The sequence below is a fragment of the Meles meles genome, chromosome 3 (genome assembly GCF_922984935.1).
Source record: "Meles meles chromosome 3, mMelMel3.1 paternal haplotype, whole genome shotgun sequence".
Classification (NCBI taxonomy): domain Eukaryota; kingdom Metazoa; phylum Chordata; class Mammalia; order Carnivora; family Mustelidae; genus Meles; species Meles meles.
Window position 1 is genome coordinate 135,396,561 of NC_060068.1, and position 266,419 is coordinate 135,662,979.

Genomic DNA, 266,419 nt, shown 5'->3' on the forward strand with positions numbered 1-266,419 from the left:
TGTGCAGAGAGCCTAACGCACTTAATTCATGGGAAAGAGCTTCAGATCTTATTGAAAACTTCACTTCCTACTGAAATGAACTATTGCAGTGCATTTTCTATGTTACAGGTTCTCTGATCCTCATGGCAGTCCCATGAGGCAATGGAGTTATCCTAGTTTCACCGCTTGCTGATGACAGGAAGAGCCTAGGAGGGCTGGTGACTTGCTCAAGGTCACGCAGATAAGAAGTGGCTAAGCCCAGATTTGAGCAGGTCCTCAAAGCTCTACTTCAGTCTCTTCCTCGTTCCCTGCCTTTTGCTCTTGCAAGTCACTGCTCAGGCTGGCGACTCAAGGTGGGGGATCTGGGGGACTGTGGTGATGCTCCTCTCCTACGCCTGTTTGTTTGTGGGAACAGAGAGGGTAAGGGCACATTGTGCTCTGTGACCAGAAGGAGGCCTGTTTTTAAAGTGGAAAGAGTCACCCTGAAAAGGAAGGACAAACTTGGGCTCTGTTTTTTCCTTTTGAATTTTAATAAATGAACCCATCTTAGACTTTGATATCTGAGAGGCTGGTATTAAAGGGCTGGGGGATGTGAGTTCTAGTCCCCGTTCTGCCACTAATATACTGGGACCAGGGGCAGGTCCTTCCCATCCGGATCTCAGTCTCCCTAATATGGGCAATGAAAATGAAGGACTAGATAGTGGTTTTTAAAGCCTTTTTTTTTTTTTTTAATGAGATGGGGGTAGATACCAAACTTCTTTTTTCCAAGGAGAATGTTAAATGGAAGGACAACATACAAATGTCCTTCAAGAGACACTACTTTCATTGTTTTGGGGGAAGAGCCTAGAACCTTGTCACCTTGGCTTCCATGTTGTCTCCCAGCTGCCCCTCCCCTGCTGCTGACACCCCCCACCCATGCTAGGACTTGGAAGATCCTATGTTGATTGTGGGGTGCCTGTGTGGCCTCCTGAGCACCCAATGTTTGCATCTTACGGGTTGCTTCCCCAGAGCCGGTTTGGGGTTCAGAAGAATGGCCAGAGACTTTCTTGCACAGGGAGGCTCTTGAAGGGTTGTCTGTGGCCTCAGGACCTTAGTTCTCTAGGCCCATTTGTTCTCCAGGCCCCGAGACACAGTCACACCAAGACACAGTGTCTTGGCACCTACTGTTGCCAAGTGGGTCTGAACCCCCCTGCATGGGTGGTACAGTCTGAGTCCCAGGAGGAAATTCCCACACACTCTGGATGCATTCGCCATTGGGTGTGAGAGCGCTGTAGGAGGAGTGGGCTGGGAGATGTGTTTTACTTGCCAGCCTGTGAACAGCTCAGCCTCCTTCAGGGCTTCTGGGGAGGAAAAGCAGGTTTGGGGTGCGTGTGGGTCTCACCTCCACCACACACAATGGCTGTGTGGCCTTAGGCAAGTCACTTACCTTTCCTGTCCCATCTGTAAAACAAGGATAATGACGATGATAACAATGGTAATAAAGTTACCTCTCACTGAAGACCTGCTCTGTAGATTCTGTGTAAGTGCATCTCATCTGTTACAACCCAGCAAATCCTCACGTTACCCTTATGAGGCGGTGTTGTAGGATCCCTTTACAGATGTAGAAGTTAGTGAGGCACAGAGAAGTTAGGTGGCTTGCCCAAGGCACATAGCTCCAGCTAGCACGAGGCAGGCAAACTCTTGTTTTTCTCACTCCAAAGTCAACATTTTCACCTGTGACATTATACTACCTTCTTAAACTAAACCTGCTTCAAAAGGCTCTTTTGAGAATCAGAAAAGACAACCTATGTCATAATCACAGAGCTGGCATGGAGTAGGTGTTCAGTAAATGGGTTCTGGTTCCTCATCTTCTGCTAAATGCCCGAAACGTCCCTTGCAAGCCTGAAGGAGGATGTCCATCTACAAGTCTCTTCCCAGTAAGTGAAAGTAGGAGAAGGGAAGAGAATTTTACCTGATCTCAAGAAAAATTACCTCTCTCCTGCAAAAAATGCTTCTTTAATGACTGTTTCCCAAACTGTGATCCATGCAACACCATTCCACATTGTCCCATGTTCAGTAAAGTTTGGGAAATGCTACATTCTCAACTCTCCTCTCAGAGACGCTTACCGCATATTAGCACGTTAAAGGCACAGAGAAGTCCTACCCGCAAAGAATCCTGCTCAATTTAGTTTAACCCAGAGTGTTCCAAACCCCCCGATCATGGGATTCCCATGCCTCACCCCACTAATATCTTATTCCCATAACACCTATTAACATCTTATTCTAAAGAACACTCCTGGGAAGGAAGCTGATTCTTTCCCATTCATGCAGATAAGGTGACTAGGAGCCAGAGAGTTTACTTGGACTCTCCAAAGTCATACAGCTATAAGGGTAGGAGCTCTAAACTCAAACTCACTACTGAGACACATGCAGGGCAGAGTCGTGGTTAAAAGCGGAACGTGGAGTTGGACAGACTGGGTTTCCATCCTCCTCTACCATTCCCTAGCCGAGTGTCCTGGAGCAGGTTACTTCACCTCCCTGGGTGTCAATTTCCTCATCAGTTCCATGACGACAATATGGCATCTACCTCCTCAGGCAAACTGGGGGACTCAGTGAATTAATACAAGAAAGGTGGTCAGATCAGCATCTGGAATAACGTACATAGTTAAGGATCACTGTTGCTACTAGAGTTTGCATAAAGTGAAGTCTACCCGAGTGTCGTTGTCCTGGAGGGGAGTTTACTGCTATTTTAGAGAGTTGGCTGCTGGCAGCCAGGACTCACCAGGGCCTTGCTGGAGGGAAGCCACGGATTGCTAGCAGCTTTTGGGAGCCCCTTCTCCAGCCAAAGTTTCCAGAAGCTGTGTGTGGAGGGATGCTCCTCCCCACCTTCCCCCTGAGGCCAGGCCTCTTCGTGGTACCAGACCCAACAGCCCACATGGCTGCCTTCTCTCCCTGACTCTTGTCCAAGCTCAGAGGAATCCTTGCTGGAATTAACACTTTGCAAAGCTGAGATGGGCCCAAGAAGGAAAGCTGGGATAAGCAGGAAGCTTCGTGCAAGAGACACTGGCTTTCTTGCCAGATGGTCCTTCTGAGCCAGACTCTGGCACTTTCTACTTTAGTGGTTTTAGCCAGATCTCTTAACTTCTCTCAGTCTCGGTTTCTTTGTTTGTAATATGGAGATACTAATGGTACCCACGTCCTAACTTTTCTGTGAGCTACCAAGTAATAGTAAGTAATGTCTAATAGGTGCTCGCTGTATGTCAGTTCTAGCAGCCCGGGAAGGCTAATGTCATAATAGACAGGATCCTGCTCTCATGGAGCTCACGTTCTAGAAGGGGTAGATATGATACAAACAAGCAAACAAACAAATAAAAAGTAAATCAAAGTATAGTAACTAATGCAGAGAAAATAAAATAGAGTAAGGGGCAGAGAATGACTGATAAAATGGTCAGGGAAGGCCTCACTGAGGTGATATTTAAACTGAGACCTGACTGACAAGGAGTGAACCATTAAGAAGATGTGGGCAGGGGCGCCTGGGTGGCTCAGTGGATTAGGCCGCTGCCTTCGACTCAGGTCATGATCTCAGGGTCCTAGGATCGAGCCCCGCATCGGGCTCTCTGCTCCGCAGGGAGCCTGCTTCCTCCTCTCTCTCTGCCTGCCTCTCTAACTACTTGTGATCTCTCTCTCTGTCAAATAAATAAATAAAGTCTTAAAAAAAAAAAAAAAGAAGATGTGGGCAAAGAGCCTCCCGGACAGAGGGAACAGCTGGAACAAAGGCCCTGAGGGGCAAGCAAACTTGGTTTGAGGGGCAGAAGAAAAACCCTTTTGATAAAGGGGGATGAGAGTGGTATAAGACAAAAATCATCCACTCCACTCCTAGAAGAGACTCAAGAAAAACAAAAACACCAAAACTTGTCCTACGAAAACTTGTACACAAATGATCAGCGTTAATCACAATGTCCCAAAAGTGGAAGCACCACAAATGTTCATCTGATGACTGGACAAAGTCTAGCACATTCATTCAATGGAGTATTACTAGACCCTAAGGAGGACGAAGATCCCGATACATGCTACAACATGTGTGAACTTTGAAAACATTATGCTCAGTGGAAGAGGTCAGACACAGAGGTCATGTGTCATATTAAATGTCAAGAATAGGTAAATCTCTAGAAACGAAAAGTAGTTTAATGGTATTCAGGAGCTGGAGTGCAGGTCAGAGGAAAGATGGGGAGCAGAATGTGGAGTGATTGGTAATGGATATGGGGTTTCTTTTGGGGTGATTAAAACGTTCTAGAATTAGATGATGGTGATTGTTGCACAACTTTATGAATATATGAGAAACAACTAAATTGTATACTTGTAAAGGATGAACTTTATGGTAAGTGGATTGTATCTCAAGTTTCAAAAAAATCAGAATTCTAGGCAGGGGCCAGGTTAGAGGTTCTGTTCAAGAGTTTAGGGTGGATACTACTATTATGTCCATTACTAGAGAAGAGGGTCCTAACACACACACACACACACACACACACACACAGAGTACACAGCTGGCCCAGGGCCACACAGCTACAAAGTGGTCAAGCTGTGGTATTCACACCTCAGCCGTCTCGTTCAAGCCCCATTTTTTGATGTAAGACTTGTGTAGAGCCCAAGGCCTGGTGTACATTCAACACGCACTCAATACAGGCAAGTGATGAATATATTTAAGGATTTCCAGCTCGTGCACCTCAGGGCTTTCATGCTCAATGCTGGCCTCCACTCTCTGAGCTGCACCTCTTCCATCTGTCTCTGTTGGGAGAGAAAGACCGGATCCACTGCAGAGGGTGCAGAGGGCACCCAAGCCTCCTCCTCTGTTGCTCGTTAACTGAATACCAACACAGTCACACTGGAAATTCTGGTTTGTGAGCCGGGACTGGATAAGGAGCCCCAAAGGAATCCAGAGCGTGGGTTAAGGTTTCTCCACGGCTTGTCAGGTGGGAGGACACTCAGCCGCCGCCCCTCTACCAGAGGACTTTTGCCCCGAGGGGACTGGGATGGGGATGTGGAGGAGGGGGCGTGGGCACAGCCACGAGCCTCCGGATTGGCCGCAGACCAAGGCTCTGGGCCAATAAAAAGCCACGCCCCCCCCCAAGTTGAGCTTAAGATGAACTGGTGATAGTTATCTGCATTTAGCTCTGCGAAGAAAAATGTAGATGTTTGTTTTGCGACCAGTCCAATAAATATGTTTGTGCCTCTCCGTCTTGCATTCTGCCTTCCCAGAAAGCCTGGTCTGTACAGACGGGTCTGACATTTAGTCACACTCAAGCAGAACCAAGAGTGAGTGGTCCTTATTTTAGGGAAGGGCCTGACTGGTGGTTTTTACTTTTTTAGAGGCCCTCACATCCCTTTAAGACTCTTCACTGAATTTCAGGGGGACTCAGGTTAATAACCCTTGGTTTTTGGCCAAAGGCAGACAAGTACTAACTTTTTGAATGTACATTTCATAAAGAATAGTGAAGGTCGGGAGTGTTCTATATAGAATCTGGATGACATATAGTAGTTCGAGGCTTTACACACGCATACAAATCCACTGATCGTCACACTTGGCATGGTAAGCCTTGAAGGTGCCTTCTCTGGTTAAGTCACTCTTACTAATAATTATAACTACAAGTCATTGAGTGCTAATCCCACAAACCATGGAGTACTAGTAATCACAACTATAAGTCACTGTGCTGCACATGACATGCCTAACTTAAATTCTCACATCAAAGGCAAGCGGTATTACCACCATTTCACATGAGGTTTACTGAGGTTAAGACCAAGACCACAAAGCTGGTCAGTGGTCACTCTGTAATGCAACCCCGAGCCTATGTGACATCACAGGGCCACCACTATAGGCTAACTGTCCTCTTTCCTTGGCTCCAGTAGCAGGAGGGGGGTGGGGAGTGGGGAAGGAGGAGGATGGGAGCTGAAATTACAGGAAGAGTTTATTTATTTGACAGAGAAGGAGCACAATTAGGCAGAGTGGCAGGCAGAGAAAGAGGGAGAATCAGACTCCCCGCTGAGCAGGGAGCCCAATTCGGGGCTCCATCCCAGGACCCTGGGATCATGACCTGAGCCGAAGGCAGATGCTTAACCGAGCCACCCAGGCGCCTGGAAGAGGAGATGCTTGCTCTCCTTCATGCCTCCTGCTCAGAGCTTCCTAAGGATAACCTCAGAGCTGGGACCCTGCTCCCACCACTTTTTTTGCTCAAAGTGCTGAATTTTAGTTGAAATGTATGGTGTTTGAAAGATTTTTTTTTAATATTTTTTATTAATTTGACAGAGAGAAATCACAACCAGGCAGAGAGGCAGGCAGAGAGAGAGGAGGAAGCAGGCTCCCCGCGGAGCAGAGAGCCCGACGTGGGGCTCGAACCCAGGACCCTGGGACCACGACCCGAGCCGAAGGCAGAGGCCTCAACCCACTGAGCCACCCAGGTGCTCCGAAAGATTTTTTTTTTTTAAGTAATCTCTGCACCCAACATGGGGCTTGAACTCACAACCCCAAGATCAAGAGTTGCATGCTCTACCCACTGAGCCAGCCAGTTGTCCCTACGCCTTAATGTATGGTTTTTAAATTATAAAACTCATAATAGTTTTTCATTAAAAAAATTGTAGTTCAGGAAGGTATCAAATAAAGGATAAAAGCCCACTGGCTAATCTGTGGTCAAGAGACAGTTGCCACCAGTAACAGATTCTCTGGTATCCATCTAGAAATGATGTGCACATATCCACAAAAACGTGCATTCTTTTAAAAAATGGGATCACATTACACAGATTGAATTTCAAGTTGCTTTTTTTACCTTGAGGTATCTTACAGACTTTTTCATATTAGTATATATAAATACACTTTATTATATGTAGAATGCTGCTTTTTAGGATATCCCAATGTGGGACTATTTCATAACTTAACTACATTTCTACTGATGATCAGTAAGGCAGATTGTCTTCCGGTTTTAGGATTATAAACTCTGCTATAATGGACATTCTTGAACATCAATCTTCACACATGTGGCAGTTACACCTGTAGGAGAAACTCTGGAAGTGAAATTGCTGGGGTAAAGGGTTTGCTTATTTAAAATGTTTCCTCCCAGGGCGCCTGGGTGGCTCAGTGGGTTAAAGCCTCTGCCTTTGGCTGGGGTCCTTGTCCCAGGGTCCTGGGATTGAGCCCCACATCCGGTTCTCTGCTCAGCAGGGAGCCTGCTTCCTCCTCTCTCTCTTTCTCTGCCTGCCTCTCTGCCTACTTGTGATCTCTGTCAAATAAATAAATAAAAATCTTTAAAACAAACAAACAAACAAACAAACAAAAGAAATGTTTCCTCCCAAAGGGCTGTGGTAGGCTGAATGTTAGTCAGCGCCCTGCCCCGCCCCCATTCACATCCACATGTCTGGAATCTGTGAATTTGTTACCTCACATCCCAACAGGGACTTTGTAGATGTGATGAAATGAAGAGTCGTGAGGTGGGCAGATTATCCTGGGTGGTCTGGGTGGGCCCAATGTAATTACTAGAGTCCTTTCAGGAGAGTGCGGGAGGGTAGAGTTGGGGAGAGGGCCGTGAGAAGATGGAAGCAGAGACTGAAGGGACGTGGCTCTGAGCTGCAGCCTCTAGAAGCTGCAAGAGGCAAGGAACAGGTCGTTCTCTGCAGACACTGGAGGAACGAGGTCTGCTGACATCTAGATTTTAGCCTAGTGTCCAAATAAATAAAATTTAAAAAAAAAATTTTTTTTTTTGTTAAAAAAAGAACAAAAAGGGGCACCTGGGTGGCTCAGTGGGCTAAGCCTCTGCCTTCGGCTCAGGTCATGATCTCAGGGTCCTGGGAGCCAGCCCTGCATGGAGCTCTCTGATCAGCAGGGAGCCTGCTTCCCCCACCCCCACCTCTGCCTGCCTCTCTGCCTACTTGTGATCTCTGTCTGTCAAATAAATAAATAAAATCTAAAAAAAAAAAAAGATTTTTTTTAGCCTAGTGCCTAAAATGGAGACTTTGGTCTTCGGATGTCCATAATTTTAAGATAACAAATTTGTATTGCTTTAAACCATGAAATAGACAGTAACTGGTTAAAGCAGCAATAAATCGGAGACCATGACAGAGCTGCATCCTCTTCCGACCAGAAGTTGTTAACCTGTTTAGATTCCTTTCGGAGTATGAGGCGATCCATGAGGCACTCTCTGAGGAAGAAAAAATGCACCTCTTTATGTGTCTACTATTTCCAAGAAAACACGGACCCCTGAAGCTTGTCCCTGGACCTCCTAAGGTTAGAGCTGTCTTTGTAGGGCCCCAGCTTCCTCTTCCCTCACCAGTTCCCCGAAGGCAGGCTGAGATTCATATCTGTGGTCTCCGGTTGGGAACTGGCTGCTTGTTGGTAGAGGAGGACCCCTTGCAGGCCACGTGTACCACACTCATTTTAGAGGTGGAGAAAATGAGGTCCAAGGTAGAAAAACTAGGACAGACCTAAATCTCACGATTCCTGGTCCTGGATACTCTGACGTCTGTGTACCTTTTGCCTGCAAGGGAGGAGGAAGTAGGGAAGTATTTCTGGGCTAAGCTGGGTATTGGAAACACTGCAAGTTACAGGTGAGGACAGTTTTCTTAACCGATCAACAGCAGACCATAAAGGCCTCCCTAGGCTGCCCTTCCATTCTGTTGGGGTGGGGAATGTTCCCATAGAAGGCCTGTTCAGGGACCTCTGGCCTCAGGCTCCAGGTCCTCTGAATTCATTATGGGTTTCTCTTGAAGTCAAGGGCCTCTCAGAAAAAGGGGTGGGATGGGGAAATAGACCCTGCCTTTTCCCCATTGGTTTTTAGAAACAACCCAATATGATTTCCTAGCTTCTTGCTTTGGGGGACAGTACCCTCCAACCAGGTTCTTCTCCCTCCTCTAAGCCTTTTGGTTGAGTCTGTTGGAAAACAGCTTTGGACTGAATGGGGAGAAGCGGTGATAAGATCTTCCAAGATATGCTTTGACCTTCCCTGAGGTGTCCTGAGAGGAATCTTCGGTGGCAGAGAAAGAAATAGGGCCCCCAGCTGCAGAGGGAAAAAAATGAATGACCCTGGCTGGCTGAACCCCCTTTTCTGAATCAGTTCCTGTCAATGGGCACTGACAATGTGCGGGGCGTAAGGTAAGACAATTGTGTGGACAGCAGTCCCCCCCTTAACCACCAGGGATATGTTTCAAGGCCCCCAGTGGATGACTGGAACTCTGGATAGTACTGCACCCTTTATATATATTGTGTTTCTTCCTACATACATACCTATGATCATGCTTAATTTATAAATTAAACTGTAAGGGATTAACAACAATAAAATAGAACAATGAAAACACTATAATAAACGCGAATGTGGTCTCTCTCTCAAACTGTCTTCTTGCGCTGTACTCAGCCTTCTTCTCGTGATGATGTGAGACATTAAAATGCCTACGTAATGAGATGAAGTGAGGTCAATGACGTAGGCATTGCGATGTAGTGTTAGGCTCCTGTTGACCTTCTGACAAGACGTCAGAAAGATGACCATTTGCTTCCAGAGCACAGCTGACCCTGAGTAAATGAAAACGTGGAAAATGAAATGGCGGTAAGGGGGGATACTGTAATATTATTCTATCCTTGCCACAACCCCAGAAGTAGGAATTATCACTGTTACTATTGTTATCCATAAGGAACCCGACATTCAGAGAGATTAAGAAGTTGCTAGTTTCTGGCAGAACTGAGTTTTCAGAAACTGAGCTTTTAGCTAGTTAACTAGTTAACTCTTTCATCCCCATTCTTGGAGTAAGAGGGTCCCCAAAGGGAGGAAATCACCATCACCATCACCAACGGCTCCCAGCAGGTTCTGCCTGCATGTGATCCCCCAGGCCCAACACCCCTCCACTACTCTCTTTCTTTCCTGTACTTGTCCCTGCCCTCCTGCTTCCTGCGCACCTCCACAGTGCTCCCCACAGCCCTGGAGGGTACACCTCGAAGGCTTACCGGCCACACCAGATGACTAGTCCTTTTCCCTCTTCTGTGACAGCTGTCGTTTTGAGGCAGGCTAGCTTGTTGACTCCAATTACATGGTGTTGTGGAATGACACAGGGGGCAGTATGACACCATGACACATGGTGTCATGTAATGACACATTGAGTTCGTCAGTAGACATAGACGGGGCACTTATGAGTCTGTCACCGGCTGTGAAAAGCACAGCCCCGAGGATGGTGAGCAAGACAGATGCAGCCTCCGTCCTCATGGACTGTGTGCACTCAGGGGTCACAGTTCACCTTGAACCACAGCTGCGACGAACCTCAAGTACAGAATGCACGGGGTATTTAACAGGGCGACCGGGACTGAGGTTTCCAGGAAGAAGGGCATTTGAAGTGAGACTTGAAGGATGACAGAAAACCTTCATCTGGGAAGATGGGTTGGGGGGGCGGGGGGGGGGGCAAGCATTCCTGGCTGCTGGGGGTGGGGGGCAATGTGAGCATATGGGAGGACAGTGGAGAGCCTGGGTCCAGGATGAACTGAAAGAGGCCAGCGGTGTGGTGGCTTAACTTCTACTGTTTTCTGAGTCAGGATCCTTAAGTGGAACATGGGGATGTTGGTGAAATGACTCGGTGGTAGCCACGGCTGGGCTGACTCAAGGCTGTCCTGTCTGTGGCAGCCCCCCATGAGGCCAATGAGCTCTCTCCAGTTCAAGGCCTGGCTCCTCGCCAGAAAGGTTTTTAGAAAAGCCCCAACCAGGGGCACCTGGGTGGCTCAGTGGATTAAGCCACTGCCTTCGGCTCAGGTCATGATCCCAGGGTCCTGGGATCAAGCCCCGCATCGGGCTCTCTGCTCCGCAGGGAGCCTGCTTCCTCCTCTCTCTCTGCCCGCCTCTCTGCCTACTTGTGATCTCTCTCTCTGTCAAATAAATAAATAAAAATCTTTAAAAAAAAAAAAAAAAAGAAAAGCCCCAACCAGGAGGCTCTCTGATTTCCCCTCTTCCTGTTGGTCTGAAACTCCAGAAGGCAGAAATCCCTGGGTTTTATTCTGACGAATGAAGGTGGAGCTCAGGGGCTGCGTATTTTTAGCTCTGATAGCATCTCACAGCATATTTTCCCAGGGAAACCCTCCACGCTCCCCATTCTGCCGGAAGCGCTGGGCTAGCGAGACGGTGCGGCATCTGGGAACGCGGGAGTGGGCTGAGACGGGAGTGGACTGAGGCGATCAGAGTAAATCAAACCAGATAGGGACGTGGAGGCTGGCTTGGGGGGCTGGTTACTCTCCTCCTTGTCTAGAAGCAAATGTATCTTTGTCTCTTTCCCCTTCCGGCTTTATTCACATTAGGGGAACTGGAGGCAGAAGCAGGGCCCTTCAACCATCTGCAGGGTCTGGGTCAAAGGTACCAAATACCAGATGTCTCTAAATAAAAGTTCTCAATCACACTATTGAGTGGTTAGAAAATACGCTCTTTCTGACAATGAAATACACCTTTACAACACAAAAGAAGGCGCATGTCACGTTGTGGGTTTTATAGGGCAGGAAGCTGGCAGAAATATCAAAGAGAACTGAATTCCCTACCTTTGCATATTTCCAGGGGTTCTGTTGTTGGGCTGGTGGTGTGTGGATGGATAAAACAGAGACATAAATCAAATTTGTGAATCAATAGGCATTTACACTATACGTTTTACCTCTCATGCCTTCATTTCAGCCCCATTGTATGTTAGAATCAAGACCTCCCATTCCCTGGCTTTATTGAGATATAATTGAAATAAAAATTGTATCTATTTAAGGAGTACAAAGTGATGGTGGATATGTGTGTTCACAGCGAAATGATCATCACAACCAAGTTAATTAACTCAGCCATCACCTCACAGATCGCCTTTCCATTTTTGGTGTGGCGAGAACACTCAAAATCTCTGTATCATCAGGCGTTTTCTATCCTTTGTGCTCTACCGTTAGTTACGCCAGATCAGACAACCTTTCTTGAGTCACTGTTTCTCTCTGGTTTTCACTAATTTTAGTTTGAAGAAATTCTGCTCTGATAAGAAGATGGCAGCTGAAATTGTTGATAGGACTTTTTAAGCAATACTTAGGTTAAAAATTAAGCAAGATAATTTACATAGCACATTCAACTCCTGCAATGGGGTCACATATAATTATTATAACAGAAAATATTATGAAATATTTTCATTTTATTATATAAATATCCCTGATGATAGAATTTTCACTGTCTCTTAAAGCAGCATCTGGAACATATAGTATTTTGTGTTATTTCAAATTTTTCAATTTTTGAGATATTGTAAGGAAACCTCCTTAAAAGTGGCCTGTGGCTCACTTTGTTCTGGTCTTCCTCAAGACTATACTTTGACCAATCATGGCCAAAAAAAAGTTTGTAAATAAGTTAGTTTGGCATTATTTGCATATGAATCTTCTTAGTCATGCAAAATATTTTTTGTTTCACTGTTTCGATTTCTATTTCATTGGAACCGCATTTTTGTTGCATATTTCACATGCATGTTTGTTTAGGAAAGTCACTTTCTCTAAAATTTGTAAAAATGTTTGAGTCCCCTGGGAGCAAATTAGACCTAGATGCCATTGATTTTTGGGGTAATGTTAATAACAGTAAGCAATAGTGCAGACCAAATGACTATCGTGTAAATTGAAAATGAATTTTATTGTCTCTTAAGACTGCTTCTCACTTTTTTGGGGATCTTCTGTGCCTTTATTTAAATTTTTAGTGCACCTTTCATCTTATCTAAATTAAATCTAATTATTTGAACAGCATTTTCCAGCAGTTCCATTGAGTGTCTGAAAGTAGTTATGATGTGAAATCTGATATGTGGTTCATCAAACATTCTATCTTTGAACAAACAGCTCCATACACTGTCATATATAATCTTTTTTTTTGTTTCAAAAACGGTGACATCATTAGAGGCACAGTTGTCACTCATGTTTTCTAGTAACAAATTCAAGCTGTGTGCATTATGGGGCACAAAGATGCTCCCGCATTTTTGGCCAAAGTCGCCATTCTCATAGGTTAGACCTCTTTCCTCACCTATGTGCCTCTGCAGCTCCAGCTTCCACACTTTCCAAGCAGGACGCACCCCTGGTATCAGTGGTAGCACGATGCCTGAACCCTCATTACACTTGGAAGTCACTGCGTTCAAGGACATGGGCAAGAAATAAGGGAGAAAGTTCCCCGGGGGTGGGGGTGGGGCGGCCTGAACAGCATTGGTCACGGGGTGGGGGTGGGGGGGTGTTTAAGATTATAAGCTGTGCTGGGCCCCGTGCTGAGCATTGAGTGACATAAATGCATAACACTACTTAATAAATGCACTTTTATGTAGGAATGTGACGTTTAGGGCCTGGTAGAGTGCAGGGCTAGGGGCGGGAGCATGTTGCCTCTGATCTAAGCCAGTCAGGGCCTTTTCTTGGCCAATATTTGATGCTGGAAGATTCTTTCTCTTCGGTCTTTTGCTGCCTGCATCTCTTTGCATTGGTGCTCATTTTTCAAGTTTAGGCTGAAATGGAACCTCTTCCATGAAGCCTTCCCTGATATCGCCCTCATTCTATCCTACCCCAGCTGGAAGAACACTGTCCCTCCTCTGATCTTGAGAAACACCTGGTCTGTCTCTAGGGATCCCTTAGGATAGAGGTGCTGCTAACATATTGTCATATGCTTGGTGGTTAAGAGCTTGGGCCTGGATCCAGACTTACTGGACTTTGAGTTCTAGCTCCCTTCCTTCCTGTCTTTGCGCTCTGGGCCTCAGTATCTGTATCTGTGAAATGGGGGTAAGTAACAGCAGCCGCTTCCTATAAGTTGTGACATTTAAGTGAAGAATTTTCAGCCTTTTTCTGATGCCTGGCATGAGGAGGCCCGATAATTGCTAGTGATCATTAGAATCACCATATTCTTTCCTTCATTCTCATTCACTGTATGCATTTTTAAAAAAATTCCTCCCTCAACTCCAGGAGTTCCCTTAGGTCTGTGGCTATGATCAATTTTTAATCTTATAGAGAGTCCTGCAAACAGTGAGTATTCCAGATGTGTTTTTCTGGTCTCCCAGCAATGGTCTCCCAGCCTTCGAAAAAGTTCAGGGCCCCCAGAGACAGAGGCTTTTTCAGATCTAGCCTTTCTCTTCTCCAGCGTTAGGGATCAAACTGTGTCATCCTCCGCCTCCTTCCCCCAGAACTCATATGTTAAAACCCTAATGCCCAGCACCTCAGAATGGGGCTGTAATTGGAAACAGAGACTTTAGCAAGGTACATTAGGTAAAATGAGGTCATGCGAATGCATCTAAATGCAATATGCCTGGTGTCCTGCTCCAAGAGGAAATGAGGACCCAGACACAGCCAGAGGGAAGACCGTGTGAAGAAACTGGGAGAAAACACCATCTAAAAGCCAAAAAGAGACACTTAGAAGAAACCATCCCTGATGTCCCCTTAGTCGTGGATTTCTAGCTTCCAGGACAGTGAGAAAATAAATTCCCGCTGTTTAGACCATGCGGTCCGTGGTATTTTGTAATGGCAGCCCTGGCAAAAGGACACACTCCACCACCCTATTTTCTCCCATCGTGAAAATGCTTCCCCTTCCATCTGAAACCCTTCAGTATGATGCCAGGTCCCTCTTCCCTGATTGTGTCCAGGTGTTACGACTGCCTGTGAGGCAGTGGTCATTCTCCTCTAGGAGTTTTGTTGTTGTTGTTTGTATACATCGAACATGGATTTCTATGTTCTCGACCCCATATTTTTCAAAGCATGTCCCATGAGAAGCTCATTAGTGCTGCTGAGAAAGGGGTTGCCGAAGTCACCACCACTAGGTTCTGGGGTGCCATTCCAGGCTGGTTAGCGTTGAAGGACTCAGAGCCCTGCAGATCTTCAAGGAGGGAAAGAGCAGGAGACATTCCTCAAATCCATGTGACCACAGAACCCTCTTTTCACTGAGCATCTCTCGGGACAAATACCAACTGCCCCCCAACTACAGCAGCTCAAATATGCAGCCCGTAATGATGAGACTCCTTGGAGGGGGAGACACAGGGCTGAAAGATTTCAAGTTTGTGAAGTAGTCAGGCCCCTCGAAGTACCCCACTGGGACATTCCCAAAAATCAGGTCAGCAGAGCTGGAAGGGACCTCAGATTATTTTGTCCAACTTGAAGAAGAGGGAACCAAGGCCTGGAGACACGATAGGGTTGGCTGCCCAAGGCCACAGCCAAGAGGGAGTCACTAATGCCCTTGTGGATGGTCTTCGGGAAACTTGCCGCTGCGTAAAACGTGAGACTCTGTGAACCGGTGTTGGTCTTAAACACAACCTTCTAGAGTTCTTCTGGTGTCATCCTTTCTGATGGAGGTGAGAGGTACCTTCAGCCTGGAGACGAACTCCCCCGCTGCCGTGCTGGGCCTTCTCCTGATCCCAGGCTCTGCTCCATCTTACTCACTGAAAGCCCTGAAAAGTCCAGTGGCCCTAAGTCTAGTTTAGGGGTCTGGCCTGGCTGATTGGTTCATTATAGTGTGTGAGCAAACGCTCAGGCTTTGAAACTGGGTTCAAATCAGAATCATCACTTACTCACTGTGTGAAAATAAATACGCTGCAGAGCCTCACTATAGAAGGTGGGAAATAACAGATAAATTGATTGCAGCTGATTCAACAGGCAGGCGGAATGGGATTTAGCCTGGGGCCTGCACACATCAGACCTCATTAAATCTTGGTTCCCTTCCTTCCTCTGAAACTAGGGATCCCTCAGTGAGACCATGAAATCCTGAAGCACAGGAACTACTGCCTGAATCCTGCCCAGTGTCAATCAACCGGTTAAAGGTAATGCCCCCAGCGAGAAAGCACCAAGCCGCGGTACCCCATCTCCTTCCCTTCTCTTCAGGATGTTTCCTTACCCACCAGTGTTCACACAACCTTCCACAGACCAAGGGACCCTGGAGTAGGACCATGAATGAGGGCCAAGACGCTGGTTTGGAAGCAGTTTTAATGGAGATGGAAATGTTTATCAACTCAACACAGGTACCCCAAAATACAAAGCAAAATATCATCTTCAGCTGCATAGCAAATATGATTTAAGAATTTAACATCATTATTTGATCACAAGCGTAAATATAAGTCACCATAAATAAATGTAAATTCATTGTACAAAAATCCCCAACAACTCTTAATACAAATATGGTACATTTGACAGTTTCTGAAACAGAATTTTTTTTTAAACTTTTTAAAACCTAAGATTTTTTTTTCCTGGTTCTTAGACACACACACAAAAAAATCAAATCAAAGGGAGGCAGGAATACCAGGGAGGAAAGAATAGTAAACCTGTTTGGTATTCATAAATAAATGCGCCAGCGAGCTAGGGAAGTGAAATGTCTCTCCTTAAGGTGAAGACCTCAATTTACCAGGGTCAAGTCTCTTTAAGATAATAGGATTCTATCCAGGGTCAGATTCAGGGTTACAGACGCAGGATGGAGGGGCAAGTTGTTGAAACAGCAATCCCATCAAACGGATGATCCAAATTCACCAAAGCAGTGGGCAAGGATTTGGAAGAAACTCAAGGACTTAATAGCGGGTCATCTATCTGAAAGACCCACTGTCCGCACACAAGGACTAAAGATTCAGAAGACTCTGGAGCTTAAAGATTTTACCTGGCTTTGGAATGCGTGTTCTACCATATGGTGTAGCCTCTCCCTTCTGCCTTTGGGACATATCCATGGTCATCAAGAGGAATAAACACCGCCACCAACAAATCAGAATAGGAAGTGACATCTCTAGACCGCGGGATCTGCCAGTTCCCACACTGAATTGTTCTCTTACCCTACAAATATTTTCTTTCCTGCCTCAGAGGGAGCTCAGGGCCCAGGCTCTCAATGGAGAGACCCTCCACGGCAGCCATCCTCAGATTTCCGTGGGCAACAGAACAGCTCAGAAAGCTTGGGGAACGTGTAGATTTCCCTACCTGACTCCCAGGGATGCAGACTTAAACTGGTTTGGGGGAGAGCCCGGAAATATGCACCAAATGCACTAACCTCAGGACATCCTGATGGAGGTCTTTGGGCCACATGTGGTGAGCCCCATCTCTCTCCTCCCTGGGGAGCAGAGTGTATCACACAAACCTTCTATAGACTGTTTCTGCCCTTTTCATGGGTTAAAATGGGCCATCTGATTGATGGTAACCATTTCCATTCATCCGCCCTGAGGGAGGGGATCATTGTTGTTCTCTTTTCTCTTTTTTCTTTTTGTCTCTGGATTCGGGGAAAGATATCAAATGTCTCACTTTATATTTTCTCACAAGCTCAGGGTCACAGGCTCCCTTTGAAGAAGAAGAGCTCTGTAATGAGACATTCATTCCTAAAGGCTTCCATCCTTCTCAACAGTCTCCCCATGCTCGGTGGGAGATTCTGCAAAGACTTTTGGTTCCGTTGGAGAAATGGAAGTAGACAGGCCCCTGTGATAGGCGTATGCCTCGAAATCTAGGCTAAGGAACACTGGAGATGTTGAGAGCAGAAGATAAAATATCCTAAGAATTTCTCAGCTTCTAGGACAATGAAAGTCCCGATTCACTAAAACAGGACTCCTTTCTGGAGCATATCCTGGTATTAAAAACTCATTGACAAGTACTATTTATATTCCTCACCCTCCTGACCCAATACATCTTGGGCTGCTATTGAAATAACCCCTTAATATTTTCTTTCTCGTGGGAGTTTTCCTTGATGAGAGAGTCTGTGCAGAGAAGCCGTCCCGAATGTGGTCACCGGCTGCTGCTGAGGGCAGCACGTGCCTGACTTGTCCAGGGCTGTGTTCCCACTGTCTGTGGCCCTGGGCACCTTGCTGCTCACAGTATTTGCTTCGATAAAGGAACCACCTCGTCATCAAGCTGAGATGGTCCCACAGCTCTGTCTGGGGCTACGGAATTTCTGGCTATGTCAATAAACACTGCTTCCGCACAGCAGGCCAGACCACCTTTCTACCCGAATTCCAGTCAGTGAGACATGGTTGTGAATGTGTTTCTGAGTCCCCTCTAGGAGCGCCCTGAGAGGGGAGTGTGTTTTGGGGAGTCCAGTGAAGGCCAGAGCCAACACTATCTATCACGGTGTCAGTACCAGGAAGCTCGTCTTCTGTTTCCTGTGGCTCTCAGCGTCTGGTCCACAAGTATTGTTGGTGGTCGAATCCTCAGCATCCAGAGTAGGAGGAGAGGCTGCCTGGGAAAATGGGGGCTGGGGGAAGAGGCACAGGAAATGAAGAAGCCAGGAAGTGGAGACACGCCTGTCAGGTCAGGCTGATATCTGATATCTTGGGGGTACGGCCATGCTCTTTTCTCCATCTCTGAGATTTCACTCTGAGGTCACACGTGGGCCCTGGGAAGGAGGTCACCATCTGGGAGGAGGTCTTGAGAAGCAACCATGGATGTGGGGTGGGGCTGTGAGATGGAGAAGGGATGAAACTAGGGCTCTTAACACGGCTGAGGGGAAAAAAAGAAAAGAAAAGCACATACTGCCCTGTTTCTTTTCATTTTTTTTTTTTTTCATTGACGCTATGGAAAAACCACCATGGAGATGTCATGGGACAGCATGCACAGGTCCAGCCCTTGGGAGGCGTTGATGTGTTTGGGGAGGTTCTTATTTGCTTTCAGGCTGATCCCATACGCTGTCCAGTTGGACCCTGCTGCAGGCTGGCCATGGCTTTCTCTCTCCTGCTTCTTCTTCTCCTCCAGGTCAAGGGTCTGCAGGCCCTTCCACCTAGCAGGTGGTGGCCAGGGACTGGTGGATGGGTGGCTGGAAGCAACGCACGTGCTCTACGGTGGAACTGTCTGTCTCCACGGACTTCATGTACTTGTTCAGGATGGCAAAAACCTCATTGTTCAAGATCTGGTACTTCCTAATTCTGTCTGCCATCTTCTTCAGGGGCTGCAGAAGGACAGGGATGTGCAGATTTGGGGCAGGAGGAGGGGACAGAGAAATAAAAAGCAAGAGCAAGAAAATGCAGTGAGGTTGGGGGTCCAGGGTCCCAAAGCTTCGATGATCATGTCACTCTCTTGCTTATAGGCTTTCTGTGGGTTTCCAGAGCTTAGCAGTCAAATGTTAACTTGGCCATAAAACCCTTGTGAGTTTCAAGATTTACTACCAGGCCATAAAACTCTTTGTGAGTTTCAAGACTTACTACTTTGTGAGTTTCAAGACTTACTACCAGGCTACAATAATCAAAACAGTATCGCACTGGCATGAAGATAGGTCTATTGATCAAAGGAATAGACAGCCCAGAAACAAACTCTTCCATTTATGGTCACATGAATTTTCACAAGGGGGCCCCAAACATTCAATGGAGAAGGGGTGGTGTTCTCAATAATTGGTGCGGGGGCGGGGTGGGGGGGTGGGTTAGGAAAGGCCAGCAAGCTCCAGGAGGATTTGTTTACCGGAGAGATACGGTATGCTAAGGTATGCTAATCTGCATGTTCTACGAGCTCTGCTAAACATAGCCTAGGGGACAATGCATACATCTCTTAGATCCCAGAGTGGCTGTTTGGGCTAAGAGAGTGTGGGGAAGGCAATTCCCCCACGGCATTCCTACCGCTGCTTGGTCACGCAGGTCTCTGCATTCCAAAGGCCTACACCCTTCTCCAAAAGCTTCCATCGCCCCCAGTGGCCTCCATTACATGTAACACAATGGCCTTGTGTTACATTTCAGCAAGCCCAGTATTCTGAATGATGACATGCTCTACATTAACCCCAACATTGGGAAAACTGGATATCCACATGCAAAAGAATGAAGCTGGATCTTTACCTTATATAATATACAAAAAATCCCCTACAACCACAACCACAACAACAAACTTCAAAATGGTTTAAAGACCTAGACATAGGATCTAAACAGTAAAACTCTTAGAAGAAAACACAGAGGAAAATCTTCATGACACTGAATTTGGCAATGATTTCTTTCTTTCTTTCTTTTTTTTTTTTTTAATATTTTTATTTATTTGACAGACAGAGGTTACAAGTAGGCAGAGAGAGAAGGAGGGGAAGCAGGCTCCCCACTGAGCAGAGAGCCCGATGCGGGACTCGATCCCAGGACCCTGGGATCATGACCTGAGCTGAAGGCAGAGGCTTTAACCCACTGAGCCACCCAGGTGCCCCGGCAATGATTTCTTAGCTGTGACGCCAAAAGCCCAAGTAATAAAAGAAACCATAAATTGGACCACATCAAAATTAAAGACTTGTCTGCAAAAAGGATACTATCGACAGAGTGAAAGAGCAATGCATGGGATGGGAGGAAATGTCTGTAACTCGAATATCGGATAAGGGATTAATATCCAGAATATATAAAAAACTTCTACACCTCGACAACAACCCAGTTATAAAGCGAATGAAGGACTTGAACAGACGCGTCTCCAAAGAAGATAGACAAATAGCCAATAAGCAGGTGAAAAGACGCCCAACATCACTAGTCGCTAGGGAAATGGGAATCAAGACCAGAATGAGAGAGCACTTCACATCCATTACGACGGCGAGGACCCCAAACCCCAGAGTGCAAGTGCTCGGAAGGCAGTGGAGAAACTGGAACCCGTGTGCATTGCTGGTGGGAATGTAAAGTGGAACCAGTATGGCAGTCCCTCAAACGCGAAAAATGGAATTAGCACGTGATCTGGCAAGTCCACTTATAGGCAGATACCCAGAAGCAATGAATGCAGGGGCCTGAACAAGCATCTGTGCGCCCACAATCCCAGCAGCGGACTCACAAGAGCCAAAAAGTGGAAGCAGCTCAAGTGTTCATTGAAGGAGGAGTGGGTAAATGTAACGTGGTGTAGACATATAATGGAACATTACTCAGCCTTCAAAAGGAAGAAATTCTGACACAAACTACCACATGGTGGCCTCAGGCACGTCATGCTTAGGGAAACAAGCCAGCCATGAAAGGATGAAGACTGCAGGACTCCTCTAATCTGAGGTTCCTAGAGTAGTCAAATCTTGGAGACACACAGCAGAAGGGTGCCCCCTGGAGGCCTGGGGGAGGAGAGTTAGTGTTTATGGGCGTGGTGTTTCCCTTTGGGAAGCTGAGAATGTTCTGGAGGGGAATAGTGGGATGTACACGTACACTGCACTGTACATGTAATGATGGTTAAAGTGGCAGCTTTTATGTTTGTGTATGTCCTACCACAACAGCAACAAAACAAAATAAAACAAAAAACACCCCTTTAAGAGGTAGCCTCTGCTTCCTTCTCCTTTTCTCCTTTTAGCTGGTCCTGGAGACCCACTCTTTGTGGAAGCTGTGCCCCCTCACGCCTCTGTGTCTTTGCGGTAGCTAGCTGTTCCCTCTGGAAGAGCCCCCCCCCGCCCAGCCTGCACCCCATTTTTGGCTGGTAATTGGCTGGTGGTCATTCTGGACTCAGCCCAAGCATTGCCTCCACAGAAAGCTCCTCTCTGGCCACCCTCCCCACCTGTCCTCTCAGCCCAATTTAGATCGCCCTTCTCAGTGCCCCCATGGCAGCCCCGCTTACTCCACGGCAACGATCCTCCCAACCCCGTACCTGCACGACTTCCGTTTTGAGTGAGAGTCTGTGTGCACTAGGCGCCAGCATGGGCGGTCTGACCGGCACAGGGAAGGGGTAACTCAGGTCTGGAGCCCCGCCCAGCCCTGCAGGGTGATCGGATTCATCCCAGCAGGTTATGAGCAAGTGACTCAAGGCTTCTGACGAGAAGGTCCCTGGCTGCTCAGCATCTTTGTACCTACCCGTGGTGTGGGGACTTGGCCTCCACAAGCAGCTTGCCCTCCTTTTCAGATGAAAGCCTGCTTGTCAGGCCTGGCCCCACTTCCCAGGCCCCAGCCCTTGGCTGCTTACCACATTCTTAATGACCTCATCCTTCCCGTCCTGCCTCTGGACTTTCAGCAGGTGGTAACAGAAGTCAAACAGGTCGAAGCGACGTTGCTGGCCCAGCAGGACGATGATGGAGCAGCCGGCCCAGTTCAAACCGTCACCAAAACATTGCCTGGGAGTGGGGAGGGGAAGCAGCTGGAGTAAGGGGCACGGAAGGGTGGGGGAGGGCCCTCATCTTGGGCCAGGAGTACAGACAGGGAGCGTGCCAGTCCCCGGGCCAATCTTAATCTGTAAAGTGGGTACAAGGGAAGATGCGAGTGTACGTTCATTTGTTCCAGGGACCATGGTTATAAGTCCCTCTAGCCACAAAGAGATGTCAGCCTGTTAGCCACTGATGTAAGAAAAAGAAGACAACTTTGCAGGGAAAAGATTCAACCAGTCCTTGAGATTTCTGTGGCTGATTAGAATTCGGATGAGACTCTGTCTCGCCTCTGTGAAGGAGTCAGAAAATGCTTGGGAAGGGAAGGACCATCTGAAACCAGAAGCCCAGGTGGCCCATGTAGGCTGAGAGGATGGGGACAGGGTGTGGAGTGCCGGGGTGTGGGGGCTGAGAGCGCTCTCGGTCTGGTGGAGCTCGTTCGACTCTCTGCCAGCTCTCACCGGCATCCTGGGCAAGTCCAGAGGCTGTGGGGTCATCTCCCTGCTGTTTTTCTTATCCTCAAGCAGCAGCTGCAGCCCAGTGGGCAAGTTTCCTTGCATCCCCATCACTCTGGTTAGAAGTACAGGCCCAGCAGCTGCTCTGAAAACAGCTGGCCCAGCCCAGCCCAGCCCCAAAACCACTTCCTCAGGGAAGCCTTCTCTAGCCCTCATTGGCTTGTTCTCAAGAGCTCTTGGCTCCTGGATGGCAGGACTGGTGTCTGAGCATTGGTGTCCGTCCAGCACCTCGCACATCGTAGGTCTTCCATGAACAGCTGGTGGGCAACCCGCCCCTGCTCCCCTTTCTAGTTGAGCCCTGGTAGCCTGGAGACTCTTGGTGGGCGGAGACATGCAAGCTGGGCGCTGAGGCAGCCTTCCCTGGGGGTACTCACTCAGCTGTGAACTCATTGGTCCCCACGGGGATGCAGTAGACGAACTGCATGGCACTCCAGAGCCGGTGGAACTCCACGCACTCGTCGACGTGCATGACACCGTTGGTGGGTGGGGGGCCCCTCCAGATGGGGTCTTGCAGGTAGCTCCGAATGCGTGTCAGGATGACCTCGAACATGGACAGGCCACAGCATAGCCGCTCCTTGGTCAGCAGGTCGCCCTCCCGAGCGATGGCGATTTGCTGGGAACAGAAAAGTGCATAAACCATTTATCCTCACCCCAGACCTCACTTTCTACCTCTCACCAGAGACTCCCACACCCCGGAGCTGGCTGTATCTGGCATTCACTCACCAGTGTGGATATCTTGCCCAGAGCTGGCCACTAACTTTGTAAGCCCTCGTGCAATAGAGGGGTCTTATGGTAAGACTTACTTGGGGCAAGTGAAATCTAGGTGGCATCAAGGAGTAAGAGTCAAACTAAAAAAAAAAATTCAGTCTACCACATAACAAAATGCCATATACCTACTGAAAAGACAGATGCTACTACTACTAGTTCACACTCGCTGAGTGTGTGTACAATATATCAGGCCCAAATTCCTCACATCGACACCATGAAATCGGTGCCATAGTTATCTCCATTTGACAGACAGAGAGACTGAGGTTCAGAAAGGGAGCCGCTGAGGGGTAAAAGCTGGCATTTGAATCCTGATAGTCTAGATGTACGGGTTAAATTCTTAAGTGAATATAGAGCAAATTTCAGAAAAGCCTGTATATTACAGTCCTATTAAAAACATCAATAACATAAAAAAATAAAATAAAAAAACCAGAAACATCAACAACATGCAATCACACAGACAAACAAACAAAGCCATATGTGAGGTGTGTGTTTCTGTGTGTCTAAACTCGTTTAGAAGGAAACATCAACTGTGGGAACAGATGGGCTTGGATAAACAGGCAGGATTTTCACTTTTTGCTTTAAATACTTTAGCACAGTCGAATGTTCTGCAGTAAGCATATGTTACTCTTAAAATTTGCCACTGATTTTACAGCATCATTTCCTCCCATTAGAAGTCCTCTGACCATCATAAATTACCTCTATTAATAATTTAAACTAGTTTCACATCTGGGTCCTGGTTATTGCATCTCTAATAATCAGATGGCTAGACCAGTACATCGAAACACATTACTGTCTGCATTATGAGTAAAAATGCCTAGGGGTAGAGGTCTCAAAACCACCTGCAAATAGTAGATAGATATTAAAATCTGAGGTCAAAGGAAGGTCTCCAAATCTAGGGACAAAGCTAGAGAAGGCTGGCCTCAGAGATGGAAAGGTCCACAGGGCGCTGGCGGGGTCAGCTCCCCAGAGGGAAGTCTCCCCAGAGAGCTCATGTTACAGAGTGCCAGGGGCGGGGGGCACCTTTCCCCTGTGAGTTCCCGCCCTGGAGCCCCCAGAAGGAGGGCAACCTTTAAATTAATCCATAGAGGGAAATAAATCAGGAAACACAACGCAGGAGCCTGCTAGGAAAATGGGCCAGGAGCTCAGTTGTCATGACAACTATAAACTGAGAGAAGTCCAGGACAAAACCGTGAAATGGGGAAGATGAGTTTGACAATGTGTTTCAAGCATGAAGCAGAGGGAACCCTGATTCATGGTGACGCATCTTGCTTCGGTAGGCAGAGAAAGCTCCTGAGCAGAGAAGAGAGCATTCAGGTTGCCACAGGTGGTTAGAAATAGGTCTTTGAAAAAGTCCTGAGCCATGGGGAGCCTGGGTGGCTCAGTGGGTTAAAGCCCTGCCTTCGGCTCGGGTCATGATCCCACGGACCTCCATTCAGAGAGTGCCAGGTGCAAGGAAGATGGTCAGTAAAAACATAAAGGACCCATACTTGTTCTCAACTCATGAATATTCTTCTTCGTAAATTAACACACAGACTTCTGGTTTACGAATTAATCTCGTGTGCATCTAGTTAGTGGGAATCAATCCCCAAGGCCTGACAATCGTGGTGGGGAACTAAAAATTAGCAATGGGGTTTATCAATTTGCATATAGACTTGGAACTCTTGTGACCTCCCACGACAGCCAACCAAAAAGGGCCCTGGACAGAACACGTGCAGGGGCTTTGCCCTTCCTCAGAAAAGTGTTCACCCTTCAGTTTCTCCAGGGAACAGGAAAAGTAACACAGTAGCTTGGGTCAATATGGAAAAACACTTCCAAAAAGTCATTAAGAAAATAAAAATCTCCCACAAACCCCATTACCTAGAAATGAGGTTTCTTAGGATACTGATCTATGATTTGTGTTAACGTATGTTAACACATATGTTAATGTGTAGATGCGTACACATCTACAGCTAACAGAATTTGGATCAGACTATCTTGCTTTTTTTTTTCTCTTCGGATAGCAGCAATCTACAAAGCCATTTCCTTCAGTACTTTCAGTTACATAATTTTTTAATGGCTACAGAAAGTGGCCACTGATAGAGCCACCATTTATCGAGTCTTCTATGCTTAATGGTTAATTTTAAGTGCTTACAATTTTTCATTATTACAGACAATTCTTAAGCCACTGTCCTCATACGCAACCCTTTTTAAGCTTGTCTCTGATTATTTGCTTAAGATAAAATCCTAGAAATAGAATTCTGCAGTTGAAGTGGGTACATATTTTAAAAGGCTTTTGCAACATAGTAGCAAACTAGTCTGAAGGAAAGCTGAGCCACTCTGTACCATCCCCTTCTTATACCTTCCCTAGCTCTCTCTTATCAGTAAGGAAAGTTCTCTGCCACCTTGACGGATGAAAAATTATACTCCATCTTTTAATTCCCATTTCAGTGATTGCTGGTAAGGCTGAACACTTTTGCTGGTTTTTTAGGGTGTGCGTTTTCTTCCGTGTCCTTTTTCCTTTGGGTAGGTCTATCCTTCCCTTCTTGCTTTGAAAAAGTGCATTGAACTGTTTGCAGCAAAGCCCCCACTTTGTGACTTGGTGTTATATGCATATATATTGTGTGTGTTTTACATAAATTTCATCCATTTCTTTTCTGTTCTACTCAGTGCAGGATTTTTCTCTCTTTCTGCCACACTTTTCTGAATTAACAAGAGAACGAAAAAAGCATCTGTGAAAATAAATGTGAAAATACATTTCTGCATGGAATACTTTGATTACATTTAGTACACTCTGGAGGAAAACGATAGCTTGACAATCCTTTCTATAATCCCTTGTGTTGTTTGAAAGTTTTTTTTTTTACTCATTTTTGTTCATCATGACATTCACGAAGGGCAACAAAGGCGGCAAAGCAGCTCTTAGCCCATTTCACAGGTGGGGAGACAAAGACCGAGATAGTGAGTGGCTAGCCCCAGATTGTGCACCATTTCAAGTGTGAAGCTGGGACGAGAACCCCTGTCTTCTGACCTCCTGCCAGAGTGTGCTTTCCATGAGAGCACCTTAGTATGTCCCAGAAATAAATGGAAACAGGGCAATACCATGAAAACCTCTTGACTCTAAACTATGTGGCAGAATCTCCCCGTCTGGGACTGAGATATTATGTAAGTCCCCGGCACCCCAGTGAGCCTGCAAGGTAATATTTTGTTAACTTTTCTTTGGTCTATGTTTCTAACTTTTCTTTGGTCTATGTTTGTTAACTTTGTTTTGGTCTATGACGACGAAGTTTCCTTGAGGGCCAGTGAGTAGAAAACTGGTACTTCCTTTGCAGCAGAGCGTCTAGGCTTTTGTTTGTGAAAGACTCGGCATTTGACAAATTGAGATTTCTATCCGTCCCAAGGAAATCGTGTTCACCAGAACAGGGAAGGAATTCACAGTCTCCTAAGTGGAAACACATGCCAAACCCTGGGTGCGAGAGGCCAGATTCTTGCAGGATGACACCAACAGCAGAGCAGACACATTTCCATGTCGCTGGCTTGGGGGATTTCTCCCTAAAAGGAAATCTTTCGAGGACTCCTCTGTTCAGCCTCTGAAGGCCAAAAAAGAAAATGCGTGCACTCCGCAGGGTCTGAAATCTCTCTGTGGTGACTCAAAGAACCCAAATACCACTGAATATTTAGTCACTGTTTGCAGGAGGAAGTGGGTGGCACGCAGGTGGTCTGGTGAGGGTTGCTGTTCGGGGGACACCTGATCGGATCTCGTCCTCAATGTGCTCCAGATACTTGCCCTGATTTCTGAGTGAACAGGCTGCCTTCTGCCCCCTGCTGAGGATCTGAGCCCTTCAGGCTCCTCTGCTTTTGTGATGAGAGCAGAGAGGAGCCCCACAATGGAAGTTCAAGTGCAGATTTGAATCCTAACCCTTCTACACAGTTGGCAAAGGCAGGAAACAGACCACCCCAGTTTGTCTCGCCACGGTGCCCCATTTCTCTTTCTCAGGAATTCCTCCCCTGCCCACTGCCCTAAAATGGGCAGATTACTCAAATCAGTGTGAACAGAGACACAGCACATGCTTTTGGCCACCTCCCTCCTCTTTTCTCTTCCTTCCTGACTCCTGCCACAGTCTGTGAGTTCTCTGAGGCAGGGGTCCTGCCCCATTGTCTCCATGTTCAGAGCAATACTGGTTTGTAAAAATTAAGTTTATTTTCCAAGTTTTTATTTTAAGTCATCTCTACACCCAACGTGGGGCTCAAACTCACAGCCCTGAGATCAAGAGTCATGTGCTTTACAGACTCAGCCAGCCAGGAGCTCCTGTAAAAATTTTAATTACAGAATTAACCTATGAGCTTATTCACTTTGGAAAATATTTGAACACTACAGAGAAAGCTGAAGTCTCCTGACCCAGGAGATCATCACCCCATCACTGTCTCTCTCATCTCTCTTCAGAGGATCCCGCCAATGAGGAAGCATAAGTATTATCATGTTTTAGGAATAGTTTCACTGGGAGGGTTTTTGTATGCTTTTTTCTCCTAACCGCATGCTTATGCTCTGTCCACACTGATGCACCTAGACCTCATCTTTCCTTTCCATTATTACATAGCAAGTAGTCAATGTTTAGATAACTTTACCACATTTTATTTCATCAACCCTCTACTGGCTGTCTCTAGTTTTTGCTTTAACGAACAATGCTACAGTAAACATCTGTGTTCTTGTAGGTGTTTTTCTAGCAAAGATATCCACAAGTGACCTGCTGGTTCTCAGGGCATGTGGAGTTTTAATTCAGAGAGTTGACTTAGCAGAATTCTTGATATCTAATGACAGCATGATAGATACTTGTCTGACTTCCTTCTTTCTTGACACAATAGCTGATAAAGGGCGTAGAAGAATTCAGAACTCAGGCCTGGGAAATAGCAAATCTCCTTCCAGACCTGACCCTGCCACTAACAGGCTTTGCAGACATGCTTCCCTATCCTCTCTCTGGGCCTCAGTTTCCCAGTCTATAAAATGAGGGGGTTGGACCAACTGCTCTCCCTCTCAAGTTCCTGTTGGTTCTCAGAGTCTGGGGCAGAAGGGCCCTACCTGGGGGGTCCCCAGCCGCTCTATCAGAGGGACGAGGTGAAGCGGGGCATACTTGGCTTCCAGGCGTTTCATGCGGACCTCCAGACGTTCCCCCTCTGCAAAAAAAGCAGCAGAGCAGAAAATGAGACTCAGGGTACCCGGGGGAAACTGAGGAAGGGAAAACTCTCAGAGGACCACTGACCAATCTGTGCTCCCAAACTTGGATGGACTGTGCAGAACTGCTCTCCTTTGTTCTAAAATGTGATTCAGAACTCACTACAAGGAAAATGTTCTGGTGTCTCTGTCCAATGGCAGAATTATCAGCCTTGTGGGGTGGTGAGTTCCCCATCATTCAGAAGAGTTAAACCAAGGCTAGACAGGAATGCACAAGGAATGATCTAGAAGGACAAAGGAACAAGGCCTGAAATGTCACTTCTAACTCTGCGATTCTATGAATATTGAATAGCTGCCCAAAGCTTTATTTAACCTTCTTCCTTTCTGACGGCAGATCTGAGTTTATTGGGATTGAGTGAGTGTCAAGTTCAAATGCAAGTTGGCTATTTAGATGTTGTTAGTGGTTTCTTACCTTTGATGTAGACTCTAGGCAAGATGTTTTGGAAGGGTGCAGCATGGAGCAAATCACAGACTTCCTCCTGAGACTGCAAACAGAGATGGAAGGAAAGAAAGGGAAAACAATTCTCATTTTATTTTATTTATTTTAAAGATTTTATTTATTTATTTGACAGACAGAGATCACAAGTAGGCAGAGAAGCAGGCAGAGAGAGAGGAGGAAGCAGGCTCCCTGGTGAGCAGAAAGCCCGATGTGGGGCTCGATCCCAGGCACTGAGCTGAGCCAAAGGCACAGGCTTTAACCTACTGAGTCACCCAGGTGCCTCAACAATTCTAATTTTAAACCACGAAGAATTTTCATTCCTAGAACCTTGAGCACCACAGTCAACCAGGGTTTGAATTTTGGCCTCTCCTCTTACTAACTGTGGCACCTTGGACAAATTGCTTAACCTCTTTGAGCCTATTTGTCTGCAAAATGAGGACCAGAATAGTACTTATTTAATGAGTTTTTGTAAAGATTGAGTGAGAGAATGCATAACCTTTTAACATAACCCCTGACACATGATGAGTGCAATGCACTTCCATTATAATCTTATGAAGAATCTGTGGAGGATTTCACACGAGTGACAGAGGAATGGAACAGAGCTGATGAGCCCAGACTGGGCTGTGAAACCTGTAGGCTCAAAGTAGGCGGCTGGGCCAATCTGCCAAGCCACCATGTAGACGACCAACTACTGAGAAAAGAGAAACTAGAACCCAGGACAGATGGGTTTTGATGGCGACTTGTTATGCAAATAAAGTGAGCTTTACAACCGCTTGAAAAGAGGGAAACATCTGGGAAGGACAGGCGTGGGAGAGAGAGTCTAAGGGGTTTGCTGTCCCAGGGCCAGTTTGTGATCACTGGATTTCACAACGGGGGATGGGGTAAGGGGACTTAGAGAAGCCACCCTCCATGACCCTTGGTTTCTCTTCTTTAAACTGTGGGGATTTGGACAAGGTAAGATCCAGACTTCATTCAGCTCTGGCACTCTTGGATCCTCAGCATCTGAGAAAATCAGGATTGTGAGTGCCCGTGGCTTGCCTTCTCCAGACATGGGTGGAATGTGCCGTCCTAGAAATCTGGAAGGCTGGCCGCTCACGGTGGGGAACCTCCAAACTCCTTTTTTACTCTGGATCACTCCTTGAAGTGAGGTTAGCAGTGCAAAAACGAGTGAACCCTTCAAAGGGCCCTGCCTGAGTGTCATTCTTAACTTCTTAGCCAGAGGGGAAATTTTCCCTCTATATTAAGCTATGTCTCTCATAACCACTAAATCAAATAACCTGGTATTGATTGCTATTTCTAAACATAGGCCCTTGGATTCATCATATAATCTAAAACTTGGCTTATTGGTCACAATATTCTTTAATTTACTAATTACACTGATTGATTTTCAATGACAAACCAGCCTTGCATCCTGGGCATAAACCTCACGTGGTTGTGATGCATGATGCTTTTTTTTTTTATTCATTTGACAGAGAGAAATCACAGCTAGGCAGAGAGGCAGGCAGAGAGAGAGGAGGAAGCAGGCTCCCTGTGGAGCAGAGAGCCCGATGCGGGGCTCGATCCCAGGACCCTGGGACCATGACCTGAGCCGAAGGCAGAGGCTTTAACCCACTGAGCCACCCAGGCGACCCGCATGATGCTTTTAATATATTGTTGGAATTGATTTGCTAACATTTTGTTGAGGATATCTACTCTATATTCATGAGGGGCACTGATTTGCTGTTTTCTTTTCAATGTCTTTGGTCCTGATAATAGGATAATGCTGATATTGTAAGATAAATTGGGATGAGTTCCCCTCTTTTCTGTATTTTGGAAACAACTGTGAATTGTTATTATTTCTTCCTGAAATGTTCGGGAGAATTCACAAGTGAAACCATCTGCATGTGCAGTTTTCTCTGTTGGAAGTTTTTTTTGTTTTTGTTTTTTTTTGTTTTTAAATTAGAAATGAGATTTCTTTAATAGATGATTCAGGATACCAATTTTTTTCTCAAGTGAGTTTTGAGGGTTTATACGTATCAAGGACATGGCTCCTTTCACCAATCCCCAACTCCAGACTTGGCTATCCAGTTCCTTCCTGGATATCACCACTTGGATATTCCACACCTCATTTCCAAAGTTGCCCCCCCCCTTCCTCCCTAGGGTTCCTCTGCTCACAGAATCACACGACCATCTCCTTACCTGCCCAAGCCTAAAACCTGGGCCTCACTTCCTCTCTCTTCTTCACTTCCCATGACCATTAAATCCTCATCTCTCTGGCTTCTTTCCACATTCCTTCCCACTGGCCGCCACAACACTCTGGGCTCCTTTACGCGTGGGGATGCTATCTCTAATTTTGCCTCTAACATCCCCTAGGATATAACAGTTTCTCAATAATTATTGATTAATGAATGCATATTTGTTAGCTCATATTTTTCTTAGATGAATAAATTTATTTAGCCACATATTTAGCCTCCAAGTATGAGAATACCATTATATCCATTCATCCAACAAATACTGGTTGAGTGTCTGGCACTGTTCTAGGCTTTGCAGATATGATGTTGAACACGTTAGACTGGATCTTTGCCCTCATGGAATTTATGTTCTAGTTGATAAAGACAGATAGGAGCAAGCAAACAAATCAGAAAAGTTCAGATAGTGATGAAAGAAAACAGGGTAATAGGCTAGAGAGGACTGGGAATGGAGAGGGGACTGTTTGAGGAAGGGTGATTAGGAGAAAACTTTGGAGGGAGAGACTTTTGAAAGATGGAATGAAGCAAGGGAACCAGCCATGCAGATATGAGGTCAGAGCATTCCAGTACAAAGGCCCTGGGGCAGAAAGTAAGCCAGAGCATAGTATGCCATGCTGGGAATCACAGTCTCGATGGAGGCCCTAATGATAGGGAGGGACCACATCATGTGGGGTCATAGGCATGGTATGAAGTCTGGATTTTATCTCAAGTGCAGTGAGGAACCAGGAGCTATTTTAAACAGATGACTGGTTATGATAGCTCCGCTGCCGAGTCTTCCTATGTTTCCTCTTTTCTTCCAAAAATTTCCGTTGTCCCTAGAAATTCCTTACTAGAAAAGCTGCCCATTGCATGAACTTACTAGAAAAGTTGCCTATCGCATGAACTATCAGCTTTCTATTTTATTAATGTAATAAAATTGACATTGGGCGCCACCTTAGGGGATGGAGGAAGGAAGAAGACCCAGAAGGGTCCTCTACAACAAGAGCAAAGTTGTTGCTTTACTCATTTTACAAGGTGAGCTTCCCTTTCAGATTTCTTTGGGAGGGACAAGAGTACTCCATTTATCCCTCTCTGCATATCCCCCTGTCCTCCAATTAACAACTGCAGGACCAGAGGTTCTTTGGGGCAAGGGGAACTTCCTTCCAGCATGTAGTTCCTGTGTGTTCTCTACCTCCTAAAGCAATTTGTTAATGAAGGTGAGGAAAGACAGAAGAATGTGCTTTCCTAATAGAGGTGGGGAAGCGTCTGCCTGAAAGGTCCTAGGGGATGAGCTATGTGGCCATTTGCATAATGAGGTGGCTACAAACCCGCAACACCTTTCAGGGAAGGTATCTGTTTGGCATTCCTTAGATGAGGCCATTGCAACTGATAAACATGTCCAGTTTAGAGCACACAAAGGCTTGGGTCAGGGAGCCCAACAAGCCTCTGTCATGGGCATCTACGCTAACGGGTCAACCTCCTCCTTACCTAATCTCTATCTCAATGGATCCACATTTGGCCTTCCACTGGGCCCAGGAACCCATCCAGCCCTTGGCATGTGAAGTGCCCGGAGAGTGGGTTGCTTCCCCACGTGCCCCTGGCTCCTTCTGCTGCAGCCATAACTAACAGCTTTTGTTATCTGAATTTACCAACTGTGCTCCCATCATAGAATTTTTACCTTCTCTCTGGAAGGCTCCCAAACCTACCTCTTGCCCGCACTCCCTTTGCTTAGTAAATTCCCACTCTTCTTTCAGATCTCAAGTCAATCACCATTCCTTCAAGGGAGACTTTCTTGACCCCCTCAAGAAAGGGGGGGGGGGGTCTGAGCCTGGGTGGGTTCCTTAGGTGTCCTCAAAGAATCAAGTTCTTTTCCTTTCAACTTTGAACTCAATTTTTTTTTATACTTTATCCTTGCCTACCCATGACTGTTTGATTAACATCTACCTCCCCCTACTGGAATGTAACCTTCACGCAGGTAGGGACAATGTCTATTTTTGACCATATTTTAGTCCCAACAGTGAGCCCAGTGTCTGTTAGATGGCAAATGCCCAGTAAACATGTACAATGAAAACTTAATGTCTACAGTGTATAAGGGAATTGAGACTTAGGACAGAATCTCTCCTGTTCTAGGATGTGGGCCACGTTTCCCTTTACTACTAATGAAAGTATTTTCTCTTCAGTTTTACTGATTACCCTGTGTAAATTATATGAAGCATTTTAAAGAAATGCTACAAGTGGTGGGATTTGCAGGTGTTCTTGATTTTCTATCCCTCTCTTTCTCCCTGTTTCCCCCCCCCCACTTTTTATATATATACTGAATTTTTTACATTGAACATATATTACTTTTAAAAAATTGATTTGAAAAAACTCTGAAAGTAACTACTTTTTAACTTTAAAATATGGAGCTTTGGGGGTTTTGAGCTGGCATTAGAGAGAAGGAAATAAACTCCTAGCGCAAATTGTGTATATTTTTGCTTTGTTTTGTTTTCTTTAAGCTATACTGAAGGGTAAGTTACAGATGCAGAAGAAAATACAAATGTTACAAAAATACAGCTTTGAGCACAGAGAAGTAAAAGTGTATCTGACGGCGGGGTATGAGTTTGTGGAAGTGTTAGAAGTGAAGGTGGGGATGTTAATTTCCTCATCTTGTACAGACAGGAGTCAAGACAGTAAATACTGTTACAATAAGAAGCCACAGTGGTATAAGTATATTATCTCTGATTACAAGAGAAGCAACAGAGGTAATAAGTAACAATCAAATATTAAAAGGAAGTGAGGGGAGAGATGTAAATGAGCTGAAATCTCATCTTTCCAACTAGGGAGTCAGTAAGTCATGTCTAGAGCTGCCAATTAAGAAACAGAAGCTCTCCTCCTATTATTAAGCATCATGGAGAGAACGATGACAAGAGCTAGAAATAGAAATGATGAAAACAAGTTGCCTTGGGGACTGGGATACAGGTGGGAAGAGGTGCAGCGGGGCTTAGAATGATGATTCTCATCATAAGCTCATCTATATTATTTGATTTATCATGTGCAATTAAGAACAACTTAAATGGAACAAAATGAAGAGGTTGGATTAAATGGTCTCTGAGGGTCTTTCCCTAGAAGCGAGAAGCTATACCAACATAATTGCTTCATTCTTCGGGGAAGGAGAGGCAATGAGCACGTACTGAACGCTAACTCTGTGCCAGGTGCTTTGTACCCGTCATTTGCTTTGCACTTCAGAATATTCTAGGAGGTAGACTTATGGTCTCCATCCTTCAGGCCAAAGCACTGAGACTCTCCGGGAGGTGACATTTCCTACCCAGGCCCATGTGGCGCTAAAGAAGCAGTAGGGCTGACAGGATTAAGGGCAAAAGCTGCTTTGCTTTGATACCCCTGGTTTCTCCATGGCAGCCTGTGTGGGCAAAGCCTGAGGAAATATGGATTATTTTCCCCCCTCATGATACATATACATGTTGGAAAAAAGAAGTAAAATTATCAAAAATAGAAACAGAAGATTACTTAAAATTTCATCATCTGAGAAACTTTTTAGCCTCACTCATATCTGATAGGATCTTATCATTTGTTGCTGTATTCACTGGGTTTTTAGTCGTAGCTACTAACGTTCCTTAAACTTAAAAAGTTGTGACATACACAGGCAGTTTGAAGAATGAAGAGTCTTGAGCCACATTCTAGCCCAAGAAACAGGGAATTACTGAAACCTCTCTTTTCCGATCTCCAGAAGTAACCCCCATCCTGAATTCGTGTAAGTAATTTCTTTGCAGGTCACTAATTTTCAGAGATCTGCTGGTTTGATACTAAGGTGAATAAGAGGACCGCTCACGTGGCCAATTTGCACCTATAAATTAATTCTTTCTCCATCCTCCCAACCTCTACTCATCCTTATCCTTCCCTGAGAGCCCCATTCAAGCTTTACCTCCAAGTAGTCATCCAGGACCCTTCAGTCTACAGTGGTTTTCTTTTTAAAAACTTACCCGAGTCTTTATTAATTCAGGGCCCCCACCAAGCTGTCTGTGGGCTGAACTGTCTAATTTAGGCCCAGTCCAGGGCCCTAAAGTCTGTGATTCATCCCATGAAAACACTGACTGAAAGAGAGTCTTCTTGGAAGGACCAGCTATATTCAAGACCCACATTTGATCAGCGTGAGAGGCCAACAAGAATATAGAGAACATGGGTATACGAACTAGAGATCAAGCAAGGTCTAAATCGAACACTTCCTTTTGGACTAGGATATAGCTTGAACAGAAAAGAAATCATTCATTTCAACAAGTGGTAGGCAGGTATTATACACAAGTCTCCCGGCAAGATGCTGGAGACACGATGGTGAACGGGGCAGACCTGATGCATGGCGCTTATCAAGATGATGAGGAAAACAAGTAGATGGAAAATTGTGGCAATTGCTACAGTTGTGGCATGCACGGGGCTAGAGCAATACATAAGAGGGGCAACCAACCCAGGCTTTTGGGGAGGATGATAAGGTAGGCTTTCGGGAGAAGGGGACACTAAGCTGAGACCCGACCCAGGGGTGAGTGTTGGACAGGTGAGGGGAACATTTCCTGCAAAGGCGCAGGAGCGAGAGGGAACAACAGGGTAAGGGTTGACAGCTGAAGACTGAAGCTTCTGGTGCTGGGGAAGGTAGTATGAGATGAGGAAGGAGGGGGAAGCAGGAGGCAGATCAGGAAGGATCTTACAAGCCCACTCAGGCATCTGAACGCCACCTTGCTGGTTTCCATCAGGGAAATCGGCAGTTTCACCTTTTGGCTGCAAGAGAGAGAAAGGATTGTGGTGGGGGGTGGTGGGGGAGGAAAGAGGTGTTGAGATAGTTCGAGCAAGAAAGAGTAGGGAGTGGTGGCAAAGGAGACAGAGAGGAGGGAGCAGATGTCAGAGACCTGCTGTCTGATGGGAGACGGGAGCAGAAAGGGAAAGGACACCCACGCCCACCTGTTGACAGGGTCTGAGGACACAGTGAGTTTGCAGGTGGCAGGAAATGGAGATCAGATCTGGGCAGGATGAAGGTCTGATGTCTGTGCACATCCAAGAGAAGATGTCTAACGGGCAACTAGAAGTAAGGTGTGGGGCCCTAGAATCTGGGGAGTGGATCTGAACTTGGGAATCATCTTCATGAGGATGAAAACTGATTCCAGGAGAGGGAAATAAATCCGTGAAAGGGCAGGCGTGGGTGGGCATTTCTCAAGGTGACCAGACCCTTACACACACTTCATTCAGCTCTTCGGACTCTATGAGACCAAGGAAAGAGAGGGTGCAAAGAGATCAAGGCAGGACTGATAAATTCTGGGCACTTCGGTGTCTACCAATACCCCACCTGAAGAGAGATGACAGGCCACCGGACAAACCAGGTGTGGGGAAGAAGGTTACTCCTATGCACTTGGTGCTGCCCCCTTCCTCCCTTCACCAAACACCCTCTGAGCTCTTGCTCTGTGATCTGACACACAGCCCAAGAGCACAGAGATGAGGATGGGGTCCCCACAGGGGGCAGAGGGGCCTGGATGCTGCAGGAAACTCTGAGGGCAGGGAAGACCAGAAAAACTACATTTGAATGAAGTTTCCAATGTAGTGGGGGAAGAGCTCAGGACACCTGTGACTGGGAAACAAAGGGCTCTGAAGACTGGGAGGCAGGACAACGACACCAGGTTCCTGGCAGAGAATAGGCCTTTGGTAAGGTGTGTGCTGAACAGAGCCAGTGGGGGCCCTGGGATGGTTGGAGAGAACGGGCCAGGTCCCAAACCACAGGCAAGGTGCAATCGTGCACTCGCAGGCAGAGGCCGAGGGGGACAAGATCCAGACCAGTGTGAAGAGAGCAGGAAACCACCTGCTGGGGCTCCTGAGGGAGGGGCGGGCCGATGGGCAGCCGGTGGTCAGGAGTTAGGGTCTTGCGGACTTGCAGAAAAGGCTGGGCCAAAGCCTCTTTGCTCTGGGAACAGGAGAGAAGGGACTCACGGGAGCTGTGGGCCTGCTTGTGAAGCTCTGGTGACTTTACCTTCATCCCCTCACTTGAGACAAAGACCATGAGATCAGAATAGGTATTCCCCTGTTATCCAGAAGTAGAGCATTCCAATGAAAACTCTCCTAACCCCAGGGGCAGAAAGCAAAAGCAATGATCCTTAATTTATATGGAAAAAATTTGAACATTCCTAGACCTTAAAAACAACCTCTTAGGCTTCTCTGCTACCTCCAGACACATCTTTCTAGGGAAGGTGCAAAATAAATTAAGATGAAGCCCAGACAGAGCACAGTGCAGAGTGCTGGTGGGCTGTTGCTAGGTTCTGAGCATAGTTCCTGGGGCAGAGTTCGGTGGGGGGTTGGGGGGGCACTCGTGCTGCCTCTAGAGAGACTTGCTGCAAACCAACAGCTGAATGCCACTCTCGCTTTTCACCTTTTTTCCCTGAAAGCAATATCCTCGTTGGATTTCTTGTGGTTAGTGAAAACAGGAAGCACTGTAAGATACCATTGTAAAAGCAAAGTGGCAGAATGGGAACTTTCAAAGACGGGGGATCCTTGCCCTTGGCCCCAGCATTTTGGGGGTGTGGGAAATAAGGCTGAGAGGATTTCATCTCTTCCTTGGAGTCTCATAGCTATTATGTACAGAGGCAAAACTTGAACCCAGGATTTCTAAATCCAAAGATGCACCTGGGAGTCAGGCTGACATCAGGCTAGGACGAACCCATATAACTCAGCCTTGCCTTTTCCTGGGGCTCTGGATGCATTTCTGGTCTTATTCTGTGTAACGGTCTCCAGACTTAGTGACACTCCTTTAATTGTAAGGCACTGTGTATTCTTCCAGATGTGGGCAGCGTAAAAGAGCTGCGATCTCTCAGAATTCTCTTGCTGACCAGGGCCTGGCCACTGCGCTGCCTTCCTAAACCAGCTGTACTCTGTTCTTTCATTTGACTCTACTGCTAAGCTCTACAGCCTTGAGTGAGACACAGATCCTTCTCCTGAGGACAAAGGCAGGAAGAACGAATGCCTGTAGCAAGTCTCCAAATGGGAAGGCTGACTTTTTTTTTTTTTTTTTTTTTTTTTTTTAAATTGCAAGTGGCCATTTGGAACCTTCTGGGTGGCAAATGTTCTTACCATCTGAGTTTCCCTTACTCCTCATTAGGTCCAGTGGGCACCAGCCCCCACAAGACATCTCCTTCCCAACCACTGAGCTGCACACTCTATAAGCTGGGTGTTAGGAGGGAGGGCCTGGCCTTACAATGTGGCCAATGCGAGAGCAAAAGGCCCCAGGAGACGATGTTCATTGCAAATCACTGGAATGAGAAATCAGCAAATTCATGGACTGGGAAAAAATGGAATTAAGTCTGAGTCTTCATTGGAACAAAGACCCATGGTCTTCCTTGAATCATGCTGCCTTGAAACAGAACCAGCTGACTGGTTAATAATATCCAGCTCATGTTCTACACTTTGCCATATTGCCTTGCTGTCTATATTGGACTTTGCATCTGACCAAGAAGACGTGGGCATCTTGGTTGCCTCCTAAATACCAAAGCAGGATGCATTCCGGCGCCGAGAAGGTAGGACGCCTGAGCAGGTTCCAGGGGTCTTGGGCTATTTTGCTTTCTTTGGGGATAATGTCATCTTGTCAGGGTTTGTTTATTTTGGGGGAAGGGGCTAATGATTTCCAGCAGAGGTGATAAAAAGCACCGCCCAGGATTGCTGAGTGGTTTAGGAAGACAGTATCCTTTCCACCCAGCCTAGTGGGCGCCACGCACGCCACAGACACCAGAGACCAACTATTTATAATGATCATTTTCTGGTAGATGTATTTGGTTCTTTAAAAGTCAATATATTATGGTAATATTTCAAAAGAAAGAAGGGAAACATATCAAGGAAGGAGACCTTCTCACGATTTGCGGCAGGCAGCATGAGGCGAGCAGTGGCCCTGGGGTCATCTCCAGTTCCACCCCTGACTGAGGCAGTGGCTGCCCTTGGAGAGGATTTTGACAACACGTTCAGGCTCAGCGGGATCGATTATGACTGCCTGCCTTGGGCTAGCAGAGGAGCAAGGGCGCTGAAGTTACAAAGTTGTTATCCTCGATCTCTAAAAACACCCACTCCCACCAACATTCTAGTTACTTGATATGTATTCATTGAGCTGACATTTGTCATTTTCTTCTGAAAATTCACTCAATATTTAATTCAGGCAAGGGCTGTCCCCTGAAAAACTGTTAATTTGGTAGATTTTCCCCCAGGCTTTACTAAGATATAACTGACATACAAAACTGTGTAACTTTAAGGTGCACAATGTGATTTTTTAAAAAAAGATTTTATTTAGTTATTGAAAGCAAGAGAGAGTGTGAGAGACGGTGAGCATGAGCAGGGGGAGGGAAGAGGAAGAAGCAGACTCCCCACTGAGCAGGGAGCCCCACGAGAGGTTCGATTCCAAGACCCTAAGATCTTGACTGGAGCCCACGGCAGACATTTAACTGACTGAGCCACCCAGGTGTCCCTGTGATGATTGGACGATTGGGAAATTGTTACCAGAACACATCTTTCACCTCATACAATTACCCTTTTGTATTGTGGTGGTGGTGCTGGGGAGATCCTATAAGATCTACTCCCTCAGCGGCTTTCAAGTATAGGACACAGTATTGTTAACTCTGGGTACCATGCTGTATGGGACATCACAGCAGATATGTTTTTAAAGTTGGTACTCTAAGCTTCTTTCTTTTTGCTGCTCAAGTATTTATGCTCATTTTTGGGAAAAAAAAAAAAGAAGAAGAAGAAAGAAGGAAAAGAAAATGCCCATCCATTTTTTTTTTAAAGGAAGAAATTTATAATCCCACCACCTAGGGGTCATCACTGATAAATTTTGGGCTTTATCCTGTCAGGTTCTTCTACACATGTTAACATTTAAGTATGTATTTTAAAATAATGAGATATGGCTCAGTTGGTTGAGCATCTGCCTTTGGCTCAGGTCACGATCTCAGGGTCCTGAGATCAAGCCCTGCATGGGGCTCCACGCTCAGCAGGGGAGTCTGCTTCTTCCCCTCCCCCTTCCCCTCCTCCCCATTCATGTTCTCTCTCTCTTTCTCTCTCAGATGAAGATCTTTAAAAAAATAAAATAATGGAGCATAAAACACCCACTCTGCTGTAATCTCTTTTCATCCCTTAGCATGTATCATCAACATTTTACAGAAGTCTCCTTTAATGTTTGCTTTGTCTTTGTTTTTGTCTTGGCCTGGAGGAGTCTTATGCTTCCCCACACCCTTGCCTGAATGACCACCCACCTCCTCAAAATTATTCGACAAATGATTACCCACTAAAGTACTAGCTATCTTTCTCCAAACCCATCTCAGCAGACTTTGTGTTTTTAGTGGCACTTTTAAAGATCAGGTAACATTTCAAATCAAAAGTCTCTAACAGGAGAATTTCAGACACTGATGGAAAGGGGAAAGGATGCTTTTGTCTGGGGTAGGGGGAAGTCCTCTTGGTGCCCCTTGAATTATAACACCAAGGAAGTCAATGTCAGTAAGCATAAGGGTAGAAGCCAAGGATGGTAGGATCTCACCATACCCTGACCAAGACCTTCAGTGCACCTTGGTTTTCTTATCTGTACCCCGAACTTCCAAGTCTGCTGTGAGGCTGCACTGCGCACCCAGGGACAGAGTGTCGTAAGATATGAATGAGGGTGGGGGATAGGCATGGCTGAATCTTCTGGATCTCGTGGGTCATGGCTGGGAGCTAGAATTTTAAGTACAAGGAGAAGCCACCTGTCAGTTTTGAGCCGGAGAGTAACATGATCTGATTTATAATTGGATGAAGGTGCTTTTGCTGCTACCTAGAAAATCAGCTCTGCCATTTTCTTCCCTAATGCTTTCCCTACTAGTAAATTCCACCCTTAACAAGATTGGAAAGGCAGCAACCTTCAAAAAAGCTGGGCTTGAGACATTGCTCTTAAATGGCACCTAGAGAGAAGGTATTATTGTTTTCTTTTCCCTAAAAGACGCTGACGTGGAGGGAAAGCCTCCCCACCGTGGCCCTCGGGAAGAGGGCAGCTGACGTGGCCTGCTGGCTATTCACTCAGGGCCGCTCACAATCCCGTGCACTCTCTTTCTAATTTGGACCAGACAGCTTTCCTGGCTTCATCTGCCTTTCCACGATTCTACACGGATCTTTCCTGCTTATAAATCAAATGGTTGGGCAGCAGGAGAGTCCTGGCTGAGTTTAGCACTGGCAGATGTCTTTATAAATTAAAAAAAAAAAAAAAAATGAGGTCAGAAGTAGCTCCTAAGCATATGTTACCAAAAATAAATCTCACCCACTAGCAGAAGTAGCTGGAAAAAACAAAAACCCTCATAACTTTTCTTCCTCCTTATACACTGTGACCTTGTCTGCTTAAGTGACCCTTTTTCTTCTAACTTTCCAGATTCCATAATGAAGTTTCTTCCCCCCCTTCAACCCTGTGTTATGAAAAACACCGAACCTATAAAATATCCAAAAGAACGATCCACATCCTTATAGTCTTGACATAATCGGAGCGACCCGTTCTTTTCCCATTTCTGCTTTGACTCCGTGCATTTTACTAAATCACCAACAGCAAGTAGAAGTCATTGTTTTCCTCAGTCTTCGCTACTTCAGCAGTAAAACTGAGAGGATCCTCAGTACTGCGAGTGCAGGCATTCAAAGATATTCTTGAGATCATATAAAATGCAGCTGATACTACAATGTCCTTAGTTGTCTCTCAAATGTTCCTTTTACAGCCCCCCCCCCCCCGCCTTTTCTTTTTTTGGAACCAGGATCCAACCATAATGGGTTTTCTAAAGTGTGAAGAAATGTGACTGCTCTACACAAAAGGAATTCAATGAATTCCTTGCTGGGGAACTGCTGTATGCTCCTCCTTCCACATGGGGCTCTCTGCATGCGGCTCTTTCTGGGAGGAGCTCATGAGTGACCATTGCCATTAGGCCACTTTTGGACTTAGAGAGTGCCATGCTCATGCGTATAATTTCTGCTGCTTAGGACAACTCCTAACACCATACGGCTATGAAGGCAGTGATCAATAAGAACGGAGAGCTACTAAGAAATTGTGCTCTGTCAACAGAGGAGTACAAGTGAAGATGTTTTGGAATCGGGTTGCAAACATATTTTATTGTAAGGGACCCTCATACAAATTCTTCAATGGATGACTATTTTCTGTATTGGCTTCAGTTTTAAAATTTTTTCTTTGCTATTAAAACTCATGGGCCATGAGGGATTTCTTTCCTTGGTTTCATTTTTTGGGGGAAAATATTTTTAACTACTGATTTAAGTTTGGGGGGTTTCTTATTTTTATTTTTTAAGTTAACTCTTTGCTCAACATGAGGCTTGAACTCACGACCCCAAGATCAAGGGTCAGATGCTCCACTGACTGAGCCAGCCAGGCGCCCCTGACCATGAGGGATTTCCACCAAATCCCACAAAACCTCATGTTCCCAACTCACTCAGCCTGAGGCTAACTGGAGACTTGATTTCTATTGTGTAAAGGACACCCTACAGATTCAGGATACATATTCCAAAGGAAAAAAAAAAGTGTCAATGTAATCCTACACATGTCGGATTTACATACAACAGCATCAGATGCTACCTTTAGGCTCCAGTTTCTGGGTGGAAAAAACTATGTATCAGTTTTAGCCCATCTCCTAAAGGGAATCATCAAACCAGTCTCAGAACACTATTTTCCTAATATTCTAAGTTTTGAGGCAACCAAAAGACGGTTACACTAACACTAATATTTTATGTTTTTGTCTTTGTCAAGCGAGTGTGGAGAAATGAGCTAGGAACTGGAGGCTGAGGACCCCCCCACCCCCTAGGAAACCCCACTCTGGTATTCTGGTGGGAGGAGTGTGTGTGTGGGGGGGGGAGGGTGTACAGGGCCTAACCAGAGAGCCCAGCATTCTAAACATTTCCTTATATGGACACACATGAATGGTTAGTGAAGTGTTCCTTGCGTGCTGATGTTAAGCCCCAAAGGTACAGGACCCGTGAAGCAAGCAACAAATTAGGCTTCCCACACCCAGCTGTGCACAGAAAGCATGAGCCCCAGCTTCTAGCCCCTCCTGGCCTGGATTCCTGGTGCAGTGGAAAGCTCGACAGTGATACAGTCCATCTGCTCCGGCTCTGTGGGGCCCTCACTTCCAGGAGTTCTTTGTAAACCTGGCCAAATAAGTCTGTGATCTTATCTGATTCTGTGCATCTGTGGGTGTGTGTGTGTGGAAGGGGGGGGTCTTTCCCCACCAATCTGCTCCTCACTCGAATAATGCTGTATGTTACCATGTCTCACCTCTGCTCTTTCTCCCTACCCCCTGAAGGGTCAAGGGGAAAAAGAATTATGATTCTGGATCACAGTCATGTCTGGTCAGCTGGGAAAGATCTACACCCAAGAAACGCTTAAGACGTAGCTCCCCACCACCACTTCCCGCCCCCAGTGCATGTCAGTGTCTTCCAAGGCTGGCACTTCCTAAAAGGTGGGTATTGGAGGTGCAGGGAAATGATATTTAACAACACTGAGTCATGGTGAGAAAGTTCTTTCCTTCTCAGTTTCTGACAACTGCAATGAGAAAGTCTCCATTTGGTCCCAGCACAGCTAACCCCCTCCCTAACATTTGCTCACTCCATTTTTAACAGAGAGCAGGCCTCAGGCTCAGAGGCCTGGGTAGGTAGCAGCTGGAATTACATTACTCTGTTTTATTTTGAATGAATTTATTGCTCTAGTTGCTTTCTAATGATGGCAAGAGATAATGGTTTTTTGTTTGTTTTAATGAAAGCACCCTTTTAAGACAAACTTAAGTTACAGAGTTAATTTAAGGGGCACCTGGGTGGCTCAGTGAGTTAAGCCTCTGCCTTCGGCTCGGGTCATGATCTCGGGGTCCTGAGATCGAGCCCTGCATCGGGGTCTCTGCTCAGTGGGGAGCTCCTTCCCCCTCTCTCTCTGCCTGCTTGTGATCTCTCTTTCTCTCTCTGCCAAATAAATAAATAAAATCTTTTAAAAAAAGTAAATTTAAATAAAAATGTTTTGCAAACAAGGAGACTAGGAGTCTGTAGATATGGCAAGAATTGTGATAACACATTAATGGCTAACCTCTGGAAACCCTGGCTCAGAAGATTCCTCCTAGACCAGGGTTCCCCACCCTGGCTGCACATTGGACTCAAGCATGGAGATTTGGGCCTGGGGTCTCAGCCAGGGCCTCCTCAGGGCGGGATGCAGTACAGGGGATGCTGAAGGAGCTCTGCGAGCGATTGTGCTGAGCAGCCGCGGCTGGAACCACGACACCACTTCCTGGAAGCCTGGAGACATCTGCTCCCCAGTAATTAGCTGGAGAGCAAACTGGATTCTGACCCCAAGTCCTCGGCTTGTAGGCATTCTATCCTTGGGGGCTCCCCACAGAAAAGTCTTGCCTCATCCTTGGACAGCTAACCTTCTATGCTGTAGACTGAAGGTGTTGACTAGGAACGGTGCCATCAGGGAAGAGATCCTGTCCAATGACCTCTGAGTCCTGAAATCCCACACACTGACTGGCCCATGGCGGGGGAGGGGACTCTCAGTCATGTCTGCAGAATCTGTGACTCTCAGCAGTCGGACCAAGTTTGATGAAGCTAGTGGGTTTGTTTTCTAGATTGGGACATATCTGAAAGGAGGTCAAAGTACTTAAAAACTGTAAAGCCATGGCGTGTCTGAGTGACGCAGTCAGTTGAGTGTCTGACACTTGGTTTCGGCTCAGGTCCTAATCTCATGGGTCATGAGAGCAAGTCCTGAGTCAGATTCTGGGCTCAGTGTGGAGTCTGCTTGAAATTCTCTCTCCTCCTCCTTCTGCCCACGGCCCTGGCAGTCTCACTCATTCTCTCCCTCTCTCAAATAAATAAATCAATCTTAAAAGACAAACAAACAAAAAAACTGTAAAGCGGTGTACAAGAAAGGTATTACTGGGAGTCAAGGTGCCTCCTTTCCACAAAGCCTGGCTCATGTTCAGTCTAGAACATCACTGGGCTCTGAGTCCGAGCTGAAGACATGCTGCTGGCAGGTGGGCCGAGGGGTGCTGCTTAGTAATGCCTAGATGTGGGGACAGGATGTGCTTCCTCCGTGGCTGGAGGGGTCTTTTGTCAGGGCGATGGGAAAAACAACCGTGGGTCAAGAGCAGGCGGGGATATGGAGTGAGGGTCCGAGATGGACAGTGCAGGGTGGGCTTTGCTGTTTCACTCCCCATGCCTCAGGATTGTGTGCATTTGTTAAATGTGTGAGCACTTCCTCTGAAGGGAAAAGAAAGCAAAAATATTTATTGCACAAAATTCAAATAATAATTAAGAGTGTAAAGTGAAAAGTGGGAGACCCCTATCTCCTGCTCCCATCACACCCCATGCAGGTAACCACCCTTCCTAGCTCAGTGAACGTTACTCTTAACAAAGTTAAAAAATGAAAAGTTAATATTAATAAAATTAATATTAATTATTAATAAAATTATTAATATTAATATTAATATGCAAGGATACCCTTCGGAATGTGAACAGTGGCTATCTTCATGTGGCAATGTGGTTTCTGTTTTCTTTTTTTCTGCTTCTCTGGGTTTTCTAGCCATGACTTCATTTCAGTTATGCAATAAGGAAAAAAAAATTAAAGGAAAAGGACTATAAAGTGGAAGCAGGAGAGAGAGGGTTCAGATGTGGAGCTGGAACCAAAACCAAAACAGAAACCAACAACGCCACGGACAAGGCTCTGCCAAGCAGTCCACTGTCCCTGAGTACGCTGACCGTAAGGGTCTTTGCTTCTCACCCCAACTCCCGCACTAGCTGTAACCCTGGGAAAGTCATCTCCCTCTTGGGGCCTTGGCTTCCTATCTACAAAATGTGGGATTGCACTAGATCAGTGGTTCTCAACAGGTGGAGGTTTGTTTTGTTCTCTAGAGGAATAATAGGCAGTATCTGGAGACTTTATCTGGTGGTCACAATGGGGGAGGGTGCTACCAGCATCTAGAGAGAGGGCAGAGCTCCGAGATGCTGCTTGACATCCTATGAGGCACAGGACAGACCCCTACAACGAAGGGTTATCTGGCCCACGCTGTGCGCGGTGCCAACGTTGAGAAACCTGGCTTCCACCGTGCTCGGTTCTGTGAGTTTGGGCCCGGCCTGTCCTGGAGCCTCCTGTGAGAGGAGCTGTGCGCTCATAAGTGCCCAGACTCTGGCTGTGGCCCACTCGACAGGAGTGAAGGAATGAACAACAGGGCCCAAGGCAGGGAACACTCAAGTCCTGCAGGGGAAGTCCTGCCATCAAAGGCAGACAGGCCCTCAGACAGGCTGTCTTCTCCCACGGCCTGGCCCTCCCTCGCTCACGCGGACAAACAGGGCCCTCTTCTGGCGTGTGTCTGCACAATGAACAATGGGCCGATGGCTCAACAAGCACACAGAATTTGAGCAAAGATTCTATGACTGTGCAGTATTTCCCTGATGACCATCTTACAATCTCTCAGGGTGGGGGATACTAACGGAAATACAAGTTGTTAATAACTGAATTTCCTTTAAAAACATAATAGGACTTATAAATAGATACCAAACAAATGTTGATTCATTTCAGGCTAGACCCAACAGAGGCTAAGGGGCTACAGCGGCCAGACCCTTTGTGAGCCCCTGATTATTGACTTACAGGCCACCACCACCGTGGGGCAGGGAGAAGCAGGTCTTTCCAGTCACTGATGCTGGGACAACTGGGGAAGGAAGGAAAATGCATTTCTACCTCCCATGAAACACACACATCAATTCCAAGTGGATAATAGACTTAAAGGTCTGTTAAGCCTCAAAAGGTTAAACTCTAAAACTTTTAGAAGATAACACATATTCATGACTTTAAAGTAGGAAATATATTTTTTTAAACAAGTCACAAAAGCACCAACCACATGGGGGAAAATGATAACTATACCAAGCGTTAAGAACTTCTGTTTATCAAAAGACATGCCACAGAAATATATTTACAATTCAGGTACCCACAGTGTATCAGGAATGCATATAAATCAACAAGGAAAAGATGACCTGATTTAAAAATAGGCAAAAAGGGGCGCTTGGGTGGATCAGTGGGTTAAAGCCTCTGCCTTCGGCTTGGGTCATGGTCCTGGGGTCCAGGGATCAAGCCCTGCAATGGGCGCTCTGCTCAGCGGGGAGCCTGCTTCCTCCTCTCTCTGCCTGCCTCTCTGCCTACTTGTGATTTCCATCAAATGAATAATAAAATCTTTAAGAAAAAAAAAAACAGGCAAAAATATTGAACAGGCTTTCACAAAACAGGCTGTCCCAATGGCAGTGCCCTATGAAAAGAGACCCGGTATCCATGGTGATCAGGGAAATGAAAGCCATGATGAGATATCACAACACACCCACCAGAATGGCGATGACGGAAAAGACAGACAGAGCCAGTGTTCATGAGAATGTGAAGAAATGAAAACTGTCCCACATTGCTGAATGAGCGAATACACTGGCACAAACACTTTGTAAAACTGTTTGGCAGTGTCTAGTCACACTGACCTAGCCATTCTACCACACAATAACTTCACCTAATAAAAATGAGAGTGTAGATCTACCCAAAGAAATGGACAAGAACATTCAAGGCATCTTCATTCATAATAGCATCATTATTCACTCTGCAAACAACCCAAACGCCCACCCACAGTAACATGGATGATTCGATTAGTCTATGCAGTGAGAATCCTGCATATTCCATATATTTATGTATGTTATAGACATAATTAAACACGCCAAGCAAACAACCTGTTCGCAGGTATAGAGGATTCCATACTAATACTACCCCCTGGATTTTGAGAAATCTTCACAAGCACCCAACTTAAAGAGAAAAAAATATACCAAAAGACTGAACTATTTGGTATACTTTTCCCCCTAGATTTTTGTTTGCAAGGCAGTGGTATTTTGTGGGTTTTATTTCTTATTTATCTTATATGTATGGCATCATAATGGGTGTTTTGTCCTGTGATCTGTTTTTTTTTCACTCAGTACCATGTCTTTCAGCATTTTCTGTGTGGGCATACACAAAGCTACTTGAGCACCTTACTCTTTTTAACTGCTTCCAAGTCCTCCATACGAATAGATGTTCCGCAGTTTAAACAGTCCTTCCTCTGTGGATGGTCATTAAGGCCCCTCCCTCCCTTTCTTTTAGTGTTGGTAGTACCCCTCTTTAATTACAACAGTGCATTCGTCATGCCTCATTCTCATCTCAGGAAGCACTGTCTTGGTTTGTGGAGTCCCCCAGTTGTCAGGTAGAAAGCACGGGCACAGCTGTGGGGAGCCCTAGCCCCTGCTATGTGGGCCTCCGTCAGGCCTGGAATCAGTCCTGGAAACCGGGGCTTTCCTTCCTCCACCCCTGCCGCTGATGCGCCTGGGACCCCAGCAGAGTGCTCCCCTCTCTGGTTCCCACTGCCTCACGTATGAATGGAGGGGATGGGACCACAGGCTGCCGGGCCCTCTCTTGGCTCTACAGGTCTTTTATCCTGAGTATCCTCTTGTCTTCAGTGATATATGCAAGTGACCACCCTGACAGGGATGCCTGAGAAAAAATTTTCCTTTCCTTGTATCCCCATCAATAGTCTGCCTCTGGGGGCTTATACAGGGGAAGCTTAATTGGTGCTCCCGGGGTCACAGCTCCTCGTGAGAGAAGGTGTTAACAGGAGACACATAGGCCCTGGGTTTCCAGGGTCCAGCTCGCCCCCAGCTCCCTTCCTCCTGGTGCCCCAGGAGCCTCCCCCATCTTCCTGAAGCCTTGAACAGAGCAATGTTTCCTCCTCATCTTGTCTCTGGGACTTCTGAAGGCTAAGTTGCCATGGCAACTCGGGCCACTGAACCGTGTTCAAAACCTGTTCCTGTAAAAAGGAACACTTAGCTGTCTCGAGAGTCTATTTAAAGGGGTACAGAGAGGCCATTACCCCTTACAGAGGGGGAGCAAAACCGTGTGCATCTCTGAACCTTTCTGCGGGGAAGGGTCTCCGAGAGAAGATGGGACATGTCCCCTGTAGAGGTGGGGACCCCAGGATGGAGTGAGCTGTTTCACTCACACGGACCATGAGGACAACCAGAAGCAGGAATCTTCGGTTCTCATTCTGAGCTTCCTTCTCTGGCTCTACCTTGGTTCTGCCTCCTCCCCAGCTCCTTCCTTCCCTCCTGACCTCTCCACGCACCTCCTGCTTCCAGAATACTGGACTGGGCGGCTGCAAACAGCCTCGGTCTGCTTACCATCAGTACTTCTCCGGAGGCTGAAAGGGCCTTTCACCAACAGAAACCCACCCCTTCATTCTCCACCTCAGGAAACTCCAGTGGTTTCCCACCCAGGCCCGCGGCTACCTGCCTCTCCCTCCTCAGCGACTGTCTTATCTCCTTTGCCTCCCCACTCCAGCGTTCCTCGTTCCTCGTTCTTTCTCTTTCTTAAAGACATCAGGCTCAGCCTTCTGCAAAAGCAGCAAGTCCCTCCCGACACCCAGCACTCACTATCCTGTTTTGCTTTTCATTCTTTAACAGCATGTCGCACCCTCTGCCTTCCAAGTCTTCCGTTGTTGACTTCTCCAGTCGTGCTCCTCTCTGGAGCTTAAGAACGGTGTAATTTGTCTCCCTCACCGGAGGCCGTTCACCCACAAGCGAGCACCGCACTAGCAATGAGGGAGCTCTTGGTCCCCTTGCGATGAAAGAGGCCCCCGCTGCCTCCTGGGGATTAGGCCTCTCCCTTTCCTTCCAAAGCTCTGCTCCACTGCACCTGTGCCCCCAGGGCTGGAGGGCTGTGCACCCCACAACCCAGAGGGGAGCGAGCAGCGCAGAGCACTAGGGTGAATGAGAGGAAGGCAGCCTCTGTGCCCGAGTCATGAGGGCTGGTGGGGGCAGATGAGCCATCAGGCGGGGAAGGGTGTGCTGGGTCCAAGTGGGCCTGTGAGGTCGGGGAAGGGTGAGGCAAGCCTCTGTGCACTGTGATAACTATAACCAGTTATTTAGTTCTTACTGTATGCACTTTGCATGCTTTCTTTCTTTTGGCCTCTGAGCTACTCTGTGGGTGAGAATGGCCACCTCCTATCACAACCAATGAAGAAAGCGCTCCGAGCTCTTCCCTCAGCCTGGACCCTCACCCCTGGTTCCTCACCAGGCCAATTCCTGGTCATTCTCCTGGTCACCTCCTCAGGGAAGTCCTCCTTCTCCCCCAGGACCACACCCGGTTCTAGCTTATGTTCCCATGAAACCCTGCACTCCTCCCTCCGAGCACTTGTGGCAACATAAACACAGTGTCTCTGCATAAATACTCAGCGTGAGTCTCCCTGCTACTGTCCAGGACACGGGGCAGGGACTGGCCACCACTACATCCCCAAGGCAGTGCCTGGCCTGTGGCATCCAAGCGGCTATTATTTAATGAGAGGATGGAAAACTAAGCCTGGCTGGGTGGCCAAGATCCCGCAGCTGGCCAAGGTGGGGCCGGGACAGGAATCCAGGTCTGCCTAGAGCCCGAGCCTGCCCTCCTCCCAGGGTTCAAGTAGTCGGAGCTGTGTAAAGGCAGAACGGAGACGTTGGGTGTGCCCCGCACGGGAAGAGCACGAGTCTATGCTGCAGGCCTCCCAGGCGGGGTGCGCTAGAGGGTCCTCAAGTATCTGGCTGGGGTGGGGGTCCCCAGTGCCTTTGGGCTCAGGACTCACCAGAGCTTGCTCTATGAGCAGGCAGAAGAGGATGGCATTGCCCACCTCCCTCAGGCTCTGGAACACGTCTGTCTTGAGCTCCGCGTACTCAATGATGTCCTTCAGCTGGTGGTGGAAGAACTCCAGGATCCCTGGGGACCAAGGCAGCTGGTTAGTGGGAAACTGTCCCTGCTCGGCCAGGATTATGGGAAGTGCTGACTGAGCAGCAGTCCCAGGCCTGAGTGGGAAAGCGGAAAACCAAACCCATGTCTCTCCGTATCTGGGCCAGGGGTGAGATTTCTTTCAGGGCTCAGGACTAAAGAAAGCTCAGGAGGCTGGCTCAAATCCTTTTTGGGGCAAAAGAGGCATACACAAATAAGGCATCCCCAGATCTCTCCCAGTCCCTCCAAGCACTGATAATGATCCTGATAATGGCATGAATGAATGTTTATTTATAAATGTTAGGTATTGGGGGCGCCTGGGTGGCTCAGTGGGTTAAAGCCTCTGTCTTCAGCTCAGGTCATGATCCCAGGGTCCTGGGATCGAGCCCCACATCGGGCTCTCTGCTCCACAGGGAGCCTGCTTCCTCCTCTCTCTCTGCCTGCCTCTCTGCCTAGTTGTGATTTCTCTCTGTCAAATAAATTTAAAAAAAAAATTAAAAAAAAATAAATGTTAGGTATTGTGCTAAGCACTTTTCTACAACCTCTCATTTAATGCTCACAAGAATACCATGAACTGGGCACTTTTATTCGTTTTCAGATGAGGCTCAGAGAGGGTAGGTGGCATGCTCACAGTCACACAGCTAGTAAGTGGGGCAGCTGAGATTGAAAAAACAGAGCTTTCGAGTGCAAGCCCTTTTCTCTTCTGAATCACACCCACTCAGCACCAGACAGCTTGGTTTTTAGGAAAAAAAAAAACACCAGGTGCCAAACTCACAGCCTCAATCTTTCCTCATTGCCCAGGCCCCAGATTCAGTCCCCGTACCATTCATTCTTAAGGAAGGAAAGAATGATTCCTCTGCCCAGAGGCAGAGTGGCAAAAACTGTTTCCTGACTCACCCTGGAAATGTCACTGTGCGACACCTGCCTCCCACAAGTGGGCAAATGGAAAAGGGACCCTAGAGGCTGAGTTAGGAAAGACCTTAACGAGCATATTGTAAATACTCCCCGCCCCTGCTGTCCTCTCCAGCCCTGCAGCAATGAGGCGGGTCCAGACACATCATTTACATTCATCGAGGAAGGTGGTTAGGACTGCCCAGAGGGGTTAGAAGCGTGTCAAGGCTATCTAGCTAATGGCAGGGGCAGGACGCAAACCCAGGACAGGGCCAGCTTGTCTGCTTGTTAGAGAGGTGAACGTTCCCAGGGAAAGGGCCAGCCCCCACCCCCCGCCCACCCCAACGTGGGATGGGCCTGTAGGATTTCTCTACCCTCTGCCCCCGGAGGCCCCTCACCCACCTGGGGAGCCATACTCATGCCGGGGCAAGCGGCAAATCTTGGGCATCACCTCGATCAGTGTTTTCACGTACTGGAGAATGGTTCCTTGGAGCTGACGAGAGAAGAGGGCCACATGTGTGAGTAACCATCATTCCCGTACAGGTACATCTCTGGACTGAACACAGGGCTCCTGGGGTGTATGGGGTTCTGCTGCGGCCTGTGGGCCAATGCTAAGGACATAATGTTTGTATCCCCCCCAAATTCATATACTGAATCCCCAACCCCCAATGGGGTGGCATGTGGAGACGGAGCCTACAGGAGGTAATTAAGTCACGGGAATGGAGCCTCATGATGGAATTTGCGCCCTTGTGAGAAGAGATTAGAGAGAGGGGAGGACACGGTGAGAAGGCAGGCATCTGTACATCAGGATGAGGGTCTGCACTAGAGACCCTCCCCGATGCTGACACCTTGATCTTGGAGAGCCAGCCTCCAGCACTGTGAAAAATCAGTATTTGCTGGTGAAGCCACCCAGTCTGTGGTATTCTGTTCTAGCAGCCTGAGCTGCATAAGACAGGAAGGCACTGCTCCTTGGGAGGGGGGAAGAGGTTCCCTCCTAAAGCTGGGGCACAGCCCCATCCTCCTTTATACAGAAAAATGGGCCCTTATGAGACAGAAGAGATAGCTGTCTCAGCTCCTTAGGCATATAGACTTCCAGGAGGGCAATTTCTAGGCACAGGGTCTTTCCTGGGCATCAAGGTGCTTACATAGGATCCAGACTAAGATCTAAAATGTCATGGGCTGGGGAACTGTGAAGCCTGAGGCACGTTAGGTAATTTAAACACAGACAATCCACAGGTCTGTCCAAGGCAGACACCTTTAATCTGTTACTTTTTCAGGCTTTACTCTGGCTTTAGCTTCACAATCTATAACACTCATGGCTCTACACAGCTGTCCCCAGAGGGCTGGAGTTAGCAGGTGAATGCTCCTTCCCACTTCCGGCCTAGTTATTCATTACTCTGTTTACTTCTGTTTCGTCATCTCCAAATTTTGGGAAAATGCGGAGTGTCATAGGGAACTAAATGAAGGTTCTGATGATCATATTTGGAGCAGACATAGAACTCTCTTGAGGCCAGTGCAGTACTGCAAGTGTTTAGCAAGCGATCCCGAGAGAGAGGCATGGTGATTGATTAGAGATGTCTGCCGTGAGCACGGGTTGGGGGGAAATGGTGGCTCGCGTGTCATGGATTTTTCATGTCTCAAATTAGAAAACACTACATGGGAGGACAGTATAAGCAGTATTTAGTAGGCCCTAAAGGTCCAATCAGGATTGCTGAGTTCAGTTATCAAGCACAATGAGTGAGCTCTGGGTCAGAGAATGAAAGGCAAAGCCACAGGGTCTGAAGGTAGGCAGAAGTGTCACAGAGTACTAGGTAAGAGGAACCTGGGGATAAGGACACAGGATTCCCAGGCTGATTCCTATGGACAGAGCTGAAGGCATGTCCCAGGCCTCATGGAGAGGGCTTTTCCTTACCAGGCTCTTGACGATCTTCAGCAGTTCCTCCATGACCACTGCGATGCCCTGGTAACCCAGGAGTCTGCAGATGGTCTTGAAGTGAGGAGGGCCCACAAAGTTCCTGTACGAGCTGTAGATGTGGCTGTAGGCAATGTTGAGAGGCTGGAACACAGAGGTTGTGACGAAGTAAGAGGCTGGGAAGTAAGTGAATGCTGGCAGGAGTCCTGGAGGGAGATTTTTGGCTGCTAAAAGGGACGAAAACCTGACATCATCCGCGATCTCTCACTGGGGACCCCCACGAATATGTTTGCAAGGAGATGATCACGGAGAGAGGTGTACTCTGTGACCATAGGGTGGTGTGAAGGCCACTCCAGGAAGAGCGGTCCCCAGCAGAAGAGGAGGACAGGTTTCCAGGCAAGTATCTTTTTGACAAGCACTCCTGCCCCCACAACCAGGACTCTGACAAATTGAGGCACAGGGTGCAGGTAAAACAGATGATTTTGTCTTTCTAGAGACATCTTTGGTACCAGAAACTGACTGGAAGAACCGTGTGGAAACTCAGTAGCTGACTCAGCACTGTCTCCTTCTACTTTTCCTTGTCTCCATTTGTAACGGGCGGGGGTCCCGGGACCCTATAGGACTGGGAGTCAGGAGACCTGTGCCGAGTGCCTGCGAATCACCAACGCTCTTCTGAGTCTTCTATGAGATGAGGGTGTTGGATTAAATCAGGGGTTTCATAACTTTTCAAGAAGTAGTCCAATGAAATATATCATGTAGCTGGGGTGTGAAAGAGACCAAAGCAGAGTGGCTTTGGGGACCCACGGCCCTGGCCACTGACCGGCCACCTCCATTGTCCTCTAGACTCCATGACATACCTTCACCGAATTCATGGAATTTGTTTAAGATCTTTCTGTCTGGGAATATGTGACTAAAATATAGGGTCCCGAGTTGGTCTTGCTAGGTGTATGACTTACAGTTGACTTGATTTTTGAAATGCTGTTACTTACGAACCACCTCATGGCAGGCTTCATGAAGCCTTCCATGTGCATTCCTGTTCAATCCTCACAGCACACACATGCACACAGACACCTCTTAGCCCCATTTCACAGATGAGGGGACTGAGGTTCAGGGTGGTAAGGAGCTTGTTCAAGGTCACAGTCCTTAGGTAATTGAGCCCTGACTTGAATCCAGAGAGGTCTGATTCCAAAGCCCACATTCTTCACCTCTATATATAATGGTGGACTTTGGAGACTGAATTCTATTAGAGACCATACCCCGTTTTTTAGATAAGGCGTCACTTCGAAGCTCAGTTCTGAGTGTAGTTTCCTACCTGGAATTGTAAGAATCTTATACATGGAGCATGCAAATATGTAAAGACCACATCTGATGTTTTATTAGTGGGAAATTTTCTGTTAGTTGGCTAATTAGAAATTCTACATGAATTAAATAGGAACTGTAATGATGCTTTTGGAGGACATGAGATTCTCAATTCCCTTTGGAGCTATTGAAGGAAAATGTAATTATGTTCAGTCTAGGCTTTGTAGTAAGTCTGTTCTACCATATATGAATTCTAAACTTTACAACATAAGCATCACATTCATAGTACTCTCTAATAACAAGGATGCATGAAGAATACAATTCGAGGACCCACTAATAATAAGACTTCGTGAGGAATCAGAACACCCCTGCATCCAGCAGGTTAAATAATAGCTCATTTGGTAATAGAATGCCTACCTCTGGTGAGGCTTGGATATGAGAAGGGGCAGAATTCTGCACTCGACACTGATGTACCGTCACAGTGAATTCTACTTGAACCTGGGGGAGGATATCTTCTACGTAGTTACTAGAGATTTCTAAATGTTGTGAGGCAGGGAAGGTTTACATAGGGAGGGAAATACAACGGATTGAAATGCACGAAGTTCACCAAAGTCCATGTTCAACAAACCCAGGAAATATATGAATGAGTTGTTGAATATGATTCAGCCAATCATGGAACCAGGCTGGGCACTTTCTGTGTATGGAAATAAACCATTTCAGTGTCTCTGTAAGAGGCCACGTAGCAAACAGGGCTGGGACACCATGCGGGGAGACGCTCATTCTCCTAATTGAGTGCATCCTAGCTCTGTCCCTATTATCAAAGCCCTGTTCTGTCTTCTCCTGCTTCTAGCACTAGGGATGAGGAGTGTACAGCAAACACCGCGGCCAACTTCTGGTTGGGGAAGGAGACTGAGGAGAAAGGGGCAGGAGAGAATTGTCTAGGGGATGGAAATGCCCCACCTGGTGTGGGGGTTGCTGACTACACAGTTCTATGCCCTTGTTGAAACTCATGAAACTGTATGTACACTTATGACTGTGTACATTATGGACTGAATAGTTGGATCCCCTCAAAATTCATGTGTTGAAATCCTAACCCCTGCTGTGATGCGATTAAGAGCAGGACCTTTGGGAGGTAATTAAAGCCTTGAGGGTGGAGGCCGTGTGAGTGGGATTAGTGCCCTGTAAGAAGACAAGCAAGGGCTTGTTCTCTTTCTGCTCTCCATCACACGGGATCCAGTGAGAAGCCCTGTGCAGACGGTCAAGTGGGTCTGTGCCAGACCCCTGATCTGCTAATGCATGGTCTCAGACTTCCCAGCCTCTAGGCAATAAATAAATGTTGTGGAAGTTACCCAGTCTATGAGAGTCTTATTAGAGCAGCCTCAAATCATTAAGACTGTGCAACTTCCTGTATATGATTCTAACTCAGTGTAGAAGTAAACTGAATAAAACCCACTGGACCATACCATAGCCTAATTTACTTCCCAACATTTGTTTTCAAAGATTAAAAAAATACCAAAACCATGATTTGAATTTCCTCCTGAAAAGGGCTGCAACTCAAGCCTGCCCAGGAACAAGGGAATGAAGACTTGGCTGTGCTAAGGCCATGTGCCAGAGCTCACTGACTTCTAGAACCATCTTCTCATCTCCCCACATGCACCAGGCCCTCTGGACCTCTGCTCAGAGCATTTCTCCTTCATCCCTTCTCAAATATCCTACGAAAGGGATTTCTAAGCAGCAGGGAGCTTTCCAATGGACACCCCTGAAGGGCACAAAAATAATCAACTACTATTTTTTTTTTTTCCTTTTGGATTCTCTTTTTGTCTTGCTTTGTCTGATTCTAAAGGATTGACTCTAGGGTGGGTATACCTGAGTTTGAATCCTAGGTCCACAAATTTACTAGTTAGATGATTCTGAGCAAATTACTTCAACTGTCTAAGCCGGGTTTTCCCTAAGTAAAGATACTAATTTGAACTCCAGTGGGGTTGTTGAAAGTTTATTTTTATTTATTATTATTTTTTAAGTCGACTCCATGTCCGGCGTGGAGCCCCAGGAGGGGCCTGAATTCATGACCTTGAGATCAAGACCTGAGCAGAGCTCCAGGGTTGGCTGTGTCACTAGCTGAGTCACCCAGTTGCCCCTGGGTGTTGGAAGTTTGGATGAGAGAACACATAGAAACTTCACCCTACGCGTGGTGCCTGACACACTGGGCCCACTCATGGCAAGTACTGCCGTTAATATTCCTTCGTCTGATAATTTGGTAAGTGGAGATGAAGAACATACAGATTCCTGGTCACATGGCTCCCAGCAGTGTTAGCTACAGTCACAATCCCCTGAACGTGGAGAGAGGAGTGCATATCTGGGGTATGATTTTACACAACACATGTTGTGTAAACATCTGAGGGGATGGGGCAGAGGTCGTAAGGGCTGGGACTCGATGATGGGACATCAGAGATGTGGCTTAGCTCCTACTGACAACACTCTAAAAGCGGGAGGTGTCCAAGCACAGACTGTGTTGGGAAGAGGCTCTCACAGCAGCCAGGGTCTCAGGGAGGCCAAGAAGCCGTTGCTAGAAGGGACGCCGGCCTATGCTCAGGGCTGGATAGATGTGTTGCTCCCCTGTCAGAGTTCCCAGCTGTGGGGCTGGCTTCCCGGGCGCCCCTCCTTAGCAGTCCTAATCTTCTCTCCCACCCAAGGAGCTCCAGGACCAAGTTTCCCTTAACACGCGTAGCGAGTGCAAATAAAAACATACTCTGGGGGGTACCTGGGTGGCTCAGTGGGTTAAGCCGCTGCCTTAGGCTCAGGTCATGATCCCAGAGTCCTGGGATCGAGCCCCGCATCGGCTCTCTGCTCAGCGGGAGCCTGCTTCCCTCTCTCTCTGCCTGCCTCTCTGCCTGCTTGTGATCTCTCTCTGTCAAATAAATAAAATCTTTAAAAAAACAAAACAAAACAAACAAACAAAAAAACATACTCTGGTAGATGGAAACTGTTCGGCAGCTTCCCCAGTTCTGGGCCGAGAAGGAGAATAATTTTGGGATCGTTTTACGACACACAGGGGTGTAAAGAATTCCCCTTACAGACCCACTCAGGGCACAGAAGAGGCCTCTTGTAGAGATGCTGAGATCAGGCTTGGATTCTGGTTGAGACCAGAAACTTAGGCCTCCGTCGATGGCCCACAGTCGGGAAGGATCAGCACAAAATGAGCAGAATCTAAGTCCCCCTACGTGAATAAGCTCACCGGATCCCCCAACCCCCAAAGCCCCGAGCCATGCAAGAGGAAGCACACACACATGCTGCAAAGTGCATGCACACACACACGCACACGCACACCCACGCACACACCCCCGCAGGGCACCCGTCTGACCTGCTGGCTCAGTAGGAGGCTGGGCCCTATTGAGAAAATGTGGGAATATGGGAGCCTGGCCATTTTCTGAGGTTTGGCAGAGAAAAACAGGAAGGCAACAGGACTTGAGACATTGGAAACTTGCCACACATCTCTTAACACTGAACCAATTTCGCTGACTCAGGTAACAACCCACCAGCCTGCCTCACGAACTCATCATGTCCCCTAGTTAGGAAGTCTCACTTCAAATCAATCTTGTTGGAATCCATACTGCACAAAAGAGCTACCTTTGTGAGATCTCAAGAAATAATCCTGATTCAGAAACTAGAACTGTATTTTTAAAACGTGACATCGATGTGCCTTTTTATTTTGTTATTTTTTTTTAAAAGGCAGGACAGTCTTTTAAGGAGAGACGATGTGTTGAGTTTGATTTGGCAGATCCTGGGTCCTGTGATATATTATGATATGGATTTAAAAAAAACAAACCTGTGGTAATGTATATATCACATGAAAGTTACCAGTTTTGTCATTCGTAAGTGTTGTATAGGGGCTTTTAAGTCCTAAGGCCTCTACCTCTCACTGACGGTAAACACAGCCGGCCCCTGCAGACAGTGAGGCCTATGTATCTGGCAAACGGAATCTGCAAGCAGCTTGCATCTCTGCTTTCTGGAATCCCAACCCCTGTTTTCCGAGATCCCAAGAGGAGTTAAAACTCTTTCTAATTTCCTACATTAGTCACAATTTCTCTAATGTTCCTTGAGTAATCCGAATCCCAGCAGCCCAGGGACACAAACACGGCCCCCCAATCCAGGCTGAATTCAGGCTGCAGCTCAGCTCTCTGAAACCCGCAGGGCAAGAAGACTGAGAGATGAGTAAAACTGCAAGGCAGTCCTTGTTGGGAGACCCCACCGGCTAAGATGGGTTGAAGGACTGATACACCCTGAGTTACAGGTTCAAGTGCATCAGGACCGCTTGCTGGTGTTTCTGTCTGTCCCTTCCTGATAGGCAGTGAGCCGTAGGCTGGGTCTCCAATGTCTGGGTTCCTTCTTGGGCTTCTCAGCTCAGAGGTTGAAAAATCCAAGGGAACTGCTCTAGAGACCTCAAAGGCTGATGCTCCTCCTTTTCTTGTCTCCTGAATAAAGATGGAGAACAGGAGCCGGAGATCTGTTGGGTAGTGTCATATCAGTGCTATATGATACTTAGAGATGCTAAAACCCGATGTCATGGCTTTTTAAATAACCTACCCACACACAAGTGTATAATGCGTCTCAGTTTGTGAATAATTCCTTCATCACTACCCAGGTGTGGGCAGCTATTAACAAACGACCACAAATCTGTTAAAACAGCAGAAATACATTCTCTCATAGTTCTGGAAGCCATAGGCCAAGATCAGTATGACTGAGCTAAGATCAAGGTGTCAGCAGGGCCACACCCCCTCCAGAGGCTGGAAGGGGAGAACCCATCCCTTGCCTCTTCCAGCTTCTGGTGGCTGGGTTGTGGCCACCTCCCTCCGATCTCCTGAGAGGTTGGGCTCCTCCTCAGTATGTGGGTGACCTCCTTCTGCCTCCCTGATAGCATTAAGGACCCATCCTGATGATTAGGATAATCTTCTCATCTCATGGTCCTTCCCTCACATTGACAAAGCCCCTATTTCAAATAAAGTAATATTTCCAGGTTACAGGATCAGGACCTGATATCTTTGGGGCATTACCAGCCTCCTACACCGGGTAAGGCAAGGTACAATCACCCCCATTTAGCAGAGGCAGAATCTAAGGGAAGAAAAACACAAAATGCTGTTTTGTCATGCATGCCAAGTGCCAAAATAAAAGCCTTCTGGACTGGTGGATCAATGATGCTGTGTAGCTGGGGAGTGGTGCCATGCAGACACGAGGGTGGGGGAGTGCAGGCACAGCAGAGCCAGTGGTTGGGGCTGGTGGTCTTGTCAGTGGGGCTGATGCAGACTCCCTGGGGCAGGCAATGGTGGGAAGTGCCGATGGCAAGGCATGGACCCAGAAGGGACGTACTCAGTTGTCTGCAGCAAAGCGCTGGGCCCTAGGTCCTAGGACCATGACATGGAGAAAGCACTCCAAGAATGGGATGAATTTCCCTGAGGTCAAATCATGGCTCAGACAGGGGTGGGGGGGAAGGGATCATTTAGCGGGTGACGATCACGCCAAACACAAGGTCACACCAATAATTTCTAAAGACTGAAGAACTGTTGGGAAATTATTGGTATCATTTAAGGGCTGCCTTGTGTGACACTCTGTGTCACCTGGAAGGTGGTATTTTGATAGACTCTATATAATTCACTTTACTTAGAGAAGTATATGTTTAAAACTAAGGCTCATGTACTAGTTTCCATTCCTGGACCAGTTGTGAAAGGTTTTTTGACATTGAGGATCACCCCTCACTCTAAGTGACACCCCTCACACCTGAGCTCTTGGTCAGGGGTACGTGGACTCCAGGCTCCAGAGCAGGGAGCAGAAACAGTCGCTGAATGCGTTTCTCCAGGTGTATTCGATGGTGTCCCTGCTTCTGCCGGCTGTATTCAGGTGGTTGGATGTTGTCTCTGAGGTCTTTTAGTTCCTTGTCTGCTCCCATCATTCCGGAATCCACTAAACTGGGAAGTCCTGTCTCTACTCCAGAGAAGCTGAGTGAAGGTGAGTGTTCCTGTTGACAGCCGTTGATGGAAGAATGACAGTGGAGAGGAGCAGTGTGTCAGGGAGGCTGGCCAGGAGCTCCGGCTCTAGGGACCACAGACCAGAAGGTGGCATGGCTCTGCCAAACCCCACTTCGTGATGATGGTCGAGGTAATGAACCACTGTGAGCCTCAGTTTCTCCCTTTGCATATTGCTGATAAGAATCCTACCTCAGGGATGCCCGGGTGGCTCAGTTATTAAGCATCTGCCTTCGGCTCAGGTCATGATCCTGGAGTCCTGGGATTGAGCCCTCCATCAGGCTCCCTGCTCTGCAGGAAACTTGCTTCTCCCTCTCCTATTCCCCCTGCTGCCTTCCCTCTCTCACTGTCTCCCTCTCTGTCAAATAAATAAATAAAATCTTTAAAAAAAAAAAAAAAAAAAGAAGCCTACCTCAAAGAGTGGTTTCCTGGGTAAAGTGACAAAGCCCAGGTAAGATGTACCAGAATGTTCTCACTGATTATTTCTGAGTTGTACAGGTTTGACTGCTGTCATTGGGCTTTCTGTATTCTGTAATTTATATACAATGAGCATATTTTTTTCTAAATAATAAAACTGTTTTATGAAAGCAAAAAAAAAAAAAAAGGAAGGAGGGAAGCATCACATAGTTGCCCTTGACAACTCCTGGATGAAGCTACAGTCAACTCAGGAAACGGCTCTGGCCCACGAGCTGGTCTCCTGAAGAGTAACAGCTGTTCCAAGGCCCAGCACTTACAGGGAGAGGCTCATCTCGTGGCCCAACACTTAGCACAGGGATTCTTGATATTCCCATCTTACAGAAGAGTTAACCAAGGTATAGAAAAGTGAGGGGATCTGCCAAGTCTACATGGGCAGGATTTGCAACCAGCCTTGGGGTTTTAGGGCCTGCACTCTGAACAACTACCTTCTCCTGGGTGCCGGACAGCTTTGGGATTGGCCCAGGAATGCCTTCTCATCATCCCTTTACTGCCAGCTCCAGGAAGGGCACGGGGACGCCTGTAGGGCTGATCTCTGGCATTAATTTACTAGAGATATGAGTCAATCAGGGCCTCCCAGGCTGCCTGCCCAAGAGGCTACAACTTGGACACACTATAGGAGTGTCCTCTGTGAAGGAGGAGAGAGAGGGAGTCTGGCTGGGATGTGATCTCCTCAGGCAAGTGCCCCAGAAGATTTATCTCACACCCTGAGGGCTGTCCTGGCTCCTCTGCTGCTGGTGGACAGCGATGGCCCAGAGGGGCAGGACGCACCCAGGACTGCGAGTCGGGGACCTGGTTTCCACCCCTGGCTTTGCCACTAGTCAGTCATATGGCCTGAGGAACGCCACCCTTCTCTCGGGATCTGGGAAAAAGGAAGGCTTCTCGGTCTCACTCCCATTCTCTGTGTCTCAACTTCTCAAATGAAGAGCTTAGTGTTAAAAATGGCATCCAGGAGCATTAAAAATAAATCTCCGTTTTCTGTGGCAAAGGTTTGAGCTCTGTCTCGTCACTCTACAGGCCTCCTAAGTCTGGTATTTTTATTTCCCTCAAAATAACCTTTTCAGAAGGCACCTGCAAACTTCCACACTGGCCTTTCTGTGGCGAGGACACTTTGATGTTCTGCAGGAAGTCATCATTAGCACACATTACAGCAGAGTTCAGACAGGCCCCCGGGAGGACCGAATGCCATGGGGAAGCCACAGAGCAAGTGTCTAATCAAGGCACATCCCAAGACGCCAGGCCTCACAGAGACCCTTGGCCCGGGGAGGGTCTGCAGCTCCCCAGGAAACTCTTCTTAACTTTTGATTATCACTCCTGTGAATCACAAGGAGACTCATGGGTTCACTTGGATACTTTGGCCAAGAACCAAGAAGAGGAAAAAAAAAAAAACAAAAAAAACAAAAACAACCTGACTTTTAAAAGCACATAATTTGGGTAAAATAATTCAGGTCTAAATCTGGCTGGAGCTGCTATGACAAATTTCCACAAACTTGGCGGCTGAAGATAACCGAACTTTATTCTCTCTGTATTTCTGACATGCTCTGTGATGGCCCCAATAGTGAGGGCAACATATTCCTGAGGGGACCAGGAAGGGATGGAATCTCAGAGGCAGGTACACCTTTATGGGAAATGGAAGCAGAGTCAGGATTCTTCAAAGAAGAGGAACTTGGAGGACCATCCAATCCGGGAATAGTAAGCAGTTTCCATTTCCGGGGTCAACCCCAGGTGGCTGGTTGGTAGGCAGTTTCTTGGGATGCTTGTGTTTCTGAGCCCAGCTGGACGGAGGGGTGTGGTAGTCTCCCCGAGCCGTTGTAACAAATCACCACAAATGTGGTGTCTTAACACCTTAGCATCTCACAGTTCCGGAGGCTGAAGCCTCAGCTCCAGGTGCTGGCGGGGCCACGCCCCCTCTGAAGGCTCAGGGGCAGACCCCTTCTTTTCATTTCCCAGCTCCAGGTGCTGCTGGCGCTCGTTAGTTACAACAGCATTGTCCCAACCTCTGCCTCTGTGTCTACATGGCTTCTTCCCTTTGTGTCCCTCTGCGTGGAGACCTCCTTTTCCTTTCTCTTATAAAGACACCAGTCATTGGATTTAGGGCTCCCCTTAAATCTAGGGTGATATCATTTCAAGATCTTTAACTTATTCAATTGATAAAGACCCTATTTCCAAATAAGGTCACACTCTGGGGTTGTGGGTAGACCAGAATTTTGGATGGGACACTCAGATCAACACAGTGCCAGTGCTGGGGTGGTTCAGCAAGCCTGACAAGGGTTCCAGACCGGGTGCCACCAAGGGTTCCACCAAGGGTTCCACTACCGGCAGCAGTAGTGCTCCTGCTTTCCCTCTGCCATCCCCCTCGAGCCCAAATCTAGAGCTTTACAGAGGATGGAACCGAGGCCCAGAGAATAAAAGACTCTTGACCAGGGTCATATAATTGGAGAATGCCACAAGAGACAAGAATGAAGAAAGAAGGTGATAAAGAGGGAGGGTAAGGGTGGGAGGGCTTGGGATAAAATTACTATTTTAATTGTTGGATAACTGAGACAGGCATCTTTACATTGAGCCATTGTCCAAAGAGGGTCTAGATGGGGCAAAAAACGATCACCAGCCAATTAGAGAGAAAATTTGGCAGTCCTGGAAGAATTAGTACCATTCTGAGGATCAGTTTGCAGGAGACTGTTTGCTTTTTTTTTTTTTTTTTTTTTTTTTGGCCAAAGGAATGAGAGCTCCGCTCAGTGGGCAAAAGCCTTTCCAGACTGGTCCCTGAAAGCATCGTGCGTACAGATGCCTGCTGGTTGCCATGGTGAATGATGCTGATCTGAAGAAATGAATAATGTGAGCGTTGGGGGCGACAGTGGGATTACTCAGACAGTGGCGAGAGAGGAATCAAGGAGAGCCCAGAGCAGAGGAGGGGAGAAGGCTCCATCCCTTCAGCTTTGGTCCACTCTGTCCCTGCCTCTGCAGGCTGCGTTCTAACCAGATCCACCGCGAGCATCAGGTAAGGGACATAAATGGCTCTTCTTGGAAATGGAAATGGTTTTTCCTTTCACACTCTGCCTGGCGGAGGGCCAGGCGATGGCAATAGGAACAGCTAAAAATAGGGGGAATTTAGAAACAGAAGCAGAAAAGGAAAAGCAAATAAGGGAGATTCATCTGGTCCCCAAAGCTGAAGATGTTGCTATAGTGTCTTGCCAGAAAGCTCTTAAAAATGTCTGCTGTAGAGAACTCAGTCTGCAAAGACAGCCAGCAGCAGATGCGAAGCAAACAGGAGAAAAGATTCATGACAAAACACGGGATTCCTGATCACCCCTGATGGAAGGGGTTTACAAAGGCCATTGCCTCTGTATTATAAGCAATGAATTAAGCTCTTTTCTTTGTGGTCAGAAGTGTGTTTACAGGGATGTGTGGGGCGGAGAGGACGGGGGAGGTCAACAGAAGGGAGACTGATGAAGAGAGCGCAAACAGTCTCCTTTGCAATGACCTTCCCGGGAGGGATCTGAGCACACCTGTCTCGTCCTTTTCATTACCCATGTTTCTGGGAAGAAATTTCCAACCAAACAGAAGGGAACTCTTTCCCTTCCTGAGCATTTCAGCTCACTGTCATCCTTAGAGAAGAAAAACGAGGATTGAAAAATTGCTCAGTGCTGTGCTTTTCTGCAACCCACCTCCTCTAGGTAACCTGGCATGGAAATAATAGGTCGGAGGGAGGCAGGGAGGTGAGAGCGCAGCTTGTCATGGAAATCAGTTTGGCTTCACATCCAATTCAGGTTAAAATCTGGCTGATGGGTTTTTACGAGGTCATTAAAATCTAAACCGCAGGCTTCTGCATTTCACTTTCACGTGAGACAAGAAGGGGAGAGAACAGGGCTGGGGGAGACAGTAGGTGAGCACACACAGGCTGAAGGAATATGGCTACCCCTGAATTTTTGATCAGGGGAAATTCAGTGGAGGGGACACTCTCTCTCTCAAAGAGATAGCATTTAAGAGAAACGAAAAAGCTTGAAGATGGAGCTCTCTTACCAAAGCAGAGGGCTGATGATCTGAAGAGAGCTCATCTGATTTGCGGAAAAACAGCAACTGGGTGTTATACCAGGACCTCAATCTGCAATGACGATCCGTAACTAACCCCAGCAGCCCTACCTCTGGAAATGCTCAGAGGCTGTGACGAAGATTAAGGGAAATTTATTACAGTATGTGAGCATCGAGCATGACACATCCTAGATGGGACCCAGCAATCCCTCATTAACTGTTGGTGATGACTGTCATTGTTAACACTCACAGGACCAGAGGTAAGAAACAGCAGCATTGATGCTAGTCTTAGACGCTGACTGCCTTGACCTACACAACCAATTTCCTGGGTACCTCCGGCCTTGAACAAACAAACAAAGAAACAAAACAAGAGCAGAGGCTTTGGGGAGAAATCAGCTGGCAAGGAGTGATGACGCAAATCTCCCCTCTTGTGGGCAACAGAATTGAGAGGCTAAAATAGCAGTGGGCAGAATGTTCTAGATGACTGAGCTCACAGCATTGGAGGCAGAAGCAGAAGGTCCAGAAGGGATACTGTAGGTGATAGAATGGGCTGACTTGGAGGCTGCAGAGCCATGGTGACTAACAAGGGCACGTTAATCAGGTTGTCTGATTTCTTTTACTGCCTTTCTTCATTGTTTAAAGAGGTAGAAACTATGTTCTATCTAAAGGACATGAGCCAGGGTGGGATGAGGCTGGGGGATGTGGGTGCCTCTTTTTCAGGCCTGCAGGCCAGGGCTTTGACATGAGACAGCCCCAATGTGAACTTCCGATCTCTTATTTCTTAGCTACGCCTTCGCTGAGTAAAGTAACCCCCTGATCCCCATTTCTTTGTAAAACAGGGACAATCTTATTTCCCATCGTGAATGCTCAACATATGGTGGTTATGAATATCATACATAAATACTTCAATAAGGGGATGTCATTTTTCACTTTGATTCTGGTTCTAGAATCAGGATGAACATCGAGGTTGGGAACGTTTCTCACACAGGAGCCATCATTTCCTGGTCATCCTCGGAGCCCTGCCTGGAGGACTATTACCATATTATGTATAGGCCCAACTGGAACAGCATCTTCTCCGGCTATCTTCGCTACAGCTTCCACCACGAGGAGAAGGTGCCTCGAACCATCAGCTCCGTGGTGCTGGAACACCTCGCCCCCTCCACTCTCTACTTCCTCTGCATCAGCTGCAAGAAGGCTGCCTTCCCCTACAGGCACTACTGCACCATGTTCCATACCCTGGATAAGAGTCCGCTGGCGGCTGGGAGCTCGCTGGTGGACCCCCAGATCTCCCTGTGGGTTTTGATGGCCATTCTGCTAGCCTGCTTCACAGCCGTCTTAGCTTTCATCTGCCTCCAGTTCTGGTGCATCCGTTGCCATGAGCCTCGATGGTCTTACCGAGCCGGCCACATGGAGGAAGCCAATGGGTTGGTGAGATGGCCAGAGGAGGCCCCCGCTCTTGGGCAGAGAGAGGAAGACCTGCAGGGGCTTCCCCTGGTGGAAATGCCGCGCAAGAACTCCGGAGCAGAAGCAGAACCAGAAGCCGAAGGGGAAGCCAACCAGGAAGACGCGGCTGATGAGGATGCCGCCAATCAGGATGTCCCCGATGGGGGGGCCTTACTGCAGGGTGGTGGGGGCGATCATGCTGCCATGCTGCCTCATTTTCGGGAGTGAGGGTTAGGGAGGAGGCGGCCCGTGTCCTGTAGCTTAAAGCCCTCCATACAGTAGATCTTTTGTAAACATGTGTTCCTAGACCACCCTTCCGCCTCCCCTCAACGTTCTTGTTGAAGTTGTCCAGGGTCAGTGCTCCTGTGGGTCATGCGGGTTGGACGAATGCCCTATGACAAAGCTTCCCAAGCTGGAAAGCATATACCCTCAGAGTATGCCAAAGGAGAATATGGCGTCCCTCAGGAGCGTCCGTTTAGGGGACCCCGTGAGGAATGGAAAATAGCATTTTAACACTTAAACAAATATGAATATATTATGGCACAGAAAGCAAAATTTGCACGACTTGATAAAACACAGTACTTCGAGGAAACTTTTGAGTTGAAGATGGGCTCTTTGGGGTATGTTCTCAGTCAGTGGAGGTGGACGTCCTGTCCCCTCTGCTGTTGGGGGGATGATTTTGGAAAGACTGGGAAGCCTTGCTCTACAGTGTTTTCCAGCTTTCGGGCTATCATACACCACCTCGTACCCCATCTCCATTTTGCTTAAACCACAGGCTATCTTTACTATTATTAACAACATTTTTCTTTAAATCAACTCATTTTTAAAACTTAAACTGATTTTAAAACATAGACTTATATGACTCTATAAATGAAAAACCAGTATGCTCCTGCTATAAGTAGAAGAGGCATAAGAATAAATATAATGGAAACAAAATTACATTAAGCTTGACTTAGATTCTATGGCCTACTAAAGACTCTGAGCTTAAGGTCTACTCTCTTAGCTTCGACAAAAAAAGAAATTGGAGAGCAGAAAGTATTAAAGACATATAACCATCAACATAAATGTTTCTTTCTCCTTGTTATAATCACAAGGTTTGAAAGAGATTTGGAAAGGGAGGTGTTGTTCTTACTTTGGGAGTCAGGGTCATTCAATGACATGTCTGTGAACTATCCAAAACGCTGGTTCAAAGTGTCCCTTATTTAGAGAAAGCTGCCTTGACCAGGCTGGCTGTCCTGGAGAGGACATATGCAGTGTCCCAGCACCATCCCAAGACATCTAAGCCTGCCTGTAGGCCTAAGTGGTGGGAGCACATGGGTTCACCACACTTCCCAATCGAGGGCTCCCTGACCTAGAGGAGTACGTTGTCCTATATGTATTCAGTTCTTCTGGGTCCATCTGGGCTTACTTTTTGAAAATGGGGTCAAAGGTGGCCATTTCTATTCCATCACAAAGGAAAATGTTGGCTTTGTTTTCGTGGGCATGTTTTGCTCTTGCAGTGGCATTCTTCCCCTTCAAACCCACAGGGTAAGAAACAGATCTCCTACATCTATCATAGTGTTGGTGAGACTCTGTGAACATTGCCCCCTGTCCTCACCACGGGTGTAGAAATTCGAGGAGGGTAGAGATGATGTTTGTTTTAATCTCTGATACATCCCCAGCATGCAGAATCTAGTCCAATGCCTGGCTTATTGTGGGTGCTTAATGAATGTTTGCTTCATGAATGGCAAAGGACTGAAGGTTCAGAACAGGGCACCATTTGGGAGGCCTGGCTAATGTCAGGATGTGTATTGTGAATGAAGCAGCAGAGAGATGGGAGACCTGTCTCCTGGCTCTAGCTCCAGCCCTCTGGGATTTCCTTCAAAACTCCACCTTCCCCACTGCTACCTGTCAGCAAAACCCTTGCCTTTCCGGAGCACAAAATCCCAGAATCACATGACCACATTGCAGTGAATCAGCTGAGCAACAGGAGGACACAAGATGAAGACCAGAAGCCCCACACACCTACTTCCCTGCTCGCCTCAGTGAAATCCCCCCAAATAATTCTCACCCAGCAACCACCCTGCCCAGTCTGCTTTACCCCCAGCCTTGCCAGCTGTGCACAAATAAAGACAAGTCTACGTACAGTTGGTTCTGCCTCTCTAGCTCTGTACCTTTTTACTTTTTCTGATTTGGGGAACACTTTTGTGTTTGCTTAAGCTCACTAGTCTGAGGAGGAGGACACAGGGAAGACTACTCACCTTGGATCCATAGAGGTAATAAGGCTGGACATTGGCGGGTTTATCTCTTTGCGGTTCTTGGGTAAAAGGAATGGCAGTTCGAACAAAACTAGTAGAGGAAGAGAGAGGGGGTGGGAGTTAACTGGGTCCTGAGAGCACTCTTCATGGGACACAACCTTAGCCAGAGCCCTTCCTGACCGGGTGCAACCACAGCGTTTCTAGGTGGCTATCTATAAAATGACTAAACTCTTAGGACACACTCCCATTCATCCAACTGCTGTCTCCTTCCCATAGGTGGGAAAACCATGGTCCAGATTCCCAGGCTAGCCTCTGGGCCGGGGCTGCTCATAGGGACAATGGGCAAGAATGGGACCACTGGCTGGGCCTGGAAATGGCCTTCTCTGGGGCTCTGGTCCCTCCCTCCACCCACGGGTTGGCTTCTTCAGGGCAGGGTTCCACAAACTCTTTCTGGAAAGGCCCAGATAGGAAGTGTTCTCAGCTTTGCAAGCCAGATGGTCTCTGTCACCGTTACTCAAGTGTGGCTTGTAGCGTGAAGCACCCAGAAACGACTCTAGATGAATGAGCATGGCGGGGTTCCAGTCAAACTTTATGAATTTCAAATGATTTTTCACTTGTCATCAAACTATAATTCTTTGGATTCTTTTCCCCAACTGTTCAAAAATGTCAATAGCATTCTTTGCTCCCGGGTTGTACAGAAACAGTTGGCAGCAAGATGTGGCTTGTGGGCGATCGCCTGCAGACCTCTGCTTGAGAGAATTCAAAGTCCCAAATCGTTACAGAACCACAAGCCTGGCTTGCTAAGTGTGTGGGCTCAGGCTCATCTGTGGGTTCCCTCCCAGCACTTTCTCTTCACTCAGCACAGACTTATTGAATCCTGGCCATGAACCAGGCCCTGAGGGTACCGAGAGGACCTATAAACACACGCATGTTGTGGGACCTCATGTACTTGTTCTGCGGGTGAACGCATCTCTCCGCTTCTGGTAGGATTTGAACCTCTGTGAGGATAAGGGATTAGGTCAGGTCCTCCCCTCGGTGCCTGACGCAGGGCTGTGTGTGCCTACTTTGCACAAACGTATTCACGTATGTGGATATCGTCATCGAAGTACCATCGGCTCAGAAAGCGCCATGCCTGCTCCTAGGCTGGCCTGTGGAATAACGCACGGCCCGGCTCCTGCTTCCTCCGGGTCCTGTACTAACTTCTGCGGCACTGCCTCATTCCACTGGCGCCATTCCCACCACACACTCTCCGCTCCGTGGAGACTTTGCCTGGAATAGTCTTCTCCTGTCTTTTCACCTTATTTACTCCTACTTAACCTTCACATCTCTACTCAAGCACTACTTGTCAGAGGAGGAAGCCTCTCTTGGGGTTCCCATCACTTCCCAGGTCAGATCAGGTGGCGGTGTTTTCTCTCTCTCGTGACTGGTGCTTTCCTCCATCTCTTAATTCACTCTTCCCATTTTCCCCCTGTATCCTCCTTGCCTGAAGGCCCTCAGAGGCAGGCTTGTTCCCTGTGGCCTCCCCACCCCCAGCACAGAGACTGCGGACACAGGGACTCCCCGAGACACCTGTTCCAGGAAGGGACTGCTTCCACGCCCCCCAGCCCACCCCGGCCCCCTGTGCACAGGGACTCCCTTACCGGTTGGTGGACCCGTTGTAGCAATAGTTGGGGAGGAAGTCGAAGTTCAGCTCCCAGAAGACGTGGAGGGTGATGCGGCCATAGGGGGCAGACACGTTGTGGTTGGCCTCCCGGAACATGGCATCGAAGCTGTCCAGGGTCATATGCTTACAGAGCAGCCGGTGCGTGAGCCGGTTGATCTCCAGCAGCCACTCCAGCTCCTGCCGGAGAGAGTCCACAGCTGCTGAGGATGTACATACACACCCTACATGCTCCCCACGTGGCCCGCTTCATCTCACGGCTTCCTCTCCAGTGGGGGAGAGCCCCTCAGGCAAGCTCCCCACGGCTGATGGGGAGACCACACGTGACCATGTGCCTGTCTTCAGAGGAGGGATCCCCAGAGTCTGTGCAGAAAAGCTGCCCACTTGGCCTGGGAAGGAGGCCACAGATCATGCACGATTCCCATCTGTACCCCCTTGGGGGGAGACATGCCCGCTTGCCTTCCAGTCTCCACACTGGTGAGGAAAAAGCTTGCTTCTCAGCATTGCACGTAAACAAAAGGAAGGTGGGCCTAGCTGTCACCAGGGGCTGTATGTCTGCCGTGCAGAAAGCCATCATAAGAGTTACCACCCGCTACGTTCTTACTACTTGGTTAGACCACATGAAACTACTGTTTTTTTAGGTTAAATACCATCGAATAGAAGTAGTTTTGTGTGGTTCAATTTAATATACACTGAACGGTATCCTCGGCACTTAAGGTGTCTTAACTCATTTAATGCTTAAAAAACCCCTTACAAACCCCTTACTTAATGCATTAGAGAAACTGAGGTTTGGAGAAGTTGAAAAACTTGACTCCAAATCCAGGAAGCTGGGCTCCTAAGTCCATATCCTTAACCGCTGTATATTACAGGACTCTTAAAACTAGCTGGAGGCAGAATGCCCTCTCCTTTGGATTCCTCCTGGGTCTTCTGGTCACAGGGTGGGTGATGAGCTGGCAAAAGTGCAGCTGAAAGCCGTGGGCCGAGGTCTCACGTGCGCTGTGGGCTGACTGCTCGGAACCCTGCCTTCAGGCAGAGAACGGGAGCAAAGCAGACAATATGTAGACACAACAGGTCACCACATTCGTTGGCAAGTATGAGGGTGAAACCCTCTGGGCTGACTTTAGTCCCCTGTCGTGCTGCTCTGAAAAAGAATCAAAGCACAGTCTTGTGCAGAGAGACAAGCTGTCCCTCTTTGTGAGGCTCTAGGACACTCCCACATTGTTGTGGTCAAGCCCTCTTTTGAGACGGGTACCACGGCTCCTGTTTCATAGAGGGGACACATGAGGCCCAGAAGGTGAAGTAACTTGCCCAAAGTCACACAGAGAATACAGATCACGGTTTAGTGTGTGATCCTGGGTCTTCTGCCTTCAGATCACATGTGTTTGGGCCCGTAGGGCAGAGCTGCCTGGAATAAAGGAGCAATCTGCTAAGAAAGCCCTTGATGATTACAGTAAAGATGGTCTGACAATAAAAAAAAAAAACTTCACGCACACTGGCAACGGCAGTGGACCAGAGGGTGGCCAGGAGGTGGGACAGCCACAGGGCCAGCTTCAGTGGCTGGGATAAGGAGCTCAGGTGCCTACAGTCGGTTATAGGACACAGCCCCACACCAGGGAATCAGTTTTGTTCTCATCGGCCCCAAAGCACCCCCATGCTGGCTGGGGGTCCCGAGTGTGGCCGGGTGGAGGCCCCAGAACACGCTTCCAACCTTGGAGCTTTGTCCTTCTGAAAGTCAGATGCTATGGCTCTAAATGGGGGGTGTAGAAGTGGATGGAAGCCGGCAAACTTGGATGGCTGTGGAAGCCAGTCAGCTCAGGGAAGGGAGACGGGCAGGGGCAGGTGGGATTCCCGGGGTCTGGGCTGCTGGCTGTGGCAAAATGTCTGGCCAGACAAGTGTGGAGCTCTTACTTCACTCCACAGAGCTGTTGCCTCCTCAGAATGGGCTCAGTGAGGTCAGCGCTCACTGTCTTTCCAAAGAAGGTCAAAATCTAGATTTCAATTCTGGAATGGCAGCTGGATAAGAGCAAGTCTCCAGTCCTTGTGCACCGTGAAGTCAATGAAGGGCAGAGACAAAGAATCACCTCTCAGCTTCGGTCTCTTGGGGCCTACCCAGCCAGACCCTCTGTGCCCATTTGCTTCGGATGGGTAAAAAAATGAAATATATAAAATAAATGGAGTAAACGTCAGTGACTTTATGGAGTCCCATGCACACTGAGGGGCCGTGTTACCAGGAAGATAACTGCTAATAAAGAACCAGGGAACAGTTTCTGTTCTAATGTTCTGTGATTTTAAGTCTCACAAATGCATGTCAGCATTTACACGGGAGACCACAGGAGGGATTCTCAACACTGCTGATGTGGGGCTGCTGGAAACGCGGGTCTACTTCTCCCGCCACGCAACAGTTTCTGACAGGTGATCCTATCGAGGTTTGATAGGTAATCCAAGCCCTGTGTTGGCCTCACCCGTGTTCTTCCAGCCTTTAAATCCTCAGAGGGCACTTGCCTCTGGGATGTGGAGCTCAGGGCATCAAGCTTGGCGCAGAAGGTTGAGAAGGCCTCATAAGAGGTTCAGCCGCCTTCTGAGAGGGTCTCAGTTTTCCAGAGTAGAGCTGGTTTACAGGGGGCAACACAGAGAAGCAGAACTGGGGAAATGAAACACCTAGTGGGGCAACTTCTGTGAAGGCTGGAGAGAGCTCTTGGATGGGAACCAGAAAAGCTGTGTCAGCCACACTGGACTGCTGACAAGCTCTGCGGCCCCAGGCGGGTGAGAAGAACAGGGGTCTCTAAGTCAGGTGCAGCGGGGCATGGAAGGTCCTACACAGGAATGAGGTGCGCCAGCGGGGCTGGCCGCAAGCTGAAGAGAGCACAGCCCAGCTGACGAGATCGTCTAGTCATTTCTAGATGATCGCTGCCATCTGGAAAGGCTGGTGTGAGGTTGCCAAAGTTTCTGCACTTTTATTCAGATTCTTCCAAATGTTAAATGTTGGCTCAAAATTTCACATGTGCTCTGCAGCCTAAACAAAACACAGCCTGCAAGCTGCCAGCCCTCAGATTCAGCGTTGGATCTCTCCGGGACTCTATTTGCTCGGCTGCGTAGGATGGGGACGGGTGATTGAAGAAATCTCTGTCACCCTCCCAGATTGGCCTCATCAAGCTACCTTCCCAACCCAGGATGGAGTTTCCAAGGTGGAGGGAAGGGCTGAGGGAGCAGATTCCGCAGGCTGTTTCTCGAAGAGGCAGAAGCTTCTCAGACAAGGCCAGTAGGGGCCTCCTGACCCCACAGGAGAGAGCATCCCTGGGGTCTCCTCTTCCTGGTCTTCGCAGGGAGTGGCTGCTCCCCAGGGGCTGATGCCCTCACCTGATAAACAACCGCTTTCACTGCTTGTTTTGGTTTTGTTCTCAGCTAAAAGAACATTCAGTGCCTTTCAAGGGATGGGAAGAGGCTGTGGACACCCACACACACCCCAAACCACTTTTTCCATGAGATATGCCCATTCATTACTGGACAGCTAGAAGATAGAGATAAACAACAAAGACGAAAAGCAAAAAATCCCATCCCTTGGAGATGATCACTGCTAACATTCTGGCATCAACAAAGAAAAACCTATTCCTTCCTTCCTTTCAAGAAAAATCTACTTCTTAAAATAGATCTCCCAGAAGAACATCCGCTATATGGAAGTCTCCTAAAGTAACTGACCAGGACTTAGGTGGGTAGATGGGGGCAAGTCCTTGTAGGAAATGCTGCTAAAAATTCACCCTGAGAATGTCTCATTGTAGCCCCAAATTTCTATGTTCCTATTTTCTTTTTTCCCCTTTCTTTTTCTCACCTTTTTTTCAGAAGCTGTTATTTATTAAATGCAAGGAAAAGAGAAAATAAAAAATACAAAAAAATATAAAAATAAAAATATAAAAAATAAAATTAAAAAAAAATCCTTATCCTTATAAGGATCCTTATGAAAAAACTATAAAAAACTATATATAAAAACTATATATATATGAAACTATATATAAAAAAAACTATATGATGAATTCTAATATTCCTCCATCGTGTGGATGGGGAAATGAGCCTGTAGAGGTTAAGTAATTGGCCAAAATTGCCGGCTAGTAAGTGGCAGGTCCAGGACTGGGACCCCAGGTCTTTTTGACTCTAGAGCCCTAGTCCCTAGTCACTTTTTTTTTTAAACCACTTTGTCCATTTAAAAAACAAAACTTTTTTTATTTTGAAATAATTCACTTTTCTGTGAATGAAAAAGCAGAGTTCCTGCATATCCTTGACCCAATTTCCCCAATGTTAACAGCTTACATAACCTTGGCATAATTATTTAAAGTCGGAAATTGACATTTGTCCACTTCTATTAACTAAATGACACAACTTACTCAGATTTCGCCAGATTCTCCACAAGGGGCCTCTTTTCTATTCTGTGATTCAATTTGGAATCCCACATTGCTTCTGGTTGTCATGTCTTAGACTTTTTTCAATCACTGACATTTTTCAGTCTTCGTCTTTTTATGATCTGGATGCTTTTGAAAAGTGCTGTTCATTGTTTAAATGCCATTTAATTGGGGTTTACTTGATATTTTCTCATGATTAGATTGAGAAGATGCCTTTTGACAAGAATACCTCAGAAGAATACATAGCGGGGTTACATGAATATAGATTATTGCCAGTGTTGTTGACTTTTTTTTTTTTTTAAAGATTTTATTTATTTACTTGACAGAAAGAGATCACAAGTAGGCAGAGAGGCAGGCAGAGAGAGAGAGAGGGAAGCAGGCTCCCTGCTGAGCAGAGAGCCCGATGCGGGACTCGATCCCAGAACCCTGAGATCATGACCTGAACCGAAGGCAGCGGCTTAACCCACTGAGCCACCCAGGCGCCCCTGTTGTTGACTTTTGATGCTTGGTTAAGATGGTGTTCCCACAATACAAATCAAAACCACAATGAGATATCACCTCACACCAGTCAGAATGGCTAAAATTAACAAGTCAGGAAATGACAGATGCTGGAGAGGATGTGGAGAAAGGGGAACCCTCCTCCACTGTTGGTGGGAATGCAAGCTGGTGCAACCACTCTGGAAAACAGCATGGAGGTTCCTCAAAATGTTGAAAATAGAACTACCCTATGACCCAGCAATTGCACTACTGGGTATTTACCCTAAAGATACAAACATAGTGATCCGAAGGGGCACGTGTACCCGAATGTTTATAGCAGCAATGTCTACAATAGCCAGACTATGGAAAGAACCTAGATGTCCATCAACAGATGAATGGATAAAGAAGATGTGGTATATATACACAATGGAATACTATGCAGCCATCAAAAGAAATGAAATCTTGCCATTTGCGACGACGTGGATGGAACTAGAGCGTATCATGCTTAGTGAAATAAGTCAATCGGAGAAAGACAACTATCATATGATCTCCCTGATATGAGGACATGGAGAAGCAACATGGGGGGGTAGGGGGATAGGAGAAGAATAAATGAAACAAGATGGGATTGGGAGGGAGACAAACCATAAATGACTCTTAATCTCACAAAACAAACTGGGGGTTGCTGGGGGGAGGTGGGATTGGGAGAGGGGGAGCGGGCTATGGACATTGGGGAGGGGAGGCGAACCATAAGAGACTATGGACTCTGAAAAACAACCTGAGGGTTTTGAAGGGTCAGGGGTGGGAGGTTGGGGGAACAGGTGGTGGGTAATGGGGAGGGCACGTTTTGCATGGAGCACTGGGTGTTGTGCAAAAAGAATGAATACTGTTACGCTGAAAAAATAAATAAAATGTAAAAAAAAATGTAAAAAAAAAAAAAAAAAAGATGGTGTTCCCACGGTAAAATTACTAACCTTCCTTTTGAAGTTCATAAATATCTTGAAGGAGATAGTTTGAGACTATGCAAGAATCATGCTTCTTGTTTTTTTGGTTTGTTTTTTGTTTAACTTCTGAGTAATTTTTTAAATTGTGGTCCATTTTACACTTATATTTTTATTTTTTATTTTTATAAAAATTCCATTTTTATTTTATAATTTTTATTTTTAAAAAATATTTATATTTTTATATCTATAATATATGTAACAGAAAACTTACCACTGACACCATTTTTGAGTGTATAGTTCGGTGGCATTCAGTTCACTCACATGACTGTGCCACCATACCACCACTGAGCTCCAGAACTTAATTTCTCTCAACCAAAACTCCGTACACTAATATCCTTGTCCCTGGTAATCATTCCACTTTCTGTCTCTATGCATATGACGACTCTAAGGACTGACTCTAAGGACCTCGTAACAAGAGGAACCATAAAATGTGCTTTTCAAAGTCCCACGTACTAATTTTAGCATCCATTACTGGATTTTGCTCACAATTGTCACTGTAGCATTCTCATGGTGATTTTCTGTTTCTCTCATTCCTCCTACTCATCTGCTTTGGAAAGCATTAAAATCTTCTGTTGATGCAGACTGGTTGATCAAGTTTATTCTAATTCTTGGAGAGGAAGAATGAGCAGAGAGCATCTCAATGAAGGGAGCCTGCTCCTTCCTTGTGCATCAGGATCAAAGACAGGGTTTCCAGATCCCAGTGCAAACTGGAAACGTGGGGACCCTTGTTAAACAATTAAGGACTTCAAGATGGCAATGGCAGAGCAGTGAACCCAACACAGAGCCCTTCTGACCCTATACTGCACACCCACGATGCCCACCCTGTGTGCAACCTTCCTTAGCTTCTCAGGACCTTCCCTGCACAGGCTCAGCTCTGTAGAAACCCAAAGGACAAGCAACTTTGCCCCAGGGCTAGCCATGTCAGAGATCTCAAGGCAACCAGGAGGGTAAGATCACTCTTATTCTTTTTAAGCACCCCCCTCACCCCCGCACCGTTCCATTCGGCTGGGAAAGAGACTCACTGCTTCTCTTTAACTAGCTCAGTACTAGGCTAGCAACACCTCCAACTAGGCTTCAAGTCTAAGGAATCCCAGAACAGAACTCCACGGGCCCCCAGTCTCTTACCACGATGGAAGTCAGGTCTTCACTCTCGAAGCGGCTGATGGCCTGGTCCAAGGATTTATACATGGCGGCAGAGATGCGCTGGGTAATGAGTCTGTTCAAGTCAATTGATCTACCCAGTAGCTGCATGGAAGTGACAGAGACAGAAGTTACTTAAGGTTCTCATAGGCACATAACAACTGAATGCAATGCAACATAAGAAACTGGATTAAAAGCATAAAGGACATAACTGGGACAAATGGGGACTCTATGCAGAAAACAATATTGTTAAATTTCCTGAGTATGATCATTCTATATTGAATATGAGATAATGCCCTCATTCTTAGGAGATACATGCTGAGGTATTCATGGGTGAAGTGTCATCTGCAACTTACTCTCAAATGGCTAAGAAAAAGAGCACATATATTTAAAACATAAATATAATTTAATGTTACATATATACGTATTCTTTTAAATTATTTATATATACTATATCTTTATATACTATATATATTTACTACTTATGTATTTATTTACTATTTATATGCTATTTCATTATATTTATTATATTATATACTACTTAAATATTTACATACTATTTACCTATATTTTAGACACACACACATGCATATTCATATACTGCTCTTGGCTAGGTGTCCAAGGATTATTCCTAACTATTTTATTTTTTGTACTGTATTCACGAGAAAGAAAAAAATATGTACATAAGAGAAAGTAAACCAATTGAGTAAAATATTAATGATCACAAATCTGCCTGTAGAGTATATATATGTTCATTGTATTTTTCCTTCAACTCCTATAAGTTTGAAATATAAGAAGTTGAGGAAAAATACGGTGCCTCCAGACTGCTGGAAAAGACTCAGGACAAGCTCCGGCACCCCGTACAATGTTGACATCCTAAATTGAGCCGTGAGGTCCTTCCCACAACGGTCCTGCGCCCCACCTCGATCACCGGAGAGTAGCAGCTCCCTCGGCAAGGGCCTACTGCCGGCCTTTATGGGGATGAGCATACAAGCATGAGCATGCAGGGCGGGATGGAAAACCTAACTTCTGCTAATTCCCTCCAGGGCACACACATATGGGCATCATCGCAGATGCTGTGCAAATAGCAGTAAACATCTACTCGGTACCTGCTGTGTGCACTGCGCTTTGCTAGGTGCCCAAGGTTTATTCTGAACTGTTTTACTTTTTTTTTTTCGTTCTACTTCCCTTTTGGGAGATTTTCTACCAACTGACTAAGACCCCCAGCAGGCACCTTGTGCACACCTGAAGCCCTCAGTATTTAATGTTCTGTGACTAATGCTGGCTGCAACAGTAACTGATGGCTGTAATTTCCTGAGAGGCCAGAGGAAAGCACTGAGCTCCTGCTGCTGACAGAGGTGAAGATGTGCTTTTCTCTCTCATTATTCTCCACTTCCCTTTGATTTCTCACAGCAATGAAAATGCCCCGGGTTTCCAGGGTAACCCCCTCCTCTGCACCCGGGGCACTTGTCGGCTGTGGCCTTTCACCTGGGTCTGCCCCACAAACACCGTGGCCCCCATCCTGAGCGCGGCGGTCACGGCATCAAGGCCCTACCAGCTCCACGCGGCTAACAGCGGGAACATCTCGTATTTTGCCTGCCTGCCTCAAGTGAACATTTTTAAGCAGGGATATGTGTCTGAGCTCCTGGCAGCATTTATTGCCTCTACATCTGGGGTCAAATGTAAACAGAAAGCAACTCCACAAAAACAAAATGCTTTCTAGCGTAGGTTTAGCGGACACGCTTCAGTTCAAAGCCTGAAGCAGCCTGCCTTTGCTTGGACCAGTCTGCAGGCCCTGCTCAAGAAGAGATTTACCCATTTCTGAGTGGCAGCCCCCATGGAAGGAAGTGAGCCACGGCTTATGACAAGAAGACAAAGGCTTTGGTGGCCATGACTCCCCAGAGGTGAGCTGCAAGTGGACTGAGAAGCCTAGAACTTGAACCATAGGATGTCAATGCCTCTTTGTTGCTTCTAAGACTGAGGCTGTGCCACACCCATGCTCAGAAGTCCACACGGGTGGCATTCGGGGTGGAGAGTATGCAGTCCTGATTTCCAATCTCCCCGCTCGCTTCGCGGCTACTCTCTAGCCTGTCCCACTTGCCCTCTGGCTTCCTTCACCGTACCTGCACGTGTCTCTGTTTCAGCAGTGTTTCGTAGCGGTTGGACGGTGGGTACGGAATGATGACTCCATAATTCTTACATTCAGCCCTAAAACGTTTATCCAACAGGACACTGCAAGGGAGAACAGTTATGTAAGGCCAGTAACATGACCGTGGATGGTTTTCAGACACCCAGCCACATCTATTTCCGACCAGAGGGTCTACTCTAGGAAGTGCTAGCTTATGTATTTCAATTACAACTGGTTTTTGCTTTAGAGCAAAATGCAGATTTCTTTTTAGCCACAAAAGCTCAACATGAAGCACAATTTCTAAGTTGAAGACAAGCAACACAGAAGTGGAACCACTTCCCTCTTTTATTCATTTACCAAAAAAGTAATCGAGTGCATGCTTATCATATCCCGGGGAACATTCTGATACTGGGGACACAAAGTTCCTGTCCTCACGGAGCTTATGTCTAGTGAAGAGAAACTGGTAACTGGATAAATAGAAGAATAAAACAATTTCAGGGAAGAGGAAATAACTGCACAGCATTTAGGACTTATCAGGCGCACATCTACGTGTACACAGTCATTTTTAATCTCATGACGACCTTCTGTAGACGTACTATTATTACTTATCATACTGAGGTACAGACTTCAGGGTAATAGTGCTCTGAAGCTAATAAAACAGGATCATTCGGTGTTTGGAGGTCAGGGAAAGCCTCTCTAAAGCAGTCCAGCTGGACGGACACCTGAATGCTAAAAATATTAAGATCTGGGGGGAAGAGTGCTTCTGGCAGAGAAAAGAAAAGCTGGTCAGCATGCATAACGGACCAGGCATGCTGGAGACCACGATGCAAATACGAATTGATAAAGTTAACCTGGGGGAGCATCTGGGTGGCTCTGTCAGTTAAGTATCTGCCTTCAGTTCAGGTCATGATGCTGGTGTCCTGGGATCAAACCCCTTATTGGGCTCCCTGCTCAGTGGGGAGTCTGCTCCTCCTCTCCCTCTGCCCCTTCCCTGGCTTGAGCTCTTTCTCACTCCCTCACTCTCTCAAATAAATAAAATCTTTTTTAAAAATGAAGTTAGCGGTGCCTGGGTGGCTCAGTGGGTTAAGCCTCTGCCTTCAGCTCAGGTCGTGATCTCAGGGTCCTGGGATCGAGCCCCACATCGGGCTCTCTGCTCAGCGGGGAGCCTGCTTCCTCCTCTCTCTGCCTGCCTCTCTGCTTACTCATGATCTTTCTCTGTCAAATAAATAAATAAAATAAAAAAAAAAAAGTTTAAAAAAAAATGAAGTTAACCTGGGGGCCAGATCACATGGGACTATGTCAACCCCAGTAAAGAAGTTAGATTTTGCTAGAGGTCACTGGCAGCCATTGAAGGGCTTTAGGTAGGAAAGTGACGTCATCTGAGTCTACACCATCAGGCTCAGACAGTGGCCACCAGCTACAGGAGCTTACCCCACACCTGCGATGTGGTGGGTCCGGGTGGAGATGTGCTAGCAGTATAAAGCACACACTAGATTTTGAAGACTTAGGAAAAAACAAGAAAACTAGCTCTTTAATAATTTGTATATTGATTTCATGTTGAACCTATATTTTAGATATACTGGATTAATAAAATATATTACTCAAATTGATTTTACCTATTATTCTTTCCTTTTTAAAATATGGCTACTAAAAAATATAAAACACTTGTGGCTCACATTCGTGGTTCCACTGTATTTCTAATGGACAGCACTGACCTGGGTCATTCTTTCTCTGCCATGCTTTCTGGGACTCTCCTCATCTCTCTCAACCTCACCCAGCCCCCCATAATTTTGGAAACCATTGATCTTACAGGGAGTAGTACAGATTCAGGGACATTTTTCAGATTAGAATGTTCTAGAAACTCAGTAAACAAAGACCCAGGGTTTGGCAAGTCTGAGTTTGTGTATACAGCATATTTGAAAGGAGAATCATCTTAGAGACACTGGAGGCCCAGCTCCCTGTTGTAACTGCATCCCATTCAACCCAGATACATGCTGAGTGACTACTTCATGGGAGGCTGTGTAACCTGTGTCTTCCCTGGAAGAACATGCTTTGTGTACTTTCCATCGTTAAGAGCCGTTCGCTTCACTCAATGCGCGTCTGTGTTAACAGAAACTGGTGTGTTCTGACATCAACTCCTATCTGAAGTATGTCAGACCAACTCTAGCTGTCAAAGCAAAAGGAAGCAAATGCCCCATGTGAAAAGAAAAATTATTTATGACAGTTGAGTAACTATTCTTGACACAACTGATTTGTACATTGGATTTCCAGTAAGAAGGGAGATACCTATTTTGAGGCTTTTCTTGACCGGTATGGTTATGGGTTCTTGAAACCCAGGAATTTACTCAATCCACACATACTGGCACTACCAACGAGGCTCCCGACCCATGAAAAGCATCTTACCCCGACTTCTTCACCAGTCTCCTATCTGGCCTTTATTTACCCATTCTTGCTCACCACCAATCCATTCTCCACATTTTTGTTTTTTACAAGGGCAAATTTTTAAAAATAAAAATTGAATTTGGTTCCTGTCATTCTTTTGAAATTATCCTGGGAGATTCGATTCCTCCTAGAGAAATGACTACAAGCCTCATCACGTGAGCCTGGCCTATCTCTACAGCTTTGTTTTGCAGCTTGCCTCCTCTGGTGGCCTGTGGATGAGACATTTACAGGAACTAAGTCACAGTAACGGTCTCAACTGCCCTATGGAGTGGGCATGCTGTCAGTACAATATTTCTGCCACAGGGACTTTGCACAAGCAGTTCCTCTGCCTGCAACTTCCTGTCCCATCCTTAGTTTTATTTAATGCCTATAACTTCAGATAAGATCGCAAATGTTACTTTCTCAGGACAGCCTTTCCAGTTCCTCACCCCATAGACTAGTTCTGGTTTAACTATTCTAGATTCGCAGATTCCCATGGATGTTTCCTTTGTGGGAAGCATGCAACCTCACTTTCGTTGTGCTCTCATTGGTTTGTGTTAATATCTGATACCCTCCTAGACTGTAAGCTCCATGAGGGGCAGCACCAAACCTGCCTATTTTCCTTTATCCTATATTTTAGCACCCAGTTCAGGCCCACAGGATCTCTCAGAGGCTAAAGAAGAAGAGAGGATTTATGACAGGAAACCATGTGTCACGGGTGGCTGGCTGAGAACGTTTGTTGCTCACAGCCCCAGGAACCTCGTACCTGCCAGCCATGGCTTTGTAGTAGGCAAAGATCTGGTCCGCCAGCTTGTAGACAAACTGATCAAAGCACAGGTTCACCTGGGGACAGGGAAGCAGGAACGTCAGCTGTGTGTGTCTAGCTTACATTATACCTGAGCCGCAAGGGATAGCTGGGTGGTATTGTGTGCTGTGGGGCAAGACACTTTGAATAGCAAAAAAAAAAAAAAAAAAAAAAAAAAAAGATTCTGGAGTTAAGTAAGTTAAGAGGTTTGGTCCCTCAATTTCAATGCCCTTAGGCAAAGAGAAGGCAAAGTTCAAAGGTCTGTTGGGGAACAGCCCTCCCCAGGGAAGGCAAGATAGCTCTTCATATCCTGTAATCGCTCACATCATTCCACCCATCCTCTCTCCTGCTGGACTTCCTCGCCTTTCCCTTTCACTTTATTTGCCCTTGTTTGACCAAGGAAGAATCGGATGGTCCTTGGAAACTGAAAAATCTCTTTTTTCCAAACTTTACCTAAAAACCTTTGGTTCTTAATGACTATGGGATCCTCGTGCCATTTCAGCGACTCGTCACATCAGTGGCAGACCGTGAGGCTTGGGTGAGATGTTCATGTCGGACACAGCACCAAAACCAAACCGTCTATGGAGGGCAAGAAGCAGCCAAGCGCGGGGCTTCGATGAGCCAGGGCTGCGTGTGGCGGGGCACCATGGGACTGCCCAATGGAGCCTATTTAGGTGACTGATTTTTCAAATTCTCAGCTCCGGAAGGTTAATTCTTTATCTGAGAAGGTCCTGTATCTCTGATTTTACACCCCAGATGTTATTCTGAACACGCAACCCAGAACTGTGTGCAGCTCTGCCCTCATCTGCAGGGAACCACGGCCTCTGCTCTGGACTTTGTGTTTCAAGGGTTCCCACCGGGCCATCCTCCAGTTGAAGAACCCGCAGAGTCAAGGTGGGGGTGTCACTCATACCCTAAGCCTTGAGTGTCCTTGCCCCAAAAGCCCAAGCCCCTTCCAGGCTTGTCTGCTATTCTCCCTGGTATCACCCCTGAGGGTGGACCCCACGGCAGGTGTCGGGAGTTAGCTCAGGGACCGCGGTTTGTGGGCAGTGGTGGCAGCCACAGCTTGGCTATCCACACCCGTGCACATGAGGCCCTTTGTCGTGCAGAACAGAGTTGGGGGATAGAAAGAGAAATGGGGCAGGCCACAAGTTGGGGGTCTCAGTGTGTACTTTGGCCGCATGCCCTCGAAATATTACCCAGGGCCTGGTTGTGTGCTTTCTTTCCATTTATTTTAAAAAATCTCACTTGGCCACATGACACTCTAGATCTGTTCTGTTTTTCACCTGCTGGAGAACACAAGTGTATAAGACCGTGTCAGAACATGGAGTTGTCAGAGCTGAGATGCAACCCGTTCACTGGTCTCCTAGAATCTCTCTTCCCAAGTCTGTGCTCGGGAGAAGAGATCTGTGTCAGGGCCCATGAGGATCTTCAACTCCCATAGAAATCAGAGGCTAGAGAAAGCAAGCAGCTTTTCTACTAGATCTCCTTTGAGATACATAAACTGTCAGACTAAGTTGGTGGAGAAATGTTCATGTCTTTCCTTTATAAATAAGAATGTTGGGGCGCCTGGGTGGCTCAGTGGGTTAAACCGCTGCCTTTGGCTCGGGTCAAGATCTCAGGGTCCTGGGATCGAGTCCCGCATCGGGCTCTCTGCTCAGCAGGGAGCCTGCTTCCCTCTCTCTCTCTGCCTGCCTCTCTGTCTACTTGTGATTTCTCTCTGTCAAATAAATAAAATCTTAAAAAAAAAAAAAAAAAAAGAATGTTGGGCGCTTGGGTGGCTCAGTGCATTAGGACTCTGCCTTCGGCTCAGGTCATGATGTCAGGGTCCTGGGATGTGGGAACCCCACATCGGGCTCTCTGCTCAGTGAGGAGCCTGCTTCCCTGCCTCTCTGCCTACTTCTGATCTCTGTCTGTCAAACAAATAAATAATCTTCATTTTAAAAAAAAGAAAGAAAGAAAGAATGTCATAAATTTCTATGACATTTTCACCTAATGGGCCTCAGTCTGTGTTTATATAGTCCCATGCAGTTAAGCCAAACCGAGACTACCATCCCAGTTCCCAGAAGGCAAAACAGAGAAGATCTGGTAGCCATCACTACCACTGGTCTCGTGATTCTGGTCCTTGCATGTGGCAGGGTTGTACTTCCTTTCTCCTCTCTGAAAAGGAGGTATGGTCATGAGACTTGCTTTGACCAATGACATGTATCATTTCCAGGTGGAAGTTTTAAATACCAGGAACACCTCCCCCTGCCACGGCAATTAGTGAATGTTCCACGTGAATCCCAACTTGAAGGCTGTGTGGACCAGAGTCCCCAACCAGCCCATAATGGAGAAATAAGCCTTTGATTTCAAGGTACTAAGAATTTGTGGTTATTTGTTACTGCAGCATAACCTAGCTTATCCTGACCATCAGAGAAATAGAGCCACTGAGTGACTCTCTAATAAACAGCTTATAGATGGAAGGATGGTTTCTTCAGTCCTAGAAGTACTAGCAAGTGACACCCTAAGCTGTGTGACCTTGGCATAACAATAACTGACCACTTCAAGTCTAAGACTTATTACCTGTAAAACAGATAATAGCATACGCCTCCTTAAATTGCTGTAAAGGTTATTGAAATAGTCTCTCTCTATCATGGTTAGCCCTGCGCCTGGCAAGTTGTAAATGTAGGAAAACTGATATATGATATTGCTGCTGTTATTATTATTAGTAGCCAAATAATTCAACCACAAAAGACCTATTAGAAAATTAATTTTACTCATGCAGTTCCATCATCTGCTGTCCCTTAAGATGTCTGAAAAAAGAAAGACCCTCCTCCTGGTCTGGGTCCTTTTTGATGATCATGATTTGCAAAGACCACCCTCCATGTAGTGAGTGATCTTACAATAGCTCTGTGTGGGGATAGGCGGGAGCTCATCTGTGGTGAGCACAGCACGATACATAGAGTTGTAGAATCACTGCATTGTACACCTGAGACTAACATAACATTTGGTGTCAACTGTACTGCAATCTTAAAAAAAAGTCATAAAAAGAGATCACTCTCCAGAACAAGTCACTGATCCCGCACTCTGAATGTCTGTGTTCCCCCAAAATTCATATGTTGAGATTCTAATCCCCAAAAGAGAAGGTATTAGATGGTGGCGCCTTTGGGAAGTGATTAGGTCATGAGCGTAGAGCCTTCATGAATGGGATTAGTGCTTTATAAGAGAGAGACTGGGGGCACCTGGGTGGCTCCGTCGGTTAAGTGTACAAGAGATTGGGTGTGGTGAGAACAAGCCCCACACTGTGCTCTACGCTCAGCGTGGAGTCTGCTCGGGATGTTCTCCCTCTGCCCCTCCCTCCAGTTGTGTGCATGCACTCTTTCTCTCTCTCTAAAATAAATAAATAAAATCTTTTAAAAAAGAATTAAAAAAAATAAAAAAAATAAGAATGACAGTGAGGGCGCCTGGGTGGCTCAGTGGGTTAAAGCCTCTGCCTTTGGCTGAGGATATGATCCCCAGGGTCCTGGGATCGAGCCCTGCATCAGGCTCTCTGCTCAGCAGGGAGCCTGCTTTCCTTCCTCTCTCTCTGCCTGCCTCTCTGCCTACTTGTGATCTCTGTCTATCAAATAAATAAATAAAAATCTTTAAAAAAAAAAAAAAAAAGAATGAGAGTGAGACCACAGGGAGCTCCCGCTCCCCTTTCACTATGCAAGGATACTATGAAAAGTCTGTGACCCAGAAAGGTGCTCTCGCCCAACAGTGCTGGCTCCCTGATCTAGACTTCCAGCCTCCACAACAGTGAGAAACACATTTCTGCTGTTTATAAACCACTCGGTCTGGGGTAATTTGGTACAGCAGCCTTCAAGTGGACTAAGACAGCCCACTTTGTGCTGATAGCTACGGATTTAAAAAGTCCAGAGTCTCGGAATAAGATTACAGGAACAAAAGAAGCGTATCACTTGCCTCAGCTTCAATCTCATCGTACAGGAACTGCTTTTTAAACTTGGTCAGAGCATAGTAGGCGCTGTCATTGTACAGGTCCAAGGGGTAGAGGACATACCTGAAGAGAGAAAAGCAGAGGCCGGCAGCTTACTAATCTCTCCGAAGGCAAGCCAGCTGCTGCAGCCTGGGAAATACAAAGGGTTGGGTGAACACGGGAACAAGCTCGGGGTCGGGAAGAGAGAGCCTCCCAGCATTCGGATGTTTCCAGGCTGCCTCAGGAATGCCTTGCTTTACGGTCTGCCTGTAGAAATCGAACATTCATGATGCTAATAAATCCAAAGCCTGAAAAAATGAGTCTGGGACCAAAAGAAATGAGGTGGCAGTTAAGGACATTAGCTTCCTGGTCCCCAGAGATGACTATCTTCCAAGCACAGCTGCTTTGAGACTGACAGAACCCAGGAGGGGTAGCTGGGCCGGTAGAATCCTGAGCCTGTCTGCAAGGCTGAGTCAAATCTGGTGTGACCTGATCCTTGGGACGAGCGTTCTCCCTAGAAGGGCACACTACCTAATCTGGAAAGTTCTGGAAAGAACAGAGCTCTGTAGCAAACTGCTCTCCATTTGCACCCGGGGAACCTCCTTGCGGACCCAAGCCTGCCTCTTACTCCATCATGGAAGGTTCTTTGGTTTCCAGGATATGGTCTGTTAGAATCCAGGGCATGGACATCTCAATTGGGAACTGGATTCGCCGGCCCATGGTTAGTTCCAGGAAGAATTCTCGGAACCAGAGCTGAGAGAGGTCACAACACTGCTGCAGGGCTTCTGAAAGCATAAAGGAGAGAGTCGTGACTTATACACGAGAAGCACCAGAAGATCTTTGCTCTTATTGTTATTAACTTGTTCTTACTGCTTTTTTGTTCTTACCCCTATACTACTACACAGCAGGTGCTCATAAGTACGACTTGGTCAGTGGGTCCCACTCGCTTGTACCTGGAGGTCAGTCTAATATCTATTTAGAAAACAGCATTTGTTAAGCTCATGGTAGCAGCCCCAGGCAGGAGGAGAGCAGTGATGTTTTAGAAATGTAGAGGCGCCCGCAATCTCCATGATCCCCCTACAAGGCCATCCTAAAAACCCACAGTCAGGCCTCCTTGGGTACGCGATAATTCTGGCTTCTATCCGCTTAGGAGCCTTGGACTGCGTTCTGATGGAGAAGTTCTCAGTAGTGACAGGGCATTATCCCTCCCATGTCCTTGGATGCCGCTCTCCCTCCCCCTTGTCCTGTCCCACCTGCACAGTCATCCTGCTAACAAGGACACAGGAAACGGGGACACAGGGCTGGGTATAGCCCCGGAAGCCTCCTTCGCTATGAGCAGCAAGACTAATCAGCTCAAAGCTACTGCTTAGAAACAAAAGACTGACCGAATGCCTGGCCATGTCTGTGGGTGTGCTGCTGGTTTTAATAAAGTTCTTAGTAGAGGGGACTAAGACCAGACAAATTTAACAGAGTGAGAATAGCTGGACTGAGCCTGGCCTTTCCAAGCCCACCAGAAAGGGTGCATTTTTTTAATCTTGGTAGCAAAATGTGCCTCTTTTGATCAATGACCACGTTTTTTGGGTTTGTTGTTGTTTGTTTTCTTTTGCAACTTTTGGTCCAAAGCCTTAGTGGGTCTGGGACCTGGGACCCTCCTCATTCTCTCCCCACTGCCTGGACATGGCGACTCACCACTGATGTTGAGCAGGTGCGTGAAGAAGAAGGACTGCTTGTGGAAGTCCTCTATGGCAAGGACAATGGGTCCATCAAGGCTGCTTCTCAGCGTCTTCTTGGAGCCACTTTTGTCTGCGATGAGCGATTCGAGCATGGTCCGCACCATGTACAGCTTGAAAAAGAAAGTAAGACGAGAAGGTCAGGGGCTGGCCCTCCACCCTGGGGTAAAGGTCTCTGTGCTGTATTTATATTTTTCTTTTTTTTCTGCAGATGTCTGCTCTTAAAAAGCACTGTCTTAAGGAAGCACCAGTTTAGGGTTGGAGAAGTGAATCTGGAACATGTAAACCCTCAGGAGGGAGACTGGCCAGCCCAGGAAGGAAGGTCTGCCCAGGGCCTACTACTAAGTCATTCAAGGCCCAGGTTTTTGCCGGTTCTGCTTGGCCAAGGGCGTGGGCATCAGAGGAGAACCCCAGTTCACATCACTCTGGAGTCAGTCTCCGCTTTACTGGTTGGCTGGGTGGCACCATGGGTACAGCCCTGGACTTGGGTCTAGGGCCAGGCACTGCTCCTGTCTTGCTGTGTGATCTTGGTCAACAAAGTCCCAATTTGGGCCTCAGTTTTCTTATCTGCTAACATGATGGGTTGCACCAGATGCTTTCTCAAACCAGTCCCTTTCAGCTCTAATATTTTGAGGAACTGCGAAATGCCGTTTGATCAGAGCAAGCCCCCCACCCCACCACCTCAAGCTCCTGATCCTTAGCACTTTGAATCCATTGCTGAGGATGGCGCCCTCTGGTGGTGCCAGCTGTGTCGCACAGCCCACCAAAATCCTGGGTGGAAAGCGGGTAAAGACAGGTACTTACACAGGAGGTCTACTAGACAACCAACTCCCACTTACAGAGGGCCTTAAGTGCAAAGGGTGCAAGTGCTAATCTAGATCTTTCCACATCATATGCCTTTGAATCTTAGGGCTGGAAGGGGCCTTGAGGAGCCAGGCTAGTCCATTCCTGCTGCCTCCTGGAGAAGTGTACCCCAACCAACCCAGCCAGGCGGTGTTATACCAGGGATCGGCAGCCTCTTCGGCCCTGTGTGCCACCAGTGGGGTGAAACAAAGCCCGCGGGGACCACTGGCAGGCCTAAGACATAGATAGGAGAAAGGAGGAGGGGATGGGAGGGCAGGAGAGACAGGGAAGAGGGAGAGAGAGAAGAGAGAGAGAGAGAGAGAAAAGCAAGAGGTATTGTATACGGTGGGAAAGCCGCCGCGAGTGCTAGGGGTCACTTGCCGACCACCTCTCAGAAGCTCCAACCTCCCTCTGCCACCACATCCGCCCTGGCTGCCTAGGACCGTCCCCACCATGCGCCTGGCCCCGGGCAGGGCAGCGCAGCCACAGAGGGGAGGGGCGCAGTACCCCTTCCGCAGCACTTCCCGTGACGGTCCACGAGCTAGCACGGTGGCCGGTCCACCCTCGCCAGCCCCAGGGGTGGGCCTGATCATCCCTCAGCACTGAGAAGCACCGTTCTTATGGCGGCCTTGGGAGTTTTCCAGAAAAGGATTCCTCAAGTACAGTCCATGCGGGATTGATGGATTTGTATCGAATTCTATTCGAAAATCCTCTCCCCACCTACTTCTACTGAACAGGGCGTCAGCCAGCATCCCAGCTGGGCTAGGTGTCCCTGTCTGCTGCGCTCGGAAGGCCCTCACAGAGCCCCGAGGTGGGAGTCAGGAGACCTGGGTTCTTGTCCCACCTCCACCTGGACTCGCCTTGTGACTGAGACAAGTCACTTCCCCTCTCTGGACCTCAGTTTCCCCATCTGTAAAACAGGGAGGACACTGGGACTTGCTTGTCTCTACGGGCGCTTCCAGCTCTGACTGTGGGGGTCTACCCCATGCACTGGTGCCACCTCACAGGATTCGGCGGGGGGCGGGGGTAACTCCTGGTCACACTCCCCTCTCAGACCGCCTATACAGACACTCCTTCCACTCTTCTGCTTCTCTCCCTCCCTCTCTGCCTGTTTGGCCCTTCGCCTCATCCTCCTTTCCTGTTTTCCTTCTGCCTTGTCCGTGTCTCCCTCACTCAAGTCCTGGGACTTGCAGACACACCCAAAAGCCCTGCTTAGCCCCTCCAGGATATTCTAGGCTGGAAAGGCCTCTGGTCCTGGACATTACACAGAAGTGTTTATAGAAGCTTCCTTGGGATTTCCAAGACCAACAAGATTAGTGCACACTAGCCCACAGGCTCTGAAGCCAAGGGAAGTTACGGTGCTGAGAAGCCATCCTGCCCCATCCCTCCTCCCCAGACAGAGACACACACACACACACACATAGAAGGGGGTGGTGGGCTCAGACAGCTCATCTCAGATGGTTCAGACTCACGGCTGCAGAGCTGAGACTGGCTGAAAGGTCATGTCAAGGGGGAGCTCCTGTAAGACCCCTGAACGTTTGATGGACCCTTACGCTTTTTTCCTAATACCTCAAAAAGCCTACCAGGAATTGCTTATCCTTAAGGAAGTGACAAGGATTCAACCAAGATGCCCAAATTCTTTTTTACTGTGTGTGTGTGTGTGTAATTTAATGACTACTCTGGGTAAATCATAGGCGACCTCTTGTTCAGAAGCTTTGCTTAGCCACTCGGAATATTTCCGATGACTAGGCTTTCTCTAAGGGGTCAGGCTCCTGATACTTGTGCGTTTGAGGGGATAATAGTAATAATGTTTGGTAGGGAACATGATCTCCTTCAAATTTTTCACCAAATGGAGATGATAATCAGAGTACAGAGAGATCACAGTGCTTGCCCAAGATCACACAGCACGTCAGAGGCTGAGCTCCTGAGTTCCCAAGCTAGGATGTCGATGCAGGGTGTGGGGCCCGGGTTCACTGAAGAGAAACAGCACAGATGCATAGAGAGTCTCCTGGAAACTCCTCCTACGCTTTGAAGCCTACACTTCACAGGGCTAGGAGATAGCCAGTCCTGGTATGACCCCCATTTGCCAGATTAGACAACTGAGGCACAAAGAGACTGTACAGCGTGCCTGAGGTCACACGGGTTTCTAGGACTAGAATCCAGGTCTCCTGAATCTTAAGCTGGTAGTCCTCCCTCCTGTATTAAAACAAGATGGCAGAGTAAGACCAGTGCTGCTGGGGACCCTGCCCTCCTGCCTGAAGCCCCCCTGCCCCTGAGCTACCATGGCCTGGCTGGCCTCAGAGCCACTTACCTGTGTGCTGGAGGGCCCCACAGCACGCCGGGGCACCTTGATGTCAAATCCCCCCTTGGGATCCTTCTCCCCTCTCAAGCACGGGTCATTGGGGGGCTCTCGGCCCCCCTCCCAGTCACAGATGGTTTTTCGAATTGCCTGCAGGACACTGGGAAGGAAGAACCGATGCTCAGACTCCGTTTCAGCATTGGAAGGAGGCCCTGCAAGCCTGTTTCTGGAGTCTGTGATGGCCCAGGACATCCTGTCTTAGAAATCCTGGGCACTGTGGAAGTACGGTCATTCCTGCCCACCCCCCATCTCCCAAGAGGTTCTGGTTTCCCAGGCTTGAGCCACGGTCCACAAGTCTGCTCTTCAATAAGCACCACAGGGGACTCTGATGCCCACTGGCTATTTTTCCTTCTCATTATAGGGGAGTTTCATTAATTACATCTCCCTATGTTTGAAATTTTAATAATAGCTTACATTTGTTGCACACTTACTCCGTGCTGCTGTGTGCTTAGGTCAACACACTGATTACCTCAATTTATCATCCCAAAAGCCAATGAAGTAAGTACCATTATATTCCACATTTCACAAATGAGGAAAACTGAAATTGAGAGAAAGTATGTTGCTTGACTAAGTGCACACAGTCAGTGATGGGTACAGGCTTCAACCCCAGAGATTGAGGCTTGATTCATTTCAAGTATCTGATCTCCTAAGGAGGCCTCCTAGAACTTGCTGGAACTTGCTAGAAGGGTTTGTGTGTATGCAGAGGTGGTGCTCAAGCTGACTGAGCCAAGAACGTCCCCTGTGGTCTGGACCTAGCACCTCTGATTTTTGATGTGACCCCTGGAAAGGGCCATCTGAAGACCCACCTGATAAGGACGTTCTTCTTCTTCCGCACTGCCTGTCTCAGGGGCTCGCGCAGAGTCACCTGGGCAAAGTCCTGTAGGGCCGCGTAGATGGTGTTCCTGATGGCCTGGTTGAAGACGCTCTCCATCCTGCCCATGAGGACCTGGAGGCCTTTGATCATGGCGATCACCTGGCCGGGCACAGATCAAGGTCAGGTTCACCCAGCCTCAGCTTACCTATCCATCCAGCACCCTCCACCACAGTGCAGGAAGGGTGCTGCGTGAGATGTCCAGGAGCAAGAGGCCAGCGCCATTCAAAGTGCCAGTTCACAGTGAGGTGAGAGATGTGTGCCAGAATGGAGAGGAGCGCTCTGCTTCCTGCATCAGGCAAGTCCTGCTGCAAGCAGAGATGTCAGCCAACCGGAACCGTGACCTTCACGATGCCGCTGACGTCCACTCTGGCACCAGCTCCCCATCTTAGTGCCGACAGCTGACCAACAGCAGCCAGTTCACGGTTCTCTGATTTCCAGAGACCTCTCTACCTACCATGCACCCACAGACCTTGTCAAACAGACCTTCGTTTGACCATAACAATTTCTATAGAATTTTTACAATCTTTGCCTTTGAAATAACTTGGCCATTTGCTGCTTGAGTCCAGAGCTTCCTTCTGTGACATAAAATCTCTACAGAAGTCTCGGGTGAGGGGAAGCCTCTGTCCTTCTGTTTGCTGCTTCCCTAGTCCCTTCACCTGCTCCCCTGGCTGTGGACATGGGGAGACACGTATTTGGGATGAGTGTATCCTGGCCCGCCTTGGAGTGTATGTACCTTCTCTCCTGGGTTCCTCTCTTCTTCAAGCAATCACCCTTCCCTCCCCATCCCGAGGAAGAGAGGCATGTGTTTCTACGTTGCTTTGTCGGTTTCCCAGTAGGTAAGTTTAATGGGGTGGAGGAGGAATAAGAATCTTGGGTGGCCTTGGGTGCAAGCCACATCCCTAGTTTAGCTTCCCCAGCAACAAGCCTGAGCCTTCGGCCCCTATCAGCCACAAATGTTAATATCTAGGGTGATTCAGAATTCAGAGGGGATAGCGCAAGCCACGTCAGCCTCCTGACGTAATGGGTCAGGTCTGATGACATGACAGCAGGTCCTCATGACGGTGTCCCAGACTCCCAGGCTCTGCTCTGGGCTCTCAGTGCACAGCGGCAAGGCCCAGAGACACTCTGCATGCCCTACACCCACTGCTTGGGCCTGTAGTGAGCCATCAGAATATTTTTGTTGAAAAGGAATGAGTAAGGCAATGAATGAGTTTACATGCTAAGACGTTTTCTTCCTCTAAACCTTAAAGGAGTAATAGAACATATATCTGAGTCAGAGGGAAGGGTGAGAACAAAGTTCAGGTGGTGAGGATTTTCTTTAGAACAACAAGTACAGTGGTTTTGCTGGAGAGAAGCTTTAGTGCAGAGAGATAATGGGACAGAAGCCTTAAGGGAACATTACATCACAAAAGCATCTGGGTTCTGGCTAGAGACGTAACTAGGAAATAATGAGGCAAAGGAAGGAAGAAATAATGGAGATGTCTCAGAATAATTCCAAACACAGCAGAGTGTGCAGATCTGTTACACCTAAGGGAAAATCTCTGCAACTCTGGGCTAGGCAGACAGTTCCTAGCTAGAACACAAAAATCACAAACCATAAAAAAACTGGTAAGTCAGACTTTATCAAAATTAAAAACAGTTGTTCTTCAAAAGGTACCCCTAAGAAAATGAAAAGACAAAGTCACCAATTAGAAAAAATAGTTACAACATATATACGACTAGAGACTTGTATCTGCAACAAAGAATTCTCATATTCAATACAAAGGAGACAGAAACCCGATTTAAAAAATGGGCAAAAGATTTCAGAAGACAGGATTTCACAGGGAAGATAGATGAGTGGCCAATAAGCACATGCAAAGATGCCCAATGTCATCGGTCTTCAGGGAAAGGCAAGTTCAAACCTCAACTAAACAGTCATTCGAATGACTAAAGTTAATAAAATTAACAATGTCAAGGACTGGGAGGGTGTGGAGCAAAAGCCCTCTCAGATACAGTTGGCAGAAACTTAAAATGGCACATGCGTTTTGGAAAACCATTGGGCAATTCCTTAAAAAGTTAAGCATTCACCGACGTACGACCATTCCGAGAGAAAGAAAAACCTACATCTACACAAAGACTTTGGCTCAAATCCTTAAAGCGACTTCAGTCATAGTGGCCCAAAGGTGGAAATGGCCCGATGTTTATCAACAGCTGAATGGGTAAGCAAATCACAGTACGTATCCATACAACAGAATACTACTCGACAAGAAAAAGAAACAAACTATTGATACACAGAACAACGAGGATAAAACTCAAAATTATGGTGGTGAGTAAAAGAAGCCAAACACAAAAAAAATACCAACCAAACAAAAGGATAAGAAATATGGTAATAGGGGCCCCTGGGTGGCTCAGTGGGTTAAGCCTCTGCCTTCGGCTCAGGTCATGATCTCAGGGTCCTGGGATCGAGTCCCACAATGGGCTCTCGGCTTGGCAGGGAGCTTGCTTCCTCCTTTCTCTCTGTCTGCCTCTCTGCCTACTTGTGATCTCTATCAAACAAATAAATAAAAATCTTAAAAAAATAAAAAAAAGAAATATGGTAATAAAAGAAAGTGAGCAACACAAAGTCTTTAAGGGGAGATGGAAATATTCTGCATCTTTTTTTTTTTAAGGGAGTGCTCTGTGAATTTGTGTGTCATCCTTGCAGAGGGGCCACTTTAACCTTCTCTGCGCTCTTCCCATTTTAATATCTGTGCTGTCAAAACAAGCACAGAAGGTTCTGCATCTAATCTTTGTGGTTTCACAGGTGCATATACAACAGTCAAAACTCTTGGCATTATACCTTTTAAGTGGATACATTTATTGACTACAAATTATACCTCAATAAAGATAATAAAATACCATACTATCCTCATGAAGGTTTCGTACACAAGGCACAAGAAGGAGGTCTTCTAAAAGGAACATTCAGGGAATAAGACAGGGCTTCTGGACAATAAAAATATAATAGGCACAATAAAAAATACTAATAGAGTAGAGAGTGGAACTTTAGGAAACATCTCACAAAGCAGAACAAAAATAAGCGATGGACAATAAGACAGAAAAGAAAAGAAAATGAGACGCTAAATGCTGGGGTCCAACATGTGACAGTTCATCTCGTCTCGGTTTCCACCTGTAGTTCTTCGATCATTCATCAGTCTGGGCATTTTTCTTATCTCTTTTAGCCGTTGATTTGTCCTTCTTTTCTGCTGTTGGTTTCCTTTTGCCCATTTTTCTAGTGGAGTGAGTGCTTTCCTTTGGATTCTTAGGAACAGAATGAGTTTCTAATCATTTTTGAATGGGAAGTTTTTTTTAAAAAAAGATGCAGCAGAGAGGGAGGGAGAGAGAATCTCAAGCAGACTCTGCCCTGAGCGTGGAGCCCAACTCGGGGCTTGATCCACCACCCAGAGGTCACGACCTGTGCCGACACCAAGAGCGGGTTGCTTAAGTGACTGAAACACTCAGGCGCCCCGAAGGGTCACTTTTGAAGAGATGAATTCAGGTGGGAGGGGGAGGACAGGGAAGCGTATGCACATGGGAGGACCATGGCGGCCACCCTGCTCAGAAGCATTCCTGGAGCCACCAGGATCGACACCAAGCAGCAGCCTCGGGGTGGGGGTGGGGGTGGGGAGGCAAGGGGTCAGCACCCACCTCGACGAAGGCGAACTTCTCCTCGCTGGTATAGTTGTAGCGTGTGGCTCTCTCATACTCCTCCGCCGTGCCAGGGCAATCCTTGTTGCAGAACTTGTCTGTGGGGTGAACCAGCTTCCAGGAGTACTGGGGAGAGAGGGAAAACCCAAACTCCATCAGCAGGTGAAGGGAAAAGCCAAACATGATGTGTCCACACAGGGGAGTACAACTCAGTCATAAAAGGAAATGAAGTTCTGATTCATGCTCTAACACGGATCCTGGTTGAAGTCATGAAGTAAAAGAAGCCAGATGCAAATAGCCACATAGTATATGATCCTACTTATGGGAAACATCCAGAAGAGGGAAATCTTTAGAGACAGAGACAGATTGCTCAGGGCTGTGGGGATCAGGAATGGGGAATGATCGCACAGGGTTTCTTTTGGAACTGATAAAAAGATTCTAAATTTGACTATGGTTGCACAATTCTGCAAATATACTAAAAACCAATGAATCTACATTTTCAATGAGTGAATGGTATGGTGTGCTAATCGTATCCCAATAAGGCTGTTAAAAGAAGAGTGCTGGGATGAGGCAGGGGCAGACAAGGGTCCTTGTGAACAGAGGTCAGGCGGGAGGGGTCCGGGGAGGGCAGACCCTCTGCCTGCAGGACACCTACCACCTCCATGACGTGGGCGCTCCACTTGGATAAAAGCTGCAGACCCCGCAGGGCCAGGTCGAAGAGCTCGCGGTATTCCTCATCTGACTTCTGGCTGTCCAGTCCGGAGCCTGTCACCACCTGGGAACATGGGCCGTCACCCTCACCATGTACACGCCTGGCCCTTTCAGACGTTATTTCTCTGATTCCCCCAAGAATGATATAAGGGAGGTGCTATTGTTATACCCCCTGGAGAGACAAACTGAGGTTCAGACAAGTTCTCTGTTGAAGGCCACAAGGCTTGTCCATGGTTGAGGGCGTAAACTCAGATGGTGTGACACCACAGCCCCACGCAGAACTACCCTGCAGGGCTGCGACTTTCAAATTCTTTCAACTGCAAATACGGTAGGAAGTGCACACCACACAGTGACTCAGGAACACCTACCTGCCTAGAGATCTTACATATACATATAAATAAGTAAAATACACACACACACACCAACACTTCTCATGAAGCAACTTTATTCTTAACACATTAAGAATTCCTCTGATGGTCTAGTCCATGTCGTATAAAATGCTCATCATAAGTCACTGAATTAACCGCACAACTCCTTAATTAGACTCGACCCACCAGCTAAAAAGCGCTGAAGACTAACATCTATCTGGTTGTGCACTATTCCGTAAGGCAATAGTGTAAGTACGTGCACATCCGTATACACGTATCGAGTCAGTCCTCGTTATTGCTGAGTTCTGTGGTTGTGAATTTGCCTACTCCCTAAAATGTATTTGTAATCTCCAAGCCAGTACTTGCAGTCCCTTTACTGGTCATTCGCAGGTACGTGCAGAGTGGTGACAACTCTGAGTCATGTCCAGCGGAGGCTGACCACGGCGACTTTGTGCTTTCTCGTTTCAGCTACATTACTGTATATACGGCTCATTTAATGCCATGTTTCCCACATTGTAATTTTTACTGGTGATTTCACTATTAAAATGGCCCCAAGTGTAACACTAAAGTTCAGTGTAGTAATTCTAACTGCAAAGAAGGATATGACGTGCCTTAGGGGAAAAGCACCTCTTTCAGATAAGCTTTGTTTGGATGTTATAGTGTTGTTGCATGTGAGTTAATGTCGGAAATCAACAATATATATTACGTAGGGCATCTTTAAATAGAAATGCACAGAAAACAAGGCTATATATTCATCAGCCTATGAAAATGTCGTGAGCAGAGGAACTTAACTCTGTACTTCCTTTGGGAGGAATTTTTCAGTATTTGCTGATCCAGGCTTCATGCCCACTTTTCAGAATGCTATTACTGCAAATAACGAGACTTGTTTGTAGATACGCATGTATAAAATGCACAACTTAAAAATAACCTTGAAGTCAGCTTCGCTCTTACATCACACCAATACTTGACAAGGATGAAGGAGGTCTGGCTTTGAAATTATTCCCATTGCTTTAGTTCAGATGATTGTGGCATATGGTCAAGAAAGCCAAAGGGTGGAGCTTGACCTCGGTCCATGTCTTCCAGGAACCTTCATAAGAATATGGGCTACCTGTCTAATGACCACACCCCGCGCACTTGCCTGACTGTCCTCATTTCAAATATGCTGCCCTTTGAGCAAAGACCTTTTCAGAGTTTGGGTTTGGAAAGCATGTGCACTACAGCTGCCAGCCACATGGTGGAAGCAGTGAGCAAACGTGGCATAGTACACGGTCAAACAGGTTCAAATCGGAACCGTGTTTATCAAACCAACATACACATTTAATAGAAAGGTATAACAGGAGGATAGATAAAGCCAAATATTAATCACAGTTGGTTCTGGCTGGTCAAATTTTACATGGTTGATTTCCGTTCTTTGCATATCTGTAATTTTTCTGAGGTTTGTGCATTGACTATATTTCCATATTTAAAAAAAAGAAAGAAAAAGGTAACGCCAGTAAAAATGTAATTGGTGGGATTACAAGAGATTTTACGGGCTTCTCCTGTCCCTAATTGCATTTTCTGATGTGTTACAAGCATAATTATTGTGTAGTTTTACAATACTCCGTGCTTTGAGCAAGTGTTCAGAACTGTTTCTCTTGCCGTCCAGGGTGGACATGGCTGGGATCATGTGCAGATGATACGCATTACTGGGCCACTGTGATCTGCTGTGCAGGATGCGTTTTCCATGCATCCTACTGTTTTAGCCTCCCAGTGAACCTTTCCAGACACTATTACCCCATTTTACAGATAAGGAAACTGAGGTTCAGAGATTGTGAATAACTTGTGAAGGTCGGTGGCAGAACCAGTTCTGTCTAGCTCTAAAAGCCATGCCCTTGGCCCCTTTGTCCTCTTGCCTCTGATATGTACGGCCTCACTCCTGCTCTCCTTCATCCTTGGGATCATTTCCTTTCTGGCCAGTCATTGCCCCTTCACACCCTGAGCCCCCACTGGGCTCCCTCTCAGCAGGCAGGGTGAGCTTACCTCACTGTTGCTGTAGCGAGCAAGTTCGGAGATGAAGCGGATGTGGTCGTCCCGGATCTGAACCATCTGCTCGCAGATGTTGTACTGGGGGCTGATGCTGCTCTGGGTACACGTCCACCTGGGCAGAAAATCACACAGTTGGAGAAGGTCCTGGCCCAACGTGCCACGGTGGGATAGGCTCCTTGCACTCACTAGTTGTTCTTGGTGCTCAGCCAAATGTGGCTGGCTGCCCTGGGTGGACCCAGCAAGTGTCCCAGTCACCAGCAAGACAGCCTGCCATAGGCTGAGCAGAATAATCTTCTTCCTCCTCTAAGACCCAATCACAGGCTTTCCCAGGTAACTTGTGTCCACAGTACTTACCAGTTACATGAATGAGGAGCCTCTCTAGGGCTACAGAGAGCTGGAAACCAAGCAAAGAAAAGGCCAGGTGGGCAACCTCCCCAGGCCTGCCTACCGACTGTCAGCACTGACATCCTGAGACTGAAGCTAGCTTTGTTGGGGCTGTTAGGATGGGACTGGGGAGGCTCACAGGGATCCTACCTCTTGTTTCAACAGTGATCGGGCAACATGAAAGGACTCCACGGTGATGGATAACGTGTGTTCTGAGAGTTATTGCTGGCACGCTCTCCCTCCCTCCCTCTCTCTCCCCACCATCTTCTTGTTCCCCCTTGCTCCTCCCCTTTCTCCCTTGTAAAGATATCATTGGGAAAACCATTCTAAAATGGAGAGGAAATCAATGAATGAAAGACTTTACTCTCCTTCCCCAAGAAAAAAAAAGACAGGCCCCTTTACCCCCTTCTGTCATCTGGTGCTAGAAAGACTAAGCATGGGCACCAAACAAGACAGATAAACATTCTGGAAAAAATTTAGTATCTCAAAAGGATCTCCTTGAAGCGGAAGTGGTTCTCACAAGAGTGCATGAGCTGGTGACAGACTTCCTCATGCTTATACTTTGGCCTGACTTTTATTTTGGCTTACTTGTACAGGAATGGGGACACGATCACTTACACCTCTGACACCCACCACTCCCACCCAACTTCAGGTGGCCCACAATACATGCAGGAAACGTGAGGAAAGGAGTTGAGCCTTCTCTGTTCCATGCTCTTCCTAGAAAACCTGCTCACATGCCAGCAGCAAGCAGGTTATGAAGAGACTAACCCAGCTTCCTTGGTGAGACTCCCTCTCAGGGGCTCAAGGCTGGTGGGGTTCAAGGACACCCCGTTTACCTATTTTTAAGGCACGAACCCTCACTTTTGATTAAAGGACAGTCAGCCCCTCTCTGTAGGGAAAGGACATATTCATTCAGCTTTGGGCAAGATGCAGACAGAAGGAACCTTACTAACAACCCCATAGATCAACAGAGTGGCCCAGATTGCAGTTGGGTGTCACCCACCTGCCATGAGTCCCTGACACCCTGGGTTCTAGCACAGATGACCTAGAACAGGGGCTTATAAAACAATCCAAGGCGAAGCTATCGACTCACTTCATGGGTGGAACCATCTAAACCATATTCTCAATGACATACTTACTCCACGGACACAAATCGGAGGAGAGAATGAACGTGCTGAAGAACGCCATCTTGCTCCGCCCGGCCACTGAGGGCCAGCCAGTCCTCCCCCTTCTCCAGGGAAGAAGGGCTCCTGCTGTCCCACTGAGGGCGCTTGGGTCAACGCCGGGACACAGAAGGGGCGTGGCTGTGCTCTGAGAGCTTTTGAACCTTGGCGGCAAAGGGCAGATACAAAAGGGCTCAGAGCACCCTCCGCTGTTCCCTTCCGTCCGGCTGGGTGCTAGTGTGGCGATGGAATCCACCTGCCCAGGGCTCTGGGGAGGGGGGAGGGGCTGAAGTGGCCCCTCGGCCCCCTGCCCGGGCCGGGCTTCCTCACGGGAGCCGAGAGACATTATGGCAGGCACTCACTTGGACTTGTTCTCTTCATAGTGAGCACTGGTCTTAATGTATCTGGCCAGCTCTATCTGCATGTCGCCGAAAAGGGGCACCACTTGCAGCTGCTGCAAAGGAAGCAAACACAAGGCATGAGATGCTGAGGGAGGGGCGGGGCGGCTGCCTTCCACTGGGGAAAACAGGCTTCCTTCACGGACCGCTGGGCGGACCCCTAGGCTCTGCTTCTGATCATGTTTCTGGGTCACCAGACAGTACACAGGGCCTCCCCTGCCTCCAGCCAACCCATGTTCCAGCAACTGAGCTCAGAGAGGCAGAGCGATTTGTCCAAGGTGACACAGCAGGCAGAATGGATGAAGGAAGAGGACCAGACGGCCTGCCTCCCAGGGCAGGGCTCTCTCTGCTCTAACTTCCCTGGGATTCGTGGGTCCTTGCCGCTGTGAATGCTGGACTAGGAGTGGGTACCTGGATGCTGCTAGCTGGGTGAGGCAGACAGGTCCTAAGTGAAGACCAGCCCAAATGGAGAGGAGGCCACTGTGGACTGCTGGCTTCTAGGAGGTAGGCACCCTGTCAAGTTCTTCAAAACCCCAAGATCCTTAGGACAGTGGTGGATACACATCATTGTGTTTGTCAAAACACGTAGAATGTAAAACACCAAGAGCGATCCTTAATGTAAGCTGTGGTCTCTGGGTGATAATGATGGGTCAGTGGAGGTTTGCAGATTATAGAGAACACAACACTTTGGTGGGGGATTTTGATAGTGGATGAGGCTGCTCATGGCGGGGAACGCTGGGGAAATGGGAAAACTCTGTCCTTTCTGCTTGATTTTGCTGTGAACCTAAACTGCTCGAAAAAATAGTCTATTAAACAAAAAACAGTATCTCAATCCATACAAACACTCTGTGAGGTCAGTACTGTTATCATCCCCCATTCACAGATGAAAAAAACTGAGGTTTAGGAAACTCAAGTGATTTTTACACAAAGGACCCAGGACTATAATCCAGGGCTCTGACTCACCTATGTCCTTCTTCCTGAATCCTCAAGGGAACCCTAGAAAGTAGATACCCTTAGTGTTCACATTTTCCAGGCTGGGGAACTCCATTTCAGAAAGGTTTAGTGATTTCCCCAGAGTTATCCAGCTATCAAATGGCAGAGCCAGACTAAAACCCAGGCCTGACTGTGGCAAAGTTGTATTCTTCAACTGCACCCCGACTTCATTCATGCTGACTGAGGGCAAGGGCAGATTTTGCAAGGTCTCCTGAGACGAGCCCTGTTTTCATTTGAGGCAGCTCCAGAGAAAAGTGAAATTTCCCGCCTTGAAAAGATGCAAAGCCACAGGATACCTTTTGGTGATTTATTTCCCCCTCAACCTGGAAGAGTCAGTGAGACCCAGGCCCAGCCCAGTGTCCCCCATGCCACACTTTTGAGGGGTTCCACTCTGAATGTTAAGCCTGGTTTTTGCATGTCTGATGAGGCTCCGCTCCACCTGGTGTGCCCAATGCCAGTACAACTGACACCATGGAATTCAATTCCAAAGCAGGAAATCCCTTCACGAAAGCCTCAAAGGCTTCATTTAATCCCAAGGTTTTATTTTTAGAAATTTGGAGCCATAAGATCACACATCTGAGGCACGGCAAAGGTCTAAGTATATAAGGGACCGTGATGAGGCCTAGTGCCCAGAGGCAGGGACGAGCCAAGGAAGCCCCCCCGGACTAGGAGAGGCTGACTTTGCAAATGCGAATCAATTTAAAATCCAGTCTTTAATCCTCCTGCTTCTGTGAGCTCTGATTTATGTGGAAAATTAAGGCAGGCGCTGTCTTCTGGGAGGCACCTCTTTCTTTAGCTGGCAAGGGATTTCAGGAAAGAGCAAAGGCAATATGCAGAAAAACTGTAAGGCCTCTCAGCCAAGCCCTGAGCAGACTTAGAGAGTGTAGCAGCTTCTACAGAGGGCAGCGGGAAGCCCTCTCATTCCATCCTCCTCCTGCTCCTCCTGGGGTCCTTTACCAGCTCACCAACAAGCCCCACTGCTTGGAGCCGATTTCTTCCCTTTCCCCAGAGAGCACCCTGCGGCCCCGCCCCACCCTCAGGTGCTGACCTTAAAGAACTTATCAATTTTGCTGAGGTTGATTCTCTTCTTGGCATCCAGTTTGTAAATGTTACTGACGTTTCCATCCATCAGGTAGAGACCAAAACCCATTACCTAGAGTGAGAAGGGGCAAAGCACAGAAGCCCATGAGGACCACTGGAAAAGCTTTAAAAAAAAAAAAAGAGGACTGTGCATGCTCACATGCACATCCTGTAGGGATACTTTCTCTTTCAAAACCCACGTGTCTTCAGTTGAAGAAAGGAGACATAAATCTCACTTCAACTAAACTTGGACTTCTGTATAGAGGTCCAGACCACCCTGTAGTAGGTTATCATGGTGGTTGCTTGCTGAGTCCTTACTAGGGGCCGGAGTCTGTGCATTGGGCTTCCCTGGATATCTTCCTCAATTCTCACACTTAGGAGTCAATTTTACACAGTGGTCTTATCTACAGACGAGGAATTAGAGACACAGAGAGGTTGGCCAGCCTGCTAAGGTCACACAGCCTGCTAACACACACAGTAAGGTTGCAGAGACAGGGTCTGAAGGCAGATCTGACCACAACTTCTATTCAAGTAGAGGCTTCCTGCAAGACAGAGCTGAGCGCTGCTTGTTGCTGCCTCCTTGGGGGCTAGCCCATCGGAGGGACTTGGGAATACCTGCCCGGTGTTGTATGAATGTGAAAACTATTCACTTCTTTCCCCGAGGAAGCTAAAACAATGCACGGATTCCCAAGGAGCTGCTGGTGACTTCATTCAGAACACATTTTGTTGTTGCCTGACAACGCTCTGTAAGCAGGTCACCAGGCTGACTCTTGATATGCTGGTCCATTTAATAGCTTCTTGAAAGCTGCCATGTTTTGCTCCTTTTATCAAATGCACAGCAAGGCTGACCAGGGCCTGAACGGCTAGGCTGGAAGCAGCTTCCCCTGGCTCGCAGCTGCTGTGACTGTGGGGAAGTTACCCTTGACATGTAAGGGCCTGGACCAGAGGACCATGAAGGTCGCACCCCCTTCTTCGTCCCATTCAGTCCCGTGCTCTGCAGGGTGTGTGCCAGACTCTCCCACCTTAGATGAGAGGCACCCTGGTGGCATCTGAGTTCATGAACACTAACTGCAAAACGGGGGAAGAGCCAGCATCGAGACCCGGAGCCTGGGCTGGGAGAGGTTGGAGAGCTCAGGGCTGGCAAGCAGAGGTGTGGAGACCTTAAAAGCCGGTGAGAAAAAATCTGCTGGCAGCATCTCAGAGTGCTTGGTGGGCTGGAATTTAGTGAGCTGGTGTGTGGCAGCAGCCATTCCGGAAGGCACAGCAAGGGGCTGAGAGAGACCACTAGGCTCTGGGGCATTCTGGGTTTCTGATGGTGTGGAGGAAGCCGGAGTGAACAAGCCACTGAGCCACCCTGTCCTGCAAACACTGTCGAGGTGCGATGGGAATAGAAAGAAGGGAACCCAACAGGGCTGGGATTCCTAGGGTAGACGGGGTGGCACGGAGGAGAGGAGGAAAAACAAAATACTAGGAGAACATCGAAAGGGGAGGCTTTGGAGAAGAAAGACTCAAAAGGGGCTAGGCGGCGTGTCAGAAGGCCGCTCATCTCTGTGCTACCGCTGCCAAGAGAAATCAGGAACAATCCAAGCAGCCAGAGGCGGAGGAATGGGTAAGGAATGCAAGGGTATCCACACCGCATCACTTAGCGGCAGCATAACACTCCCTCTACGTTTAATCAAATGCGATAAAAATTATACACACACACATAATTTATGCATATGGCATATGCTAAAAACGTTTGTAAGCATAGAAAAAGTACAGGAAAATACATCAGAATGCTAAAAATGTTACCTCTGGATGGAAAGACTGTGAGGGAGAAAATTTTTCTGTGCTTTTCCATATATTCCCGATTTTCTACAATATTACTTGATAATTTAAAAATGAAACTTGTGGGGCGCCTGGGTGGCTCAGTGGGTTAAGCCTCTGCCTTCAGCTCAGGTCATGATCTCAGGGTCCTGGGATCGAGCCCCACATCGGGCTCTCTGCTCAGCGGGGAGCCTGCTTCCCTTCCTCTCTCTCTGCCTGCCTCTGTGCCTACTTGTGATCTCTGTCTGTCAAATAAATAAATAAAATCTTTAAAAAAAAATAAATAAAAATGAAACTTGCAAACCACTGAAACCAATGTGACCACTTTGACAAAATACAGCAAAAGCTGGAAGATGCTGCTTTCCCTCTGAGTCAGCAATTTCTCCTCTGGGACGTCTCACTTGGCAAGAGTGTGGACACAGGGGTTGTGCTGTAAGAATGTTCACTGAAGTTTAGCAAACAAATAGCCAATGACAGGATTTGTTTAATGACAATGTCCACAGACATTGGGATACTCAGCAGCCATTAAAAACGACATCGCAGGGGCACCTGGGTGGCTCAGTGGGTTAAGCCTCTGCCTTCGGCTCAGGTCATGGTCCCAGGGTGATAGGATCAAGTCCCGCATCAGGCTCTCTGCTCAGCAGGGAGCCTGCTTCCCCCACCCCCCCGCTGCCTGCCTCTCTGCCCACTTGTGATCTCTTGCTCTGTCAAATAAATACATAAAAATCTTTAACAAACAAACAAACAAAAAAACGACATGGCAAAAAATACCCTTAACAGCATCTGGAAAGGTATATATGACATATTAAAGGCAAAAAAAAAAAAGCCTGGTTATAAAAAATGATGTCCAGTAAGATCTGTATCAATATTTAAATAGGAAAAAAAAAATATATATATATATTTTTTTAAGATTTCCAGTAAGCAGGAGGGGGAGGGGCAAGCCCAGGCCCCAGGCTGTGTAGCTGCTGTCTACCTTGAGGAGCATGTGCTTCTCACTGGGGGTCAGGTACATCTTGTTCTCGTAGTAGTCCACGCAGATGTTGACAATGTCTGCCAGCAGCTCCTCATAGCCTGGGATCACTTCCAGTTGCTGATGGAGACACTGAACAGCAGCACCCCCCGCTGGTTAGCCCCTCTTCTGCTCCCCTGCTCTCCCCCCACCAAGGCCCCCACCGCCCTCACCCCAGCTCCGCAAGGCCCACAGTTGGTTGGCAGTGACAGGGCATAACCCCCCTGACCATCCCAGGTGGACGGAGCCTGCGTCTCCTCCTCAAAGTCCCCACAGTGGTTGGTCAGAGCTCCTGTGACTCTCCCACGGCAGGGAAGCCACTCTGCTTGGAGTCTCCATTTTATTTCCTGGCAATTCTGACAGTTAGAAATTCCTTTCTTGGGCTGAACTGAAAAGCAGTACAGCTTTCCAGCAACAGGCCTGTGGTAACCCAGGCTTGGTTTTGAGGGTGTAGACTTAGCCACGACACCTCAGATGATAATAGAAAGACCCAGTCCAGGGGAGGAGAGCAAGACCAGTGGGCGTGCCCCTCCTGCAGGACACGGTGGTACAGAAGCACTTCCTATCAGAGAAGAGTCTGTGGGCTCCACCTCAGGCCCTTTCTCTCCAAAGGGACAACCTGCGGCCCTGTGGGGGAGGCCGTGGGAGGTACTGCTACTGCTCTCCACAGAACCTGGGGCTGAGTCTCAGGAAAGAAACACGGCAACACTGACAGCCTTGTGCAGTTAGCCAACAGGAAGAAGGGCCCAGTGAAGCCAGCAGCATCCCCAAGAGAGGTCTGGGCCTGAAAACGTTTCCAAGATGGAGGACCCTTCTCAGCCAGTACCCTGCCCACCTTCTCGCTGGCATCCATTTAGGCTGACCTAACCGGTGAGCAAGACGGGTTACATAAAGTCAGAGCGGGAGAGCCAGAGCTGCAGGGGTGCCCGGCAAAGTGGCGGCAGTAACCATAGCTACGGCAGCTTATGCTCTTACCATTCATCAGGCTCTGCTCACCACGGCCTTTTGAAATGGTCTCTCATTCCTCACAACAGTCCTAGGAAATGGAATCTCATATTCTCAAAAATAACAGCTCTACTTCACAGATGAAGAAATGGTGGCTTAGACCTGGCTCACGTTCTCACAAGGGGTCAGTGGAGGGTCCAGGATTAGAAAACGAGGCCGTCAAACTCCAGAACCCAGGCTCTCAGTCTTCACTAATGTGAGGCGGCATGTGGGCTGAGAAGGCTTTCAGGGAACAAAACCCCGCAGAGGGTAAAAGGGTCGTCTGTGGTTGGGAGAGGAGACTTAAGTCTGCTAATTCATGAGTAGGAAAGTGGGGACGTTCATCTGGACTGGGCTTCCCTGCTCATGGTCCCTCAATTTTCAGGCCCCTCCCTATGTCCTGAGACCCCAGGCCGAGATGAACAAGGAATGTGCCATCACCTGGGTGATCCTGTTGTGGTTGGCCAGGAACATGGAAAGGTTCTGTGACTCCTGGATAGACTGGGGGTCCGCCATCTTCCTCAGGAACTGGGCTGCCCTGTACATGGTGTCATGGAGAGGAATGCTCAGACATAACCTGCCCAAGCCAGGCCTCAGGGGCTCCCACTTCCACCTAACCCAGAGTTCCACCGCCCCCTAGGGTTAGGGAGCTCTGAATATCACAGGTGACTCTGACATCGAAAGAGAGTGTATTCTGGAGTCATTTTGTTTGGGGCTATGTACACCCTATATTAAGGGCACCTACAATTAAGAGGCAAGAATAGGTCCAACCCAGCAAGTTTACGGGCAACTAGCATCCTATCAACCAGCCAGAGGTGGCAAGACAGAATGAAATGAGCACCCTCGTGCTGGGCTGTGACCTGTCTTAAAACCACAAGCAGTCACAGAGAGGAATCCCAGGCAGGCTGCGTTGGTTTTGCATGGATTATGTTATTTACAGAAAACCTCCAAGTTTCTAAAGCAAAGCACTGCATGGAAACAGAAGTCTATTCCACCTAACAGGGTTGGCGGTGAAGGGATCATGGGCGTGGGGAACACACACAGTGCTCAAAGGGGAACTGCACTGTTCCAGCCTAGCCAGGTGGTGGTGCGTCCTGAGTCGTGACCGACTGTGAGAGCATAGACACACCTTGCTCACGTGGCTTGTGAGTGTGTCACCTGGGACCACAATGCAAAGAGCAGCCCAAACTGGGGAGAAACGGGAGGAAGGGCGGTGGGAAGGGACATGGGAGATACTATATATGCCATGAGCTGTCTACAAAATCTTTGTGAAAGCACCCATTTCTGAACCTGGAGATGGGGCTCTGCCTGCAGACATGCACCCCCGCATCACGCAGGTCCCTCGGGAGGAGAAAATGGTGGGAATGTTGCCGGGTTTCTCCAGTTACCTTGGAGGCCCAGAAGGATGCGAGTCAAGGAGGAGGGGCCCTCTTCATCAGTGACACAGAAAAGCCTTCCTAAGATACATCTCCGGACACTGCAGAGCTCACGTGAGCCTCAGCAACATGCAGGAAAGCTATCTGTTGCTTTCGAATGCCCACTGCCACCTTCTGCGTGGCTGTATCCTAATTTCTGGAGAGTGACAGTCCCTGACCCACTCAGTCCTTCTTTCAGGTGACACTGAACCCCAGCTGATGCTGGCCAGCACCTGCCCTTTGGAGCCCCCACTCCCAGCAGTAACCGAGGAAGGGCTCCACACACCACCCAGACCAGAGCCAGGACACTCCTCCATGGGACTTTGGCAAAAGTACTTGAAAGAAGCGCCCCTTCTTTCCTTTGAAGCTGGGGCTGCCACGCTGGTCAGAGCGAAGCTGCCAGCTGCCAGCGACCACCGCAGGGCACAGGTCTGCCTGTGAATGAAGCTGCTCTCAGGGAAAGCTAAGTCGAGGGGTAGCGGAAACTGGACCAGCATCACCTGAGGATCTGGATCCAGATACAGTGGAACTGTTCCGTACTGGGAGCCAATCCAGTTCCTTCTTTTACACAAACAGTGTGAATTGGCTTTCTGAATCTTGCAGGAAATGACCGATGTGACTATCTTATGATTATTTTTCTGGTCCCAAACTGCATGGGAAGTGCATGGGAAACCACTATAGGACAGGAAAAATTAGGCTCTGACCCGGTCTTGAGACGGAACACCTACAAAAACAGAGAGCCCGCCCCCGCCCTGGCGGGGAATGGCTGGTTCGGTTCTGGAGGAGGAGCCCGGCGAAGGGCTCCAGACCCCGCCTCCCCCAGGGGGGCTCTGCAGGAGGAGGGGCAGGGAGTGTGCCCTGACCTCTTATAGGCAGAGTGGTCGTTCTTGACGCTGCACTTCATATTCTTTAGTTCATCCAAGACAGCGAACATGTTGATGAACTTGCCCAGGGTCAGGAGGTAGGCCTCGGAGACAAAGTCCTTCCTGCGCTCGGCATGGCACAGCCGCTTCACCTCACTGCAGAACCGCTCGATGGCCTTGCGCTGCGGGGGGAGGGGCAGCGGGTAAGGACAGGCAGCCCAGAGGGCGGCTCGAGGTGCTCTGGGTGGAGAGCAGGATCAAGACTCCCTCCTCTGGGGCTCTGGTCAGAGTGTGGGCATTGAGAGAGAGTCAGATCTGCCAGGAGATCTTTCTTAGCGGAGCCCCTAAATCCAGAGCTCCTTTGGAGAGGGGAGCCTGGAACCTGCAGCCAAGTGAGTCAAACCAAGGAATTCATTCACTATGCCTTCGCTGAGCAACATTATGTCTTATTCATTTTTTGTATCCCAGCACTTAGGACAGTGTCAGGCACCAGACAGGGTAGGGTAGGGACCAAGAGCGAGAGACACACTCAAGAGAGAGAGGCTCATGCAGCCAGTAAATTGTATTTATTGTGCATCTACTATGTGCCAGGAACCATTACAGGTACTCCAGGAAAGTAGAGAACAAAACAGAAAAAAAAAAAAAAAAAAAAATCTGCCCTAAGGCGCTTATATGTGAGTGAAGGCAGAAAACAAAACAAATACTGTACGTCAGAATGTGATATGCACCGTGGAGAAAAATAAAGCAGGAAAGGGGGATAGGGAGGGCAGGGAGAGCTGTATACTTTAGTAGGAAGATCAGAGAAGAAATCATCCAGAGGTGACTTTTAGGAAAAGAGTTTGAAAGAAGAGGAGAAAGACAGGGATAACTGAAGGAAGTGCATTCTGGACAGCATGAGTGGCCAGTGCAAAGGCCCTGAGGCAGAAGTATCCCTGACATGTTTGAAGGATGAGCAAGAAGCCAGTAGTTGGAGTGAAGTGAGCAGAAGGAAGAAACTGGAGGCACAGAGGGACCAGGGCCACTGGCTCTCGCAGGACTTTGTGAGGGCTCAGGTCTCTACACTGAGTGAGTCAAGGATAACATGGTCTGAATTGTACTGTAAGGGGGTCAACAATAGCTGCTGTGGTGAGAATCCACAGTAGGGGGCAAAGATAGAAGCAAAAAGAATAGTTAAGAGAAATGAAAATATGTCTATCCCAAAATATATACAGGAATATTCGTAGCCGCCTTGTTCATAAATAGTCCCAAAGTGGATATAACCTTAATGTCTATTAACTAATAAATATGTAAATAAAATGTGGTAGATCCATACAGTTGCTTATTATTTTGTCATATATTTTGGTACATGTTACAACATGGATGGATCTTGAAAACAATATGCTAAGTGAAAGAAGTCTGTCACCAAAAATCACATTATTCTGTGCTTTCATTTATATGCAACGTCCAGAAAAGGCAACTCCATAGAGACGTGAGACAGACTTGTGGTTACCTAGAGCTGGAGAGGGGGAGGGGAGGGTATAATGGGGTGGTAGCTAAAAGGGATGAGATTTTTTGGGGGGGGTGAGAATGTTCTATGACTGATCGTGGTGATGGATGTACAACCCTGCGAATATACGAATAACAAATGGTGGAATTGTCCAATTTAAGGGATAAATTGTATGGTATGTGAATTACATCTCAAAAAATCTGTTACCAAAAAAAGCAGCTGACCAATAACAAAAATAGGCTAAAGCAGCAATTCAGAGAGAGACACAGAGAGAGGAGGAAGTAGAGGAAGAAGAGGGGGAGGGGGAAAGGACAGAAATCCCTCCTGGTACGTGAACTTCACTCCATGGGCATGGGATACCCCGTCCCAGTCAGTCATTCCCCTCCTCCAAAGCCCAGACAAGCCATCCTCTCTCCTTCAAGTCTAAGTCCAGTGGAACTTTCCACAATGATGGAAATGTTTCATGACTGCACTGTCCAATATGTCACCTACAGAGTTCAGTGCAAAGGCCATCCCCACAACTACACCAGGTCACAGACACCCTCCACCCCAGACTTAGGATTTTTTAATTTGGTTTTACTCACAGCACTTACTACACCCTGAAAAGGATTGTGAGTTTTTCACTGGCAGTCTCTCCTCCCCCCGAAACACACTCCTGGGCTCCCTAAGACGTAAACCACGTGGACAGAGGGAGGCTTGTCTATCTTGCTCACCAAGGAGTGTGTCAGGAGCACACAAGGGGTATCTGCTCAGTGTAAGGTAAGTAAGCTGCGTCACAAACCCACGGCCCAGCAGCCGGCAGAGCCGGGCCTCTCGAGTCTCCTGATTCAGGCCCACCCTTACCCTCACCTGAAAGTACATGAACTTCATGAGCTTGGTGACCTCTGGCTCCAGCACCTCCACTGTCTTCTCGTAGATCTCCACCCGGTTGGGCTGCTCATTGCATTTCACCTGTGGGGAGAGGGGGGATGACACATCCTCCTTTGCCAAGGCAGTTCTGGTTCACATCTGTCGTCCTATTAATAGAGCCCTTTTGCACTCTTGAAGGCACCTCATTTAGGATGATAAATGCAGTGATCACCCGAGTGAGCGGGGGGTACCCTGTCTGATGGGTCCAACCAAGAGCAGAACTGCTCCCCAGACCCTGGCTGTGGGAAAGAAACCAGCTGGTTCTGAGATCAAAACCTCCTCCTCTTCAATCTGTTCAGTGCCCTGACCTTGAGCTGTATACACATCTACCCTGGTCTGCAAGGTCTCCCTCCTTCAGCCTTTCCCCCACTCCTAAGCCACTGCGGCCCATCAGCGTCTAAGCAGAGAACAACGTGCCAGCCACTGCTCTGCATGCACACGGCGTGAGGCCCCCTGGCCATGCCTGGCCCCATCCAGAAACCCATTTTCTCTGTCCATTGGTTTTCAACACATCAGAATCCCATGGAAGCTGTTTCACAGCCTGCACACCCAAGAGTGCTAACTGGTCAGGTGAAACTGAACAGTGAGTGAAGGATAAGAATGAGGACATTCTTCACACTGTTGCTTAAGACTTCTTAAAATGGTAGCACGAAGGTAAATACCCACCAGTCAATGATTAAATGGATAAAATATGATATAATCATATGATATCATCATAAGGCTGCTAGAAGGAACATGGAGAAGCTAGAAGTGACATGGAGAGACTGCTACCATAAACTGACAGGTGAAAAAACCGGCAGGACGTGAAGGGTAATTGAACTGGATTTTTGTTAAACAAAACACAAAACAAAACTGTGTGTGTTTGTGTGTCCATATATAATAGAGGCATAGAAAATCTGAAAGAGTTAAAAGCAAACTGTTAATAAGTAGTTACCTCTGGGGGCTAAGGTTAGGGGGAAGAGAGAGGAATAGCTTCTGTTTACTTTGCACACCTGTGGTTTGTTAATTTTGTATAATGGGACCCATGAACTATATGATGTTGATAATTATGGTGAATAGAATATCTACATGAGTCAACACAAAAAAATTACTAAAAAGGAACTGAGTGGAAAAAAGCAAATGGCAGAATAATATAAATATAAACAATATATATTTATAAATACAAGTCAATGATAATTTACAATAACATTTGTAGGAACACTCGTGATTTCAAGGAAAACGATCCAGAGGAATATGCAGCAAAGCATCCATAGGATTATGCTTTGGTGAGAGGTGGGTTTGGGTGGTGGGGGTGAGGAGATGGGGATGTCTTGCTTTTGAGCCATGGTTTGGGTGTCACACAGGTAGTCCATAGTGATCTTGAAATAAATTGAACAAATATTTTTTAAGTTGTCATCAGTGCTATGGGAAGCTCTCCACATGTCTTGAGCAAGCTCCTTTGACTACCAGGCCCTGCCTCACTCCCCACCAGCTGGGAAAGCTCTGCTCTCTGGCTGGGGCCAAAGTGGAGGGCCTAGAGAGCCACTGAGCAAGGACAGGCTCACCTGCGGGATGGCCCGAGAACAGCTGCGCCAGGTGTAAAGCATGACCGCATACTCGTGCCCTTCCTCCAGCATTTCATTCTGGAAACAAAACACACCCTCAGCAGGAAGAAATTATGCTCGTGCCAGAAGGCTCCTTCAGGGCCCCCCAGAGCCTCAAGGCCTCACAGTGGCCGGGGGACTAGCAGCATCGTGGAGACCTGGGAAGCGGAGGAGACATGCAGACTCTCGGCCCCACCCTGAGCCATGGAATCAGAATCTGTATTCCAATACAGCTCCCAGGTGACTCGTCTTCCCAGGTACACCCTTAGGTTTAAGAAGCCCCGGCTTCAGGGAGCCTCCTCAGACACCCCAGGGAGCTACCAGCTAGCCGCATTTTCCCAAAGATGGACAAACACCTTAGAAAAAAGGCGGCAGATCAAAGGTTGTCTCGGGTATCCTGTAAGCAAGAAAATAAGCAAGTAGCAAAACCGTACGTACAGCCGGTAGGTTAAAAAACAAAGAGTAATAATTATGAAAGTATACTGCTGTGTACTGAAAAATACTTTGGTACAACAGGCATGAAGCTAACGAGCGAGCTCTCCATGGGGCTGCGCACACCGGGGCTTTTGCTCTTCATATGACAGAGTACGATGTTGCCCTTTTATAAGAGCCCACGCTACTATTCCAGAAGCAGGAAAATGATTAAGCTCCATTTTTTAAAATAATTCCCAGCAGATGGCAAAACCGGTAAGAGCATGGAAAACGAATCCGAAAAATAGAGTGATGACTCACCTCACCTCGCCAAGTGCTAAGAGCCCTAAACCCAGGTTCTACATAGTTGGGCTCAAATCCTAGCTCCATCACTTCTTAGTCCTTTGATCGTCAAGAAGTCAGTTAACCTAAAATTCTCCATTTAGTATCTGTTTAATGGTAATGACAAAGACAATCTCCGAGAGTTTAATGAAAATTAAATCACACACACACACACACACACACACACACACACACCACTTCAGGTGGTCCATAAAGGGAAGTAAGAGTATTACTAGGCAAAAAGAGGAATCTGGCACTTTCTCAAAGAGTGCAACACGGAGTCACTACGTGACCCAGCAATTCCACACTAGGTACATACATCCAAGACAAATGAAAACACATGTCCACAGAGTGTGAACCCTTGTTCACAGAAGCACTCTCCTCATGCCAAGAGGTGGAAACTAGCCACATGGCCACTGACTGCTGCGTGGATAAACACAGGGCGGCACAGCCATGGAAAGCAGCAGCGCTGGTCTGTAGGTGGGAGGGAAGTGCCCATACGGGCCATGGCATGGATCAAAGCGGAGAACCTTCTGCCAGGCCCCAGAGGCCACCTGGCGCATGATTCATTCAGAGGAGCTGCTCGGCACAGACAGATCCACAGAAACGGAAAGCAGATTAGTGGATGGGGAGAGACAGGACTTAGGAGTGACTGCTAATGGGCTTGGAGTTTCTTTTTGTGGTGACAGAAATAAAATGGCAGTGATGTTTGTATGACATTGTAAATACACTAAAAAACACTGAATTATACCCTTTAAATGGTGAATTTGATGTATGTCTGCTGATGAATTTGATGATGTATGATGACTGTATGAAGTTGACCAAAAAGCAATAAAAATGGCATCACCAGGCCATTTCTCTTGTAAATGTCTGTGCTGAAAGAAAAATGAACCTAATTTTTTTATTCCATGTATCACATCTACTTCATAATATCTCCTTAGCACAAGATCAGATTTAATTTGGAATTTATTACTTCTTATAATTTTGTTTTCCATAGCAAATGTCGATGAGGACTCATACTTTCAATTCTTAATTTGGATCCCTTTTAAAATCAATAACATGTTACCCTTGGGACCAGAGAGCATCAAGATCAAGCCTGTGGGTCTCCTGGTGCTCCTGCTTCAGAACAGAGGTCAAAAATGGGAAGTGACAATAACATCGGGAATGTGCGTCTCCGTGTTAGCATCACACAGCCCACCAGCAGGGGGAAGAGTCCGATTTTCACTCAGTGAACACTTTACTAAGTGGTGGGGTCCCAGGCTCCATGCTGTGTGCCATGAACAGGGCGGCAAACGAGAATGGTGTGGACTCTGCCCTGTGGGTATTTCAGTGCCCATCCACCAGATCTACTGTATGCCTGGAGGACAGGGGTCAGGACGGTGTGGCAGAAAGAGCCCTAAGTGGGGCCTCAGGAAGACTTAAGTCCTGGTCCTGGCTCTGCCTGGGCTCACCTTTTACCTTAAGAATGTCACCAGTTTTCTCAGGTAGAGTTGGCCCCAATCACAAGTTCACTCCTGATGCCCAGGCCATGCCCCAACAGACCCAAACCCTTATTCCTGAGGGAGGAGCCAAGGTCCCAGTATTTTTTAATGCTCTCAAGGCAATTCCAGTGTGCAGCTCAGGGAAGGGAATTTGGACACAGAAAGGGACATCATATATGTGCATGCGCAGAGACACCCGAACCCCGGGAGTCTCTGAGAATCTCTGTCTGTGTCTTTCCTACTGCTAGTTCCACCACCTAGGATGTTCTCCCCACCTGACCTCTGACAGATGAATTCCAACTATGTGAGACAGCAGAGATGAGTGGAAAGAGATCAGGACTCGGAATCAAAAGCCTGGATCCCAGGTTCCACCCTGTGATTTACCCATTGTGGCATCATGAGCGACTCGCTTGTTCACTTCTCCAGGTCTCAGTTTTCTCATCTCTAAAATGGACGTAATGATCTCTTTGCAAGTCAGCGGGCTGTTATAAGGCTCCAATGATATCATGTATGAGAATATCTTATACATTTTAAGTCATCTTATATATGGTTAAAATGTGTGTGTGTGTCTATACATAGAGTATACAAGGCCCTATTCAAAAGCCCCTTCTTTCATTAAGCTTTCTCTGACCCTCTCAAGGACCCTTCAAAATCGCAGAGCTTTAAACTTTTACCAAGTCATTTACCTTTGACTTTGTGCATTTCTATTTGCCTGCACAGAATAATCCAGAGCACGGGTTTTGTAGTGAGACAGACCTGCATTTGGCAACATCACTTGTCGGTGGTGGGACCTTGAGTAATTTACTTAAATTTTCTGGACTCTGGTTTTCCCTGTCTGTGAAATGGGTATTGTGATAAAACCTGTCTCACGGGGTAGAGGTGAGAACTGATTCAAACAGTGCAGTTACAATACCCAAAAGAGAACTTATGGACATCTCTCCAAAGAAGACATACAGACAGGCCAACAGACACATGAAAAGGTGTTCAAAAAGGCTAATCATCAGGGAAGTACAAATCAAAACCATAATGAGATATCACCTCACATCTGTCAAAAGGGCTAAAATCAAAAGCACAAGAAACATCAAGTGTTGGCAAGGATGTAGAGAGAAAGGAGTCCTGTTGCACCCTGTTTGTGGGAATGCAAACTGGTGCAGCCACGGTGGAAGTTCATTTGGAAGTTTCCTCCAAATTAAAAATAGTATAAAACATTAATTCGAAAGGATATATGCACCTGTTTATTGTAGCATTATTTATAATGGCCAAAAGATGGATGCCACCTATGTGTCCATTGACAGATGAATGGATAAAGAAGATGTGGTAGAGATATACAATGGAATATTCAGCCACAAAAAAGAATGAAATCTGGCCATTTGCAACAACGTGGATGGACCTAGAGAGATCTAGAGACTAAAATGGTAAGCAAAGTAAGTCAGTCCGAGAGAGACAAATACCATATAATTTCACTCATATGTGGAATTTGCCTGGGTGGCTCAGTGGGTTGGAGCCTCTGCTTTCGGCTCAGGTCATGATCTCAGGGTCCTGGGATCGAGCCCCGCATCGGGCTCTCTGCTCCGCGGGGAGCCTGCTTCCTCCTCTCTCTCTGCCTGCCTCTCTGCCTAGTTGTGATTTTTCTCTGTCAAATACATAAAATATTTTTAAAATAAAATAAGCAAACAAAGAGGAAAAAAAGAGACAAACCAAAAACCAGACTCTTAACTACAGAGAACAAACTGATGGTTACCAGAGAGGAGGTGGGTGGGGGCTGGGTGGAGTGGGATGGAGAGGATACTATGATGACCCCGAGTCATGTACAGAACTGCTGAATCACTATATCGTACACCTGACACTAATATAACCATGTATGCTAACTACACCAGAATTTTTAAAAAAAAGTTTAAATAAACTCTCTGCACAGAAAGTGTTCAATAAAGGGAAAACTTGTCTATTTCCCGCTTGCCTCACTGAGAATCAAGACTGGCCCCTACTTGTCCTTGTACATTCCCTTCCAACATCTAGCACAGTCTCTGGAGGTACCAGGTACACAGTATTTATTAAATGGATGGGATCAGGGTTGGTAAGTCCAGGCTTTAGTATATAACTGGTGCAGTGAGAAAGATCCAGTGAGCTGTAGACGAAGACTCTGAAGGAGGATTCTGGAATGCTTCCAACTCCAGGGCTACAGGAGAATAACATCAATGAAAGCCCAAGAGGGAAGAGGGGACTTCCTCACAGATGGATCAGGTACAGACCTATCGGACCATCGGCCCCCACTGTGAATAACTCAGACCACCAACTTCCTTGGGTCAATAACATAATATTCTACAACCATCATCTCTTCATTCTGAGAAATCTTCTGCTTTGGTCAAGAAAGAAATGTCCACCCAGCCAGAAGTAACCTGTAGAGTATAAGGCAAGGCAGGATCTGATCATATGTTAGCCTGCACTGCTCCAGAAGTTCAGCAATGTGAAGAGTATTAGGGTCAGATGGGGCCCTACAGGTGAGTAGGGCTTGCAAAGCTGGAAGATGGGAACAGTGTGCCCCAGGCCCTGGGAGGGGGGGTGGGGCAGGGCATGAGAACGGGTTTATGGAGACAGGTCTGACTGAGGCAGGCAGCTCTCGGGAGAGCCGAGCACCTGCACCCCCCTCCCATGCTGGCAGGATCGCAGCGACTTACCATGCTGGAATGAACCGTAGCTTGCTCAATGTACCTTGCGATGCCTGTGACAAATGCATTCCTGTCCTCAAAGTTTGTGTCAAAGTTAGCCTGCAGGAATTAGAAGGCAAAAACATTTGTTGGAAAACAAGTCCAAGGTGGCTGGGTGTCCAAAAATGAGTCCAAACCGCTGCCAAAGAACGCCACAGGTCTGTGTGGAAACCTATCTCCACATCGTCCTCTGATCTTCCCCCAAGAAAATCCCACTCTGACTCACTCACACTGGGCAGGCGCCGGCGAGACGGGGCCCGCACCTGCTTCCCCAGGCTGCCTGAGACGTGGAAGTAAATGGGTAAACTTCAGAAACCTAACTAGCTTCTGAAAGTTAAGATGGGCATCGCTTTCCTCCGGCAGTTGCAGAAACACTCACCTGAGGCTGCAGATGCTTACGTACAAGGAGGATAACTGCGGCACTTTTTGCGACAGAAAAAACTGGAAACCGTCCAAATGTCCATTAACAGCAAAAGGCTAAATAAGTAATAGTATATCTATACGATGGACTTAAAAGTACTAGGTGGTGGTTAAAAATAAAATGGTGGCATTGCAGTATTGTCATGGAAAAATACCCCTAATAAATTTTAAGTTAAAAAAGCCAAATCATAGACCAATATATATAGGATGGTTTCTTTTTTGGTAAAAATATCTATATCTATGTATAATATATATTTATATCATATATATGGTAAAAAGGGGCGTGTGTGTGTGTGTGTGTGTGTGTTTGTAGTCACAGTTACAGGGTGATTTTTATTTGTTATACTCTTCTGTATTGCTTGTAATAAAAAAGATACTTATGTAATTAAAAATTCAACCTGGGTTAGAAAACGTGAATAAGCCAAGTTTGTGACTTGACTCTTTAGCCAAGTTTGTGCTTAAAATCTAACTACTGAACAAAATTACAAATACATTATGCATTCATATTGAGTCTCAGTTAGCAGCCCCAGAACCTACAAGAGGTCAGATACAGCTAAAAATTTGTATAACTTATTCTTTCCTCACGTGGCATACTCACCCAGCACACCCAGACGAGGGGCTGTTTGCGAGGCTGACTCTAGCTACACCGATGCCCTTCCCAGCTTGCCCTAAGGTGGGGGGGCGGTCATGGTTTTGAGCAATCTGATCATGGTTTGTCACAAGCTCAGGCAAAGGCAAACAATGGTGACTGCCTTCTCTGAGCCATTAGCTGCTATGGGGAGCTGAAAGCTCTTCTCACATACATGACGGAAAAGTAATTACCCAGGCAGGCTCCAGGGGTTTCTAAATTGTAATATTTAATTCATGAGATGAGAGCTGCCAAATCCTTGGTTGGTGCCGCAGCACGAACCGCGGGGAAGGTATTTGGGGTCAGAGCGGATCAACAAGCCTTCCCTGGGGAGAACAGCCCTGGTGTACGTTTACTAGCTAATCTATTCCTCATCCTCAGCTCTGGTAGGGCACGAGGGACTCCATCAGCTTGGGACCTTTCACCTTTCAGAGGCAGCCAGCCCCCCTCCCCGGGCCTTCAGGGCAAGCCCTCGGGGGACACCCGGGGCTCCGGGCAAGCGGACCTGGTACATGATGGAGGACGGCGGCGGCTCGATGCATGGCTGCTGGTCAGGGAGGGGCAGTTCCTCCAGCAGGTCCACGTTGGACAGGGCGTCCTCCAGGGTCACGTGGGTGGTCATGGCTGCGGTTGCCCCGTTCTGCGCCGAGGGAGAGGGATGTCAGGGGCCTCCAAGGGTCTCTCAGCCTCCCCCTGGGGGGGCTCCTTCCAGAGAAGAAAGAGGGTTTACACGCACTGAGACCACTTCCACTCGCTCCTTCTTCACAAAGTGTTTGCAACTGATGCCTGAGAGTTGACGATCTCTTTGCAGTTTACAAAATCCTGTGCTGTTTTTTTTTTTTTTTTTTGGAACATCTATTGCCTGGACGGGGCCACCCCGCAACCCCGTGTTCAACATGGCGGGTGGTATTTCGGCCACAGAACGGACGAAGAGGTAAGGCTCAGCGCAGTCATGGGACGCCCAGACAAGCACTGTGACGAAGGCCCATCAGCCTCAGATGGGCCTGCGGCTGGACAAGGGCCGCGGCCGGCCCCCAGCTTCGGCTACTTCTGAGGATACGTAGCCGGTCCGCGCCTGAATCACTGCACAGCACCAACACCCGTGCGGGAGAAGCCACCATTCTCCACTTGAAACCAGGGCCTACATTTTACAGGCCAAGTAAGCCAGAACTAAAAGAATTCAGACTCTAGCAGGCTTAACCTTATTTGCAAAAATGGAAGTGCCATGATCTTCCTTGGCCTGGAGGGGTTTTGTGAAGCACACCAAACAAATCAGTCCTAAATGGATGTTTTTGTCTTGGACCCTGAACAGTGCGGTGGCTTTGACGAGAGCTGCATTGGGCAGTGAGACTGAAGGGGATCTGAAGACGTGCTTACTTACCCAGGCCGAGCTAATGACTATTTTAAGAACTCAGCCCTCAGCAAACAGAATACTCATTTTTTTCAAAGCCTCTGTGAGACGCTGATTAAAAAAGCTCATGATTTAGGCCGTAGAACAGGTTCTCAGGAGTTCCTCCAAACGTGACATCCTAGAAGTCACAGTCACTGATTACCATGAATACGATTAGAAATCAAAAATGCAAATCGCAGCCCAAAAAACACCCCTACCTATGAAGATCTGTAAAAAATACCTCAAGGCCATTTGTCGTTAAAGAGGAATTCAAATCGAAATTATAAACCACTTAGGACTGAAAGAGAACATAAATAAACATCTTAAACGCATTTAGCAGAAAGTAAGAAAGTAAAACTAAATGAACCTAATTTTCACTCAAAAATCTAAAAAAAAAAGGGGCGCCTGGGTGGCTCAGTGAGTTAAAGCCTGGGTGCTGGGATTGAGCCCCACATCGGGCTCTCGGCTCTGCAGGGAGCCTGCTTCCTCTTCTCTCTCTCTGCCTGCCTCTCTGCCCACTTGTGATCTCTGTCTGTCAAATAAATAAATAAAATCTTTAAAAAAAAAAATCTAAAAAAAGAAATCAACCCAAAGAAATGAGAGTGCAGGCACTGATCATTACAAAAGCTGAAATAAATGAAGCAAAGAACAAAACACAGAGCGGACTAGGTGAACGAGAGTCTAAAAACTGAGCTTCATAAGACAATAGTAACAGCGAGCTGCCCGTTAGCACACGTGGATAAGGAAACCAACAGAAAGCCACGGTGCTGACGGTCTGAGCACCCCTCCCCTCCCCGATCTCAGGCAAGTGTGAGACGGGCTTGCAGGCTAGAGTTCTGAAGTGTCAGAAAATGTGTCTTGATCGCTTGTCAGGAAATGTGGCGTCCAACACCAGGGCAGAGAAGGGTCACAGACAGGACGGCTGGGTATAGGGCCTGCAGAGTATACCCCAGGGCATGCTGCCCCCAACCAGTGTCTCCGTCCAGCCCACGGCTGGGAGGGCAGGTCAGGGCCGAGCAGCTAGTGTTGCTGCACCTGTCACTGAGTCTTCTAGCACACCTCCCCATCGTGCCTGGGACAACAGCAAAGGCCATAGCCAAGGAGGGCTTGGGGAGCTCAGAAGTGACTTCCCTCTGTTCTCTGCAGGCACTCAGCCTCATGGGGGTGGTTTTAGGTCCTCTCCATACCTATGCTTCTTCGTGTTCTCTCCCCTGAGTTCTAAGTGTGGTATCCAGTTCTACAGCAAAACCATTTGCCAACCTACGCACAAAAAATTGTCTCCCTTCTTACATTAGTATGTTCATTTTATAGGAGGGATTAATAATCCTATAGCACAAAATGATCTACAAGCACCAAAGCCCTAAGAACTTTCTTCATTAATTCAAGTAATAATAATACTGGTAGTAGTAGTAGTAATAATAATAATAAAATCAACATATCTTTACCCTTTACGCTCTGCCAAGCACTCCCCTATTTTAATCTTGCACGGGCCCTATAAAGGTAGGTGCTATGATTATTACCATTTTAAAGAAGAACCAACAGAAGCTCAGAACTGAAGTAATTTTACAAGGTCAAGTGCTGGTAAGTGTGGGGCTGGGGCTGGAATCTAGAAGCCCCAGATTTGGGCTTTCCTTCCAAGTGCTGAGATTCACAGTGCAAGGCTGTGTGTACTGACATGAGGTCCATCTCCATGCTAGGTCTTCTCTTAAAAAAAAAAAAAAAAAAAAAAAAAAGATTTTATTTGACAGAGGCAGAGAGAGCAGAAGCAGGGGGAAGCGGCAGACAGAGGGAGACAGAGGGAAAGGGAGAAGTAGGCTTTCCGCTGACAGGGAAGGCCGATGTGGGACTAGATCCCAGGACCCCAGGATCATGACCTGAGCTGAAGGCAGATGTTTAACTGACTGAGCCATCCAGGGGCCCTGTGCTAAGTCTTTTCATATGCTAGACATCAGTGATTGTTGGTGCTTATGCCAAAGTACTACAGGCACAGCTTTTTTTTTTTTTTAAGATTTATTTATTCATTTATTGATGGTGGAAGGGACAGAGTGAGAGGGAGAGAGAGAATATCAAGCAGACTCCACACAGAGCACAGAGCCTGATGTGGGGCTCAATCTTATGACCCCAAGATCATGACCTAAGCCAAAATCAAGAGCCAGATGCTTAACCCACTGAGTCACCCAGGCACCCCGCACAGGCATGGCTTTTTAATAATAAAAGGCTTGGGCTCCATCCCTAGGACCTTAGTAAGGATGTGAGACAGCACAAGGAAGGAAATCTGGCAATATCTAACAAACTCGTATAAGTATTTCAATGTTTGACCAGTAATCACTTCTGGGGACCTATCCCAAAGACACATTGATAAAAATGCAAAAATACATATATATGCACCAGGCTATTCACTGGGGCACTACCTGCAGTAGCAAAAGTATGCAAAATGCAAACACCCCTCAACAGAAGATTATCTGAAGAGACCATGTACCGCCACACAGTGAGATATTAGGCAGCAGTAAATAGGAATGAGGAATCCATCGGTACATGCCAAATCTGGGGTGACCTCCAGGATATGCTGTGTACAATACACTGTCATTTATCTAGGAAAGGAGTGATGTATACATGCACACACACACATTAAAAAACAAACAATGGAAGGATAAACCATCTAATTTTAAAATCTGGCCATCCCAGGGGAAGAAGGATAACCAGGAATATGGTTAAATGGGTAGGGAAGATTTCTTTGAAAATAACCTGTTTTGTAGATTTGACTTTGAAACCATATATTTTACATATTATAAGATAAAATTTAAATTTAAAAAACAACCACTCGAGGCACTTGGGTGGCTCCTCAGTTAAGTGGCTGCCTTTGCCTCAAGTCATGATGGTGGGGTCCTGGGATCAGCCCCACCTCCAGTGCCCTGCTTGGTGGAGAGTCTATTTCTCCCGCTCCCTCTGCCTGCTGCTCCCCTACTTGTGCTATCTTTCGGTCAAATAAATACATAAAATCTTAAAAAAAAAAAAAAAAAGGCAACCACTCCTCCCTCAAAAGTAAGATAAAACAAATTAAGGTATATGTGTATTAGTTTTTGGCATAACTACACAGAAAGAACCTATTCCAAGTGATTTTAAAACTCAGAAATTTCTGGCAGAAGATAGCCTAAGAATGATGAAGATTTGCAATAAAATATCTCGAGCTTTTTTTCATAAAAAATTGGTTAACTGTTGCAGTGAGAAAGTTTGAATGCACTGTAAGGTAAGACAGATTAGCAATTGTGGAATGCTCTATCATTCCTGGTGGTGCTGAGAACAGGTATTCTTGATGAGAGAAAGGACATACAAAACCAAGTCAACTAAATAGCCCTGAATATGAATTTGGGGTATCAGTAGGAAGTCATCACATGTTTTGACTTTAAATATACCATATATACGTATGTTTGTATGTATGTGTATGTGTGTTTATCTCCTAGCTCTGTGCACTGAAAAGACAAGGACACAATGACCAACCCATGAGCAATGAGCACTTTTACTGGTTTTTACTGCCTAGCTGTGTGTTTAGCTATTTCTGCTAAAAGAACGAATATATTGGAGAAATAGCTCAGTCCAGGTCTGGGACAGAAAATGTATAAGAAAGGCTTAGAACAAGTTGTCAGAGCAGAAATCAAAGCAGCAGCTCTCTATCTAGGATTCCTGCGGTGTGTCCAAGGGACCCAGGAGCCAACTTGAGGCAGCTTTCAACTGGCCAACGAAGGGGCACTGTGAGCATCAGTTAGTATAACTCAGTACAACTGAAGCAATATAAAATGTGTTTAAATCCATGAAATCATAAGGACACTTACTAAAACGTTGTGTTTTTTTATGATTTTGTTACTGCTGGAGGTTGCCAGTGAACCACCTTTATGTTAAAAGTAGGCACAAAAAAGGAAAGAAGCAAACATTTAATGTGCCTTTCCTATACACACTGACCACTGGGTAACCAAGGGGAATGTTCATCTCTATAGATAGAGAAGTTCTTTTTTTTTCCCCCAGAAATACTGACAAATAAAATATCCCTGGGTGGCTCAGTCAGTTAAGCACCTGCCCTCAGCTCAGATCATGATCCCCAGGTCCTGGGATTGAGCCCCACATTGGGCTCCCTACTCAGCAGAGGGCCTGTTTCTCCCTCTCCCTCTGCTGTTCTGCCTGTCTGTGTATTCTCTCTCTCTCTGTCAAATAAATAAAATCTTTAAAAAAAAAATTCCTATATTTCTAACTCCTCAAATGGATATAGGCACAGATCATCACCCACTGCTAACATCCCTAAGTGAAAGACAATCAGACATCATGTGCCTCCTGATGGAAAAGCACACCATCACCTTACAAAGAATGCTGGACCCAAAGCCAAACACTCGAACCCAATCAAACCCTTGACACCCATTGATAGTAAATGAACAGGACAGAAGAACACATTAGAATACACCACAGTGATATAACCAGTAAAACAATCTATGGGAAACTATGCAGGATGAATGACTCAGTGTCTTCGACACATAAATTCCATGGGGGTGAAAAAAGATGCAGGGGAAGCCATCGCCGATAGGGGACTAACAAACTGCCACAGTGTGTCCCCTTGTTTGGATCCTCTTTGAAACAAGCCATCAGAAGAAAATCGTATATAAGGAAACTGGAACATTTAAGAGTGACTGGGTTCTTAATAATATTAAGGAAACAGTGCTATTATTTTTTGGATGTGAAAATAATATCAAGGTTATATTTTTAAAAAGTTTGCATCTTCTAGAAATACCTACTAAAATATGCATAAAATGATACAGGGGTTTGCTTCCAAATAATACTAGAGAGGGAAAAAGTGAGTAACAGAGGAAACAACATTGGCTGTGAGCTAGTAACTGTTAATGCTGTGTGATGCTTACACGGGGATTTATTGTATCTTTCTATTCAATGTCACAAGTTTCAAAATGTTCATGAAATCCTCAGGCTCGGTGTATATACCACCCGCTCTAACCGATCTCCCCTTCCTTCACCTTCCCTGACTCCCACTTGCCATGATCTTTCCCTTCACCTTCCTCCTACACTCTGGGTTTCTTCTGGACTTCACACACTTCAAAATAACTCATCTACCAGAATAACCCTAAGGTTTTCCCTTTAACACAATAACGCCCCTGCACTTCCCTCGAAGAGAATCAATAAGTGAACAGCCTACCAGCCAGTAAATTAGGAGTCTTTATTTCTGTTAATGCAACCTTTCTTTTCTCCTTGTAAATGCAGCTTCTCTAATGGATTCCTGTGTTTGTTTGTAGATCATTCACTGTCTCAGGGAGAAGGAAATCGGACATTTTTAACTCAAGGGCTGTAAATCATTGCCAACTCCAAATCAATCAGAAAGAAAAAAAAAAAAGACATTCTGGAAATTTTAAGCAGTACACGTGAAAATAAGGACTTGCTTTCTGGCTCAAGTGTCCTGCCTATTATGCAATTTCCAAAGGAGAGTAAGTCTTCATATCCAGTCAATGAACATGTGGCCATTTTGCCACTTTGGAAGAGAAATTCATAAAAATATTTAAAAACGAACGGTGTTCTGGGCGTGTCACTTTACCAGGCACAGCTGCGGCCTCTCAGGGTGGGGCATTCACAGCCAATTTAAATTCAGCATCTCTCTAAAGAGCTTGAACGCAATGGCCTGGTTTTACCGAGGAGAAACAGCACTGGGCTCGAAGGCAATCTGCTTCAGAGAAGGGCTTTAGGGGCACCCTGGCTGACATGGCTGATGGAGCCCGAGCAAGTGGGGGTAGGCCCCCAAAATGCCACGTGGGTGCCAGAAGAACCTGGCCTGGGGAACGCAGGTGCTGACTAACCACACCCTAAATCCAGCAAAAGATCTAGAAGCAAAAAAGATCTGCATTGTCATTTCCTATTTGACTTTCTGGAAGGAAAAGGAAAAATAACAAGATCTTTTTACTGAAGTGGAATACCGGGCTAAGTATAGCATGGATTCAAATCTGTCATCTGCCACGTACTAGCTACATAACCGTAAGTGTATTATTTAACCTCTCGAGTCTCGGTTTCCCTACCTTTAAAAGGGCAATAATTAGTCCCTGCCGTCAATGATTTATTCTGGGGATTATATAACATTACAGAATGTGGAATGCTGCCCAATAGCAGGCACAAAGTAAGCCCATGGGAAATGTTAGCAGGCGGGTGGCCTCTTTTTAACGTGGTGAATGGATGAATCAAACATTGCCACAATTCTATTAAAAAAAAAAAAATGAGGGGACTACTGTTATCTCAGCTCCAACATCTCAACTCTGTAGGTCTTTCATATTGATTTCCTCAGTCGCCATCACCCTGCAGTTTCGAGAGGACAGGTGTTATTTTTGCTGTTTTTCTAAGGAGAGCACAGGGTTACTGAGAAGTGAAAAACCTTCTTTCAAAGTCACGTGGCCAGCTGGTGGCTGAGCTAAGGGCAGAAAGCGGATATCTTGACTTCTAGTTCAATGCCCTTTCTCTAGACCACACCTACTTTTGTACCTTTATAAAAGGTACCAAGGACCTGACTTCTCTTTTTCCCCTCCAGGTTGACTGCTTTTTCCCTCCTCAAGAAGGACAAGACTCTGCCAACCTAGAAAGATTAGGTAACTGACACCTTTGGGTCCTACAAACATCAAGAGGTCAGGAAATATTTTCCCTGCCTGTAAATCTCTCCAGCTAGAAAGCAAATAAATACATAATTAAAAATGATAAATATGAGTTTATTTGTGTACAGAAATATTATATAATTAAATATGTAAATAAATAAATACATAGGAAATAAAAGGAGGCTTACACTGTCTCCCCTAAAAAAACATATTCTTGCACAGCATTTGAGCAGGAAAAATCCAAAGAAGGAATCTGGAGTGTATCATGCACTTACACTGGGCATGTTGGGGACTGTGCAGGGACCCAGGTTTGCAGTGACAGGACGTGGGGCCACAGGTCAGTATTTCCTCTGCAGCCGAGACCCTTCCACATGTCAGAGGCAGCTCCTTCACAGGTGTGGGAGCCAGGCAGGCTCAGAGTCACCCGTGTGCAACTTACAGGACTTCCAATGACCCCACCAGAATGGAGCATGTGGCTTTTCCTGAACAGGCTGGAAGTGAAGAATTTTACAAGAACATTCCACTGACCCCCACGGTCAAACCTTGTGGCTCCAAACCTCACTGCAGCCACTTGGCACTTCTTTTAACCCATCGCCTGGTCCATAAAATAAAGCCATAAGTTAGGAGCAGCCCCAACGCTGACAGCAGCAAGCCTCATCATGGTGCCTGGACAGGAGAGGCCGAGCCATGCAGGATGGAGAGGAAACTACAAGCATGGGAGGTGGGGCCATAAAGTACAGAAGCAGAACTGTACATATTCCAATAGCTTAAAGAAGTATCACCAAGAGCACAGCACACAACAGAACCCACCAAACACTGCATACACTGCCAGGATGACCCTGGGGTTCGGGGAGACCGAAGCGAATGGTTAACTCCTTAAGGAGTCTTTCTGACTCTCTTACCCACTACCCAAATTCACTTTCCCCTTTGGCCCTCCTTAAAACCCAGTGTGCCCCTACTTTTGTGGCATCCATAATGCTTTATTACACCTATTACCACATCTTCTCTCCTGCCCTAAAATGACAAATTTCTTGAGGGCAGGAGCTGTGTCTAACTGACACCCAGCTCTCAGCACAGTTTCAAGCACACATTTGTAGCTGCATAAAGATTTATCGGATGAGTAGGGGCACGTGGGTGGCTTAGCTTGTTAAGCATCTGCCTTTGGCTCAGGTCATGATCTCAGGATTCTGGGATCAAGCCCCGGGTCAGGTTCCCTGATCACTCCCTGCTGAGCAGGGAGCCTAATTTTCCCTCTACCCCTCTTCCTGCTCGTGTTTTCCGTCTCTCTCTCTCTCTCAAATAAATAAAAATCCTTTTTCACAAGTAGATGGCCAGGGAGCCCAAGACATCAAGAAAGCCATCCCTAGGTCCAAGATACCAGGATTTTAAAAGTGGGAAAGGAGGAGAAGGAATATAAATAGCAAAAAACCCATTTATATATTAGAAAGAACTCCTTCAAAATGGTTCAAATAGTTAACATGTGAGCACTTAAAGGGAAAAGCTTCAATGTTTTGTAAACAGTTATCTCTGAAATAAATTCCCTTCCTTCTCTCACTGTATGACCTGATTTCACTCATCCTTCAAGGTCGCTCACGCTAGGATGTAATTGCTCCCTTCCAAGTGTAGGTGAGGCTGTGAAATAGGAACCCTCCCTCAGATGTGGCCAGTAGGAAAAGTAAAACAGTGCGGTACCTTGGGAAACTGTAGCAGTTCCTCAAATTTTAGAACACAGAGTGACCTTGTGACACAGCAATGGCACTCTTCGGTCCACCAGCGGTACCTCTCTGCTGACACGTGCTGCCTGGGAAGGGTGGTGAGTACCGATACTTCCTCTTTCCATGTCAGGGCCACCGTTACTAATTGATAACGGCTTTATTCCTCAGGGAGTCCCCAGGCAGCCTCAGAACCCTCCTCTTGAAATACAGAGGTCCAGGTGGCCACCGGACATCGATCTGCGTTTGCCAGTGAAAGAAAACACAGATGCGTAGAATGAGGCATGCGTGTGTAGGCTCCATGAGGTGACAGGCCATTTCTTAGCCGTCACTGAAAACCTCAGAGACCTCAGCAGAGCTCTGAAGACAGATTAGGCACTGAGGAAGTAGCAGATGAATGCGTGAACACATCTGAATCCCCTGACGACACAGGAGAAATGAGATGACCTGAATTGGCCATGTCTTCATTTCTAGTTTTTCCATTCCTTCTCCTTCACTACTGACAGCACAGATAACTTAAATCAATATGAAATATGCAGTCATACCCATAAACTGTCTATACAATGACTTACTTAATATTTTTGTCTACAAAGACTTTTCATGTTTTGCTTTATAAATATATTTTAGAAGGAAGCTCAGATTACAATCACGAACAGAGAACCAGTATCACTTGGCCATAAACAAAGGGAAACTCTAAAATATAGAAACAATGAAAACAATGGGTATCATCTTGAAAATCACCTAACATCACTCTTGATATGTTCATGAGAGGTGGTTATCTGGTGAGAGTGGGATGAAGAACTAACTAGAATCCTAACTGCCACTGCTGGCTCTGTGACCTTGGCAAGATGGCATTGTGTTTCTGAGCCCCAGCTTCCTTGTCTCTGATAGAAGGAATAATAACAGTTCCGACCTCCTAGGCTTTAAAAACTGCATGAGTTAATTCATGTAAACAGCTTGCTTGGTAGAGAGTGCTCAATAAAATTTGCCCAACAAAACCAAACGCAGCATTGTATAAAAAGGATTATATATTATGAGAAAGTGAGATTTATCCCAGAAATGTATGATGGGTTTAACATTAAATCCAAAAATCAATTAATGTAATAAGCCATATCACAGAATAAAGGACATATCCCACAGGGTCATCTCAGTATATGCAGAAAGAACAATGGACGAAGTCACACTCCTTCATGACGAAAACACTCAGCAAACCAGGACCAGAAGGGAACTTCCTCAACCTGATAGTGGGCAGCTAAAACAAAACAAAATCTATAGCCAACTTCAGACTTAATGGTAAAAGACTGAATGCTTTCCTAAAATTAGGAAGAAGACAAGGATGTCTGCTCTCTCCATTTCTATTCCACGTTATATTGGAGGTTCTAGCCAGTGTATTTAGGCAAGAAAACAAAATAAACGGTATCCACGTTAGAAAGGAAGGAGTAAAATGATCTCTATCAGCAGACGCTTAATCTTATATATAGAAGATCCTTATGAAACCCACTAAAAACTATTAAAATGAACAACTATGTTCAGCAAGGTTACAGGATACAAGATCAACACACAGATATCAATTGTATCTCTCTATACTAGCAATGCATGGTCAAAAAATGAAATCAGGAAAATATTCTATTTATAACAGCATCACAAATAATACAATACTTAGGAATAAATTTGCCAAAAAAAAGAGCATAAATGTACACTCTGAAAACTATAAAACATTGTCAAAAAATTGAAGAAGACACAAATAAATGGAAAGATATCCCATTTTCATAGATTAGAAGACTTAATATTGTTAAGATGGCAGTATTCCACAAACTGATACAGATCCAGGGTGATCCCCATCAAAATCCCAGCTGGCGTCTGTGAAGAAATTGACAAACTAATCCTAAAATTCACACAGAATTCAAAACAATCCCAAAAAAGAACAAACAGATCCAACATGATCCCCATCAAAATCCCAGCTGGCGTCTGTGAGGAAATTGACAAGCTAATCCTAAAATTCACACAGAAATTCAAAACAATCCCCCAAAAGAACAAAACTGGAGGACACCCACTTCCCAATTTCAAAACTTAGTCCAAACTTACAGTAATCAAAACAGTGTGAAAAAAAAAAAGTGTGGTATTGGTATAAAGATATAAAACAGAACTGAAAATCTAAAAATAAACAATTCAATGGGTAAAGGATATTCTTTTCAACAAATGGTATTGGGACACCTGGATATCCACATATGAAAGAACGAAGCCAGACTTCTAGCCCACACCACACAACAAATCAACTCAAAATGGATCAAAGACTGGGGCACCTGGGTGGCTCAGTGGGTTAACGCCTCTGCCTTCAGCTCAGGTCATGATCCCAGGGTCCTGGGATCGAGCCCCGAATCGGGCTCTCTGCTCAGCGGGGAGCCTGCTTCTCCCTCTCTCTATGCCTGCCTCTCTGCCTGCTTGTGATCTCTGTCTGTCAAATAAATAAATAAAATCTTTAAAAAAAAATGGATCAAAGACCTAGATGTAACAGCCAAAACAATAAAACCCTTAGAAGAAAACACAGGAGTACATCTTTGTGACTCGGGAATATGTAATGACATCAAAAGTACAAGCAGTGCAATAAAAAAATGGGTAAATATCTTTGATTTTATTAGCTGTCTATTAATAGACAGCATTAAAATTAACCTTAAAACTTTGGTACCTCAGAAAACATCATCAAGAAAGTGAAAAAACTATCCACAGGATGGAAGAGACCACCTGGAAGTCATTTGCTATTTACCTAAACTATACAAAGAATTCTTAAAATTCAGTAACAGAAAGGCAACCCAATCTTTAAAATGGGCAAATGATAGGAACAGACCTTGCTCCAAGAAGATATACAAATGGGCAATAAGCACATTAAAATTATTAATATTTTTTCGTCATTAGGGCAATGCAAATCAAAATCACAGTGAGTTATCATTTCACATCTATTAGAACAGTTATTCTCAAAAAGACAAGTAACAACAAATGTTGGTAAGGATGTAAAACTGGAACCCCCATACCCTGCTGAAAGGAAGGTAAAATAGTGCAGCAACTTTGGGAAACAGTTTGGCAGTCCTTCCAAGTTTTAAACACAATGTTACAACTCCTGGGTCTAATCCCAAGAGAACTGAAAATATACCTCCACATAAAAACTGGTACATAAATGTTCACAGGACCACCGTTTGTGATGACCAAAACCTGGAAATGACTTAAATGTCCATCAGCTGATGAATGGGTAAATAAAATACGGTGTATCCCTATCACAGAATATTATTCAGCCATAAAAAAGAATGAGATAGAGACACATGCCACAACATGGATGGACTTCAAAAATCTGCTAAGGGAAAGAAACATAGTGTTCTTTTTAAAGGAAATGCCCAGGGTGAGCAAATCAAAAGAGACATTAAATAATTTGTGGGTGCACAGGCTTGGGGTGGAGACTGGAGGAAATAGATGATGCTGCTAATAGGCATGAAGGTTCTTCTTTCTGGGGTGATGAAAATGTTATAAAATCAATCACGATGATGGTTGCACAACTCTGTGAATATACTGAAAATTACTGAACCGTATGCTTTAAATGGTGAACTGAAGCATCATTACCAAAAAATGTTCTTATGTGCATGAGTACTTGGGGACAGTTTGGGTATTCCATACGCAGGAGTAGTACAAAGAGAGGGAGCTGGAATAGGAGCTTGGCGAGTTTGGGAACCACGATGCTGCCCCTGACAAGCACAGATTCCGTTGAATAAAAATCACCAGAGGAAGTGGGACAGAACCAGAGAGCAACAGACACACCCATCCACAGGACCCCATGGGGCAGCCCCTAGACTGCAGGACAAGCTGGACCACCGTGGGGCAGGGCCCAAACCAGCACCCCAATCCCCCCAGGTTGGTTGCACTGCCATCTGTTGAGTGGGTGGGGGCTGCCGCACCCTGGGAAAGAGACTGTTCAGACAGCAACAGCCTCTGAGATGGGGGAATGGGCTTTGAGGTTTAGAATGAGAAAAAGACCAGGTTGTAGTCCTCCTCCTTCGTTGGGCTCTCTTTCTGCTGGGAGTGGGCGGGTGGACAATGAGACTGAGAGATAAGACAGACCAGTGCAAGGTCACTTAGCTAGTTAGGGGCGGAGCTGGGGTTAACACACTAACTTCCCTGGAAGGTAGGAGGATCTGATACACTAACAGATAGGACAGAGCTGTTTAAAAAAAAAAAAAAAGTGATATTAAATAGGAAGGAAGGAAGGAAGGAAGGAAGGAAGGGGAAGGGAGAAAATTCTAATTCTGCAATAAAACAAAAAAAGCCATGTAGGAAAGGAGATAAATCAAAGGACATTACCTATCTCTTTTGTGATCATCATTTACACGTCTTAATAATGTAGATGCTTCAAACATGATTTAGGTTAAAACAGAGTTCTCGCAGTGGTGCCTGGGTGGCTCAGTGGGTTAAGCCTCTGCCTCCAGCTCAGGTCATGATCTCAGGGTCCTGGGATCCAGTCCGACATCAGGCTCTCTGCTCAGCAGGGAGCCTATCTCCCCGCAAGCCCCCTGCCTTTCTGCCTACTTGTGATCTCTGTCAAATAAATAAATAAAATCTTAAAAAAAAAAAAAAAAAAAGCCAGAGCTCTCCCTATATTGGGAGATGGGGACAGGGGAGGGAGGCGGATGGTATAAGAAAGCAAAGTCTTCATCTATCACAGCAGGAAGTAAACAGACAATGCATAGAGCAGATAAATCAAGAAATGGCAGCGTAAGCATATTCCTAAGAGATCTGGAAGCACGAGCTGGGAGAAACAGTGAGTTAGAAGTGACAGCCTCTCTGGGGAGGTGGGCACTGGATGGCTATTTTCATTACGTGTTTTTCAATACTATTTGAGCCTTTGTTTTTGTTTTTTAAAGATTTTATTTATTGATTTGACAGAAATAGAGACAGTGAGAGAGGGAACACAGCAGAGGGAGTGAGAGAGGGAGAAGCAGGCTTCCTGCTGAGCAGGGAGCCCCATGTGGGGCTCCATCCCAGGACCCTGGGATCATGACCTGAGCTGAAGGCAGCTGCTTAACGACTGAGCCACCCAGGAACCCCACTATTTGATCTTTTGAAAGCATGTATTGCTTTGATCGAAATTTCTAAATTTACTTTAAAAGACAACAACCCAAGGCCTCCTTCCTAGCATCTCTGATGCCATCTGGCCAGTCGCCAGCACTGCCTTTGGGTAGCCTTCACTCCTGGACTTCCTCACTGCAGGTCTTCTGGGACAGAGACCCCATCCCCAGCAGCTTCTCTCCACACAAGGGGCAGGAGGACAGAGCAGAGAAGTCCACGCCCTGGGCCTCTGGAGGAGGCCTACCCTCCTGGTTGTTTACAGCAAAGAGAAAGACCCTGGCTGGGTTAGAGACATTGCCACCCCACCTCCTGCCGGCCGTTTTACCCAGCTGCTTCCTGTGTTGTCAGGGTTGAGGGTTGAGGGGGCCTTTCCGTTGATAACCCAACAGGGCAGGGCAGATCCCATCCTCTGGCAGGGTGGGAGGCGGGGGCGGGGAGGGCGGGTCATGTCTCTGAGAGCAGCTTGCCAGCTTGCCGATCTGCTCCCAGTGGGGCCTCCTGGGACAAGCCACCCTGTGAGGGGTACCAACGTGACTTCTGTCTGGGGAGAGGAGCTGTGTCTCAGCAGCACCTGCTCAAACTAAGGAAGGGAAGCCAGTCACCCTGCGTCTGCCCTGGAAACAAAGAACGAGACGGCAAGTTCAGCCACAAGAGCAGAGCGTGCAGGCCTCAAGTTTCACAAGGCTGCAGCTCGACTATGGCTCCAACTGAAGACTGACTTAGGCCTGGAATCACATCTTCACTCACTCTAAAAAGGTCATTTCCCTGTCGGTGAAACAGGGAGGTTGGCCAGGCAGTGGTTCTCTACTGTGATGTCAAAAAATGTCCATTGTCAAGGTTCTTATGGGCAACTTTTACCAGTGATGGTTTAAACATGAGGTCTGCAAACAAGTTACTTTTTACTATGTGTTTGGGGGAGCTCCAAGTGCTCCCATGTTACCCCTGCTTGCATGTATATCTCTTTCCCTGAGTGGGCGTGGAGTGGGGAGGGGCTGGCTGTGGCTGTGGTGTGTTGAGCACATCAATACTGTCCACCTCCAACTCGAAAAAAAAAAAAATGACATTGACAGCAGATGGACGCTCCGTGCAAAGACCACAGTTCTCTAACATGGACACCCACTCTGGCCAAGATGTATGAGAGGCCATGAACCTGCCCATGAGCATTCTTGCCTTTGCTCCAACTCTCTCCACTCTCCAGTAGACTGTCCTTTCCCCTTTTGGAATCCACTGTCAAGGCCCAATTCAAGACAGGCCTCCTCCATGAAGTTCTGAACAGCCAAACTCCACCAAACTTCCATTTCTCTGGATTCTTAAAGTGCTCAGTCTCAGCGTTCACAACTTCCTACTGCATTATAAATTGCTTTATGTGTTCACTAATTCTTTGGATCACTAAAAACAGGAATAGTCATTTTTTTTTTTTTTTTTTTTTTTTTTTTTTAGTTTCACCCATAGCCCTAGTACAGATCAGGCACATTCTACACATCAGTTACTTAATAAGCACTACAGGAACAACTTGTTGACTACATTGGCAAGTGGCCCAAATTCGTGTCTTCTGATAAAAAAAAAAAAATTTGTTAACTTAAAACATTATAGTCCTCGGGGCACCTGGGTGGCTCAGTGGGTTAAGCCTCTGCCTTCAGCTCAGGTCATGATCTCAGGGTTCTGGGATCGAGCCCCGTATCGGGATCTCTGCTTGGCAGGGAGCCTGCTTCCTCCTCTCTCTCTACCTGCCTCTCTGCCTACTTGTGATCTCTCTCTGTCAAAGACGTAAATAAATTCTTTAAAAAAAAAAAAAAATTATAGTCCTCTACGACATCACATCTAAGTCAGCCTTATTGCTAGAAGATTCTGAGGGGACTTCTTTAGAACATCTGTCATACCGATCTCACCCTAACCCATAAGACTCAGGTCTTTATTTCTCTTTCCCATGTGATGGCACAACATACTTGAAGGTTGATGGCCAACCCCTAGTCCTGAATTCTTTTCCCACCCTTCATACCTTGCCAAAATCAGTCTTAAGGCGTCACAATTTAAAAACACAAATTGGCTATCTTTCTCAGGTATCCCTTCACTTAACACTGGGTTACTGAGTATCTTCTGTGAGGGTCAGCCCTGCAGATTCTCTGGTCTCAGAAAGTTAGACAATCCTCTCATTCATCCTCCAGCTGATTTCTTATTCCACCCACAGAGGCAGCTGTTCCAAACCTCCGGAAGTCTCCTGAACTTTCCTAACCAGTCTGCCACCTTTACTTTCTGCAGAGGACATCATCTCCTCCCTTATTTAGAAGACAGAAACCATACAACATGGACATACTAAACATCCTTCTATCCCACGAAGACATTAAAGTCTGAGAACCACAGCTCTAAGATGACCTCATGATGATGCAAACACACAATCAAAAGGCCTATTGATGAAGTCATCACTGGGTCCTTCTCTGGTATCTCTCCAGAAGGTCACATTTACTTTCCTCTCTACTTGCACTATTTCTGAGTTGCTGTAAGTCTAGCCAAATGCCTCTCAGCCAGAAGGGTCCCTGCAAGGAATTCTGCCTGAACCCTAGCCCTGCCTCTCCGAACAATCTCTTTCAAGGATCTTGCACCCAACTGGTTTCCTCCTCTACTGCCAGGGCCCAAGAAGTATGGCTTGAATGGTCATCCTTTGAGGCACACCACACACAGCTCTTGGCATAATGGCCATGGCTAGGAAGCCAATATCCAAATTCTGCATCCTGGGAGGCGCCCCACACCCACTGACTGAAATCTGAAATGTCTTTGTACAGACAAGGCCGTCCAGGGGCCGTGACAGAATCTGTGAATCACACAGTGCCTTTCAGTGTCCCCTTGGCTCGCTGTTACAGAGAGACCACAGATTTGTCTTCTTAAGTTGACACACAATATATAATTAATAACTTGTTCCTCTAGGAATAAAGGGCAGTCCTCCCAAAGAGCCACACATTCAGAAACCTCTTTCTCTTCTGTTTCCATGGCCTCTTCTTCTAAGACTGGGATTTATAGACATTATCTCATCTGCAGGCTCCTGTGGCAACAGGTAGGTAACAGGCTGGGCAAGCTGCTTTCCTGTGGCCAGTTCAGAAAGTCAGAGAGAGGCAGTGCAGGATTTAAAGGCACACAGCAAGTCAAGGATAACTCCTGTGTCTGAAGGCCACGGCGCTACTCCGTCTGCCTGGAAGTGAAGCGTGCCCTTAACATTTTTGGCTGATTGCAAAATGCTAAATGCACACAGAAGGAAAGTTCCTTCCTGACCTCTCTTTGTGTGTTGAAATGTGAGAACTACCTCTGGGCTTGGGCTCAGTGTACTCCCTCCCCTTCTTTCTGCCTACTCAAGTTGTATCCACCGTCAGTGAGCTGCTCAAGAGCGCTTCCTACCTGAAGGCCTTACTGATAGCACATCCTATCACTCTCATGGCTACCTTTTGCAGGTAACCCTGCTGGGGCTAGGTTTCTTGGCCACAGAGCCAACTCCCCATGGGAAAAGCAAAATCCAGGAAGACCCTGGAGGTAGAGGGGTTGGGAAGAGCTATGGATTGACTACACACACGAACCATATTCTTAAGGATTATGTAATTAATACATTAAAATAATAAATACATGGGCACCTGGGTGGCTCAGTTGGCTAAGCATCTGCCTTCGGCTCAGGTCATGATCCCAGGGTCCTGGGATGAAGTCCCACATCAGGCTCCCTGCTTAGTGGGGAGTCTGCTTGTCCCTCTCCCTCTGCCTCTACCCCCTGCTCGTGCTCTGTCTTTCTCTCTCTCACTCTCCATATCTCAAATAAAAGAAAATCTTCAAAATAACCAATAAATACATAAATAGAATAGCACTTCACTATGTGCTAGACACTCTACTCAACACATTCATGTGTCCCTCACTTAAAACGAGCACCCAGTGAAGGACCAGCTCCTTCCCCACCCCTGCTGGCCTCCCAGTCACTGCCCAGCATGCTTCACTACCAAAACAGGTCTATCCTCTAGACCCTAGGCATGGGTGTGCTGCTCAGAACGACAAGACCGAAGGCCAGTTACAAAGGCTCCAGTGAAGTGACCAATGTCTGGTTTCGTCAAGTACAAGTGAATAATTAATACTTGCTAGTAAAGAAATAGACTCATTGTTATGGTGGCCACACGGAGGCTACAAAAGGCCATTTTGTGAAGTTCTTGCTGGATCTCTGGGGCCAATAGCAGCCAAAAGGAACCTCTCTGAGTGAGAGGTCAATCCTCAAATGTAGCGACCAGAGCCTGTCCTGTTTTCCAGGAGTGCTGTTTCCAAAGCTAATTAGCTTGTTGCTTATTCATCACCTCATTCAGCTTGCTGGTCAGTGACGGCAGTGGAGGCCCACGGACTCCCCAGAGGGCACCATTTATCAGAGGGGACGTGGAGTGTTCTCCTGGGGCGCTTTTCCAGATTCTAAATTCATGTCTACCTTTTCTGGGCCAGCCTCCGATTTGATTTGAGAAAAACTCTCCAACCCCACTGGGTCATATACCCCAGTCTTGCCCTCATGCCTAAAGCAAGTATTTCCTTTTCTACTTTCAGCAGGGACGGAACAAAGCAGGCTTGGGTGCCTCCAGAACTGGTCAGAACTGGCCAGGAAATATAATAAAGAAGCTTAGTGAGCAGAGAGCTAATGCCCCCAGCCAGAGGCTCAGTGTTGAGAACTAGGCAGAAGCACCAGCTTTGTAAGCAACAACACACTCTTCTTGTGGCCTTGTAACTGCCCAGGCAGATGGCAGCCGGTGCCAGTGAGTAACTCTCTATAGGAATGTTTCCCCCTCCCCCCCAAGTGGATACTGGGTGCTCCACACATACCTTCCAGTGACAGTAACCCCTGGCCAGTGACACATACACACGCTCCTACAGTACTTCTGCCCCAGCAGCAAAGAGAGCTGACTGCTGCTAGATACTGTCATTTCAGTGAGCTGTTCCCCAAATTGCTACCCAGTTCCCCGTTCCCACTAGCAGCCCACTGCCTGAAATTCCACCGCTAGAGACATCAAATATGTTGACTTAAAGCTTTGTTTTCCATTCAAATGCCTCCTGGCCTCTGTTTCCTTTCCAGTTAAATGACTTCTAAAGGACCTGCTCTGCATCGAATGGCAAATTCTTCTGTATTTAGCTCTTAAAAGATAAACATGTTCACTGGCTCCTTTTTTGAAAATAATTTTTGACACAGGAGAATGGGGAAAGCACAGAACATGGAGATGGAGGTGGGAGGCCTCAGGGAGCATCACAGAGAAGGTCTTATGGTGCTGAAACAGCCTTCATGGCTTTTGCAATCTTGCTCAGGGATAGGGACCTAGAATTTTGCACTCTAACATCTGTAATCTCTGGGGTTAGCAGCATGGCTCCCAACAGGGCCTGTGCCCAAAAGTAAGTAAGGTAAGACACAATGCCCTAAGGGAGACATAGGTAGAAGGTAGAAAAGTGGAGTATGAGAATGAGCACTCCCCTAATTTGTCCCTCATGTCTGCAGGACAGCCCCAGTCTCCTCATCCATGCCAGGAAGGCACAGGCACCTGGGACCTAGCAGGAAAAGATCCTTGCCATCTTCTTGTCCTGGCTGGAAGGGGAGCAGATGGCCCATCAGCCCTAGGTGTTTCTGCTGAGCTGGAGATACAGGGAAGCAGAGGTCAAAGTCAGATTCCCTGAGATGGGGAGGGCCAGGGCAGTGCCAGTGTTCTTTCCTCCATGTTCTCCTCAGCACAGAGAGCCATACTCCTGTCGGACCATGCTTCCTGTCCCCACCCCCACCCCCAAGCAGAGAGCACCCCCTTCTCTTCCTTTTACCCACCCATCGAGGGGGAGGACTGTCCTGAAAAGCAGAACCTACAACAGACAGGTAGGCAATCTTTCCGGTTCTCCAGAGCTCAAGAAAATCCATCCTTTTCCCCAGGAGTCAGCCCACTCATCCCCTTCCCCCTGTCCTCCCCCGACCACAGCCAGCCGGCTGGGGGAGTGATGCTAGTGTAGGCCAGGAGGCTTCAAAGCGGGTCAGACTTGCCTCCTCCCTCATTAAATCCCCCACCCCCGAACCACTGGCGCTCCGACCTTCACCCCACCCATCTCTCGTTCACTGCAGGGTGCCGTGTGCCCCAGGCGTCTGCCAGGCGGGCCCACGCGGCTCTCGCTGGCCCTGGAGCAGGTGATGGTGGCCGCGGCGGCAGAGGCGGCGGCGGCGCTCTGCAATACCTGGGCTCGGGGATGTCAAACCACCGGGCTCGCGGCCGCTGCAGGTGTCTCCCGTGCTCGGGATTAGCGCCGCTTCCTCTCCGGCCCGCGGCTCTGGCCCAGGCCGCGCACCTGCTGCTGCTGCTGCCGCTGCCGCTGCCGCTGCCACTGCGGCCGCCGCGCCCGAGCTCCGCCCGAGCTGCGTTGAGTGTCCGCGCCTCCTCGCAGGGGGTCCGCGCCGCGGGGCCCAGGGTGGACGGGAGGGCGAAGGGGGCCTCGCAGGGCCTGGAGTCCAGTCTCCAGGGGCTTGGGGTGGGGGGGGCAGGGAGGCCGCGCTAGCCTGAGCGCCGCGCCGAGCGCCCCCCTCGGGCTGGGAGAAGGGGCGCCGGCCCCTTGCGCATCCTCACGGCCGCATCGACGTCCCCCGCAGCATCCCGGTCCCCATACCGGCCCCAAGGCCTGGGAGCGCCGCTTACCTGGGTCTGCGGCAGGTCCAGGGGAGCAGCCCAAGGCTACGGCGGGGCCCCGCGCCGGGGCGCAGGATGCTCTGCCCCGCTGGGCTCGGCTCGGCCGGCCGCGGCGCTCGGCCCCGCCCTCGGCCCCGCCCCCTGCCCGCCGCGGCTCCTCCCCCACGCGCCGTGCCGGCCCCTCCGCCGCCACCGCTGTCACACAAAGAGCAGGAAATGGCTGCGGCGAGGGGCGCACGGCCGGCGCATCCCCGACCTGCACCCCGGCTGCTGCCCCGGGACAGCCAGCTGCGCGGCCCTCGGGATGGGGAAGGGAGAGAGGACCTGCCCCCAGGTCTCTCATGCCTGGGAGCCACACCTGCGGCAGTGGGAGGGCGGAAGCTCTGGGCTCGGTTCGGGTCTCATCGGTCTCACGTTATTTCCAAGTGCTCATTTATCTACCTAATATTTATTGAGCAGCTATTTTGTTCCGAGCCCCGTGCCAGAAGCTGAGTATGCACTGGTGTACTGCCCTTTTGGAGCTTGTCATCTACCAGGAGAGGCAGGGCGTAAATTAACCTGGTAATGGGCAGTTACAGCTGGAAGAAGTTCTGCCAAGGAAAGAAACAGGATGAAATGATGGAAAATAAAGCTGAGGTTTGGGGAGAGGGGACTCCCACTAATTGAGTCTGGTCCCCCGTGCTGCACCTCTGCTCAGGAATACCTTCTCAGTTCCTTGGAGTCAAATCCCTGAAGCTGCCATCTCTTAAGCAGGGACCTGCCTCAACTTCATTCAGGAAGAATTGCCTGATGGACAAAAAGGAACACACATGGTGATAGGAGGAACCTGAAAGGACAGGCAGGCACCTTTCTCTTTAAGGCTTATCTGCCATTCAGAGCTGGCCAAAGAAACGGTTCTCCCTGAGCTGCAGCCTGGCGGACCTTCGGATCCAACCTCCAGACCCCCTGCTCAAGTCACTTCAACAGTCTTTCTCCTGAGAAGCCTCCATAACTAGAAAGTGAGGAATAATAATTGTCCTTCCTACCTCACAGGTAGACACTGGAAAGCATTTGAGACATTTTAATGTGTGTGTAGGTGTAAAAGATAAAGCCCTGTTACAAGGGAAGCTTTCTGAAATGTTTGTGTAGGGCCCACAAATTTATACTTAATCACTTAGCTGTTCCTGTTAGGGGCTATTTATAGAGGGGCCGTATTACGAGCCTCTAGCAAAGGACTTGTGGAGTCTTTGCCCTCACTGATCTCATACCATTTCCCAGACACTCAGAATTCATGATCCTTTATGGTTTGATGTTACATCACTCATTCTAATTTAAATTGCTATTTCAGAAAGGATGACTATCTATATATGCATATACACACATTTCTGTCCCTGTGAGAAAGCTGTGGAGGTGTTTGTGGAGGATGGCTTTAAAAACTGAACTGGTTTCTTTCTTTCTTTTCCTTCCTTCCTTTCCTTCTCCTTCCCTCCTTCCTTCCTTCCTTTTCATTCCTCCATTTCTTTTTAAAATTTTCATTTTCCACTGTGATTCTTAGGATTTTGAGTGTCAGTGATTACAAATATATAACAAGAGAAATTGGATTTTCATTCTAAAGGGGAAACTATTTGGGATATTGTAGATTTCTGGAAAACATATTTCTTCCTGTTGTTCCTCTCCTGTCTTTTCACCTTTCAAGAACAAGTTGAACAAGTTGAACAAGAACAAAGAGACTATTACATATATATTTATTGAGATCTTAGGCAAAAATAATTCCTGACCCCTGATTTTCATTTGCTTATAAGGGGAGCAATATGGTTTGTTCAAACAACTGTGTTGGAAATCCAGAGGCTTGCCTTTTGGTCCCAGTTTTGCAACGAAGTGACCCTAGGCAAGTCACTTCACCTGTTTCCTCCTCTATACAGTGAAGTAAGCTGGATATATTCCAAAATCCTTCTGCATGTAGAAAATCACATAAGTTAAAATGAAAGACGTGCTCCTGCCCTGCTTAAAGGACTTCACTAGCTCCCCATTGCTCTCAGTATGGAGCCCAAACTCCTTAACTAATGGCGCACAGGAGTCTTTCTTCATGATCTAGCATCTACCTCTCCAGTCTCTTCTGTTGTGAGCAAGCTCTTTGCTTTTAGCTAAAAGCAATCTTTTAGGTTCCCAAATCTGCTGTGTTAGGCCTTTGTGTAAGCTGGGCTTTTGCTTAGAATGGTCTATCCTCCTTTCCCTCCCACTTGTGCACTTGCCCCCAGTTTGCTACCTAACTTCTATTCATCCTTCTGGGATCCACCTACCTGTCTGTTCCTTCAAGCGCCCTCCTTGTCTGCGTTAGGCTAAGGTTAGTCATTCATGTACCCAGAGCCCCCTCGACTTCCTCTGTCATCCCCCCTTGGTGTGCTATGTGGTGATTGCTGACATAATTTCCTACATACCATCATTAGAGCATAAAATCAAAGAGAAAAGGGACAAGTCTTTCTTGCTTCTCGACATTTCCTTAGAGATTAGTACTTAATAGGAGTTCAGTAAATATGAGTTGAATGAATAATCAAAAGTAAAATCTTGGCTTACATGTTGCCAGTGAAATGTGTAGCCATCTGTCTACTGCCTCCAGATATGTTTCATGTCCAACCCCCGGCTGCACCATCAGCAATGAGAGGATTGAAGCTATCAGGCAAAAATTGCTTTGCCACTTGCTAAGCTGTGGCCCACGCACTGTGGTTCCATGTGTGGCAACATTGCCTTGTTTTCAGAAGAGTCTCAGGTCACTTAGGACATCTAGGTCTCTGCTTAAAATTCACAGACCCTGCTTCATAGGAACCGATAGTGGAGTATCTGAAAAAGGTATACGAATTGGTTCTGGAGAGATAAAACATAAATACTAATATTAACAATAATGGCTAAAATGTTTTAGAATCTATATATATATATTTTTAAGTAGGCTCCATGCCCAGTGTGGGGTGCCATGCAGGCTTGAACTCACGACGGCCCTGAGATCAAGACCTGAGCTGAAATCAAGAGTTGGGCACTTAACTGACTGAGCCTCCCAGGTGCCCCTAGAATCACAAATAAATTTTTTAAAAGATTTTATTTATTTATTTATTTATTTGAGGCAGAGAGTGAGAATGAGCACATAAGTGCAAGCGGGGGGAGGGGCAGAAGGAGAGAGAATCCCAAGCAGGCTGAGCTCAAAGCTAAACTCAGGGCTTGATCTCACAACCCTGAAATCATAACCTGAACTGAAATCAAGAGTTGGAAGCTCAACCAACTGAGCCACCCAAGTGCCACTCAATGATAAATTTTTTAAAAGAAAGAAGGAAAAGGGTGTGAGATGGCGAGAAACTGTGAATAATATAAAAGAAGTTTCTAAGTGCAATGGGTTTGCTCCATGCAGTAGGCTCACACACTTGGTGCATGTTGTTAGCAGGAAAAGAGAAACTTGAGGGTCAGTTATGCAATTTACCTTGTCCATTAGATAAAACCTGAGCACTTGCTCAAAATTGCTTCATTTTACAGATGAAAGAACTGGGGCCCAGAAAGAGGAAGGGTTGCCTAACACCGACTGGACCCAGACCCAGGTCTTTCCATAGGAAACTGGGTTGCCTATTTCCTTCTTTGAATCTGAATGATTTGTTAAAGCATATATTTTTTAAAGATTTTATTTATTTATTTGACAGAGATCACAAGCAAGCAGAGAGGCAGGCAGAGAGAGAAGAGGGGAAGCAGGCTCCCTGCTGAGCAGAGAGCCCTATGCAGGGCTTGATCCCAGGACCCTGGGATCATGACCTGAGCTGAAGGCAGAGGCTTTCACCCACTGAGCCACCCAGGTGCCCCTAAAGCATATGTTTTAACTGACATTTATTAAATGTCTTTTGGGGGCCAGCCTCTGTGCTAAGTACTATATATGGATTGGCTCATTTCGTCCTCTTGAAATCCTAAGAACTAGCCCCATTATTTTATAAATGAATTATTGACAGCTGGTGTGCTGCTGAAAGACTGCAGCTCCAAAGTGGGCCATTTGGAAATGCATGTCCTCCCTTCATGCTCTCTTTCTTTCACTTTGCTCATTTCTCACAACTTCTACGGACCTGGTCTCCCTTGAAGGTCAGATCTTTTGCACGTAACTTCACAGTGAAGAACCTTTCATCTTCATTTAAACAAATTGTATACACAGTAATTGTAGATAAGAACTGTTAAGGAGAGTAGAGCATATTCTAAACAGAATTTGGAACGCAGCAATGTAACTGAGGCACATGGCCACGTGCTGCTGTACTGTCAGAGGCTAGCACAGTTGACCCCCTAATCAGCCCCACAGAAGGGATGGGAGCATGGAATTTGGGGACAGACAGGTCTGGCTTCAAGCCCCCATTCTGTCACTCATTAATTGTGGGACCATGAAGTGTTTCCCTAATTTACCAAGCCCCATTCTCATCTGTAAAATTCAAATGATCATAATTGTACTTACCCCTTGGGTTCTTAGAAGATTAAATAAATTAATAAATGTAACATGCTAAGCAGAGTCATCATAAGTGCTCAAAAATGGGAACTTTTATTATTATCATTACTAACATGGTTGGAATCTTGCTGTGACCTCTAGGAAGAATGCAGGACTTGGAAGGAGATCTGAGTTCTAATGTCACCTTTTTAAATAGCTCTACAACCTCTGGCATGTTCTCTATCACTTTCTTTTCTGTAAGGTGAGACCCATGCACTCCCGCTTTCATCCCAAAGGCGCTGAGAGAGCAAACATCATCTTAGATGGGTTGATGACATACCAAAGAGAAAAGCAAATGAAATGTTTGTATAGTTTATCTCTCCTTATAGGCACTTGTACCCAAAATCATTCTGAGAAGCTGGAAAGGGACCAGAAACTCCTTCACAGCTACAGATGGATGTCGATGGGTGTGGGTATAGGTGGACCTGGATGGTGAGGAGTCACAGTGCACTCTGCTCCTTCAACTGATTGTCCTGTGACCATGTTAGCTAGCACCTATTGCCTTTGTCCTCAAGGTTTCCGGTCCTAACTGAAAAATAATGCAAGGGAAGAAGGTGGAATAAGATGTATTTTTTGTTTGTTTGTTTTGTTTTATTCCAGTTTCTCTCCCTGAAATGTCCTTCTAGACTCTTTATTCCTTGGGAGCTTCTGTTTACCCTTCAGTACAGCTCAAACATTACTTCCTCTGGGAAGCCCTCCTTGATCCCTTAGGTGTTTTCACCCTCTATGCTCTCATATTGTGACCACTGCTCCATCCCATAACCTACAACAGCCCTTTGCAATCACAGGTGATTCTCATTATTTGGTACGTATGTTTTATAAAGTTGTCATGGACACTGAATGAGTGAATACTGAACCACTGTTCCTAGGGGAAGTGTAGGGATAGGTTCCTGTGAGCCTCTGGTCACATTTTCATCAACTGATCTATACATAATCTTGTTTTATCCACACTTGTGTTAAAAAACAACATCACTTTATTTAATATACCTGTGGGTTCTTTAACATTAAACTCACAGTTAACAGCATTATAACTCATGCCTGAATGAGTCACAGCCTTCTTGCTCTTAGGAACACTACACGGCACTTCAGCTCTGTGCTTAAGGACCATTTTAAACAGCAAAATGACCAACAAAAAGTACCCAAGTGCAAAACATGGCACTAAATAGACCTCAAAAAGGATACTTGTTTACAGAACGAGAGCTAAAATGAGAAGGCAGAGTACCTCCTTGCTCTGCCTCAGCGGGGGAGGTGCGTGCAGGGCAGCTCACGGTTTTCATGGCCCCGGCATGGGCATGCCATGGATGACTATGAAAGGACTGATTTGGGAGTTAAAAATAAATGTCAGCAAGCAGGCAATCTGCACGTATAGAAGCTGTAAATAATGAGCATCAACTGTATTTGTTTATGTGTTGGACTTTCTTTTAGTAGCATGAGGACTTCTTATGGGAAGGCTGGTGTTGGTACTAGATAACCAACAAGAAGTCCCAGCAGTTGATGGGGTAAGAGAGGAATGTATAAGATTATGTACAGATCAGTTGATGAAAGAGTCAGTGTATTTATTCCCCTGGGCTCCTCTTTGTGACAGACATTGCCTTCCTAACTAAAGGTCTTTTCCTCTCAAGGCAACTTCCTCCAGGGGACTACTTGCACATTCAAATGAGCACTTCCTCCTCCTGTCTCTTCAGGCCTCCAGGTGGCAACTGCTCCTTGGCTTATTTTCCTCCGTACTACTTTCTGTGGTTCTCCTAAACCTGACCCACACTCTTTTAAATAATCCTTTCCCTTTCATAAATAAGTCCTCCCTGATGTACCTTAATTTGAGTCTGAAGTGTTTGGTGTCTAACTGATAAGATATCCTATTCACCTTATACACCTGACAGTACCAGGCAATGTCAGGTGAATCAGTAACTATTATTTATGAAGTAAAGAAATGATATCTAAAACTCCTTCTAACAGTTATTCTGTGACTCTGTGATCCCACAAGTCAACTACACGTCATGACTTGCAAGTCTCAAAGTCATTGAAGACACACACACACACACACAATCAAACACACACAGAAATACACAAATACACATGGCCCATCTTGCTAAATGGATTATGGCCCATCTCTCCTCAGAGTGGTGGATGTGTGTATTGGGAGATTCCAGAGAAAGTTGCGTCTGCAAGATAAATGCTCTGAGAAGCAGAGCTGCTCATACAAGCTTCAGGAGTTTCATAACCAGGTCATTTCCCGGTGTGAGGCAAGCCCAAAGGGGAATCCCACCAAGGACTGTGTAAAAGCCACAGGCATTTTCCCTCGTGCTGAACGGTCCTCTGGTGCACGAACCAGCTCCTGCTGTGGATGTGGGCATTTGGTAAACCAAAAGTTACAGGGAGAGCTCAGCGGACCGAAAATACAAGTCGGCCTTTATTTCACTAGGATTTTAAGAGGTGCGTACAGGTACTCTTCACTGCCCCGCTGTGACTGAAGAGCTCCAAATTACAATTTCCACATGTCACCCACATAGCAGATGACAGTGAATGAGTATGAACCAAAATCCGGTACTCGGAACAAGGCAAAAAATCATCTTCACATTGGCTTCTTTTCCATCAGCGCTGCTCTCTCAAATCCACTGACTGTGCTGCTGCCTGAATGCACTTTTAAACACAGACTTGACCTTCTCTCCTTGCTCCATGACCTCTTTCCCATCTATCGGTAGAGTTCCCACATTTCTTGTCTTTCAAAATATGGTCTTTATCTAGATTTATAACTTCTGTTTTAATTTGCCTAACTCCTTCCATCATCCTTACCTTCGCCAACACCTCGTGCCCACCCCCATAACTTACCCTCCAGCGAGATAAGCTGATAATGGCTTCTGCACACGTTCAATTTCCTCTAGCCCTACCTGGAAAGTATTTCTCTTATTTCTGCCCACTTACATCCTAAAAAAAACCCATAATTCATCTTCAAAACTGAGTCGGACATTATATCTTCTATGATGGTACTTCTCAAACTTTAATGTGCTTATGGTCACCTGTGGATCTTGTGAAAACGCAGATTCCCATTCAGTGAATTTCAGGGTAGAGTCAGAGAATTCAGATTTCTCATAAGCTGGTCATATTGCTTTTGATGGTCCAGGGACCACACTTTGAGTATAGCAAGGTTCTAGAAAGTTTTTCCTGATGTCCCCCTTCCCCTGAGAGATTCCATCACTCCTTCTGAGCTCTTCTCCCCTTTGACTTATTTCTGTTCTTTCCCTAAATGATGGATTATAATTTTACTCATTTATATGTCTGCTTTTTTTTTTTAATGAGTTACCTGTGGTTTCTAAAAAGTAAAGACTGCTTTTTCATCTTTGTTTCCATAGCTCTCAGCAGAGTATATCATAGGAATACAGGAAGCATTTGGTGTTTACTTGTTGAACAAATGTTGAATGAGATATAGTCCATTTTTTTTTGTGGAACATGAAGCCATGTAATCATTTTTATTTAAGGAAAATTTTTGGTTGTTTGACATTTGGGTAAATATGGAACCCAGGCCATATATATTGTATTTATTAAAACATACAGCTTTATTTGCTAGAACCAACCTTTAACTATGTGCGATTTATAAATGGTTAGAGATATTTGTAACATTTTTCATTGTGAATCCTAGCAATCACTGTACACTAATAAATATTCAAATACATCCAAATATAAATAGCCTCAAGAGGTACAAAATGAAAAATCTAAAAAATGCACCTAGAACCAAAACCTTAGATAAGGGAATTCCCTTTGAATGCATGGTACAGTTTTTCAAAAGGTGAGAGGGGTAGCAAAAAATCAGGCAGGAAGCCCATTTTGCAAGACAGGACACTGGGGATTTAACACATTCACTTAAGGCCCCAGTGAATCTGAGCTCAAACACGGTAACACTGTGCAAGGGGCAATTTCTGGAACCAGACCACAGAAATCAGTCAATTTTGATGTTTTCCTTCAGGCTGGATGTTCCGGAAATTATCTCTAATTAAGGGTTCCACAAGAGAATGTACAAAAATGCCAGAAAGTAAACAGGGATGATTTTGGATATGTTGAGTAAGATCATCTTCTGAATGATAGAGTTTTATCTGGAGGCAACCAGTTTCACAATAATTATAGTTACAAGTTATGCATCTGAATCTCCAGCTGGTCAAAATATCACACGGTTTAGAAAGAGCTCTTTGCAACACCATCTAATAATCTCTCTGAAAGTTTTATCGGAACGCTGTAGGAAAATGAAATCTCTCTTACATCAGGGAATACCCTTCCCCACAAAGTGTGGAAGAGCACTGCAGCTGGATTGAAGTCGAAATGATAATTAAAGGAAGCATTTATATACCTGCAGGCGGACCTTTCAAAACTGCTTTGAAGCTCACCATAAATGGCTTCGTGCAACAAGACTCTGGAGGGTTGGGTGAGTCAAAGGGTTAATTAACTGTGTGACTCCAAAGTCATTAACTCTAACAAAGGTGAGAAGACAGATGAGAACAAGAAGATCCTATTCCACGTTGGAGGGCTACACGGCCAACCATAGTGGCCTCTGTGGGAGAAACAGCACTTGGTGGCTGACTTCTTTATTGGCTTTCTCTGTCTTGGCCCCCCAGTTTATTTAACTCCTCTGCAATCCCTTTCATCCTCAGTAGAAGGCGGTGTTGAACAGAAATAAAGAAAGGGCATTGGTAGCAGACAGATGTGGGCTCTAAATCTCCTAACTCTGTCATTCTGGCAAGCTTTCTTGGCTTTTTAAAGCCTCGGTTCCATCATCTGTAAAATGGGCATAAGAATACATTCTCATGGGGTTGGTGGGAACGCAGGACAGAATGAAATTGTGCAGATAAGGACTGTAGCTCAGTATATATTCACTTGGCATATTTCAGTGCTCCATCAACAGTGGGCTGTCTTCTGCCTCTTGGAAGCACCCCACTCAGTGCTTGACTCACTTTCCATCCAGATGGTTTGAGTGAGGACAGACCTCTCCTTCCTCTCCTAGACTTTCAGGAGACTTGAAGCCTCAACCTTCAAGATGCAAATCTCTAGGGCCTAAACAAGCTTCCGGTCTCTGCGAGGCCACCGCCCGACCCCCTGCTGCCCTCTGCTGATGAGGGTTGGAAGAGTGCAGAGAGGGAACTAACCCCAGAAGCCAGACAAACTGATGGCGGAGTCCTCAGTTAGAGCCAGCGATGCGAAGCAAGCATCTTCTCCCAGGATGCCCGTGGAAGCATTCTGTGCAGGGGAGAGGCACAGTCCCCTGCCCGGCTTGGTACTAAAGGTGGGCATTGGAGTGGTAACAACCAAAGGCCCATCTCTGTACCAACCGGTTCCCCACCATCTGAAGTGCTCTTTCTGCCCAGATGCCATCTCCAACCATGTGATTGGAACTGTTCACCCCAGTCCATCGTGTCCCTTCAAGGAGGGAAGTGGCAGTATGTTCGATGAATAAAACCTCCTAAAACTGCTTCTCGGCCTACCTGGCCTCAGATGGGAGCAGTTGTTCCGTAGGACGGCCGGAAGCTGCAGCTGACAGGATTACAGCAGCTGAGCTGGCACTTTCTGACCTTAATTAACTCACCAGGTCTCCTTGAAAAAGAGTCACACTCCTCATTTCTCTTGCCCCACCATCCTGGGATTCTGTGTTGCCAGGTCAAGTAAAAACCCTCGATCATACCCTTCAGATCCATGTTTGAAATAATAATAAAAATAATAATCCACAGCCCTACCATGTCCCTCTTCTTCTCTTAGAAGTGCAAGAAATGGTGCCTGAAAGCTGTCAGGTTGAGGTCTGAGGACCACACGAGATAAGAGGCTGGAAGGAAGGGAGAGACATGGCTGCTGCTCAGGTCTCCCTCCCAGTTCAGGGGCCTGGGCCTCCCGCCTCTGTCAGGATGCTGCCTGTGCGGTGAGGCTCAGGGACTGGCGCCACAGGCCAGTTGCCTCTGGGGAATGCTAGGCTGGTGGCAGATTTTAATGCTCTGTGAAGGGAGAATGGCTTCCCCCTGTGAGGATCTGCAGCCCCGGGCCTGGTACTGAGTCTCTGCTAAAGTCCTGATTCTGCAATTTCAGCCAGTTGACTCAGGAGTCTGCAGAAAGGTGGCCGGTCTTCTGGTTTCTAGAGAGGGAAGAGAAGGACTCTGTGAGTTCCTTGTACTTGTGTGTCATAGTTAATTCCAAAGCAACCCAGAATTCAATAGCCCTCTGCTGACTGTTAAATATGTACTGTTGAAGGCCATAGTGTCTCAGTTGTTAACAGCAAGGATTCTGGAATCAGATGGACTGATTTTGAATCTAACTAAGCTTTTCCATTCATTAGTGGTGTGACTTTGAACAGGCGACTTAATTTATTTGAACCTCAGTTTTGTTGTCTGTAAAACGGGGATAATAGTAGTATCCATCTCATAAGATGGTTGTAAGAATTACATAAAATCATGTTTTACAAATTCATCATAAAATAAGTGCTAAATAACACCAAAAAAGAAAATCCTTAGGTATAAATCTCACAAAATATGTATAGGACCTATATGAGGAAAAATATAAAATTTTTTAACCCCACTGAGCCACCCAGGCGCCGAAAAAATATAAAATTTTTAAGAAAGAAATCAGAGATCTAAATAAATGGAGACATTTCATATTCAAGGATGGGAAGACTTTATATTATTAAAATGTCATTTCTTCTCAACTTGATCTATAGATTCAACATAATCACAATCAGAAACCCAGAAAGTTATTTTGTAGATATTGACAAACTGACTCTGAAGTTTACATGGAAAGGGAAAAGACTCAGAATAGCCAACACAATACTGAGGAAGAAGAACAAAGTTGGAGGACTGATACTGCCCAACTTCAAGACTCACTATAAAGCTACAATAATGAGAAGAATGTGGTATTGGTGAAAGAATTAACAAACAGATCTCTAGGACAGAATTGAGAGCCCGGAAATAAACTCACAGTCAACTAATCTTTGAAAACAGAGCAAAGGCTCCATTCAATGGAGAAAGGGTAGTCTTTTCACCAACAGTGCTGGAACCATTGGACATTCACATGCAGTATAATGACTCTGGACACAGCCTGTATACCCCTCACAAAAACTAATTCAAAACAGATCAGAGACCTTAATGTAAAATGCAAAACTTAGAAAACTCTAGAAGATAACATAGGAGGAAATCTGGGTACTGTGGGTTCAGTAATAGGTTTTTCGATACAACACCAAAAGCAAGATTCATAAAAGAAAAAATTGATGTTGAGCTTTGTAAAATCAAAAATGTCTCTTCTGTACAAGACACTAAGAGAAAGAAAAGACAAACCACAGGCTGGGGGAAAATATTTTCAAAACACATATCTGATAAAGGACTTATATCCAAAATATACGAAGACCTCTTCAAACTCAAAAGCAAGAAAACAAATAGTCCAATCAAAAAATGGGCAAAAGATCTCAACAGACACCTCATTAAAGAAGATATACAAATGGAAAATAAACATATGAAAAGATGTTCCATATCATATGTCATTAGGGAACTGCAAATGAAAACAATGAGCTACCACTATATACCTATTAGAATGGTTAAAATGCAAAACAATTGATAACAATAAATGCTCGTGAGGATATGGAGCAACAGGAATTCTCATTGCTGGTGGGAATGCAAAATGGTACAGCTATCTTCAGAAGAGAGTCTGGCGGTTTCTTACAAAGCTAATGTAGTGCTATCATATGATCCAGCAATCACACTCCTAGTCGAGCTGAGAATTTATGTTCATACAAAAACCTGCACACAGATATTTATAGGAGCTTTATTTACAATTGCCATAAACTGCAAGTGATCAAGATGTCCTTCAGTAGGTGAAGGGATGGCCAAACTGTGATACAGCCATACAACGGAATATTATTCAGTGATAAAAAGAAATGAGCTATGGAGCCATGAAAGGACATGGAAGAATCTTAAATGCATAATTAAATGCATAGTGCTAAATGAAAGAAGCCAATCTGAAAATGCTACATACCATAAGATTCTAAAGATATGACACTCTGAGAAAGGGAAAACTTGAACACTAAGTAAAGATCAATAGTTGTGGGGTGCCTGGGTGGCTCAGTGGGTTAAAGCCTCTGCCTTTGGCTCGGGTCATGATCTCAGGGTCCTGGGATTGAGCCCCACATCGGGCTCTCTGCTCAGCAGGGAGCCTGCTTCTCCCCTCTCTCTGCCTGCTGCTCTGCCTACTTGTGATCTCTCCCTTTTCCTGTCAAATAAATAAATAAATAAAATGTTAAGAAAAAAAAAGAAGATCAATAGTTGTCAGGGTTTTGGGAGGAGGAGGGAATTGTAAAAAGGTGAAGCCAGTGGATAGTGGGGCAACGAAACTATTTCATATGATACTGTAATGGAGATACACAATATTATGTATTTGTCAAAACTCACAGAACTGTACATCACAAAGAGTGAACCTTAATGTAAACCACAGTCTTTAGTTAATAATAATGTATCATAGTGGTTGATTAATTGTAATAAATGTACCACACTAATGTAAAATATTATTAATAGGGAAAGAGGGTATATGGGAACTCTCTGCACTATTTGATCATCTTTCTGTATATCTAAGACTTCTAAACAATAAAGCCTATTAACTTAAAAATTAAAAAAGAGTTTAAAAAAGGAAAAAGTGCTAAGTAAATTCAGCTTTCCTAATTATCATAGTATGTGGACTTGTGAAGTGCACTGGATTTGTTTCGTGCCCTTCTTTATGGCCTCATTGTTTGTTTCTTTGTGTCTGAGTACGTGGGCTCTATGAGCTTATAGAGCAATCATTATTTCATTCTCTTTTTATCAGTAAGAAAAAGGAGGTTCAGAGAATTGTCTGAAATTAATGCTTAAGAAATGCTAAAGCAGAGACAAAGCCCAAGTAACCTATACTTTTTCCATTCCACCTTGTTCCCCTTCAAAATCTGAATTTGTGTTCATTCTCTATTCAGCAACTTTCTTTTTCTTTTTTTAAAAAAGATTTTAAAAAAATTTATTTGAGAGAGAGACTGTGAGAGAGAACATAAGCCAGGAGAAGGTCAGAGAGAGAAGCAGACTCCCCGTGGAGCTGGGAGCCCAGTGTGGGACTGGATCCTGGGACTCCAGATCATGACCTAAGCTGAAGGCAGTTGCTTAACCAATGAGCCACCCAGGCGCCCTATTCAGCAGCTTTCAGTTGTGGTTGAACTTCAAAATTTTCTAATTCACCAAAGGACATCAAGGCTTCTGCTGATGTGGCTGAAGATATAGCCTGCCCCCCAAGCATGGGATAACTGGGGCATCTGGGAGGGTGCAGCATAATCTGTTTCTCATTCCGAATTGTTGAACACATAAAATGAATTTGAATTAAGACTTTTTAATATTTTCAACAGCGCAAGTGAACTTCTGCTCTTCAACCCTAGCACTACCTTCACGTACACTTAATGGTTTTGTGATGTTCCAGTCAGGATTTGGGGGACAACGATGGAATTGTAAATAGGAGAAACACAGTGGATTTTAAGGCACTGAAACTTCTATATGATATTATATTGGTGTCTTACCCTCTCTTCCTCTCTAACAGTGTGTTGATGGCTTGTGACATTCTATTACAGATCAAATAATATTTAAGGTCGCTGCCAGCTCTTTTAGGGATGGGCAACCTCTTTCATTAGTAGACACTCAAAGCCACTTTCTTGCTAATCTACTTCAGTATACCTGCTTCCTCATCCTCTAAGAAGGTTTCTTTCTCTAGGGAAGGGGACAGACCCTATAGTTGTAGATTACAATGTAGGGGGAAATCACTTCCTTTACTGACCTCTTTCCAGCAATGATTCATGATCTGGTAGATATTCGCAGAGGCCAGCCGGGGCTTGTACAAGCGAAATCCAGTAGTGATGTCTTCTACCACTTCTGAGTTGCTTCGGTTTTCATATGGGATTTTGCCTTCACTGAAGACTTCCCACATCAGCACACCTACAAGAAATGGTGAGTCCAGCGCAGTGAATGATGAAGTTCACAACTAGCAAACAAATAAGCCTAAAAAAAGGCAGATTCCTAACCATTCAGATTCAAGTCCTTACCTTCAGGAAGGAGAATACAAAACCATCTGAGGCTTTTGAAGCCTAGACTATTTCTTAAGAACAGAGATTTCCCAGTCTTCCTAGGGGTGAGGAAATTTCAAGCTCAGCCCTTTAATATATCTAAATCAAATGCTACTACTAAAGGTTGCAGGGGATATGAACTCAAATGTCTACACATCATGTAAATGGATGGAGTGGATGAGATGTGCCGTAATGGAGATTAGGGGGGACTGTGGAGAACCGGGGGTTCTAGTTCTGTTTTCAGAGAACAGCTGTGATTTAGCGCCAGCCATCATAGGGCACATGGGAATGAGGGTTTGGGATTGCCACATTTTCTGATTTTTTAAAAAGAACTCATAAATTGAGAGTTTAGAAATAGAAACTCAATTTGATTCTTAAAAATACTGTGTAGACAGAGCAAAACATGCCTCTGTGTTATCTATTTTTGACCTGTGATTTAATCCCCTTTCCTCTTCTATCTTTAGCAGAAATGTCATGCCCAATTTTATTATGTACTAATATATGTATAGGATGTCAGAGTGGGAAGAGAGCTTGCCGATCACCTATTTCAGTCGTTTTCAAAGCATATTTCAGAGATTCTTAGGGCAGGGTTTTCCAAAGTATAATTCCCAAAGCAACTGAATAAAAATCACCTCAGAAGTTTGTTCAAATGGCAGCTCCGGGGCCCTGGCCCACACCTCAGACTAGGATTTCTAAGGGATTCTCAGAGGTGTCTCTGGAGTTTTGGAAATTTGGACTCTACCTGTAAATAAGACTGTTTAGCTCCCCAAGTTGCCAGAATTTCTAGTGAGATTTCTTTGGAAAATTGAAGCCTGCTGCTCAGAGCTCTTTTGAAAACAATTGCTTTCATGCAAACCTTGTAATGCATTGATTGGAAACTGAGTAAGGCGCAGAAAGCTTATTTGACTTGCTTGAAATAGCACAGTTGATTAGGGCAAAAACCTTAAAATGCATGACAAAGCTCAATACCTTAGAGGCAGGCATCAAGCTCTCATCATCAGGGTTTCTGTTTCTTAGGCTTGCCACAGCTGTTATCTCGCCCTCTCTACACTGCTTCCATTGGTCAGTCTCATTTTCGAACACTTCAGGGGCACATCCTAGGCAGTGAGGGACTGTAGCTCAACCCTCTAATTATATGATGCAACACAAAATTCCCAAGCTGACAACCTGTGGCAGAGTAAGCCTCATGCAGAGTTAGCAGGTGAATGTGACAAAGTGGCCATGGGACACTGGGCTTGGTACAGTGTGACCAGTTACATCGCCCATAGAGATGGCCACACATCAGCCATACCCCTCTCCCCCTGTCCCACTTCGGTCTCTCTTTTTTAAAATCTTTTTTCCTTAACATGTAATGTATTATTTGTTTCAGGGGTACAGGTCTGTGATTCCTCAGTCCTATACAATTCACAGCACTCACCATAGCACATACCCTCCTCAAGGTCCATCAACCAGCCACCCCAACCCTCTCTCCCCCCTCCCCTCCAGCAACCCTCAGTTTGTTTCCTGAGATTAAGAGTCTTTTATGGTTTGTTTCCCTCTCTGGTTTCATCTTGTTTCATTTTTCCCTCCCTTCTCCATATGATCCTCTATCTTGTTTCTTAAATTCCACATTATCAGTGAGATCATATGATGATTGTCTTTCTCTGATTGACTTATTTTGTTTAGCATAATAACCTCTAGTTCCATCCATATCTTTGCAAATGGCAAGATTTCATTTTTTGATGGCTGCACAATATTCCATTGTATATATATATAAAAGATGTGGTATATATATATGTATGTATATATATATATATATATACACACACACACACACACACACATCACATTTTTGATGGCTGCACAATATTCCATTGCATGTATGGAATATTGTGCAGCCATCAAAAAATGTGATGTGTGTGTGTGTGTGTGTATATATATATGCAATGGAATATTGTGCAGCCATCAAAGATGTGATATATATACATATATATATATATATGTATATATATATATATATGTATATATGTATGTATGTATATATATATGTATATATATGTATATACATATATATATATATATATGTATATATATCACATCTTTTTTATCCATTCATCTGTTGATGGACATCTAGGCTCTTTCCATAGTTTGGCTGTTGTGGACATTGCCGTTATAAACATTTGGGTGCACGTGCCCCTTTGGATCACTACATTTGTATCTTCAGGGTAAATACCCAGTAGTGTGATTGCTGGGTCATAGGGTAGTTCTATTTTCAAATTTTTGAGGAACCTCCATACTGTTTTCCAGAGTGGATGCACCAGCTTGCACTCCCATCAACAGTGTAGGAGCATTCCCCTTTCTCTGCATCTTCTCCAACACCTGTTGTTTCCTGACTTGTTGATTTTAGCCATTCTGAACTGTACTTGTAACCTTCTGAGATTGCTCTGATGAAGTTTTATTTCTTCCAAGTTCATTCTTCAACTTAAATTTGAATAACAAAATCTTAGCTGGGTCTGTCAAATAGGGAAGCTGTTTTAAGGAACAGTTTAGAAGAACTAGAGATTTTTTTTTCATTTTACTTCTTTTCAGTGTTCCAGTATTCATTATTTATGCACCACACCCAGTGCTCCACGCAATACATGCCCTCCTAATAGCCACCACCAGGCTCACCACCCCCAACCCACTACCCTCTAAAACCCTCAGTTTGTTTCTCAGAGTTTGTCTCTGAGACAAGTTTGTCTCTGATTTGTCTCCCCCTCTGATTGCCCCCAACTCACTTCCCCTCTTCTTCTCCCAATCACTCTGTTGTCGGAAGTTGGCTACTCTAAAATCCTGGGGGAAACTCCAAAACTAGTCCTCTGAAGAGATTTAATTAGCTTTCCCCTGACTCCTACTCTTAAGTCGATACACTTGGCAAAAATCAAACTCCAACTCATTCCTTTCCAAAGTATAACCCTTCCTATAATCCAAATCAAAGAGTTTGTCCAGTGTGGTGGACAAACAAACTGTGACTTAGGAGGATATGACAAATCCAGCTTTCTTTTTGCCACACCAGCATCATTCACTCTGCCTTTCATTCATGCCCATTTGTGCTTATCAGAAAGTCTAATTCCTTATCATGAGCTGCCAACTTCATTGTCTCTCACAGTAGTACCCCTCTTTTCTTTGGACACACCAAATTTTTATACTTGTTGGTTTTTTTGATCAGGGACACCATTCCCTGGATCTTCAAGTGAGGATGACTCTCTCATCATTCAGATCTATGCTCAAGGGTCACCTCCTGGGAGAGGCCTTCCCAGACCATGCTATTTAAAACAGACCCTCCATCCCAGTCATTTTCTATCCCATTACTGTTTTGTTTTATTCATAGCACTTACTTACCACTATGTGACTTTGTCTTATGTACCTACCTATTAGTTTGTTTATATGATTGTTATCTGTCTCCCCCTAAAATTTGCCTCCAAGAGAATAGGAATCTTTCCTATCCTACACATCACTGTATTGTAAGCACCTAGATTAGCCCTGGCTTATAGTAGGTGCTCAATAAGTTGTTGCTGAATAAATGAGTAAAATATTTATTGAGGGTTAAGTGTTGAACAAAATATGCTCCTGGTCCTTGAGGAACTCATATTCTAATCTCTTGACTCCTCCAGCTTTTGATCTTACAGAAGCTATCACTTGAATCTGTCTCCATCCTCATTTTAACCCCCATTGGAAAGATCTCCAAGAATAAATGCAATAATGAGGGCCTCTCCAAACCTTTCAGAGCAGTTACCACACACAGACTATCTGTGGGATGCCCTCACCACCCAGTCCTGGGCAAGTAGAGTTGCCTGGATTTGACAAATAAAACAGGTGGCTGGCAGTCCTCTATCACGAGGGTGTGGGGCCAGCATGACACTCACCAAATGACCACACATCCGACTTGCTACTATAGCGACTGAAGGAGAAGACTTCCGGGGATGCCCACTTCACTGGGAACTTGGTGCCCGTGGAACTTGTGTATTGATCATCAAGGACAAACCTGGGTAGAGAGTGGAGAAAGAATGTCTGAACATTCTGGGGGCCTGTGTCCCATTCCTGAGACTTTCCTGGCGCCACGCGTCCATATTACCTTGTCATCCCAAAGTCGGACACCTTGATGACTTGGTTTTCTCCCACGAGGCAATTTCTGGCAGCCTGGAGTAGGGACAGGCAAACAAAAGAGGAAGGAAAACTGTTGGTGGAAAATCAATACAAGGACTCTCCTACAATCTCAGGCTTTTGGGTTTCTATGTGCTGCTGTACAAGGGCTTTACAGATGTTAATTAAGCTTCACTAGTGCCCAGAAGTGAGCTAAAAAGTTAAATGTGTAAGATCCTTTATTAGGATGAGTAAGTTTGGTCTTGTAGCTTCATTCTTGAGATCCTAATTAGAAGAGAAATCTGGTGTTGTCTAATCAACGATGTGCTCTAACGCAACCTGATGCAACAGGCAGTGTTAACATTAGGAATGATTCGAAGAAACTGTTACCCATTTGACTAAAATAAGAATGTTTTGAGGTTACTAATTCTCTTAAAACTGTTCCTCAATAAGAAGAATGCCTAGTCCCAACTTAGTATCACAGAACTGCACTGGAAGAGCCCTTAGTGAGGAAAGACCCCACTCTTTTCTCACAGCTGAAATGTACCTACAAATCCCCAGGGGTGTGTTAAAATGGTATCCTGAGCCCTGACCTCTGGAGATTCTGAGGATGGTTTGAGCATCATCCCAAAGTGATTGTGATAGGTTCTTGGGTAACAGTTTGAGAAAAAAACTGTGCTTGTCCATTTCCCTCACTTTATCAAGAGGAAACCAAAGCCCAGGGAGGTTAAGGAGAGGCTATAAGTCTCATTTTGGAAAAATGTAAACTCAGACTCAGAGGGTACAAGTAAGAAACAAGGTTGGGATTAGAGCCCAGATCTGAGTCCTACTAGGACATCACCTAGTGGGTGGAAGAAGGAAGAAGTGGAGAGCGGAGGGGAGGTGGTCTGTGACCTGTTATTTTTCAGTGTATTCCCAGTCTGGGTAGCGCACATTTCTGTGGGACATAGCCCTTCATCCCAGACCTACAGATGTTGGCCCTGTGTCCTCTTACCAGGTCTCTGTGGATGACACATGCCTCCTCCAGGTACGCCATGCCCTCACACACGTCCAGGCACATGCCCAGCAGGGTTTCTGCAGCAAAGAGCCCCCGCTGGCTGCGCAGGTAATCTGACAGGCAGCCATGCTCCATGAACTCAAACACCAGGCAGATGGGGGCCTGCTCTAGGCACACCCCATACAGTTGGACCAGTTTGGGGTGAGAGAGTTTCCTGAAGGAAAAAGGCCAGGGGTGAGATGGTCTAAACTCAGTCTCTCAAAAATGCATTCCCTCCCCAAAACAAAAACAACTTGAGGGATGGTGAAGAGTCAGATGGCACGGGTGATGGTGAAAGGAGGCCAGTGTGGCTGGGGGATGAGACTGGTTGGGGGGGCAGGGCAAGACCATGACAGGGCAAGACCAAGACTTGTAGACCACGGTGAGGATTTTGATTTTGTTTTCCATGCCACTGGAAACCATTGGGAGATTTGAGTAGCAAAGTGGCGTGACATGGCATCAAATATCCTCCCCAAGACATCTTTGCATACTCTTGTTTTGGCCACTCACATCATGACTTCAGCCTCCTCTATGAAGTCCTCTTCAGACATAGCCCCTTCTTGAATGGTTTTGATGGCCACCTTGTCCTTGTTGAGCCAGTAGCCAAGATGCACCAACCCAAACTGCCCACTGCCAATCTCCTGCACAAAAGTGAGCTCAGAGGGATGGATCACCCATTTCCCTGGAAAAGAGAGAGAGGTTTTTCCAGGATGAAGTATAGGACTACAAGGAGACTATCTGTAGCCCTAGGTAGCATGTTACCTTATTGTTAATATAACCCAAAGATGGCAAATAGTATAAGCTTTAGACATAGAACTATCATAGATAGGTAAAATTATTATCTTTGTCCCCCAAATCATAACATAGGATATGTACTTAAAACTATGAAAAATGTATGTGCGGGGAGATTACATGAAAGGAGGAAGGAAAGTGGCATCAATCAAGGTATCAAAGAAAATAAATGAAAGTGTTCTTGTAATGTCTCAACTATTTTCTATACCTGATTGAAAATGTTTTATTGCCATTTTTCACATAGAGCAAATTTCATTTGAGCTGATCATTCATTCATTCCTTCACTTATTCATTCATTCATTTATCCAACAAGTGCATCCACAGCACTCTGTTCGGCCAAAGCAGGGATTGGGAATAAGCATCTCAAGGGGTCTCATACAGAGGTACCACTCAGCACAATCTGGCACATGGTAGGCTCTCAAAAAATGTTTGGTAAATGAATAAAGGGAATCTGATTCTCAATTTTTACATCGACAAAATGAGCAGGTTCATAAAATAATCTCTGAGATCCCATCCAGCATGGATACATTAAGATTCTGCAATTATTAGAATTACCTTGTATTCGTAAGGAGGCTAAAGAGGCATTACCCGGGTGCCTGGGTGGCTCAGTGGGTTAAGCCTCTACCTTCGGCTCAGGTCATGATCCCAGGGTCCTGGGATCGAGTCCCACATCTGGCTCTCTGCTCAGCAGGGAGCCTGCTTCCCTCTCTCTCTCTCTCTGCCTGCCTCTCCGTCTACTTGTGATCTCTCTCTGTCAAATAAATAAATAAAATCTTTAAAGAGGCATTACCCTTTCCTGGTACTTGGCCTAGGACCAAAAACAGCTCAATTTCTACCTCTTTGAGGCAGACCCAACAGAAAATAGTGCTGAATTTCCACTGTGTACCAGATATGGTGCTAGTTAGGGAGGGAGAGCCCATAGCAGTGTTCTCCAAGTCCGACTCTCTAATCACCTGTGTCAAAATCACCTAGAGCATTTGTTTAAAATGCAGACTCCAGGATTCCATGATCAGGGATTGTGTTTTGGTAAGTGTTAGGTAGTGTCCAGGAGCCAACATTCTTTTTTTTTTTCTTTTTTTGAGATTTATTTATTTATTTTTAGAGGGGGAAGGGGCAAGGGAGAAAGAGTCTTAGGCAGACTCTGCGCAGAGCACAGAGCCTGATGCGGAGTTTGATCTCACGATCCTGAAATCACAACCTGAGCCGAAAACAAGAGTCGGATGCTTAACCGAGGGCACCACCCAGGTGAACCCAGGAGCCAACATTACTAATAAGCATCCCAGATGACTTAGATGTACACTGGAGTCTGAGAACCACCCATCTAGGAGACCCAAAATGAAAATTACTCGAGCCTTCTCCTTGACCACAACAGTTAAGACCAGAGGATGCAAACTCAAATGCCTTTAGGTTCCAGGTAGATAATAAAAAATGAAGGAAGCAGTTCCAAAGGGTAAGAGGGAATAAGGCGGCTTATGGCACTAGAGATGCAAGCTTTGCCTAAAGGCATTGGCAAAAAAAAGTAACACCATGTTATGCAGACAAACACTTCTGAATGCTTTTAACTTTGAGCCCTTGCAATGGACCATACCCAGCAAACCAGATGATACAGAAGTTCTAGAAGATGGGTGGTGGTAAGAACGGTCCTAAGACATCATTTTCTAATATTTTTTCCTAATAGCATTTAGTAGATAGAGTGCTCTGTACAAAGTAGGTGCTCAGTAAACACTTCATTGATGAACTCTTCAGTAAAACCAACAGACACTGATTTGACCTCGGTAAATGTGCTCATATATACATCTCTCTTACACACTTTGTAAATATTCCTTTGTCACACCATCTCCGGATATACAGTGTACCTGTTGTAATGGTTATTTTAAGTCTGGGGAAGAATTAGGTATGTGGAAAGTCCATTCAGAATTTGATCTTTAGGGATGTGATTAGTGCAAATACTTAGCATCACTGAATGCACAGCTCACCGTATCTCAGTCCTGCTGTGACTGGCGCTTTCTGCCTCCAGGAACAAACTGGGTACCGGAGTCTGGTGACCAGACCTGGGTTGAGTAAAATGTGAAAGGCAGTAGTAGTTAGAGCTTGGCAGTAGCAACTGTTCAAGTTAAATCACCAGCAAAAATATAATCCAATGCAAAAGCTATTTTTATTCTGGAAAACAAATCCCAAAGCCTAGTCACTGACACTACATCCTGTCCAACAGGAGGGATAAATACAGCCGAGCAGGTGGCAAAATCCCATAAGTCTAACCACAGAATTTGGTAATGGAAATATATAATATGATCAAATATTTGGCATCCTTTTTTATTTGAAGATTTGGTTTTTATTTATGGTCAGCTCATCTGAGATGAAGAAACCCGGCGGGGTGTTTGTCATTTTTTCTCCAAGTTCCCCTGCGAGGGTTCCCCCTGGCCTCGTCCTTTAGCACTCACCTCCTCCATTATGCTGGTGATAATTGATGAGGAGAGGGATGGAGTCAAACACATACTTCTCAGCCACATAGTAACGCTTGGGGTTGTCATTTGTTTCTTTGATGTGATAGTGCTTTATACAGGGGTTGTTCTCACTGAAACAGATGAAACATAAATGCAGTGGTTATTAATAAGCAATATTTAGACACAAACATGTCTACTGGTATCAGACCCCTAGTAACTTTTTTACCCTCTCAGAAGAATGGCAGGTATATTTTAACTTGTGTCCATCTTGACAGGGTGGCCCTGGGTGCTGGGGTAAGAAGGACTCGGAGGCTGCATCTAGACCTAATTAGAATCAGTGCCATGATGGGCTGGTGATGCTTCCTCTATAGCCATGAAGTGGGGAACGTTCTCGTGTGTGCTACATGCTTGCCTCCTCTGCTGTGTGGAGCAGACGAGAAGGGAACATTCTGGACCCTTAGCACTTATGTGACTTAACAGAGCAAAGAGTTAACTTAACAGCTCTGAATGTTCTCTTTAGAAAGGCTTGCTTGCAAGGTTGCCCCGTGGCTGGCCTCGGAGAACTGGGATTTAGGGAGGGCTCTTACCACGGTCTAACTGATAAGGATAGCTGTTCCTAAATTGCTGTGGTTTATGTTCCATGCCTGCTTTTGTTCTGGGACAATGGAATTTTGCTATGTGCTAGGCAGAGGGTGCCTAGGTGACCAGCCCCCACTGAAGACCTTGAGCTCTGAGTCTCTCATGAGCTTCCCTGGTAGACCCCATTTTAACCTTGTTGTCAAAGCTTGTTGTGGGAGGAATAAAGCATGTCCTGTGTGACTCTGCAGAGAGAGGACTCTTGGAAGCTCATGTTTGCCTCCCTCTGGATTTTGCCCCATGTGTCTTCTCCCATTGCTGCTTTTGCTTTGTATTCTTCTGCTGTAATAAATCTTAGCCTTGAGTATGACTGACTATATACTGAGTCCGGTGAGTCTTTGCCGTGGATCACTGAACCTGGATAGGGTCTTGGACACCCTCAGCATAGACTTTATTTCTCATTCCTTCTCCATCCTATCTCATGGAGCTGCAGGTCACTGTCCCCATTGTCCCCAGCCATGGCAGAGGGACAGCCCCTCTGTGATGTGCATTGTCTTCTTTCCCATCACCGGGCAGCAACCTTCTTTTCCAGCGGGACCTGCTCTTGCTCCAAGACTGGCTTATGTCCTCCTTCTCCAAGAAGTGATCCCTGAGGACACCGTAATCATTTTTTTTCTCTTTTCTCTTAAGTCTTACTGGACCTTACGTATTGCCAAACATCTTTTTTCTTACTTATTTTTTAATTAGAAGAGAAATTGAGACCTGGATTGGCTCTTAGACATTTGTTTTACCAGGCAGGAGACTGAGGTACAGAGAGGGGAGACAAGTGGGGTGTTGCAGTCAACCGGCCGGAGCATGACGCTGGCGTGGCTGCATGAGTCGCCATCAGCTCTTTGAGCCTTGCTTTTTCCTGTTGTGGGAGGAGCATAGTAACGCCTGCCTTCAGAACTTGTTAAGATCAGAAATGATAACATTCTGGCACAAGGTCAGGACTCAGTAAATGGTAGGGAGATTTATTAGCCAAGCCAGAACTAAAATGCCTATCTTCTCACTTCCGGCTGAAAGTATCTTCTCTGTTAGCTGTGGGTTATATTATAAACTCATCAACTGCAGCTCAAATACTTTATTTCTTTAGAGCTCTGCACTCAGGGGTGCTAACTTAGAAGAGAACCTGACATCTGGACCCAGTTCTGTTACTTTCCAGCGAAACGACTTCAGCTCTGTCCTTCATCTCCCTGATCTTGGCTTTCTCAGAGGGATCAGGGAAAGCACACCATTTCTAGTGAGCTGACTTCAGACCATACCTTACAACGGCTTTGGTGAAAACAGACACGGTGTATGTTCCCGGGGTCCTGGAATCTCGTACCATGAAGGCTCCTTCTTTGCCCTAGAACGGTTAAAAAATACAGAGGGTTAGTGATCCCAGGAAACCAGCCACATGCCTCCAGTTCCACTGGCTTGTCTGTGAAAGGAGGAAAGATAATATGCCAGCTTCGCACAGAGCATACTTTCAACAATACTGGCTACCATTTCATTTGTTCATTGAACAGATATTTCCTGAGGGTCCTATCATGGATCAGAGACTTCTAGTGATGAGGTAAGCAGGGAATGAAGACAGATAAATGGAACTCTGTTCTTTTGGGGCTTCCCACGTACCAGGCTTGTACAGATGTTACCCAACCCTCACTACAACATGCAATCTAGATTTTATATCCTCAGTTTACTGATGAGGACACTTAGTGCCACAGGGCTGAGGTGACTTTCTCATAATCCGTAGCTAGCAAGTGGCAGACCTGGGCTTTGAACCTTGAATGTGGAAAGTGAGCAAAGCTCATGTTTCTTCCATGGCTCCATGATACCGCTCCTCAACACAAGTTAGAAGCCACTTCTCCATTCCCCTTCAAGGGCACAAAGCTTTCTGATCTTGAAGTTTCATCAGTTCCTTAATGGGAAAGTATGTATTAGCCCCTTTCTAGAGTGCTGATTTTGCTGTAGGCAAAAGGGGGGGAAAACCATGAAGTTCCTCGTCTAATGAGGGAAGTAGAGAGAAGGGAAGGCCCCAAGAATGTGCTCTTCACCCCCGCCACCCCTCAACAGTTTTGCCAGTGCTGATGGAAGAAGTACAAGCAAATGCATACGCCAATGTATTCATTCCTGGTGGGAATTTTAAGTCTGAACTCTGTCTGGAGTACTTCATGTCTAACGCTCTGTTCCTATCCAACTGTAAATCTGTGCCGGTAATTTCTGCAAAACCTGTTATTATGATCTACTTACCTTCAACATGGTGAGGGCCTCAGGTGAAGGCCAGCGAAACACATGAGCCTCATGTGTGTGCCACACACACAGGTAGCACATGGAGCAAAGCGCATGCAATTTAGAACAATACGAGTTGTTCCCCCAAGCTCCAAAGTGGATTATCTACACACAGTAAAAGCAATATACACAGACGGCCATGCTAATTGTTTGACTCCTAGAATCCCAGCATTTTAGGATGTCTAGCAGCATCTCTGGCCTCTAGCAACTGGATGTCAGACCCTGCCAAGTGTTCCTTGGGGGACAAAATCATCCCGGTTGAGAACTATGGCTCTGGCCTAATTCCCTACACCCCCGTGTCCCACACTTTGTTGATTATCATGGTCATCTGAAGAAACTGAAGCATAGAACAAGACAAAACACCAAAACAACAACAGACAGTGAACCATGCTTCACCCCTTACCTACACACTTAGAATCTCTAGGACTGGCACCCTGGTTCCTGAACTTTCTAGAAACTCAACATGTGATTCTTATAGACATCCAGCTTTGGTTGCCATTGACTCAACTGGACATGTAGCTCTTACTTATAATAGACCCGACGAGTAGTCTCTCACTCTCAAAACAGCATTACAAGATAGAAAGCTCATCCAGAAATATAACCTGCTACCTCTAACTTGGCCCTAAACCTACAGGGGTGTGTGTGTTGGGAGCAGGGGAGTTGGGGGGTGGCTGGGGACAACTGGCCCTTATATCATTGTGCATTCTTGTCAAACCTATAATTCACCACATAAATGTGAAACTCCCAAAACTCTTCTTATCTCTTCTGGGATTTCAAGGATCTATTTTGAAAATCAGAGTGGGGGTAGAAGGTGGGGGAATTGGATGAAGGGGGCCAAAAGGTATAAACTTCCAGTTATAAGATAAATAAGACCTGGAAAGCAAGGTCCAGACTGATGACAATAGTTAACAGTATTGTACTTTCTATTTGAAAGTTGCTAGGACAATAGATCTTAAACATTCTCATCACAGGAGAAAACGATCTGTAACTATGTGTAGTGATGGATATGAATGAAACTTATTATAGTAATCATTTTGCTATATATAGATATCAAATTATTACATTGTACACCTTAAACTCATTACACACATATATATGTATATATTGATAAATATATATATATATATTTATCAGTCATATCTCTATTAAAACTGGGTGGGGGGGAATTTGAAGATGAGACTTGAATCTTCAGGTCCCTATTGCTTAGCCTGGTCTCCCTATCCTAAGGCTGTAAATTTGGGTTCCTCTGGCTGCTGCCTGAAAACAGGGCAAGAATTGAGGAAAATGCAGAAAGTTACTGTATTTCTTTTTTCTAAGACATCCTGAAACAGTCCTAGTATCCTTTGCTCACATAGAATTTATTTTCATAATTTTTATTTCATGATTTCTTTTTAAATCTATGAAAATCCATTATAATCTTTCTGGAGGAATATAAGATCTTGAGCCTGTAGTTAGCATCCCACATTACCCACAATGTGTTCTGTGCAGAATCTTGGACATGGTCAGAGCAGACGAGTGCTAAACAGATTCTTATTTTCTGTTTCTTAGATATAAATGTAAACCACTTATCCAGTGAAATTTTAAAGACCCTTTTAACATTTGCTTACAAATCCTCCTTTAAAAAACTTGATTTTCCAAGCATTAGAATTTTTTCCCCTTTAGGGTCAGTAACTTATTTGATTTCTAAAATAAAGGCAATCTATATGACATCAAAAATCCCAGATTAGCTCATTTGATTTTAAAATAGCTTTTGAGGGGCCCCTGGATGGCTCAGGATGTTAAGCCTCTGCCTTCGGCTCTGGTCATGGTCCCAGAATCCTGGGATTGAGCCCCACATCGGGCTCTCTGCTCAGCAGGGATCCTGCTTCCCCTCTCTCTCTGCCCGCCTCTCTGCCTACTTGTGATCTCTCTCTCTCAGATAAATAAAATCTTTAAAAAAATAAAATAGCTTTCGAAGCATAATTTGCATACTATGCAATGCTCCCAGTTCAAGCATACAATCCAATAATTTTTAGTAAACTGACAGAGTTGTGCCATTTAATCTAATTTTAGAACATTTCCATTACTCCCCAAATATACCTCTGTTTTATTGGCACCCCTGCCACACTAATATGATTTCTATCTCTATAGATTTGCCTATTCTAGACATTTCATGTAAATGAAATAATATAATAGGTGGTCTTTAGTGGGGGCTCCTTTCATTTGACATGTTGTTTACAAGATTTATCCAAGTTGTAGTGTGTATCAGTACTTTGTTCCTTTTTATGGCTGAATAACATTCCATCATATGACCATACCACATTTTGTTTATCCATCATCAAAGGACAGACATTGGGCTGTTCCCACCTTGCGGCTACTGTGAAAAGTGAATCGCATCTGGCTTCTTTTGCTCGACATCACGTTTGTGATAGCCATCCCTGTGCTACATGTAGCAGAGTTTGTCTTCAGAGATTTCCCCCTTTGCCAACCACTGAAGCTTTTGCTCTTGCCTCAGTGGAATGTGATGGGTTAAACTCAAGGCAGGAAGAAACCCAACTTTAGCAGAGGAAGATTTTGTCTGCAAATCTAAGTTATTCTAAAATGGGAAGAAATAAACAAACCAACAACAACAACAACAACAACAAACCCCAAACCTCACAACAACAATAAAACAAACATAGATGTTTATCAAATGTCTGTAAAGGGGGTGGTGCAAACATCTATTTAATTAGGAATGTTTTATTGTTTTTCTAATTCCTCCAAAGAAGCCATTATTATTATTTTTTAAAACTGTGATCAGAGTGGGGCCCAACTGTTAACAAGAGTAATCCACAGATGTGAGAAAAAGGGGCGGTGAGGTTTGCAGTCAGCTCAGATGAGGATGGGAGGCTCAGAGCCCTTCCCCCATCGTCGCTGCTCTAAGTAACATTCAGTGAGGTGACAGGAAACTCTGGTCTGGGGCTGAGGCAGTCTAGAGTTCTGAGGAAAGCGAGGCAGCTAGCATGTGCTTTACCGCCTACTTCCTGTAAGGGGCTCGCTCAGAGGAAGTCACAACCACCAAGAACACTGGAGCTTAAAGGGTCTTTGCTCACATCACCGCCATGCAAAGGGGCATTGACTTGTACAATACAGCCGGAAGGGGGGGGCCTCATTCCCTTGGGACACTTTCAAGTTCTCAGTTTACCTTATACTAATTTCCCTAGAAAAATAAAGAGGCAACAATAGGGGAAAATGTCATGGAGGTGGTGAAATAAATTGATGGGAATTATGGGGATGGGAGAATACAAGTTAACTCATATATTACCTTACTAACCGTGTGTGTGTGTGTGTGTGTGTGTGTGTGTGTGTGTGCATGCGTGCGCACCTGTGGGTTTGTGTATGTATGCACCGCCCTCTAGTCCAGAACCATGCCAGCGACTCACACTCTGAACTTGGCTTCCGTTTACTCTTCTGTAACACAGATGTTCTTTAAATGGAATTCTTACTTTACCAGCCTATAATTCTGTGAATTCCAGGTATTTCCTAATTAAATATATGAGTTTTGGTTTCCTCATCTATAAAATGTACAGTTGTTGGGAGAATTAAAGTGCATAGAGGAGTTCCTGGAATCTGCCAGAGTAAGGACTGTTAGGGCTATCGTTAACCATTATTGTCACGTGCTATGTTACACCATCTGTTGGAAATATTAATTCCACTGTGTGCCTTTATCTGAGATATGTTGACTTATTAGGAGTCTGTTGCCTTCTTTCTGCCCATATGATTTAAAGGTGAGTTTACAGAAGGTAATCTCAACACACAGGGTAGGTTACTGCAAAAGCCAGACTGATAATTCATAGCCTGTCATGTGGCATCACACTTAGGAGAATGTCATTGACACATTCTGGAGCTGGTTGTTTTCTTCTCCTGAAACAAATCCATTATTAAGTCAACATTGCATCTTTAATGACATCTTTGAAATAAGATAAACCAATGCCTTGGAATAAGGCTATTGCCTGAAATTCAGGTCACCCAAAGTGTGTGAGGCTGTAAGGTATGGAATACTTGCTCCCAGGGAATTTACCCTCTACCTAAATGGGTTAAGACAGAAGAGAAATTCCCGAGGCCCAAGGCAGGGTGAGAACAGTACCACTGGAGAAATAATGACATTGCACCATAAGGGTTCCAAGGCCAGGCCACCACATTCCATGGCCAGGGAGAGGGAAAGCATGAGAGGCTTCTTAGAGGTAGTGTTATCTGAGAAGTTGATAGGACAATATAGGAGATGCCTTTCTGCGGTTCCCAACTTGGGTAAATCCCAGGAGAACCACCTGGGGGCCATATCCAGAGCTTCTTCCTGGTGAGGGCTGGAGTTTGGAATTTGTATTTTTAAAAAGATCCCCCAATGATGCTCCTGATCAGCCAGATTCTCTTTAAGCATGGTTGTTTTTTGTTTTGTTTTGTTTAAAGATTTTATTTATTTATTTCACAGAGAGAGATCACAAGTAGGGGTAGAGGCAGGTAGAGAGAGAGGGGGAAGCAGGCTCCTTGCTGAGCAGAGAGCCTGATGCGGGTCTTGATCCCAGGACCTTGAGATCATGACCTGAGCCGAAGGCAGAGGCTTAACCCACTGAGCTACCCAGGCACCCCTAAGTATGTTGTTAATGGAAAAACACTTGTGAAGCATTTGATGTATTCATTCATTCAACAGCTATTTATTGAGCAACTGCTTTGTCATAAATCCAGTTTGGGTTTCCGGGTGCAGCAGGAAGATAAAGCCTTTATATCCTAGTGGAGCACTATGGATGGGGCCGTACATCAGGAGGTCTAGTTAATAAAAATATATCAATCCACCTCTTCAGGGTCCTGTGCTTGTCAGACAGATACTAAACATACCCAGGAAACAATTCTGCTTTTGTTTCAAGCAGCAGACAATACAGGGACTCACTGAAGTTTGCCCTTATATATTACTCAAGGAGGTAAAGTGTCCAGAATAGGAGCAGGGAGGAATGTTTCAAGTGCCCCAGCAAGCAAAATGTGTTTAAGTGTCTCCAAAGTACTGCTATAAAACAGGAAACCTCTTCCGCTTGTCATTCATGTGGACTGTTTTAAGTGCTCCATGGGTAACACTTCATTAACCAACGTGTGATTGAAAATAACACAACTGCACTTGTTTAAACATTATAATTCAAGGTTTTAATTAATTCTGCAATCCTCTCAATTAGTTCTCATTGGTCAGGTTTTACTGTGTTATCCGATAACACAGACTGGGGGGCTCAGAGCTGAGCCGGCTGCCCAGGCATCACAAGTTTGACTTGAAAAAGTACAGATTCCCAAGGACTAACTCTGGAGATTCTGATTCTAGCTCTGGGGCGGGGCCCACTCAGATTCTGGATTTTTAAGAGTTTCCGGGTGATTCTAACGCATGACCTCCTGGGGATCACAGGAAATGATCTTAAGTGCTGAGTTGATGTGGAACCAAGGAGAAAACCAGGGTCCAGCCATGATTCAGCTCAATTCCCGCCCGCCCCCCACCCCCTCCACGAGATGTGACTCCTTGGAGTCTTGTCTGACCTCCGAGGTCACAGAAAGCCTGCCTCACACTCATGGTTTACCTTGGATTATCCTCTAACTCTCTAGTTTGTCTTGTTTCCCAGCAGAGTCTAAAGCTTACTGAGGCCCAAAGATCCTGTCTCAAGCAGCTCTAAGGGCTTCATCCTGCATTCAGCAAAATGGTAAAGTATTCGAGATTATAACCAGCGATCGTAATGAAGGAAATGGTGTGCACACAGCGTAGGTGAGGTGGCAGCTAACGGAGACACAGATGGCGGCGGCCAGAACACAGGCAGCCTCTTGTGCCTCACTCCCTGGTAAGCACAGAGTCCTTTGGGAAATCCATAAACAACTGAACTTCCTCTCTTTGATGAGAACAAGTTGCCCAAGGGCAGAACATCTCACCTTGTCCTCTAGGCTAGCTGCTTGCTAATCGGCATCTTATCAAAGAAGATGGGGTTCATTGCTACTGGTATGACTGTGGGTTTTCCTTCTCCCCACCACCTTTCCTCTTTTAGAAATTCTATTTTTGCCTTTGATAGGATGAATCAATCTGTTACCAGTTTCCCTTTCTACAAAAGTACATAGCATGCTAATAATTAGCTGTATGCCTTTAAATTATTCTTTTTTTTTTTAAAGATTTTATTTATTTATTTGACAGAGAGAAATCACAAGAGAGGCAGTCAGAGAGAGAGGAAGGGAAGCAGGCTCTCCGCTGAGCAGAGAGCCCGATGTGGGACTTGATCCCAGGACCCTGAGATCATGACCTGAGCTGAAGGCAGTGGCTTAACCCACTGAGCCACCCAGGCGCCCCTAAATTATTCTTTGATAATATTCATCAACCCTCCACCTTCCCACCACAGCCTTTCATTCCCTCCCTGACATGGTCCTGGATCCCCTTCTTTGTGGCTCATCCTTAACCACTGTGCAAATAATAGCTACCAGGTTGGGTGACCAGCTGTCCTAGTTTGCGCAGGACTGAGCAGGGTAGGGATTCCTGGACACAGGACTCGCAGCTGGGACAGTCCTAGGCTGACCAAGATGAGTTGGTGACCCCACCTGTATTCTGTGCAGGAAAGATCTGCAATTTAATTTAAAAATCCTTTAAGATAGGGTATCTGGGTTGGCTCCGTCCATTAAGTGTCTTCCTTCAGCTCAGGTTCCAGGGTTCTGGGATCGAGCCCTGCATCGGGCTCCTTGCTCAGTGAGGAGCTTGCTTCTTCCTCTCCCTCTGCCTGCTGCTCCCCCTGCTTGTGCCCTCTCTCTTTCTCCTGCTCACTCTCCCTCTCAAATAAATAAATAAAATCTCTAACAAAAATAAAAATAAAATAAAATCCCTAAAGATAGGAAAATCTTAAGATCCAAACTGGAGAATGTTATATGGTGAAATGGCAGGAATAGGGTTGACGTTTTGGCACAGAGAGACTAATGCTTCCGTTAACTCATACATAGTGTACTGGTGTCACAGGTGAGGCTAGTGTTGGGCACAGGTCATTAACATCGTCTGAATATCAGACTCACCTGGAGAGATTTTTCTCTGAATTGCTAATGCCTAGATTCTACCAACTAGATATTCTGATTTAATTAATCTGGGCTGGGGCTTGGGCATTGGTATTTTAAAAAAATTGTTTCCCAGGGGATTATAAGGTGCAAACAATCCTGAGAACAACTGCTCTAGGCATATCTGCGGGTAAATTCATTGACTGCTCTGTGGAAGACCTTTTTGCAATAACTCCACGCATTTGGTTTCTCTGAAAGAGCCATAAATATGCAATTTTCAGTGCTACTCAAAGTGCGGCCTGCGGATGGGTGCCAGTTGGCACACTGTTGCTGGTCTGCCACCATACAAAAAGAGAAATCGAGAGTAGGCATTTAGACATAATTTTCATAGCAATCAGAGTAATTTTATATCTAATGAATCTAAGACTAATACAAAATTGAACTTGCATTTTTTGTGTCTTTGCTTCTTTATTTTTTCTAGTAGTTCATCTAGTAGTTCATTTTCATTTCTTTTATAAAATATAAGTGTGTGACAAATTGGAAATTGAAAACCGACCACAAAAAAGTGAGGCTCTGTCCTGGAATAACAAATGGCCTTCTGGTCCAGGCAGAGAGGGCTTGCCTTGGGTGCCAGTCACCTGATGGCAGCTGCCTGGAGCCCCAGGTTGTGAAGGATTCCAAAGCCATACACCATGATCAACGGTGTCATACAAGATCAGGAGCAAAGGGTGACAGCATGAGTACTGGGTAACTGTCATCACTGACTTAATCCAACACTCGTCCTGTACTCATTGAGAAACTAAGGTCCAGGAAGAAGAAACATCCCCCAGGTCACCCACAGTGTTGGTGAGAGAGCAGGAACTGGGACCTGTACTTTCCCCACCGCATCCTGCTTTCTCTTTTCTCGTCCCTCTCTCCTTTTATTCTGACATTGCTGGGCAAGATCAGCCCTGCGACTTATACCGCATGGCTCTTGAGAACTGGTGCATAAAAAAGAAAGTTGAAACAAGGGATGTATTTCTTCTGGACACACAACCCAAGTAGTATCTAAGTCACACTCACCCCTGACCTCACCAGAGAAGCAGGTAAGGCAAGCTAGCCCCAGGGCTCCCCGGGGTCAGGCATCATGGCTGGAAAGTTTACCCTACCTGTTGTCACACTTGTATGTCAATACTGAGGCCTTGGACGCTCCCCAGGTTTCTTATCCTATTATATGCTAGTTTCTAAAAATCCCCAGAATATTTCCACTGGACACGAAAACCACTGTTAATCCAGTATTTCAGTTTACCGTACTGGCATAAATGATGGTGTGGCTGGAAAAGAGCATAGTTCATTTTATCTTAAGTTAAAAGGTAGGTTAAGGAGACTTACTGTATCCAAAAGAAGTTTTTCAGCTTTGTCTCGGCTGATACTCTTATTGTACCACCTGAAAGCAGGAAAAAGTCATATGTCAATGACAGTTGAATTTTTTTTTTTTTATTATTTACTTGTAAATACTTCTAATGCTAGAAAATGATTTGGTTCTTTTCTCTCCGTGCCAGTGCTTTCCAAATAAAAAACAAAGGCACAAACCATTTCCAGGTAATAAAATGTCTAATTGGAAGGGAACAAATGAATCAGAATTGGTAAAATATCAATAATTTTTGAATCTGGGTTTTGGGTATATGGAGGTTCATTATGTTATTCTCCTTAGTTTCGTGCATTTGGAAATTTTCCATAATAAAATTTAAGAAAACCTTCACCTTCTCTATTTCGTAAGTCAGTGGGTGGTATAAGTAGGATGATGCTAGGACAGCTATAAAAATTGAGCACAAATTTGAAAGTTTAACCTTGTAAAGCAATTGTGGGATTTTCCTCTTTTAGACTGGTTTTCAATATCTTCTGCAAAGTAATTATATTACTTTTACAATCTTGAGGTCTGGTGAAAAAAAAACCTACAAAATGGTAAGAGGAATATGAGTGATTTTTAGAGGTGAAGTTTTTGAATGTTGCTGGTAATGCTTGAACCACAAACCTGACTTCCTTGGCTACTTATTAGATAAGCGGGGATAGAAAGATCATCAGTTAACAATCAGTTTCAGGAAAGTATAAACCCCAGAGGAGAGAAGTTCTGGGTGGGGAAGGAACATTACTTATCAAACTTGTGTGGCTACTAGAAAGCAGCTACAATGTAGGGAATTAGTGGGTGTGCCTGAGCTTTTGAACGTCGTGAAACTGAATGGTACTTTATACCTCGGTGGGCTCTTGTAACTTATCCAGCTGAGGAATGGCAGATACGCTTCATCTCATGTGCATGCTCTGAACAATTAGTCACAGCTGTCTAAAGCGGCACACCTGAGCTCAGTGGGTACGTGTGTTACTAAGAGTGATGTCTACCCTGAGCTCAGGAGCGGGGAGGGAATGCCAGTTAGGGTGCCTCCTTCATCTTGTCTGACCCTTCATTTTAAAGGAAAGGGATCTGAGATCCAGCCTGGTGAGGAAACTTGCCCAAGGTTATACCCCCAAATCAGGGCAGGAGACCTGAAGCCAATCAATCGATGTACCAAACCATGATTATGCTCCCAGATGGTACATTTTTGAGTTCTTATGCAGTTGTCACCTGAAACTAGACAATATTAAGTTCAAGGATAAAAAAAAAATCATCATATTGGGTATCATACACACACACACACACTCACACACACACACTTCTAAATGTCTGGATGTGTGCATGTGAGTCATATTATTCTCTAGCTGTGATCCCATAATCTGAAAAATGCAAACCAACAATGTATAGAATAAATAGGGCTCACAGACAGTTTTGCTTCTATGGTCCAGTGTTTTGTTTTGTTTTGTTTATGACCTAAAATACCTTCAGGAGAAGGAATACCTTTTTTTATTTGCCCCAAGCTCCACCATTCTCTAGTGGTTTATACTCTGCTAGAATTATGAGTTTGCCCCCTCCATCATACATGACAAGAGTCTGATTAAAAGAAAAAACAAACAGGGGTGCCTGGGTGGTTCAGTGGATTAAGCCACTGCCTTCAGCTCAGATCATGATCTCAGGGTCTTGGGATCGAGCCCCGCATCGGGCTCTCTGCTCTGCGGGGAGCCTGCTTCCCTTCCTCTCTCTGCCTGCCGCTCTGCCTGCTTGTGATCTCTCTCTCTGTCAAATAAATAAATAAAATCTTAAAAAAAAAGAAAGAAAGAAAAAACAAAACTTCCCAACTTAGTGATCATTTGAAATAAATGCCTATTTTTTTTTCCTAAATGCACTGGCTATTAGAAAAAAAAAGGAAAGAATTTTATTTAAGCCTATTTCCTACACGTTTCATTGGTGCTCAAGTATTCTTGGAACCGATGACTCTTCTGTTAGCTGAGGGAGGGGTATTCACACATACTTGATCAAAGCTACTCTCAGATTGAGAGACTCTCCAGAAAATGATGGCTCTTCACTACAGAGTCTGTTAGAATTTCAGCAATGAATAACTTGACCACCTTTGAACTAATAATAGCTCAAATAAGTTAATGGAAGTCTTCATTAGCTAATATTCTTCAACCCTGGCATCTTACATTTGGTGAGGACTTGAACATTTTTCATCTTCAAAAATTTCAAATGTATAGAAATGTTATAAAATACTATAAAAGAACACCCATATACACTTGACCCAGATGAACTAATTTCTGACATTTTACGTGTTTGCTTTACCATTCCCTCTGAATAGATAAATACATATATATGTTTTCCAAACCATTTGAGAATAGACTTTTACTCCTAAGTACTTCAGAATGTATTTCTAAGAAATATAACATATACTTATATAAACACGGTATTATTACCAAAATCAGGAAATTTAACGTTGGTGCAATACTATAATCTGATTTCAGACTTTATTCAAATTTCATCCATTGTCCCAATAATGTGTTTTGACACATTTTTGGGGGTGGGGGGAGGGAGGAAGAGAGAGAGAGCAAGGTGGGGGGAAGGGCAGAAGGAGAGGGGGAGAGAGAGAATTTTAAGCAGGCTCTATGCCTGGCATGGAGCCCAACACGTGGCTTGATCTCACAACTCTGAGATCATGACCTGAGCTGAAATCAAGAGCTGGGTGCTTAACCAACTGAGCCACCCAGGCGCCCCTACTTTTTTTTTTTTTTTTAATGGCTCAAGATCCAATTCAGGATTGTGAGTCCATTTAATCAACACGCATCTCCTTAGGCTCCTTCAATGAGGACCAATTTTTTGGCCTTTTGAGTCTTTTATGATATTAACATTTTTGAAGAGTACAGGCCAGTTATTTTGTAGAATGTGGATTTCCCTATTATTTCCTCACAATGAAGATTATATGTGTTTGGGCAGGAATAGCACAGAAATAATGTTGTGTCCTTCTCAGTGTGTCATATCTGGAGGCCTGGGTGGTCTTGTTCTGTTATTGATGTGAGCCTGGATCACTTGGTTAAAATGGGGGTCTACTAGATATTTCCACTCTATTACTAGTAAGTTATTTCTGAGAAGATACTTTGAAACTAGGTAAATATCAAACTTTCACCTCCCTAGTTGTGAAATTTTCATTGAAGTGTCTTGCCTAAATTAGTCGATGCTTTGAGTTACAAATGGTAATTTTTTTTATAGATTTTATCTATTTATTTATTTGACAGAGACAGTGAGAGAGAGAGAGAGAGAGAGAGAGACCACGCACAAGTAGGGGGAGCAGCAGAGGGAGAAGGAGAAGCAGGCTCTCCACTTAGCAGAGACCCGATGCAGGGCTTGATCCCAGGACCCTGGGACGGTGACCTGAGCCAAAGGCAGACGCTTAACAGACTGAGCCACCCAGGTGCCCCCAAATAGTAACTTTTAACCATGATCATTCCTTCTACATTCATTAGCTGGCAGTCTATGGTAAGAAAGACCTTTCTTGTTTATTCTTGTATTTACTTATTTACTTACCTGTCAAACTATCTATTTGTTATCAATTCTTATTTTATTGTATGGATTGTAGTCCATTACCCTTGTTACTTATTTTAACACTCAAATTGTTGTATATTTGGCAAGAAGGAACAATTTTAAGCTGAATTCTGTGCCCATTCCTCAAGTCCACATCATTAAAATATTTTGGGAGATGGGCAGTATTTCCTTACTTTCTGGTGCAAGGTGTTCCAAGTTCATTCTGTACTTTCCCTGCCTTGACTCTGAATCCCCAAGCCATTTCTTCAAGAACTCTATTTTAGTGGGAAGTGCTATTTAGAAAGGAAGATCTGTGAACACAGGGTCTCATGGTGCTATGGGGCTATTGCTTCAAGACCTCCAGCCGCGGAGCTAGGGAGCATATATACATGGTGAGTACATTGTCCATTACAATTAGATTTTATTAAATACTAAGTAGTTCCATTAGAATTATATCCATGTGAACTCTTCTATAAATAACAACTTGAAATAGACCATACAAGCTAAGCAGATATTTAATTCCTATTTGTCTGCTATTTTGTATTGCCTTAAAGCATGTTTTAAGTGAGTTTGTATTTGATCCAGTGTTCCAACTGCTTTTTTCCTTCTCAAGTGAGACCAAGATCCCTGGAAGAAACTTTTTCCTTTTACCCAATCTATGTGGGTATCTTAGAGTCATCTCTTTGATAAAAGGCAAGGTGAGTACATATATTCGCCCCCTTCTCCTATTTAAAGTGTTCCTCTCCTCTTCACTTAGGGATCAAAGTACAAGAAGAAAAAAAATGCCTGGTACTTTTATAATCAACCAATAATTTATTCCTGATCTAAGGAGGACCTTAATGCCATATTTTTAGAAAACAAAGAAAATTTCTTACTCGTAGGTTTCCAGGCTGTTTGGAGATTTTTCCACCAGATAACTGCTTGGTACATATCCTTCGTGCCTGTTAAAAGGGAAATTCATGTTTAGACTATTACAGGATAAATTTTCACATCTCCGTTTTAGAGGTGGTTCAATCCGCTAAAAAGTCATTTAAAGATGGGGGAGTCTCACATTATTTGGCATTCATGATAAGACATTTTAAAGCTTCAGAATAAAAGTTAAAATAGAATAAAAGCTAAAAATAATGAAAATCTGCCATCTGTTAAAAGCGGTAGATTTCACCACTAAAATATGAACCATAATAAATAAGAAGCGGCTACTTCACTTAAAAAGCTTTGTTGCTCTCCTCGTCGTGAAATTTCCTCTCATGGAAAAAAGATTAATGCTCAGTCTCTATTTTCTATAAGGAAACATTTTCTTTGGGGTGTGACAATCAGTATTTTTTCCACTTTAGTGCTACCATTTCATAGTCAGGAAACCAAAATAATATAAAAAAATCACTTTCCACCCACAGCTTCCAAAAGATACTGCCAGTCAGCATTATAAACTTTTAATGCAGGGCCTCCCTAATATTTTGTTGTTGTTAACTGAACTCCTTCAGATGTAAATGGTAAAACAGGAGAAAAAGAATAGAGTCACGCAGGATGTAGAGGTGGGAGTTTCTTCTGAGAAGGAATACATAACTGGGCATAAACAAAGACATACGGAAGAGACTAATCAACACATCAAAATACTTCACATTTGTGTATGGTCTTGTATTTTTCAAACCACGTTCACATTCATTACTGCATTTAATATTACAAGGTGAAAACAATGTCCCTTCTACTCTCTGGGCCTCTGGCTCCCTCTCTGTAAAATCTACACGAGATTCTGCATAGAATTCCTCCCAGCTCTGCCAGTCTATAAAAAGATGCTAGAGAGTTTCTTGCTCTTTACTTTATAAAGCATATTTTAATTTTTATACAATAAAGTCATTTTTTCAATCTGGTGATGATGTTTAGTGAGGAATGCATAATCTGTCTCACAGAATTGTTTTGAGGAGTAGGGATACAAAGAATGGGGATGCCAGGGGCGCCTGGCTGGCTCAGTGGGTTAAAGCCTCTGCCTTTGGCTCAGGTCATGATCACAGGGTCCTGGGATTGAGCCCCCCATCGCATCGGGCTCTCTGCTCAGCAGGGAGCCTGCTTCCTCCTCTCTCTCTCTGCCTACTTGTAATCTCTGTCTGTCAAATAAATAAATGAAATCTTAAAAAAAAAAAAAAAAGAACAGGGATGCCAAATATGGGATGATTGTCTCATATCCTGGGCCCATGGCTGTGTTAGTCGTGACATGCTTCCCTTGGAGAACTGAACAGCCAGCTTCAGAATCATCCCTACTATGGTGCTCAAGGCAGTTTGTGCCAAATGATAGAAGTCAAGTTGTTCTAAAATTTGCTATTTCTTTTATATCTGTCTTTTGGAATCCACTTGATTATGTCTCATTTTGCCACACCATATGTTTATAATTCTACTAATAGTTCAAATACTATTTTTACTTTCAAATAGATAACTGTGTTCTAATATGCCAACCACATAACATTATGTGATAATATGATTATCACAAATGGTGATTCTCTTTATTTGTATGTGGATGTAGAATTTACAAAGCTCATTTCACTTTTAGCATCCCATTAATTTCCTCAACCTTGTGAGAAAGACAGAGCTGATATTATTATCTGCATTTCATAGATAAGGAAAATGGATGCCCAAAGTTTAAGCGACTTTTCCAAAGACCTACAACAAGAGTAGTGGATACTAAAGTGCAAGTCTTCTGTCTCCTCATCTTCTGTATTTTCCACTCTACTGCATTATTACAAAGCACGCTGGGGAAATTCCCAAAACACCAGTTAGATTCTAGGGTGTCCTCTTTGATGGCCTTTGAAGTGCAGAGCTGATCATTTCCACAGGCCACTAAACAAACGGTAAACTGTCATTTGGGGAAGTGAAACCTAGGAGAAGACATTTCCTGGCACATTAGGTATGCTAAATAAATGTCAGTTGAGGGGCACCTGGGTGGCTCAGTGGTTAAGCCTCTGCCTTTGGCTCAGGTCGTGATCTCAGGGTCCTGGGATCCAGCCCAGCATTGGGCTCTCTGCTCAGCAGGGAGTCTGCTCCCCTCCCCCTCCACCTCTCTGCCTGCCTGTCTGCCTCCTTGTGATCTCTCTCTCTGTGTCAAATTAAAAAAAAAAAAAAGCCAGTTGACTGGAGGAGTGAATTTCTGAGTAAGTTCTTCTGGTGTTTGTAGAACCGGGCAGTCTTAAACCTGTTTCTGATATGGGACGCCTTATAATAGGCAAAGAGAAGGGCATGTGACAGGCCTCACTTGCCTTCACGAGTCAGCTAGAGAGGGAGATTCCACGTGAAGTGCTTTGGGGTCTATTCCCAGCTAGCCAGCAACCCGGTTTCCCGGACCACAGTTCTTTAAAGAACCATATTTTACACCCTTCTCCCACTCCCCCTGTAGTGGCGTGAATAAGGTTACTTAAAGAGAACGTGCTTTGACAAAGCAAGTTTTGGTGTATGTGAAAAGTAAAGCCTTAACCTTAAAGATATTTGTGTGCCTCTTTTTTCATTCATCAGATTAGCTTTTTTTTTTTTTCCTTAAAGTTTAGTGATACCCAGTGTTGACACTCCCACGCACTGTTGGTGGGTAGTGGGGATGCAAATTTGGCAGTCTTTCTGAGGGAATCATCTACCAAAATTGAGACAGGTTCTGATTCAACAGTTCCATAGTTAGAAATGTGAGATATACATTTTTTTCAAAAGAAAAATATATTTTCAAAAATATATATGTTGCAAATTTTTTTTCAAAAAATTGCCCAGAAACATGAGCATGAGCAATACAAGATCTTCATTGTGCCCTTGTTTAAAATAACAAAGAAAATAAGTAACTTGGAAAGTAAACATCCTATCATTTAAGATCATTCAAATATTTATAATACAAGCACACCTTCCAAAACTATGCAATTATTTAAAAAAAATTTGTATCTGCAGATATGGAAAGATCTCCAAGATATATTACTAAAGGTCAAAAGCAAGGTGAAGAGCAGAATGAATCACCTTTGTGTGAATGAAAAAAAAAAAAACCCACAAAGAAAGGATGCATTTGTGTATGTGTAACTTTTTTGGGGGGATACACAAGAAAGTGTAAGTTGTGATTACTTTTGGAACTGATATGGGGACAAACAGAGGTTGCATCTTTATTTTTTTTTTTTAAATAAAACATTGATGAAGGCCATCAAAACATTGCAGGGATGGAGTATTTTTCTTTTGTATATTTTTAAATCAGTAATAACCTCATGCTTTAAAACGATATTAACCTGTAATATTAATATATAAGGATGTTCATTGCAGTTCTATTAATATCTGCAAGATATTGGAAATAACCTGCGCGCCCAGCAAGGGAATTGCTAAATTATGGTACACTTCTGTGTTGGATTTATTGCAATCATTGAAGTCATATTCTGGAGAATATTCCAAGGCTTGGGTAAATACCTCTGATATATTAAAAGGAAAAACTAAAGCCTTATAAAGCAGCATTAATCTGATGCCTTAAAACTAAGTACTGGTATCTAAGTTATATATATCCCAGAGCACACTGAAGATTAACAAAAGTAATTTTGTCGTATTTCAGATCAGAGAAGGGCTCATAATATATATATTTTTTTCATTCAAAACTCCCGTAGTGGGCATTTTTTATTAGCACAACTCAACTTTCTCCCCGAATCATGTAGATGGCTAGTTCTAAGACTGGTAGTATAGCTAAGTCATCAGTATTTTCTTCCTGATGCTTCTTCTTCTTCTTTTTTTTTTTCCTTCTTCCTGATGCTTCTTAATATAACCACTAATCATTACCATTTCTACATGCCTTTTCTTTTCACTGCAAATAGACACTTCACAATGGGATGTGCCTTTGGTCTCATCTAAACACTCAAGAATAATAGTTCTTCCTTGTAGAACAAGTTGCCAATCTTCTACTTTGTGGATGTTAGTGAAAAAACCCAGGGAATTTTTAGATGGGTGTGGGAGCTGGGAATGCTTAATGGGGAGACAGCCTAGCAAGTGACTGCCTCCCCCACTTCTGAAAAGTGGAAAGGTCTCCTCAACCACTTCTGCCTTCCCCTTTCTTCTACCTTTGCCCTCCTCTCCTAACTCAGTGCAGTGGTCATGCTGATGGAGGCAGAACAAATCATTCCAGTGTTTTCTCTATTCCCACCTCCCCTCAAGTCCTGGGACAGCAAAAAGATGCCTTACCCATTCCTGTCCTGCACTCTCCACCAGTGAATCTCAGAACTGTCCAGCAGGTAGTACTCCTCATTGCTCTGTAGCATGAGTTCCTGTGGATCATTCGTTTGGTAGTCATACAAAGCAATGACAATGGTTTCTTCGGGTTCCTGAAGTGATCGCTGGGGGAGGTAGAAAACAAAAGCAAGTGATGACATAGAAAGGAGGTAAACTGCAGAACAAGATCAACAAGTCCCTAAATTATAACTTGCTCCTGGTTCTATGCAAGGTCAACACACCAGTTCCTGCAATCCACTGGGTAGTCACTGAAACCATCTGCCTTCTTTCATTGGCTTTCTTTTGATTTAGGATTGTAGCACTGAATATGACACAGACAACCGGTACCTGGAATTCCTTGCCCCTCTCATTCTGTGTGCTGAATTTTGACCACAGTGAATTCCAAGCAGTCACAAGCTGTTCATAAAAGTCTATTGGTCACATGTTGCAACCTCTCTGCTGGAAGCATCATATTCTTGATGTAAGTGATGCCATCAGTGCTAAATTACTCAGTACACGTTTTTCTGCTTTGACTTGTGGGTTTGTCCAGATCCATAGGATCATAGACTATTGGAGCTAGAATGCCTCTGAGAGGTCATTCAATCCATTCTTTTGTTTAGAGTGGGGAAACAGAGGCCCAGATGGGAAAATGGATATGGTGAAGCTTAGCCCTGGAATTAGTCTTAATGCTCTCTCTATGATAGCACACGAACTTCCTTCTTCTTCTTAGGGGCTCTCTTGCCTAAGTCTCTACTTCTCAGTACCTTTTTAAGGATGATGTGTTAAAGACATGAAGAAGAGATGATAAAGCAAACAATTGTGGGAGTTCAGGAAGGGCATACTTGCTACAGGTTGGCAGATTTTTGAGACAGGAAATATGGAAGAGATTGAGATTACTGGTGGGGATGAGATTTGGTGTTGAGAAGCCAAAATTTCTATGAGCACATCGAAGCAGTTGGTGGTATAAAAATCCTGGAGATCTAGAAAGAAAAAGCTTGTCCTACTGATGCACTATGTCATCCCACCTGACCCAGATTAGGATTTGAAGTCTAGATATTGATGGAGCGCATGAGGTAGTGTATTGGAGTACTGCAGATAAGAGCCAATGGGACTGAGGCTTTCACCCCAAGAGCTAATGGAGGAAGGAGTTGTACACAAGGGCCCCTAAAGATTAAGGAGGGTTATGACATCATGATATTCATCCCATTATAGGCCCAACTAATTGATCAATCCCTATGAAAAGAAAGCTAAGAGCAAGGTTCTCTAACCATGGTGGTACCTGTCTACAGGTAGCATCTTCCAAAATTATGGGGATGTTTTGAATGTCACAAAGGTTTAAGTGTGCTGCTAGCATTTAATGGAAAGGGCAAAGAATGCAAAAATCTCTGCAGTATCCCACATTCTGTACAACTTTTGAATGTCCTGTTAGATATTCATGTGGTGAGAAACCTGCTTAAAATAATAATAATGTATAGTAATACTCTAAACCTAGATCCTACCTCTACCCTATATAGGTGGGACTATGGGGGAAACCATTTGGAAGCCAGAGTTGGCTTCCCCAGAGTTGGCTTGGTATCACCTGAATCTTTTAAGTCAGTATATTAGATGAGTGTTTTTCCCTACTTCAGTGTGCTCCAGAATCACTTGGAGGTTTATGAAAATGCAGATTGCTGGGACCCTCTTCCAGAGTTATGAATACAGTAGGTCTGGGTTGGGGCCCGAGAATTTATATTGCATTTCTAAAAAGACCCCAGGTGATGCTGATACTGCTGGTCCAGGGACCACACTTTGAGAACCACCACTTGAGTTAAAGACCAACTCTCAGGAGCTCTGCTGTCTACTAGCTTGACAATTAAATTGTTGAATGGCCTTGGAAAAAACCCTCAAAACCTCTCTTGAGACTTGACTTCCCAAGCTTTAAAATATGAATAAAACTATAACCCTCTGAAGTGGCTAGAATAGACAGTGAGAAAAGGAGGCTCATATACATATGTATATATGTTTTACTTTGTATATAAAGATATATATATCTTTGAAATAGAAGTGTGGAAATACTTTGAAAAATATAAAGTATTGTCAAAAGTAGGGTATGGAGTAAATATACAATTTTATTTTTAAAAAGATTTTACTTATTATTTGATAGAAAGAGAGAGAGAGAGCATGAGTGTACAGACAAGCCCCAAGTTTTGCCCCAGGACCCAGAGATCATAACCTGAGCTGAAGACAGACGCTTAATCATCTAAGCCAACCAGGTGCCCCAGTACACTATTTTAAATAGTTGTCATTATACCTCAAAGTGGTCAGGTGGCTGGATACACAGTATGATATCAGTAAGTTTCAGTTGAGTGAATAAAGTAAACGGAGGATTTAGCAATCCTTTTATGTAAACAGACCCATGAGACAGTTCAGGTCCAAGAGACACAGTGGGTTCATTTCAACTGAAATTACTACAACCTGCTGCATTTGCCCAGGATTTAAGAAATCTGGGCAGATGGGGAAAGTGCAAAGGGGACATGCCAGTCAGGAAGCTGCAGTGATGGGCGACCACTGTGCCCAGAATTGGAGCCCTTACTTACCCTGTTGTCTTCAGGAGTAGGAGGAAGAGGCTTCTTTGAAGCTGAAATGAGAAAAACAGAAAAAGAAAATGATCATGAAACCGAATGTACCCAACTGGAGGCGAGCTGCCAGGGGGCTTTTCAGAGAAAAGGGGCCCTTAGGTAAACAACCGAAGAAAAGGGCCAGAAGATGATGATGAGACACAGAGAAACAAAAATTGGCCTTGTAGCACCCATGTTTTATCTCTTTTAGCCTATTGGTTCCCCATTTTATTTTCTAGAAGATACCAGAAACTTCTAGAAGTCAATATTCTGTACGCCCAGTTAAAGCCTAATCCAAAAGATCCTTCAGAGACATTAGGATTGTATCCTTCCCTGTGGGCGGGGAGACCTCCACAAACACACCTACCACCTGCCATGCCCCAGAGAGGGAATTGGTGATTCAGGGTAACAGTGACTCATTGGCTTCCTGAGGTAGCCGTGGGCTTGGAGAGGAGGTGGGGAGATAAGGGGTCATGGTGTTTTTCGGGGCGAGGGCTGGAAACTACTTTTAGTTACCTTAATGCTTCTGTTCCTGAGCATGTGTTCCTGCTACCTCCTCCAAACAACACCCTTAGCTCCTCTCTCTCTGTTTATCTGTTTGTGTCTCCACAGCTCCCTCTCTTCACCTCTACTCTAGGTCTTCTTTCCTCCTCTCTTCTTTTTTCTCCCTTCTTCCATCTCTTCCTCTCTGTCTCCTGCTATTTCTCCGTTGAGGCCCTGGAAAGGTCAGGTCCAGAATCAGTAGACCAAAGTTGAATGTCTGGGAGTCGGTGTGGATATAGGCTTCTGCTCAGTTCAAACCATGATTTAATAATTAGAGATAATATGGGAATAGGCTCCATGAGGAGGTGGTGAGCTCCTCATCTCTGCATGAGGTTGACTAACCTATGAGGTTGATCTCTGCCTGATTGGGACAGCACCTCTCAGGAAAGAGGTAAAAGGAGACCCACACAGTGACATGGGAACCCAGCCCATGTGCTAACTCTTTAAGATAGGGCAGGTGGGTATTGACTTGGGTTTGTGATTAACAGAGAAGAAGCAAACAAACATAACTGGAAGCATGGTTCCTATTTGGCACACAACTCAGAGCCCCAGGAGACTGGGGTTCTCACCCCAGCTCTGTTGGGAATGAGCTATGTGGCCTTGGGACCCTCCCAACCCTGAATATTCTGTGATGCATAGCTCTTCCTCTAGCCTTGCTCTTCCCTCCTTTCTTCTCCCACTGGGTGATATTGGATTGTATGACATCAGAATGGATTGTATGACATCAGAATTGGATTGTATGACATGCAGAAATGAGTGTCACTGTCAATTGGGTAGAGCAGGGTCCATTTTTACCCAACCATCTCTGCTGCTTTCCAGACATACACACACACACTGCTATATCTCAACTTCAGATTCCTCTGTCCACTAATAAGGAAGAATAGTAGGCACAAATACCATGTTGAGAGCTCAGTAAGTGCCAGCAGTTGTGCTAAAAGCTTTCCACAAGCTCATTTTTGCAAACATGAATGTAGGACCCCTCAGAGAGTGACTGTAGTTAGGCCCTGGGTTTATGGGGTGAGCAGTTCAGCATGAGCAGCCGTCTCCAAGTGTCATGATGGTGAGTCATTCAGACGCTCATCACCCTCCGTCATGTGTCTAGCACTCAGCACAGCGAAGTACTATGTGCCTGAAGGGGTCAGTTGCAACATGCACAGTGAAAACTGCAAAATGGAAACACAGGCTCAAGGGATTCCAGAACTGGAAAGGGGCTTGGGAGATTGTTTCGTCGTAGGACACCTAAAAGTTCCCCTAACACTGGAAAGATCAGGACCCTAGGTCCAAGGGCCCAAGCAAAGTTGCTGGCAAGAATTTGAAGACTAGACCTCTAGCTTGGAAAAGGGCTTTCTCACATTGGGGAAATCCCATGCCATCTTGTTAATATGGTGGATTTCACCCATATAAAACCTACTGTTTCTTTTTTATGAAATACTAGCCTTTGTGAATATGGTCCATAGGGTAATGTAGAAGATCATTTGATTCTAAAACCAGGTATATATTGTTATTCTGGGCCGGGGGACTGGTAACCTTAAACTTTCTCTCCCAAGGTTGAAGGTGAGAAGTGGTGGTTGTTAACGTGGTACTAAAAGGGGCTGTGACTCAGGAAGCCACGGAAAACCCAGCCATGTGTTACATTTTGCACATCCACCTTGGGCTGTCAATGTGAGGTATTTGGTTTTCGTGCAAAAGAGAAACTGACAGATGAGAAAAGGTGGCTAGGGTAAGGGAGGTTGAAAGGAGAGGGGAATGGAAGCAAAACAATTCACACTATCCATCATTCCTATTCAACAATGGCTTTGCAGAGCACTTCCTCACTGTGCGACCTTGAACATACCCAACTGCTCAAGGTCTTGAGCTTCTGTGACCTCACATCATCTCCCCCAGATGACTGTGGGGACTGGGAGCATACCATGTGTCAAAGTGCATGCAAGTGAAACTGCACTTCATTGAAGGTTCTGGTCCCAGAGCCATCACAGAAGGGTAGAACTCGTAGCACCCCACTCCCACATTCCAGGGCTTTTGACCTCCAAAGACCAGAAACAATGTCTTTTGTTTTCATTTTGCATTTGGGCTGTGGCCTCCTTTTCTCTGAGATTATAGAGATCGACAGAGAGTTTGAAGGGGAGGCAGAGAGAAGCCACAGCGTACAATTAGTAGTTCTTGGTTTTGCTTTCTTTTCCTCCAAGACAATAAAGTTGAGCTGGTAGAATTAGACACATGTGTGACGTGACACCACTGTAATAAATAAATGTTATGGACCTCTAAGTCTGTCTCTACAACTCAAGATTTAAGTCGACCATGCCAATCACATGGTCATGTTTTCCAAAGTTTACCATGCTCACAAATCTCCAAGATATTTGTTAAAATACAAATTTTGATCTAGCAGCAGACCTGGAATGGGGCCAGAGAATTTACATTTCTAACTGGCTCGCAGGTGATGTTGACACGGCAGGTCCCAGGATGACACTTTTGGTAGCAAGGAACCACAAAGACATAAGGTTTGAGATGAGAAACATCAACAGACTCGTGGTAGAGGCAGATAATTTCCCTCTGAAGGTTGTGAAAATGCAAAATTTTGTATTCAGCCCCTGACAGCCCTGATGATGGGAAGTTGAGAGCTTTTACCTCCTAAGACTAGAGAGGTCAGTCATTTTGCAAAGAAGAAAAGGAAACTCCCAGTCTCTTACCATTCTTGGTTGGATCATACTGGGCACAGCCCACTGCGAGCTTCTCCATCTGAGCACAGCACCTCCACCTCCCGTCCATCCAGAAATTCGGATGATACATGGGTACCAAACTGTTATTATTCCTTGTTTCTGAAAGAGATTGGCACCAGTAGAAGAGTTATTTCCGGGTGCGTCTATCAAGGGCTACCAATGAGACTCCTCGAGATTAGACCCTGCCATAAGCTGGAGTGAACAGTACATGTTGGATTTAGGCATTATTGGGTCTGGGTCTTGTCTGGCCTTGTGTTCATTGTATGTCCCAGGTTGGATACCACTCTCATCTAGCTCAGCGTCCCCTCTATGCAATGAGAATGTTAGTCTGGACCAGTGGGTCCAACGAAGGTGTCCAAGGGCCCCTGGGAGGTCTGAGTGGGAGGGATTCCTGCCCCTTCATCTCTCCCACCTTCAGCCACAGGAGTTTTGCTTTATCCGTTCCATATGGGCAGGCTTAAAGTGAGATTTTGGTAGGGGGAAAACAAAAGAGGTTCTCCTGCTGAAGAAAAGAAGTATGAGAAATGGAGATCTAGACAGGCCATCTCAAATGTTCTTTCCAGCTCTAACATCCTGTGAGTAAAGCCCTACACAGTGGGAGAACAGCCAATGGACATAGTTAGGGCCCTTCTGATAACTTTCCATTTTAATGTTTTTACTGAGCCTTATGACTTGAGAGCATTTTCCGCTTACCCAGTCCTGGCCTGTTCATACCCCATTTGAGATAATGACCTTGGAAAAGGATAACTGTATTTTTAGTCTCATTTTTCTGATAGAGGTATCATGGCTCCCAAGATTCCAATGGCTTGCTTACTTTTTGTTCTTATAGGTACTTAGAGACAGACAAATATCTGAACCCAGTTCTCCTGTAAACCCAGGGCTCTAGGCGAAATAACAGTGCTACTGTTGAGTGCTTTCTTTGGGTACTGTTCTAAGTGTCTGACACGTCTTAACACATTTAATTCTCACAATAACCGTGTGACCAACTGTTACTAGTCAGAATTTATAGCTGAGAAAATGGAGACGCTGGAAGGTTGAGGAATTTGCCCAAGGTCACATACTAATGACTGACAGGCTGGGGATTTTCACCTTAGCAGTCTGGCCGCACCTCTCACGTGTACCCAAGCCCCGTGCTGGTTCTAATGATGCCATGAGGAAGGCGAACCTTAAGGAATATCCTTCGTGCTGATCTGAAAACTTTGAAAGCTAGCTAAAATTTACTGGGTGTTGACTCTGGGCCAGGCTCGTTCCAGAGGCTTTACCGGTAGCAGTTCTAGAGGCAGGAACTATTATTTTCACTCCCTCCTTCTTTCCTTTTTTATAGATGGGGAGACTGAAGACAGCTGCTGAGGACGTTGCCCATGCACACGTGGCTAGTAAGTAGCAGAGCCGGAATTCAAACTCAGGTCATCTAACTCAAGGCTCCATCCTCTTATTCTTCATACTAGACTAGTAGTGGGCAAACTCTTTCTGAAAGGGCCAGGTAATAAATATTTTAGGTTTTGTTCACCAGCAGGCAAAATCAATATGAGATGGAGGTACTTCTCTATTCCTTTAAAATGGGGCCATTTAAAAATACAAAAACCATCCTTAGCTCAGAGCCTTAGGAAAACAGGTGGTAGGCTAGATTTGGCTGACCCTACACTGTACTGATCATTGCCTCTTGGGCCCAGGGTGAAAAGTTGGAATGCAACACCAACACCAAAAGCGAGAAATATTTGACCATCCATTGCCCTTTGTCTTACTGCGGAACCCAAGCCTGCTAGAGCATCAAGGGATCTTGGAGCCATTGGCGCAGGAGAGTAATTACCTTCTTTAAGGGCCAGAACCCAGCGCTGCCGGCTCTCGCGGTCTGGAGCAAACACATACAGAAGGTAGTTGTCATGCACAACCTGAGGATATAGGCAGAGTCCAAGGTGAGTGGTGTGCCCAGAGATGAATGTCTGACAGTAGGCCCACCTAGCATATGGGGCCAAGATTGGGCCTCAGGTGTCTGTCACTTAAAGGCAAACTACCAGGTGATTAGGAGACTGGTGTCCTTTTTATCCAGATATTTGAATGCTGTGCAGACACAGGGTGAATTTCCACATCTCAGGCTACTTGTCTGAGATTCCATGTTACTAGTAAGCCATTGCTAAATTAAAACAGCAGGGGATACTAATGTCTCCATGTGACAGAACATTTATTTCTCATATTAACTTTTAAGTGATAGAAAAAAAACCTTTCTGGCACATGAAAGAGTAAGAAAGTAGATGAAAAATGTATAATCGAGATTTTAAAAACTTCTTATTTTGAAATAATATAAGACACCCCAGTGGTTCCATAAATAGTACAGAGTTCCTGTGTTCTTTTCACCTACCTCTCCTTAATGATAACATCTTATTACATAACCATAGTACAGTTTCAAAACGAGGAAACTGACATTGGTCTAACACTACTAACTGAAGTATAGATCTTCTTTAAATTTTACCAGTTTTTTTCATGTATCTTTTTTTTTTCTTTAAGTAGGCTCCACGCCCGGTGTTGAAGCCAGCGCAGGGCTTGAACTTATAACCAACTGAGCTATCCAGGTTCCCCTTGAATGTACTCGTTTTTAATAAGATTTTATTTATTTATTTGAGAGAGACAGAGAGAATTAGAGAACAAGAATGAATGGGGGAGCAGAGGGAGAGGGACAAGCAGACTCCTCATTGAGCAAGGAGAGTCCAATGTGGGGCTTCATCCTAGGACCCTGGGATCATGACCTGAGCCGACGGCAGACATTTAACTGACTGAGTCACCCAGGGGCCCCTCCCACATTCATTATTAATTAGGATTTTAATGACAGGAAAATATATGCTGTTCATTTTACTTTTATTACTAAAAATTTCAACTCATGGAGGTCAACTTTCTGGTAGAAAAGAATCCTTTTCTATGTCACATTAAAAATGGAGTATTTTACCTCTCAAATTGGCAAAGAGCAACAGTACCCTAGAATGTGCAAGGAGACATCCGCTGCTTCGGAGTCATAGATGCAGAGAGTAATGACACGTTTTAGATGATATCATAACCTAAAGACTAATGATAACCTCCACCAGCTCTGTCCAGTAGGACTTTCTGCAATGGTGGAAATGTCTTATAATCTGTTCTGTCCAACACATAACTATCGAACATGTGAAATGTTCATTCACTCTGTGGCTTAGTGTGACTCAGGAATTTTTAATATTGTTTAATTTAAATATTAAACATCCACATGTGGCTAGTGGCTACTGTATTGCACAACACAACTCTAGATAGTTCTGACATTATAAAATTCGAGTCTTTTTGTCACAGAACCTCCAAACAATTTATAATCAACAGTTGCTTCAAAACATGAGTAAATTGTACTTAAAGAATACTAGGTTTGGGCCACTGATAGTTTATTTTCCCTCACCTAGGAGTAGAGAATTCGGATTTTCGTTGAGTTAGGGAAGATATGAGAGAAGAAGAAATGAGGAACGAAAACTTTTTCAAGGTTTTATGTTTTGTTGGATAGAATGAATAAATGAAAGAAAGAAAGAAAGAACGAACACAGCAGCTTTCTTCTGGACTTAGTAGAAGATCTAAGGATAGGTCAGAGTCATTGATGTCCCACCTTCTATTACAATGACAGGATTTCAACCATTGTCCAAGGAATGGGGGGCTAGTTCCCTCAGGCACAGTGGACTTACCTGAAATGGGTATTTATAGTGGCATGGGATACTAATGTCACTTTTCACAATCTCGACACATTTGATTCGGGAGAGTTCAATGGAGCCCTTCAATGTGCGCTTTTTCTGTGGGAGAAAAAAAGCACATTCTATTTAAAGAATAGAGCAGACAGTATTTCTGTCCAGGCTGCTTATAGAAATCTACTACTTGATAGGATCCATTAGTTTTGTAAACTAACCCCCTTGTGTATCCAGAAGCTACTTCTTGGCCTTCTGTACCTCAGAGAGATACTCTGAGCAGATTCCCGGAAGAACATACCCTGTGAATTGTCTCTTGACAGGACGATTGATTTTTACATCATTTACTCATGGCATCTTGTATCTCAGTGATCTTTTGACAAACAGCAGCATTGTAGCTGGGGTGCAGAGAGGAGTACGGAAACCAACTCATGTGCCCGTTCTCTCTGTTTTGTGCCAGTCCATTGTGCGGCCTGGATGGTGGTACATACCTTTACTGGCACCTTTCTTTTCTAAATCTGGTTCCTCTAGGTCCCTTATATTTATTAACAATCCCACAATAACACCCTTGTAGGACATTGCTGATTCTGCTCTATAACTATCTCTTCTTCACACTCCCATCATCCTACAGGCTTCATGTCTCATTTCCTTGGAGATTTGTTAGATTTATTTCCTTGTTAATTAGTTTACATTATGGTCATTGACAGTTATGATTTATAACGATTTTACATGTTACTCAATTCTAAGGGTACTTGTAATTGGAGAGTGGATCCTAGGGGATGTCACCTAATGGGATAGATTGTACTATTAACTATCAGACTCCGAGGCTAGTTAGTGAAAAGATTTTGTGGAACAGAAGCCTTTCACAAGTCCCTACAATTAGGCTTCCACTGAGAATAGAACTGAATTCAGTTGTGGAACCAGATGCAAAATACTGTATTGCACCTTATCTTTTAGAAAGAGGTAGCAAATGGTGGTGAATTGGACAAAAGGTTGAAAAGGGCTAGGTTCAAAGTTGGGTTCTGTTTCCTTATTGATTTTCTGTCTGGATGATCTGTCCACTGATACAAGTGAGGTGTTCAAGTCACCTACTATTATTATTTACTATCAATCTGTCCCTTTATGTCTGTTAATTTCTGCTTTATGTAGAAATTTAACCAACTAATGTTGGTTGCATAGATATTTACAATTGTTATAACCTCTTGTTGTATTGGTCCCTTTATCATTATGTAGTGTCCTTCTTTGTCTTTTGTGACCATTTTTGTTTTAAAGTCTCATTTTAACAGATATAAGTATTGCTACTCTGGATTTGTGTGTGTATGTGTCCATTTGCATAGAATATCTTTTTTTATCCCTTCACTTTCAGTCTGTATCTTTGAGTCTGCAGTGAGTCTATTGCAGGCAGCATGTAGATGAGTCTTGTGTGCATGTGTGTTTTTTTTTCATCCATTCTGTCCCCCTCTGTCATTTGATTGGAGCGTTTAGACTATCTACGTTTAAGCAATTACTGATAGGTGTGTATTTATTGATTGCCATCTTGTTACTTGTTTTCTAGTTGTTTTTGTAGTTCTCCTCTGCAAAGCTGGCTCAACCTCTAACTAACCTCTGTGATCTTGGGCAACTCCTCTCACCTCCCTGAACTTTAATTTTTATATCCGCTAAGTGAAGATATATTTAATGCCTACCTTTGAAAGATTATTTAGAGAATAAAATGAGCATATGTAAACAAATTAATGGGCTTATAACAGGTGCTCTCAATAAAGAGTACCATCCCAATTAAAGAGGTTAATGCAGTCCTAACTATGGTAAGAGAGCCATGACATCATAAAATTCTCCAGAAGTGAGCTCAGTCTGTACTTTCTTTTTTTTTGAAATCCAACCTGGTTGTTGGCCTTTGTTGAGGCCAGAACTGAGATGAAAAAAATTCAAGATGTGAAAGTATCCCTATCAAATACAGGGATGCTCTGTAGTGTTTCTTTTAAAATTTTCTTTCTAAAAACTGCTTTATTCATTTTTGAAAGTACAGAATTTATCCATGTTCATTGTAACAAATAAAATAATATGGAAGTATGTTAAGAAGATATTTATAGTGTCATATCATTCTACCCTCCTCCACAACCATGAGGTAGCCAAGGTTAACCATTTGGAATGCATTTGTCTTTCCCACACACATTTATAGGATATATATATACAAAAAAAAAAAAAAAAAGCATCTGCTCCACACAGTGGTCTACAGCTTGCTTTTGTAATCTGAGGTTGTATTAAAAGGTCAGTTTTCCCTTAAAAACCTCTGAAAACATGTATCCTTTGAGCTCAAAATATCTTCTCATTTAGAGTCTTCCACAGCTAGAAATACATGCCTGGGTTCTGCCCATAATCATAGTTCTTTAAGATGGTTAATCTGGTTTTTGAAAACAGAAGAGCACAAGGGAGCCGCCTTTTCAACAACCTTCCGTCACCGTGGGTAAATATGGAGTCTGAGCTTTGAGGTTATCCTGTTTTTTTGACCTCTGTGGCATTATTTCCTTAGTAGTTTACCTAGTAACATGCAACAAAAGACTCATGGCAGTAATAGGACAACTGTGTTTGTAAGACATGTTTATGCTTGGGACCCACTAAGTCCTACTCTCCCTGAGAATGAGACTAGGACTTCCATCACCATACCCCCAAGGCATAGTGACAGGCTGACAGCAGGTGCTCAGTCAGAATGAGATGAACGAAGGGCACCACGTTGAAACACAGTTTAAAGAATCCCACTCAGATTTAAGGCTAATGCATTTAGCTCTTCAGGAACTATTTACTGGGGACCAGCTCTAAGCTAAGTGTTGTTCTGAGAGCAGAAAATAGAGAGATGAACATGGTAGATCTTTTCATGGAGCTCATAGTCTTGTTGAGAAGGCAGACAATAGAAACGAGTGCCGTAAAGAGAATAGAAGAGGTTGATGTGACCACCCTGAGGACAGGGCAGGCCTGTCTGGGGAAAGGGCCTTCGAGAAAAGATCAAGGAGTTGAAAAAGGTGCCAGACATGAAGTCTGGGGGTGTGGAGCTGGGTAAACATCTTGCGTAGAGTTCACAGCAAGAGCAAAGCCTAAGGGTAGCAAAGTTCTGGATACATATTGGTTGTTAATAGCCAAGGATCATCATAATCAGGGTATAAAATGGAGGCAAGTATTAACCAGAGTTGTGGATAAAGGTTCTGTGTGATGTTCTAAAGCCGTGCTGTCCAAGAATAGCAGAATGGGAACCGTATATGTGACTTAAAGATTTCTTGTAGCCACACCAGAAGGAATGAAAAAGAAACAATAAAATTAATTTTAAGAATGTATTTGTTTACCCTATTATATATAAATTACTATTTCAATGTGTATTCAACATAAAAAATTAATGAGATACATGATTTTTTTGTACTAAGTCCTTGAAATCGTGTATTGTAGAACATATCTCAATTTGAACCTGCCATATTTCAAGTGCTCAGCGATCACACATAGCTGTGGCTCCATTATTGGATGGTGCAACTTCAAGATATCCAAGGAGGGCTTCTCCTCTAACCTCAGATTATCTCTGTTAATCTCTTAATAGTCATTGATTTCAAACATGGATTTTAAGAGACACTGTGTTAACAGCCTGTCAGGTGAGCTGGCTATGTGGTTTGTATTTCTGTTGGAAAGGATCCCATGTTCCACCATCAAAACCCACTCTTTTTCTTAAATGAGTTCCCTAAAGCGGGTTGTCTTTGAATTTCGTAAGATCTAATATGTGGTCAACAAGAGACCAGCTGCGCATCCCCCCAGCTGGGGACTGGGGAGTAGCCGGTCAGTGAGCTATACACAGTTCCACGTCTGAGAAATGGTGATTGCCTGTAATCATCCCAAACAACTGTGCTATTTCTGAAAAATGCCAGGGTAAACCTTCCAAGGAAACCACACAAGAGCCATCAGGAAAAGAGAGACACGAGTAAAACCTGCTCTCATTCTTAATTGTCATTCCATCTGCATCACTTGGGTACAAGTCACAAAACCTCACTTGGTCTTTGTCTCTTCTCTCGGCCATGTTTAAAGCTACACCGTCTTCATATTCCAAAGCTTTCCCCTGGTAACCTGACATTTGTCAAACACAACCCAACAAGGTGTTGGTGTCTATGCTTGTGCACACAGCTTAAGTATCCCTTCTTTTTTATGTTAATATATAAAATAGAATTTTGGACAGTTAGTTTCAAAGAGAGAGGCAGGGAACAAAACCAAAATAAAGGATGATTCATATTTTTTAGCATGTCTTATATTTCAGGCACTCCGCAGTGCCCATTTGATCTATGATCCTGCAAAGTATCATTGTCCCATCTTGCAAGTGAGGACCTTGAAGTTCAGAGAGACCAAGTCTCTTAATAAGTGGAATGGCAGGGTACAAGCTCAAGTCTATGACTCTAGAGCCTGAGTGCTTAACAACTATGTTTCATGGCTCTTGCATTTGCCCCGACTTTCCACAGGAGATTTTCTTTCTCCAGACTCCACACTGAACAATCAGTTGCATACTCTATACCATAAGCTGTGGTCTGGCGGACATGTGTCTGTGCTCTATTTGGTCATGCAATGTTTATGCTGGATTTGAAAGGCGGAGCATGTTCTTTGCTTCCTCAGAATGATATTAACATTGGCTCCTTGGCTGTTTGGCTAGTCCCACAGATATGTCAGTGAGAAGTTAGGTATCTGATACCTATGAAAGAGGGTATCTCCACCCCTCTGAAAACAGCCAAATTTCAGCTTTTTGCTTTGGAGAGGCAGAGTGGGAGAGGATTGGGACATTCAGGTCAGGTAGACCTGCATTTTCCCGACCAGCTGTGCAACCTGAGGCAAGTGTCTCGACTTCTCAGTTGCCTTGTTTTTTTATTTAAGTGAGAATGATCATACTCCTTGAATCATTGGGCTAATTTATAGGACTTTAAAAAAATCACATAAACCTACTCACAAAATAAACTCATTGAAATGATAAACCAATCACTCGAGTATTACTTCCCTTCCTTCTCCAAATGCTATACATAAAATAAGACCTTGTTCTCTTGCCTTTGTGTGTCCACATTTTGGGGGGTGATTTTCTCGTGGGCAAATATGTAACCACGAACCACCATTTGGGAGGCACAATGTTAATTTTTAACTGGCGATACTGGTGATTTTGACATCTCAGAGTCATTTGTTTAATTTGCAAATTATTTGTAAAATCAGACCAAAACCCCAGAAGGGGCCTATTTCCTGGTCTTCCCAACTGTATTACATTTGCTCTCAGAGGGCTTTTGCTTTCTGCTTTTCCTCCCACTTGCATGTCAAAACCTTCCTCAAACAGTGATTCACCAAGGGTTTAACTTACTGATAGAGTAAAACTTGGCTTGTTTCAGAGGAGTTTGGATTAGGACAGATATTAGAGACTGAAGCCAAGAAGGAGCTTCGATAATGGAATTTCAGACATTAGCTGAGAGAGTATTTTTCAAAGTGGAGTGATACATTTCAGACTTTCCAAGATCACACCATAAAAGCAGCCACAAACTGCCTTTATCAGAGTTTCTTTGTGACTGGAAAATCTTTCTGGTGATACTTTTAACCAAGACATTTCAAATATTTTGCTCAATGCCTCTTCTGGCCTTTAGTACATTGTACAAATCTGAAATCACACAATGACACAATTGAAATTAAAACTGATATCCTGTGAAATGAAACTTAAGTGGCTGATTTGGGGGGTCATCCCCCCAATACACACAGCAGAATGCCAGTTCTAAGATGGGTTTTAGGGCTCTTCCTGGATTTTAGTTTCATCCTCTCTGCAAAACATGCTCAAGGTAGCCCATGAACTCGCTCCCAGTCTCCCAACTCAACAGAAGTCTTTGATGACCAAGGGGACCTCGTGGTGCAGCGGGGGCGGGGGGGGGGGGAGCAGAGATTCAGAACTCGCAAAAGACATGGTTTGAATCTCTGTGGTGATAAGTAGCACAGGGCTAGTCATCCCAGTTCTTTGGGCTTAGTTCTCTTCATTCTTCTTCATTCTTTTAGTTTGTGAAGAGTAATAGGATTGCCGACAGCTGACGTGCAGGGTCACTGTGACCTGAGCTACGGAAAGGCGCCCAGTACGTTGCCTGATAACCAATAAAGATGCAATCACTACATCAGAAACTAATGAGGTGCTGTACGGTGACTAATATAAAATAATAATAATAATAATAAAGATGTGATCACTACTGTCTCGATGGAAAATGTAGCATCTTCTAAAACACCGGGACAATGTGAGATTAGCTATTGCTGGCTCCTCTCTCCCCCCAACCCATCTTCACCGGGCCCTTTGTCCACAAAACTTTGCTGTTCTGGGAGAATCTGGAGCTAAGGGGACAGATTTTGAGGCTCCTTGGCTGACTTAATGTCAGGAAACTATGATCCATCCCACACCTGCCTTTTTTTTCTTTCCTCGTTTCTTTTAGTCATAGCTAAACCAGAATCAACTGGGTTTCATCACCTTAGCTTTTCACAATGTGGTTTTTGATGAGGCTGGTGGTGCTGTGGGGAAAACACTCCCTTAAAGTCGGCCATCTTGTCAGTAGTAACACCCTGACTACCCAAGAGGAAAAAGTGAAAATTTTACTCAAAAAAAGAAGAAAAAGAGAGAAAAGAAGAAAAAGAAAAGATAATGGACTATACTCTCATATAGTTTTTAGTGGGAAATTTGGGATCCTTTTTTCCCCCAAGATTTATTCATTTATTTATTTACTTGGCACATACAGAGAAAGAGAGAGAGACAGTGAGAGAGGGAACACAAGCAAAGAGAGTGGGAGAGAGAGAAGCAGGCTTCCCACCAAGCAGGGAGCCCAGTGCGGGGTTGATCCCAGGACACTGGAATCAAGACCTGAACTGTAGGCAAATGACTGAGCCACCCAGGCATTCCATGGGATCCTTTCTTAAAATTATGAACGTATTTTCTCACAAGACGCTATTAAGAGCAGACACTTGTGGGAATGGTTCTTGCATTTGGGAGTGGGAAGTAGAGAGCTTTGCTCTTAATCTTATATCATTCTATACTGTTTCACTATTTTACCGTGAACATATATATTTTTTATTGTATTTAAAAATGGTTAAAAGAAAGAAAGAAAGAAAGGGGAAGGAACAAAAGATTTCCCTTATCAGATTTATCCGATAGAAACATTTGTTTAAAACATATAAAGATGTAGGGAAGAGGATTTCATAACAGCATTATTTATTTCACTAAAAACCTATAGAAATGTAAATATTCACCAATAGACAAATAGCTAAATTACTTATGGTTCAACTATCCTGTGACTACTCTGTAGCCAAAAGAGAAAGTAATTTACATAGAGGGACAAAAATATATACATCAACTGAAAAAAGGTTTAGAGCCATAGATGGAGCATCACCTCATTGGGGGAAAAGAAATAAAATATATAATAATATGTACAAAGCTCAAAGAAATAATACAAAAGGAACACTACTAACTCTGGCTCTCTTTTGGGTGGCACTATACCAGACTTGCCTGGGTACATTATATATTTCTGCAATATTTGAAACTTTTGCAGTGCGCATGTAAATTTACTCAACAGAAAAATGAAAATAATATTCTAAAGCAGTCATAAATTTCAAAACAAAACACTGTACAACAACCTTAGCAGATGACTATGGCAGAGGGTGAGGGGTACACATCGAATGCTGGGTGTGCAAAATGATGTAGCTTTTTGCCCTTGTGGCCTCCTGACCCCATTATCCTAAGTGGCAGTGAGGAAGCACCTGTCACCTGCTCTTCTACATCCATGGAGATTCAAGTTCATGGTGGGCGGGCCCTCTCGTCGTCTTCTTGAGTGATAGCCATTTTCTCCATAGATTCTAAAAAGGCAACTCTGTACTTTTATGTGGGTATATTTATCTTAGAAGTGAAGCAATAATTCAGGAATAATTTCCTGGCCTCATCCATGTTAGTTAAAGGTATTAGTGATCATAGCCTTAAAAAAAAAAAAAAAAAAAAGCCTGTTTGTTTAGATTTGATTTCAAAAGGGAGCAGGGAGAAAAGGAGATAGGTAGAAACCAGAAGCGAGTGCTGCGTGCTGGGGGTAGCAGATCCTCCAGTCATCCTGCATATTTTGTCTCTGCTCTGTGATTGCTCTTTCAAAACCTTCCTTCTTTCCAGAATAGGCTATGTGGATTTTTAAGGAGTTTGAAAGAGTATATTTTTCACATATCTTTCAAACACTGGAGAGTTAGTAGCCAAAGCATATAAATTAATAACTTCACTGCATTTCAGAAAATAACCCTAGCGTAGAGGTGATGCTCCATCAATATTTGTTAATTGGTTGATTGAAGGAACAGCAGGTAAGGCTAAGTGCGCAGCAGAAAGTGATGAGTATGAACTGTATGATAAAGTTTTAATAGAAATGATTTGAGGGGCACCTGGGTGGCTCAGTGAGTTAAAGCCTCTGCCTTCGGCTCAGGTCAAGATCCTGGGGTCGTGGGATCAAGCCCCGCATCGGGCTCTCTGCTCAGTGGGAAGCCTGTTCCCTTCCTCTCTCTCTGCCTGCCTTTCTGCCTACTTGTGATCTCTGTCAAATAAATAAATAAAATCGTAAAAAAAAAAAGAAAGAAATGATTTGAAAAGATTTCCAGAATGACTGGCAGGTGGATATCAATACCTCAACAATGAAAATGTAGGTCAAAACTAGTCTGCACAAAAGATTGAGCTAAGAAAGAGCTCCTACAAATTACTAAGGAAAATACTAATAAGATTATAGAAAAACAGGCAAAAGGAACAGAAATTTCTCTAAAATATATGAAAAAAATGCTCAAACTTACTACAAAAACAGAAATGCAAATAATTATACTGAGATATCATTTTTTAAACCTGTCAGACTTGCAAAGATCAAAACATATGGTAATGGTGAGGTTTTACAAAGCATGCATCTCACAAGTGGACCTGGGGAATGTTCACTGGCACAGCTTCTTGGAGAATAATTTGGTCATGTTCAATAAAACAACAGATGCAAATATCCTTTTACAACAATTCCACTTCTAGAAACGTTTTCTATAGACCAAGGCTTCTCAACCTTGGCCCTATTAACATTTCAAGGCTGGATAATAATTTGTTGTGAGTTTGTCCTGTGCCTTTAGGATGCTTAATAGCACCTTGGGCTCTGCCCAGAAATGTCAGTAGCACTCCCCTCCCCAGTTATGACAATTAAAAAATTTTTCCAGACATTGCCAATGATGGGCAAAATCACCCATTTATGGACATATTGATACAGAAAGTGACATACAGTTAAAGTTATTCGTTCCTTGTCATTTGCAATGACAAAAAAAATTGGAAAACCGACTACGTCCACCATTAAGATAACTTTTTAACCATTCAATGAAATATTACGCCACCACAAAAAAGAATGAAGAAGCTCTTTGTATATAGGTATGGTTTGATCTTTAAGAGCTATTGCTAACAAACCAAAAGAAAGGCTAAGAAGTGTGTGTAGAGTATGCCATCATTGTATAAAAAGGAGGAAAAGGAGAATATTTATCTGTATTTACATATATGTGCATAAAGCATCATTGGAAGACTTGATAAGAAATTGATTATACTGGTTGCTTTTAGACCATGAAGTGGTACAGCTTTGGACAAGTGTGGGAGTCGTCCCTTGCCTAATACTTTGTAACTGGTTTTAAAACATTTATGTTGGGCGCCTGGGTGGCTCAGTGGGTTAAGCTACTGCCTTCGGCTCAGGTCATGATCTCAGGGTCCTGGGATCAAGTCCCGCATCGGGCTCTCTGCTCAGCAGGGAGCCTGCTTCCCTCTCTCTCTCTCTGCCTGCCTCTCTATCTACTTGTGATCTCTCTCTGTCAAATAAATAAATAAAATCTTTAAAAAATAAAAATAAAACATTTATGTGAGCCTGGTGGTGGCTATTAAGGAGGGCACGTATTGCATGGAGCACTGGGTGTGGTGCATAAACAATGAATTCTGGAACACTAAAAAGAAATAAAAACAAAACAAAACAAAACAAAATTTAGTGAATGTATTATCTATTCAAGAATTTCTAAGAAAATTAGTCTATATTTTGCAGAAGATGGTCTAATAAAAGGGCTCTTCATACAGAGACCCGAAATCCAATAGGCATAGAGGCAAGGGGGCAAGAGTTCATCCCCTGACAGTTCTGTTTTGTGAACTAATTTCAATTTGCAACACAGAGGAAAGCAACATGAACAGCAGTAACCTAATCTCACTGAGATTTAGAATGGACTTTTCAAGAATTCTACCAGCTTTCTCTTGAATTCAGAGAAATCTGGGGGTCAGAAATTTGTGGCAGCAGGCTCCCTTGCCCCCAACTCATGGCTTTCTAGGTAGAGCCAGGGGGCTGAGAAGATCTCTTCCGTGCTCAGCTTTCCAAGTGCCCTGGTCTCTAGGGACACACGTCTCTGTCCTTCCATGTCCAGGGGGATGTCACACTTCCCTCTGAGCAGACTAAGTGTCTGTTATTTAAAAGCAAAGAATCTTGAAAGATGATTCATGTTGCTATTCCCTGGATTCACTGTTTCCAGTCTTCAGTTTATAACCTACCCACGAAATCTCCACCATTATGTGGTTCCACCAACTGGTCTCATGTACTTAGTGCTGTTATTTAAATGGACTGATTTTTCACCTCAACAAATTTATTCTAAAAGAAAGTTTTAAAGCACCACCATACATATGAGAATACCCTTTTCTAAAGTAAATTGTAATAAATACATAACTATTAAAACTATGTCGGGGCACCTGGGTGGCTCAGTGGGTTAAGCCTCTGCCTTCAGCTTGGGTCATGGTCTCAGGGTCCTGGAATCGAGCCCCGCATTGGGCTCTCTGCTCAGCGGAGAGACTACTTCTCCGTCCAACCTCACCACTCTCTTCCTGCCTCTCTATTTGCGATCTCTCTGTCAAATAAATAAATAAAATATTTTAAAAATGTATGTCAAAATCAGATTTGTCCATGTACCATCTAATGTGCACCTCATGGTACCCCACTTCAGGAAACACATAATTGGATCGCTGTACATGCACTTGGCCATAGTACAGACTGTGAAGAGGGGCTGCATTTGGTGTGAGGGCCTTCAGTCTCACTTTCTGGGTTGCTGGCTTGTACCCCTATTTGTTGGTCCTTCCTATATTACCACTCTGGGTATGCAGTCCCAGAACGTTATTCGAAGAAAGTACCCAAAGAGGGGTAACCATTATGATGATTAGTGAGTCTGGTAAACTAAACAGTGCTGAGGCTGATATGGCACCTTTTCCTGGCAGAGGTCACCCCGGGAGCAGAGCGTCAGGTTTACAAGTTCGTGAGTGCGTTCCCGTCAGCCCGCAGAGGCCAGGACCACTGAAGCACACCCTGCAAATTCACAGGAGACCGGCGAATTCACAGACTCACGGTGAGAAACAGAATGGCCTGATGCTTGTGTCAGTTTTGCAGAGAATTCTCACAGAAGGAGATTCCACTTGGGCGACCAAAGTGGTATCAGAAGAGCACGTGTTAGTGGGGTCAGAGGAGAGGGAATTACGCTAGCCCAAGGCGAGAGGCTGCTTTTACACTTACTACCGTAACTGTGACCTTGGGCGAATTTCTTAACTTCTCTGCGTCTCAGTTGCTTTCTCTCTAAGACAGAATATTACTTTCATCATCTTCAGGGAACTGTGAGGATTACTAGAGGAAAGTCGTAGGAATTTGTTCAGTCCTCTCCTTGCGGTGATGCAGGTTACTGTTGGTGGTGATAATGCTGTGCTGTCCTTCAGATAAGCCCGGGGGTCCCCACTCAGGACCTCTGTTACACAGAGTTGGAAACTCACCAATGAAATCTTTGCCCCAGCTCTCTCCTCTCAGACACCATGGTTTCTATTACACGATGTCTCAAGTCCAAACAAGCTTAGATTTGAAAATACCCACTGATGAACATTTAATACAGATTTCAATATTTGTCCCAGATGTGTGGCCTAGGAAAACATAGCCTCTCTAAGCCTCTCCTTTCTCATCAACAAAATGGGGATCTTTGGCAGAGGAGGAAGCTTTTTGACACTCCTTAAATTCTGCTCCATAGGTGGGTGGGTTCATCTACATATTCGTAAGACTGACTTTAAATCAAATCATCTTATCCATGTATAAAATATTATGGGGGCGCCTGGGTGGCTCAGTGGGTTAAGCCTCTGCCTTCAGCTAAGGTCATGATCTCAGGGTCCTGGGATCAAGCCCCACATTGGGATCTCTGCTTGGCAGGGAGCCTGCTCCTCCCCCGCCCTCCCCCCACTCTGCCTGCCTCTCTGCCTACTTGTGATCTCTGTCTGTCAAATAAATAAATAAAATCTTTAAAAAAAATATTATGTATCTTTCCTCTTTCTCACCATCACATTCAAAGCTTATAAAAATAGCTCACTTAAAAATCACCACAACAATGGGATTCTTTAATTTTCGTGGGTTCCTTCTTAGAAACATAGTCTTCTCTAATGGTTCTGGCGTGCATTGCTTTAATTTCTGTAAGATGATATAGCAGCAAGCAATAGAGGCCATAAAATATCTTACCCTATGACACAGTTATCCCACACACAGTACTAGATCATGAGGAGCTTATTTTAAAAAGGAGAAAGTTTTATGTTAGATTTAATACTATTTTTTAGTGTTCTCACCATACCTGGAAACAACCTGAATGTCAAAAAATAGAGGATAAGTTCATCAATTTATTCAGGTGCATGGAATAGATAAAAATATCTCCAAAGTGAACTAATTTGATCACGACAAAAATCATACGTGTGAGGAAATGATTACTTTGGAGACTACATAGATATGTAGAAATGTCTCTATAAAAGAACAAGTGAAGAAAGTACAATACAAAATTGTCATGCATTATGACTATAACTTAAAATTGATGTCCACACAAGAGCAACGCTCATTTCCACAGAGACTGTAAATTGATGTCTTTGGACCAAAGAGTCACATAGAACTCTTGAGTGTAATTTTATTAATTTTTTAAAATAGTGTGGGGATATGAACGTTTGCTGCTGTGCCTCTTGTGATTAATCAATGTGGGTTGAACCTGATTCTAACCTGTCCTCAGTCTTTGCTGCTAATGGCAGCTTGAGCTCAGTGCGGGTCCCGAGGTCCCCCATGTTGGTACACCAAGCATCTTTCCACCAAAACATGGAGTAGGATGATTCCAGACAAAGTATTCCCTGAAGAGGGATCCTGTCTTGAACTCTGTATGTTTAAGTCTCTGGTCCTCGAATAGGAAAAGCCTTTTCCTACCTCAGATTCTTTACACTGTCAGTATCCTCTGCCTGAAATGCTTTCCCCCATTTCTTCATGTCAGTGGATCTTTCTCATCCTTCAGGTCTCAGCCTGGATATAAATTCTTTCCCTGGCCACCTTTTTTCGCAACTCAGCTCCAGCTATGGCTTAGTCTTTCCATAGATCCTACCACTGTCTCTATACATACCATGTATTTATACACTTGCTTGTTGTCTGCCTTCTCCACAAGCATGCAAGCTGGTGAGGGCAGACACCTTTCCTCTGTCATTTCCCACTGTACTCCTAGCACCTAGCCCAGAGCCTGGCTCATAGTAGATGTCAAGAAATGTTTGCTGACCAAATGAATGAATCTTTATATACCAAAAAAGAAATGTTTCCTTGATTAAGTGTTAAGTTTAATAATAATAATAATAATAATAATAATAATAATAATGTTGATACAAATAGATGTAGTTTGGAGGAGGAAGTCCTGTATGAATTTTCTATAATAAGAGGTATAATTTCTGTGACTTTTTAAATATGAAGAAAAAGGAAAATATAATGAGAATCTTGCTTACAAATACCTTTATATTAGTAGGAATTATCTGACAACATAAGACTTTGGATCAGGTTCTTATTTAATTAAAATACTGACAAATTTATTGAAATTTCAAGGACCTGAGCAGACACTGGATCTAAAAAGAGAATTTTTTATGCATGAAAAACCAATTCAGAGCTTCTATTTCTGTCCCTGGATCACCTTAAGGGAAGACCTGCTGTGTCATGAGGTCAAATCCAGACTGACCTCTGAATGAAAATTAGATCCTGGAAGATCTACTTTTTCATTGGCCTAATACCTCACGAAGTGGAAGAATTTATTACTAGTTGGTAAAGAAAATGGAGAGATGAAGATTTAATCTTTGATATATGAAAACTTAAGAGATTTAAAATGGTTTTCTCTGGGGTCCATTTCTGAGTTTGAAATGAAGACGTCCTGTTTTACGTGGACCTCATACCTCAAGAAACTGAGCTCTTGGGCTTTCCAGTTAAACCTTTCTTCCAGACCGACATTCCAGACATTTATAGCATTGCTCCGTGGCCTATTTTTACAGCAAAGACTGGTTGACAGATACGCCAGTCCCTGAGCAGTAGGAATCAAATTTAATTTTAATGTGGGAGTATTTGTCTACAAAACAAAAACTCTCTATCCACTGGCTTTCTCCTTAAAAATCAACATCATGTCACAAAGGCAAAATCAATTCACAAAGAAGATCCATTAAGGCGGATGCTGAAACTGCACGTTTTTGGCCTTGAGTGGCCTGACTTACAAAGTACTTTGCTTTGGATCTTTACTTCCCTTGGCTGCAATGAATAAGGCCTACATTTTTTTTTAGCTCCCAGATGCTCTTCTGAATTCAATTTGACTTTTGTAATCTTTGTTCACTCCCTGGGTATTTACTGGCCCCTTTCTGTGTGCCCTGCACTGTTCTAGGTGTTGGTGATGCTGTGATGAGTAAGGTCCTCCAGGGGATACACAGACAGAAAATAAACAGGGAAGCACATCAATAAAGAATTAATATGTGGAGATGGTGATGTATTGAAGTATCTGTGTACTTAGAAAAGAAACAAAACAGGGTCCTGAGAAAATATTTAAACAGACAAAAAGAATCAAGCACCAGCCCTGCCAAAAGCCTGGTGTACTCCTGACCGCAGGAAAAATGAATGCAAAACCCTGCACTTGCATACCCCAGAGACTGAGCTCCCCCAGGTATACCCCTCACTTGCCTTACCCTAGTTCTGGCTGTGTCCAAAGGCCCTAGAGGAAGATGAGCTTGGAGTGTTCAAGGCTCAGAAAGAAGGCAGATGTGGTAGAAGCCTGGTGGATAAAGGGAGTGTGGTGTGAAATGAAATTGGAAAGGCAGGTAGGGACCCCCGGATGAAGAGTCTTGTAGGCTATAGCTGAAGATTTACTTAAATACTCTAAACAGCCACAGAAGGCTTTAAAATTGGGAGTAAACCCTGATTTGTCACTTTAAAAGTTCATTCTAGATATTGCTTGGATAATACATTTTATGGAGCCTCAAGTGTCAGCAAAGTCCCAGCCAGGAGGCAACTCAATCACGTAGGAATGAGCTGGAGAGACTGTGACTGATGAAAGCTGCAAACAAAAATGCTCAGGTAGCTTTAAGAATGTTATCAGCAAAGGGTTTAGCAGTAGAGGGGAAGGAAGGGCAAGACAGTGAGGAGGAACAAAGAGAACAGAATGCTTTGTTCTCCTAAAAAGAGATAGGGGAGGAGGGTTGGCCCACCTGCTCGTTCCTACAGGTGCCTCTCTGACCCAACTCTTAATATTCCAATCTCCTGAAGCCTCTTCTTCCTCTTTCAAAGCTGGGCCATGAACGTCTACCTCCAGGGAGCCTTGTTTACTTACTCCTACACCAGAACTCTTCCCTTTGAAGTCCTAGATAACTTGCTTTGTTCTTTGCTCTTTGGAATTGAACCTTGTTCTTCTAGGGGTTCATTTGTGTAACTCTAACCTTTCCAATGGTATCTACCCCTCATGTCCTTGCACTTTCCCTCCTTTTCTTCCTTCCACGAATAATGAATGATGAGTAGTATTTGCCAGGCACTGTTATAGACACCGGTGAAGCCCTCTTTACCAAACTGGGTGCCAGCCCTCGTAATGCTTATAATCTAAAGGAGGGTGGGGGAATGACATTAGCAAAATAATCACTTTAATAAATGGGTAATTGCAACTCTGGACATGTTCTGAAGAGAGGATAGGTATGGCTAAGCAGAGGATAACAGGAGCAGATGACCTAGTCCAGAGAAATCAGGGACGGCTTCCCAAGCAAGTGACATTCAAAATGTGGGCCCTAACATTGAAGGAAATCTAATGTAGTTGGACCCCAGATAGATGGGAGAAAAGGAGACCTGAGATGATATGAAGGACGGCCTGTGATAGATTCTGGTGTCTGCTCTAGGTCTAAGGGGAAAAGCGTTGCAGGGACACATCCGCTTCCAGTAAGAATCGTCAGGCCACGATCACAGTCACCATGTGCCATGCTGGCTGCTGTGTGGGGCATAGGGTTGTGGGGGGCTGGGGCAGAGTGGGCACAGGGAGACCATTGGGAGGTGGTAGCAGTCCCAGGTGAGAGCACCTAGCAGCTTTCATGGGGAAAGTGATCATAGAAAATGGAGAGAAGATTCTAGAGGAACTTTAGGAGACAAAGCTGGCCACGGCTCTCATTTCTTTTTGAACACATAGTGGGGCTCCCTGAAGCAATGAAGACAAAGATTTGTCCTGGAGTATGAGTGGAAATGACAGAGCTGACAACATGCTTCACTGAAGAAAATCCTTGCCCTGGCTCGCTGATCTTCTGGGCTGCCCTCTCCACTGAGGACTTCAGAGCAAGAAGGCATTGTGCGGGCTGAGTAACCCGGAGGAGGTCCCAACTGCCCTGGGTCACTACTGCTAATAGTAATAAGTACCATTTATCGAGGGCGGGGGGCTGTGTAGACCTTAGAGACACGTGGCAGATATTTAAATTCTTCCAACACAAGTCATTGAAATTTTCTTTGCCTCTGTTACCTGCTCTGTAAATTAAGGTAATACTACTTCTGAATTTAGAGGGTGATGGTAAGGATTAGATGAAATAATCCGCATTTTAGCACAGGGACTGACACCTACTAAGTGTTCAGTAAATATTAGTTACTATGATTATTGAAATAATGGTAACCTCCCTCCCATTAAAAGAAACAAGATAAAGACGGAATGTTTAATCGTTACAAAAAATGTAGATAGCTTTATGCAGAGTCACGCAGCCTTCAGCAACTTACTCAAAACTGTGGTTTATAAGTGGGGAGTCGGTCTTTGACCCAGATGTGTGTGACACCAGAAACCATGTTTTTGGCGTGCAAGGAAAGCAAGGAAAAAGCAAGGGAAGGGGACGAGCTTTAAGAAAGATGCATGTTGTTTGACAGAGAGAGATCACGGGTAGGCAGAGAGGCAGGCAGAGAGAGAGGAGGAAGCAGGCTCCTTGTGGAGCAGAGAGCTCGATGCGGGGCTCGATCCCAGGACCCTGAGATCATGACCTGAGCTGAAGGCAGCGGCTTAAACCACTGAGCACCCAGGCGCCCCCAAACTGTTACTTTTAAAAGGCCCATCAACTCTATCCATGTGCAGCAATATAATCTAGTTGGATCGAATAAATTTGGTATCAGAACTTGAAAAAAAAAAAAAAAAAGAAAGATGCATGTTCCAAGAGATGTTTCTGCTGCTAGGTCAGACTGCAGGCTCACGGGAAGAGCCCGTGCGGAGTGGAGACCCATGACCAGACACTGACTAGCACGGAGGCCTTGACTGTTTATCCTGCCCCACATACATGGAATGGCTCCCACATGCTTGTGAGCAACACAGGCTTAATCTCAAAGGTGCAGAGACATTAAAACACGGAAACCTTTGCAGTTCTCCTGCAAGTCCTTCCGCAGATGGAGGTGCTACTCATACGGCCCAGCTTCTCACGTGTCTTTCTCATGAAATACTCAGCATCACCTGAGGTAGGTAGGATCGGGGCCTTCGCTTTACAAAGAGCGAACAGAGGCTTAAAGAGGCTAAATACCTTCCCTGAGAGCGACATACTGAAGCTGATAGAGCCGGAATTTGAACCCAGTGCTAGCTGGCTCTACTGGCCTCACCAGCTGGTGATGCTTGTCTCCATCTATGCTGCCCCTCCACCCTGCGTTTACTGGAAGGACCCAGGGCCCTCCATTTCTCTCTGACCCCTGGAAAGGATCTGTTCGCACTCATGTACAACCAGGCAGGTTGCCCAGCTGGTGACCTCTGTCTTATTTGTTTGTAAAGCGGACCGGTGGTGTGTTGGAGTTGGCTTGCTGTGGCCCGCAAGGGCTGATGGTTAAATTTGGAGGAATTTTGGGAGCCAGTAGATATCACAACGGTAGTTTGAAATGGGCCATAACAGGAGTATTGACATGAGAAATCTGCCAACATTATGGATGGGGGTTCCCTGATACTCTCCACTGCCATGGTCAACACAGCAGTTTTAAACCTCTATCCACACACCACAAGGCCCCGATCTCATTGTCCTCTGCTAAAGAATGCCAGGCATCACCGACCACTCTGCAAAGAAATTGGCCGGCACGGGGAGCTGTCTGCAAGCACACCTGCCAGTGAGCCACGACCTGCTAACTCTAGGCTTCCTTCTGGCTCCCTGCATCAGGGCGAAGGCCCTTCCCACCTCCAGTGAGGACACCCGCACATTTCACTACCCGGACCCAAATCCATGTTAAAGTAAGAGGCTCCATCAGTATGAACGTGGATACTTAAGGATGGATGTATAAGGTTAGAAAATGGTATTTAGAGTTGGAAAAAGACTTATTGCATTTGCAGAATTATAAACCTTTTTTCTTCTGAGCAGGTAGGATTATTTTAAAACTGCAAGGAACATAATTTTACAGATAAGAAGAGTGAAAAAGAAGCAGTGACCTCGAGAGGGCCAATAGTTGGCTCAGCATCCGGCATTTCATCATGCACACATATCTCTCTCCACAGACTTGCATTTAGTCACTGAGTAGAAAGAATCCAGGCCCCCGATGTTAGCCTGACTTTGAAGAATACTTTAATGTTTTCCTTCATTTGAAAGTGAACGTGTTATGCCACCCTGCTTGCTCCTTCAGAGACATGATGATGATACAAATAATGGCTAATTTTTACTAAGTAGCTGGGCTTATGCTAAGTACCTCATATATTAAGTTGAACTCTATGAAATTGCTAATCTCTCCCCTTTTTTGATCTACTGAGTAGTAATTTCAAGTAGTTCAGTCTAAATGCATTCTGTTAATCTTTACCATATTTTCATGAAGTGAATACTATTATCACACCTACTTCACAGATGGTAGGACTAAGGCTTCAATCTTTTTAAAAACGTTTCTTCCCACAAGTGTTATGCTATTGTTTTGTATAGGTGATACGTAGTGCACACTTATGTGCAAATCAATGGCCCTAAACAATGGAACATACATAGGGCATGAATAGTAATATCTCACATACCTGACTTTCTTAATGACCTTGGAAAAATTTCTAACCAATGGATTTTTACAATATTTGAAGAAATGCTTTTATCAATGTTGTATATGAACATAAATCATAGGCATTAGAAAACCAAAAAAAATTGATGTTTGTACATGATATGTCTGTTATATCCCACACGGAAATGTTAGGAACTACAGCTTATGGTTCCCCAGAATTAAGTGTTCTGGAATTTTTTTCATAATAACTAAAGAATAAGTGAAGGGCACCTGGGTGGCTCAGTCTAGTTAAGTGTCTGCCTTTGACTCAGGTCATGATCTTAGGGTCCTGGGACTGAGCCCAATATAGGGCTCCTTGCTCAGTAGGGAGTCTCCCTCCACCCCTCCCCCTGCTTATGCACTGTCTCTCTCTCTCAAATAAATAAAATCTTCAAAATATAAATGAATAAAGCAGTGATTTTACACCATTGCCTATACGCAAATTATAACCAACAAAATTCAGAATCAAGACCATTTGGTTGTGTGATTATTTGCAAATAATATTGTACTGAATTCACCACCAAACAGCCCACAAACAGCAACACTGCTCAAAAATAATCAGCACTATGGCTACGGTCACCAAACTGTGGAAAGAACCAAGATGCCCTTCAACGGATGAATGGATAAGGAAGATGTGGTCCATATACACAATGGAGTATTATGCCTCCATCAGAAAGGACGAATACCCAACTTTTGTAGCAACACGGACAGGACTGGAAGAAATTATGCTGAGCGAAATAAGTCAAGCAGAGAGAGTCAAGTATCATATGGTCTCACTTATTTGTGGAGCATAACAAATAACATGGAGGACATGGGGAGATGGAGAGGAGAGGGAGTTGATGGAAACTGGAAGGGGAGATGAACCATGAGAGACTATGGACTCTGAAAAACAACCAGAGGGTTATGAAGGGGCGGCGGGAGGGGGTGGGGTAGGGTGGGAGGTTGAGGAACCAGGTGGTGGGTAATAGGGAGGGCACGTACTGCATGGAGCACTGGGTGTGATGCCAAAACAATGAACACTGTTATGCTGTAAATAAGCAAATAAAAATAAATAAATTAATTAAAAAAAAAATAATCAGCACTAACCAAAGCTGACGATGCCTGGAAAACAAATGTCAGGAAAACAAATTGAAGAAAGCTGAAAAATGGGCTCTGGAAAAAATAATTAAAAGAAATGACTGCTCTTCAGTATGAAACAAGAAGTTCTAATATCACAGTAAGAGAGAAAATTGACGGATGCCATGTGGTTTTTCAGTTGTGTATGATGAATCCTCCGAGTTGACTGCTAGCCCAATGTTAACTTAGTCAATAAATATGTACTGAGTACATATTTATTGAGTATCCAGCAAGGGGGCCCTGCCCGTAAGCAATTCCATATGCCTTCCGATTGATTATTGACTGTTACCAATGTGAGTCTGCTGAAATGAGCGTGCCTGAGCCTCTAAAGAAGCAGCAGTCTGATTTCAGCTGTGGCATCCACAGGCTCCATACACAGCCTGGCCTCCTTCAAGGCTCCATTTCATTGCACACGTCCAAGCCTGGCTCTCAAAATATTCCAAATTCATGCCTATACCTATGCAGTCAGATCCCAGCAAGGAATGGGGATGCCTTTGTCTTTAAGTCTCTACCAAGCCCCTAATGTTATTTCCCCTGCAGGAAAATATCAGTGACAACGCTGCCTTCCCTCCCTAAATGATGGGGAAAAAATAATACAATGATAGAGTCAAAAGTCACACACACACTTTGAAAACTGGCTGAGAATGGCTTAACAGGTGCTAGAATGTTTAAAGAACAAAGGACTGTTATAGGTAGTATTTTCAGATCTTTCATGTTGGAAAGAAAGAATCTGGTGCAAAAAGATACAGGCATTTATTTGCTCAGGCTCAGTCACCTAGAGAGGAGTAGAGTTTGGTCTAATAACAGTATTATTATCAGTGATAACAGAGCAACACGAGCAATCGTAACAATATCATTAATGTGGAATATAAGAATATCTCTAGGCATATAAAGATGCTAAGTAGCTATAATCTTCTGGCCAAGAACCACTGGTCTATACTACATAACATTGTGATAGCCCCTGTCTCCTGCGAAGTTTTCCAAGGGATAAAAAAATTTACCATTGGACCTTGTAAATTTTAGATAATTAAATGTCCAGGGAATATTATTCCAAGATAGTAAGTGAGTAATGACCATTGGTACAAATAGAATTAAATTAATAAAAACATTACACTGAACTTACCACTTAACCATTGCAAGTATCAATTTCCTCAACTATAAATCAAGGAAGCTGAGCAAGATCATCCTTTAGGTCCCATTAAATGCTAATATTTTATTAATCTATGTCCCATAAAGTCTAGTATACTTCAGATGAAATTCAAATTCTATCCAATCATAACATTTGTCACATAAAATATTATAATCTTATAATTAAACTCTCAGGAAAAAACCACCAATGAATATTAAACTTATTCTTTTGCAGATTTTAGAAGTAAATTCACCTTAATATAACCTCCCCCACCTCTGGACTTTTTCCCACCTTCTCTTCTGATGACTCTTACTGTACTTTTTAGGCTGTTATTTAGCAAGCATGTCTGTGCTCCCTTTGGCTTGATTTTATTCCATGTATATCTTCATAATTCAGCCCACTCTAAATTAAAAAAAAAATACTGTTTTAAAAAAGACAAGACAAAGTTCTCACATACCCCATGACGGTTCTCAAAGTATGCCAGGCTGGTTTTGGTTAAAACAAAGAAACGGACTTTAAAGTTAGAGGGAGAAGTTCTTCTCTTTTGTTGTGATTTCTTGATGAGCTGTTCTTCCAGGAGGATAAAGTTGTTCATGATCCAAATCTTGGGAAAGGAGGCACCGTGGGCATCACCCCGTGGCACCTCCAGTGGAAACGACTCCAGCACGAGGAACGCGCTGGGGAGGCGGTTGATTTTCCGAGAGCTGTGAAAGGCCCCTTGCCTCCAGTGTTATCTTTTCATCAGTGTTCAGTCAACACTGTGGAGCTTCTCCTCTGATGTCAAAGGCTATAACCACATCCTTTCAAAATTCACAAAACTAAAAGGCATATGTAAAAACTATACACACCCTTTGCTGTATGGTTTGGAAATGATATTTGAAGAATCTTAGACTCAAAGTGGTAAGAAGCATTAGAGTTTAATCTTTACAGTCCTTGGTTTAGCCCAGCTGATGGTTAAGGCATTCTTGCATGCGGGGTGGGATGACAGACTGTGGAGCCAATGGGTATAGGTTGTGTGTTAGCTTCCTTCTGCTGCTGTAACAAATGATCACAAATTCAGTGGTTCACAATTTATTATCTTATAATTCTGTAGTTCAGAACTCTGAAATGAGTCTCATCAGGCTAAAATCCAGGTTTCAGCAGGCCTGTGATCCTTTCTGTGATCCTTTCTACCCTTTAGGGTAGAATCTGTTTCCTTGACCCTTCAGCTTCTAGGACCACCAATATTCTTTGGCTTGTGGATCCCTTCCTCCATCTTCAAAGCCAACAATGACTGGTCAAGTTCTTTCGCCTTATACAACCATAAGCAATTCTGTCTCCCTCTTCCAAATTTAAGGATCCTGGTGCTTACCCTGGGCCTGCCAAGATAATCTAAAACAATCACCCTATTTTTAAGGTCAGTTTACTGCAACCTTAAATCTTCTACCTTAATTCCTCTTTGCCATGTAACCTAACACATTCACAGGTTCCAGAGATTGGGCATCGACATCTTTAGGGGATCTGTTATTCTCTCTATCACAGTTTGAATTCTGGCTCCACCATCTAACTAGTGGGAGACTCTAGGCAAATTCTCAAGAGCTCTGAGTCTCAGGTTTTTCATCTGTGAAAGGGGATAAGAGTGTCCCTATACAAGGCACCACAGTGCTGCTCTCTGGTTTCCTTGCCAGTCTCATTTCACAGCTTGCTCACCCATTCTCACTCCAGCCCTCATGCATACCCCTGACATCTCTTCGAACATCTGCTTGTTTTGCCTTAAAACAGCTTCTCTGCTCTGCTTTGCCTGTTTTAACTCTAAATTATACTGCAATCTTAGCCTACATGTCACTTCCTCTGGGAAGCCTTCCTGGTGTCCTTAAGTCAAAATCGCCAATTATACGCAGATGATCCCTTATAGCTTTCTCTCTTTATACCCATTATGACAGTTGTTATTGTACATTTTGGAGGGTGATTTTTGATATTAGTGTTTCTCTTCCCCATTATTCTAGAAACTCCATGATGGTAAAGACTATGTGTGGTTTTGCTTACTGTTATATATTCAGCAAGAGTCACAATGCCTGGTATGTATAAAGGGATGTTAAAAAAAATGTGTTGAATGAATAATCACCAAACTGGGTTAGACAGTTAAAAAAGACAATGACCATAAAACACTTCAGAGAAATATATTGAAGTTTATTGTTTTGTGAAGTTTAAATGAAAACCCATAGGAGTTACAAATAGATGATTACTTTCTTATCCTAAAACTTAGTGGAAGAGCAGAAAACCAGTATGAATTGCATAAAAAACAAGGCGCATTTGGGCTTTGAGACAAAGAAACTTGTATTGGAAACCCATTTCTGTTACATATGAAGTTACTTCTCTTTGAGTAAGCTACTTACTCTCTCTGATCCCAAGTCTCCTTGTAGCCTCCTTTTGAGACCTGAATTCCATAAACTCTGAATGGTGGGTGCTAGTCGCATGTCTTGCCTTAGAAATAGTATATGGTTGAAGTACAATATGTGAGTCTTACTTCTGGCATGAAGGAAATAACCAAGAAATCTCAGTGGAAGCAGAGATGGCATATACTGGACAGGGACAAATAATGAAACGTTAAATGAAAATTATTCCATCATTATTGCTGGATAAGAATGCAATTATCTAAAATTTTCCATTTTGAATGTAAATTACCAGACTACAGCTTAATTTTGTTTCACATATTGGATGCCCTACATAGTCAAGACACTCAGGAGTGTGGAGAAGGGGGATAATTTACATGATTCCTTCTCCCACATTCTGAGGTTTTAAGATTGTGTGGAAATATCCTGCCCAAAAGATGTAGTATTATTTTTTTCTCTCTCTCTCTAAATCTGGGATCAAGGCAAGGAATGCTGTTTTCTCTAAACAGTTACTCTCCCAACTTCTTTCTGGGTAACTGACTTCCTAAAGGTTATCTGGGCCTAGGGCTTCCAGAATAAAGGCTACATTTTTCAGTTACAAGACTATTTTTTAGCCAATGGAACATAGTAGATGTGATGAGCCCAATTTCCAGGGGATGTCCTTAGTGACAGTCACCCTACTCTTTTCCTTCCTTCCTACTGACAAGAACGTGGATATGATGGTTGGAACTGGAGCATCTCTTTTATATCATGAGGTGAAAATTGCATGTTGAGGACAACAGAGAGTAAGGTAAAAGAGTTGTAGGTCATAATGAGCTTGGATCCTCTATGCCAGCATGGAATCACCTTTTTCTTTTTTAACATAAAGAGAAATAAAACTGCATTTTCTAAGCCTCTGTTATTTTGAAGTTCTGTCACTAACACCAAACCTAGTGTTAACTAATATAGTACTATATTTGAAAATAGACTGTAAATTCCTTTGAAAAGGGTAGATTTATACCTATTTGGTTCAGGTTGAAAGATTTACAGACTTCGCAAAGTGTCCTCATCTGGGAAAGCAAAATATCATCAGTCACTATCATAATAGGTGCCTTCATTTGCCAAGTCTCCATGAAGTGCAATCATAAGTAACTTCATTCTCTTTCTCATCATACCTTCAAGCTCATTCACTCCAATTTGTCTTTGTCCTCACCTAAATGTAACCCTAAGAGGCCCAATATTTTCTCATAGCTTTCAGAAAACATTGATAAAAATACATAATCCCTTTGTTCTGTTATTTTTTTTGTTTTGTTTTAAGATTTTATTTATTTGAGAAAGTGAAAGAGTGTGTTCAAGCAGGGGGAGGGGCAGAGGGAGAGAGAGAATCCCAAACAGACATGCTGAGTACCCAGTGCAGAGCCTGATGCAGAGCACCCCAGGTCACCCCAAGATCATGACCTGAGCCTAAACCAAGGGCTGGATGCTCGACCTCCTGAGCCACCCAGGTGTCCCCCTTTGTTTTGGTTTTAGAAAGTCCAATTCACTGGAGCTAAATTCAAGAAGCTCCCACTTGTCGAAGATAGAACAATTTGGGCATCAAAAAGAATGGTAACCGTGAAGAATAGAACAACAGCCAAATGTTAAAATCATGAGTTTATAAGATGCTTAAAAAAAAAATCTTGGGCACTTGGGTGGCTCAGTGGGTTAGAGCCTCTGCTTCAGCTCAGGTCATGATCCTAGGGTCCTGGGATTGAGCCCCACATCGGGCTCTCTGCTCAGCAGGGACCCTGCTTCCCTTCCTCTCTCTGCCTGCCTCTCTGCCTACTTGTGATCTCTCTCTGCCAAATAAATAAATAAAAATCTTAAAAAAAAAAATCTCAACCTATAGATCACTTTTGGAGGATGCTGGAGAACCAAGGTATTGTTCTGAAAACCAGAAAACAAAGGGAAAGAATAAAACATGTCTTCTGCCTTTCTTGAAGAACCGTATCTCAGTTTGGTATTCAAATATTTAATAAGGGAAGGTCTTTCTTTAGAGAAGAATATCAACTAATACATGAAGAGGGAGTGATAGAATACTGTCCTCGTGCAATCGCAATGACACAATGGATTTAGGCAACAATCATCAGTGGCTGCTAAAACCATTATGTGAAAAGGCAGCAGGAAAATTTATAATTTATACATTAGCTTGATAACACTGTAATGTACTGATAAATCTTAACACCACAGAGAGACAACTAGACATATTATGTTTCCTGATGCAATGCAATAGGAAGTACACAAAACCACCTACGCAGAAGTCTTACTCAAAAAAAAAAAAAAAAAAATCAGACCCAAATCTCAAACCCCTAGATCTAAATCCATACTTGTAGGAAATATAGGAGATAAAGGAACATGACAGATGACACAGACAGATGCAACTGGACGAGTCCAGAATACACAAAACACTGAAGACAAGTGACCCTGTGTCTGCAACAAGTAAGTCAGAGAAAGAACTTGTAGATTAAAAGATTTTAAGAGGCATATCAAGCATGCGATGGTTTTGTTTGGATTTAGGTTCAAACAAACCAATTGTATAAAGTCAATTGTATAAAGTCATTTCCTTGTTGTACAAAACAACAAGGAAATCTGAAATTGCAATTTGATGATTAATTATTAATTTTTAAGGTGTGATAATGGCCCTGTTATGTTAAAGTATCCTTATCTTGCACAGAAATATATTGAAATAATTATTTATAAAATGATGAGATGCTCAAGATTAGCTTTTTTACAACTCGGGGAAGGAGGAGAAATATGTAGGGGAAGAGATGAAAAATGTTTTGTCCATGAGTTGACAATTACTGAAACTGGGTGATGGGTAGGTGGGAGTTATTTATTCTATTCTCCTTATGTTGCTGTGTGTTTGAAAATTTCCATCATGACAAGTTAAAAAAAGAGAAAGCAAGACCAGTCTAGACCAGCATAATAATAAAAAATCCAAACATGTATTCAATTTAATGCTTTTCCTCAACCTAAGCATGAACCTGCTTCTGACTTAGAAGCATGGTGACTTTTCCACCATATCCTAGCTCCTCCTCTTCCCCTTCCCATTAGCCTGGCTTCGGACCCATCTGTTTGGGCTCTGAAACTGTGGGGGGAGAAGGGCTGTGGGGGAGAAGGGAATAAGGCACAGGATTCAATAAGACTACCATTTAATCTGGGATCAGTGCCCTCTGCATGTGGTAGATATGCAATTGTTGTTTTTTCTTCCATAGTAAAATTTAGTCATGTGTTTTGTTGTTGTCATTATTTTCAGAGGGCTCTGACAGCAGTTCTCTTAATGTGGGAGATGCCACTTGGATTGGGCTATGAGCCCAACCCTCAGCTCTTGGACATCTACTGCTGCATCTTCAATGTACCTCCTGCTCCTTCCAGCTCTGCTGGGATCCCTTTCCCCATCTTGGTTGTCCTCTTGGGTGAATTTTCCTTGAAAATGAACTGCATGCCATTTATTCCTTCCATGACTCTACTGCAAGACTCAGGGATCCTTGCCCTGAAATTGATGGGTGCACCATTTGCCCCAAGTACAGCCCTTCTCCCTCTTGAGACCAAATAAGCAGATCTTCCACAAACTTTCACCAGCACATTTTCTCCAAGTGGGACTTAGACACCAGTCCTTAGGTCTCCTAAGCTCTGGGAGACAAGTGTCGAGTTCAGTGAGTAGTCCCTTCAGGCCTCTGTCACCTGGTTTCTCATGGAGGCAAGCACCCACTTTCCTTCCCCCATGTGGGGCTGTGAGAGGAAATTTGTAGTGCACCAATGTCTCTTTCTCTTGACTTTTCAAGCCCTTGTTTTCTAAGGACGGGAGGTGGGCAAACGCTATTACTGGCAGAACCTATTTTGCTTCTTATTATGTCACAGATGATATAGTATTCTATTTTAGGCAGGAAGATTCTTGATTCCTTTAATTATAGTATTATAGGCCTCTGTGGCCTCAACTGAAACTGATTTAGAAAACCTCACTGAACCCCTAACAAAGAAGAGAACAATTCAGTCTGGCACTGCTGGCTCCCGACATCAGAAATGTTCATTTTCATTTCTCGGATCTGTGTTGACTTCATGCAAGGCCCACTTCCCTTCATGGCCACACAATGGATGCCAGGAGTTATCGGCTGACTCGTTAGCACTGGAACTGGGTTCTTTTCCCTAACAGTTCCAGCAAACCCTTCAGAACTATAGGTCATCCTCCTGGCTTGGGTGGCATGATCACAGGCACCTCCAGCATCACAGCCAAGGCAGTAGAATGTTCTGTTGCCTATTTCTAGGTCTGTACTCTCTCCTGGATTTGGGGGTGGTGTAAAGTCAGCCCTACGCAACCATTCTTACCAAGAGCATGGGGGTGGGCAAGGAATGCCAGCGTTTTGCCACCAGAGAAAATGGGATGGTTGTCAGTTCATCAATAAATGATCTGCCTTTACACTAACCTAAGGTCCATCTTTGTTGCTTTATCATTTGAGGTCCCACAGTTCTAGTTCTCTTCCCTGGCCTGAGGAATAGCCATTCAGATAAGCAAAGATGCTTCTTATGCAACCACAGAGATTTCCTGTGTCCAGACCAGAGATCCTTTAATGGTCCTCTTAGGATGTGGCCTCAAAGCTCTTTATATTTTCCCTGTGGTTCTCATCTGAACTTGATCAGGTTTATTTATATCTGTTTAAAAATGATACCCAGAATATTCTGGTAATTACATAGCTTCTTCTGAAAAGTGTTTTTAAAACCTCACAAACCTTTATTCCTTCTAGAACTATTAATCCTACAGGGGGAAAAAAGAAAGCATGAGCACATAGCCGTATATGCACAAAGTGTTCCCTGCAGTGTCATTTGTAACAAGAATGGTCTATATGTGCCTCACTGAGAAAGTTATGGAATAATCTATGGTGCGTCCATTTGACAGGACACTCTGAGACCGTGAAAATGAGTAAAGTTAATCTATAACGTATCACTCTAAAAAACTACTAGATATATTTAAGATAAATGTGCAGACCAGTACATATGGCATAATCCTATTTTTACCTGAAAAGCTTTTGTGTTTATATTAATATGTGTGTGTGTGTGTGTATGGATGTATACCCACAGGGCAAAGTCAGGGAATTTACATATCAATCATTCCAGTAAATGGAATTAAAAGAGTAGAAAGATGTTTTACTTTTCAATTTATATAAATAAAAAATGACATTATAGGAGAATTCTTTTCTACTTTCTAATTTAAAATAAGATAAAACTATGCCCTTTGTCAGAAATCTTTGGTTTAATTAGCAGAAGACAGGAGATAACAGACGGCCAGAAAGCTTTGAGCTAATTTTCTGAAATAGAAATATATTTCTGGTTCTTTTTTTTTTTTAATTTTATTTATTTGACAGAGAGAAATCACAACTAGGCAGAGAGGCAGGCAGAGAGAGAGGAAGAAGCAGGCTCCCTGCGGAGCAGAGAGCCTGATGCGGGGCTCTATCCCGGGACCCTGCGATCATGACCCGAGCCGAAGGCAGAGGCTTTAACCCACTGAGCCACCCAGGCGCCCCTGTATTTCTGGTTCTAACAGTAAAATACATCCTTGCTGGAAAAGGCAAACCAGCAAATAGACAAAATTCTTCTAGTGTCACCCCTTGGAGATAATCAGTGTTAACACTGATTGTACATTCACCCAGGGCTTTTTAGAGTTAAATTAAATATTTAATTATAATAATTATCTTATCCTAGCTCTTGAATCAGCTACCTGTATGCAGTGTCTAATTTTCATCTTTATCGTTATTGTTAACAGCTTCAGTATTTGTGTGTATATTTAATGGTAAGCTTCCTTAGTATCATATCAAAGAAAGAAATATATAAGCCAAGGGAGGCCATCTCCCGGCTTATTAACATAGCAAGATTGGAAGCTGAGAGGGAAATAGCCTCCCAACAAAATGAGGGCAGAATTTTTGGCTCAGTGGGGGACTACACGTGGCTGTGCAGGACAAAAGAATGAAGGAAGCAAAAAGAAGGTAGAAAGGGAAGAGAGGGTGACATGAGTTGAATCATAATGTTGAGAAATAAAATTATTTAGATCACCTGTCTGGCTTCTTTTATACCTACCAGCTCATTTTCTTTTTAAACCCAAGGCAGAAGCAAACTGATTTGCATCCTGCCCCTCAGGGGAAGAGTCAAGGTGACTGCAGTCTTTTTCGGAAGGCCAGAGGTAGACAAAGCAAGTTGGCTTCCTGAAGTCCTAGGAGTCTAAAGCTAACCGCAGCTCATCCCACGCCAGCCTGCTTAGCAGCACTGACATAAAAGTACTGGGGACTGTATTTTAGGCCAGGGGATTTACCCCACAGACACATACTGTGTACTGTATGGAAATCTCCCCACCCTCACATCCTGCCCTAGCTGGCAATGCCCTCTCAGGTGGCATATTCATTAAAAAGGCTATATATAGTGTCTGCTTGCCTTGGCTTTCAAAATAACAGACGGGGACAAAAGTTATTGACTGAAACCTCTTCCCATGATATATATGTAGACTTCAACCACCTATAGTCCTGCATGTCCACATATTCGCGGTATATCATATATTGTGTTTTTACTTATGTCTCTTTAATCTTAGGTCAATTAAATATATATGGAAAATTATGCTTAGAATTGTGGCTTTGGCAGTTTTTTTTTTTAAATTTTATTTATTTATTTGAGAGAAAGAGAGAGACAGCACAAGCCACAAGAGGTAGGTTGGGGGTTGGGGGGAGAGAAGCAGACTTCCCGCTGAGCTGGGAGCCGAGATCAGACTCGTTCCCAGGACCTGGAGACATGATCTGAGTCGAAGGCAGATGCCCAATCATCCAAGCCACCCAGACGCCCCGGCAGTTTTTCTCTTCCCAACAAATAATATACAAAATAATTACTGATGGTTTTAATATCGGGATGGGTGTTACTAGGTTCACCATTCATTCAACTCATTCACTATTACCCTAGCATATATTTAATTGCCCTCCTGTTTTGTTTGCTGTGTCTACCCTGTGTTCTCCTCCCAGATCGTGAGCTTTCTGAAATTAAGGTCATGGCACACACATACTTCACTATCTTCCTTGTTAAGAAGAATTACCCGTGGGGTGCCTGTGTGGCTCAGCTGGTTAAGCATCTGTCTTCTGCTCAGGTCTTGATCCCTGGGGACATGGGATTAAGTCCCACGTTGTCAGGCTCCCTGCTTGGCAGGGAGCTTGCTTCTCCTTCTCCCTCTGCCCTTCCCCCCAGCTTGTGCTCTCTCCCTCCCTCTCTCGCTCTCGTGCTTTCTCTCAAATAAATAAAATCTTAAAAAAATAAGAATAAAAATAAAAAATAAATAAAAATTACCCAAAACTTGTAAATAAAACATTTGAAAGGCAGGCAACATGTACTTTCGGTGCCATAGTAAAGCATTCCTTAACATGCCAGCCCAAGGATTATTTAATTGTCTAAGAGAAGGAAGTAAAACCATGGAATTGTATCAGTAAGACTGAAGTATTGCTATCTATTATTTTTAGCAGCTCTTTTGAGATACATTTCACATACCATAAAATCCATCCATTGAAACTGTACAGTTCAGTGGTTTTTAGTGTATTCAGACTTTGTAGCTATCATAATGTAATTTGAGAACATTTTTGGTCCCTAAGAATGCTATCAACTATTGAGTCAAGTCTCAGAGTCTGTGAAGTTCTGTAATGATTTATAGATTTTTGTTTAGAAGAGATGCAAATGATTTCTGCCTTATAAAGAAAAGATAACCCCAAAGGTTAAGATTTTATTGTCTTGTAGAGATTTAGTCAGTTCAGTAACTAAGCTGGCAACCTCACATTCTTTTTCCAATGCCAATGGCTATTCTTCTGATTCTCTTTGGAACCAGCTTTCCCATCCTGCTGGTTCCCTCATTGGTAGATTAATTAAATCTTTGAGGTGTTTTTCTATATTTGTATGAAAGTCATGTTTAATAATTTTTGAGACTTACATTTGATAACCTGAATGCTCTTAGCACAATAATGGGCAATGGAATGGCCAACTGGTAAATATATCCTGACTTATTGATCTCTATTTTTTCGATAGGAGATGTGTCAGACTTTTAAAAGGTTGGGAAGAGAGAATAAATTTTTGAAAGATCTTAAAGAGAAATCAGAAAACAAATTTTGAATGATATTTTATGTTTTGTTTCTCAAATTCTGAAATTTTGTGCCACAGAGAGTTACCTTTGAATGAAGCTATTTATTTCTTTTCTATATCAAGCCCTGAATCAATGAATGGTCTAAGAATGAGCTTTACTGACGTAACATTTTTATAGATCTATAAATCTTAGAATATTATCTATTTCTGTAAAAGTAGTATATGCAACAAATCAAAATCTGAAAGATTTTCCTAGCCCTGGAGAGCTAGGTCTCCATCCCACCATCCCTCAGCCAACAAGTTGCCCCAAGGTTGCTCCTGTTACCAGTTTCTTGTCTGTCTTTGCACACATATGTACACACACACACACACATCACTTTAAGATTTTTGATTCAAAAACATATGGCATACCATATATGCCATTTTGCAACTTGCTTTTTTTCTTCTACTAACATCTATTGAAAATTGTTTGACACCAGGATACACAATAGTTGCCTCAGTTAAAACATGTCTAGCAACTGATCATTTCTTACTTCTTGCACTGCTACCACACTTGTCTTAGCCATCATCATCATCATCTCTTGCAGGAGCCAGCCAGTCTCCACTTCTGTCCCTCTGCACCTCTACAATCTCTCTTCAACATGATGGCAAGAATGATCCTCTGTCTACATCATCATCACCCCTTTAGAGCAATGCCAAAGACCTCACAGATCTACAAGGCCTGTCCAACACCATCTGCTCGCTCACAATCACCACAGTGGCTTCTTGGTCTCATCTCCAACCACTTTCTTTCATTCCACTCTTGTCACCATCATCATGGCCCCCTTGGTGTTCCACTAACACACCACCAATGCTCCTACCTCAGAGTCTCGGCTCCTGCCATTCCCTCTGATTGAGAGGCTACACCCTCAGATGTCTGTACAGCTTCCTCCTTGACCTCCTTTAGGTCTTTGCTCAAATATTGGTTCTCACTGAGCTTTTCTTGGCCACCACCTCCTGCTCCTCCTTCCCTGAGCATGCTCCCATCCAGTGTTCCTACCTTACCTTTCTTCACAGCACTTATCATCAATGGGCATGCCAACTATTTCACTCACGTATTATCTATATACAAGCTCTGTGAGAGCTAAGGTGTTTGTTTGCTTTGTCCACTGCTGTACTCTTAGCACCTAGAACAGGGCCTGGCACAAAGTAGGCACTTAATAATATTCATTAAGTGGAGGTATCGATGCTGCACAGTACTTATATATGTGTGTTCTATTTATGTGTAGTTTAACTACTGCCACAAGCGGGGACTTCCACGTGCTTTTGATCTCTTGTGACTTTGAAGAAGTTGTTTAACTTCTTTTAGACTTGATTTGCTCTTTATAAAACACGGATAGTAGTTGGACGTATAATTTATAAATCTGTTGTGAGGATTAAATTTTTAAAGGAATGCAAAGTGGCTAGTAACGTGGTTGGCTTGTTAGTTCTTAAAAATGATTGTGTTTTCTCTCATTATCAGTCATTCATCAGAAATAAACTTATGGGACTATATGGTTGACTATAATATAGAAAAACCCAACTTCTTATTTTTAAACCTGAGAGTGTTAACTTTTAGTGATTGTGTCCTTATTATTGAATATAAGCCACTTTTATTTTTATTTTATTTTTTTGAGAAGTCACTTAGCACCTTTAGGAAAAAAAATGTTTAGCTCTTCAGAACTAAAAACCTTTATCTTTGCAATTCCATTTTCTAGCTGGTCCCCAAATTCATACTTGCTCAATCAATTTTGTGGAATAAACAAATAGAAGAATTAATCTCAGTGGCCAAAAGGAAGTTCCTATTTATTGGAAAGCAACAATGTATCAGGTACTGTGGTAGGCACCAGGGATATAAAAAAGAACATTTTTTATATCCTGGGTGGCTCAGTTGGTTGGGAGTCCAACTCTTGATCTCAGCTCAGGTCTTGATGTTAGGGTTATGAATTCAGGCCCCGTATTTGGCTCCCTCTGGGAAAGGAGCCTACTTAAAACAAATAAGTAAAGTGTTTTTTTATTTTGTTGTTGAGATTTATTTCAAGACCTCCACCTGGTAATTGTTTCTTTTTTTAAAATGTCTTATTTATTTATTTATTTATTTATTTTTATTAACATATAATGTATTATCAGTCCCAGGGGTACAGGTCTGTGAATTGCCAGGTTTACACACTTCATTAGCACTCACCATAGCACATACCCACCTCCTGGTAACTGTTGAGCTGGAGGGGGCCACATTTTATTTTAGAAGTAGTCTTCTAACTGGGGGAGGGGGTATTTGGATTCATCACCTGTGTAAAGTAAAAAAAACAAAAAACAAACAAACAAAACAAAAAACAATGCCAGAAAGATGTCTTTGTCATAATTTCTCTGAAGAGCTTTTCAAATAAGCAAGACATCAGTGATTTATCAGGTAGACATCAAGAGTGAAGCAGCAGGCATACCAGTGGGGGAAATCCTATGGTAATTCAAGACCTGTATGAATTCCTGTGGTTCCCAGTAAGTCCCCACGCATATTGCTAACTGCAAACGATTCCATATTTGGTGCAGAATGAGAGTCTAATGGTGAGCCATGCACTCTGAGGCAGAGAAAAGTCCTGATCTGAGTCACAAGACCTGGGATGGAATCCAGCTCTGCGTTCTGACGCTGACCAAGATAATCCTGAGCCTTAGTTCATCATCATAAAATTACGGTTTTAAGATTTCACCTCCTTCATACTAGAAAATGGGTGAGAGAAGCCTCCCTACCCTGGAAACCACTATACAAATGGAGCTCTGGTTCTAACAGGTAGCAGAAGCCCCTTGGGGCTGTTTACTCAGCAAATTCTTCTGAGAGTCTTTGAGCACATGCTCTACACCAGGGCAAGGAGAACAGCAGTCCCAATAGAATCCCTGCCCTTAGCAAGCCCACAGTCCGCTTCCGGGATTGGATCCCTAGGACATAATGTAGCAGATGCGAAAATACACTTGCAGGAAGATGATCATTATAGGGATCTCTATAACAACGACAAAACTGGAAGCAACCCAGATATTTACAGAAGCAGATGGTTTCATACATTATGCATCCTAACATCTTGATTGAAAGAATATGCAGCCTCCCTACACCTCCACCCCGTGGGAGTCAGCCTTTCCCCCCGGGGGAGATGGTGGTTAGCTTGGGGAGAGACTGGTGACCCTGTGCCCAGGGGGTGGCTGCTTGGAGGCTGGGACAAAGGGGTGTGTGATGGGAACAGGTCATAAAGGACTGTGGAGGATAAATGAGGTGGTGAGAGGAGATTTAGGCAGAGCCCTGCAGGGAGATGGGCAGTTGCCTTCACTCCCTCTCTCTCTCAAGGACTCGATTTGTGGCTGGTGGAGCTGTCTCAAATGAAGAGAACAATGAGCAGCGAATGTTTGTTACCTTACTACACGGCCCACAGCTACCGTTCAATGGGCGTGTTCAATACCTCCATGGGGGACCTGCAACGAGAGCTGTACAAGGGAGGAGAGTATGACATTTTCAAATACGCTCCAATGTTTGAAAGTGAGTTTATTCAAATCAGTAAAAAAGGAGAGGTGATCGACGTGCATAACCGTGTTGGAATGGTGACTGTGGGCATCGCGTCCACCAGCCCCATCCTCCCTCTACCTGATGTCATGCTGCTGGCTCGACCAACAAAAATCTGTGAAGAGTATGCCAGACACACCCGGACCACCAAGGGGAGAGGTCGCAAGCCCACGAAGACCCTAGAGCTCACCAGGCTGCTTCCCCTCAAGTTTGTCAAGATCTCCATTCACGATCGGGAAAAACAGCAGCTGCGCCTGAAGCTTGCCACTGGCCGCACTTTCTACCTGCAGCTGTGTCCCTCTTCAGATGCACGAGAAGACCTCTTTTGTTACTGGGAAAAACTTGTCTATCTCCTGAGACCACCAGTGGATAGCTGCAGCAGTACCCCAACCCTGCACACGGCGGAAGCAGTTCCCCTAGAGGATGACAAGGGCCTCATGGTAAGCATCAACAGAGACTCAAGAGAATGGGGCAGGGTGCTTTGGGAGCACAGCTCAAAGTTGGTCCTACAGAGGCTCAGGTGTTCTCTGAGGCTCACCTTGAAAATGCACTCCACTTGAGTAGGCTCAGGGCCAAATGAGCCCCCCACTAGGGGATTTAACATCCCAGGGAGTTTCCGAGTGCTTCTCCCACTTGTTCCACAAGGCTGAATTTCAGAGAGACATCACAGACCAGCTGTTCTGGTCTCATACTCAGGGTTGTAACCCCCTTCCCTCCAAATGGGCATCCTGCTGGCCCAGTCTCTTTCTCCAAAGCTTCCCCCAACCCAGTTAGTCTCAGCAACTGTGGAACATTGTTAGCAATTAGGAAGCCTTTCCTTCACTCTCTATCTCTGTGACTACCGTGTGCTGATTAAAATCAGGACCACCCACGTGTGTGTGCACACGCAGGATTTTCGCAGTCACCCAAATACAAATTGTGTGGATCCCTTGGCCCAGCACTCCTACTTCTAGGAATCTGTTCTGCAGAGATGCAAAAGCGTGTATAAAAGACAAGTATATGAGGATGGGGAGTTGTATCAGTGCTTTCCCTGGTGCTGGGATTGTTAAGGAAAAAGCAAGTGACCATTTGACAGGGGTTCTGTAGATGGGATCTTGCCTCAAGTAGGAGTATAGATTCAATCATTTCGAAGGTCCTGCCACTTAGAAGCCCTTGAGTAGCTCAGCTCCAGCTCCACGCTGAGAAAGGAGCAGACAGCTCTAGGCTCAGTTTATCATCTCTCTCTTACCTGTTTCTTCTCCCCTTGGCACAGACCGCAGAGCTCCATAGAGAAGGGGATCGGGATGAGTTCAGGCTTCACAAGCCTCCTCGCCAGGTGTCCAGAGCCACCTCCTCAGGGTACGCGGGGGGAGAAGGAATCCATCACACGCAGAGCCGAATGCCGGGCTCCCCTGCAGTGGCGAGGGCTGCCGGGAGCGCCGAAGGGGCAGCCGCCAGGGCAGCCGGGAGCATGGCGGGGGCGGCCACGAGCGCTACCTCGGGGTTGGCCATGGCTGGGGCAAAAACAAGCTCTTCGTCAGGTGCGCTGAGCTTAGCAGCCACCAAGACTTCGAGCACAGGCCAGGTAAGCATGGCCCTGTCTGGAGCCACCAGCAGAAGTCCAGGAGAAAGTGGATCCAACAAGGCCATTGCAGGGGCTCTCAGTATATCCTCAGAGAGTACGAACGTGGCGTTGGGGGCTGCAAGCACGTCTTCGGTAGGTGCCTCGGCCCCATCGACGAGGTCTACCAGCCTCTCCCCAGGGAGCAGCACGAACGTGGTGTTTGCAGGTGCAGTGACGACCGGCGCACCTGCTGCAGAGAAAGCCACCGCCTGCTCAGCGGTAGGACCCCTCGTCTCCACCCTGCAGAGTGAAGGCTACATGAGTGAGAGGGATGGAAGCCAGAAGGTCTCCCTGCCCCGTGCTGAAACCCGGAAGGGAAAAAAAGAAAGAAGAGAAAAGAAGGACAGGACTTCCGGGAGGAAAAGTTCCCATCACCACAGGACCGGGGAAAGTCACCACAGGAGGACAGGAGGGGACAAGTCCACCCGGAGATCATCCTCCCGCCGGTCCTTATCCGGCGACGACAAACGAGAGGACAAAAAGGAAAAAGGGAAGAGCCACGGAAGAAGCAGAGGGCACAGCTCTCACAAGGGTGGCGGCCATAGCGCGGGGGCAAAGGAGTCAAGGACAGCTCACAAATTGGGGAAGATCAAATCCATAACCAGTTCAGGCGCTGTGAGTAAGAAATCCAGTAAAATTGGCTCTTTCTTCAAGAACTTGAAAGTCATTCCTGGTTCAAAAACAGTGGTCAGGTCACACGATAGAGAGCTAGACTTCGTGGCTAAGACAGTAGAGAAGCGCAACATAGAGGCCAAGTTAGAGAAGGCCCCGGGCAGCAAAGATCTGGAGATCTCTGGCACCGTGACATCTGAGACAATGGAGACCATAGTCATTGAAGCTAAATCTGTTTAAATAGGAGCTGGGCAGGAAGCTTGCAGTGGATATTCAGCCTCAGGGAAGTATCCCTAGAGAGTCCATTTTCGCTTTCTCTAATAAAGGAAATCATACAACTCCAAAAGAAATGCTCTCTTGTTTGAATGTCTATATCCCCTAGCCTGGTAGTGACCTCACAGTGGATCCTGTGATGTGACCCAGGGTGCAGCCTGAGACCCCAGCCTCCAGTCAAACAGAACCTCACCTTCCACCCATGACTGGCAGATCCTGTATGAGTACCATGATGTGCGTCCACTCCTCTCTGCCTTTGTTTTCCCCAAGACCGTGTCTACAAGTCACAGACTATAGCCTGGAAAGCACCACCCGTGGCATGTTCCCATGTTGTTCTTTCTCTTCCCCAAAGGTCCCTGAAACATGGACTTTCAGTCCAGTCCACAGACTAAAGACAGAACTCGTGTCTCCTTGGAATAATCAGGAGGTAAAGGGGGTATGGCCGCATTCACAGGCGATCAGAATGAGGAGTTTATCATCGAGATCAGGAATTGGCCGCCGGAGAGCCAAATCTTGCCAACTGCCTGATTTTGTAAACAGTCTTATGGCAACACAGCCACAGACATTCATCTATATATTGTCTATGGCTACTCTCTCATTAAAGTGGCAGATTTGAATAGTTACAATAGAGATCTTTAGACCTGCAAAGTCTAGAGTATTTACTATCCGGCACTTTACAGAAAAGGTTTGCCTACTCCGGATCCAATATTAACGGCTCTTCCTCCCAGCTATATACTTTGGAGAAACACTCACATGTGCTTACCAGGAGACAACTAGGAGAATGCTTACAGTAAAACAATTTGTAATAGCAAAACTCTGGAAACAGCACAAATGTTTATCAAACAGGAGGATTGATAAATTGTGGTATATGAATATAGTGCATATTAGATAACAGTGAAAAGGAATAGTAGCTCTTCACGTTAGCTTGGATGAATCTCACATAATACTGAATAATAGAAGGGGTAGAAAAATACATAGGATATATTCCATTTATAGAACACTTCAAAACCAAGGTCAAAAAACATGTTTGGGGGTACATACTTACTGAAAGTGTAGAGAAAAATGAGAAAACAGTAACACAACATTCAGTATAGTGGGTATCTATAGTGTGGAAAGCCAAGAGGGATGATCTGGAAGGTACAAAGAACTTCAACAGAGCGGGGATTGTTCCATGAAGGAAAGGACTGTATCCATGCTAATTTATTAAGGAATCTTTGTTTTAAGTTTTAACATCTCTGAAATGAGGATGGTTTTTAAATTGTTGTCAGTCTGGTGGCAGTCACCACTTAAAAATACCTTGACAAATTTCACTTACATTTTCCTATTAATATATGCACAAGAGAGATAGATGTTAAAAGATCTATGTTTGAAAGATATCTTCTAGTCATTATAAAATCTAAGTGATAGGGACACCTGGGTGGCTCAGTCATTCAGTGTCTGCCTTTGGTTCAGGTCATGATCCCAGGGTTCTGGGATCAAGTCCCAAGTCAGGCTCCCTGCTCAGCAGGAAGCCTGCTTCTCCCTCTGCCTGCTCTGCCTGCTGCTCCCTTGTTTGTGCTCTATCTCTGACAAATAAATAAATAAATAAAATCTTTAAAAAAAATCTAAGTGATGTAAATACTCAGAAATCAGGAACATAGAAAAGGTATAGATATATTGTTAAAAAATAATAGAATAATCAAAAGTGCTGTGTACAAATGAACTATTACATATGCATATGGAAAATAATTCCAAAGATAAAAAAGTCATACTACATTCAGAATGAGGTGATAAATTTTATAAATTTTTAAAATGCCTATTGTAAAAAAGAAATAGAGTGCCTGGGTGGCTCAGTCTGTTAAGCATCTCCCTTCAATTCAAGTCATGATCCCAGGGTTCTGAGTCCCTTGTCAGGCTCCCTGCTCAGTGGGAAGTCTGCATCTCTCTCTGCCTCCACCTCTGCCTCCCACTCCCCCCTGCTTGTGCTCTTTCTCTCTCTCTCTATAAAATAAATAAAAAAATTCAAAAAAAAAAAGAAATAATATTGTCTTTTCAGTTTAAAAAAATGTTGTAAATAAGTTTTACAAGTCTATGAAAATCATTGAACTGTTAACAGATGATAAAGGTTGGTTTTGAGAGAAATGATTCTGAGAACTGGTGTGTTTGTATAAGCCTGGAGGTCATCCTCCCAGCCTTGCAATTCTTTGCTCATTCTCTCTGACAATAGTGTCTGCTGGGATGGAAGTTGGGTTTCCATTAAAACCTGGGGACTTCCTCTGTATAGCACATTTGGGTGGCAGAGGTGGGGGAGGTGAGAAACGAGGTACTCTCTGGAAGAAGTGGTAACCTGGGAGTATCAGGGGGAAGTCCTTCTCAGTTGCTCCGGTGGGTGACTGGAAAATCCCACCGTGTGATTTCCGATATACAAAGATCAATAGATGCTGGGGATTATAGTGTCCTTGGATAAGTAGAAGGAGAGAAAGAGGCATGTCCTCAAAGACCTGACAGGGGCTTTGGAGAAGTCTTCTGGGAATGTGAGAGGTTATGGGGTACAGGGGAGAAAGAAAGGGGACTCATTCCAAAGCCTGTGACTCACAGTCCCAAATTTATGCTATGCCAGAGATTGAATTATTGAAGATACAGATGCCTTAACTGCATGATTACATAGACCACGGCTTTGTCTCTTGTCTCTTCTCTTAGTCTTGTTCTGTGCATTCTTACTTCCATATCCCAAAGGCCTTCTTTAATACAAATCTTATTTGTTCACCATGCATGGTGTTATCTAAGCAGACCTATGATTTACACAAATGCCACCAAAGTAAAATGGAGGTGGGAACTTGCACACTACAATGCGCTCTGCCAGGCACTTTCTCTGCATTTCCTTTTCTATCTTGACAGTCATCGAGAGACTCATGCATAAATACGTAGGTATTTCAAAGCAACGACCTCTTCCTCCTGAGGGAGATATCAATTGAGGCTTCAAGTCAATATACCCTATCAGATAAAGTCAATATTTTTGACAGCAATATTCGTCACCATGGTAGCAATTCTGCTGCTGTAAGTGCAATGAAGCAGTGGATGGTTGATTACGAACCAGCACCCCAAACGTAAAGTCTGGCACATGCACAAAAGACGAAAAAGAGATCTTTGGCCAGCAGCTAAATAAGGTCATTCACGGGGTTGCTGAGATCGAATGGAGTCCTTCAGACACAGGATGTGCTCTGGTGAGAAGAAGCAAGGTGCCTCAAAATATTGAGGGCAGTGTCAAAACTGATGTGAAAGTGATGGGAAACAGTGCAACGGGACAGGCCAAACAAGACTTTGAGGTCATCTAAAGGAGTTTAACTTCTGAACTTAGAGTAATGAAAGCCACTGAAATGTTAGATTTGTTTATCTTTAAAGATTTATTTATTTATTTATTTATTTGCGAGAGTGTGCACCCACACCTGTACAAGTTGGGGGAAGACAAAGGGAGAGAGAGAATCTTTGAGCTGATTCTGTGCTGACCATGGAGCCCGATTCAGGGCTGGATCCCACAACCCATGAGATCATGACCTGAGCCAAAACCAAGAATCAGACACTTCACCGACTGAGCCACACACAAGTGCCCCTGAAATGTTTCAAATAAAGGGGGGAGCTTGATCAAATTTGCACTTTGTAAAGGGCACTGTGGTTGCTGTGAAGAGAAATATTTGGGGAAGAGTTTGTTGACATGAGACCTTATGTCATTTCCTGTCTTTTGCCACAGGACCCATAAAATGATGAGATTGGAGGGGATGTTTTAAAAGATACATTTCCATTTGAAATACCCATGTGGGGTAGTCATTACTTCAAGGAAGGACTTGAAGCCACAGCTGGGAGTGCTGCCCATGCCAGCCTTAAGCTGCAGTGAGTCTGGAAATTGCTTCTGCTTCAGAGAACTCCCTCCCCAAGGTAACATTTCCCAGAGCACACAATAAGAATGAATTGATGTGGAGGGTGAAGATATGACCACCTTATTCCAACAGACCAACTCTCAAGGGCTGTTCTAGTTCAAGAGCTCCCCCCTGGAGCCTACATCACAGCTTGGCTTTGCCCTGAGGGAACTCCTGCTTGCGTCCTTCTCTTACACAGGTGCTGGTCCTAGGGGGCGCTCCTTAACATCCCTCTCGCAAACGTCATCTCAAAATCTGCTTCTTGGAGAACACAACTTGTGATGCTGTGTCAGTGTAATGTGCTGTGATCACCTTCCCTGATTCCACGAACCTTGTGAAAATAGTTGGTGATAGCCAATAAGGGTATACTACACTCTCTACACAGCTTTGAGTTTAAATCATTTAAAAATGAAATACATTTCTTTATTGCAAAATTGTATCTATTTTATAAAGTTTAGAATATGTAGATATGAAAATGAAGGAAACACCCCACTGATTGCCTTGATAATTCATTGCTTACCCCAAAATGGACCAGTTAGACTTATGCTTCCAAAAAGATAGAGTAAACGTATTTTTCTCTATTCCTCTCATTGTTAATATGACTAAAGATCTATCAGAAGATTCTGAAAGATGGAGAGAAGAAGACAGATCAGCCAGGAATTGTAGGAAATGAGGAACAACATGGTGATGAGTTCCTTGGATTTTCTTTTTGCCTTATACATTCCAGACTTGGAGCTGCAGAAGAAGCTGGCAATCCTGGAAAAAAGAAAAAGTTCCAACAAAAGCTTTATCTGTCTAGCCAAAAGACCAGTGAAGGAGCAGTCAAGAAAGACATAACGCTTTCAGAAGAAGAAGAAGAAGAAGAAGAAGAAGAAGAAGAAGAAGAAGGAGAAGGAGAAGGAGAAGGAGAAGGAGAAGGAGAAGGAGAAGGAGAAGGAGAAGGAGAAGGAGAAGGAGAAAGCTTTTAGACAAGAACTAGCCCAGCTAAACACCGCAGAAAAAACCATGCTCCCTAACTTCCCACCCATGCAAGCAAGGGTCAAGTGGGGAGTCTAGACTAATAAGGCATCCCATACTCCCAACTGGGTGGTGTCAGAGAATGGCAGAGAAAGGAGGGAGGGCTTTTATCCAGCCAGTTGGCAATGAAGCTCCTCCTCATGCATCCCCATGTAACTGGAGACCATGCAGGGAGCTGGATATCTCACCAGGCCAGACAGTAATGAGAAGCACCTCCAACCTCTGCTATATGAACTGAGGCCAAGTGGGATATATGGACTTCTACACTAGTAACAACATTGTGTCCTTCTCCCATCCCCATTTCCTTGCTGGAGTAGTGTCAGAAGAAGCTTATTAAAAAGACATAGAGTCTGCTAGCATAACACAAAAATGAGTTTTAAACAGTGCAATAGGCAGAAAATAAAAGGCATATGGATCAGGAAGGAAAAAAATAAAACTGCCCTCGTTTGCAGAATTTATAACTACGTATGTTGAAAATCCCAAGCAATCTACAAAAAAGTTCTAAAAAGTAGGTGATAAAAATAATAATAAAAAAGAAAAACTGAGGTCAAGTTTGTAGAATACAAAACCAATCACATTTCTCACCAAAGAAGATACACACATGGCAAATAAACATAAAAAAAAAAAAAAGCTCCACATCATATGTCATCAGGGTAGTGCAGAGTAAAACAATGTGACACCACAATACACCTATTAAAATGATCAAAATCCAAAACACTGACAACACCTAGTGCTGGTGAGGATGTGGAGAAACAGAAATTTACTCATTGCTGGTGGGAATGTACAATGGAACAGCCACTTCGGAAGACAGTGGTGGTTATTTTACAAAACTAAACACACTCTTATCATATGATCCAGCAATTGGGCTCCTTGGTACTTACCCAAACATGTTGACAACTCCACACAAACCTGCACATGGATAGCAGCTTTATTCATAAGGGTCTAAACTTCGAAGCAACCAAGATATTCTTCAGTAGGTAAGTGCTATGATAAACTGTGGTACATCCAAACAACGGAATGTTATTCGGCAGTAGAAGGAAATGAATTATCAAACTATGAAAAGACATCAAGAAAACTGAAGTGCATATTATTAAGTGCATATTACTAAGTGAAAGAAGCCAATCTAAAAAGTCTACGTACTGTATGTACCCTGGAAAGGGCAAAACTATGGAGACAGTAAGAAGATTAGTGGTTGTCAGTGTTTAGAGGAAGGGAGAGATAAACCGGTTAAGTCCAGGGAATTTTTAGGGCAGTAAAACTTATATATGATATTCTAATTGTGGATACATATCATTATACATTTGTGAATATCCATAGATATTTAGCACCAAGAATGAAACACAATGTAAGTTATGGACATTGTGTAATAACGATGTATCAATGTTGGTTCATCAGCTGTAACAGATGCACCAGTCTGGTGGGGAATGTTGATGGTGGGGAAGGCTATGAGTGGTTGGGAGAAGGGGTTGTACAGGAGCTCTACACTTTCCACTCAATTTTGCTATGAGCCCCAAACTCTAAAACTTTGAAACTGAAAGCTCTAAAAAATAGAGTCTATATAAAAGTTGTGCTTACAGAGCTTTTCTGTTATGGAATTATGGAATTTTCTCCTGAATGCTGGGACGAAAAGCTTTTTGTCCCCCATTGGACGTGACTCTTTACATGGGCTTTGAAATGTGTGAGATTGCTATCTCTAAGGTGTATATATTCAATGATACATACACAGAGGGATACCAATAGAAATAATCAATGTCAAATCTTTTTTTTTTTTTTAAGATTTATTTGTTTATTTGACAAGCAGAGATCACAAGTAGGCAGAGAGGCAGGCAGAGAGCGGGGGGGGGGGGGGGGGGAAGCACGCTCCCTGCTGAGCAGAAAGCCCAATGCGGGGCTCCATCCCAGGACCCCAGGATCACGAACCGAGCCAAAGGCAGAGGCTTTAACCCACTGAGCCACTCAGGCACTCAGGTGCCCCTCGATGTCAAATCTTCTAAAAAACTTAGAAACCATGTGACTCAGAGATTTCCAAACTTTTGGTTCAGTTTGACCTTTAAAAAAATTTTTTACAGGAACTCTTCAATGGAATTTAGTAAACAAAGAGATGAAGGTATAGGTGTTCTGACTGAAGGTGGGGATAGAGTGATCAGGCTAAAGACCTACCAGCTAGGCTGTCCTTTGCCTTAGAGATACCTGGAAGGCATTTCCATGACTTAGAGGCTACCGACTCTGCCCTAAGATTCTCATTCTGCTGAGAAGAGATTATTGGCTTGCCTGAGGTTATCTATCAGACTGGTTGAACTCTGGTCCTTTTGACTCTCAGACCAGAGCTTTCTTCACTCTGCTCAACTCCGATTAAATTGGAGGATTCCTCAGCCCAGGTTAACATGTGCTGAAGAACAGATTGGGATTCAGGTGTCAGAGCTGGAGAAAAATGATAAAGGGACAAAGGAAAGTAGATTCAGAAGGAAGATAGCCAAATCCTGTATAAGTCACAACGACTGGAGTCTGTATATATAGGGCGAAAGAGAAAATGGGAGTCCAAATTCATAAAATCTCACTCTCCACCCTTTGGAAGCCCAAAGATCTAAGAGAAGTTCATTTTGGACCGGAAATAGGTGGAACCAAGTGGACAAAGACCTTCTCAGATAACTGCAGAGAAACATCTTCTGGGCTTGCAGGGGTTAGCCAGGCTATCTGCAGCCCCTAGGATGGTAGCTGGCATTCTGTAGATAAGCAATATATTCTGGTGAATGAACACACTTTTTAGAATACAAATGCATAATTAAAGTCTAAAAATATGCCTAAAGGATGCTTTCAGGAAAATAATTCCAATCTTTGAATGATAGTGTCCCCCGGAAGGACCTCTCCTCTTTAAATAACAGTATGTGAACTACTGAGCCTGTCTTTATTTAAAATTATAATATTTTATCGATCATGGATGGATTTTTCCTCTTAATATTTATCTTTAAAGTATTGCATTTAAATAATATTTATCTTGATTAATGGGTTTTGCTCCCCCTCCTTAATTTTGCAGCTGAGGCAAGTGCCTCACACCTGACCCTAGTCCCAGTGTTGATGTGAAGTGATATCAAAGGCAGGCAGCTCACATTGCACACACTTGCCATTCAGAAGACATGGAGTTTTTCTTCTTTCTTTTGCTTTTGCTCAATATCCATTTTTCAACAAAAATATATTTAGCCCTGGCTATGTGGGAAGCAATGCTGGGAATGTCAAAGCTGATGCCAGATAAATCAGGAACTGAGCTCTAGCCACATAAATAAAGCAGGTGGATAATTACAACTTAAGGAAGAGAGGTGCTGTGAGCACAGAAAAGAGGCTATGAGAGAGTATAGAGGTCACTTTTATTTGGGTGAACCTGAGAAACCCTTTGGAGAAGGTCACATTTGAGATGGACCTCAAAGAAGGACTTAAATGGGTGGGATATAGCCCAGATTCTTTGGGGAATTTGTAGGAAATAAATGAAGCAACCAGTGAAATGGGTAGATTTTGTGATGATTCTGAAACAGTTACAATAATGGCAAGGCTACTTTGTCTTTGGTGAAATTCCACATCATAATGTAAATGTGAACGTTAACCATTGTAACAGCTACAACAAGCCATCCAAAAGGGCTTTCCTGCCTTTTTGTAGGATTCTAAACCCTTTTTAATTTCTTTAGCTTGTGAGAGCTAACTGAAATAGTCCTTCAGTGGGACCTCCTATGTGGGACACAAATCTTGCTGTTGTAAAAAAGTATAAACTGGGGATCTTCCCAAATGCTAGGGTTACTGCTGCCCCCTGCTGCCATGGAAAGGTGTAACAAGCAAAGCAAAATGCAGGCATCCTCCCTATTTGCCAGAGGCAGATCTGGGTTATTGAGATTGTTGTTAAGATAAGGTCTGTAGTACCAATAACTCGAAAATGGTGATTACTAATTGAAACTAGGGCACCTGGGTGGCTCAGTGGGTTAAGCCTCTGCCTTCAGCTCAGGTCATGATCTCAGGGTCCTATGATCGAGGCCCGCATCGGGCTCTCTGCTTGGCAGGGAGCCTGCTTCCTCCTCTCTCTCTCTGCCTGCCTCTCTGCCTACTTGTGATCTCTCTCTATCAAATAAGTAAATAAAATCTAAAAAAAAAAATTGAAATTATACAGCAGACTGTGGGGGAACAATACATTAGCCATGAATCTCTCCTAAAGTGCATTGCTTAAACAATATATATGAGCTGATAAAAATCATATCACAGGAAGAAACAGGGACTGGAGATGAAAAATTTAATTTTCCAGCCTCGATTTTTCTGTCTGGGCTTAACAAGCAGAGATACAATGTAATTGACTAATATGACCTCAGAGATTTTTATTTACAGACTCTATCAATGATGGAGATAGTAAGACCAACAAAATCAAAATCTGCTTGGGTCATGTTCCCAGGATCCTGGGATCAGGTCCTGCATTGGGCTCTGCACTCAGCGAGGAGCCAGAGTCTCCCTCTGCCTGCCACTCCCCCTGCTTGTGCTCGCCCTCTCTCTCTGACAAATAAATAAAAAAAATATTTTTTAAGAAAGAAGAAGGAAAGAAAGAAAACATGGGAAATCTTTGTGATTTCAGGTTAGGCCAAGAATTCTTGGATAGCATACAAAAAATATAAACCATAAAAAGAAAAACAATAGAGAAATAGGACTTTATCAAAACTAACAAGTCTGCTCTTTGAAAGACACTGCTAAGGAAATGAAAAGATTAGCTACAGACTGGGAGGAAATATTTACAAAACCTGTATCTGATAAAGAATTTACATCCTGGGTGTGTGTGTGCACCTGCAGTCTTACAACGGAATGTTAAGGAAACAAAAAAGCCTGTTAAAAAAATGGGCAAAAAATTTGAGCAGATAATTCACCAAAGAAGCTACATATGGCAAATAAGTACACAAAAGATATTCAACAGGGAAATGCAAACGAAAGCACTACCCAGCTCTTAAAAAGTCAAAGGAAAATGGCAAGGGCAGTTGAAAATGACGAGTAACTGCAAGTCTCATGGTCTGCTAATAGAAATGAAAAATGATACAGCCTCTTTTAGAAAACTGTTTGACACTTATATAGTTAAATATTTAATTATTATAAGACTCAGCAATCCCATTCCTACGTAGTTTTTCAAAAGAAATGAAAACATACGTGTATATGAATGTTTATAGGAAAGAACCCAAACACCCATCAACTGGTGATCGAAGAAATGAATTTTGGTGCATCCACACAATGGAATTACTCCTTGTCTGTAACAAGGACTATTGATAAACTATTGATACATTCAACAACACTGATGAACCTCAAAGGTTTTTATGCTACATGAAATGTCCACATATTGTATGATTTCATTTATATGACATTCTGGAAAAGGCAAAGCCATACAAACAGAATCGGATCAGTGGTTACTAGGGGCTGGGGGTGTAGGGAGGGGGCTGAATACAAAAGGTGCACAAGAAGAATTGCTTGGGGTGATACAAGTATTTTATATCTTAATTCTGGTGGTGGTTGGTCTAGGACAGTTTGTATTCATCTAACTGATTGAACTGAAATTAACCTGAAGTTAATTTTATTGTATATAAATTATTCCTCAATAAACTAGTCTTAAAAATATTTCTGCTACCATTTAGGCTCAAATGTTAAATACTGATGTCTTTTATGATGTGCTGAGGTAAAATCCCAGTTACCACAGACCCCTGCCTATTTCTGCCCTTCATCTACCACTCTTTCTTCACTCAATCGTTGGAGAGCATGTAGGCCCCCTCTGTCTCTGTAACTCGGGAAGATCATGGCAGCCTTGGGTTCTTTGCACTTGTTATCTTCCAGGTCTTTGCATGGTTGTCTCCTTGTCATCATTCATGTCCTATCTCCAAAGTCACCTCTGGGAGAGGTTTCCCTGATCATCCTCAATAAAGTAGCTACCCCCAAACCACATAATTATCACATCATTTTATGTTATCTTTTCCCTCCATAACCCTATCACTATCTGAAATTCTTATTTGTTTGCATGTTGCTGTCTGTGTCTCTCCATTAGAAGGCAAGTCTTTGTCTTTTTTACCTTCTAAAATAGTGCCTGGCACAGTAGGCGATTTGTTTAGTGACATTTGTTTAGTGATATAGTCCTTGTCAAGCTATAGGAGGCATCTTTAAGGAGTAAACTTTCCACTCAGATTCTGAAAATATAGCCACACAAAGAAATATTTATTACATGCTATATTTTCACTAGCCCCTTTCACAATATGAATTTCATACCATTATTTATTTGTAGTTTATTGTAAAGAACACGAGACTGAGAGTTAAGAGTTCCAGATTCTAACCTTGATCCGGCTATTACCCAAAAGACACTGCACCTCTGGGTCCAGCAACTCAAGTTCCAGGACTTTATCTCAAGGAAAAAAATGGATATTATGTACAAACAAATATGCACCAGGATGTTCATCCAGTATATTCATAATGGCAAAAATTTAGAGGAATATAATTTCACACAATGGGGCTTTGACTAAGTAGACTGATTTATCCTTCAATGTCACACTGTGAATTCATTTGCAAATGTGATTGAATTCATTTTGTTACTTATACAATAAATGTCCATTGAGTACCTGCCAACTTCAGCCACCAGTTCTAGGTGCTGAGAATATAGCAGTGAATGAAACAAAGGCCCTACCCTCATGAACCTTGTATTTTGATGGGTAAGAAAAACAATAAAAATAAATAAAAATACTTCATAATATGATATCACATAATATGATATCACTTCATAATATGATATCACATATAAGTTCTATGGAGGAAGGATAGTGCATTATAAAGGGACTGGGGCATCCCCCAGAAGAATGATTAGGGAAACTACTATTTTATATAGTGACCAGGAAAGACCTCTCTGAGAAGGTCACATTTGACCAGAGACCAGAATGAACTGAGAAAGTGAGGCATGTCAATATCTGTCAAAGAGAGAATACAATGCCCCTGAGGCAAGAGTTATGGTGGCAATTTTGAGGGAAAGAAATAAGGCCTGGAGAAGAGTGAGCATGGAAAAAAATGGTGGGAAATTTTATTGGGGAAGCAGCCAAGGACTTATATAGGCCTTATATAGGCCATTGTGAGGATATTAGATTTTTATTGTAAGTATGATATAAAACCTTGGAGAATTCTGAATAAAGACAATCTTCTATTATAAGTCTGTGATAAATAGGCTAGGGGAGGACAAGAGGAGGAGCAAGGAGACCATTTAGAAGTCTATTTCAGAAGTCCAGTTTCCAGTACTGTGGCATGGACTAGGACCATAGCAGTAGGAATGGTGAAAATTGGTTATGTTTGGGACTTTTACTTATTCTAAATAAAAGTAATACAACAGGCAGGTATGGTAGTATCAGAGAAAAAAAGAGCAAAACATTTTTAGATCTGAGTCTTTGCAATTGGGTGAAGTGCCATTGAGTAAAGATGTGTGATAGTGTTGGGTGGGAGGCCTGAGGACAAAGGAGAGTGTGTTGACAGGGCCTGGATGTCACCTGGTTATTATCACCGGATGAGATCCCACCAAGAAGTGAGAACTGAGTCCTGGAACAATTCAAAGGATCAAACGTGCCAAATGTGGCTGAGCTTGGAGTAAAATGAGGACCAAGAATGACCATGGGAGGGCCTGGGGTGGGTCACATTGAATAAGGAGAGGGTTAAGGGCCAGGCAGGAAAGATAGGAGGCCCCTGACCCCACTGGGGCGGCTCCCACAGGGCCTACATGACGAGGCTCACAAAAAGCCCACATGTGGAGAAACGCGGAGGTGTACAAAACCAGAGAGAAAGGGAACAAATCAGACTGCCTGGCCCTGAATGTTAGGGAGTACTTTTCCCCCCCTCCCCCCATGGCAGCTATATTGTAATCACGGAAACTGACCAGACCTCAAAGAAGTAAGCCATTAGGATGTTATCAACAGTCCTTGTTTAAACCAAGACCACACAAGATTTTCAAGGCCACAGTCTTCCTGGTCAGTTCTCAATAAAAGACTGCCAGTAAAAGGCCACAGTGGCAACCCATTCAGGACCCCTCTCACTCTAGGGAGCTTTTTTCTTTCCTTTCTGTTCTCACCTTTGCTTAATAAATGTTTACTTCACTCTTTTGTGTCCGTGAGATTCATTCTTTGATTCTCTGAGACAAGAATCCTAAAACCCTGGAAAAGCATTGGTCTTATTTGGGAAGAAAAGTCTGAATGGGGTACACTCGTAAGTGAATGGATTTCTTCAACAAATACATTGGTATGAGGGGAGAGGAGAACTGAGATGGAGAAGGCTATTAAAAAGAAAACCACAAAGGGGTTAAGCACCTGACTCTTGGTTTTGGCTTAGGTCATGGTCTCAGGGTTGTGGGATCCAGCCCTGTGGGCTCCATGCTCTGCCTGTAGTCTGCTTCTCTCCCTCTCTCTCTGCCCCTCTTCCTGCTCACAGGTGCGCCCTGTGCTTTCTTTCTCCAAAATGAATAGATAAATCTTTTTAAAAATGGAAAAATAAAAAAAGAAAAGAAAACCATCCACGTCCAAGGTGGAGTCACTTGCCCACAAGATAGCAAACTAAGACTTAATTGGAGTTTCAACTTTTCCAGGAGTGGAATTTTGTTATTAATTTTTTAACCTTTAATTTTTTTGAAAAAAAAAATTTTTTTTGAGTTTGTGATCTGAATTTTTTGTAAAGATTTTAATTTATTTTTTGAACAGAGACCAAGAGAACACAAGCAGGGGGAGTAGCAGAGGGAGAGGGAGAGGGAGAGGCAGTTTCCTGGCTGAGCAGGGAGCCCAGTGTGGGGCTCCATCCCAGGACCCCGAGATCATGAGTTGAGCCAAAGGCACCCAGGTGCCCGAAGAAGTGGAATTTTATTTTATTTATTTATTTATTTATTTATTTATTTTACTTTTTTATGTTCAGTTAGCCAACATATAGTAGTACATCATTAGTTTTTGATGTAGTGTTCAGCAATTCATTAGTTGTGTATAACACCAGTGCTCATCACATGTGCCCTCCTTAATGCCCATCGCCCAGTTACCCCATCCCCCACCACACTCCTCCCTTCTGTAAACCTCAGTTTGTTTCCTGGAGTCCAGAGTCTCTCATGGTTTGTCAACGAGTGAAATTTTAAACCCATCAATCTGGAATTTTCTGGTCAGCACAAAATGAGGTAATCTATGGCATGGGCCATTGCCTCTCACTCCCAAAGGAAGATGAGGTAATCTTCACAATAAAGCCCCTGCTCTTCCCCTTAAGGGAATAGACCTTGTGTGAGACAAAAGTTTCTTTTGCTAATAACTTCTTTGCTCCACCCTGCTTTCTATAAAGACTTCCCATTTGGGGGGCGCCTGGGTGGCTCAGTGGTTTAAGCCTCTGCCTTCGGCTCGGGTCATGATCTCAGGGTCCTGGGATCGAGCCCCGCATCGGGCTCTCGGTTCAGTGAGGAGCCTGTTTCTCCCTCTCTCTCTGCCTGCCTCTCTGACTACTTAAAAAAAAAAAAAAAAAAAAGACTTCCCATTTGGTACACATCCTTAGAGCTCACCTGTACCTACAAGATGGGATTCTGCCCGATTCATGAATAGATTAATAAAGCCAATTAGATCTTTCAAATTTACTGGGTTAAAATTTTTATTACTTAGCAGAACTTTTGGGTTAAAAGGTAATTGAAAGACATATCAGCCAGTCACAAAGGCTTATTGAATCCTGAAACAAATGGTATCCAAATAATCACTTGATTTTGATTATTTTTTTTTTCCCCTTAGAGAGGGATGGTAGGGGGAGGTGCAGAGGGAGAGACAATCTCAGGCAGATTCCAAGATGAGCACAGAGTGATCTCATGACTCAGACATCATGATGTGAGCCAAAATCAAGAGTCAGACGCTTAGCTGACTGAGCCACCCAGGAACCCCTGATTTTCATGATTTTTAAATAGTTACTAATTTAATTTTAAATGAAATAATGTTTATGTGTTTATGGAGGGAAATGAAGAGCCCTATTTCAGAGATGCATGTTGAAATAATGTTTAGTTCTAATGCGTAGATACTCATTGAAGGTGGATGAGTACAGTTTTCTCTACTTTTGTATATACTTGGAACCCCGTAATTTTGTAAAAAATGAAATTAAATAATCTTAAAGAGGTAAAGTTGAAAACTTTTATCAGAATAACAACCTTTTTATGTCCAATATGCTCTTGTAAGATTCCCAGCCTCTGAAAAAAATACATTTTTATATTTGTTAACCCGTTACCTGGAAATATAATTAGACATGTTTCAATTTCTAAATGAAATTAAAAGGAATATATAGTGAAGAAATGGAAACTGAGAAAGTTATTGATTCCCAGTCATGTTCACAAATATTTCCAGATTAAAAATTAATGTAATTTTATTTTTGACAGTGGGATTAGAGCAGCTATAATTAAAAATGACCTGTTTATCTGTATTTTCTAACTTGCATGTAAGGCATATGGATGCGCTGTTTAATTCTAGGCGTTAAAAAACAAGAAAAATAAGGAGTGAAACTTACCAACTGCTAATTTTACTGATATAAAATACTAACACATACGCCCCCATCTACAATCCCACAGGCAACAAAACCGCCCAAGTCGGGATAGAAATGCGCGGGCGCAATAGCAAGCTATTAGTTGGAGGCGGGCCTAGAGCCTCGGCTAAAAGACAGCTCTTTAAGCCAATCAAAAGACAGCGTCAGGGGCTTCTTCCTGTAGGAGACGGCCGGAAGTCGGATTTCGGTTGCGGAGGCGAAGGCGGCTCCAGTGTAAACCCTGAGCTGAGGTGAGTGGGCGGCGACGACTTTGGACTTCGTTCCGCCTGCATTTCTCCTCCCGGACCCCGCGCTTTCCTCAGGGCGGGCAGGGAATGGGGTAGGCCTGGCGCGGGGCGTATGCTCTCTGACTTTCCTCTCCTGCGTCCCTCGGAGGCTGCCGCCTCGCTGCTGCCCGTGGGGAGCGGGGTGGAAGGTGGCTTCGGCGCGGCAGACTCGGGGCTTTCTCTGTGTGCGGAGGCCGAGGCAGACCGCGGGTTGGGAGACCCGAGTTCTAGCCCTGCGCGCCGCTAGTTTGCTAAGGTGTGCGGAGTTGGCGAGTCCTTTAGCCTCCGGCCTTTGTCAACTGACAGTGACCATCCCCGCCCTCCCTCCTCAGGCAGTGAGACTGAAATCGGCCGAGTTAGTGGGGCGTGGAGGAGGCCGGCCGACCCCAAACCTCTCGGTCACATTCATTTGGAGAGTTTTTAAAAGCGGCTTTCCAGCGACCGCATTCACCGTAAATGAAACCAATCACATGTCTGGGGGCGGGACCCTGGAACACCGTCCTTTTTTGGTTAAGCCCCTAGCTTGGAACAAGCACTATGGAAGGTGAATCTTGAGTCGGATAACCCGCTGTAACGCCTGGCGCTGGCTTTACGAAAGACCTTGCCTCTGAAAAGTTCATTCGAGAGAAGCGATGCAGATACACACTTCTGTAGTATGTCAAGTTCCCATACTTCACTGACTTAAAGCTTGTACTGAGTAACGAAAAGGACAGGGATAAGAATTCTTGCTGTGCTTTTTACTAGCCTTCTGATCTGGTGCCAACGCTTCCCCTTAGCACATGAAGTTAACAGTAGTACTTAATTCATAGATTTTGTAGGAAGACTGAGAGGATTTAAAACGTACCTGTGACGGTACCTGTGACCCTTGGAAAATGGTGTTGGGAAGCACGAAACAGGACCCCCAAATGAAAGACGCCTGAGTGAGGTGAAACTTGGGCAGTCTAAAATTGCCTTTGAAATACCAGATCAGCGCTAATTCCATGATTTTGGTAGTAAGGGAACGTTCTTATTTGGGGGAGACCACTAAGGCAAGTGAGGGAAAATGTAAACATTTTGAGATCTGGGTGAAGAATATGGAATGTTCTTTGTACTTTTCATTCAACTTTCTGTAATTCTGAATTTATGTTAAAAAGTTGATTATTACTGTTGGCAGCTATCCTATGTTGTAAACAGGACACAGTGTTTATAACCCTGCCCCCATGAGGTTTTACCAATTTTTTTCCTTAAGGGCTGCATTGTGTTACATAGAAATACTTTACGCAATCATATTGACGAAGTCATGGATTATTTCTGACTTCTTCTCTTTTCAAACATCGCTGCATTAAACACCCCTAGTGCACATTTTTACGTACTTCTGATGTAGGAAAGAGGTTAGGATCCGAAGCTGTGGGTGCTGCTGCCTGCTGCCCCAGGATTATGTGGAGCAAGTGGTTTTATACCTTGGGGTTGGGAGAAATAAAGGGAAGTTCCAAAAGGACTTTCGTATGTTAAAGTCCCAGTGGACGCTGCTGGAGGAGTTATAATCCGCCTATCTCAAGTATTTGTGGATGGGCTGCAGGTTATAAGATTTAATTTTATCTGCATTCCTCTTTTGTTCCCCACATCACTTTCTCTCGTTTTCTTCTTTGGGAATGTCATCCCAGTTTTAGAATCAGGCTCTTAGCTGTTCTGGCCCTGTAGGGAAACCAGTTGGGGTGCAAAGACCCCACTCACCTTAGTTCTCACAGAAGCCATCATTGCAGCCACCCCACAACACTCTTGGGTACTGGGCCTGTAAAACCCAAGACATTATGGGAGAATTCTCACACACAACTGACAGGAAAGGAAACAAATATATATTTGGAATTTAATTTGGCAGTATCAAAATTTTAAATGCTGATACTCCTCGAGCCAGCAATTCTAATTCTAGAAATTTTCCTGTAAAAAATATTGGTACGAGTGATGTGGGAAACAAAGAAGAAAAATCATTACACTTCCTTACCTACATCCTGCTGACTAGGCCTTGAAACAGGCAGAGTGACATTCCTCTAGGAACTCAGCTGCCTTAATGTTAATACTTTGCTAAGGGCAGCGGGTAATCTTAGCCCAACCCCCATGATCCTGTGAGTCTACTTTAACATATAAAAATTCTGTTGGAAACCTTCTTAGTCTCTACTCCCCAGATACATGTTAGCAGTCATCCCCCAAGTATATATGACTCACTGATGTACATCTGAAGGGTCTCTTGACTGAGTTTTTACTAACCAGTAATAAATGACCTTTCCTAACAATAGCTAGCCTCAGGGTCCTGGAAACCTTGTTTCCTTGGAGGCTTACCCTATCCCTAACTCCCTCCCAACTTGAAAGTATTTAATGGACCACTCCTCAGGACTCCAGTCCAGCTCTTTTTGTCCATGGGTTCTGTCCCCCACCTTTTTGCACCAAAGACGTCTCAAGAATTCTTTCTTGGCCGTTGGCTCTGGACACCATCAAACCTGACCAAAAACATTCCAAAAGAACCACATCAAAAGGATAGTTGACCTCTGCTGGAATCCAGTGCCTGTCACATGGAAGGTGTTCTAATATTTGTTGAATGATGGAATATTTGAAATCTTGATAGTCTGTTAGATGAAAAGCATCGTTTTTAGAAATTTGCTTTTAGAAATGTAGTAGTCTGAGTATTTTCCTGCCTTTATTCAGCATATGCATTTTTCTTGTCCTCTTTTGTTTGTTTTTCTAGGTTTTAAAAAATATGGGTTAAAAAACAAAAACAAAACTCATCCAGGGGCTCTTTATTGAGGATCTTCTAGGTGTTGAGATGCTGGAGGTGGAGTTGTGTACAAGACAGGCAGTTTCTGAAGTCCTAGTGCTTTCCTTCCAGTGGGGATGGAGTCAGAAAATGTTTTTTAAAAATCAAAATAAAATTTCTAGTATTTGCTCTTGGTTAGCTTGCAAGCATTTTCTTTTCCCAGAAGAATGGGATTGTGTTTTAATTTTGCTTATGATACATTTTCCTATATGTAATTTTTAGACTTATTTTTGGTAATTAGATCTGTTTGTCTTTTGTATTAGCCTCAAAACTTGGTAGTTATTTTTTGTCTGTTTTCCTTAATAGGTTGTAAGCAACACTAGGATGGTGGGAGTGTTTTTTGTTTATCCTTGAAAGATAGTATAGTGTAGTGTTTGAGATCTTTAGGCCCTAGATCCTTCACTCCTTAATCTGTGACTTTATGCAAGTGGTTCAACCTTTCTGAGCCTCAATTGTCTCATCTCCAAAGTGGAAAGAGCAGTTTTTCTCACAGCCTGAGAAAAGTAAACTGTCTGGCACATAGTATGTACACAGATATTATCTGTTGTCAAAGTCATCATCCCTGGATACTCAATGTCCTGTATTAGAAGACAAACAATAAACAGTCAAAAGAGGGAATACACAGGGCGCCTGGGTGGCTCAGTGGGTTAAGCCGCTGCCTTCAGCTCAGGTCATGATCTCGGGGTCCTGGGATCGAGTCCCGCATCAGGCTCTCTGCTCAGCAGGGAGCCTGCTTCCCTCTCTCTCTCTCTCTCTCTCTGGCTGCCTCTCTATCTACTTGTGATCTCTCTCTGTCAAATAAATAAATAAATAAAATCTTTAAAAAAAAAAAAAAGAGGGAATACACATTAAGTATGTTTGTACCTGTTTCCAAATTCCACTGATTTGGAGCCCTCCTGAAATGGATGAAGTTGCTTAACAAATATTTATGAAGCTTTGTGCAAGGTTGTAGACATAGAACTATATGATAAGAGTCCTTCCCCCATGGAACTTACAGTCTGGTCAGGGAGAGAAATCAAATACTGCTTCAGAGGATAAAAGAAGAAAGGTAGGATCTGTTTTTGATTACTGTTCCACTAAGTTATTTCTTTAGAGGTGACATTTTAAGCTACTGCCTGAAGCAGAGAAAAAAAGTGTATGTAAAGACCCCAGGTCAGAAGAAGTTGGTATAGTTACAGAATAGTGTAGAAATACTACGTTAAAGACAGTACTGCTAGGATACAATGAAAGAGGAGTGAGGGTTGAAAACAATTATGCTGGCTATTATGTGGAGGAACAGTAATGGAAGCAAAAAGATCCCTGGGAAAACGATTATATTCCAGGAGAAGAAATGGTGGCTTGGTCAGAATTGATGAACTTGAGATAGTGAAGGTGTGGAATCAACAGGACTTGATAGATTTGTGATGATAGGAGAGGAGGTAATTCTTTTTGGGGGGAGGCACCGTCTGAATGCTTTATGAGCCATCCAGAAGGAGTTCAGGCAGTCTGGATTGGAGGTAGAAACAGGGTTTCTCCACTTTGGCACAATATTTTGTTGACATAGAGGGCTGGATTAATTCTTTGTTGGGAGCTGTCATAGGCATTGTTAGTGTTTAGCAGCAACCCTAGCCTCTATCCATTAGATGCCAGTAGCACTCCATCGCCCAGTTGTGACAAGTAAAAATACCTCCAGACCTTGCCATTTATCTCCTGGTGGTCAAAATTGCTGTTTGTTGAGAACCACTGGTAGAAGTGGTGTTTTATAAAAGCCATGGAATTGACTGATACTACCCAAGGGAAAATAAAAAGCAGAGCTCTAAAATTATTGACTCACAGACCACAAAGATTGTTGTAGATAAGTTCTTTTTGAACCTACGATTTCTTGACGATTTTGAACCTACGATTTCTTGACGAGAACTTGACGATTTCTGGAATTAATTACCAGTATTTAAAAACTGAGAGATTCTGCATAAAATCTGGGGTTTTGCTGCCTTTTAAGAAATCAATAAACTGAGTAACAATGAGTCTTCTTTCCCACATGAATGCTAGTGGCTGGAGGCTTTGAGATTTGGCTTGCATTTGCTTAATTCATATGAATTCCTGCCCCAGAGTGCTTCAGTGTTTTCCCCTTGGCACTTGAGTTTGTGATTCCCTAATTTAGAGTGAGGAGAGGGCCTCAGAGCAACCCTCTGAGACAGGTCAGCATTAAAATTTGGGTAGGGGAATGGTGGTAGAGAAGATTGAGAGGGAGTGTCCAGTGAAGTAGGAAGAGAACCTAAATGGAGGTTCACGCCAAGGCAGAAGGGAAGTGTGTTGATAAATGACATAACTGGTGAGGGATATGGGATCCAGATTTTATTTATAGATAAAAATACACTACTTAAATTTTTTGTGTGTGTCAATGAAAGTCTTAAGCAGAGAAGGAGAAGTCGTTGGATGTTTAGCGATATAATGCTAATTAGAAAAAGATGGCAGCCTTTCCATGTTGTTTTAGAAACTAAGATCATTTTGTCCTGGGCCCCAAACTTGCCAGGGGGGGAAAAAAAGAAAATACTGTCTGTAGTCACCCAAGGTGATAGGTTTGTGTTGTAGCTGTACTCTAAATCTTTGTTTTTTTTCCACAGGTTCTTGGTCTTCCGCTATGGGTGAGCCGCAACAAGTGAGTGCTCTTCCTCCACCTCCAATGCAGTACATCAAGGAATATACAGATGAAAATATTCAGGAAGGCCTAGCTCCCAAGCCTCCACCTCCAATAAAAGACAGTTATATGATGTTTGGCAATCAGTTCCAATGTGATGATCTTATCATCCGCCCTTTAGAAAGCCAGGGCATCGAACGGCTTCATCCTATGCAGTTTGATCACAAGAAGGAACTGAGAAAACTCAATATGTCTATTCTTATTAATTTCTTAGACCTCTTAGATATCTTGATAAGGAGCCCTGGGAGTATAAAACGAGAAGAGAAACTAGAAGATCTTAAGCTGCTTTTTGTACATGTGCATCATCTCATAAATGAATACCGACCCCACCAAGCAAGAGAGACATTGAGAGTCATGATGGAGGTGCAGAAACGTCAACGCCTTGAAACAGCTGAGCGGTTTCAGAAGCATCTGGAGCGAGTCATTGAGATGATTCAGAATTGCCTGGCTTCTTTGCCTGATGATCTGCCTCATTCAGAAGCAGGGATGAGAGTAAAAACTGAACCAATGGATGCTGATGATAACAACAATTGTACTGGACAGAATGAACAGCAAAGAGAAAATTCAGGTCATAGGAGAGACCAGATTATAGAGAAAGATGCTGCCCTGTGTGTCCTAATTGATGAAATGAATGAAAGACCATGAAGGATATTTCTTTTTCTTTTTGCTTTTCTCCTTTTCTTTTTAGTAAATGTCCTATATTCGTTATTTTGCTTTTGGAGAGTCTTAAAAGAGATATAACTAGAAGTCATGTGAATGGCTTGACTCCTGCTTCATCATTTAGGAGGTGTTACCAGCTGTAAGTGGCAAGCATAGGCAAATGATTATATATGTATACATTAAGATTAATTAACTTAAAAAGGAAAGTTCTGCGATTGTGTGAAACATTCCTGGAGTTAGAGTTGCAGAAAACATTGAAGTTCTCAGTAATAGCAAGCTTTCATCTTTGAAAACTAGATTTGTCATTTGCTTTAAGAATGATAGATAAATAAAGGATATCAAGCTGTATAAATGTGAAATTATAAAATCTTCAGATTTACTTTATTTAAAAACTTATTGATCTCTAAAAATGTAGTATAACATGTTAAAAGAGAGGAACCTCATAGAGTTATAAAACAGCAATTTTATTTTTCCTCTTGACTGCTTCTGTAAACACACTATCTCAGCTTCTTGTTCCTACCCTGGGTAGGTCTGTTAACTTTTTTCCAGTCACTCAGATAATAAATCTTTTGATTACTTTTTGTTACATTCATTTTGGTAAAATGTCAATGTAATTAGCTATACATTTCCTTCGAAGCTATACTCAGACTCACTAAGGCTGGAAGCCTGCAATGGGAAGGGAACTGGTAACAGACTGTTGAATTGTGTACTGGAGATGCTTATTCCCCTGAGATGTGGCTGCCAGGGTCTACATTTTTTCACTCCTCTTGGGTCTGCATTCAGCCATGGAACTAAGTTCTTAGCAATGAAATATGGGTGTATCATTGATAAAGATAGTATCTTTTCCAGATACCTACTTTTAATTCTTACCCCAATTCTTGGTATACCATCCTTCAGGGATTTGCTCTATTGAGGTTTCTAGTCTTAGAGCTGGCAAAGTTAGTTTAATGTGGCTACAGGCCTATTCTATATATGTGAACTGTTCCTGCATCCTTTTCTTAAATCTCAGGAGTGTAGACTATTGCCAAGTAGATTAGACGCCTCTCTATTGGGCAGCTAGTTGGCCAGTTTTTTATTTTCCTGTATATGTTTAATACAGATTTTGGGACACTAGGGACACAGTCCAGGCTCTTGAGATTAAATTGAAGGGGAAGAGGAGCCCCCATATGCTTGTGGGGGAGCAGCTGGATGTTGGATAACACTTGAGCAACTCTCCAAAGAAGTGTTTTCCTATGGCCTTAACCATTTTATAACTTTGAGGGTGTTGGGCTAGGAGGTATTAAACCAATTTTTGGCTGCTTTGCAATTCTGGAAAAAACAGGTAACATTATAAGAGTCACAACATAGTTTGTATAAGAGTGTGTGTATGTAGGGAGGATTAGGGGTCAAAATTCCACGAGGAATCTTAAATTCTGACTTTTGGAGGATATAATCTTGGAGGTCCTGGGTGGCACTTGCCCAAAACTAAGTGAGAGTTCTAATGTGAACTGTAATTAGAATGAGATTTGGGAACACTAGTGGTCTGATAGTTGTTACAAGTTTAAAAGTTAGTCTTTTGATCTTGTGAGGGTCAAATACATCTCTGTCTACCTAGTTAGAGTGAATATTCCTGATAGGCCGATTCCTCAAAGTGAAATCTCTGGAATAGCCTGTGCCTCTTGAAATTACTGATTCCCAGACTACAGAGATTTTGATTTCATTGTTAAGGAGTGGGACTTTGGCACTGGTTTTAAGAAATATCTAGATGGCCTGACTGTGCAGTGTGTTAAAGAAATATTAGGACAGGGGCGCCTGGGTGCCTCAGTGGGTTAAAGCCTCTGCCTTTGGCTTGGGTCATGATCCCAGGGTCCTGGGATTGAGCCCCAAATCGGGCTCTCTGCTCAGCAGAGAGCCTGCTTCCCCTCCTTCTCTCTCTGCCTGCCTCTCTGCCTGTTTGTGATCTCTGTCTGTCAAATAAATAAATAAAAATCTTAAAAAAAAAAAATTAGTACACTCTGCTCAACCTAGTTGAAGGAAAAAGACCAATTTTTAAAAAAATAACCATGTTGCATGATTGAAGGATAAATTGAACAAACTGAAGAGAACTGGGAGGATTTCCAGGGCAACTGAGATTCAAACTCAATTCAGATCTCTTCAGTTTCTCCTGTTTTCTTTCCATTAGCTCCATTCTCTTTACAGACCAGCCTTATTGTGAATGGATGGAGAACATGGCTGCTAGCAGTTCTCTTTGTTAAGTCTTTGTGCACCACTGTTGGAAAAAAAGGAAGACTAATTATTACCCAGGCCAGAGGGGGAATTAGGGGTGGTATTTCTGACTCCAGCTGGGCCTATCAGTTGGGGCCTGAATCCTGTAAGAATTTGGCAGTCCCCCAAATGTCCACGTATGGGAGAAGGTAGTCCATTACTCAGGAAAGGAGGCGCTGAGTTGGTCATGTTGTAGATATCCACTAGAAATTGAGCACATACAAATTTTTGATAAAAATAAGCAGATTGTGCATATTTATATTCCCAAACTTCCCCACCATCACTATTCACTTATTAATTGTATTCATTAATGAAAAGTGTGGTCTTTTGCCTGACACTGGTCTAGTTACCAGGAAAAGGAGAGTGTGGAGAAAAATGGAAGAAAGATAAACAAGAAAACAAATGAATTGGTTTTTGAAGGTCTAAGTTTGTGTTTTAACTATCCAGCCATTGCAACACTCAGAAGAATCTTGCTTCTAATTTTACTATTATTGCCTGCTCAAAATTCCTTGTCCATATTCTCTTTTTTCAAGTTATGTTTACATGTACACATTTGTTAAGGGCTTTAGAAGGGAGCTTCATCTGTGCTGGGCTGTATTTCAAAGAAAAGTCCTGTGCTAGGTTCTGAGGTCACTGGAGATAGCAAGTACAAGTGTCTTGTGAGGAAATAAAAGCATCATTTGGGTGAGAAAGGCTATTAATGGCCGCAACAGAGGGAAGAGTTTGGAGCTAGAGAAGCAGATGGAGGGCAGATTATAGGCATTAGAAGGTCAAGGGAAGAAGTTTGCTTTATCCTAAGTAAGATGGGAAATCAATGGCAAATACACAGAGAGCTTTGCTAGCGCTGTTGTAATTACTTTATATACATAAATTCATTTTATCCTCACAGCTTCCCAGTGAAATCAGTATGACTTTTTACATCTATATGACACATAAGGAAGCAGAGGTTCAGAGATGTTAGGTAATTTACCCAAGGTCACCAAGCTAGTGAGAGGCGGAGCTGGGATTGAAATCTAGTTTCAAAGCCTAAGCGCTCAACTTCTATACTTGAACACATTTGTACTTCATCATATAATTAATAAGTCATAATGGAGCCTAGACTGGGATCCCATGTTTTGACCCTAAAGTCCATACTCAAGACACTACACAATACTGAGCTAAGGGAGGAACAGATTTGTAGACGAAAATAATGAGCTTCCTTTGAACATGTTAGAGCATTTATGTCAGACTTCTGCCAGTATCTTAAGGAGATACCGTGTTTGTAGCACTAATCTTCCTCAAAAACTGCTCTTGGTATGTGTTCTTCCATGTTATGAAACAGGATCAGTTTTGTGGCTTTCCCAGGTGGTGTATCCAAATTAGAATCTAGGTCAGGAGTTGGCAAATTTTTCTGTAAAGAGTGGGTTAGTAAATATTTTTGGTGTTGAGGACGTATTAAGGTCTCTGTCTCAAGTACTGAACTGTATATTATGGTACAAATGCAGCCAAAGAATATCTAAGCAAATGAGTGTGGCAGTGTGGCTATGTTCCAACACCACTTTATAGACACGGAAACTTGACTTAAATAATTTTCATGTTATGAAATATTCTTTTGATTTTTCCCAACCACTTAAATAGTTGCTTGTGGACTGTACAAAAACAGGTAGCTGACTGGCCCATAGGCTGTGATCTAGGTGGTTGGATTCAAAACCCTGGCGTGTGCTCACAAAACCAGTAATAACCACAGAAATAAAAATTATAGGATTGTTGTAATGCCTAAATGAGGTTATGGCTATAAAGCACTTACTCAATTTCTGGTATTTAGTATAAGCTATCAAAGGTCAATTAGTATCTTTTCCCGATAAGTCCTTTGTCTTCATTTGGCATTTAGACTCAGGAGATTTAGGAACTCTTTTCATATTGCAGTGTGATGACTCTAACAGTAAGTGGCACTCTTATCTCAAGTTTAGAAGCTGCAGGCATGAAGTAGGCTGGAGAAACTTAGGTGCTGCTTATGATACTGGCTTGTTCTATTTAATAAGTTAGACTTGTTGCCTGTGCCTCTGGCCTACAAAATCTTTTCTCATGGAGAGAACAGGGTGTGACTTTTTCAAAATACTTAATATTATGTTGTGGATACAAGTCTTTTGATCAGAGCCTTTCTCTCCTGGACAAGACCTGGGGAAGGCCTCAGACTATTGGTTAGTACTGAGTGAATGACGGTAGATATTTCTCTCATTTGCTTAACACACATGACCAAGGTTTGTGAAGCTGCTGGTTCCCTGCCCCTACTCTGATTTGGAGTAAGGGAAGATACTCAAATGATGGGAGTCAGATGGTGTGGTATGGCTGGGCTGACCAAGAATGCATTGTATCAACTACAAGGAAAGATGTCTTTTGGGTCTTTACTGATTTTTCCCATTCATTCATTCGTTCATGCATTCAACAAACAAGAAGACCTGCTATGGATACCAACCAACTGTTAGCCATTCGAAAAGAAAATACTGACATGGAAAGATATTCTAGACATGACCAAAGCAAGTTTGTAGGCTGGGTTCATATTTGTGTCTATGTATATTCAAACTGGAAAAAAAATTATTTCATGGATGAAGAAATTGAGACCAAGAATGTAACTTGCTATACACCAAGGACACTTCAGCTAGCAAATGGCAGAATTAAAACTCAGGTTTATAAGAAAAGAAGGGAAAAGAAAGAGCAAGGCATGGTGGAATTGGGGCTCCACTGTTCATTGGCTTTTTAGCCAATTGAAACTCAATTTCCTTAACTATGGTAATTCTTATACCCATTTCAAAGGGTAGGTACTGTTGATGTTGAGAATGGAAGAGGAGACACATTCTTAACTCTTTCTGAAAGTCATTTGTCCCCAGGCAACATACTCAGGTCTCAGGCTTGCTAATCATCTGTGCAGAAATACTTGATCTGGAAGGACCAAGGGGTTACCTGGGATTCTTACATGGTAGGCTACTTATAAGAGAGAGTGATAAAAAAAGGGGGGGGGAGGTACAAATAATAGCAGAAATGAAAATGGGACATTCCTATAGATTTTATAGACAGTATGAAATAAGAAAATGTTATGGAAAACTTTATAACAATAAATGTGAAAAATTAGACGAAATGGACAAATTCTTAAAAAATTATTAATATTGGTTTAAGAATAGAAAACTTGAATAGTTTTCTAATGATTTTTTTTTTTTTAAACATACCAGTAGTCAATTCTTCTCACAAAGAAAACTTTAAGTTCAAATAGCTTTGCTGGCAAGTTCTAGCAAATGTTGCCTGAAAAAAGAAAAACAAAAAGATAAACAAATTTATTTTATACAGACTCTTTCAGAGAATAGCTAAATAGGGAACATTCTCTTTTTTATGAGGCTAGCATAAATAAAATACTATTATATTCAACCCAGGAATATGTAAAAATAAAAGGTAATGTTTTATGACCAATCCATTTATTTTAGGAATGAAGAATAGAAAATTAGTGTATTAAGGAGGGCATGTATTGCACGTATATGCAAACAATGAATCATTGAACACTACATTAAAAACTAATGATGTACTATATGGTGACTAACATAACATAATAAAAATTTAAAAAAATTAGTACAGTGACAACAATAGTAGACTGAAAGAAAAATCACTTGATCATTTCAACAGATGAACAAAAGGCATTTACAAAATTTAGTATCCAGTCATGAAAAAAGAAAAAAAGTTTCTTAGATATTTAGAAACGGAAGAGAACTTTTGTTTTAAAGATTTTATTTATTTATTTATTTATTTGACACACAGAGAGATCACAAGTAGGCAGATAGACAGGCAGAGAGAGAGGGGCGAAGCAGGCTCCCTGCTGAGCAGAGAGTCCGATGCGGGCCTCAATCATAGGACCCTGAGACCATGACCTGAGCCGAAGGCAGAGGCTTAACCCACTGAGCCACCCAGGCGCCCCGAGAACTTTCTTAATGTAATAAACAGTAGCTCCATAAAACCGACAACATAATACATACTCACGGTGGAAGCTGAAAACTTTTTTTTTTTTTTCAAAGATTTATTTTTTTGACAGATAGAGATTACAAGTAGGCAGAGAGGCAGGCAGAGAGAGAGAGAGAGGAGGAAGCAGGCTCCCAGCCAAGCAGAGAGCCCGATGCGGGGCTTGATCCCAGGACCCTGGGATCATGACCTGAGCCGAATGCAGAGGCTTTTAACCAGCTGAGCCACCCAGGCGCCCCGGAAGCTGAAAACTTTTAAGAGCTGGAATGAAACAGGATGCCTGCTATCAAGATTTCTGTGAAAAAGGAACTAGATTTTTCCTCCAGCATGGTAAGGGGGAAAAAATGTAGGATTGAAAACGAAGAAACTAAACTGTCATTATTTGCAGGAAATATGACTGTCTACATAGAAAACTCAATATAATCTACAGATAAGAGAGTTTATTAAGAGAGTTTACTGATTGGAGGGGGAAAAAATCACCAAAAGTAGAGTACAGGGCGCCTGGGTGGCTCAGTGGGTTAAAGCCTCTGCCTTTGGCTCAGGTCATGATCCCAGGATCCTGGGATCGAGCCCCGCATCGGGCTCTCTGCTCCGCAGGGAGCCTGCTTCCTCCTCTCTCTCTGCCTGCCTCTCTGCCTGCTTGTGATTTCTCTCTGTCAAATAAATAAAATATTAAAAAAAAAAAAAGAAAAAAAAAGTAGAGTACATTTCAGGGGTATCTGGGTGGTTCAGTGGGTTAAAGCCTCTGCCTTCAGCTCAGGTCATGATCCCAGGGTCCTGGGATTGAGCCCACATCAGGCTCTTTGCTCAGCAGGGAGCCTGCTTTCCCTGCTCTCTCTCTCTGTCTGCTTCTCTGCCTACTTGTGATTTCTGTCTATCAAATCAATCAATCAATCTTAAAAATAAAAAGACATTTCAGAATACCAAAAACAAACAATATAAAAACTTAAAAAGATACATATAAACCAGCATCAATAATATGGAGTACCCAGAAAAAAGTCAAGGCATAAACTGAAGATCTCTATGGGGAAAATTTAAACATTTTATTAAGGGATATTAAAGAAAATCTAGATATAAGAGTTTAAAACATGTTTATGGATTGGAACACTCAGTATTGTAAAGAGGTCAAATTTACTCCACAAAGTGGGAGAAAAATACTGTATTTACAGCATATTAAATCAGCAGAGGACTAGTATTCAAAATATGTAAATTTCTCATAATTTATATGAAAACATCAATTTATGATAAGAAAAAATTGAGAATCCCAACAGAAAAATTGGTAAAACAAGCATTGTCCCCTTAGTGCTCCCTAGTTCCAAACTGTTCATAAACAAAAGAAAAAGTGTTTATTAACCTTGCTAGTAAAGAGGAAAATGCAAATTAAAGACACAGGGAGATGCTATCCCATCCTTTACCACTTTGGAAAAAAAAAAAAATCTGGTAATACTGAATGTTGATGAGGACGTGGAGTAGGAGAAATTCTTATAAACTGCTGGTAGATGTCTTGGAAAACAGGCATTATCTAATATGTTTCAAAATGTATATCCCCTCTCAGTAATTTCACTCTCAGAAGTGTACTCCAGAGAAGGTTCTATACCTGTGCACCAGCGTTTGTGTGCAAGAATTGCAAGGGGGTCACTGTTCATGATAACTGAAACAGAAGGTGAAGTGTTTATCTCTAATATCATTATATTATAGATATATATATAAATATTTTATATATAAATTTTTTTTTAAGATTTATTTATTTGACAGATAGAGATTACAAGTAGGCAGAGAGGCAGGCAGAGAGAGAGGAGGAAGCAGGCTCCCAGCTAAGCAGAGAGCCCGATGCGGGGCTCGATCCCAGCATCCCGGGATCATGACCTGAGCTATAGGCAGAGGCTTTAACCCGCTGAACCACCCAGGCGCCCCATATATAAATATTTTTATATGTTTATAAAATATATAAAATATAAATAATAAATATTTATATATTATATATAAATATAAAAAATTATATATGTAAATAATTTAAGGCATATTCGTTCCCAGAAAAATATTCAGTAATGAAAACAAACAACCTACAGGAATACACAACAGCATGCATGAACCTCACAAAGGTACTGTTGAGTGAAAGAAACAGAACACAAAAGCTTACAGATGATATGTCATTCATACGATGTTCAAAAACAAAACTATACCTATAATTTTGGAATGCATACACAAGTGGAAAACCATAAAAAGGATGAAGGATTATTGCAAAATTTAGAATAGTGATAATTTGTAGGAGAGGACGAAGGTTTTGTGATCAGGAAGGGACCCATGGGCTTGGAGTGCGTGTCAGCAGAACTTCAGGAGACTGGCAATATTTTGCTTTTTTTTTTTTTTTTTTTTTTGGGGTCCTGGTTACCTGAGTGCTTACTTTATAAATATTCATACCCTATAAATTTGTATGTACAATGTTTTTTTGTGTGCATCTCTTATGTTTCCCGCCAGACATCAGTTTAACCTTAAGCTGTATTGTGACATCATCATGCACCCATCATCTTGGAAAAAAATTTCAAAAGTCTGGCAGGACTGTTACTGGCAAAGTCGTGGCTCATCCTAAGTGTTCTCCTCGCTGGCCGTGAGAATGTCAGCTGGCATAAGTGCTTTGGAAAATGGCTCCACCACATTCGTGTAAAGTGGATGCCTATGAAGAGAGAAAAATGAAACTGTAGGTCAGGGGACAAAGGGGGAAAATAATAAAAGAAATGAAAAGAGAGCCCACCAGACTGATGAGGACTCCGTGCCTTGAACTGAGGAGTATGATCAGCTTCACTATCTGACCTGAGAGTAAAAGACAAGCCAACAAAAGAAAGAAGAGGTACCCCATTGGAGAACATGCCCAACGGAGAACGGGTGACCGCTCACACAGCTCCCCACACCAGGGTGGTCTCTGCGGGAAGTCGCGGGCCCTACATTTTCAAGATGGGACCATGGGTAGGAGTTCCTGCAGTGACTCATACATAGTTCAACGGAATTTTCTTGGTGGTAGGCCCCTTTTCATTTTTCAGTTTCGTCACTGGGAGCCTCGCTGAGTAATTGAGGGTAAATAATTTTACAGCCCTCCCCACTTCCCTTTCCTCTGAAGAGGACTGGTTATGGTGGGCAGGGGCAATATGAACTTCCTTTAGGAGTTAGTTACTTGCTGGGCAAATACTGCGATTTCCCAGAATGCTGACTTTTCCTTGCTGGGCTGTTGTTTTCTACACTGTGCAAAGAGCCCTGGAGAGGGCTCTGACTGTCTACTTGCGCTGGTTTGAGAGTGACCTGAAGCTTAATCCCACTGGCATTTGTCGCTAGTTACTAAAAGTAAAAGCCATCTATACATACACACAAAAGCTCTTTATCATCTCCCCAGTGTTGTAAAGAGCATATCCTTGTAAGCTAAAAAGCACTTTATTAGTAAAATGCCTTTTTTTTTTTTTTCGGTAAGAAAAAGAACCATGCTATTTGGAAGGTCAGGTTTTCTTTTCCCATCTCTCCCTGCCATCCCTTTCTGGGAGGGCATCTCTTGAATTGCACCACACTTTTTCTTTGGCAGAACCACCTTCTTTGACTTTAGAACACAGCGTTTGGGAATATGGCTCAGACTCAACCCAATTAGTCCCTGTTGAGCCTGAGGACACAGATAGTTTAGCAATGAGTCTGTGACTCCAGGTGGGCTTTTGCGGGAATGTGAATCACTGGACCCGTGTGAGAGTAACAGAGAGAGGTGCTTGGTAGGTGGCCGTGTGCTCTGCAGGTAGAGTGGGTGGGGGGGACACTGTGGAGACTCTGAGGAACTAGAGACAGCCACAAACCAGGTCCCCAGTGACCTATCTGGGGCCACTGAGTCAAGTCTGCCTGCGGCTGATCTTTTCAATAACATCAGTCAATAAATTGCTTTATAGTTTAAGCTAGTTTGAAGTTGGGTTTTCTCTGAGCTACAACCTGAAGACTGATGAGGCAAAGGTTTATTGGTATAAGAACAACACTGAGATCTAGCTAGGAGAGGTGGTCCACAGCAAGGGAGAAATCGAGTTGTCTTGTCAATGAATCATCATTCTGAAGACCTGGAAATCCCTTTGGGTATGCCCAGGGTCTCTCTTCTGAGGTCGCCCTCTCAGTGCCAGGACCCAGTGGGGAAGACAATGCCGAAAGCAACCTGAGGCAAATGAGCGCTCTGAGACCACAAAAATGAATGTAAAATAAAAATAAAAGGACTTTCATTTGAGGTGGAGTCTTTGAACTGACAGGCAGTTTAATAGGAAATGGATATGCTTTGTACCTTCTCCTTGATCCTCCTGTGTCCACAATGTTCCTAACTATTCACGGGTGAGACGTTCTTTCCAGGATGTTGACAGTAGGTACTTTGTGCTACTGAGATTATGGTATTTTTAAATTTATATTCTTCTCTTTTTTTCCCAGAATTTTCTACAAGGGGTATGACTTATATAATAAAAAAAGTTTTCAAGTACTGTACAGACACACAAGCCTACAAGCACTTTATTTATTTTTAAAGTTTTTGTTCAAATTTCAGTTAGTTACTGTCCAGTGTAAAATTAGTTTCAGGTGTACAACAGAGTGACTCAGCACCTCCATCCGTCACCAGGTGCTCATTATGACAAGTGCCCTCCCTCATCCCCATCACCTATTCCACCCGTCTCCCCGCCCACAGCCCCTCTGGTAGCCATGAGTTTGTTCTCTATAGTTAAGAGGCTGTTTCTTGGTTTGCCTTTCTCGTGCTTTTTTCCCCATGCGCATTTGTTTTGTTTCTTAACTTCTGCATGAATGAAATCATATGGTATTTGTCTTTCTCTGACTGACTTATTCCGTACAAGCACTTTTAAAGGGAAGTCACAGGGGCTAGATGCAATCTGGAAGTCAGAAGACCAAGCTCAAAATTGCTTAACTTCTTACCCTTAATATCCAAACTTAGTGCCTCCTTTTGCAAAATTTTGGGACTGATACTACATGGAAATTGAAATGTTGTGGTTTAAATAAGAGAGGGTTTTTGATTCAAAACAAGTATACATAGGATTCCTTATGAAGTCATCTCTCTGATACCCACTCTTCAGCAGCTCCCCCGTTGTGCAAAGTAGACTCGAATTGGACTGAGTTTTCCCAAATAATCCCGTCTGTCTCACTCATGTTCTCCTGACTCCTGACCTGGGTCAAATTCCCTAACTTCCATTTTATGAATGTTGTCTACTGGCCCTTTAGTTATCTATTGTTGTGAATTCTAATTACACATAATCCTAATGTTTTCATTTGGGGCTTGGAGGCTATCTTGAAGGAGTTCGAGATTTTTCTGCTGCAGAAGGAGAAAAGCAAAAACACAGACTTAATCTGTACAGTGGTATTGTTCTACACAAGTTCTACACAAGCTGGAATGGAGAGCTCTTTGGAACAGAGGGTTGAGTTGAGAAAGATGCAAGCTGATCAGTGTTAGTCCCCTGCACGTACAGCAAGCAGGTGATCGTGGTGGGATCTGATGCACGCAGCCCCCACTGTGAAGTACTCTTGCCAAAAAGTCACACTGAATCTAACCAAAGCTCTAGAGCCAAGTTTATTTATAGGAAGCACACAGAAAAGAGGAATAATTTAAGTGACCCCACAGAATGTGGAACATTCTGCAGAAGAACTGGTTTGTACAACCTGTCGATGGCAAGAGGTGGTGGGATGGAAGGAAGATTGTTTGAGATGAAGATACTAAAGAGACAGAAAACTGAATGCAATGTAGGGACCTTGTGTGGGTCAGCATATAAGCAAGTGTAGGGTAAAAAGGTTTTTTTGAGATAATCAGGGGACATTGGATTATGGACTGAAGAATTAGGTGCTAAGACATCATTATTAATTTGGTCATGTGTGACAATGGTATTGTGGTTATGCAGCAGAATTTCCACTTTTTTCTTTCTTTTTTTTTTTTTTTTTAAGATTTTATTTATTTATTTGCCAGAGAGAGCGCAAGAACCAGAGAGTACAAGCAGGGGGAGTTGCAGAGGGAGAAGGAAAAGCTGGCTCCCTGCTGAGCAGGGATCATGACCTGAGTTGAAGGCAGACGTTTAACCAACTGAGCCACCCAGGCGCCCCCAGAATGTCCACTTTCAAAACCCAAAATGCATACCGAAGTCTGTAAGGGTGAAATAACAAGATGTCTAGGATTCATTTTAAAATAGAAGTTGATAAATTTGAATCCGTGTTTTGGGAACTTATACTTTTCTTTCTGCTTTTGTGTATTGCAAAAAAGTTTTTTTTATATAAAACAGTAAATAGAAAATGTAAGGTGCAACATGGGGATGCAATTTGTCTAAGAAAGGAGGGAATAAGGGTATGTGTGTGTTTTTCTTGTGTTTGCATTGGGGGTATACAAAAGAGACTTAGGAAAACAGAAACCTACAGGGTGGGTGGGGGAAACTAGTATATTTGGGGTGGGGGTGGGAACA

At 44.4% G+C, this 266,419-nt stretch overlaps 5 protein-coding genes across 9 annotated transcripts; 3 read left to right on the forward strand and 2 right to left on the reverse strand.

Moving 5' to 3' along the window:
• Positions 1-15,880: 15,880 nt before the first annotated feature.
• On the reverse strand, positions 15,881-141,385 carry CYFIP2 (cytoplasmic FMR1 interacting protein 2). 4 transcript variants are annotated; one of them, XM_045999388.1, is made up of 32 exons: positions 141,263-141,385; positions 120,272-120,471; positions 118,689-118,778; positions 113,741-113,818; positions 112,137-112,238; positions 109,802-109,983; positions 107,965-108,061; positions 106,504-106,632; positions 103,693-103,797; positions 101,616-101,707; positions 99,701-99,818; positions 97,258-97,377; positions 96,603-96,728; positions 92,872-93,038; positions 92,018-92,165; positions 89,866-89,940; positions 88,823-88,976; positions 87,762-87,918; positions 87,121-87,217; positions 83,137-83,213; positions 79,945-80,053; positions 77,807-77,926; positions 70,793-70,992; positions 69,156-69,243; positions 53,654-53,797; positions 52,144-52,234; positions 50,711-50,841; positions 28,819-28,891; positions 28,254-28,348; positions 22,810-23,048; positions 21,746-21,893; positions 15,881-18,818 (listed from the first exon to the last, which is right to left on the reverse strand). In XM_045999388.1, the coding sequence occupies exons 2-32, from the start codon at positions 120,386-120,388 to the stop codon at positions 18,651-18,653; spliced, it is 3,837 nt and encodes a 1,278-aa protein (XP_045855344.1). In that variant the 5' UTR covers positions 120,389-120,471; positions 141,263-141,385; the 3' UTR covers positions 15,881-18,650. The 4 variants fall into 4 exon arrangements, with proteins under 4 accessions (XP_045855344.1, XP_045855346.1, XP_045855345.1 ...); XM_045999390.1 differs by having other exon boundaries at positions 120,272-120,406; positions 141,263-141,379; XM_045999389.1 differs by lacking the exon at positions 141,263-141,385 and adding an exon at positions 140,808-141,036.
• Positions 64,021-69,025, forward strand: FNDC9 (fibronectin type III domain containing 9). Its single transcript, XM_045999392.1, has 2 exons — positions 64,021-64,441; positions 66,420-69,025. Exon 2 carries the CDS (start codon positions 66,427-66,429, stop codon positions 67,141-67,143), a length of 717 nt encoding a protein of 238 aa, XP_045855348.1. The 5' UTR covers positions 64,021-64,441; positions 66,420-66,426; the 3' UTR covers positions 67,144-69,025.
• A 7,798-nt stretch (positions 141,386-149,183) lies between the features above and the next one.
• ITK (IL2 inducible T cell kinase) lies at positions 149,184-216,066 on the reverse strand. Its single transcript, XM_046001197.1, has 17 exons — positions 215,802-216,066; positions 193,751-193,855; positions 191,872-191,953; positions 190,032-190,160; positions 186,781-186,821; positions 184,178-184,329; positions 179,881-179,946; positions 175,456-175,510; positions 166,068-166,150; positions 164,185-164,318; positions 163,720-163,794; positions 161,462-161,633; positions 160,910-161,126; positions 159,908-159,972; positions 159,699-159,817; positions 155,529-155,686; positions 149,184-151,836 (listed from the first exon to the last, which is right to left on the reverse strand). The coding sequence occupies exons 1-17, from the start codon at positions 215,937-215,939 to the stop codon at positions 151,765-151,767; spliced, it is 1,863 nt and encodes a 620-aa protein (XP_045857153.1). The 5' UTR covers positions 215,940-216,066; the 3' UTR covers positions 149,184-151,764.
• A 13,143-nt stretch (positions 216,067-229,209) lies between these two features.
• Positions 229,210-231,845, forward strand: GARIN3 (golgi associated RAB2B interactor family member 3). The gene is made up of 2 exons (XM_045998828.1): positions 229,210-229,830; positions 230,643-231,845. The coding sequence occupies exons 1-2, from the start codon at positions 229,210-229,212 to the stop codon at positions 231,843-231,845; spliced, it is 1,824 nt and encodes a 607-aa protein (XP_045854784.1).
• Positions 231,846-247,527: 15,682 nt separating this feature from the next.
• Positions 247,528-253,934, forward strand: MED7 (mediator complex subunit 7). Of its 2 annotated transcripts, none has more exons than XM_045998819.1 (2): positions 247,528-247,581; positions 253,009-253,934. In XM_045998819.1, the coding sequence occupies exon 2, from the start codon at positions 253,026-253,028 to the stop codon at positions 253,725-253,727; it is 702 nt and encodes a 233-aa protein (XP_045854775.1). In that variant the 5' UTR covers positions 247,528-247,581; positions 253,009-253,025; the 3' UTR covers positions 253,728-253,934. The 2 variants fall into 2 exon arrangements, with proteins under 2 accessions (XP_045854775.1, XP_045854776.1); XM_045998820.1 differs by lacking the exon at positions 247,528-247,581 and adding an exon at positions 247,596-247,670.
• The last annotated feature ends 12,485 nt before the right edge of the window (positions 253,935-266,419 follow it).

What these genes read in the sequence shown, in the direction of transcription:
- ITK (XM_046001197.1), bottom strand. Translation starts at nt 215,939, where the DNA reads ATGAACAACTTTATCCTCCTGGAAGAACAGCTCATCAAGAAATCACAA. An exon ending in AACAGCCTGGAAACCTACGA is followed by an intron (nt 175,511 to 179,880) that starts GTAAGAAATTTT and finishes TCCTGCTTTCAG; the next exon opens with GTGGTACAATAAGAGTATCA. An exon ending in GAGGAGGCTGAAGTCATGAT is followed by an intron (nt 161,127 to 161,461) that starts GTGAGTGGCCAA and finishes TTTTTCCTTCAG; the next exon opens with GAAACTCTCTCACCCCAAAC.
- CYFIP2 (XM_045999388.1), bottom strand. Translation starts at nt 120,388, where the DNA reads ATGACCACCCACGTGACCCTGGAGGACGCCCTGTCCAACGTGGACCTG. An exon ending in AAAGAACCTTCCATGATGGA is followed by an intron (nt 87,218 to 87,761) that starts GTAAGAGGCAGG and finishes TTCTCTCTTCAG; the next exon opens with GTATGTCCTCTACCCCTTGG. An exon ending in AAGACCTGACTTCCATCGTG is followed by an intron (nt 70,993 to 77,806) that starts GTAAGAGACTGG and finishes TCTCTCCGGCAG; the next exon opens with GAGCTGGAGTGGCTGCTGGA.
- FNDC9 (XM_045999392.1), top strand. Translation starts at nt 66,427, where the DNA reads ATGAACATCGAGGTTGGGAACGTTTCTCACACAGGAGCCATCATTTCC.
- GARIN3 (XM_045998828.1), top strand. Translation starts at nt 229,210, where the DNA reads ATGAAGAGAACAATGAGCAGCGAATGTTTGTTACCTTACTACACGGCC. An exon ending in AGGATGACAAGGGCCTCATG is followed by an intron (nt 229,831 to 230,642) that starts GTAAGCATCAAC and finishes CCCTTGGCACAG; the next exon opens with ACCGCAGAGCTCCATAGAGA.
- MED7 (XM_045998819.1), top strand. Translation starts at nt 253,026, where the DNA reads ATGGGTGAGCCGCAACAAGTGAGTGCTCTTCCTCCACCTCCAATGCAG.